General features: G+C 38.8%; 1 protein-coding gene across 13 annotated transcripts; it reads right to left on the bottom strand.

Annotated features, from left to right (window-relative positions):
- Positions 1–2064: 2064 nt before the first annotated feature.
- Bltp1 (bridge-like lipid transfer protein family member 1) lies at positions 2065–194316 on the bottom strand. Of its 13 annotated transcripts, none has more exons than XM_029475242.2 (88): positions 194151–194315; positions 192947–193045; positions 187328–187454; positions 183138–183254; positions 181906–181984; positions 180712–180776; positions 171958–172144; positions 170150–170231; positions 169571–169764; positions 167421–167500; positions 166374–166524; positions 160914–161070; positions 160418–160496; positions 153915–154006; positions 152447–152564; positions 141727–141882; positions 140952–141049; positions 139497–139675; positions 139244–139350; positions 138094–138302; positions 131278–131505; positions 129061–129198; positions 122226–122402; positions 120810–120938; positions 118546–118665; positions 116978–117258; positions 116024–116274; positions 112931–113189; positions 110934–111771; positions 110289–110359; positions 109549–109725; positions 107351–107471; positions 105957–106103; positions 103145–103272; positions 102743–102942; positions 101022–101219; positions 100341–100552; positions 95003–95154; positions 94385–94535; positions 94062–94214; positions 92719–92959; positions 90792–90934; positions 87565–87784; positions 86679–86837; positions 85283–85458; positions 77625–77800; positions 73484–74190; positions 72846–73091; positions 71097–71190; positions 68526–68576; positions 66291–66497; positions 64131–64369; positions 62267–62511; positions 59541–59646; positions 56912–57009; positions 55639–55824; positions 54574–54742; positions 52482–52693; positions 51102–51300; positions 48138–48197; positions 47339–47565; positions 46437–46637; positions 46114–46244; positions 44598–44721; positions 35428–35537; positions 34531–34621; positions 33986–34048; positions 30690–30943; positions 28743–28958; positions 26902–27082; positions 26229–26430; positions 24498–24659; positions 23634–23773; positions 22285–22486; positions 21061–21261; positions 20202–20381; positions 18352–18489; positions 17468–17725; positions 16547–16697; positions 16010–16167; positions 15689–15881; positions 15247–15464; positions 12305–12556; positions 10672–10875; positions 8693–8887; positions 8205–8339; positions 5953–6118; positions 2065–2765 (listed from the first exon to the last, which is right to left on the bottom strand). In XM_029475242.2, exons 3-88 carry the CDS (start codon positions 187422–187424, stop codon positions 2549–2551), a joined length of 15282 nt encoding a protein of 5093 aa, XP_029331102.1. In that variant the 5' UTR covers positions 187425–187454; positions 192947–193045; positions 194151–194315; the 3' UTR covers positions 2065–2548. The 13 variants fall into 13 exon arrangements, with proteins under 13 accessions (XP_029331102.1, XP_029331101.1, XP_029331105.1 ...); XM_029475241.2 differs by having other exon boundaries at positions 109549–109722; positions 122226–122405; XM_029475245.2 differs by having other exon boundaries at positions 30690–30802; positions 122226–122405.
- Between the last annotated feature and the right edge of the window lie 94042 nt (positions 194317–288358).

Here is a 288358-nt window from a genome sequence, read left to right on the forward strand (position 1 = left end):
AAAATGATCTCAAATAAAGTGTACTATGGGTTAAATGTATGGGACCTGAAAGTCAAACAGGGAAGTTAAGACTTATGAGGCTAATATACCCGTAAACTTATGGAAAAGGGATCTCTTACAATGGGCTATTCAGATTCCTGCAATACTAGAGACAGCTCATGATGAAATTAGAGGTGAAATGGTAGATGATTCTGGGGTAGGTATTGAAGTATGTCAATTGTCCAAACACAGGATACCCCAGGGATTGAGTTTCCAAATTTGTAAGGGAGCTGGGCTGCTCAAATACTAACAACCCTACCCTAAAATGTGGGTTGACTGACAAGCTTATATAGGTATATCTGTGGCCCTCAACTAAGGAAAACTTGCAGGTATCTGAACAGCTGGTAGAAGCTCAATGAAGAGTCTACCAGCCCATGGAATGTTGTGCTTGTTATAAAAAAAAAAATCAGAAAAGCAGAGGATGTTAATAGATTTAAGAGTGTTGAGTATTTCAACCAATGGGTCTATTACAGCCTGGAATTCCTTCGCTTCTTTATTACCTAAGTCACAGCTTATAACAGTAATATCAAGATGTACTTCATGGCTCCTGGCAGGCATAACTCTTGCCCCCTATTTAAGTTTATCTTAGCCTTTATAACCAAAATAGACACACAACTTGCTTCTGTGGTAAGCTTGAATAAAGAAGTGAATTTTAAGGTGTCTGGGACCTCTATAGTTGAGTGAGCTGCAGAGGATTTGGAGTTTGACATGTGACAGACAGTTACTAGACTCAGGGCCTATGCCCCAACAAGCCCGGCTTGACTATTTTGTCCTTGATAAGTCAATGCAAAGATCTAAATCAAGAAAAGGAGATTTTTATTCAATGCAGCCACTGAGGGAACAGAGACAAAGACCTAAGGACACCTCTAAGTGTATCTTGTAGTCCTGAAGTGAGGTTAAAGTTTTGAGTAGAGGAGTAGAGTTATGCGTATCTAAATGGTCCTGGACTCATCACTGTTTTGGCTTTACTCTCCTGCGAGGTAGTCTGTCAAGTTGAAAATCTCTTCCCAGGACAAAAGTTTCCTTCCTGCCTGGCTCAGGTTTTAGGGTTTCTCCCAACATGAGATTTTCTGGAAAGATTCCAATTCCCTGAGGCCTGTCTTTTCAATAGTCAAACAGTCAAACTCAGAGCACAAGTGTCACCTCAGAGGATCTCCATTTCTATGGAATCAGTAACATAATGAGATGGTCTGGCAAGATACAGAATTGATGTCTGATGTCAGCAATTAGCTCCCCTTTTATCACTGTGTACTAAACATAGTTCTGTGATGGAGCATGTAATTATTCTAGAGGTTTGTTCTATTATTTAATATTCATATCTATGCAAAAGTCTACAAGTAGTTTCCTTGAGGTATTTTCTAGCTCTGGTTTCTTCAGTTTTGCTGCATGTCCACTTTTTAAGACTGTCCTGGCCAGGCAGTGGTGGCGCACGCCTTTAATCCCAGCACTTGGGAGGCAGAGGCAGGCAGATTTCTGAGTTCGAGGCCAGCCTGGTCTATAGAGTGAGTTCCAGGACAGCCAGGGCTATACAGAGAAACCCTGTCTTGGGAAAAAAAAAAAAAAAGACTGTCCTGGCTTAGTCAAATTTTCAACCTGAGTTATCAACAATATACTTCTGAATATTTATTCATGTACATTGAGAACTGGAGTTTCATTTTAGATAAAGCAACTCTTTTTAGTATGCCTACATATGACAGTTTTCACACATATACTATACATACATGTGTATGTATATGTAACATTTATTTCTTATGACTTTCTAAGCATTAAGTGTTACATATATACATAGAAGGATTAAATGCAGTGTAATGATAAAAATGAGCCTCTGTGTACTCACCACAGAAAAGAACAACACCTAATGGCTCTGAAATCTCTGGGAACCTTTTCCCTGGAACTATTTTTAGTATTTTTATGCGTTCAAAATTTTACAAGCACCATATTTTAAACTACATGGTTAACTGTGAAGCAGAATGAGCATTTACATATTAAGAAACTAGCAAATGAGACAAAGATATGAAACAACTATGCACTGAAGCCATTATTGTGACTTTATTACAATAGTTACAAACAATATTTTTGTGGTATACAATCATCACAATTACTCAAATTATATACAAATAGATCTTTATACAAGTCTACATAAAAAAGACCCCCAATGACATTATCAACAAGATTTTTTTCTAACAGTTATGGCCAAGAAGAAAAAAAATTCACAGTTACTCTGTAATACTTTAAATGCAGCAACCATATTGCACATAAAACAGTCATAAACTTTAATGAGCAGATGTATATCTTTTAATTTAGTTTTCTACAAAATTTACATTTTCATGCAATACTTTACTGTATACAGAATGGTAGAGCTAGAATAAACAGATTAACTTACAAACTTTCAATAATGGCCACAAAATTAGAATTATTTTAAAGTACCATTTAAATTTTGCTGAAAAAAATTGCAGTGTAATAGAAATGAACAGACAGAGTCAAGTGTTTCACAGATGGAATTGCTATTCTAGTGTTCTTCTTTGTCTTTTCCTTTCTTCTCCTTCTCATCCTGCAGGGCAGTCCCGAGTTTTTTGATGAGAACGGACAGCACCTTGTCCAGTGGGTCCATTACTCCTCTCTGAAGCCACTTGGGAATAGTAGTCCTGGCATGGTGAAAGCCCAATTTTTGAAGAATATAATCAACACCTACAGGATCAATCTTTCTTCCAGTCCAAGAAATTAATCTAAAATGGTAATTAGAAATGGTCATTATCAAGGTGTATAATGCACGAACATTACTGTACTCCCTTAATATATCTCCTTGTACTAAGGTCAAATCTAAGTGGATTAAGGAACTCCACATAAAACCAGAGACACTGAAACTTATAGAGGAGAAAGTAGGGAAAAGCCTCGAAGATATGGGTACAGGGGAAAAATTCCTGAATAGAACAGCAATGGCTTGTGCTGTAAGATCGAGAATCGACAAATGGGACCTCATAAAATTGCAAAGCTTCTGCAAGGCAAAAGACACTGTTAATAAGACAAAAAGGCCACCAACAGATTGGGAAAGGATCTTTACCTATCCTAAATCAGATAGGGGACTAATATCCAATATATATAAAGAACTCAAGAAGGTGGACTCCAGAAGATCAAATAACCCCATTAAAAAATGGGGCTCAGAGCTAAACAAAGAATTCTCACCTGAAAATACCGAATGGCTGAGAAGCACCTGAAAAAATGTTCAACATCCTTAATCATCAGAGAAATGCAAATCAAAACAACCCTGAGATTCCATCTCACACCAGTCAGAATGGCTAAGATCAAAAATTCAGGTGACAGCAGATGCTGGCGAGGATGGGAGAAAGAGGAACACTCCTACATTGTTGGTGGGACTGCAAGCTTGTACAACCACTCTGGAAATCAGTCTTAGAAAATTGGACATAGTACTACCGGAGGATCCCGCAATACCTCTCCTGAGCATATATCCAGAAGATGTTCCAACCGGTAAGAAGGACACATGCTCCACTATGTTCATAGCAGCCTTATTTATAATAGCCAGAAGCTGGAAAGAACCCAGATGCCCCTCAACAGAGGAATGGATACAGAAAATGTGGTACATTTACACAATGGAGTACTACTCAGCTATTAAAAAGAATGAATTTATGAAATTCCTAGGCAAATGGATGGACCTGGAGGGCATCATCCTGAGTGAGGTAACACAATCACTAAGGAACTCACACAATATGTACTCACTGATAAGTGGATATTAGCCCAGAAATTTAGAATACCCAAGATATAAGATGCAATTTGCTAAATGCATGAAACTCAAGAAGAACGAAGACCAAAATGTGGACACTTTACCCCTTCTTAGAATAGGGAACAAACCACCCATGGAAGGAGTTACAGAGACAAAGTTTGGGGCTGAGACGAAAGGATGGACCATCAAGAGACTACCATATCTGGGGATCCATCACATAGTCAGCTTCCAAACGCTGATACCATTGCATACACTAGCAAGATTTTGCTAAAAGGACCCAGATATAGCTGTCTCTTGTGAGACTATGCCGGGGCCTAGCAAACACAGAAGTGGATGCTCACAGTCAGCTATTGGACGGATCACAGGGCCCCCAATGGAGGAGCTAGAGAAAGTACCCAAGGAGCTAAAGGGATCTGCAATCCTATAGGTGGAACAACAATATGAACTAACCAGTACCCCCCCCCCCCCGGCCCCCCAGAGCTCGTGTCTCTAGCGGCATATGAATCAGCAGATGGCCTAGTCGGCCATCACTGGAAAGAGAGGCCCATTGGTCGTGCAAACTTTATATGCCTCAGTACAGGGGAACACCAGGGCCAAGAAGTGGGAATGGGTGGGTGGGGGAGTGGGGGGGGGGAGCATGTGGGGGACTTTTTGGGATAGCATTGGGAATATAAATGAAATAAATATCCCCCCAAAATAAAAATAATATACTCTGGATAAAACACTTTAGCAGATATATTTGAATACTTGAGTCTAAAAGCCTTGTATTCATTGTAATAGTTCCTAAAAATAATTTATGTGTGCTGATAAGTCTTGGGGGCTGGTCTGGTGTTATGTATGCAAATGTTAAATTCTGAACCCCATGATCTGGTTGCTCCCAGATGAGTGAGTGCTCACATACAGTGGCCTTTGTTGTGTAAACCTTACTCACCAATTTAAAGCTATTGGTTAAATAAAAGTGGCTACAGCCAATTACTCGAGAGAATAGAGGTAGGGCTGGGAAGGTTGCAGAAGGGAGAGGGAGAGGGAATGAGAGGGAGGGAGAGGGAGAGAGGGAGAGAGAGGAGGGGGAGGGAGAGAGAGGGAGAGAGGGAGAGAGAGGAGGGAGAGGGAGAGAGGGAGGGAATGAGAGGGAATGAGAGGGAGAGAGGGAGAGAGAGGAGGGGAAGGGAGAGAGAGGGAGAGAGGGAGAGAGAGGGGGGGGGAGGGAGAGAGGGAGGGAGAGGGAGAGAGGGAGAAAGGGAGGAGGGAGAAGGATAAAGAAGATTTTTACTTCATTGGTACCTGCATTTGAAAAATATGTTGGCTCAAAGTCTCTGCAAAGAAAGGACAAGAGCTTACTGCATAAAACTGTGAAAGTGAAGCAGTAAGTAGTGAAGGAAGCCTAGAATGAGGGATGCCAGGAGAGTGGGATGTCTCCTGAGAAAAGCTGCAGGCATGGAGAACTGGCCCAAAAGAAGAGGGTATGAGTATTTCAGGAGGCAGAGCTGGAAAACTGGAGCCACTCAACACCTTTGGAGCCTTGGTTTCTGTTCTGTTTGGTTTCAGTACTGCTTTGGCTCAATCTTCCCTGCCATTTCCTCCATATGTAATGGGGAAGGTTTATTCTTTGCCAGTGTATATTGGAAATATTAACTTGTCCTTTGATTGTATAGCAAGCAGTTCACAGTTAACAAAGGGCCTTAAGTCCCAAAAGAGACTTTGGAATTTTAAATAGGACTGGAACTATGAAAACATTTGAAAGTGAATAAATGCATTTCTCATTATGGGGTGGCTTTAAAGCCTGTGGGGGATGAAGTGGGTATTGTGGTTTGAACATACACCATGTCTCTCATGGGCTGCACTGAACACTTGGTTCCCAGCTGATGGCAGTGTTGAAGATTGTGGACTCTTTAGGAGGTGAGGCTTTCCTAGATGAAGTCTAGGTCAGGAGCAGGTTCTGAGCTATTAGAGCATGGCTACACTTCCTGTCATGTTCTTGTTCTGATTGTGTATACACTGTGAGCAGCTGCCTCATATTGTGACACCAAGATGGACAGTTTATTTCCTCCTAAACTGTGAGCCCCAATACTCTTCCACCTACAGCTTCTTGTCAAGCATTTGGTCACATCAGTTGGAAAAACAACCACTTTAGTACCCTTGAACATACTGAGGTGTGCACACCAAATTCTTACCTAAGAGTAGGCTCCAGATGCCATGTGTTGCACATAAAGTCTCGCCAGTCCACAGTGGTGTAAGTGATGCCATCTTCTCTGTCTCTGTCAGAGGAACTATCATCCTGTATAATAAGTGGACATTTTTGTCCTGGTCGAGTGGATAAAATCCGAGGTGGAAAAATGGCTATAATAATAATAATAATAAATATATGTAAAGCCAGATCTTAAGAACCACCACTAGCTCTATTACCATGCCAAGTTTCATTTAATTACACCTGTTAAAAGGTATCTTAAAATAAGCCACGGGAAAATATCAATTCTTAGTATTTCTGTGAACAGTGAGGTTGTCACTGTGGTAAAGTATGTAGAGATCACATTTGTGTTAGCAAGTGTAGGGCACTGTAGTCAACAGAGGTAGATTGATTTCCTCAACGATGACTAATAGTTGAGTATGCTGGTCACATCTGTGATCCCAGCTGGGAAGGAGAATGAAGAGACTGCCTACTTCAAGCCAGATTAAAATTTGGTGAGATTGTGTGTCAAAATAAAAATGTGAAGGAGGGCCAGGGGTTATTAACTCCCTGGTAAAATACTTTCTTGTCTAAACGTCAACATAGCAAGAAAGTTGTACCTTGATGACTTTTAAAAGTTTAGTTGTACTGTTACTTATATACCAAATTCAATAGTTGTATAATTACATAAACAGTGTCAATAAGAAGCATTTTGTGTACAGTCCTTTCCTTATGGTGCTTAAGAAAAGTCTCTTTAAAGTTGGCAATCATAAATACACACGCATGTATGATCAAATCTGAGACACACATAGACTTTTATGTGATCTAATTGAATAAACACAACATTTCTCTTTAAGTACAAACATCAGAACACAAAGTGGACTTAAAACAGTTGAATATGATGTTCGCTATGCAACTTTTATTGTAACTTGATTGGTAACAGGCTAGGCAGTACCACAGCAAGAACACAGATGCCTACAAGTTCTGCTGCTTACTGGCTTCTATTATTGGTGGAAGTTACACTGTTATAATAATCTCCATGTTCTAGAAATTGTTGATTTCTGTCTAGTCTTACATAATGGTGTAAACTTTCTCAGAGATGCTTATGTTTATTTTGGTTTAAATTGTAATAATGACCTATACTTAAGTGGCTATTAGACTATCTTTACAATGAAATCTTTACAGACAACATTTTGTCTTTTCTCATTCAAATGTCTTACAACTGTTTATGCATTCCTGGGGATTGAGTCTAGGCCTACCAGATGCTACACAAGTACACTAAGATATATAACCCTAATCTCTTTAAGTTTTTCCCTAAGAAAAATGTTCACTAAATTGGCTGGGTTAGCCTTGAACCTGCAATCCTCTTGAATCACTGGGATTATAAACTAATGCCAACCACACCTTGCAATATTTCACAAAATGTCAAGGGTTTCATAATATATTTGAGGGACATAATATGGGCTCTCACATATGGGCAGACTGAAAATGAAGCTTGGAACGTTGGTTTGTACAAAGTTTGCTTTGTATAATTTTGTATAGATACTGAACACAGCATGAGCATCAAGGTAACTAGTGACTGCTGCCCTTCAGTGCTAGGACAGGAAAGGTGGGCTCGACAGACAGTGCTGTCCAGGGCAAGGCGTGAGATGTGTGGCAGCTTGATCTTACTCTTCCCACCATCACTATAGATTTTACTCTTGTCCAATTTTTGGTATATTTCTGATGAAGAGTAATTAATGGAAGACCAGTCCAATCTATGTTAACTTGTTAACTTTGTACTCTTCCCAAATGGTCGTTTTGAGGTATCTGCAATGTAAATTTAACATTTTTTTCTTCATAAAAAACAAAACAAAACAAAAACCCCAAATAAAATTAAAGAATGGCCTCAACAAATTATGTTTTTCCAAGTTATATTTACTGAGAATCACATGTAGAGTTGGGCCTGGCAAAGTAGCCCTGCTATCCTAGACCTATATGGGAAGGTGAGGCAGGAGGATCAAAAGTTCAAGGCCTGCCTAAAATGCAGAGTGAGCTCAAGGTCATAAGGAAAGCCTGCCTCAATACCACCACCATGCATCCAGCAGAAACTCAGAAACCTGTCATGTAGTTTTAGAAGTGCTACTTCATGACATTTGCAGTCCACAGAGGAAAAAGACATTCATCCTATCCCCAGACCATAAAAACATTCTCCATGTTAATCCACTGGCACTTGCCTTTCCTGTAATTGAAAGAAGAAAGAAAAACCATGCAACCCACCCTTTTCTTTTTCTTTGAGATATGCTGACACCAGATCATGGAGAAACATGATGAGCTCGGCATCCATAGTCACACAGATGTGGTCAGTGAACTCGGTCACCACACTGCACTCCACCTTGGGTTTCAAGCTGGCATCTGAAACGATAAAGGATGTTACGGTGAAAAATTCCATGAAGCAAAGGCCTCTTCCATCGATAAAGATTTACATAGATCCATGTAAATGCATACACTTGTAATATAAATGTGAAGATTTGGGAAATGAGCAACTGCTATGTGCATATGATTTACAGACTAATGAGAATGTAGTGAAACATTCCTAGAATGTATCATTGTTCCTTAAAATAAATAAAGTCCAATTATTCTTCCCAATATTTGGCCAAAAAGGCACAAATAAGCTAAATAAATTTACCACAGTCTATGTATATCTGGTAAAAACATCAATTTGACTTACATCACCGGTTTTATTAAATTGGATATTTTCCACATACCTTGTAATGAAGGCTCCTGTGGTTCTTGAACATGAATTGATTTAAATTCTAGCTGCATCCTTGGTAATGCGAAGATGGTCTCTGTTTCATGGTTGTAGCTAGAACCTCCCCGAAACCCACTCAACAAACTAGAATTCTTTACAGTAGTACTGTTCTCCGTGTTATTGGCATCAACATTACGAAGTAAGTTTAGCTCTACATACATAAAAACAGAAAGGGTTATGTTAAACCAAAGGGCACTGTCACCACATTGCATTTAAACAATGTATAGAGAATGATCACTTGTTGGGGGTTCATCTGTTGCTATGTATACAAATTTTAAATTCTGAACCCCAAGATATGGTTGCCTCTAGACAAGTGAATTATCACATACACCAGTCTTTGTTGTGCAAACCTTGCTTCCCAATTTAAAGCTATTGGTGAATAAAAGGCTAGAGTCAGTGATTGGGCAGGAGAGAGGAAGGCAGAACCTGAAACATGAGTTATGTGACCAGGAGAAATGCATCCTGAGGACAGACTGGTGGGGCAAAAACAGCCCTGGTGAAACTCAAACAGTAAGGAACTAGAGGTATATATATATGTCTGGGATGTAAGTGAGAATAGCTCGAAACCCTTAGGCTTACAGCTTATAAGCGGAAATAGAAGGCTTTTGTGTTTTTTATATGGGATAACTGGAATAAATAATTTACAATCACTAGAGCCGAGTGACAAAAAAAAGTATGCCTCTAAAAGAAATAAACTGTATTTAGACATAGGCAAATAAATGAGGCTTCAGAGTAATAGATTTAGCCAAATTGTACAAAGTGTGGCTTTAAAGATACTATATCAAATGCTAATCACTTTACAAGTTGGAAATAATGATATTCTTAAGAAGAAATGTGTACTTTACTGTTATTAAGTTGGATCTTATCAAACTGAATGGTCTATATAGATTGAACACTACATATTATCCTGACCCGTGAAATTATGTAGAAGCCCTATTTTTTGGAACATTATAACTACTCTCCTGCTGTGAGGATTATTGCTGTGGATTCATAAACAGCTTCCTGGAACATCCTAGGTAAAAGAAAATCTTAAAAAACAAAAAGACGACAAAAAACCTCAACAACAACCCTATTCCAAATGTATAAAAGTCAAAATAGGCCATAGTCTTTTTTTTTTCTTTTTAACATATTTTTACCCCTCCAGAGTGTGTGCCTATTCCTGAAAGCTAATCTAAAATCACATGGTATAAGCAATATTTTTCATTTAGAAAGGCCATTTTTAAGTAAAACAGTTAAATCTTAACATATCTTAATCTAATCAGCTTTGCCAAATATCAGAGGATTGATAAAAGCAATGTTACATATGCAAACTGAAAGCAATCACATAGGAGCAATCTGGCAAATACTATAGTTATTTACAACGTGACCTGGCAGTGACATAGCTGAACATTCTTTTACACTCACTACACCACGGGTAGGGCTTTGGTGGTTATGCCTTGTCATCTTGGTTATTAGACCAGAGAAGTGGTCTCATAGGTGAAAAATTCATCAAAAGTATTTTCTTTACATTATGAATTAATGAATATTACTGAGATTTTATTCCAGGTAAATAGAATCTTACATTTTTGGCATTTTGCTAGTTGGCCATATAATACATTTCCCAAATGCCTAATTTTAGAATAACTACAAAACATTTTTTCTAATAATTCTAAAATATTTACCAAATATTACAAAATTAACAAATTTAATTTTTATTTATTTAAAACTAACTTTTAAAGGATGGTTTCAGTATTTCTAAAATAATTTGAACCTGTAAAATGTTGTACTACCAGGTGGTTGTTTCTTGTATTAAATAACCACTTTGTGTATCAACAGAAATAAAATAAAAACTGTATCAAGACATGAACATTTGATCTCTACTTGATTTCTGAACAGCTGACAGAGGTCAAAATGAAACAAAAAAGAAAATAAGCCCAAAAAGGCTAAATATTCAACCTTCATTCCTTGTGGCAGTGACATAGTTGAACCATTCTTTTACGCTGGCAACTCCATGGGGTGGGTTTTCGTGGCGACGCCTTGTTATCTTGGTTATTGTTGCCATGGGACTTTCCAGAGCACCACATGGTTTGGTAACCATGGTATTATGACCCAGATGAAAATCCAGTGTTTGAACAATGTATGTCGAGTGGTCACTAGAGCCTATAACACAAGATAAGTATGTTTCTAAAAGTGATAAACTGTCTTTATGGCTAAGAAAATAACTATGACATCAGAGTAACAGATGTAGATAAGCTACATAGAGTAGGAAAGGCTAAATAAGTGAGAAAGCCCACAGTTAGCTGGTTTTATCCCAGTGAAATGAAGAACATCAACCATCTTGTTAAGAAACCTCGAAGTGGGTCAGTCAGTGTTATACCACTCAGAAAGCAGAGGCAGGGGGATCATGAGTTACAGGACAACCTGGGCAACTGAGTAAGACACTGTTAAAAAGCAAAGCACAAGGCAACACTGAATAGGAAACTGCTCAAAGGAACTGCTCTTTTTACATTTTTATTAGTTCTTTGAGAATTTTGTGTATGTCCTGGTGTCCTTTTTAAAAAACCTGCCAAGGCCAATTTGTGTTGCTCAAATATTCCTGAGGTATCCCAGGGCTCTATTATTTCCCTCAAGTTTTATAACACAATGTTTGTTTGTTTGTTTCTGTCTGACAGAGAATTTTCTCATACCATCACTGTCTTCATGTTTTTATAAGGAATATTTCTAGATAACATGCTAAGGCCATCACAGCAGCACTAAATTAAGTAACATGGAGTACGAGGGCAAGTTTAGAAGTATATTTAGATGTTTCTTTAACAAGTCTATACTTTATAAATGCTGATTCACTAACAATGAACTCCCCGATCTTTTACTTACAGGATAACAAACAGAGATGGATTTCTCCAATAAAAAAAAAAAAAAAAAGTCAGAAGGGGCTGGTGAGATGACTCAGGGGATAAAGGCACTTGCTACCAAACCTGACAACCTGAATTTAACCCCTAAAATCCACATGATGAAAACTGAGGACCAACTCCTCAATCTGTCCTCTGACTTCTCCATGTTTGTTATAGCACAAATGAATCCTTTCCAAAATAAACAACTGCAAACAAACAAAAGTAAAAAGGAGGTCAGGGAGATGGCTTAGTGTGCAGAGCATTTGCTGTACAATGAGACCCAACGCTCCAATTCCAGAATCAATATAAAGCTGGACACAGTGTTATGTGTCTCTAGTCCCAGGACTCCGACAGTGAGGTGTGCGGTGGGCACAGGAGATTCCCTGGAAGCACATGAGTCAGCTAGCCTAGTCTTAAAGGAGGCGGAGGGTGAGCACTTACACCTCAGGTTGTCCTCTAACTTCATATGCACTGTGGCACGCACATGCCTTCACTCAGACATATGCATGCACACACAGCATACAAAAACACACATCTACCATACATCATACACAAACACACTTATGTCATACACATAGACACACACACATGCACACACAGTCCTCAAAAATCAACATACAAAACAAAGAAAAAAAAAGACTTATTTATGATCGTGCCAGAAGACACAAAGGATAAAAGCTGGAGATGTGCCACACTACCATCTTCCCAGATTTTCTGAGCTTCAGTCCAGAAGGCAATATTTGGTTCTTCTAAATGAAAAAGGGCCCAGGATTTTGAACGGAAATTTGGACCATGAAAACAAGCCAGGGTCATATGATTTCCATGCAAGCTCATGGATCCTCCAAACTGCATCCCATCTTCTGGTAATGGAACCTGAAATAAGGATATGTGGCATCCAGATACCACCTTCAACACGCCAGGCCAATGTCGATGGTGTGCAGCATCAAGCACTACAAGAAAATGAAGAAACATTCATCATAAATTGTCTCAAGTATCCAGAGGTGGGTCTATAGCCATGTGTATGATGTGTGTTTTCCATTCTGATAATGAGTGGAAATAATGGGGAATGCTAAGCAATTGTTCAATAGACAGTAGGAAAAGATGCTGCATAAGGATGGACAGAGCTTGGGAAGGTATGCACTTTCTAGTGTTCAAAACTCTCACAACTCGAGGTCTATGATGCTGACTGACTTACAAAGAGCCTGAATGGTATTTCACACAAATTCTACATAACAAGAAATACAGCAACTGCCAGTTATGTCTATCAACTTTTCACAGGTTAAAAAAAAAAAAAACCCAGAATGAGGGGTTTTATGTTTCTTTCCTTGTGCTTTCTACTTAAAGTAAGGTCAGATGACTAGCACCATCAGCACCACAATAAGAGCTTCTTAGAATTCCCCAGTCTTAAATTCACTCATTTCCTGGGCTGAGCACAGCTCAGTGATAGAGCATTGGCTTGGCATGTGGAAGGCCCTGAGTTCACTTCTTAGCACTTTCAAAATATAGATTCCCAGGTGTTATACATGCACATGAATGTTTGAAAAGGGCTAATCAATCACAGAATTCAGATTTAGATATTTTTCACTTATTTCAGTAATGTCCTTTTTTGACGGTTTCCATTTTTTTCTTAGTGCTACCGAGGATCATACATTGTATTTAACTGGTCTTGACAAGGACTTTTTAAACTTTGCACAGCACCAAAATTTACATATGCTTGCTAACAACAGTGCTTATAAAGACTATAAAGGCGTAAAGGAATAAGAAAATGATACACAAACAGGTCACTGAAGAGAGTATGGTGTCCTGCAGACAACTGGCCATGTTTATTTAGTAATTATAGTCATACAAAAAGAACTACGCCAAACTAAAGGAGAATATAGATAGATAACAACCAGGTTTAAACTGTGAGCATGGTCAGGACAAACTGCTTGGTACTTGTGGGTCAGTCATTAAGTTTGAATAGTTCCTGGAAGACAGAGATAGGTAACTGGCAAAGTAGAAAGTTTGAGTGTAAAAAAGGGATAGTGATACTTTGGCCAAACAACATTCCAGGAAGGCCAGGGCTACACAGAGAAACCCTGACTCGAAAAACAAAGCAAAGTAAAACAAACAAACAACAAACAAACAAGTGTACAAATATGTAGAGAATATACAGGAATCTGTTCATGTTTAAGCTCTGAGCTGCTTCACAGTGATGATTCTGAGGCAGGAATATGACCCTTCACTTTTGTTTACATTTTCTAGCTTGCTTTCAATGTACACACTTAATTAAGGAGACAGCTCAGGTGTAGCGGTGCACACCTTTTCAATCCCAGCACTTAGGAGGTCAGCCTAGTCTATATAGCTAGTTCCAGGACAGCTTGGGCTATGTAGAGAAACCCTGTACCTAGAAAACCCGAAAACCACAAGTAAAGAGTTATGAACTAAGAGTTACCAAGTTGTCCTCATTCTGCTTACTACTAATCACATTTACCACTGTCATCCTAGTTAAAGGTACCATCTTCCCTGTGTCCATCCCTAACTGCCTACATGTGTGTTCTCCCCACAGTAGCCATGGTGATTATTTGCAAAGGAGTATTTTACACCAAGGTAAACCAAATGATACCAAATGTCTTAAAATCTCTATAATACTCATCATATTAAAAACCTTATTTTTGCCTTTTGCCTGAGATAATGTCCAATATTTTTCTTACTGATCATTCTGTTCTGTTCACAGTTATTTTAATGACTCTCATTTTCCCTCAAATCCCCACGTCCATTGAGAACATGTCAGGCAAGGGCCCTACCCCTGAATTGCATCTCCAGACTATTGTGACCATTTCATTCTGAGACAGGGTCTTACACTAAGTTGTCCAAGCTGCCTTTGAACTTGATCTGTAGTCTACTGCCTCACCTTCCCAAGGGGTTAAGATCCCAGGTCCAGCAATGATTCTCAAATAAGCCAAGTTTATGAGGAACAACAGGAGCTTCAGACCTCCACAGCCCTCTGCCCAGAACTTTCCCAACATGCAATCTCATATCTTTCATCAAGTGACTCATTTCTACTAACATGTCACTTCAGACAAAGGCTTTCCTGATCATCTTTTCTGAAATAGCCATTATTTCACTTTAACCTTCTCTGTATCCTTCCCATGCTGTGTGTTTTACATAAGTGCTTCTATCTACCTGAAACCATGACTTTTATATATTTAATTATAGTCTCCATCTCCTATTTGAGTGTAAGGTTCATGAGTTAGTGATGGCATAGCTTGCAACTCGTGTGCCTAGAGAAGTACGAAAGCATGTAGTTGTTGCTTAATAAATACACGCTAATTTCTTAATTACTAAGTGAAAGATGATAACCTGCCTAATACTAGGTTAACAGACAGACTCAGTTATTCTGCGTCCTCAGCCCATGTCACATATCAGAATTTAACTTTGTCATGGAGTGGATATGCTGCAGCTAAGCTGTGGTGGAGGATAAAAAGTAACACCTTCCCAAAGAGCAGCTGACACCATTACTAGGAACACAGTCAGTTTTCTGCTGAGTGGACGGGATGGAGAGCCCACAGGATGCTTTCTAAGTACAGCATACAAATGTGTTACTTACAAATATAACATATAGGGAAGACAAACAATATACCAACGCTCTAACCCTTACATTGTTCTTGTGAATTCCTTTCCAGGTTGTTGGTCACTGTCTTGGGCGGCAGGTAAGGAACAGGTCCCCAGGTTGAGAGAGCTCGCTTACTAGTATCAAACTGTTGTGTGAAAAACTCTTGGAGCTTCATTCCTATTTTTATCAAGTCTGGTGTAGTTGATCTTGATATCATTACTTGAAAAATATCCCATTTCAAATCTCCATGCACAAAAATCTCACTAAAGCATGAAATACAATTTGTATAATAAATATCAGAGATGATATAAATAAAGCAAAAATAATTATCCTCCCCTGCCCAGCCCTTTTCATTTGTATTAGTTGTATAATATAAAAATTAGTCTGTAGAAAAAAAATGAACTAATTCTCCTGCCCCTGAATGTTAAAAAAATAATGTTAACAGCAGTCACACAAAGTTTTCAGAAGGGGACATCCTAATACATACCTTTTATCAGTCATGCTTGAATCCAAGGCGTTATACAAGTTTACTTTCCATTCATCCTGAAGCTTAAGATCAGCATTACTGAAGATACCCATGAGGATGCTTGAGCCCATATAATCAACTCGAGACTCAGTAGAACCCATAGTAATCTGTATTTTGTGGTTTGGTTGCTGATTTGGATGTTCAGAAATATGAGCTAAAATAAAATCAATAATCACTTTCCAAATATTCATGGAAAAACTTATCAAATTCAACTTTCTAAAGCTCTTTTCTTCAAACATAATGTTTGAAAATAAGCTGTGTAGTTGTTAAATTCCAACATACCGACCATCTCCAAAGCATTGACATCAATGGTCCCACCAACTACTCCTCCTTTGGAATCTAACTGTGACCTTCCCAGACCAACAGACATGCTAATCTCTCGATCACGGTTGCTTCCTACAGAAAGCCGGCCTTGGCTTTTCAAACCACTAGTTGTCCAACTAAAAAGAAGGAAAAGATTGTTAGATATGTGGCTGGTAATATCTTGAATTAAAACCAGTAGCAAAATCAGATTATACACAGAAGATCTGATTTTATAATGAAATATGTGGTTGATGTTTGAATATTAAAACTAATGAAGCTTTATAGCTAGAAAAGTATCCTATTTTCTGATAATTCTCCATTGGGAATGTGTTTCATGTTGTTTGTATTATAGTGTCCTAACAATTAATCCATTTTCAGATTAAAAAGTTTAAAACTTTTCACCTATTTAACTGTCTCAAAATATTACTACATTTAAAAGGGTTTGAACTGCTTTACAACACTGCAAGGAACATTTTAAGTGCTATTAGATAGACATATTTTCTCTGAATAGCTTACGTTGTATTTCCCATGACATTGCTCATGTTCATTTGGACGTTTAATTGTTTCAGGTTGATAGCGAACACAACAAGCGTCTCCCACGGAGTCCCTTGCTGGCTTGCTGCTTTGTTTGATTTGTTAACAGGAGTTGATGTTTTTGAAATTGAATCTAAAGTCAGAAAGAAAAGCCCCAAATGCACATTTATTCACTTAAAACAGAGCTTATTACAAAGTAAAACCCACTAGATTCTATAATCAAAAGGTAGACATGATATTGTTGTATGAGTCCAAATGTTTAATAATCACATTTCTTCTAAAACAGGTGAGATGAGGGGGCTTTGGTGTACATGAGATACAGATGCACAGATAATTCATCACTCCAGGATTTTCTTCATAAAAGCCAAAAGCCAAAGTGTTTCAGTCAAACAGAAGCCTCAAAGACAGAAACCATTCAGAAATGCAGGCATTGGCTGGGTAGCTGGCATTCATCTAATGGAGTCTGTGAGCAAACCAAGTACTGACCTTGCTCATTATACTTTGGTCTTGGTTGTGCCAAGAACTATATCATTCATTTTGATATATTCAGGCATTAGCACAAGGAGAACACCAGTGTGCAAGAGGTGGAAAAAAAAAGACTAAATAAACAAACAATTGAATCAATATAAAGACTGTTTCTTCAATATTGAAGCATCTTTTGGTACATTCACGACATTGTTAGAATGTTTCTTACAGAGTACATTGACAATATGGCAACTCTTCCCTTCTACCTTTTGTGAAGCTACTAGACAGCCACGGAGCTCTTCTGTAGGTAGTACCTGGAAGGGTTTGGTACTTATTGGTTTCTTTTCCTCAAGAATCCATCTCTAGTAGTTGGGGCAGAAACCTGAGTAAGATTTTTATCTTAGGAACACTGGAGGCATACTGGCCAACAAAAGTTACCTCTTCGAGGGACTGAAGAGTCTGAAACACTCCTTGATCTTATAGAAGCTGGGGACTTGAGGCTTTGTGCTGCTGTCCCCGGTGACATGGTATTGTTGGTCATGTGCTCATTGAACACATTGGGTGACTGCGGCATATGGGTGAAGGAGGCTGACTGGCTTGGCTGATCCCAGGTCCTGCAGTATGCTTTCCTTGATGATTCAGGAGAAAGGTGCTGGCTCACTCCTTCAATAGAGTCAGGAGTCCCTGGACCAGATGCTAGTACACCAGTAGAAGACAAAGTAAAAGTCACAGATAAGAACATTAAGTGAGAAAAGTTCTTTCACCCAGACACTATTTCTAACTACACTGTCTAGTCCTTTCACAGATAGCAGTATTTGCAAAGAACAATCCAGCATTTTATTTAATCCTGGCAGAAAGTACATTACTGGAGAGAGAACAAACACACTCAAGAGCTTTTACATTTTCCACTGTATCAGGGCAACTGTACTATTCCTATCCACAACCTCTTCAGCTCGTCATAACAGTAGCTAAGATCAAGAAAGAGATGGAGGCAAAAACAGTACGATGTCTTCAGTATTTTCATTTTCCCATGCTTTAATTAACTACTAATTAACCATAGATACTTGCATCTCCAAATTTACAAGGGTCACCGAGTAAATTATTACAGAATAAAATGTTAGTAGGCAATCTTCAAGAGGGTAAGGCATTTGTTTGTTTGGTATGCTGAGTGCTTGCCATTAGAAGGACTCAACACACATTCTTTTGAACAAATGAATGAATCACATGGTATAGATTAACAAAAATTGTGTTACTAATCATGGATCTTCTTTTCTTTAACCCAAATGAAAAGAAATCTAATTATGGTTACATAACACACTTACTTGGCAAGTTTACAGTTTGGTCTCCAAGGAACAGGCGCCTTGCAATACTTCTCCTATACCAGGCTCTTGGAAATGCAAGGATTTCACTGAGTCGGCGCATATCGTACTTAAATGAAGCAGACCCTATATCACAAACAGCTGATGCAGAAATAGTTTGTTAGAACTTAGAACAGACTTCTAAAACTTTTAACACTTTAGTTATCAGACATGGTATTAGAGAGCCGAATATACCTACTGTTTTAAACCATAAAATACCAGGATACATTGCATTTTATCTTTCTTCAAAAGATAAAGAGTGCATTGCGAAATCATTAGCTCTGTGTCCTTTCTTCGGGAGATGGCAAGTTAGGGCTCTATTAATGTTCTGCCACAGAGAGGTGCTAGAGATTAGCTATAAAGCAAGCTTTTAGTATAACATAGGGCTCATCAAATATGGAGAATAGGTTAAGATTATGAGCTAGAATATGAACTTGCACAAAGGGAACTGCAAACCAAACAGCTGTGTGCAAGGGAGCACTTATTTCCCTTTTTGTCCAGGGCAGAAATTTTCACAAGAAAAGCACCCTTATGGTTCTCTTCAGGGGCTCTGCTTTGGCACCTTTTCTTTTCTGCACCCTTTCTCTTCTGTTCCTCTCCCACAGCTTCTTTAGATTAGCATGCTAGTGATTCTGAGCACATACAGACAGGCCTGGTGACCAGCTGATCCACCAATAGATCTATAATCATTTTTAGATTGTTTTATAGTTATGTAAGTTAATGGTTTCAACCATTTCCCTCCAGGTCATTTAAGTTCACAGCCACCCTTTGTCCTCTACTGCTCCTTGTGCAACTTCAAGACTTCCTTCTCTCATTTTGAAGCTATTCCCACCTTTCTCTTTTTACTGTTACATCAGATTTTCACTCACTACTGCTGACTAAACAGCGTCCTTAAGCATCTTTTCCTCCCATTGTTTGCGGTACTACTGACTCTCTTTCTAAAACACCAATCTGAAGCATCATTCCAATCCTTTAGCCTCTAATGGCTTCTCACCACCTAAAGAATAAATATCTGATCCCTCAGTGCAATCTGACTCCACAGTCAGCTACTGGTGTATTTCATCACCTTGACTTTTAGCCAGGACTTCTCCCTCTTGCCCCGTCTACTCTGTACAATAAGTATTTGATTAAACCTCATGATTCAGCCATAGTAGCCAAAGATGCTCCAAAGATATCCCTCTTCAATACCACTATGATTCGAAATATCATGTTGCTACTTTCAAGGGTATGTTCCTGACATCAATATGTGTTATTATCATTTTTGTTCACATGTAAGACCTGCATTACTCACATCTGTTCACACTAGTAACCTAGCATAGTGTCTGGCAAAAGTTTACTATAAAATATAGGCTAAAAGTGTTTGCTAAATGGTTATCACCTTAAAGGAAAATACTGTATTAGTGGGATTATTGTTGTAAACATTTTCACTTAGTACCCTAAATTCCCAAGATGGTTATATTCACTTAATTTTAAGTACTCAAGTTACAATGCAAAGACCTACTAACACAAAGTAGGACTTATTATTAAAGCTACTCATCCGATTTTTAGTGTTGTAAATATCTACAAGTTGATACACATAAAAAGTCATAAATTTTAGGAACCCATAATCAAGAAGAAGCAAAATAAAAAAATAAGAATTTTTTGTTCTTTAATTTGGTATTTTTTACCCTTGGAGTCTTTGTAGGCTAGGCTGAACTTCTTACCTTTATCACTAAGCTTAATGTTTATGTATACTTAATATTTAAGCACTATTAAAAATAGAGTTCATTGTTTAAAATGATAATATTTTAATTAAAAACTATAAAAGAGAATACCAGATATATTGATTAATGTAGTGTCCATTTTGCTTGTAGACTTGCTTACAGATTGACTTTCAAAAAATGAGGCGCCTCCTGAGCGCCTTATCCGAGACAAGCTCACTTTTACAAACTCGAGGTTTATACTTAGTGAGTCTTTTCGACCAGTGACTGAAGTGGGTTCTTCATCCACATTCCCTGAGAAAAACAAAACAAGAAAAATGCCCACATGTATGCACATGTACATACAGATGTGTGCATATGCACACAACTAGTTAAAGAAGATTATCCAATATACTGTAACATGTCACCAATTAACAGGAGTTAAATTAGTGAAAATCTAGACAGAATAATCTAAGAAGCATTTGCATTTCTCACAGAGTTTGGACAGGTTGAAGCTCATATACATGACGAGCTCATTCCAATAACCAAAGGTAGTATTTACTTATATGACTGTAAGAAATAGTCACTAATGAGACCTGAACTTTAAAATGCAGATTTAGTTTTACTAAATGACAGTTTAATGATCTCATTTAAAATTACTAAGCATAGCCTACATACTTTAAAAATTTTACTTTTTACGGACTATAATTTTATAAGTGATTTGATAACATTTTAATGAATTTGATTTAATAATTTAAGAAAACTCTTCTATATTATGCTATACATATCATTTACTAAGCATTCTTAAATTTTAAATTCTTATGTCATCAGTTTATCTGAATTTGTTTCATAGTTTTACTTATAAAACAGGGATAAGATAGGTATTATCAAAAGGGAAAAATACAAGTTTCTCATGTTGGCTTATAGTCACAGTCATGTAGTCTAAGAAAAGAAAGCTTAAAAAATTAACAAAGATGCCTAAGAGCAAATATACCTAGTCCTCCTGATCCAGATGTAAGACCAGAAACAGTGGATTTTTGCTTCCCAGCACCGTAGGGGTGAAACACATACAGGGAGAAGTCAGACATGCATGCAGTGAAGCTCAGGCCCGATGAACTGCTGCTGGACCCAGTCAGATCCGACTGGCTGCTGCTGTGTCGACTTCGGCCAAGTGGGCTGCCTAATCCTGAAGAGCCTGTAAATGAGACATTGCAGCATCATCAGCCACAGGGAAGTCTACAAGGACAAACATGCTCTCTCTCAAAAGCCAAACATAAGGCTATTTGGTAAAATTTTGAATTCAAGTTAACTGTACAAAAAACCAGGTCCTAAGCCCGAGTGACACCTTCCAAATCTGAAGGATGATTTCCCATTAACAGTTTTCATGCTTCTCTGGAACTGGCGTTTAGGAGTTCAAAGATGTTAAGCCACCTTACTTTTTGCTTTATTGAGTTCCACTTGGCCATTCTAACATTTTAAATCAAATTATTCTTTCTAGAAAGAAGGGTCTTCAGATTGGCCAGATATCTGCACACTGCTCCTGCTTTCCCCACTGTCTTCCAGTTAGAGATCCAATACTGAAAGGCATGTGCTGCCCTTGGCTAAGAACTGCTGTTTACACAAGTCTACTGTCACTCCCCACTCAAACTAGCCAACACTGCACTCTCACTTACATTTGTATGGTTTCTATATGATTTGTAGCACAGAGCTTTCAGTGAGGAAGAAGTGCTAGAAATCAAGAAATCCTCAACTGTACTTTATAATCAAATCTTTAACGAAACAAAGGAGGTAGACAGCAAAATTTACCATTTAAAAATACAAGTGCTACTTGGCAAAATTTGATAAGGATAGACCTTCATAAAAGCATATCTTTTATTTCCAGTTGCAAAACTCTTTGTTCCTAAAATGTATAGTCCAATATGACACAAACACTCAAAAGTACATGGATGCATGAACTATTAGTATTCTTATTATAGTGCTTCTAGTGGCATGCAAGCTGAAGCTGTAATGCTATCTAATTACTGTTGAGGTAAACATATAAATTAAAGAGGACTCATATTCTACTAACATGAAATATACTTACAACTTTGGTCTACTATAGATTTTTTTCTTACAAATGTCACAATTTTTAATATCCTGCTTTTCTATTTAAAATATAGATGAATAACTATTAAGAACAGTACTTGGCCTTGCACCAGGTGGCTTAACATCTCTATACCTGGCATTCCAGCTTTGCTAGCAGAGGCCTTTGCTCCGGTCTGAGGAGCATTACTGCCAGGGGATACGGTCTCTGCAGGGTATGTAGTCCCCAAAGTTTCCAGTTCTCCTCGGTTTGAAGAAAATACCAAGTCCAGAGATGGTAGCTTCAGCATGCATTCTACTCTTGATACTGGCAAACAGCTAAATTTGATCTGTGAAGGCTAAAGTGTAGAAAGGAGGGGGAAAAAGATTTTAAGAACTTAATAGTTAAAAGAAATATGTAATTTTTTAACATACACAACTAAATATGTTTAATCATCTGACATTTAAAAGAAATTAAATTTAATGCCAGAACTCATAAAAAGAAAAGGATGACATAGAACCAAAGTGTATTAACAGGAAGGAACAATCTTTATGAAGCTAAATATTATAGTATAGGACTCACTCTAAGGGGTTGTAGGGGAGGAGGATTATTGCAAGTTCAAGGCCAACCTAGGGTATATGCCACCCTGGGCTACAGAGTTTGAGATATTGTCTACAACCAAGTATTTGAACATCCACTGACATTTGGATAATTCAGAACCTTAAACATATTCATGTCCACACTATGTTTTGTTAAGAGTCAGATCTTTTAAAGGAGGTAATCACATGTTAAAACATTAAGTACTGCTGTGTTAGTAACAAAAGTTTTTATAAACTCTTAAGTACTTAGTATATTTTCATCAGACTTTTAACATAAGCTAGTACAAAACTCCAGCGTCTCAGACTAATGATCTTCTGGACAAACTGTTTCTGTAGAAAATTGCTGCAATAAATGATACCAGCACTTTTCTTATTTTTACAGACTGATTTAAACATTTTATCTGACTGGTAATCTGAACTTAAATTTTGGATACAGGCATCTTTCTAATCCTCTTTAACAAATGGATTAAGTCAAAGGATAATATATATTCCTAAAAGTGCATTGATAAGATTGAATTAAATAAGAAAATATTTTAAAATTATACAACTTTTACACAAACTCCTTAAAAGATACTATTGTATCTTAATTATATGGTAAATCCATCCAGAAAGTGTAATGGTGAGAGTAAATGGTACCATACTAATAAAAAGATAAAATGCTTTCAAAAGGTTTAAACTTAAATATTTTAATTTTGTTTCATAGAAGATTAAAAACCCAAAATGGAAACTGATCGGAATAGTAAATTCATACAAATTTTTACATATACTTCTCAGGACTTAGCAAACTTCCAAGCCATTGTAGAGATATCAAACATTCATGAGATTATGATTCAGAAAAATCTGAAAGGAAATAATGTTAAAATTTAAAATCAAATATTTTCTTTATGGAGTAACAACACACCTCACCTGAACTCGCACATAAACCACAACGTCCACAGGGAAGGAAGAGTATGCAGATGTTGAAGATGACACTAGGGATGTTGTTGATTCTTCCATAGGATCTGGGATGTCAAAATGCCCCATATCTTCATCTTGTGAGCTGACCGCTGTTACAATATTTAGTTTCAAGTCTTATATCAAGGGCAAATCACGGGAAAATCCTTATTCCTAACTAGTATTGATATAAGATGCATCAACAACAGAAACTTGCTTTCAAGTCTGTCAGGCTACATATCCTTACCTACTCAAATCTCATGTTCATTTCCCCAAATTCAATCTTCCCACCACAGCACACACTATACACAGAAAACAGCACTTATGCCATGCCCACAAATAGAGTCCAGCACAAGAAACACATTAATATGGGACATACAATCACTAGTGCTGTCACTATCAAGCTGTAACCTTGACAAGTAATATGGCTTTACCACAGCTTGGATTCTCTACCTCCGAATAAGACTGAAATACCTCCCTGGTTCTTCTCCAGTTTTGTTCTGTTTTGTTTTTTTTAATTTTATTTTATTTTTAATTTATTTTTTTACATTCCATATTCCACTCCCCGCCTCTCCCATCCACCTTCCAACTGCTCCACATCCCACACCTCCTTTTTACTGCACCCCGTCTCCACGTGGATGCCCCCACGCCCACCCCACCTGACCTCTAGTTTCTTGAGGGTTAGGTTTATCATCTCTGAGTGAACACAGACCTGTAAGTCCTCTACTGTATGTGCGTTGAGGGTTTGATATAGGAATATATAACAACATGTAATAGCACCGAGAAACTCTATGAAATAAGACCTAAAGTCAGAATGCACATGTGGAGAGTACTGACCTGTATAATTCCTTTCGATTGGTGTAATTGGGATAGTTTCCAGAGCCTTTTCAAGAAAGTCCAATAGACAAGGACTAATAACCATTTCTTCTGGTAATGACTGCAGTGCTACCCAGGCATAGAGCTTGGCAGTTTTTACTCCTCCACTTCCTTTTCCTTTAGCTAGAATATTGATAAATGTGATGCACTGAATGGAACTCAATAAAATGTCCCAACAAAATATGACCAGTTAATGAGAAGTTAGAATTGTATGACAACTTAATTAAGTGAAGTACTTTATCTAAGACAACAAGACAAAAGAGTAAAAATAGGATAGAAATGATACATAAATGTTAGACTAAATATTATTAATGTTTGTGATACTATGTTTATTCTTACTTGTGCTTGGTCACACACTATGTTCCAAATTATCAACTTTACACTTGTTTGGCTGGTACTAGTCCATTTGTTCACTTAAAAAAATAGAAAATCTCAACTAATATGAATTAGTGGGAAGTGAAGGAAAGGTATCACAGCTTTTGGATTTCCTATGCTTAATATGTACATACTGATAATAATGCTTTACATAGGAGACCATGACTCATTCATTCTTCCTAGTCAAGTACTTATGCTTCATAAAATGCATTAAAGTACCCAACAAAGTCATTGCTAACTTTGTTTTCGATCTCCAATTTGAAAATTAGTTGTATAAATATAGGAAAGTGCCCCAAATCTATACTCCCTAACTTTCTCCATTTATACAATGGAATACTAGTATGTGCCTCATTCTTAATGGATCTAGCTATACTATGTCAATTGAAAAGCAGTAAGCACTAGCTAGGCATTATTGTCATAATTCTTTATTGACTACTTTAAAGGGCTTATATATCATGGGAAATTTCTAAACAAAACGTCTTTAATAATTCTTGCCTAGTTCTTACAATCCCTATGTTAGACATTCATGTGTGTGTGTGTAACGTATCATGCATGTGCTAAGATATGCATTTCCCAGATGCTTTCCAAGAATCCTTGCTGGCTTTCAATGGCCTGTATAATCAGTAAGAAACTGTAAATGTAGTAATCTGTGACTTTTAAAGCTAAGGTATTAAGCTTTGCAGGTTCGGTCAGCTTTTCTTTTCATCATTCCACCCAAAGGATGTTAACTGTCATGTCATAAAAATATTCCCAACTCAGTGGTGATATCCACATGGGGTGGAATTAGGGCACCAGTAAGCCATTCACATGACTAGAACATGATGGAAGATCTTTCTAGTACAGTCAAGTATTCAAGTGACCTAGCCAGCATCTTAGCTTCAACGTAGAAACTCTTCTTGGTATTTTTGTTTAACATTTGTTTGTTTGTTCGTTTTTCAATAGGCAACGTGATTAAGGCTGAAAGTTTTGGATAATAGTTTAGGTCACAACAAATAATAACTGCAAATAATACCAGTGTGCTCATATATGTGTAAATTTGATCCCTAACTGATCATAGCTTCCAAACTTGAACCACATGAACTACCCTCTGGCAAATATACATTGTTCTAAAAATGTGGTATATTTATTAAGAACATGCTAACATAATAAAAATATAAGAAAGAATCTAAAGTAGTCCTATACTTTCACATATGGATTTTATATAGTCATTATTGGCAATCCTTTCTTAAACAGAGGAATTAAAGAATCTCAACAGAGAAAGCAAAATAAGAAAATTAAGAAAAACATGACAGAAATAGAGTGTAGTCTCTTAAATACCTGAGGGAATAGGTGGGGGTTGGGGAGGAAGTAAGGTGTTAGTCTTGCTCTGCACAGTGCAAGGTAAAGGAGAAGGAGAAGGAGACGTTGTGCTATCTTTCATACCATACAGCTTGGACTCTTTGGAGAGGGTTCTAGGCAAGGACGATCCTCTGGAGGCGTTAGGTGATTCAGTCTTTAGTGTCTTAGAATTGTAATGCAGCTGTATTAAAGAAAAATGAAAATAAAAGTAAAAATTTTGCAGATGAGGAAATACCATGAAACAGAAGATGTAGCTGGGAGGAATACTGGCTTGGAAGCCTGAGGAAGACTCAGCTTCTGCTTGTAAGTCAGCTGTGAGGGGCTGGGAAGTACTTGATTTTTTCATTTTTAAAATTAAAGAGCTTAATCCAAATTGTCTTTAAAGTTTTTTAAGCTTAATGGTCTAAAATTCAATAATTTTAGAAATTAAAAAAATACATTATTGCTTATTGAAATTATAGATGGAAACGTTTAGCAAGCCTACTGTGAATAAATGGTGAGCCACAATTTAGATATTCTTATATTCAGACTATGACTATATTAGATTAAGTCAGAAAATTTTATCTTTTACAAAATAAGCAAAAGAAAAATATCTAGTAGAAAATAAACTGTTAATATTTTAGTCTCTTATTCTAAACAATTCAGTTTTTACCTTGACATCTACTCCAGGAATGTAAAATACTGTTGTTTCTAAGTCACTGGGCTTTGTCTGTAGAGAGGATGGCACTTTCTTGCCAGTCATTAAATGGGTAGTTGAAGCATAATTCGTTTGAAATTTTTTCTTTTTTGAAGGAGAATCTTGATCTAAACTCCTAGAACTTCTATCATAACTCCTATAGGAAAAAAAAAAAGGGGGGGGGAAGTGAATTAAAAAAATCAAATTCAAAATATTTTAAAAAGAAATCATTTAAGAAAAGGACAGAACTTCTAGTTAGACTGGTTAATGTCTGAAAGGAATGATAATGTTATATGCCTTAAACCTAGCTATCTCTATTTATTGGTGTGAGTATTCTTTCTTTCTTGGTGACAGTCATGGTAAGAAGAGCAGGCATTTTCCTGCCTCTGCCTTCTGAATGCTGGAATTACAAGTGTGCCATGCACAGCTGCTTTACTCCTTTCTAAGTTCATACCTGCTTCACTTAAACATAATAGGATGAACCAAGTACAGGCAAACATAGCAGTCTGTTATCGTTCAATTAAAATAGTCTACCAGTCATTCTTTAGGCACCATTATTACTCTTATAAGATACTATACTTGTCTAAAGTATTTTTTTATTCTCTCATTTTATAAAAATTTCATTGACTGATCATTAAAATACTTTATTTTAGACATATAAAAATAAAGGGAATGAGATAGGAAATCTTCAATATCTGTTTCAACAGTTGTTACATTCTGCCATTCTTATCTACATTTTTATCCTTTCACTCACTAGGAACTGTCATTTACTTTCATAAGCAATTTTTTTGACCAGAAAAGAAGGAAAAAAGGAGAAGAAATATTCAAAAAAAGAGCTGAGGAAATGGCTCAGGCAGGACTGCATTTCCAATAGCAACCATGAGAACCCGAGTTTGAGATACACAGCCTTGGAAAATAAATCATGGTGACACGCACCCGTAATCCTAGTACTGGGTGGGTCTAAATAGGAAGACACTTCATGCTCTCTGGTCAGCCACCTTGCCTAGAAGGTGAGCTCTCAGATGGTGAAAGACCCTGTTTCAGAAAACACAGTGGACATCATCTGAGAGTCAATAACCCAGGTTGATTCTGATCTCCATACACAAAAGCACACACATGCATTTACACTAGAGCATACACATTGCACATACCCATACCCCTCAAATAAGCAAAATCTAATGTTAAGTCTGTTTATGTCATCATTAATGGTAATTCTGAAGTTATACCCTGAATTTCCATTTAGCTAGGCCCTATTTGTGTTCAATTTAGGCAGGTCTTATTTGTGTTCAATTTAGGTAGGCCCTATTTGCATAACTGCTTCCAGTCTTTCTTTGTAAACATATCAAAATTCTTAATCAAGAGTCCTGCATTATCCTCAAAACAGAATCTTTTCAATCAATACAAAGAAAGAAATTTGGGTTTGTTCAAAGAATTCCAAAGAATTCTTTACTTATATCTTTGTGTCTGCATGCCTGTACATGTGTGCATGCATGTGTGTGTGTACATGCGCACTACTACGGGGGATTAAATCCTGTGCTTATACAATATATACACACTCTACCAATGAGCTAAAATACCTGGTCTATAGATCTATTTTAATTAACAATTTTACCAGATTCTAAATCAGCTATCTGCTTCTAATTGCCATAGAAGATGTATTTGTTTTAACAAACTGTGTTATGCAAATGAATACTGTAACTTCAACCACTTACTTTTAAATTTTGCGGTGTTGGATGGGGAACGTTTGTGATAAATCATGATATATGGACACTGTTTCTAACTAATGAACCCCATATAACTTTCCAGCTGCCTCTTACCTTCTTAAGCTTATGTCATCATGCTCCTGAAGAAGGGTAGTGGGGTGAAGAACACATTTTCCACTGTCAATTTCAACTCGTATATCAAGTTCAAAGTCAATATTTCTCTCAGTAGCTGTGCCACTAAGACTTCGATTGACTGGAGTTGTAGGCCAGCGTTCAGTAAGTAGCTGATGAACAGCAGCAAAGCCTGTTGCTTTCTTCCGAGAGGTATGTCTGCAGAAAACATGGAATTACTCATTATAGTAAATTGAAGTCTGCTTAGTGAACTATTTCCCAGTGTTATATGAATAAGTCTTTAAAGAAATTTTCTTAATTTATAAGTTCATAGAAAGTACTCAACCAGCTAATACTAACTAAGGTCAAAGAAGAACAGATATCTCATGATTCTTTGAAACTCAAAAATCACAGAAGCAAAGAAAGGAATGATGTAGGTACCGTAAGGAACTGCCAACAAACACCATTAAGTCTCATTTACTCAGGACAGGCTCTAGAAAACCTGCTGTGCCACCCTTGCCACAGAGGAAGGTGCTGCACTACCCATTCAGACAGCCCAGGAAGGGCACATCTCATGCTCAATGTTCTTCACAAAAGAAAACATAAAAATGACCAAGCTGGACACTTGGAAAAGATCACAAAATCCGACATTCTGTCCAGTGGAAGCAACTGTCTGACTCAGAGGGCTACTGTTAAAAAGAATGCACAGGCTGGAGAGATGGCTCAGCAGTTAAAAGCACTGATTACTTTCCAGAGGACGTGGGTCCAATTCCCAGCACCTACATGACAGCTCACAGCCATAAGAAATTCTAGTTCCAGAGATCTGACACCAACTTCTAGACCCTGCAGAAGTGCACACACGCTCAGACACTTAGAAAAGGGAGGGTAATTTACACTGACAGAATTGAGAAGATTACAAACAACAAATGCTAAACACTTGTGCTGGAAGACAAACATTTTGAGAATTCTATACTCAATGCTATAATCAAATGAGCACATAAAAGTTACTCATATTTTGAAACATTTAAGATTTGAATTTTAATTTTTCTTTGAAAGCTACCTGAAGCTATATTTCAGTAAGTAAAGGAATAGGCCAAATATGCTAATATGAAAGGTTCCAAAGCAATTTGTTGTACTCTGCAGAAAGGGTGCAGGAACGCTCTAAGCACAGTAAGAGACTGAGATGGCAACAGTGGAAACTCTTAATCTTGCTGCCACAGTTGCAGTGGATCAGGCTTTAGAAGCAGGTAAATTTGAAAGGTCCTTCTAGCTCCTCATGAGGGCACATTTCTCAGTAAGACTTCATGTATATGTAGATAGATAGATCTACCTATCTATCCATCTGCCTTTTATTTCATTAACACTCTATTCTCATTTCTTCCAAGAATGATTTAAAATCCCCATCCACTGATACACACTTCCCTCTACTATTCCTATTTCCTCAACTGTATGATATCTTTCAGTGTCTCCAATTATTTTTATTAAGCCCAGGAGCAATATTGTTCTTTCCTATATCATAGCCTATAACCGTATCTCTATTTTTGTTTTATTGTATTGACAAGTATTATCATGGAGAAATAATTAGAGCAATATAAATAAACCTATTTATATTTAGAAGAAAACAGCACCATATAAAGTTAAATCACATTAGAAATTATGGCTAGGTATAATATTACTTACATATTAACACTTTTTTGCTAATTTATTATTGATATCATGATTTTATATTTAAAACAACGCCACATATAGCCCAGGCTGGAGTAGAGCCTGCCATGTAGTTCAGGAGGACCTTAAACTCCTAATCCTCCTGCCTCCATCTCTGAACTGCTGGGGTGATAGGAATGGGACATCATGCTTAGCTTGTTAAATATGAGGCTGGATAGTATACCTTAGGCTCACTTCTAGATTCTGACTTACCACCTAAAGATCTTACAGTAAATAGCTACTCACGAGGGTTTCCTGTAAATATAGAATCTTTCCCTCTCACGGTCTTCATCCTTTTCATCCTTCTCAGAGTCTTCACTGGTAGAAGACAGACTGTCGTCCCTTCGGCCATCTTCTGACTGGAAAGGAACACTTGGTGAAAAGCCACCTGTGGTTTTGGGAGAGCTGAACACTGAACACGATCCTTCACTATTTGATGAATAATGTGATGGACCTTCAATTGTTACTGACAAAAGATCCAGTTCTGTCTCCTCTGGAAACTGATTACAAAAAAGAAAATATAAATCAGGTTGTTTTTCAAGTTCTCTCTCAATTAAAAAGAGAAAAACTAAAAATATGAAAGATGTAAGTCTAAACATTTTAGAAGCTCTGAGTTGATTTCCTCACTGTGACCTGAAAGAAAGGTCAGACTCTTCAACATATGAAATGGCATACCAAGGAAGGAAACGGTCAAACCACAGCCGTTTGGTTTGTACCACTGACACGCGAAAAAAAAAAATCACAGTGAAATTTTACTTTATAGGAACATAGAGCATCATATTTTATTAGTACACACAAAGCGGAAGCAGATTACGTGTAAAGAAACAAATCTAAATCAGGATGGAAGAACAATTCATGATGAATACAGTGACTGTTAGTAAAGACATTTTTTAGAGGAAGTTTTGTGGACAAATCTTTAAAACTGAACTTTCATGGATTGACAAAAGACATGTAACCAGTTGACAACCTAACCATGCTGTATTTTAAGTAACTAGCTGGAGGCCGCAGTTCCTTTTCCTTCCTTCCTTTCTCTTTTTAGTTTTTCAAGACAGGGTGTCCTTGTGTAGTCCTGGCTGTCCAGGAGCTAACTCTGTAGATCCTATTGGCCTCAAACTCAAGCAAATCTTCTCGCTTCTGCCTCCTAAGTGTGGGGACTAAAGGTGTGTGCCACCACTGAGGGACAAGCCAGTTTTGAAGTGTGTAAAACTTGCTATGAACTGATCTCAGTTTCCCAGATAAACAGTGCTGCTCCAGTGTCATCTGAAAATGAGTAGCCCTGATAAAATGCAGTTGGCAAGATAATTTAATTTACTATTAATAAGTAGTAGATGCTACTGTGAGATTCATGGTAAAACAAATATTTGTAGAAATCAGGTATTTTTTTCCCTTAAAATGATAAATGAGTAAATGAATAGATTTTTTTCAGAACATCTTTCAACTTTTAAAGTTGACAAATTTTTGTAAAAGATAATCTCACTGCTTGATATTTATTTTTATATGAAATCATATATCCATAATCTATTTTCCAGTTAGCAACTGCCAAGTCTAATATCTAACCTCATGTTATCCAACTTAAGGTTTTTAAATCAAAAGGAATATACTATGATTTAAAAATAGGACTAGAATTATCTTCAAATATGTATACATTTAATTAATTATGTATGTATGTATGTGTGGAGGGGCAGAGTGCATACATGTACCAAAATATACTTGTGGAGGTCAGAAAACAATTTGAGCTAGCTGGTTTTCTCCTATGTGGATCCTAAGGATTACAATAAGTTGACAAGCTTGGTAGCAAGCACCCTTACTGAAATATCTGGCTCACCAAAAATTGGTACCAGTAAGAATGCTCTGATTATAACTACAGATGTAAAGTACTGGTAGAACACTTGTTTGGTATGTGCGAGGCCTTGGATTCAATCCTCAGTACCACAAAAAAAAACCAACCAACCAAAAAAAAAAAAAAAAACAAAAAAAAACCCCAAAAGTCATTTAACTAGAAAATCCATTTAAATTCATATACATGACTTATTTTCAAGTTTTTTTTTTTGAAAAATGGTAAATCTTTGTCAAACTTAGTATATCACTCATTTTTTTAAAAATTTCTTTTATGTGTATGTGCCTGAGCATATATATTACGCGTAACACATGTGTGCAGGAGCCTACAGAGGTTAGAAGATAGCAGATTCTCTGGAAGTAGAGTTATATATGGTAATGAGGCACCATATGGGTGCTGGGAAGACTCAGGCCTTCCCCAAGAGCAGCAAGTGCTCTTAACTGCTGAGCCATGTCTCCAGGCCCTGTATTACATCCTAATTGCTTTGAGATCAAATACAGTTTAAGTAAACACAGTACAACTATGGGATGTATACTGAGACTTAAATCTGAAAGAATAAAGACAATGAAACATATTTGGAATGATTGCCAGTTTTGTTTTCCTTTTCCTTTTTTGTTTTTTAACTATAATGTAAAAGAAAATTTCTAGGCAAGATTAGATGTCTGGTGCTGTGTGTAGAATATACACATATACACATATCTATATTAATAGTTTATATGTTTAGTTTAATGATACATTCAGGGTAAAATCTAGCTTAAAATGTTAACTGTATTAGTAAGTATTATGTCGCACATTTTCATACTGTTCAGAACATAACAATTTTTAAATGGATCTTTTAAGTTTTATTTTTTGGTGCTAGAGATCAAAATTAGGGTTTTATGCATGATAGCAATTGGTTTATTGGTGAGCAATATCCTTAGTACTGCTTTGATTTAGAGATAAGTTCTCACTAAGTTTTTCAGGTTGAGAATGAGCTTAGTGGCACATGACTATAATCTCAGCCTTGGGAGGCAGAGGCAGGAGGATCAGGAATCAAGGCACTCTTCAGTGACACAGTGGGTTTAGAGTCAGCCTAGGCTACATGAAAACATGCCTTGAAAAACTGAAAATAAAAGGTTTGGTTCACACTTCTTTTTGTCTCAGTCTGTCAAGTAGCTGGAATTACAGGCATATGCCATCAGATTCAGTTCTGAATGTAACATGTAATGAACACTAATGTACTACAGTGACTTAAAAGAATTAGTAGTCAATGATCAATCAGTTTGCTGCTTGGAGTTAGATTTGACTTGTATTTAAAGCAATTAACAAAGATGTTGATTTTAAAATGGTTTACCCCATAGTTAAATGTAAGGAAAAAGAGATTGATTTCAGGATCAAAAAGAGATTGATTTTAGGATCAACAAATTAATAGTAAATGATTTAGTAAACTGCAGTTTTAGAGTTTAAAATTTGGCTTAGTTGATTTGATAAGCTGATTAAAATTACTCACATTTGAAGGTCAAAGTAAAATTAAGCTACATGCAAATATAAAACCCAAATGGGATATTATAAAATACATATTAAAATATAATTCCAACAAACTTAAATATTTATATAAAGTATTTCTGAGGTCTCAGTTTAGCTTGAAAAGAAGACATTTTTAAAGCAAAATTTCAGGGTAGTTTATTAGTTTTAAAGACAAATTTTGTGTTGTTTTCATAAGTACCTGAAAGTACCCTTCCCCTGGAGATCTGGACTGTGGTGAACTTCCCCACACTGTGTTTTTCAACTTAATTAAAATAATAAGAAAAGAAAATAAAATGTGAAAAATAAAGACAATGCGAACAATCCACAAATAAACATTTTAACATAAATTTTAACGTGCTGTAGTGTGCAGCTCTGAAGTTGACCTTCCTTATGCCTTCTACTATTTATATCCCATGCACATTAACACATAAACAAATATTTATTTCACAGTAACAACTGCTTAGAGGACAGTTTAACATGGGTCCTTACTAACAAAAACCATCTAACAAAAAGCCAAACCCAACCCCGTCTAAGAGCACGCAGGTATGGGATCTTCACTGTGCATATACTTGGCCATGTGCATGCAGTGGAGCTCTTATGCGCTGCTTGCTGGTAGTGCAGATACTTCAGCTGTTGCAACCTATCATTGCAGGTGAGCTACCTTTAAAATTATAATATTGCAAGTCTGTAATTTTTAAAAACTACTTAGCACCACAAATTTCTAACAAGTGCTGTCTTTCTTACTGTATCCTGGATGTTGAAGGTTACTCTGGGTCCAGGAGATGCTGCATCCACACGGATTTCTGGGAGCTCATCAGCTTCTCCTATTCGAGAACTGTAAGTAAAATAAAGCAGTTATGATATAAGCATAAATATGCAACAAAAAAGTACAAAACCCCAATATGGTCATTATAAAAAAATCTTATTAATGACATTAACATTCTATTTCTAACTATTAACCTTATCAAATAACTGAAATTTTGGCATGCCATGTATTAACCTTCAACATCTGTAGAAAAGTCTTGTCTCAATTAACTTCAAATTTTCTAAAATTAAACCTATGAAAAAGATTTATGCTTTTTCATTTTGGGGAAGATAGGTTTCTCATGTATCCCAGGCCATCCCTGAATCCACTATGTAGCTGAGACAGAGAATGCTCTTGAGTTCTGACCCCCTTATCTATCCTAAGAGCTAGCTAGCATTACAGGTAGGCACCACCCAATTTGTGTGGTAGGAGGAATTAAAGCCAGGGCTTCATACATGCCAGGCAAACACTCTACCAACCACTCTAGAACCCACCCCAGGAATTCATACATGTTATTTTTATAGTGCTGACTTAATATTCAAATATTAAAATTTTAATGTGTTCCATCATCTTCCCAATTTAATTACTTAGAAAAAAACAACAGTATGCAAATTTTCATTTCTTCATATAGTCTGTAAGGTTATACATAAAGCATACCTAAATAAAATTGCCTTACTAAAATATTCTTACTACACTGAGGAATGAAGGTTTGAGTTTTTCTTAAACCAATGATGTTTACAGAAAGTAACTAGTGATTTCTATTTTACTTATAAGGGTGATTTCTATATTATCAAAAAAGTATTGAATCTTGGTTGATTGATTAAAATATGTATTACCTTGCTCTTTCCATTCTCTTAAGAGGTGGTCTTCCAGAAGCTGAAATGCTCTTTGATCGGCTGTAACTTGGTTTGTAACCTAGACCCCACTTATCCTTGAGGGAAGCAGCCTAAATAAAATGGTAGAGGAGAAACAAAGTGACTCAAGGCAATTGTATACTGATGGGGGGGACCCTGCCTCAGTGCCGTAACAGCACTCAGAGACTACTTCTGACATGCTTCCAGACACTCAGAGACCCCAGACACCACTCAGAGGAACAAGTAAGGGGGGGAGAAATGGAAGAGAAAGAGAAACAGAAGGATGTGGGCACAATGAAGAGAGACAGAACTGGAGACTTGAGGGTAGTGAGGAACAGCTTGATGTGAATGCCAGGTTTCATGATGACACCTGGAACCACAGTGGGGTCCTGGTCTGTGCTCCCATTGAGGGTCCGTAGCCCTGTAATAGCAGGAGTCTGTTACCACCAAAGGCCAGTTGGAAGTCCCTAGACTGGACTGTAGCCTGAGCCTGGGGACATGTTAATGTTTGAGGACATGTTAATGTAGAACTTGCCCCACCCTCTCACTTAGACACCATGGGAGATCTGGCCCTAGGAGCTTGAGAGCAGGAGGGCTGACCCTGCCCCTAGCCCAGCTGAAATTCTTGGGAGAACAGGCATCACACCTCGTGGGAGTTGCTGGTGAGCCAGCTCTGAAGATATGAGCATGAGAAAGTTGCCCCTACCACTTGTCTCCTATACAATGGTGTGGGGAAGGGAGAGCTACCTTTCTCCACGCTTGCTCCTCACCACCTGCAGCAGGCAGGAGACCTAGCCCCATGGCCACAAGAGCAGGAGAGCTGTCCCTGCCCCTCACTAGGTGCAGCACTTAAGAGAGAAGGTCCTGCACGTTACCTGGGCAGCACAGTAGAGCTGACACTGATGGCAGGGGTGTAGGCAAGCTGGCTCTGAGGGTTTGAGCATGGGAATGAGAGAGCTGGACCTGCAACTTGTCTGTTGTGTAGGAGCATGGGTAAGGGTAAGAGAGATACTGCTACCTTCTACCCTCATCCTTCGCCACCTATGGCAGGCAGGACAGCTGGCCCTGGGCTCATGAGAGTGGGAAAACGGGCCATGTTCCTCACCAACTGCAACACTGTGAAGAGGAGGCCCTACATACACCCTGCCTGGGGAGGGCAGAGCTGGCCCTGGTTGAGGGGGTTCCTGGTGAGCCGTACCTGAGGGCATGAGAACATGACCGTGTGGGAATGAGCAGCTCATATATCTCTCAGGACCAGATCCAGGGCTTTGGATTGGCCCACCCCAATGTCTATGCCATCAACGAACTGCTAGAGTCCATGAAGAGGCTGCTCCTACAGACTCAAAACTACAGGATACCCGAGAGGAGTCCCAGTGAGGGTCCAGTATTAATAGAGGAGTAGAAGCCAGAGGCTGAATACCAGACCAACGGCCATTTGCAATGAACATATACAAGCAAGGCAGTGTGGAGGACAAAGGGTATACTATGGGACACACTGTAGCACACTACAGCTTCCATCATGGGATTATTTTTCTCTGTTGGGAGGGAAGTTGCAAGGGTGGAGGGCAGGTAGGAGGGAAATGTGAGATGGTGGAACTGGGTGCAGTATGTGACATTCACAAAGAACCAATAAAAAAGAAATATTATATATTAACATAACTAAGAGAAAAGGGAGAGAAGAGAAAAGAAGAGAAGAGAAGAGAAGAGAAGAGAAGAGAAGAGAAGAGAAGAAAATCAAGTAGAGTTGTATGGAGTATGGCCAAATTTTAGTATGTGCAAGTCTCTTATTTAAAATGTGTTAGTACCAGAATTTAAACTAAATTAAAAAAATAAAAATAAATTTTAAAAGAGATAATTAGGTCATGGAAAAAACTAAAATGGCTTAGTACTTGTATACAACCAACACATAGCTTCTTGCATTGTCTGAATGTCTAGATTACTTAAAATCCCTAGTATGATCATAAACATGAGGTAAAGTTATTACAGCATGTTGTTTGGGGGTAACAAGGAAAAAAAGTATGTACATGTTCAGTACAGAAGCAATTAAAAAAATTTTATTTTGCAATTATTTTTATTTATTTATTTAAAAAATATTTTCAATCTGTTGCTATCTTAGCTCAGGATTGTGGAACCCACAAATACAGACTAACAGCTGCACTGTTTTACATGTAGTTTATCCTTAACAGAAACCAGCTGGACAGAACCCAAACTGATCTGGGTGGCATTGTCACAGCACACCAGACAAAAAAAAGGGAGACAGTGATGTCTAAGCAGCAATACCCACATTGTGCCAACAAAATGGGAAGAATGAAAAAGGACTAATGTCAGTGGCACAGGATCCTTCTGGTCTGAGCTGGTGCCCTGAGCAGACCTTGGGTGTGAACTCTGAGGCCAGTACCATAACACCCAGAGGAAGCTCTACTCCCAGGTGCTCTAACATACCCAAGATCATAAGATCAGAGAGATCCTGAGCAGTTCTTGGGTGCTAACTCCACAGCTACTCCCACAACACCAAGAAGCTCCACGCCCAGGAGATTTAACACGCACAGGAATACAGGCTCATGGGATCCCTGGAGCTTGGTCACACCGGGATCTCAGGGCCCCAGAGGCAGCTTGACTCCCAGGAGCTTTGACACACCCAGGATCTCAGGATCCCAGAATCCCAGAAACACAGAGACAGTTGAACTCTGAGGAGTTATGACACAACCAGGATCACAGGAAAGACAGGCCCCAGTCAGATAAAGCGAGGGCAGGTAGCATTAGAGAATCAGATAGTGGGAGGCAAGTGTAAGAACATAAGCAACAGAGACCATGGTTATTTGGCAACATCAGAACCCAATTCTCCCACCAAAGCAAGTCCAGGATACACCATCATATCAGAAAAGCGAGATTTGGATCTAAAATCACTTCTCATGACAATGATAGAGGACTTTAAGAAGGACATAAATAACTCCCTTAAAGAAATAAAGGAGGACAAGGGTAAACAGCTGGAAGCCCTTAAAGAGGAAACACAAAAATCCCTTAAAGAATTATAGGAAAACACAATAAAACAGGCAAAGGTGATGTACAAAACCATCCAAGATCTAAAAATGGAATTAGAAACAATAAAGACATCACAAAGGGAGACAACCCTAGAGTTATAAAACCTAGGAAAGAGATCAGGAGTCATAGATGCAAGCATCATAAACAGAATGCAAGATATAGAAAAGAGAATCTAAGGTGCAGAAGATACCATAGAGAGCATTGACACAACAGTCAAAGAAAATGCAAACTGCCAAAAGCTCCTAATGCAAAACATCCAGAAAATGCAGGACATAATGAGAATATCAAACCTAAGGATAATAGGTATAGAAGAGAGTGAAGATTCCCAACTTAAAGGGCCAGTAACTATCTTATTACAGAAGAAAACTTCCGTAATCTAAAGAAAGAGGTTCCAATGAACATACAAGAAGTCTACAGAACTCCAAGGGGGAAAAGTCAAGTAACATATAAAGGCAAACCTATCAGAATTACAACAGACTTCTCACCAGAGACTATGAAAGCCAGAATATCCTGGGCAGAGGTCACACAGACCCTAAGAGAACACAAATGCCAGCCCAGGTTACTATACCCAGCAAAACTCTCAATTACCAAAGATGGAGAAACCAAGGTATTCCATGACAAAACCAAATTTACACAATATCTTTCTACAAATCCAGTTCTACAAAGGATGATAGATGGAAAACACCAATACAAGGAGGGAAACTACACCCTAGAAAAAGCAAGAAAGTAATCTTTCAACAAACCCAAAAAAAGCCACACAAACATAATTTCACCTCTAACAACAAAAATAACAGGAACTAAAAATCACTTTTCCTTAATATCAACATCAACGGACTCAATTCCCCCAAAAGACATAGATTAACAGAATGGATACATAAACAGGACCCAGAATTTTGCTGCATACAGGAAACATACCTCAGTGACAAAGGCAGACACTACCTCAGAATAAAAGGTTGGAAAGTAATTTTCCAAGCAAATGGTCCCAAGAAACAAGCTGGAGTAGCCATTCTAATATCAAATAAAATCTACTTTCAACCAAAAGTTATCAAAAAAGTTAAGGAAGGACACTTGATACTGGTCAAAGGAAAACATCTACCAAGATGAACTCTCAATTCTGAACATCTATGCTCCAAATGCAAGGGCACCCACATTCATAAATGAAACTTTACTAAGGCTCAAACCACACATCACATCCCACACAATAATAGGGGGAGACACTTCAATACCCCATTCTTGGCAATGGACAGATTATGGAAACAGAAACTAAACACAGACACAGTGAAACTAACAGAAGTAATGAACCAAATGGATCTAACATATTTATAGAACATTTCATCTAAAAGCAAAAGAATATACCTTCTTCTCAGTACCTCATGGTCCCTTGTCCAAAACTGACCATGTAATTGGTCACAAAACAGGCCTCAACACATACAAGAAGATTGAAATAATCCTATTCACCGTGTCAGATCACCATGGACTAAGGCTTGTCTTAAATTCCAACAAAAACAACGGAAAACACACATAACACAAGGACACTGAACAATGCTCTATTCAATGATAACTTGGTCAAGAAAAAATAAATAAAGAAATTAAAGACTTTTTTAGAATTTAACGAAAATGAAGACACATCATACCAAAACACAATACCTATGGACACAATAAAAGCACAGTAAAAGCAGTGGTTAAGAGGAAAACTCATAGCTCTAAGTGCCTCCAAAAAGAAACTAGAGAGAGCTTACACTAGCAGCTTGACAGTACACGTGAAAGCTCTAGAAGAAAAAGAAGCAAATACATCCAAGAGAAGTAGACAGCAGGAAACAATCAAACTCAGGGCTGAAATCAACTGAATAGAAACAAAGAGAACTATACAAAGAATCAACAAAACCAGGAGCTGGTTCTTTGAGAAAATCAACAAGATAACATAAACCCTTAGACAGATTAACCAAAGGGCACAGAGATAGTACCCAAATTAATGAAATCAAAAATGAAAAAGGAGACATAACAATGGAAACCGTGAAAATTCAAAAGGTCATCAGATCCTACAAAAACTTATATTCAAGAAAATTGGAAAATCTGGATGAAATGGACAATTTTCTAGACATATACAAGGTGCCAAGTTAAAACAGGATCGGATAAACCATCTAAACAGTCCCATAACCCCTAAAGAAATAGAAGCGGTCATTAATAGTCTCCCAACCAAAAAAAACAACAAAACAAAAACAAAACAAAAAAACCCAAAAAAACAACAAAACAAAACAAAACAAAACAAAAAAAAAAACCAAACACCCAGGACCAGATGGTTTATTGGAGAATTCTATCAGACCTCTAAAGAAGACCTAATACCAATACCCTTCAAAATATTCTACAAAATAGAAACAGAAGATATTTACCCAATTCATTCTATGAAGTCACAATTACACTTACACCTAAACCACACAAAGACCCAACAAAGAAAGAGAACTTGAGACCAATCTCCCTTATGAATACTGATGCAAAAATACTCAATAAAATTCTTGCCAACCAAATACAAGAACACATCAAAATGATCATTCACCACAATCAAGTATGCTTCATCCCAGGGATGCAGGGATTGTTCAATATATGGAAATCCATCAACATAATCCACTACATAAATTCAAAGGAAAAAAAAACCACATGATCATGTCAGTAGAAGATGAAAAAGCATTTGACAAAATTCAGCATCCCTTCATGTTAAAAAGTCTTGGAAAGATCATGAATTCAAGGCCCCTATGTAAAAATAGTAAAAGCAATATACAGCAAACCAGTAGCCAACATCAGACTGAATGGAGAGAAACTTGTAGCAATCCCACTAAAATCAGGGACTAGACAAGGCTACCCACTCTCTCCCTATCTATTCACTACAGTTTTTGAAGTCCTAGCTAGAGTAATTAGACAAAAACAGGAGGTTAAAGGGATACAAATTGGAAAGGGAGAAGTCAAAATATCACTATTTGCAGATGATATGACCATATACTTAAGTGACCCCAAAAATTCCACCAGAGAACTAAAGCCGATAAACAACTTCAGCAAAGTGTCTGGTGTGGGGCAGTAGGCTGTGCACAGGCTTCCTGGATCTTAGTTGAGCAAAGATCTGGAAACTAGGTGACCTGCTTGGTGGTGACTTTCACCTGCATGGGGCAGCAGGTGTTTGGCCATGCCTCCTGGGTCCCTGGCTTCTGTCACATAGCTACAGCTTCCCACAGCCCCCCACAGAGAGGTGTGTGGCCTTCAGTCATGTAGGAGCATCACCAAGCCCTCCAACATGCAAATAAGGTTTCCTTAAAACTCTCAGACCAGGCCTGAGAGGTACCTGTTGTCAGACCTTTACCCACCCCAAAACTGTATATAACTTTCCTATTCTGAAGGATTAAAAGTGTTCGAGAACTACTGAGCCTTCTGTCCAAGAGCTGTAACACTTGGGAAGAGGGCTGTTGTCCCAATATGCTACCTAAAGCTCCACTCCACTCCTCACTGGCTAGTTGGCCTTTAGTCTGCTCAGCCCCACCCAACTCAGTGCAGAGATGGAGGTGGGGCCAAGTGCATCAGCAGAAGTGGTAGAAGTGACCTCCCTTCCCTGCATGCACTCACTTCCCTTCTCCAGAACTCTTGAACCAGCCAGGGCCAGAGATCTCCATGGAAAGCCTCTGGTACACAGGCCCACAGGCTGGTTATAAAATTAACTCAAATAAATTAGTAGCTCTCCTCTACTCAAATGATAAACAGGCTGAGAAAGAAATGAGGGAAATGACACCCTTCACAATAGTCACAAATAATATAAAATACCTTGGTGTGACTCTAACCAAACAAGTGAACGATCTGTATGACAAGAACTTTAAGTCTCTGAAGAAAGAAATCGAAGATGAGAAAGATCTCAGAAGATGGAAAGATCTCTCATGCTCATTGACTGGCAGGATTAATATATTAAAAATGGCCATCTTTGCTGAAAGCAATCTACAGACTCAATGCAATCCCCATCAAAATTCCAAATCAATTCTAGAAAATATCATCCTGAGAGAGGTAACCGAATCACAAAAGAACACACATGGTATGCACTCACTGGTAAGTGGATATTAGCCCCAAAGCTCCAAATAACACAGACTACATGAAGTTCAAGAAGAAGGAAGACCAAAGTGTGGGTGCTTCAGTCCTTCTTAGAAGGAAAACAAAATACTCCCAGGAGCAAATATGAAGATAAAGTATAGAGCTGAGACTGAAGGAAAGGCCATCCAGAGACTGTCCCACCTGAGGACTCATCCCATATACAGTTACCAAGCCTAGACACTATTGTGGATGCCAAGAAGTACCTGCTGACAGGAATCTGATATAGCTGTCTCCTGAGAGGCCCTGCCAGAGCCTTACAAATACAGAGGCGGATGCTCTCAGCCAACCATTTAGATGGAGTGTGGGGTCCCCAACAGAGGAGTTAGAAAAAGGACTGAATGAGCTGAAGGGGTTTGCAACTCCATAGGAAGAACAACAATATCAACCAGCCAGACCCCCCAGAGCTCTCGGGGACTAAGCCATCAACCAAGGAGTACACATGGCTCCAGCTGCATATGTAGCAGATGATGGCCTTGTTAGGCATCAATGGGAGGAGAGGTCCTTGAGTACACATGGCTCCAGCTGCATATGTAGCAGGTGATGGCCTTGTTAGGCATCAATGGGAGGAGAGGTCCTTGATCCTATAAAGACTCTATAGATGCCCCAGTGTAGGGGAATCGAGGTGAGGAGGTGAGAGTGGGTGGGTGAGTGGAGGAACACCCTCTTAGAAGCAGGGGGAGGGAGGATGGCATAGGGGATTTCCGGGAGGGGGGAGGAAACCAGGAAAGGTAATAACATTTGAAATATAAATAAATACCCAATAGAAAATAAGTAAACATAATTAAAATAAAAAAAGAGAAAATGGAATCATAAAATGTTTAGTTAAAACTACAAAAGACAAGAAAAAAGATGAAAGCATGAATAGAGAACAAAAGCAATATGAAGCAATACAAAATAGGTGGATGTTTAATCCAATGATATCAATAATCAGTTTGAATATCAATGATTTATACTACCCAAGGAAAAAACTAACAGAAATGCAAAGAGAAACAGATGGATTCACTACCATGGTGGAGAGCTTTCATCAGAAATGGACCCAGTGCACGCAGAAAATCCACTTGGATATACTCCAACTCAGCTGCACATCTGTCACATGGATATAATCTACATCTACTCAAGGCTTTGTTCAAAGTCTTCTCAAGTCAACATGGAAAACTCCCCCAAACAGGCTGCCACATTCTAGGTCCTAAGATTTGCTATGACTGCTGTCAGACTGCAATGTAATTTAACCAGATTGTGTATATGTTTGTGTTAAAAAATTATCTGGAAAAAATGGTTCAAGATTAAACAACACACTTCTAAATAGCATGTGTCAAAGAAGTAATCAAGAGAATGTTTAAATTATTTTCAACTAGATGAAAATAATACAAATATCTGAGATAGGGAACAGAAGCCCAAAGTGGGATCCAGCTCAAGGGGAGGTCCCAAGGCCTGACATCATTACTGAGGCTATAGAGTGCTGACAAAAAGGGACCTAGCATGACTGCCCTCTGCAAGACCCAACGAGCAGCTTAAAGAGTCAGATGCAGATATTTGTACCCAACCAGTGGACAGAAGCAACTGACCCCTGTTGTTGAATTAGGGAAAGGCTGGAAGAAGCTGAGGAGAAGGGCAATCCTGTAGGAGGACCAGCAGTCTCAATTAACCTGGAACCCAGAGATCTCTCAAACACTGGACCACCAACCAGGCAGCATACACCAGCTGATCTGAGGCCCTAACACACATACAGTAGAGGACTTCCGGGTCTGTGTTCATTCTAAGATAATGCACCCTCAAGAGACTAGAGGCCCCAGGGAGTTTAGAGGTCAGGTGGAGAGGGGGGCAGGGGCATTCACTTGGAGACAGGGGCGTGGGGAGGAGGTGTGGGATGTGGAACAATTAGAGGGTGGATGGGGGCGGGGAGGAAGGAATAAAATTATAGTGTGAAATAAATAAATAAATAAATAAATGTTTTAAAAGTCTCATGACATTGTGAAGCACGGACTTACTCGCATACTGGATCGCCGTAACTTCTTACGGACATCTCTTCGGATATCATTCACAGCCACAGACTCCAACTGCTGGTAACGCTGAATTTCCTGATTTATGGTTCCTTCACTTGCACCCAATTTTCTAAATGAAACAAAACAAACAAAAACCCCACCAAAATAGGGGGTTACTGTAAAGAAGCAAGAAAGTACAAGTGACTTCTCAGTGCTTCTTCCAGCCCTCTCACTTAGGAAAGCCAAGGGTCATTTCTGGATAGCCCAATTCCTGTACACTTAAAGACACACTACATTTAGGGACACACCTTACACTCTCTACCCACTGATGTATCTCAAGGTACAAGCAATCTCATGAAAACCAAACATTCACTCTACAGAAAAATGTAGGATGGTTTTTGGAAGTCATATATTTTTACCTCAAGTCATTTTTCTCCTTGAGGATAAAACTCAAATTAATGGAAAATATGAATTATTACATGAAAATTTACAGAGAAACCTTAAGGTCATACCCTGTATATTTAAAAACTCCTGTATTTTGGGAAATCCTGATCGAATAATAACAACAAAATCCCCAGTTATAAGCATTTGAAGACTAGAAAAGATGAAGCATGGCCACTTAAAGAAAATCCAAGTTTCAAAATTTAGCAAGAAGAATATTTATCCTTGGATGGGATGTACTTAGCAAAATTACAATACCACTGGCAAGAGATTTTAAAAAAAAGTTACTAATGCTTACTGCCTTATCCCTACTTTTTTTCTAACAAAACAAAAACAAAAACCTGTTAATATCGACTATCAAGACTTACACACACACACACACACACACACAGAGAGAGAGAGAGAGAGAGAGAGAAAGACTTTGAATTCATATTTATGTAAGTACAAATCTCAGTTCTTTACTCTGAGCCAGTTTTTTTAAAAGATTTATTTATTATTATATCTAAGTACACTGTAGCTGTCTTCAGATGCACCAGAAGAGGGTGTCAGATCTCATTACAGATGGTTGTGAGCCACCATGTAGTTGCTGGGATTTGAATTCAGGACCCCCAGAAGAGCAGACAGTGCTCTTAACCACTGAGCCATCTCTCCAGAACCCTGAGCCAGTTTTCTTAAGAGTCCATTTGGAACATGCTATTTAACCTCACAAATACACTGTGAGGTTTACTGCATGCCACACCAGAACAGCCATTCATAAATGCTGATTCTTAACTCCTCAAAAAAAGCTCCAATCTATAAACAAGGTTAGCAAACTAACACACACATTCAACCACGCGTATGAATACAGTGAAGCATGAACATGCATAATGAGCTCCTCAGCCACTCACTGCACAGAAGTGAGTTGTAAAGACAGAAAATCAGGATTTCAGCCTTCACTTTATTCCTTATAATCTCAGAAAAATTATTGAACTTCTCGGAGAACTGATGACTTCACTGATACACTAACAAGTTTTCTTCCACCTTTAGCATCCTATTATTCAATACTAGAGAATGCTATAGTAAGTAAAAAACAATGACATACTTAAGGTCATCTATTACTTTGGCCTGTTCATTCAGTTCTCTGATGTCCACTAAGCGCTTCATAATCTTCCTTCCTCTCAGTTCTCCTGGCTGACTAGAAGATGTTCCTTGTCTTCGATAATCTACAGCTTCCTTAAAAAAAAATCAAAGTATATATGTTAATACCACTTTCAGTTCATACAGACCATCTATACTACAAAAATTAATGCCTCAATCAAAGAGAGCATGCAAGAATCAGAGCCATCTACAGCAGGTAAGCTGATTGCAATTCTCCACTGATTCAAGCCCCTCATTTCATACGGTATCTACTGAGTTGCTACCTACGTTTCCCCATGAGTGTGCTCTGCATGCTTTCAAATGGGCCTGGCTAGACTGAGGGGAGCCCCGCATCTCTGAGTCACACAGATACTCTGCAGGAACAGAATAGCGCTGATTTGGAGGTGCCAGGCCTAGTAGGTGATTTACAAGTCGCTGCCCAAAGGTGAGTTTGTGACCATCTCCACTTACTGAACTTCCATCTGAACTCTAAATAATAAACAGTATTATTAATTTAAAATTACTTTTCAGGATAAAACTATTTAATAATACAACAGATCAATGTATTTAAAATCTCTACAAATCAAAACCAGAATGAAATCTGAAAGTCACTATCCCTTTTGCTACTAAATAACTTGATACAACAGAATAAGCAGTATAGTTGGAAAAACACATTTTAAATGTATATATCACAGTATAAACACTTGGCTTTTTGAAAGACTTATTTGTAAAACCCTTTCCTAAGATATGATTATAAACCATGAGACCCATCCATTTAGAATGTACAGCTCAGTAGCTTTAGGACAGCCAGAGCTAAGCAGTCACTACCACACTCTTAGTACCAGCCAGGAAAGCTCCTCTCATAATAGCAGGTCTTCCCTTCCCTGTTCTCAAACCTCACCCCCCCCCCCCCCCAGCCCCAGATTCAAAACCCACTGATCTACTTTCTGTGTTTATAGATTGACCTTACCTTACTTTCAATGTTACTATATTACACTGAGGTTAAGGCACATTTCATAAAGGCATTAGGATGAAACACACATCAGCACTGTAAACTGCAGACCTAGAAATCACCGTCTTCCTCCCTTCCTCTACAACAGCAACCACAACTCATGAAATAACCTCAAGTTAATCAGGTATCTATCTCAGGAAAACCCAGTCTTGAAATTCCTAGCAGGGAATGCACTTACAGTATGGATTGTAGGAGACATGGTATCGACTTCATCTTCATCTGACAAGTCAGCTATGTTCACTGAATTGAGGTCAGCAATGTCATCTATGTCTTCCTCTCCTGTCAGTGTTGTAAGGGTGTTTCCCAGAGCATTAAGCCTTTTGCCAATGTTAGGGTCCATGTGGACATCAATCCCACACATTTTCCACAATACATTCAGTGTCCAGGTTCCGGCACTACTACTTTCTGTTTAAATAAAAGAAGTGGCATTTTCAAGGTCCTAGGAATAGGAGTATAAGCACTTATGAACTATATGATGGCCATATCAGATATCCAATGCCATTCACAGCAAGACCTGCTCCAAACACCAGACAGAGTGTTGGTTTCCATGTTTATAGTATGTATGTACCTCTTCTGTATAACACCATGGCGACTATCTGTTCCCTCTGAGCTCAAACAGATACCTTCCCATGGATACAGCAGAAACCGTTATAAGCTGCATCCACCACCTACAAGTAACTAAGTAGTCACAGCAAACATCAAAGTTACAAAAACAAAATCATTCTCTCAACTTGAGACAAGCTGGATCTTGTTTAAATGAGAACACAGAAATGAGCTCTTTCCAGGCACGTGATGTCAGCTGTTTTCCTATGCTTTACAGCCAGGAGGTATTCCTTTGATGATATCACCATTTGATTTCTTACTCAAAAATATTTACTACTCTCCCGGTCATCGATAAATCAACTCATAAATGTGGCATTTGAGACTTCCCATCTTATTTTCACCTAACTCTGTTTCAAAGTAAACAGCGAGCCTACCAGCTGCAGCTTGTCCTGTAGTCCTTGAACAAACCTCGTAGGTACCATCTGGAACTACACCTGCACAAGAATGAACCCAATAATAGTTGTCAATAAAAATGTTCTTATGATTAAACATGTACCTCATATTAAACATGTCTTTTTCCCAAAGACAATTACATAAATGTAAACAGGATTTCGAGCTCTTCTAGGTTTCAATTCCTCCCCACAAAAGAGCAAACTTTGGATTCAGTAGTCTTGTTATACAAAGTGAAGTGTTTATGATTTTAGCAACTTAACTCAAAGTTTTGGCTTTAGTTGTAGCATGTAATTATTAGAGACATACTATCTGGGCATTTCTAGACCACTTTCTACTAACCTTTAGGATTCTATGACAATTTTTGTGACACTGTGTATATACAACACACATACACATATACATTGTTGTTGCTAGTTCTATTTTTGGATGACAGGCTCTTGCTATACAGCTTAGGTTGGTCTGGAAATCACAATCCAGTCTCAGGTTATTTCAAGGACTAGGATGGCACACAAGACATTAAACTCTGGAGAGAACATTTTTCTAATTACAAAAAATTGTATATGTATGCATGTATGTATGTGAGAGCATGTGTATATACCTTGTACAAGTGCCATGACATGAGTGAAGAGCAAGAGTTAGTTCTCTCTCCTTGTACCCTGTAGATCCTGGGGATTAAAATCACCTTAACGGCAAGTGTCTTTACTGGCTGAAACATTTGGCTAGTCCCATGTATGAATATTTTGAGGATGGAAGTCAATGAAAAATAAAATGACAATTAAGAACTACATTTGGGTGGATCTCTGAGAGGTCTATGCCAGCCCAGTATATGATCGAGTTCCGGCTGTTCTATAGAGAAACCCTCTCTCAACAACAAAACAAGAACAAATGAACTGCCATATTAGTTCACAGATAATCTGTCATCTTTTTGCCAAGAAGTATTTTATGAGAAAAAATGGCTGATTGCTATGATGTCAACCTCACAATCTTGGATCTAAGCCCAGAAACATATTTGATCTTAAATGCAAAATGTTGCTAACGCCTGGCTTTAACTTGGTACCTTAAACTTAATTAGTGAAGAATAGGCTATCTTTGAAATAAATCATCTCTAAGCAAAATAAGTTGTTAAAAAAGAATTAAGGCAACTTTCAATAAGCCTTAATGGAAATTAAGTATCAATCTAAATTTGATTAGTCTTAAGTGAAATGTCCTTTTATAACTTTGTGTGAATTCTAAATTGGTATTCACATGTCACTTAAGGTTGGAGTGTTTTTTGTCTTTCCTTGAAAATTTCCTAGAAAGAAAATATTCCCAGTGTAGGCGCACTGTCTTTTATGAGTAAAGATCAGTTCCTCTCTGAGTGCCTCATGGTGCAGTTCAGGCTGGCTTCACACTTGCTACATAGCTGATGATTAGTAGGACAACCCGGAACTCCAGATCCTTTTGCTTCTTTGTGTGGAAGGCTGGGGTTCCAGACATGCCTACCATGCCGATTGTATGTGGTGCTAGAGATCTAAATCAGGGTGTTCTGAATGGTAGGCAAGTACTCTGCTCACTGAGCTACATCCCTGCCCTATTATGGTCTTAAAAATACAATGGCAGTAACTGTTAGAAAAATGTATTTTTTCAACCATAAAGTATGAATATCTAACTGGTCAATTCTAAATTAAAACAAGGCAAGATGTGGCTTCCGGTAAGATAGGATCTGCTAACCTTTTAGTTAAGGTTATCAGTCTGAACAAAGCCTGCATTAATAATCTTCCAAATTCAAGAATACTACAATGAAAACTCTTTAAAATTTGAACATCATCTCTTTTTCTACCCCTAGATATAAAAATTACATACTAGTATTTCTCCCATTAGAAACTACAAATTACTCAATCAATTTGTCCATTTTATCATTTTGAATTCATATAACATATTAATAAGACAATTACTCTTTTTACTCTTCCTCTGATTCCCTTCCCCAGAAACAATAGTGAGCTACAAAAGTAAATTTTCCGCAAAATCTAAAGATTTAGATTATTCTGCGTATCAGAAATCAGAATAGCAAGGTTCCTTATTGCTAAAAGAATATATACCAAGGTATTAAATAATGTACTCATTTTAATACTTATTTTTTAATTCTAAGCCCTAGGCCTATTTCTTATATTCTCTATGAGATATTTTTTCCAAATTACTAGGAAAATGGTCTGTTTCCTTTCTAACCATAGTCTATTTTAATTAGTGTATGGATAACAAAGACGCCACACTCAAAACAAATCATGTTTAAATTAATTTTTGCCTTTAATTTGGAAGTTATAGTGATGTTTTAGAAAGGAGAAAGTTACATAAATGATGGCGAACCACCTGCTAAAGAGTATTTTCATCATAGAATTGACTGAAGATTTTAGTTCACCATCTTTAAGATTCTATATGTATGTACACTGCTTTGTTATAAAGAAGTAATTCTGTAGTATCTCTGCTGTGATACCTAAAGATATTAAAAGTGATATAAACCTTTCTCCTTTCAAATCATCACATACATCATTGAATTAGAGGAGTTCACTATGATTCTTTCAAATCCTAGAAACTTGGGCTGTGTGTTGGGTTATTCCTGTGTCAGCTATAATTAAAGCTGAAATTCTAGTCCAGGAGATTCACAATCTATTCTATGTTTACTAAGTTGGGTCTTGCAATGACCACTTTCTTACAGATCATGGAACAAGGATTATTTATTTGGTCATCCAACTACAGGAAAAACCAGGCTTCAAATGTGTAAGTCTTTCTGCCTTACCAGAAGCCTGAAGTTATAGTTTTTACAGATGTAGTTTGCTACCTTTAACTACAAATAGCCCTTATTTCATTTCTAAAGCATTCCTATATCTGAACATCCTTCAATTTTCAACAGAGACATTTAATTTTTTTTTACAATTATAAGCCTTATATAGAAAATAAATCAGACTCACAAGCATTCATTACTAGATCTCCACGGATTTCTGGTTTCCAGTCATCCCATGATGTCTCAAAGCCATCAGCAAAACGGATACAAAAGTTCTTGAAATGGCCTTTGCTAACCAGAGACTCTGAGGAGCATGCAGTGATGAGAGTACTTTCAATGGTCAGCACTAGAGCAGAGCCAGTGTCCAGGTCTCCAGTGTGGTTAGACTAAAGAAAAATCACAGGGAAATGAGGCAAAGGTGAATTTAAAATGTTTTTTTTAAGATTTATTTTCTGTGTATGAATGTTTTGCCTGCCTATACTTATGTGCACCACATGCTTTGTTTGGTGCCCACAGACATCAGAAGAGGGCTTCAGATCCACTGAGCTAGAGTGGTTCAGATGGTTGTGAGCCACCACATGGGTGTTGGAAATTAAACCCAGGTTCTCGACAAGAGCAACAAGTGTTCTTGACTGCTTAGTCATTTCTCCAGACCAGATGACTTCTAAACTTTAGAAATCTTTATATTCATAATTAAAGTCTAGAAATGGTTAAGTCTAGAAATCCTCAATATTAGCAAAATAGGTTTTAAACAATACTCAAATGAGTACTTTTTCCTTTTTAATATGCAAGAGCTAAAATCTGTGTTTGTCTAGCCCCTGTTTCGTGGGCTATTGTAGCCAGTTCTTATGTGTGTGGGTTTCCTGAACTGTCTTATCATGTCATTAAAAAGCTACCACATCTCAACTCTTTAGACACAAACAACAGTACCGGAACATCTTGAATGCCAAGTTTCTCTTAGCCCTGTTCAACCAAACAGAATCCTCAACAGAAGTTTATTCCATTCAGTGTTAGTAACTCTGCCACAACATTTAAACTATTAAAAGTGACAATGAAGGAAGACTAACAATAAGACAGATCTCTGCATATGATTCTTAAGAGCAATTTCTTCTTGGTCTGACAAGTGCAGACAGCGTTTTCTTCCTTAACCACAAGTTCAAGTTCCAACGCATTTCTGAAAACTGGCCCTAAATTATGAAGATAGCATCTTTTTTTCATCTAAGTACACAGATAATGTGCAAGTTTTTAAATAATTATTTAATATTCATACTACTTTGTAAGAAAATTGAAATTCCCTACCATGTTACATGTGGGGGTATTAAAGTCATTTTGAAATATTCCTGTTTCCACTTTATACAAAGATCAATCCAAAGAGTTCTTACTTTAAAAAAAGCAATAAGATGATTCTAAAGCTTATTTGCAAAGGTAAGAATTAGGAGTTCTTCCTTGCTCAAGTTATAAACAGCTCTACTTAAAATGGTTATAATCCAGGTTCACAGAAATGGGGAGTAGCAATATCTAGCTTTCAATTTTGGAATAAAGCCTCGTATGTTTTGATTTTCTGTACCTGTGCAGTATTTGTTATAGGGAGGCAAATTCCTAGATCATTCACAGTTAGCTGGAGGAAGAGAGTCCCAAAGGCCTGGGCTGATGTCTGCTGGATACCAGGGAGCATGTCTACCACTTCCTTTGTAGCCATATGAATATCCTTATGTAAAGCCATTCGTTGTTCATTCCAGTTGTCATAGGCAGCCTTATAATTCAGCCAAAACAGAACAGCTTTTGCAAATTAAGAACAGGCAGAAAGAAAACTAAAGTCAATGATGTAAGTGATTTATTACAGTTAGTAAATTCCAACTACTATAAAATTCTGATGATTAACAATAATTTCTAATAAAAATTACTACCAGAAAATTTTGGCTAGAATTATAATGATACTAAAGTTTTCATGAAAAAGAAAGAAAGAAAGAAAATAAAGAAACAGAAAGCAAGCAACTGTCTAATGGCAACAGAAAGAAAACCCAGGTCCATTTATCCATTCAATATTGTAGAATTCCTATTACACATTTGGTCTTGGTTGGAATAATACATGCAAAAACAGGACCCTTGTCCTTAACTGTACAGTTTACCTTCTGTGTTGGTTTGGCTGAGAAATGTCACAGGATCAGGCATTTAAACACTTGTTTCCCAGTTGATGTTACTATTTGGAGAAGTTATGGGAAATGTAGAACCAATGGGAGTTCGTAGCATTACCCTATTAGAGTACAGTCTGGGCTTTCCTCAGTGTGGACGAGACATAATCTCTTACCTTCTTGCTGTGGCTACCTACTGTCATGCCTTTACAGCCATTATGGACTATCCTACTGGCCTCTATGCACAAATAAACTCTGTATCTACAAGATACCTTTCTTCACAGTACTTCATCATATCAGCAGAAAATCAACTAATATGTACTTATTGTTTTGAAACATTTTTAAGAACAAAAACACAATGCTAGGCACATTATCATAAAGACTGCATTTTGAAATGGTCAAAGTCATTTGAATTTGTTAATAAGAAAAACATGTAAAGGAAAATCTTCATCTCAAGACAGTATGGAAGTCTAAGAAGGTAAAAAATGGAGAGCCACTAGAAGAGAAAAATCAAGAATGGTGCCACACACCAGTTGAGAGTGTTTTAAGACCTGGTGAATGATAAGGGAAGGCTGGTGAAATGGGAGATGCGTAGCATGAGTAAAGGGCTCAGGAAAAAAAAAACAAAAAGCACCTATGGCAGCATTGCCAAAAGCAAAGTATTTAATGGTGAATCTAAGAGCACTGAGAACTGAAATTTTACACAGATTTAGAAGTATCTTCTTATTGCCTCTGAAAAATAATTTAAACATTCATTTGTCCATCCAGTCAGTCTTCTTTGCCACTCTTTTCTAAAAGCTGTTGCTATCTTCTCTTAGACTACTGTGCTCACAAACACTCATTTCTCTCAGTTAGCGGATGTTTGTATGTAGTGCTGTATGCGAGGACTGGTCTAGCCCTAGGTTAAGAAAGTGAGTAGCAGTTGATCTCATGTGCTTATCTCCCTGGTGAACTCTACATTCTAAGTTGAAACTGAAGAATTTGTTTCTCCTCTAAAGAGCAAAAGAGCAAAGGAAGATACACATTCTTTCAGATCTAGGAAAAAAAGATTTTTGACTCATTGACAAGTGTATATGAACTCTTTTTTTTCCAGCAGACTACATTACTTGAGGGCAGGAATCCTGATCCTGTTATCTATTGTTTCTCACTTTTAGGCAGCACACAGTAAACATTTTTCAGAATAAATGAAAATACAAACGGGTAGATAATCCAACTAAAAAACTTAGCATTTAAGATTGGAACTTGGAATAGAATAATCCTATTTATGTCAAAAGCAAAATAATTGTAAAATATGAAATGACTTTAAAAGCTGTAGTTAGCAAGACTTGTCTTAGGTGCTCTGCTCACGTTTCAGATTTAGGAGGCATTTTAGCTATCAGGTATCTGCACTGGAAAGCTATGGTATATATACATATATACATATGTATATACATACATACAAACACACACACATATACATACATATATACATATACATACTGAGCATGCCTACCGCCTAGAAGACAGTCATGGCTGATATAAACTTACCTCTATCAAAGGCCACAGGTTGTGCATAAACAATTGGTCTATTCAGAGTAATAAGCACAGCTTCCCTATCTGAAGAACCACTGATTTCCTCTCGAAGGGCATTCCTCAGTCCTATTCTAGTTTTAAAATAGGCAACTTGATGAAAATCAGAACCAGCTTCTTCATAAACCTAAAATGAAATTTAAAACTTAACAAAATCAATGGAAAATTTTACCAAAATAATTTAAACATTATATACCATTGTTTTCCAAAAGACCTACAGTATACTTTCCAAATTTAGCCATTAAATGGTAGATTCTTTATAATTTGTAACATAAATACTTAAAATTAATATAAAGTATGAAGAACTATGTAAAAGGTAAACTTTTCTGGGCTGTAGCTCTGTGATAAAGCTGTCAAGCACTATTACCTAGCAGAGGCAGGCCTAATGATATATTAAGTGTTTGAAATTAGTAAGATTTCTCTCAAAATATGTTTCCATTTGAAAAAAATTCATTTTCTAATTCTAGTAAGAATTTGAAATAGTTAATATAGCCATTGATTTTTTTAAAACTATAACTGGCAATTAAAAATGACTCTTCAAATCAAAATTAGGTGGGACATTAAAAAGATATATTTAGCAAAATTAAATTAGAACAACAAAAACTATCTCTGGTAAACAGTAAACCTGATTAGGGCACTACACTAGTTGCTCTTTTTCTTAAAACTTTACATTTGACAATTTCAAACATTCTATAGGGAAGGTGTAAACTTAACACTTTACATATTAACTAATAAAAGCACAAGGCAGTGCGATGTAAATAATGCTTAAGAAACTGAAAAATTACAAGCAAATGTTTCTACAGATTTTGGATAAAGTCTCATGAGATTGCTCTTGCACAAACTTGTAATAGGGAGTATATAGTCAAAAATGGCAAGAAATGGCGAAGTAAAATTACAAAGGCCTAAGTAAATTTTCATCAGAATTTACAATACAAATTTTAGGAACTTAAAATATTTCTAAAATTCTAACACAAAAGTTAATTTACAGACAATAGTGCCAATACCATTATATTCTGTACAAACCTGATGTTTGACAATTTGCCCTAATGCCAGATTTAAGTCCACTTGGCATTTACCAAATAATTTCAGATAGCTGCTGCTTCCTGGTGAAGCTTTGGTTTGAAGTCGGTTTGAAAGTTCCAATTCAATCAATCCAGTTTCAAATCTCACAGCTCTCATTGAAGGTGTGGTGGCTGTTACTTGAATACCCTAGCAGATTACATGTTATGAGGAAAATAAGAAAATGAACCAATATAGACTCACTGAAATGCAATCTTTTGAAATATGATAAGAAGTCATAGCATATATAAGATTAGTCTAAGGCACACATTCTTTAAATCAGTTATACTAGGATGCTATAGTTAATACATTCCACTTTAGCACTTTTACTTTTTTACAGGAGATAATTAAGATTTAAAGTATTACAGCTTTTTCTCTTTCTCCTTGGCCATGCCCTGCTCTCCCACTTTTGGCAGCAAAGAAGAACCCATAGCTTTGCTTCATTCAGGTAATTGTACATATGGGCAAGCATTCTACCATAGCCTCCCTAAAAGACTATTATTAATTGAACAGATATTCAAAATGTTCTTGCAGAGTAAATTATAAAAGAATTAATTAGAAATACCAAGTATTCACTGGAACATTACTAAACAAACTGTTTAAATTATATAATACTGTTTTCAGAAGATAAAGCTGATCTCAATAATCTGATATAGAAGTTTTTCAAAATACATGCTAATAATAATAATGTTGTTATTGTTGCTATTATTATCATACTATTATTATAGCAGTAGTTGTCATAGAAGGACTGGGCATGGTGGTGTGCATTCCTTTAACCGCAGCACTGGAAAGACAGAGGTAATTGGATCTCTGAGTTCAAGACTAGCCTAGTTTATATATAGAGAGTTCCAGCAAGCCAGTTAGGACTTCATAGTTGAGATTCTGTCTTAAGAAAGAAAAAAAAAAAAAAGAAAAGAAAAGAGAAGAAAAGAAAAGAAAAGAGAAGAGAAGGAAGCCTGATGCCTGCCCTTAAAACACTGAGGCCTGAGGGTGTAGCTCGGTGAGGGCTTGCTGTCAATTTGTAAGGCCCTTGGCTCAAAGCCCAGCAGTGTCAATATGAAAAAGAAAAGGAGAAAAAAAGCACTGATAGAAGATGTAGACATTAAAGCTTTCCCCGAGTAAGCAGAATACAGTTTATTTTCACTATTTTGCAATTATGCATCATGCAAAACACATAAAATATACACTAATTAATTAGAAAGCTGGTCCTAAGAGCATCAGTGTTATGAAAGTTTACCTTAAACTGTAAATTCAGGGAATAGAGGAGAATTTTGGGCTTATCTCCATCTGTTGTTCCGTCATGTTCATTCCAGAGAGGAATAGGCTGCTCCCCACCTAGAAAAGGTTAAATACTGAAAGACTAGAACAGCTTCCTTATCACAAAAAATTCTGACTATATTTTGTGCATTAAAAAGAAAACCTCCAGTAAGACATTTTTCTTTAATGACAAATCAATCTTCAGTTTGAGAGAGAGAAAAAGGAACAGTAGTATGATGAGACAGGACCCCAATCGTTAGGACTAGTGAATAGCAGCCAAGCAGACACCTTCCGTAAGCTAGCACAGATGAGACGCTTCCTGGAAATCCGAGTGCCTACTTAAATGCTTGCACTTTCCCTCAACAGCTGCTCTACAATTACAGCATTACTTTCCCTTCTTCTGCTCATCACCAGATCCCGATTTCTACCTCATATCTGAAACCGACAATAAGGTTTCTTAACCAATGTTAATTAGTGATTACCTTATCTGCAGCCACCTATCAAATACTCCATCTTTGTTCCTGTCTGTATCATCCAGCTACCACCAGTTTCAGGTGATAAATTACTAATTTAGGTATTAGAAAAATTAGTAATATTTTTTAGATAGCTTAACTCCCTTCAAGTCAGGCCTTTTCTGCTGTCACATTTGGAAGTCTCATGCTAATTAATTCCAACAGAGGATGTTTACATTACATTCCAGTGCAATTTCTAAAACGTTAAATCACCATTACTGTTTTTTTTTCATTTGAACTCTAAGCCATAGCTCTCTTGATGTTACCATTCTCTGGATTACCTTTTCTTAAGCAACTCTGGCCCTCCATCCATATTCTTTTCTTTTTTACTTGCTACATTCTCAACTAAACAGATATCTGTGCAGACCCTAGTACCAAGGAGAATGAATTACTGAGTGCATGCAATATGCCATATACTCAACTTAGTCTACACACATTAGCATAATTACTCTTATTCTTTTTTTCAAAAATATTTTATGTATATGGGCACACTGTAGCTCATCTTCAGACTGTAGCTGACTCTAGACACACCCAAATAGGGCACTGGATCCACGTGGTTGGTGGGAATTGAACTCAGGACCTCTGAAAGGGCAGTCAGTGCTCTTAACCACTAAGCCATCTCTCCAATCCTTACTCTTATTAGCTCTCATTTACCAATTTTTCCTTGATGTACTCTTATAAAAACTTGGTTTTTCCAATGTGATGTGTTAAAAATATCCATTTCTGGTATAATTTTCACTTATCCCCATACTTATGTCCCAAAGTTAAAACAATTGGTAATAATATAATAAAACAATTACATAATCAAATTAAAGCTCTTAATCAAATTAAAGGGCTCATATTTTTCCAGATCACATAAATACTTTTTCTGTATACTTGATAATTTTGCATATGTCTCCTTTGCTTTACAAGCTCTACAAAATATGAGTAAAAAGATGCCAAAGACTGCCAACTCATTGGTGACCAGCTTTACAGATAGATCTCTGCAGTAAAATCCTCTTAAATCTACTATACTCTTAGTTGTAAATGCTCTTCTTTAGACATGGTGTATTCCGTCACTGTCTTAATTTTGTCTATACTCGTTTACAGTTGTTTCAGACAGTTCTGAGATGATCCAGCTCATGGTCACTTTGACTGTTCTCCCATGTTTGAAAGTCATCAAGAATCTCTCTAATTCCCCTCTATTTCCTCTCTAATCTCCCAAAGCTTGTTGGAAGCAGCCAGACTGATTCAACTTCCATATTCTAAATGGTTTCAGGGTCTCCACTTGTGAGGAGAGAATGTTAGACAGATAGGTGTTAACAGGCTTGGAGGCTTCTGGGGAAGGACTCAACCCTTAAGAATGTCTTCCTCCAAAGTTTTCAAGACCAGAAACTGCCCCCAAACTGTGATGGGGATGCTAATCTTGACAGCAGAGAATTACATGAACAATATCTACCCAAGGAAACAAAAGTCAAGACTGTTAATCATGGTCATCTTGAACCCGAGCTAGATTCCTGGCACACATGGATGGCTCTGCACTCCTCAAAGCTGTCCATGAGAGTTGTCCAGTGACCACCCGCAGTCTTTCATTTGCTACTCACCAGTTATTTCGTCACGCCTAGAAAAAGCCCATCTCTGGCCAAAGAGGAAACTTCATCCTCCTTCCCTGCTTCCCTCCCTGTCTGCCCTACTACTCCAGCTTGTGAATGAGTGGTAGGCATTGATTCTTACAGAGAACTGCCCCCAGTCCTCCAAAATGCCATAGCAACAGGCTTTCTTTCTTGAAATAAAGGACCCTACTGTCTTAAACAACAACTGGTAAGTTCCAGGTTCAATGAGAGACCCCAGTTTAAGGGAATAAGATAAAGAAAATAAAAGAAACTAGCTGATTATCTCTTTTGCTTTATGAGTGTGCATCTTCTCTCTCTCTCTCTTTCTCTCTTTTTCTCTCTGTGTGTGTGTGTGTCTCTCTCTCTCCTTTCTCTGTTTCTCTCTCACACACACTCACACTAGTTATCAATAATTTTTATGTCACTTACATCTTATTTTAGATCATGAAACCCCATATAACAAATAAAAATAGAAACTTGCATTCCTAGCCCCAGACAGCCTTACCAGACACCTTCTGTATTACTTCATTCACTTCCTTCATGAACACTTTCTGTACAAAGACCAAGTGGTTTAGAAGATCTGTTGTGAGATTGTGTTCAAAGGAACCAACCTGCCAAAGAAAATCAGACTATGAGATTGTACTGTTGAGTATGTTAGCTCTGCTTTTCTGTAAAACCAATCATCCAAAACTTTAGGGAAAAGAGATAATTATCTACATATTATATAAGAACAATTAAAATGGGCTTTAAAGTATTCTGATAAAGCTGTTTCCCGAGAGGCTCTGCCAGTGCCTGACAAATACAGAAGTGAATGCTCACAGCCATCCACTGGATGGAGCACAGGGTCCCCAATGAAGGAGCTAGAGAGAGGACCCAAGGAGCTTAAGGGGTTTGCAGCCCTATAGGAGGAACAACAATATGAACTAACCAGTACCCCCAGAGCTCCCTGGAATTAAACCACCAATCAAAGAAAACACATGGTGGTACTCATGGCTCTAGCTGCATATGTAGCAGAGGATGGCCTAGTCGGTCATCAATGGGAGGAGAGGCCCTTGGTCCTGTGAAGGCTCTATGCCCCAGTACAGGGGAATGCCAGGACCAAGAAGCGGGAGTGGATGGGTTGGTGAGCAAGGGTGGGGGAGGGGATAGAGGCTTTTCAGATGGAAAACTAGGAAAGGGGATAACATTTGAAATGTAAATAAAGAAAATATCTAATTAAAAAAAAGAAAAAAGAAAACTAACCAAACCAAAAACCCACAAAGAATAGTCTTACAGCATATTAACAAAAAGCCTGTTTTAATTAATATGCAACTATTCAATAAACTTAACTTTTTAACACACACACACACAAAAGTAATCGAGTCCAACGACCATTTCTATTTGTATTAACTAAAAATATAGTGATTAAAAACAAAAACTGTAAACAGCACACACTAGGTCTCAGGATTATATGAGAGTCCAATCTCATTATATGTAGCATGTGTCTTGTGATAAGTACAACAGTACTAGTTTCTGACAAGAATAAGTCAATAAACAGATGAAGTAGAAGGCAGCTTCTAATTAAGTGACCATTACAGAAAACACAGATTCAAACACTCTATGATTAAAGCAAATACTTCTATCATTGTGATCATATGTTGGTCAAAAATTAGTAGAGCAAATAGATTTGTCATTTTGCTGAAAAAAAATCATAAAAAACTTACATGTATTAGGAGGCATTTAAAATATCTTTATTCTTTTTATTTGTGTCTTGTCTGTATGTGGTATAGTTCACATGCACGCAGATGCCTGCGAGACCAGGGGTGTAACATTCCTATGGGACTGGTGGTGAGCTGCCTTGATATGGGTGCTAGGAGCTGAACTTATTTGTGAGTGAGTGTATGGTCACGTCCTCTGGGAGACCAGTATATGTTCCTAACCACTGAGTTGTCCCTCGTCTTAACTTGCACAGAAAAGTACAAATAGGACAAAAATAAGTTTCAGTGTGCCTATTTTAGGCCTATTTCAAAATAGGCAATTTTGATATAAGGTACAACTTTAAATGCTTTGAAATTAATTTGTTATTTTCCTTTCCTTTTGGTATAACTCTTCCTTTTAGTATCTGGCATTAATATGGAATTACACCAAACATTGCTTTAGATTTACTTTCTTTGAATTGAGGCATTATTAACAATATTGCTCAACTAGTTTGGGCCACTTATTTTTCTCTGTAGAAAACATACATGGAATATATACTTTCCTAATTTAATCTTAGGATTCTTAAAAGCCTGTGTACTTTGAGTATATTTACACACAGAAATCTCAACTCCTGGCCTGGCTAGGTGGGCTTCTGGGCAAAGAAGCTTACCATGCAAACCTATATTCGTGAGATTTGTCCCTACAAAAACCTAGGTAAAAGCAGAAGCAAAGACAAGCTCCACAAGGGTGTCATCTGATTTTCCTGTGTGTACCGTGACATCTCACCTTCAACCACACAGCAGCGCCAATCACATTCACTCTTAAGCAAAATTAAAAACTAAAAGAATTTATAACTCTTAGGTACTAAAGCAAGCCCAATCTGAAAAAAGTATATCAGACTTAAATGTGTCTCCTCCAATTACAGTATTTCTATCAAAACCTGAAAGAGCTTTCTTATGTATTTTCACACATATAAAACAGGTGTACCATGTGTTTAAAGCTTCTGACAGTTATACACAGAAGTGAAATAATGTGGTAGTCAGGAGTGCCAGCTTTTAGCATTATCTTAAATAATAAACAAGTCTGTTAATTTATTTTACCTTTCCATGTGACCTTTCAATAATGACTAGTAGTTTTTTAATTCTATATAACCTTATTAAAAATCGCCCCCTCCCACCCACACACATACACTTTAAAGACAGTACATTTATCTTAAAGTTAATTAAGGACTACAGAAGTTAATATATAAAGGTCCTGATGTTAGCTTTTATTCTCTTTTTATAAAGTAAACCATAAAAATATTGCCAAAATGACCCTGAAATTTAACATATAAGATAAAAATTAGTAGATGATTAGTACATTGTTTCAATAAAAGACTGAGAAGAGAGGTAGTCAGAGACAGACACACACCCTTTCTCTTGAAATTCACTAGATTAGCCTTCTGTAGGAACAAATAATTTAACATTTAATCTTCAATTATGGACCATTATGTAGTTTGGTATCGAAATCTTGAAAACTTATAAACTGCAAAAAGTAATTTGAAAGTAAACTTACTTCTGCCACACAACGTAGATAATTCCCTTGTAAATAGTACCCTTGTTTAGAAGGCAGTTCATCTATACTCCACACTTGATCTGAGTAACTATCATGTTCTTCCATAATGTATTTCCCTGACATGGTAACAGGAGGAAGGTTAAGACTTGCAGAAGGAGGTATAGTTGACATATCTGTCGCAGAAACTTTTGAAGTAAAACGTAACCTGTGATTTGGCAACTCAAATGTAAATCTTGTCTGTGCACCTGAAAGAAGTAAGGAACAGGATAGCTGAACAGAATAAACTTTTACAGAAATGATGTCAAAGAAAAAACATTTTGTCATCCCACAGTTTATGTTGATTATATAGAAGTACTATTTAAAAATTACATATGAGTTACTCCCTATCTTTAAACAAGTACACTTAATACAAAGAATTAGTCAGCAAGTACTATTAAGCCAGCAGTATTTATGATGCCTACTGGGTACCAACATTGTGTCAGATGCAGAGACACTTACAGATTCTGCATTATCACAGAAGGGAGAACAGAAAGACACACTCACTGCCCTTTACGTAGAGAAGCTTATACTACAACAAGATAAAACAACTCAAGCTAAAAACAAGTCCCAAATTCTGAAACATTAAACACACATTCCTTTAACCTTAATTATTAAGAGACTAAGTACTATGTTACAGTTTAATTTAATGTGCTTATTTTTTTTTAAGCCCTCTATCTGGCAAAGGGTTGTTCAAGGAAATATTAATGTAGAGTTAGTTTCATTATTTTGCTGATATTGTTCAGCTATGTGGGTATGATGAATTGGCAGAAGATTACCATCAACTATATTATTGCTCAGGACTTAGGCAATGTATACACACCCAAGTTCCTCTCGTAAACAGAAAAATGCTATACTCCAACTACCATACCTTTGAGATGCCACAAAGGTCCTGACTACCCTGAGCTCCTCTTACACCTGTTTCAGTCAAGTCTATCTTTGACTAGTTCCTGGAAGCTGTGGAGGCAGGGTCTTCTCCTACTACCTCTTTTGCCAGTATCACTAAATAAAAACATCCAGATCAAAGCAATCCAAGGCCTCAGTTACCACTCATCGGTATTCATGAATGTGCCACTCTTTTACTGGCTCTGTCCTTTTTCTTCATGTACAGAATTCTGGGTTCTTGTTTGGCTACTCAACAAGGTGTCCACTCTTAGATATTCTACTTTTTCTCCTTGAAAGTGCCTATTTGACTTGCTTTTTCCAGAAGCCTATGGATTCCAGAAGACTTCAAAATGAGCAAATTAGCCAGTGTATTGTTAGAACTGGGCTCTGATACAGGAAAGTCCATGTTTTCTTACTTTGCCAAATCCAAAAGCTCAATTTACCTTGTTTCTATTTCTGGTAATATAAAGATTGAAATGTTCAGAAAACTATTTTAATAAACAAACTCTGAAATGTAAAGAGTTGTAATACATATATCCTTAATACAACATTGTATTTGAGTAGGTTTATTAGTGCTTTAAAAATTAATGTAATTTACCATGTTAAAACAAAAAAGAGAAAAAGACATTTTTATTTCAACAGATATAGAAGAAAGTATTTAGTCACCAATTATTTTTTACAGAAATTTCACAGCAGAGTAAGAAAACAATCCCTTTTGTAAATATGACAAAGGAAATCTATGAAAAACCTAAGCAGTTATCATTAATTTTGTAATAATTAAATAAAATGTTAGTAATTAAAATCATTAATAAAATTATTATTACACCTTAAAAACTGGAATTAAGACAAGGAAAAACCAATAAAGAAGAGTAAACTATTTTATAAATGGAGAAAGAGGATGGAAAGATGTTGGGAGGGTAATTTCACATGGGTCCCATGCTACCTGTCATCCCATGGCTTCTCATTCTCCCCATCTTGTACTCTGCCTTCAGTGACGGTAAGAGTGCTGCTCCAATGGCTATGCCATCTAACATAGCGCTGAACTTGAGAACAATAGGCTTCTTCTCTAAGCCTTCTGGGAGTTGAGGAAATTCATTTGTTTCAATAGGAGTTTGATTAACACTTGTTGGGGTTTTTTCAGAAGGCAGTGGGGTTGCAATATCTTCTTTCATAGGCTGTGGGCTACAAACCAAAACACATACACTCCATAAAACTACTAGAAACTACTACTTTATTGATAAAATTACTAGATTTCTCAGTGGAAAACAGCTAACAAATAATGATGATCTAGAAAAGCAGAGTAATAACTTGAGCCATAATTTATCACACAAGAACTAAAAACCTGGATAAAACAACTATGGAAAAATAGGCACTGGTTTCTGAGACATCAAGACACTGTTTCATCACTTTATAGGATGGGGAAAAGTAAGCATGTGCACATGCACGGTGCATACACACACACACACACACACACACACACTCACACTCACATACACACTCACTCACATACACACTCACTCACATACACACACATATACACACACACACTCACATACACACACGCACACATGCACACACACTCACACACACACTCACACTCACATACACACTCACTCACATACACACTCACTCACATACACACTCACTCACATACACACTCACTCACATACACACACATGTACACACACACACACTCACATATACACACGCACACATGCACACACACTCACACACATATTCACATATACACATACATGCACGCACACACTCACATACACACACACACACTCACATACGCACACCCATGCACGCACACACACACTCACATACACACACATGCACGTACACACACTCACATACACACACACTCACTCACTCACATGCACACACTCACATACACTCACATACAAACTCATATACACACACATGCACGCACACACACACTCACATACACACACTCACATACAGACATGCATGCACACATACATATACACACACACTCACATACATACTCACATACACACACACTCACTCACATACACACACATGCACGCACACACACACTCACATACATACTCATACACACTCACATACATATACACACACACATACACACACATGCACACGCGCGCGCACACACACACACACATACACACACACACACACAGAGGTCAGAAAAGCATATGCTATGAATAGTGAAACATGCACAGGGACTAAGGTTACCGTGAAAGGTCTGATTTACTGCCCTTTAAAATGCTATCTAGCATGTAGACTGTCTTAAAAAATATATAGTAATTTCATAATAAAGGAATATGCAAAATTATGCAAGCTATAAATGACTGCTGTAATTTCTTAAATTTAAACAATGACTGAAAGTTCTAGAATTCATTAATTTGCTTTTTATTAGAATTTATTGTGATGCCAATAAATCTCTAGAATCTCTTTCTTAAACTTGCTGTTTACATTTTGTACTGGCTAGTTTTGTGTCAACTTGACACAGCTGGAGTTATCACAGAGAAAGGAGCTTCAGTTGAGGAAATGCCTCCATGAGATACAACTGTAAGGCATTTTCTCAATTAGTGATCAAGGGGGAAAGGCCCCTTGTGGGTGGGACCATCTCTGGGCTGGTAGTCTTGGTTCTATAAGAGAGCAGGCTGAGCAAGTCAGAGCAAGCAAGCCAGTAAGGAACATCCCTCCATGGCCTCTGCATCAGCTCTTGCTTCCTGACCTGCTTGAGTTCCAGTCCTGACTTCTTTGGTGATGAACAGCAGTATGGAAGTGTAAGCCGAATAAACCCTTTCCTCCCCAGCTTGCTTCTTGGTCATGATGTTTGTGTAGGAATAGAAACCCTGACTAAGACACACTTCATATTCAGTATTGGACAATGTGATATAATTAATACTTTATTGGCCACTGTAATATAATATTTTAATGATACATACTATGATTCTCCCAAGATGTCATATGAATACTCTCTACCAGCTCTACTGTGATACTCAATGTTCACAGGAACTGATCATTTGTTACGAACCTTTGTTATCGCAGCAAAAATAAAAGATATTTTACTGTATAGTCACGGGCTATAAAAAATAAAATAGCTCACGCTGTGGAAGGCTGTCTAATAAGGTCTGAGATCTGCTTGGACAGCTGGTGAGAACTGCGGACCATCATGCTGTGTAAAGTGGCAGGGTGCTGAGGAATGTTGATGCTGATAGCTCCTACTTTGAACACTGCAGCGTTGTTTGTCTTCAGCCCTCGCTGGGCACTGTAGAGGGCTTGGGATTTGGCTATACTACACTTGACCACAGTTCTAGAAACAGAGGAGGAAGACTATTAAAATAGAGGCAAAGAAAAATTTTTGGAAAAATACCAAGAACATAAGATATTCTTACTCAATGGGTTAGGAGGAGAGCATTCATTTGTCAAAACATAGTCTGAAAAGTTATTCTAAAAGATATTAAGATATACTCATCTTATACTGCATTGAAAAGTCTATTATTTCTTTAGAATATATGAATATTAAGTAAAAGCACAAACATTAGCAACATGTATGCACATGCAAAAAAAATTTTTACTTTGATTTTTTTTTTCTTACTCATAACTTTTCCCCTCCATTTTAGTTTTGGGATCTAAAGAGAGACAAACTGAGTAAAAAAAAAAAAAAAGATCCATTTATGTACTTCTAAAATGGCATCAAAAAACCAGATTACTGGAATTGAAGGCATGGGCCTACTTTATAAAGGCCCCACTGCTTGAGCACAGGAAAAAGACTTGGGAATAGGCCCCAGAGTTGTGAAGTACAGTAAATCTGGGAGAGCCGTAAACTGCATGGTCTGTGAACCTTCAGCCTGTCTTTATGGACATCTGCCATGAATTTTTAACATACAGTGGGCATACCAAGCATGCTGCAAATTTTAGTCATCTTCCAGAGAAAATTAATATAGTAAAAATGGCTATCCTGCCGAAAGCAGTTTACAGATTCAATGCAATCCCCATCAAAATTCCAGCTCAATTCTTCACCGAGTTAGAAACGGCAATTTGCAAATTCATCTGGAATAACCTTATCAGTCTTATACAAATCTAGAAGCACGACCTTCATCTCTACACCCCTGGCCCTACCTTGGTCTTCCTGCCTTGAACTGGCTCCAAACTTAAAAGAGGGAGGAAGGTGGAAAAGTTTAATTTATATAACTTGTTTTGTGCTGGCTATCTCAAATCAGTTTGCTTGAAATTTTCTACAATAGAAATATGGAATATGCTGAATGGCTATATGCTATTTAGTCAATGATAAAAGATTTCTTTCCCACTTGGCAATTGTATTATACATGACTGTCTCTCTTAACAGAAAACCTGGGAATGGAACGAGGTGGCTGACTGTGATGGTATCACAACAAAGACCGTCACCTGATAGTTTTCCATTGCTGCCTTTGCAGAGCCTTTCTAGTACATACTATTCAAGCCCATAAAAAATTTTGATCATTGGCCACTAAACAATTCTCTCTAAAGTTTATACTATTATTTTTTGGTTAAATACCCAGAGAACTCAGTAAATATAAATTACTATATATAAATAAAATAATATTTCTAGGTTCTGAGTGGAATTAAAATGTGGTTGTTTTGCTTTTCTGTTCATAAAAAGACAATGTTATACAGGCTATTTTTCAGTAATAGAATTAAGTTTGTATTACTTTTAGTTGACCATTGAAGTGAAATAGAACATAATCCCATCAAATGGCTCTGAACTAATAATGTTTTATCTATGGCTTGTTATAAATAGTGAAACAAATTCCACAAAATACGATGATTATACCAGCAGAAAACATAATATATAGATCACCTACTTATTCAATATATTTAAAATTTATTTTAAAAATGTCCAAAGACATAACTAATGCTAAACTAAATGCTAACATGACGTGGTGACAGACTCACTTGGTGAGCACCTACACATATTCCTCAAGTACAGCTAACTGCAAAGATAGCAATGGTAAAATTAAAATATTCCAAACACAAATGCACATATAGTAAAAGCCATAGATAAAACAACAAATTTCCCATTAAAACAAAATTATAAAGTTGAAACATGCTGATGCACTGTTAGTTTTTAAAAATAATTTTTAATTAACAAAAACTCACCACGTGAAAAATTCCATTATGATATCAAGTAATATGCCCACAGAAGCACAAGAAAACAAAGTCTGTCTTACCTAAGAGACAGCCCTCACTTAAGCTTGACTAGAACATGAGATGGTGACTAACTATACACATCCCACAATGGTAATGTAAGTACTATACTAGTCAGTATTAATCACAAGCCATGAAAAAGAATGTGACATACAGAAATTCTTGTTTGGCTGTACTTGTAGGAGATGTAGGAAAATCTTCCAATCTACGGATGCAGATTCAAGAGAAGCAGGAAAACAAAAGGGAAGCAAATCAGCATTCACAGGTACATTGGTTACAATAGGACTGCATAGCAGGAAGCTCACGAATGCCCAGCTCCTAACGGTTTCTTTCAAATGACTTTTGAAACTACTTTCCGCATTCTATTTCCTTTTAATTGCAGTTGGAAATGCTAAAGAATAAATCCAAATAGTGTTAACAAAAAGTCTTAAGACTATGAGTTTTGACAGTAACAAAGGAGTAACTTTTTTTTTTTAAAGATTTATTTATTATTAGCCGGGCATGGTGGTGCACACCTTTAATCCCAGCACTCGGGAAGCAGAGGCAGGCGGATTTCTGAGTTTGAGGCCAGCCTGGTTTACAGAGTGAGTTCCAGGACGGCCAGGGCTACACAGAGAAACCCTGTGTCGAAAAACCAAAAAAAAAAAAAAAAAATTATTTATTATTATATCTAAGAACACTGTGGCTGTCTTCAGACACTCCAGAAGAGGGCGTCAGATCTCATTACAGATAGTTGTGAGCCACCATGTGGTTGCTGGGATTTGAACTCAGGACCTTTTTGGAAGAGCAGTCAGAGCTTTTACCTGCTGAGCCATCTCACCAGCCCAGGAGTAACTTTTATATTTCAAAAAAAGCTGATAAAGGGGAAAGATAAGAAATATCAACTCTACATTATTTAAATTTTCATTTTATAAATGTTAAGTTCTACAAGCTGAGCGACTGAAGCCATTCTCTTAAAAGGTAAAACAGACAAGGAGATACAAGAAAAAGTCAGCACTTGGGACATCTAAGGGAACTTGGTTCTGAGTCATGAACAATCACCTGTCTGCTTTCTGGGATGGGTTGCTGCAGGTCGACAAAAAAGACAGAAGCAGTGTAGTATGGGAATCTTCTGACTGGACCATTTAAAATAGTTTATGCTAATATTTTGATGTTGCTAAATCTCACTTCTTTTATTCCATAAAGTGGAGATAAAAATCACCTGGGCTCACAAAATTGCAAGGTGGATTAAGTAAATGAACAGATCTTCAGTTCCTAGCCTACAACAGGAGTTTCATAAATCCTCTTGTTTGTCCATAATGAATGAGAGAGATCTGTTTAACCATGGGAATTTCCTGGTCTTTTTTTTTTTTTTTTTTTTGGTTTTTCGAGACAGGGTTTCTCTGTGTAGCCCTGGCTGTCCTGGCACTCACTTTGTAGACCAGGCTGGCCTCGAACTCAGAAATCCGCCTGCCTCTGCCTCCCGAGTGCTGGGATTAAAGGAGTGCGCCACCACGCCTGGCTTTTTTTTTAAAGATGGGATGTGCCTAGGAAGTGCCTATGAAATAAATGATCAGTGATGATTCTAGGTAATGATCCTAAGCCACTTGGGCAAGAGTTAAGTCCGAGATCTTCTTTCCACCATACTCTGACTTGTTTATCAATATCAATATTGAAATATTGCCCAAGACAGGTTTTTGTATTATTTGGATTTCTAAAATATTGTGATTAGAATTGTAGTTCAATCTAATAATAATTTTTAAAGAAGGGGTCAAATCTCCTATTTAGTGGTTATTTAGCCTGAAGACTATGCTTCAGAACATTAGCATAGCATTAATTATACTATCAAAGAAGAACAAAGTCTCAAAATATGACCTTAACTATTAAAACACTTCTAGTTATAACACAAAACTGGCCCATTGAAAAGAAATTAGAAATGAAGGCAAATACTACCAAGGATATAAAGTCATATGGTTAGATGCATTCCTCTATACAAATGCTATGCATACCATGAGTAAATATTATCAACATCAGAATCATTCTAATCAGAACAGACCCAAGTACAGAGCTTACAGAAAAAAATTAAGAACAAAGAATTAAAATAGAGTGTATGGGTTTTGTTTTGTTTTTCATTTGTGTTTTGTTGTTGATGTTGTTTCCTTGTTTAGACAGATTCTTACTCTGTAATCCAGGGTAGCATGGGATGCAATATACAGTCAAAGCTGGCCTCTAATTTGTAACAAATGTCTTGCTTCAATCTCCCAACTGCTGGAATTACAGGTGAGCTACCACACCTGGCTTGATACTGTCTCTTTAAAAAGGCTTAGTTTATACTGTAACAGATTTCAAAGGCTTTACTGTTACCTTTCTTAAATGATAAATGACAAATCTGAAGTCTAGGCAAATAATGATTACTTAAAATTAAGAGAGTTCTTATTTGTAATTTTAGCTAACTATTTAAATGACAGGAAAATTAACAAACTATATGCTAAATAGAAATTTGTACTATGATCATTTTTCTTATAAGACAATCTCACCAGATACTGGAAATCAGGCATTTATTCAAATGAGAGGGGGTGAATTTAGGATAGGCAGGGGTAACAAAATCAATTGTTTTTTCCAATTGTATCTAGAAACACAGTATAATCCTCAAAATTTACATAGGATAAGTTCATTCAAGGAATTCCAAGTTATTTATAAGTTGTAACAAGGAATAAAAGAAAATAGTAAAGATAAGCACACTTACTGTATATTTGGTGTGATCCCTTCAAGTAGTACAATATTAACCCCACCAATGTGAGCAGTAGCACAGGTCTCGGTCATCTTTTGATGCAAAACATCTTAAATATGAAAAAAATGTAATTGACTTCTGAAAATAATTGCATCTGATATTAAAATTACTTTATTTACAATATATTTGATGACAAATGATAACTATAAATTATAATAAATGTGCTCAATTACTGTCAGACTACCTTAAGAAAATATCCTCAGCTTACTATTTTGCATACATATATATATACAGAGTATACCTAAGAGGGAGAAATATGGAGAAATGCACTTTAACAGGACTTCATGCATTAAATAACTTACTGGAATTAAATGGTCTATACCACATATGTACTTTGAAAGAAAAAAAAGGAAACCAGATAAACTACTACTATTGGTCGATATACCCCCTATGAAATTAATATATTTATTACTTGTAAATCTAAATAAAGTAAGTATGTCATTTTGCCTGCTTTTCTCTTTTAGAATTTTTTCATATAAATAAATCCTATGATACAACTTGGAATGGGTCAATCTTAAACTGTCTTGGGGCTATAAAAATAACCACCAGCTCTTTAACATCAGTCATTTTCTGTTCTTTCTAGGTTTGTAGAATTAGAATTGCTACAATAAAGAAGAAATATAGTTTAGAGACTATTGATAAGACCTATTAAACTTTGTGAATGTTAAATCTATTCATTTAGAAGTGAATGCCCATTTTCCAGATTCTAACCAAAAGCACCAACGTAATTCTTAATGTTTACTAAAACAACAGAAGAAAAAATTGGTAGTCTTAAAATTACTAAAGTTAAAAATTTACTTCAAGCCGGGCGGTGGTGGCGCACGCCTTTAATCCCAGCACTTGGGAGGCAGAGGCAGGTGGATTTCTGAGTTCAAGGCCAGCCTGGGCTACAAAGTGAGTTCCAGGACAGCCAGAGCTATACAGAGAAACCCTGTCTCAAAAAACCAAAAAAAAAAAAAAAAAAAAAAAAAATTTACTTCAATATAGCCATCTTTTGCCTTGTATTTGAGAATTCATGTGTTTGTATTTTTCTCAGCATTTTATAGTTTTTTCATTTCTTTACATAATTTTCTTATATTATACATAAATTTTCATGTAAAAATCAGTGCTTAACTTCTGTTTCATACTTAGGGTATGAAACAAAACTAAAGAAGAGTATTAATGACAAATTTAGACATTGTATGTTGGATAGTCATAGAGTTAACAAGAACAAATATTAATTCACAAGTTCCTTTCCTTGTACAATACAACCATGAAGAAAACAACACTGATATGAGAGTGAATTCCATATTGCTTTACCCACCAACTTAAACATTTCATTTTATTTTGGGATTTCTGAAACTTGGGTATATTTTACAAGCAATTTCATCTGATAGTATTATTTTCTTTGTGATACACAGTTATGGAGTGTATTCAAACAGATGCTCTTCTAGATTTAATGAACTATCACACTTTCTGTGACCATTTTAGAAATAAATGGCACATTTTGATTACTTTAGGGAAATTTTATATCCAGTAATAGAATTTTTGTGAAGTTCTTAATTTTTAAGAAAAGTACTAAAAATGAATATTAGATTATAAATTTCTATAGTGGCAATAAGGAAAAGCAAATATTGTACAACTTTCATTTTTCTTGAATTTTCAAATATTAGAAACCCATTTCTTTCAGCAAAGCAACATTACGGTATAAGAAAAGTCTTATACCTTTCATTTTTTCCTTAAGGGTGAAACTGCCATGGATCCTCTTCAGTTCTGATTCCATTGTCAGACCACCAATATCTGCCTCTAGGTGTGTGCGGTTCACCATGCCAATCCCAAACACAATTAATGTTACATGCTGAGGTTCAGAGGTTACCAGACTACGTTTCCTCTGTGTTTTAGTCAAGCTGTTGTTGTCTTGTTCATTCTCAAACACAACTCTACATGTTGGCTCTGTAGGACTCCGAACACCTTTTTAGTAAATGGAAATATATGGTTTGAGATTTGAAAAAACACAGCACAAAGAACATTCTAAATACTGTACTAGCTTTCTTGGTTTCAAAGTCTAAAGTAGACTTTCCCCTTATAGATGATTCAATTAATTTTCAACATCTTCTCTAATACCTACTGAAGTAAATGATCAATCTAGATACTTGAAATTAAGTCTGTCTGAATCCTTTAAAAGCAGTCTATGTCAGGGTCAAGGAGGAAGTATGCTGACAGAATATCTGAATGTCAGCACTATTTTCTCTTTGGTGACTACCAATTTCTGTGCATTTTAATAATTTATACCATTAATATGGTGAACAGTCTTCTTTAGCATTTCTAAACAGAAAAATTTAAATCATAACAATGCTTGTTACCTGCTGGTCCAAATGTTTCTGAGGACTTTTCCAATATCCCGGTTGGATCTGAGATAAGTGAATAGAAGTTAAGCAATTTATACATATTCTGCCAGCATTCAGCAGAAGGCTCACTTTGCTCCGACACTGTGATGGAATCTGAATCATCCATATGAATCGTCATATGATCCACTACATCTTTTGAACCTTTCCTAGATACTTTTGAGGTTCTTCTTTCAGACCTTCCTAGTGAGTTTTTGTTTCGGGATTCTTTTTTATTGTTCTCATTGTTGGCCCGTTTGTTCTTGGCATTATTTACTCTGTTGCCACCATTGAGACTCCCTCTCGAACTGCGGCTGAAGTCAGATGAACGGAAATCTCGATGCTTTCTGGTTTTGAAGGTAGGCGTAGGGGAAGCTGATCCAGCTGTGTATCTACTAAGTTTAATGTCTGTCTGAGTTGCTTTGATGTCGTCTATCATTGTACTGAATTGATGGATAAGACGGACCAGAGCCATATCCACATGCTGACTTATTGACTGGCAGGAAATAGTGAAGTTGCAATGGAAGGTGTTGTAATAGCGCTTGTTGAGATCATGAAAGGAAAGGGCACTGGTGGAGTTTTGCGGAGTGCACACTGACTTTTCCATTACAACAGCACTGATGCTGAAGGTTTCCAACATTAATGCTGGCTTGAACTCCAGTGGGGGAAGGTTCACATGGCCTTGCCTAAAATGTTCAAAGGGAAGAGCTGTTACTTCCTTTTGTGAAGAACTACATAGCATATTCTTATGCATTCATAAACATAATAACCTCCAAGGTGCACTGTACCATTAAGCAAGAGCTTCAATACATTGCATGTTTGCACTAGTCTAGTCTGTTCATGGACTAGTAGATAGCCTTTAGTTTTTCTTGTTAATTTTACTCTAATATTAACTAAGAAGTCAAAATCAATTGGCTTCTATTAAAAAAAAATCAATAAAACAATTAAACATTTTTCTTGCTATCTGTCACATCTAATAGTATAGAAATTTAGAATTAGCCACAGATCAATTAGAACCAGCCCGTCATACTAAACTTAAAATTTCAAACTTAGTATAATCCTATTTGTTATTGGAATGAAAATCTTTACAGCTTCATTTACTAAGTTACAAGTGGAAAGAAAAATCAACTGAAACAAAACAACACATTTAAAAATACCTAAGATCTTACACAAAAATTATTGTTACGTCCCCTGACTTACCTAAAAACTTTGGGGTAAAAATTACAGTTATTTTTAACATCTTATTTTTAAAAGGCACTCAACTTCTACCAACAATAATGATCTCAAGTAAACCATCATGTACCTTCTTTTGTTCCATATGTATTGTGAATATACTGCCACAAAGGGCAAAAACATAGGCCATATCTCTATTTAAAAACAAAAAAAAATCAGAAAATACTTTGATATTCTCAACTCAAATATGAATTTATAACTAGAGCTGTAATTCCTTATTGAATAATGGCATTTATTATTAAATAAAAAGTATGCCACACGATAGTGTAATACTATGCACAGATGCAGACATTCACAAGGGGCTGACGATCAATGTTCTGCATGTTGTTGCCAAAGGAAACACTGGATACTAAGACCCAAAACTCACAGAAGAATAAAATGTTACAAAAATAATCCCAAACAGAAGGGTGACATAACAAATCTCTGAAAAAAAAAGCAAATAAACAACCCAAAAAATCGGATATATGTAAGGATGACCAAAAGGAAGAAGAAAGCTTAGGACAGTCAAGAAAAGGAGAAAAGAATTCTGGGCACATGCTGAAGCAGTCCTTTAGGGCAAAAGCAGCAGATGAGTTAAGGACTATCATGGACACTATGAAGCCAAAGCTACAACTGAAAATTAAACATATTATGTTCCTACACACACACACACACACACACACACACACACACACACACACACATATATTTATATACAATATTTTGACAAACATTTGAGGGTTACAATTTTTCCACTAATTTTTACAAATAATTTACAAGTTAACATGTCAACTACATCTAAGAGATACTGCATACTAATCTCTATGTTAAATGGTTTATTGCCAAGGCTTTAAAGTCAAAGTGAATGTTTATACAAAAAAATTACAATCCAAAATTAGTGTACAATAAACAGAAGAATAAATAGTGTGGTATAAAACAAAGAAGTTAAGACTAAAACTAGTGGCTGAGGAAAGTCTAGTATAGTGAGACCTCAAGAAACCAAGAGTTTAGAGTAAAACTGCAAACCTCTGAGCAGCTGCCTATGAGCTGGCTCTAAGAGTGTAGAGCACTCAGAGTGCTGCCAGAAGCAATAGAGAGAGGAATATTAAGTTTGGCTAGAGAATCACAGAAAGGGAACTGTGGCTAGGTGGGTGGGATTTGTTACATGTACCACCACATGGCATTTATGACACCAGTAAAAGTTTGTAACTTGTTTCTAATTATACATATGTGTTTATCCACAAAATCTGTGTATCTATAGGCAACTTCTTATATCTTATATATTTTATATAATGATTATACAATGTAGTTGTATGTACTTACTTAGAAGAAATATATGATGTACTTGCATGTGTGTTCCTACACACATACATAAACATTTATAAAATATTTTGACAAACATTTTTAAGATTTTTCCATTAAGTTTTACAAACAGCTTATAAGAACTCTCTGTGTTTAACAGAGAATACTATTTCTATGTCTCTGTATTATTAGAAAATCCTCAGATAATTTGACCTCAATTCAATTGAAGAAAGCCCTATATTCTATACATGATTCGTTTACAAAAATGATTTTTATTAATTTATTTAAAAATTTAAATATGGGCCACTAAGGTGGCTTAATGGATGAAGGCACTTGCTACTTAAGTCTGATGGCATCACTTCAATTCTGGGACCTACAAGCTGGAAAGAACTGACTCTCTCAGAGGGTATCCTCAAACCTCCACAGGAATGCTGCCTCATGCCTGCACACATGAGTATACACATGGACACACACACAAATAAATGTAATTTCATTTTTAAAAAGTTTAAACAGAATATTCAAACTAAAATTCCAGTTTTAAGTTTAAATTGAATATACGTGATCTTTTACTCTTACAACTTGCAAAACTACAAAAAAAAAAAAACACCAAAAAAATCAAAAACAAAGCAAAACAAAAAAACTAAGACTTTTGAGAAAACATTATCAGAAATGTTACCTATGACCATATTTCAGGATTTCTGTCCATGTCAACAAGATACCCAAAGTAAAATTCCAACTTTCAAAAGAAGAGTCAAACCTATTAGTAGATATGAAAGTGCTATTCAAGCAGTAAAGAAATGTAAGTCTTACCCATGAAAACAGAACGGCAGTAAGAGATAGCTCATAGCTTTATCTGTCATATGTTACATATGTCTTCCCGTATATTTGTTTCTTATGGCTATGCTCTCAATGTGAATTTTACTCTATCCCTGGATAAAAAAATATTGTCTGAGGACCTGGAGAGGTAGCTCACTAGTTGCTATGCAATTATGAAGACTGGCATCCAGATCTCAGCACTCATTTAATAAGCCAAGCATCCCATGAACACCTAAAACCCAGCTTTGATGGGAGAGGAGGCTGGAGGATTTCTAGGGCTTGTTAGCTTCCAGCCTAGCAAAGAAATGATTAGCCTTAGGTTAGGGAGAGACTGTCTCATATGAACAGGTAGAACATGTTAGAGAACACCTGACATCCTCTTCTGGTCCCTATGCATGTGTACACCCCACCCCTATACATATATGTATGCATACAATCACACAAGCATGCACATATATAAATATAGCCACACCTACACAAATATGGTAAAAGTCAACTCAAAATGTGTGTTAGGAATAAACTGTCTGTGCAAAGATTAAAACCACAGACATAAGAACTTCACTACTGAAGTTAAGCATATAGTGCTGAGTGAATTTATCAATAGATATTCTTTAGAATACCTCATGTACATTCTATAAAAATAGGCCTAAAATACTGTCTGATCCATTAATAAAATCAAATTTTTATTCTTAATAAAATATGATTATTACATTTAATAACTGGAAATTACCTTCTCGTTGTTACTAAAATTATAATTTTTAAATAAAATTTTATACAATATGAAAAATACCTTCTTGCTCTTTTTCCTTTCCTGTCTTTAGCTGTGTCCGAATCTACAATATCTGCTCTGAGGCAGTCTAAAGTTCCTGAAAATGAAAGGTGTTCTCCAAAGTACATCCGGTAACAAAGGGGCATTGTGTCCTGTGACTGGATCCCTGTATGACTCAGAAGAGGTTTAAAAACAACCTGGAAGATATCAAACAACAGCATTAACATAATTTATTGTTCACTGATAACTGTTCTTATTCTAACACATAATATCTATTACCACAAAATGAAACAAAACCAAAAGATATCATAATTGTTTTGATAAAAAAATAAATAAATCAATTACTCTATAACTTCTCTGAGGGTAAAATAATTTAGATTACATTCATTTGTGCTTCTTAAAGGTCTATGGATACCCATATATTTCTATTAAAACAAAAAAACAAAAATCAAAAAAATAAAAAACAAAAACAAAAAAAACCTGGCACCAGACCTTGCCTCACCGTTCAAGCCTATTATCATAACTAACAGAGAAGCTAGTCAAAAGGAATGAGAATGCAAAATCCAGCCCAAGGAAGTTAACTATACCCAAAAAACATAGAAAATATATTTCACACCAACACAAACAAAAAAAGACACACACACACACTCGCTACCACCACCACCACCACCACCACCACCACCACCACCACCACCACCACCACCACCACCATCAAAATAACAGGAATTAACACTCATTGGTCATTAATAGCTCTCAACATCAATGGACTCAATTCTCTAATAAAAAGACACAGGATACCCTTCCACCTTGTCCTTCTGCTGAGACAGGCTGCTAGCTAGTCTGCTCTGCAGAAGACACCAGATCCTGAGGTATCCTAGGAGATCCGCTGCACTCAGAGCATTTGGTAAAAACCCTCCTGAAGTCCCACAGCTGCTTCTGGGAGCCCAGTGGACTCAGGACCCATCACATCCAAAACCCCAGCCTGCTGAATAACACTCCCCATCCACCTGGTTCTTTCTGCTGGGGCAGACTGCTAGCTAGTCTGCTCCCCTAAAGATACTACATCCTGAGGCATCCCAGGAAATCCACTGCACACAGAGCAACTGAGCAACTGATCTCCAGCTAGTCTGCTCTCCTGAAAACACCACAGCTTGAAGGCATCCCAGGAGTTCCTCTGTACACAAGGTAAATGGAAAACAGATACCAGCCTAAAGACCTCCCAGGTCCAGCTTCATACAGGAGAACAGCTTGACTGCTCCTCTGAAGACCCAACAGTCTAAAGGCCTGCCAGAAGATGTACTGCAGCCAGGGCAACAGATCAGCAGCTTTTCTGCTCCTCTGAAAACGCCCGTCCCTACCCCACCCCCCTACCCAGCCCTACCGTTTGGAAGGTCCAACAGGAGGCCTACTACACCCAGGGCTTCAGGTCTACCAGGAGACCAGAAGCAACCCAGGGACAAAAGAGGCAGACTACAGATAGAGTCACCCAGACCAGCAAACACCAGGGATAGATAACCAGAGGCTGAGAGGCAAAAGCAACAGAAGCCAATATACATGGGCATCATCAGAACCCAGTTCTTTCACCACAACAAGTCCTGAATGCACCAACAGACCTGAAAATCAGGAATCTGTCCTAAAATCCTATCTCATGAAGATAATAGAATCCTTTAAGGAAGATATCAATAACTCACTGAAAGAAATACGGGAAAACAAAAGTAAACAGGTGAAGGAATTGAATAAAGTGATCTAAGACCTAAAAGTGGAAGTAGAAACAATAAAGAAAACACAAATGGAGGCAAACTTGGAAATGGAAAACCTAGGAAAGAAGTCAGGAATTACAGATGTAAGTATCATCAACAGAATACAAGAGACAGAAGAGAGGATCTCAGGTGTAGAAGATACAGTAGAAGAGACTGACACAACTGTCAAGGAAAATTCAAAACATAAAAACTCCTAACCCAAAGCATCCAGGAAATTCAGGACACAATGAAAGGACCTAATCTAAGAATAATCAGAATAGAGGAGATCGAAGATTCCCAGCTCAAAGGACCTGAAAATGTCTTCAACAAAATCACAGAAGAAAACTTTCCCAACCTAAAGAAAGGCATGGCCATAAATGTCCAAGAAGCCTATAGAACACCAAATAAATGGGACCAAAAAAAGAAAGTCCTCTCATCACATAATCAAAACACTAAATGCACAGTGTTTTAAAAACTGCAAGGGAAAAGGGCCAAGTAACATACAAAGTTAGACCTATCAGAATTACATCAGACTTCACAAAGGAGACACTAAAAGCCAGAAGAGCCTGGTCAGAGGTCATGCAGACTTTAAGAGAACACAAATGCCAGCCCAGGCTACCATAACCAGCAAAATTCTAAATCAACATAGATGGAGAAACTAAAATATTCCAGGACAAAACCAAATTCAAGCAGTATCTATCTACCAATCCAGCCCTACTGAGGATCCTAAAAGGAAAACTCCAACACAAGGAAGATACCTACACCAAAGAAAAGACAAAATATTAAGCATCTCACAACAAATTCAAAAGGAGAGAACCACAAGCACATAAAGCCACCTACAAAAACAAACATCAGGAACCAACAGTCATCTATCTTTTTTTTTGGGGGGGGGTTTTTTTTTTCGAGACAGGGTTTCTCTGTATAGCTCTGGCTGTCCTGGAACTCACTTTGTAGACCAGGCTGGCCTCGAACTCAGAAATCCGCCTGCCTCTGCCTCCCGAGTGCTGGGATTAAAGGCGTGCGCCACCACGCCGGGCATTCATCTATCTTCAATATCTCTCAATATTAATGGACTCAACTCACCTGTAAAAAGACATAAGCTAACAAACTAGATATACAAACAAGATCCAGAATTTTGCTGCATACAAGAAACACACTTCAATAACAAAGACAAACACTATCTCAAAGTAAAAGGATGGAAAAAGGTCTTCAAAGCAAATGGTCCTAACAAGCTGGAGTTGCCATCCTAATATCCAATAAAATAGACATTCAACCAAAAGTTACCAAGCATGATGAGGAAGGTCATTTCACATATATATCATAGGGAAAATCCACCAAGAGAAAGTCTCAATTCTAAACATCTATGCCCCAAATACAAGGGCATGCACAGTTATAAAAGAAGCTTTAATAAAGCTAAACAAACACATTGAACCCCACACAATAATAGTCAGAGACTACAACTCCCCACTCTCACCCATGGACAGGTCATTGAAACAGAAACTAAACAGAGAAACGGTGAGACTAAGAGAGGTTATGAATCAAATGGATTTAACAGATATCTACAGAACACTTCACCCTAAAACAAAAGAATACACCTTCTTCTCAGCACCTCATGGTACCTTCTCCAAAATCGAACATATAATTGGTCACAAAACAACCCTCAACAGATACAAAAAAACCCAAAACCCTGAAATAATACCATGTATCCTATCAGACCACTATGGCCTAAGGCTGGTCTTCAATAATAGCAAAAACAACAGAAAGCCCACATAAAAGTGGGAACTGAACAACTCTCTACTCAATGATAACTTGGTCAGGGAAGAAATAAACAAAGAAATTAAAGACTTCCTGGAATTTAATGAAAATGTTGACACATCATACCCAAACTTATGGGACACAATGAAAGCAGTGCTAATGGGAAAATGCATAGCACTGAGCACTCTGGTAAAGAAACTGGAGAGATGTTACAGTAGCAACTTAAGAGCAACCTGAGAGCTCTAGAACAGAAAGAAGTAAACTCATCCAAGAGGAGTAGAAGGCAGGAATTAGTCAAACTCAGGGCTGAAATCAACCAAGTAGAAACACAGAGAACAAAGAAAGAATCAACAAAACCAAAAGCTGTTTGTTTGAGAGAATCAACAAGATAGATAAACCCCTAGCCAAACTAACTAAAGGGCCCACGCCTTTAATCCCGCAGGCAGATTTCTGAGTTCGAGGCCAGCCTGGTCTACAGAGTTCCAGGACAGCCAAGGCTATACAGAGAAACCGTGTCTCGAAAAACCAAAAACCAAAACAAAACAAAACAAAACAAAACAAAAAACAACCCAAACCAAAAAGGTCAACAAGCTGAAGGGCCCAAGTGAGAACACCTCAGTCTCACTAGAGAGAAGAAAGCAACCACAACAGGGAGAGAACCTGGAAGGAAAAGGAGACTGGGGATAAGGGGAGGGGGCGCGAGGGACACATGATCTGGTATTGGGTGTGGAGAAAAGGACTGAAAGCCTGTGGGCCAGTAAAAAGAATGGAAACAGGCAACCTTGGGAGGTAGGAGGTTGGGGGACCCTCCAGAATGATGTACCAGAGACCTGGGAGGTGAGACTCTCAGGACTCAAAGGGAGGGACCTTAGATGAAATGCCCTACAGTGGGAAGAGGGAACTTGTAGAGCCTACCTCTAGCAGAAAGGCAGGGCATCAAGTGAGGGATGGGATTGCTACCCCACAGTCAACACGCTGACCCGTAATTGTTCCTGTCTGAAAGAACTGCAAGGATGGAAATGGAGAGGAGCCTAAGGAAAAGAAGGTCCAGAGACAGGCCCAAAGTGGGATCCAGCTCAAGGGGAGGCCCCAAGACCTGACACTATTACTGAGGCCATGGAGCACTCACAAAATGTATCCTATCATGACTGCCCTCAGAAAGACCCAACAAGCAGCTGCAGATATTTGCACCCAACTAATGGACAGAAGGTGCTGACCCCCTGTGGTTGAATTGGGGAAAAGCTGGAAGAAGCTGAGGAGGAGGGCAACCCTGTAGGAAGACCAGCAATCTCAATTAACCTGGACACTGAGATCTCCCAGACACTGGACCACCAACCAGGTAGCATACACCAGCTGATATGAGGCCCCAACACATATACAGCAGAGGACTGCTGGCTCTTGGTTCCATCAGAGAAGATGCATCTAACCCTCAAGAGATTGGAGGCCCCAGGGAGTCTGGAGGTTTGGTGGGGTAGGTGGTGGGGGTATGGGGACATTCTCGTGGAGACAGGGGTACAGGGAGGAGGTATGGGAAGTGGAACAGTCAGAGGGTGGACCGGGAGAGGAATAAAATCTGAAATGTAAAAAAAAAAAAAAAAGATTAAATAAAAAAGGAATATATAAAAAAAAGACACAGGCTAACAGAATGGATATGAAAGGAGGATCCATCAGTCTGTTACATACAAGAAACACACCTCAAAATCAAAGACAGACAGTAACTCAGAGTAAAGGGCTGGAAAAAGATTTTCCAAGCAAATGAACCCAAGAAGCAAACTGGTATAGCTATTCTAGTATTTAACAAAGTAGATTTCCAACCAAATTTAATTAAGAGATGAGACAGGGACTTCATACTCATCAAAAGAAAAATCCACCAAAATAATGTCTTAATTCTCAACATCTATGTCTTGAATTGCCAGGATACACACATTTGTAAAAGAAACATTACTAAAGCTTAAATCACACACCAAACCCCACACATTAATAGTAGGAGACTTCAACACCCTATTCTCTACAATGTAAAGGTCATCCAGACAGAAACTAATCAGAGAAGTGAAAGGTCTAACAGACATTATGACTCAAATAAACATAACAGTTATCTACAGAACATTTCACCCAAATTCAAAAGAATATGCCTTCTTAGCACCTCATAGAACCTCCTCCAAAATTGACCATTTACTCAGTCACAAAACAAGCCCCAATAGATCCAAGAAAATTGACCCAGAGAAATTAAGTAACAAGAAGGGCTCAGGTGGTGGGTGGTAGTGGCGTTAGGACACATGAATCTCACTGTGAAGGGGAAATAGAAGAGACATCACAGGTAGACAGGGGAAAGGACCTGAATGGATGGTGTAGGGGTAGGAACAGGAGGGATCAGGTAGGTAGAAGCTGGAAAGAGAGAGTATAGGGAGACACAACTAGAATGGGAAGAGGGTAAATCTCAGTGACAAGCTGGAAACCCAGTCCAATGGAAACTCCCAGGAATCTATGAGGGTGACCCTACAATCTAAATGACACTAGTAAGACTTCTAGCAATGGGGTATATGGAACTAGAACCAGACATTTATAACCAGGAAGGACTTCCAGTGCAGGGTTTAGAACACCAACCTAGCCACAAAACCTTTGACCTACAATTTGTCCTTCCTGTAAGATGTGCTATGATAAAGTTGTCCCAGAAATTGTGTAGTGGCCAAAACAATGACTGGTCCAGCTTGAGATCCATGCCACTAGAGGGAATCCACTCACAATACTACCTGGAAAACCAGGAACCAGAGGATAGATAGTCAGAGACCTAGTACAGACCCAAACACATCTAGCAAAAATAAATTAATGAATAGGAAGTCAATGAAATGATTTCTCATCATATTCTGTCATATACATACATTGGGCCTAGCACAATTGTCATCAGAAAGGCGTCACCCAGCAACTGATGAAAAATGATGCAGAGACATAAAACCGAACTTTAGGGGGAACTTGGGAATCCTGCAGAAGGAGGAGAGGAAGGATTGTAGGAGCCAGAGTGGTGAAGGCCACTACATTAAAAAACAAAATCAACTAAACTGGGTTACTAGATGCTTATAGAAACAACCTCCAACCCGGGAGCCTGTGTGAGACTGTCCTAGGCCTTCTGCTCATATGTTACAGATGTGTAGCTTGGTGTTCTTATGGGACCCCATACAGTGGGAGCATGGGCTCTCTGACTTGGTGGCCTGTTTTGGGGCCCCTATCTGCCCACTGAGTTGTTTTATCCAACCTTAATAGGAGAGGTGCCTAGTCTTACTGCAACTTGACATTCCATGGCCGATTGATATCCATGAAAGGCCGACCCTTTTTTGAAGACAAGAGGAATGAGTGGATGGGGGAGGTAGGGGTTTGGTAGGATTAGGAGAAGAGGGAGGAAAAACTGTGGTCAAGGTCAAAATGTTAAAAATTAATTACTTACTTAACTAAAAGAAGAATAGGATATAGGAAAATAGGCTGTGAGGTATTAACAGTTGCCTTTGTTTCTGTAAAACTTGTTTATCAGAAACTTGTTTATGGGAAAGGGATGAAATGTTCTTTTCTATTATTATATAAAGGGAAGGAAACAACTGGGGGAAATATAACAATTTTCTTATCTAGCTGTGTATACACAGCTTTCCGGTGTCCACATTTAAAACCCTAGTTATCCCCTATACCCCATTCTCCAACTTATCTTCTATTCATTCAAACTTAAATATATTCCAAATAATTTCACAGTATCTGTCTATACTTTTGCAAACAACGACTTTTCCTAGATTTCATGCTCACTGGTATGAACTACATCAACAGGTCACATTTCACATCTACTTTCTCCTCCAAGTCCTTTAAGACACTGCTACTCATAGATATCTACATGTTTGAATTACTTTCTTTATTCTAAATCCACTGTCTCCCAACTACTCACTTAATAAAGTCTTAACACTGTACAAGAGTCTGTAGAATATGATAAAATTTAACTTGTTAAACATGTCATGGTCAATTTTTAACCCATAACAAAAATATGATGATGAAACTTTCAATTAAAGATAACCTATTGGGTAATTGGCTTCTAAAGGCTCTCCTATTTTGCATGAAAGCTTTTCCAACAGGCAGAGAATAGAGATTTCACTTGAACCTCAGGTACCTACTGCTGAAGGAACCAGTGTCAGGAAACCCAGGCACACTCACCTGTGCATCAGCCAGCTGAACAGCAGGAAACCCTTGGTTTGCTTCTTCTACACCTGCCACATCATCTTGACTAGTACTGTGCTGAGAATGTGTCCCATCCAGAGTATTCTGGTCACTAGATAAGACGGTGTTGAAATCTGAGGCTGACGGGATTGTAGGAAGATTGGGTGCAACTCCTAACAGCAAAATGTCAGGAGTAAATATGAATCATTTAGAAACAAAAAAACAAACAAAGGCAATCAAGTCAAATTTAAAAGCAACTATGTTGTAATGCCCTTACCAGACAACAGAGGAAAAACAAAAACAAAAACCAACCCAATAATATGGAATACTAAATATTTACACATATGATTAATAAAAAATGACATTAGTTAAATATTCAGAAAATACCAGTGATGTTTATACAGGAATTCAAGCCAGCCAATCCAAAATGTAGAATTTTCTGACTGGAAAATCTTTGAAAAGGAAGTACAGCAGGAAAAGGCCATGGAGTTAACAGAATTACATCCAAGCTTTATATCCTGTCCTTCCAGACAAAGGACCCTTGATAGAGAGGAACTAGTCCATTGAAGTTGTCTTAAAATTTAAACTGTAGCCACTCTATACAACAGTGAAATCAGAACCAAGAACTATGCGATGCAATCTTTCTCTTTTTTCTGTCAAGAGTCAATGCAGAAACCTAACATGTGGTTAGAATTCAGATCACATCCACACGAGAAACAGCTCAGTGGGCAGTCACAAATCAACCACTCTTCTCATTCCATCAGGAAATAACTCATATGGCTTAAACAGCATCGAAAATTCACTTTAGCTGCCTTTATTAATCAGTAGCAATGTCTACTTCAATATTATTCAGTATTTACTAACATGGAAAACTTCAAAAGTAGGCAAAGGAAGGTTGATATACTTACACTTGATATAGCCACCACTTTCTTGGGGAACATCTTGCCATATATTTTTACACATGCATGATCTTTTAAAATTAATAAATGGCCCTAATTTATTTCTCTCCTTAAGGAAAGAAATTGTACTTTTCTATCACCATAGATCTGATTAAATATTTAAGTAACTACGAAGAGCATATAATTAATAGTTATGATGTCTCAGAGGGAACTAGACTGATTCAAGATATTTTTCTGTATTGTAGGTATATCATGTTGTAACTATACTTAATGTTTTTTAACCTGCCTCCTTTTGTGTTATGAATGTTTAACCAACCACATTAAATGCTTTAAATTCTTTAAATCTTGTATTTGATATTATAATAATACCAAGTCAAAGTTTAATTAGCTTTTTGCTGAAACGGTCCAACTTCATCCTAACAGTTGACCGTGTAGGTATCCTTTGAGGAATAAGGTTTTGAAGACAGTTAAGGTGAAAGTGATAACTGGATTACCTGTTGGAAGACTGTTATGTCCTGACTTTGTAGCAGGAGATTCCTGTACCACACTTCCACGATTTCCCACGGCATTTGACATCCAATTATAAAAACTCACAGATGAAGGCTCAGATAACAAAGGATGTTCAGACAGCATGTCAGTGGCTACTGTATTCCCTGAAAAAAGTTTATGGTGAATAAGATTATTATATACTATAAAACAGAAAAATGCTACTTGCATGCTTTCAGAAAGTTGGATTAAAATGTCTCTCTTTGAAAAAAACTTTAAAGATTCATTTATTCTTATTTTATGTATACAGGTGCTTCACCCGAGTTTGCCTGTGTACAAAGTGTATGCCATGCCTGTGGGGGCCAGAGGGGGACTCTGGATCCTCTGGAACTGGAGTTACAGATGGTTGTCAGTAGCTATGATGGTGCTGGGAACTGAACCCAGGTCCTCTTCAAGAGCAGCTAGTACTCTTAATTACTAAGCCATCAAGCCATCTCTCCATGTATTTTTAAACTCTCACTTCATGATACTGGTATGGGGGTCCTAAGACATTAGTACAAAATTCATTTTGTTATTACAATGGTGAAGATTCTGCATTCTTTAGACTCAGAATGTGTAGCTTGGCACTAGTCAGCACTAATTTGAAAGTAAAAATAAAAGACATGAAGAGAAATTTACAATTTTGGTCTAAAATATTTTTTCAAAAACAAAGTAAGTAAAAAGTTTAGTCATGCAACCAAAGTATATAATAAAGTAGTTTTCTATTTTTCCCACAAAAGAAAATGTAATTGAAAGAAGCATTTTATTTTAAATTGTATGTGTGTTTATATGTATGTGAGGAAGTGCAGTTGCTTGTAGTCCAGAGGAGTGTGTTGGATCCACTGGGCTAGGTACCTGTTCTTGTGAGGGAGCTACTTTTCACAGCTGCACTGCTTCTCTGAGGAGTGCCTTCCAGAAGGTTGTGCAGGCTTGGGAAGCTTCCAGTCAGATAGCTGAGAAGGCTCTCCTTCCTTGGACTCTCCTTTACCGGCATCCCAGCACGTCCACCATGTACTGGAGAATCAGTAGCAGTGTCTCCACTGGTATAACTCAGAGAGTGATATGGATGAATGCCCTACAAAATGAACACACAGTTGTTTTTTTCTGAAGTATGTGAAACTGACTGCTAATAATTACAACCACCATAATTGTTCCTATTTCTGCTAGCTATTCTTTCCTTTAATACTCACAGCGATTTTGGCTACTAGGATTATTGAGTCAAATATAAAAACAATAATTTTTTTATAACTCTGTAATACAATATTAGGGGCTACACATCATATTCAAGTATATTCCTTGAAGTAATTTAACAATGAATCATTAATTTCTACAGCTAAACAAGAGTCACAGAACAGCATCTTAAGCGGAATACAGGAAATAAATGCTGGTTAATATCAGGGGTGGGAGGGTGGGTATCCACGACACCAGGATGTAAGCAAGTCATGAGGTGTTTAAAGAACATGCTTGTGGCTATTTAAAGAATAAGAAGTAGCCTGAAGCAATTTCTGTTATGGCTTAATTATGGAATCAGCAAACTGATATCCAGAAACAATTTCCCTATACAACTACTCCACTTAAAACTAAGAATCACTTGTTACATGACTGACAACATCAAAAGTCAGTTATCACTACCAGGTCAGATACAATGGCATTAAATACAATCTCAGCACACAGGAGGAGGATGAGGCAAGAGCACCGCCATGAGTTCAAGGCCAGCATAATCTACCAGTAAATTCTAGGCCAGCCAAGGAGATGCAAGACCTTCACCAAAAGAAACAAAAAAAGAAACATAAAAACACAGAGCAAATCTAAAGAAGGAACTATGTCGTTTTATTGGAGGTAGGCACAGACAACCAACAGAAAGTAAACTAGAGGCTTTCTGACTAAGGACAGGAAACTAAGCAAGAACAAGTACACATCAGACCATTGAAGTTTTAGGACAAAGTGGGAAGTTCTATTCACCATTACATGCTTTCACTTAGATGGGGGAAGAGGAAGAAGCCTTTCACTACAGGAAGAGAACTTTTAACATACTACACATGTGTTATGCATATTTCATATCCTATCCCTCATATGTTCTTTGTGTAGATGATTAAGTTTATTACACAAAAGAAAAATCAGTTTTATAAATAACCAAGCAAGAAAAGTCGGATGTTTTAATCCATATGCCTCACTTCCACTCCACAATTCTTGATATTAGACTATCTTTGCTCACTGGTTTTGACTGTCACAGGTCTCAACACAGCCAAGAGTCACTTAATTTCCATTTAATTTTTTTTAATAAGTTGCCTTGGTCAAGGTGTTTCTACACAACAATAGAAACATAACACAAACACCCCCATATTTTGCTATTAACTCAATCCATGTAACTCTAGTGGCATCTATAGTCTCACATAAACCAACCCCTTTTTGGAAAGACTATATAGTAGTTAATTATAACAGTGTACATAATTTATTGGCCCTGTAATGTTTAATCCTTTTATGTCACATCCACTATTTTTTGCAAGAAAGCTCTAGAATCTATCTGATCATTTACAGTTCCTTCCAGAATGAAAGTCCTTGACGGGTAAATGTTTTCACTTATACTTTAGGGCCACACTGATCCTTCAAAACCATGTAAACTTCTTATAGAACAGTTTCCTCCAAGACTGAGACTTTCCATTCCTACTGCTGTACATAACCCCAGTAAAACTCACTGGTTCACCAAGTCGAATTCTGGTGATATCTATCTATACTTTGGCCTATCAGGAGTTCTCTATTTGGGGGTAAGTAGGTGAGTGTAGTATCTCCGCAGGAAAAATTCTGTCATACAACAATATTCTAATAGTGTATGAGAATGACTGTTTTCTTTTATCTTCATATGTAATATCAAGTTTTGTTACCCTAATCTTATAAAAATAAAAACATCAATTTTATATTTTCTTATGAGAGAATACATCTTCATATTTGTATACCTATTTTTCTGTGACATATTTAATGATTTTATCTATTTCTAAAACTTTTCCTTTTTATATCTTATCTTTTTCTTAGTGATTAAAAATACTTTTGTAACTGTTTGAGATATATTAACCCTTTTCATGTGTTTTTGGTTATAATTTTCATTTTGAAATTTCAATTTTTTTAATGATTTATTTTATGTATGTGAGTACACTATAGCTGTCCTCAGACACACCAGAAGAGAGCATCAGATCCCATTATAGATGGTTGTGAGCCACCATGTGGTTGCTGGGAATTGAACTCAGGACCTCTGGAAGAGCAGTCAGTGCTCTTAACCACTGAGCCATGTATCTATCCAGCCCCCTGAAATTTTAAAATTTAATGTTGAAATTATTCTAAATTCCAGTATAAGTCTATATGCAGACTTTGAGTGAAAGTAATGCTATTAACTCATATTCAGTTCTTAGAATAGCAAACTAACAACAGCAACAATAAAGTAAAACAATATAAGTGTCAGATAAACTTATCATATCTTCACTCAGTTATTTCTCACCACAATCTTCCAAAGGAGGATGCTATCAAAGTCCACACCTTACAAATAAAGGAGCTGATGCACAATTCTGTCAGAAAATGTCCAAGTTACAGGGCAGGATTCTAGTGAGGATACTGCTCTCAATGCTAGTCGACTCACTTGGCTCTACTTTCCTTCTTTATCAAACATCCTTTAAACTTGTTAAAACAATGGAGTATAAATTAAGATTATAATTTGTAAAAACTCAACCTAAACTTGTATCAATAATGTGCAGCCCAAATGGCTTCTTACTAAAACATAAATGACAAGATTATCAACATTTTTAATACTGAATTTTATTACATATAAGATTCAATAAGAAAAAAAGGTTTTGGAGATAACTAGGAAAAAAAACAAAAAAAAGTTTAGTGGTCTTTAAATATTAAGTATTAGTGGTACAAATTTAATGGAAATCTATACACTGAAATTATTAACCATCATAAAGTTATTAATTCTAACAAACTATTGGAATATTTAGAATAGACATCTAAGATATTTAACACTGAAATTTAAAAAAAAAAGGTAGGTCAGCTCTTTAAGTTTTAAGCTCTAATCAGTGCTAGCAATGCCATACCTTTATTTTCAGTGCAGAGTCACTGTGGGTGTGAGTTTTGGAAAGCTTCCTCATTATCTCAGCTCCAGTGACAGGTCCAGAGCTCCCAGGGGGTGGTCGGTTAGCTGTTCCTTCTAGCAGCATTGTGTGCTCACTGACTGTGGCTGTAAAGGTTCCAAAGATAAGTGAGTTATACACAGATCATCACATATTTATCTTAAACATCACCAACATCTTGTCTGTAAAATTACTATACATTTTCATAATCCAAACAGATATACAATGTTTACGATTTTTAATTTTTTGTTTCCTTACTATCCAACCTGAATATGAGTTTACACTAGCCATGTAACTGATACAGTGGCCAACAACCAATTCAGTCACCCTCTAGAATATTCAGAGTGTCAGAAATGACATTGGTGTTTAGAAGGTATAGTTACTGAACTAATTCAACCTCTGTGCATAACAAATTCTAGATAATAAGCAATAAAACTCAGGCTATTTCTTATAAACTATTTATTAAAAGTATGATTTTTAATTAAGCTAACTAAGTGTTCTAGAAGTTTTAATTTTAGGAATTTTCTCTTATAGTCCTTCTTCCTCACAGTACTTTTAATGTTTTTTTCAAAGCACTGTAAGACGACCTATCATCATCATATGAAATTAGTCTGTGGCAAAAAGTTAAAGTAAAAACATACATTTATTTCAAAAAAGTATATCTACCTTGTTCAGATGCAACATATCCTATATATAAAATTGTATTCTTAGCTCAGGCCTCCAAATTTATTTAAAGTAAAAATATATGTAACAAGTGATTGTTGCAGGATTTTTCCTGTTCAATCACATTAGGCAGAGTGAGGAGTTGAGGAGACAGGGAGGGAGGTCTCAGGAGGAGAGAGGGAACCAGAATGAAGGCCCAGTGGGAGCCATGTGGCCCTGCAGGGTTGGCAAGTTGGTGGGCAGAGAGACTGAGCAAGTAAGATCACCTGGCACAGGGGCTAGCTCTAGAGAGTCGTTGCAGCAGGAGTGCAGGAGCATGGCCTGGTCCTGCTGAGAGTTGGTGCGTTCATTTTTTTAATATTTCCCGAAACAGGTGTGTTGTGGATAGCCTTGGGGCTAAATTATATTTGATGTTAATTCCACTCTCTGGTGAAGGGTTGCAATAAGGAATGAGTCAGCACTCAGGTAATTTCCTGTAAACCTGCTTCCCACCTTAATTTGTAAAATAAAGAGCTGATAATGGGGCAGATAAAGAGGAGGTGGAGAGAAAGAAGGAAAAAATGGAAGAGGGAGAGGATGCAGAGGAGGAGGAGGAGGAGGAGGAAGGAGAAAAGCAGAGCAGAAGCACAAGGCCTGGAGAAACTTCAAGTTCTAAGGGGTCTCATAGATGGGGAAGATGGCAGTGTAGTGGTAGATCTGCCCAATCTAGAAGCACAGCATGTAATCATATTAACTGTGTTGTGTTTTCATTGCCGGGGCATATTTGGGTTGGAGATTTACCACAACACAGGTGATAAAAGAAAACTCCTTTAAAAACAGACTAATAAGCAAATACAAATTTTAAAAGGCAGGTTTTTGTTTAAAGTTTTCTATAAATCTCTTATTAGACACATTCATTGGTCTACTGTATCTCACAAAACTAAATTATAAAATTTGTTCAGTAAAAAAATTCCAAAGTCACTGTGAATTTGGATTAATAAAATTAACAACTGCATAGTCCAACCACAACATTTTCAAATTAGGGACAAAAATTATGAAAATTATTGAGTACCATGTGATCAAGTATATAACAGTCACAATATTTTCCTATTACTAATTTTCTAATAATTACAGGCAAAAGGTCCTGGTTGGTATCTTTTAAAGAGGCATATTATTGATGGGAAGTCATTTCTACAAGAACACAGAGTGTTTACACCGAGGAAAGAAAAGCTCCCTGAACAAAAGTTACCTGCATCAAACTCAAATTCTGCACCATCAGCACTAGTATCACTTTGTAGACCACCTCCATTATCCAGGCCAAGTCCCTCTTCATGCTCCTGGTCCACAGTCGCTGGAGGTTTCAGGGGCTGAGCTGGTCTGTGTAAGCTAACTCCTTTAAAGGCAGGTGTTACCACAATGAACTTCATCCACTGCCTTGCCAAAGCAACCAATCCTTTCTTTAAAGTTACCAGTGCAGGAAGACCATCACTCTGTAATAACAATGAAGAACTCATTTTAATCTCAAAATGCCCACTTAGAGATGAAGGAACTAAAATTTACATCTTTAATTTGTTCAACGTTACCCAGATTTTCAAGTTGACAATAAAACCTGCTACAGCTATGCATATATTGAGAATGTCCCTCAAGGGTTCATATACTTTAAAAGTTTGGTTCTCAGTGTGGAAATGTTTGAAAGGGAGAGGCATTTTAAGAGGAGATCTAGTGAAGATCATGGAGGATAGTGGTCTTAGAATTCATTACAGCCATTTTGGTGAGACCTGATTAATCTGTATATGGGTAGTTATTAAAGAGCAAGACCACTACCTTCACAGCCTCTGGCTTCCTGTCTTGGTATGTAGAGCATCCATCCACTCATGGCTAATGCTTTCAAGTTCCTCTGACCACAACTAGGAGGGGCATGTCAGGCTCGCATAGTGCAACTTTGTGATCAATTCCAGGATAGTACAAAATACTATTTCAGTCTTAGATTAAAAGCATCTTTGTAAAATCCACTATTTAATATAGATCCTTCACTTGCCTGGTGAAAGGTTTGGACAGCCATTAATAATACTGATACACAGGTGCCTAATTTGGATAAATATTGTTGTGTATGCTTTACTATTTGGATGCTAGGAGAAGTCAAGCAATGTCCTCAAAATTCTAAAACCACAATCACAAATTGATTTTCTATGAGCGAAGATGAATTGTACAATTATATATGTTCCCTCTGTGATCAATCTCTATTTTATTAAACCATAATGGTTCTAGGGATTACTTCCTGACTTGAACTGTATGCTTTTAGCTTCTAGAGTACAACCTTTCAGTTCTAGGTCTTTACTTCCCTTCTGAGCACTCAATTTAGCTTTACACAACCTCTCTAACCTTCTTGAAGTTTGGAATTTTTCAGAATTTCATCTTTGACAATTTCTCATTAAACCTATCAAGCTGAGAAATTTTATCCATGTTGACAGATTCTATATACAAGCTGTCAGTCAGAGCAAAATGGCATTCACTAACCTGTATTTCTAACCATTTCTCAACATGCCCATCTAGTACTATTTCCACAGAATAGCAGCTTCCTTGAATACTCACCATCGTGGCATCATCAATGATGGAGTAATTTGCTTGGTGCAGGTAGTGGTGTAGAATATTACATAATAAACAAGAAGGATTTTCTTGGAGAAAGCGAGCAACTTTTGTAAGTCTATTGTATTTACTTCTTAGAGGAAAATGTACACTTTTATTCTGAAAACCAAACAAAAAGACTTAGAATAATATGTATAAAAATTTCTATAGTCAAAGATATTTAGTAATTAAGAACTTGTAGTTCTAGTACCTTCCAACAACTACTAATAGTAATGAATAATTTACAGTAACAAAGTATATCTGATACCTTATATGATTAAAAGACATACCTCTAATGCTTCTGTCATTATGCATCCCATAACAGCACAAATTCGCAAGGTTCCCTCAGTCTCTAATTTGTTTAAGGATGACTTGAGTTGATCAATAGGAACCAGCCATGCTCCAACAGCTGGGGTTGCAGTGCTTAAGAGGTTTAGCTGCCTTTAAAACACACACACACACACACACACACACACACACACACACACACACACACAAAAACAAGTGTTAAGATTAAACTTTATATTTTTAGCACTAAATGCTATTTTATCCTGACAATATTTTTCCCTTTTGGTCACTGACAAATTATCAACATCTGAATAAAAAAGGAATACTTGGAAATGAATTAGGGGGAAATGTGTTTGAAATGAAAAATAAAACAAAAGTCTAAGGCAGTAAGCTGAGCAAATACAGCCAAAATCCTAGGGAAGAAATTGGGCTAAATAGAGAATATATAGTATCTACAGAAAATATTCAATAAGAAAGATAGTAAGAATAGCCATTCTATCACTCATGGGATATTAGATATGCCAGAAAAATAATTCAGGAAGTACTCAGAACAGAACGGTAAGCTGTCTGAAACATGGAGGAACTGTCAATGGACAAAATTACACTTTGAAATTTCTTACCTAGAAAATGCATGTGCAGGAGATCTCACATTGGTGGGAGCTGCAAAACTAAACCAAATCTCTTTAATAGTCAACTTCATGCTACATGAATCTGGAGGTGGTGGCATTAGAGGTAGATCCTTTTTCAAATCATCAGATTCAACTCCTTCATCCTATATAAAAAAGCCAAAACCAATAATGATTCTCCAGAACCATTCAGACAGGCTTATTAGCACTTTAAGCACAAAACCTTTTCATCATCAGGCTTAACAGACTGCTCCTTACATAGAACCTTGACCTGTGGATGTTGCTTAAAATAGCTATAGAGGTTTGCATTCCCACAAACAATGCAGGAGTGTTTCTCCTATCCCACATCCTCACCAGCATGTGCTGTCACTTGAATTTTTTTATACTAGCCATCTGACTGATATAAGACAGAATCTCCAGAGTTGCTTTGATTTGTATTTCCCTGATGACGAAGGACTTTGAATATTTCTTTATGTGCTTTTCAGCCATTAGAGATTCCTCTGTTGAGAGTTCTGTTTAGCTCTGTACCCCATTTTTAATTGGGTTATTTGGTTTTTTGTAGTCTAACTTCTTGAGTTCTTTGTATCTATTGGATATTAGTCCTCTGAATGAATGAAGGGTTGGTGAATATCTTTTCCCGTTGTGTAGATTGCCATTTTGTCCTATTGATGATGTCCTTAGCCTTACCCAAGTTTTTCAGATTCATTGTTTCTGTTTAAAAGAGAAAACTTTGCTATGTTACCTAGACTAGTATTGACCTCCTGGGCTTTTAAGAGATCCTCCTGTTTCAGCATCCTGAGTATCTAAGACTACAGGTTTAGCTTTTGGTTTTTTCAAAGCAAAGTATTTGGAGTCCAGTAAGATGGCTCAGCAAGGAAAGGTATTTACTGCCTTGTTGCCAAACCTAATGACTTGGATTAATGGAGACTCACAGAGACTGAACCACCAACCAAAGAGAGTGCAGGGGCTAGTCCTAGGCCCTCTACATATATGAAGCAGATGTACAGCTTGGTCTTCATGTGGGTCCCTTAACAATTAGAACAGAGGCTGTCTCTAATTCTGTAGCCTGCCACTGGATCCCCTTCCCCTAGTCTAACTGCCTGGTGGGAGAAGATGCACTTAGTTCCGCTGGAACTTGATGTCCCAGGGCAGAGAGGTAGACAAGAAGGACTTCTCCTTCTCTGAGGACAAGGAAAAGGGATGATGGGGGGGGGGGGGGAAGGACTTATGAAGATGGGGCTGGGAGGAGCGGAGGTAATGGAGCTATGATCAGGATGTTAAGTGGATAAACAAATTAATGAGAAAAAAAAAAAAACAGAACCAAAACAAACCAGCAACAACAAAACCAATCACTATAGCTGGGGAGGTAGAGCTAGTTCTTTGCACAGCATGTTGTAAGGTCTTCAGTTTAATCCTCAGTATCATAAAACATAATAAATAAATTTGAAACATTGATTTCTTAAGAAGCTATAGGCCAAGAACTTAGATATATAAAGACGTAGAATTTGACTTTTGAAAAAAAGAGGGAGACTAATGCATATTACTGCAGCAACATTCATGGTCAAGCAAGTGACTGCAGGCTGACTTGTCTCTGGGGCCATGGCACACTTAATGTCATGATTCATAAATTTTGTAAAAGAGGCACAGGAAAGGATCACTATATAATAAAAATATCAGAGTGTGAAGGAAATTAGTGTCATGAATATAACTTACAGGGAATACCCATGTTTGAGGAAAAACAATTGGGTAAAAAAATGGAAAAAAAAATAACACAGAGCCTAGATAAATTGTTACAAAATCCAAGAAGCAAAAGATCTGGGAGAAAGGCTTCTAAAATTCTGTAACATGAGGCTAGAGAGCAATTCCCAGCCCCAACATGGTGGAGATCCAGCAACCTCTTTTCGTCTCAGTTGGCATGAGGCAGATACATGATGTACAGAAGCAAATGCAGGTAAAACACTCCTCCACATAAAATAAAAATAAATCTTTAAGAAACATTCTGTAGTGTTTGAAAAGGTAAGGAAGAATACTAAAATAATTGTTTAGTGCATAGCCACATATGTCTTAATTCTCTTCATTAAAATTCTAATGGAACCCTCCAAACACTTTTAAAGAATAATGAAACTGATTAACTTAAAATTTTATTTATGATTATTGTGGGGATATGTGAACATGATGTGTAAGAGTACCATGGCATATATATGGGGATCAGAGAAGACATTTGTGGAGTCAGTTTTCTCCTCCTACTATTACAAGGATTCAAGAGATCAAACTCTGGTTGCCAGACTGGACACCTAGCAATTGCTTCTACCTGCTGGGCCATTAGACTATTATGGAAATTGATAAACTCTCCAAATATACACCAAATAAATTCCTAGGGAATGTGGAGATGGCTCAGTGAGTAAAAGCACTTGCCCAGTAAACCTGACAACCTGAGTTTATATCAACAGAAGGCACATTAAAAACAAACAAACAAACAAAAACCATATCAAAATAGCGCCCGGAGGGAGCAAGTCTCCCAGGAGTGCGGACAGGCCTGCGAGCACAGGTAAGATCACCACTGCTGCTCAGAGGAACCCACCCAGAACCCTCAGGACACAGGAAGCAAGGGACTGCCTGGGACAGGAGTCGTCCAGTCTCCATTTGCACCCAGAGCTGATCCTGTGCCACAGAGCTACATACACAAATACTGTCAGGAGAGAGCTGGTCTCCCAGGAGTGCCACACGCCTGCCAGAACAGGTAAGACCACCACTTTTCTTCAAATTCCTGGCCCAAGAGGGACCCTCACAGATCCACCAGGACACAAGAACCAAGATCAGCTGGAGACAGGATCCTTCTGGTCTCTGTCTGCACCCCAGAGCTGACCCTGTACCACAGTTCTCCATACCCTAGTTCCTCCAGGAGAGAACTGGTCCCCCAGGAATACTGACACATAGGCTTGCAGAAAGGACAAGCCAAAGTCAGAGACAGCAAGACAAGCTAACACCACAGATAAACAGATGGTAAAAGCCAAGCACAAGAACATAAGCAACAGAAACCAAGACTACTCGGCAGAACCCAGTTCAAATAAGGAATACTGAATTTTTGAGAAGCACCTAAAGAAATGTTCAACATCTTTAGTCATCAGGGAAATACAAATCAAAACAACCCTGAGATTCCACCTCACACCAGTTAGAATGGCTAAGATCAAAAACTCAGGTGACAGCAGATGCCGGCGAGGATGTGGAGAAAGAGGAACACTCCTCCATTGCTGGTGGGATTGCAAACTGGTACAACCACTCTCGAAATCAGTTTGGCAGTTCCTCAGAAAATTGGACATAGTACTACCAGAGAACCCAGCTATACCACTCCTAGGCATATACCCAGAAGATTTTCCAACATATAACAAGGACACATGCTCCACTGTGTTCAGAGCATCCTTATTTATAGTAGCTAGAAGCTGGAAAGAACCCAGAAGTTCCTCGACAGAGGAATGGATACAGAAAATGTGGTACATTTACATAATGGTGTACTTACTACTCAGTTATTAAAAATGATGAATTTATGAAATTCTTAGGCAAATGGATGGAACTAGAAAATATCATCCTGAGTGAGGTAACCCAATCACAAAGAACACACATGATATGCACTCACTGATAAGTGTATATTAGCATAGAAGCTCAGAATACCCAAGATACAATTTACATACCACATGAAGTTCAAGAAGAGGGAAGACCAAAGTGTAGATATTTTGGTCTTTCTTAGAAGAGGGAACAAAATACCCATGGGAGGAGTTATAGAGACAAAGTATAGAGCATAGACTGAAGGAAAGGCCTGGGGATCCAACCCATATATAGTCACCAAACCAAGACACTTTGAGGATGCCAGCAAGTGCTTGCTGACAGAAGCCTGTTATATCTGTCTCCGGAGAGGCTTTACCAGTGCCTGACAAATACAGAGGTGCATGCTCTCAGTGAACCATTGGACTAAGCACAGGATCCCTAATGGAGGAACTAGAAAAAGGACCCAAGCAGCTAAAGGCATTTACAGCCCCATAGGAGGAACAACAATATGAAACAACCACTACCACCAGAGATCCTAGGGACTAAACCACCAACCAAAGAGTACACATGGAGGGACCCATGGCTCCAGCTGCATTTGTAGCAGAGGATGGCCTAGTCAGACATCAATGGGAGGAGAGGCCCTTGGTCCTGTGAAGGCTCGATGCCCCAGTGTAGGGGAATGCCAGTGCCAGGAAGTGGGAGTGAGTAGGTTGGTGAGCAGGGGAAGTGGGAGGGGATAGGAAGTTTTCAGAGGGGAAACCAGGAAAGGGGACAACATTTGAAATGTAAATTAGAAAAAAATATCTATCAAAAAAAGTAATAAAAGTGTAAAAAAGTTAGAAATAAAAAACCCAAAACCAAACCCAACCCAACCCAAACCAAATCACCCACAAAACATGGGTCTGTATTTCAGTGTGTACCTACAAGGAAATGGGAGGTAGTAACAGAAGATCTCCAATGTTCCAAGACCAGCCAACTTGGTTTATATGGCATTAGAGGAACCTGTCTCAAGGTTAGGGTAAGGGCTTACAGCCACATGTAAGGGATGGCATACCCCATACCCACATACACTCTGTCTCTCATACACAGAGAAATAAAAATAAATAGCCCCCAGGAAATGGGGTTCAGAGGTGAGTATAATCATGAACACTGGGTACCCACAATTTATTTCTTAATGAAAGGGTGCTCACTTATGCTTTTATTGTTTACTCTCAAAAGTTTATGTGTAGATGTGTATACATTCACTAAATTTTTGATTGTTTGTCCAAGGTCACCAAATAGCGGCCCAACTTTTCAACAATACACAATTTTAAATGATTTTGCTGTTACCGTATTCATCACAATTAAATTCTACCACAATAAAATAATAAATGAATTGAATATAAAGTATTATTTAAAATGATATCTAAAATAAGCAGATATATAAAAACATTTACTACTTATATAAAATATTACCAATAAGCATAAAATGACTTCTAAAATTAACTAATAGTTAATTAATCACAGCCTACCTTTCTTAAATTCTATAAATTCATTTATTTAACCAATGTTTACTATGTGTATAACATAAGCAGAGTATTGTGCTAACTAGTATAATGGGTAGGAATGTGCACCATTGGTATATATTCTTATACCTATTCAGGAACTATACTGTAGTCATACTATAGCCAACAAAATGTTACAACTCTAAAACAGGAAGTGACGAGAAAATATGCTCTAGAAATTGATTTTAAATTGAGTATATAGTTCTCTATTTCCAAACTAGTAGTATCATTAGAAAATCACCAACTTGCTCATCTGAAACTGAGTTTCCATTTATGTCAGAGGAAGGACTGGTTCGGTCACACGGTAGGTTATCATCAGAGACATCAGTATTGTAGCCACTGCCAGTAGGAGAATCAGAAGAATTATTGGATGTCAGCACTCCACCCCTTTCTGTGACACTATTTTTACCCATAATTCCAAAACTGTTATATAAAACTGCACCAGATTGTCTTCCTCCTATAAAAATAAAGGAAGCCACTTGTTAGGAAAAAAAGTAGATATGTGTTGTACTGTTATACTCTAAAATGTCTGAATATAACTTCATCAAGATCATGTTCTTCCTCACTAGGCTTTGCCATTATCTAAGAGAGTTATGTATGACTTTGCAGGTAAAAGGTGTGGACACAGAGCTACTAGTATTTTAAGTTATTGTATCATGTAGGATTAAGCCTGAAAGTCTTACAACTACTCAACTTTCCTGCTTTAAAGCATTACTCATAACCAGATGAGACTTTCCTTCCTCCCTTCCACTCCTCCCCTTGTCTTATATAAGAAACAAGTATAAACCAGTAGTTTTCATTAAAGGAAGAATTCACATGAAATGTTTACTTCTTACATGGCAAGGCTCTAAACTGTAAAAAAAAGTAAAAACTGTTCAATACACTTAAACCCCTACCAAAGCAGAACTCAGGAGTTAAAAGTTTACCTTTTATAGTTAAATTTTCAAGTCCACATTCAAACATTATCCAGCCCCATTTTTCTTGACTGGGACCTATCCGTGTTACATCTGGGATAGCTTGTTGATCTGTCTCATCTACAAAAGTAAATTCATCCAATTCTTCAAGAGTAAATAAAACTTTGGATTTTTCAAAGGGAATGGCAGTGATGGCACAGGTCCCAATGTCTATTATTGAGAGAACACAATGAAAATCTTTTTAAGAAAAAAAAAAAAACAAAAATCAGAAATTAATATATGAGTTGTATTAAAAGGCATCTTGGTATTCTGAAAAGGCAAAAAATAAATAAAATATGTAAAGAAAATAATGCTACCTCCAATGTAGTAAGACGATTCTAGAGTTAACAATGAATTTGTCAATTCCTTTTTGAAAGATTAAAGAATTCTGTCAACAAACCTCTAAATAATCCAGCCTTCTGGCAAAGTATTTTAAAAAGCTTTCAACATTTACAAAATAAAATTATTTTAATTATGTGGCCTCAGGGAAAACATTATTTCCTAGAAAAAGTATTAACTTTTACTGAAAGACAGCTTAACATTAAAATTTTTTATAACTGGAATTTATTAGACATTGTCATGAATCTACTGCTTACTCATGCAATGCAGTAAAACGAACCTCCATTTTCTGAAATCATTCTGATTACTTAATTATTTGCATTTCTCTTTAAATCTCTTGAACTTAGTTTTAAGTGCGGGTATAAGGTGAGAAATGTGTTTAAGTTTGTAAGCAGTCTACTTCCATATGAAGGCATACACAATAGAACGCCCAGAGTACTGCACTCAGAAAACTGACCTTGTCTCCCTGTGGCTATCAAATGCCATGAAACTGAGAATCTCAAACATAAGTATAAACAAAAAATCTACATGTGTTCTGCATTTTTATGCAAATATACTGTGGAAATTCATAGGGACTTTTGCTTGTAATGAGCTTTTATTCCAGCTGGTAGGTTTCAAGTTACATAATGTAATGCTTATGATCTAATAAATAAGTGCAAACTGGTCACTACTACAATCTACAGATCTTTTACAACTCAAATCACTGTTCTTTGCCTCAGTTTTAAGACTACAGTTTGCGGGTAATTATAATAATTAATTTTCCTTTGTTAAAGCCTCAAGTCCGATGCTGTGGTATTATACAAAGAGGTAAAATAAGCATGTGCTGAATGACAACAACTTGACACAAGCTAAAGTCACCTGACAAGAGAGAACCTCAATTAAGAAAGTGCTCCCATAAGACTGTGCTGTAGGCAAACCATGAAGAGCAAGCTATTAAGCAGCACTCCTCCATGGCTTCTACATTAGCTCCTACCTCCAGGTTCCTGCCTTGTTTAAGTTCCTGTCTGGGCTTCCTTGGTGATGAACTATGATGTGAAGTGTAAGCCAAATAAACCCTTTCTTCCCTAAATTTCCTTTTTGGTCATGGTATTTCATTGAGGCAACAGAAACTCTAAGACAAACACTGAGATAGGCACAGCAGTTAGAATGACCTGGAACACAGATAGTCCTAAAACTTACTTCCCATTTTGCAGAGAACATAATATAGAATAGTTAAATACCATGAGTGCACCATACGAAGAAGTGCTTGTCTCTTCCTGATAGTATCAAATTGCAGCAATGTTCAAAGGAACATGTTCTCTTTTGGAAAATTTCAGATTTACAAATGACAAAGAAACAAAATGTTTGAAGCTTACCTGTAGTGTCAAGACCTCTAAGTTGCCCATGGACTCGATGGATATTTAACTTGGCAGCAATCTCTTTGCCTTTCTCTGCTCCAGCATTTGACCTAAGAGATCCAGACGACTGAGGCTGCATCTTGCTGGCATGAACATATCTATCAAAATTTGATGTTTTACCAGCATCTACATTATTTGCAGTCTCTTCAACCACACCTCTTAATGGAAACAGAAAATGTACAAAATGGTTAACATTTAAATGTCATCCAGTAAAAACATTTCACTACATTGTTTAAAATGAAACTAACCAATATCAATAACATTGCCCAAGTGTTTCTGTAAAATAATTATGAATAATTAGGATAGAACAAGGCTTTTCACTTCCAACAATCATTGCTCAAATTAATAAGATCTTTTCACCTGTTCATACGAACTTGTGTAGCAATTCTGTCAAAGCACAAAGCCACCAGGGACACATGAGTCACACTTCTACTAGGAACTGTGGCTGGAGACTCCTCCACTGAAGCTTGCAACAAGCATAAGTTAACCTAACACACAAATGACACAGATTTCAGAATTGTAAAATTAAAGTGTCTTTTATACCTAGATCACAAATACAAACAAACCAACCAATAATCATAGTATATAGATCTTAGAGTAATGAAGACAAAAGTTGTTAAGTTTCAAAACAGCTGTGATTCCTGTCAAGATATGCTCACTAGTACAATAGTGGCAAAAATGTTATGTTGTCTAGTAATCAATACTTTCTGACTAGATTTAAGGCCTAATCAAGACAATTCATGATTGGAATTGTTAACTGGGACAAGAACTGATGGCTTGATAGGTCACACTCGGAAGAAAACCTACTAATATTGTTCTGCTAAATAGACACAGTATTAAGTTTTTTCCTAAGTATGTCTTTATACTAATCCATTTATGATTCTCTCAATACTCAAGTTGTTTTCTATCTTTCCCTCTCTTTTATTAGTTGAAAATTTTGACTGTATTCGTTCTCTTCCCCAACTATTCCCAGATCCATCCCTTCCAGTCCTACCCACCCAATTTTGTGTCTTAAAAAAAAAAAAAATCCTGAGCCTTTAATCCCAGCACTCGGGAGGCAGAAGCAGGCGGATTTCTGAGTTCCAGGCCAGCCTGCTCTACAAAGTGAGTTCCAGGACAGCCAGGGCTATACAGAGAAATCCTGTCTTGAAAAACCAAAAGAAAACAAAAAAACAAAAAACAAAAAACCTTCAAGACCAATTTGTGCTGCACATAATACTTATGGATGTGTGTTCTCCCACCAGAGCATGATCAACTACACTTTAAAAGAAAAATGCAGAGACATTTCTTTTTTTCTTTTTCTTTTTTTTTTTTTTTTGAGATGTTTCTTTTTAAAGTTGATGGCAATTAATTAAAAAGCTTACAACTTAACATACACAGAATAAGAGTACTCATTCAGAAACAGAACATCTGCATCACACCCCCATTCCCAAGTCTCAGATATGAATGAGAAAGACAGCAGGAAAGATCTTAAGAGCCAAAGATGGTGAGTAACTGCTGTGAAACTATGTCTTCCAGATATGACAAGGCATTATATACAACTGTACAAGACTCACACAAGGTCATGCTGACCCTAGCATTTAGATCCTGGCAGGTAGGTACTCTGCACACTACTGGAGAAAAGCAGTCATCAATACTGAAAACCCTGCAACCCTCAACAGTGACATGCCTGGAGGATAAATTGGTGCAATTGTTATGGGAGTAACCAAACACTTTCTGAATAAATTTAAAGCCCACTCTACAAGATGGAATCCATATCTGACAATGTGAAAGGGGCCAAGAACCTAAAACTACATAGATGAAGGGACTATGGGGAAAAGGCTCCTAGTATTATTCTGCTAAATGAACACAGAAATAAAATGGCTCCGAATGACATGCTACTATACCCATAGATCAGATCACTTCAGCCTCATCAGAGAAACTTCTTATAGTAGATGGTAATTAACACAGAAACCCTCAAGTGGACAATTTGGAGCTCTAGGTCCTAAGTGGGATGTCTTCAATGATGGCTTCCCCTCAAGGATCAAGGTTCTAGGCAAAAGAGGAAGTAGAAAGCCTGTACGAGGCAGAGATGACAGTGTCTCCAAGGAAATAAGTCTTTCAGCAGGACTGATGCACATACGAGTTCAGAGAGACTGTAAGCAGCATGAACAAGAAGATCCACACAAGTTAAAGCCAGGTGTATCCAGAAGCTATTTGCCACTAATATCCACTGGCAAAAGAAAAACTGGTTTTCTCCAATGGAGTTTCACTGGGTATATTAACCAAATTTTTGGGCAGGCCCCATTCCAAGAAGTAGTTGGCCAACACAAAAATAAACTGAGTTGTATCTTTGTAGACCCCCCCCCCCCAATTTGCTTTATTTGGGTTTGGGGGGTATTTTGCTTTTTGGTCTTGTTTGTTTTGTTTTGTTTTTGTTGTCTTTTTTGGTCTTGTTTATTTTGGGTTTTTTTGTGTGTTTCTGTTTTGTTTATTTTAAAGAGAGAGGGAAAAAGAGCATAAAGTTGAGTAGGTAAGGAGGAGGGAAGCAATCTGAAATGAACTGGGGAAGGGAAAAATCATGATCAAAATATATTCTATGAAGAAGTTTTTTCAATAAAAAAAATTATACTTAAAAAAAAAATCAAGCTAGCCAAACTATCAGCAAAAGTAGGGGCTGTCTGGGGAGCTCTAGTCAATTGATGGCTACCAGGGGAGAGACTCGGTTTCCTCAGGAATGTAGTCCCTGATGTGATGTGCACATCCTAAGAGACTAAGTGTTGACTCCATGGCTTTAGAGAAAGAGCACAGACATGAAATTGGGAAAGGAGGGTGGTAGAGGCGGTTGGGGAGGAGGTCAGGGGAGGGGAAAGTGGTAGAGGTGGATGGGGAGGAGGTCAGTGGGAGGGAACTGGGAGGACTTGATCAAAACACACTATAAGAATGCATAAAATTCTCAAACAAAAGAACACAGTTAAATTTTTACTAGATGAATATGGAACATTTTACTAAATACTTAGTAGTAGTCTGCTAAATTAATTATAATAAATCCAAAGATCATCAAGAGAACGGAGAATATGTTTTAATACTGCAAACTGTTTCACTAAACATTCCCTTTGTTAAATGTAAAAGGCAAAACAATTAAATATGCCCACTTACATCAAGAAAATATTTCTGAAAAGCTTAACTTTACCTTTGGTATGCTCACATTAGCCTGTAGACCTTTAATTGTCACATTATCTTGCTTTGTTGTGACATTTGTCTGAATTTGTCCCTGGTTAGTTGTTCCTATCATAGGATGCTCAGTTTTTGTTCCTCGAATATCCTGCTTGGGGGATAACTAAAAGCATTGAACAAAATTATTTCCCATGCATTTCATAAGTTCTACATCATCCACAACATATATCTTCATTGTGTTAGCACTCCCCAGACCTACATGACATAACTATCCTAATACTCAGTCCTGAAATTCAGGCAAAAGCTGGCAAACAGGCCAGCTTACCAGACTGAAAAAAAGTACTATGTACTAAAATGAAAACCATTCACAGATAAACAAAAATGATAATTGTATATTTTTATTATAGTTATTATTATTGTTATTATTATTATTATTGGTGATAGTACTCCAAGAACTCCACAGTCTTGAAGGCTCACTTGGTTTCTGATAACTGGCTCCTTATTGGCTGGAAATAGCTCAATTTTCCCTTATTCATACCATTCTACCTGAAATACTCGAATGTACTTCAGGTATTTCACATGAAAGGTTAACACAGAATGAGTAATAATGACTAGTTTACCAGAAATAACTCATGCTCAATTTTATCTCTATCCTAGTTCTTAATGTAAATACACTACAGATACATTTAAAAAAATCAAAAGAGAATCATCAAAAGACCACCAGTGTGTGACTGTTAGGCAACTGGTGGCATAGCCAGAGGACAGCAGGAGTAGAGGTGTCACACAGAAAATGGAGTTACTCAATTCACTGAGGTAAACAAGAAACAACATAAAAATAAAGAGAAGTTAAAAATATGTATATCTTTGCTTCTGAAAGCACTAAAATACCAATTCTAAAGAACATGAGGATGAATAAACACTCAGCATTTACGAGACTATAGTGCTGCTCTTGAGTACCACAGTTCTGTTCCCAGGATCCTCATTAGGCAGTTCACAACTATCCGTAGCTCTAGCTCCAGAGGATCTAATACCCTCTACTGGTTTTGACAGGCATCTGTAATCATGTGCACACAACTACACACACACACACACACACACACACACACACACACACAATATAAATCTTAATTTTTTTTTCATCATTTAAGGACAAAGTTTGCTAGAAAGCTAGTTCTAAGCTACTTTCAAAACAAAAGAATAAAAAGAAAGCTGTGGTTTTTAATTAGTGCTACTAATCCACAGTAGTTATCTGTGCTATTATGAAGCCAATGGCTTTTAGAACATATCAGATGGATTGCAATTTAACTTAGTGATAAGATTTTGATATATTTAAGTTTTTCAAGTTTAGATATTCTAACACATGGGGAAGACTCAACTTGCTATACCAACTGAATCAAAAAGACTTCTTACATTTTCTGAGAAGGTAGTCTTGCTATTTTGCACAGCTTCTCTAAGGACTTTAGTATGAAGATCATCTACAATCGCAGCTGGATGCCGAGTACTCACACGGTGAACCATAGCTTCAATATATCTGATGAAAGAAAAAGAAAAAAATTAAAATTTTATTTAATATTATGATTTATTTTACCAAGCAATCAGTGAAACTTACCATTGAATATTCACAATTCTTCAATACTAAAAAGCAAAATCCTAAATTACATCTTTAGAAATTGTACAGGAAAAAACATTTTTGAAATTTTAGCCCTGCCTTGACCGCCAAAACCTCAGATTAGGCAGGAACATTTGCACCTACCACAAATAATGTTCAACAATTTCTACAGACTTGCACCTTACATTCATATCCAAACTTTATTTTTTATATTTTTACCCGATACATAAAAACTTTAGGATTTTACGTCCTAACAAGGTACCATGTAGGTAATATGAATGTTGTTTATTTAAGGTGAAAACCTTAAACACGTCTACACACATCAGCAGTGCACATCATAGCTTCTAATTGAAACTCAATACCAGTTGATCAACATTCCTCTACCTCTTCTCTCTCTGTCACTAGACTTTGGTCTACCATTAAAATTCTAAGACAAAAAAAAAAATTTTGAGATTCCATGAGTGATATCATGTACAGTTTGTCTGTGCCTGTCTTATTTGACTTAACCTACTGACCTTCAGTTCCATCTGCATTGTCATAAATGACAGCATTTAATTGTTTTAAAGCTAAGCAGTATTCCAGTATGTAAATGTACAAAATTTTGTCCTTTGGTGGACATGGGTCACTTACATTGCTTACTTACTGTAAATAATGCTGGTGTATATGGCAGAAAGATGTTTCTTCAACATAATAATTTCATTTTCTTTGCATAAAAACCTACAAATAGGGTTGCTGAATCACAATAGTTTTTGTCTTTTGCTTTGGGAAAAGCCTCAATATAGGGCTGTACTAACTTACCTTCCCATAAACAATGTATAACAATCCCTTCTCCTTTTAATAATGGCCATTCTTACTGGGGTAATATCTCACTATAGTATCAATTGGCATTTCCCAAGTCAGTACTAATTTTTCATATGCCTATTGACATTTGTATGTGTGTGCTGAGAAAAGTCTACTTACTTAGGTCTACTGTCTATTTTTAATTTTTGCTAATAGATTTTTGGAGTTCCTAACATATTCTAGATATCTACCCTTTGTCAAATGTTTGCTTTTTAAATATTTTTCCCATCCTATGAACTATGTCTTATCTTTGCTAAAACTTTTAATTTGTTGTAATCCCATTCATTTATTTTACTTATTTTTCGCAATGGATTTGCACACTCCACCCACCCCCAAAATTAGGTAACCACGTACATGTTAATGTCCCGAAGCTCTCCACTATGCATACATTTGTGTTACTTCATTTATTTATTTTTCTCTCATATACTGCATCACAACTACAGTTTCCCCTCCTTCTCCTCTCAGGCCCTCTCCTCTTCTTCCCCTCTCCCCCAATCCATTCCTCCTCCATTTCCCTTCAGAAAAGGGTAGGATTCCCAGGGATATCAACCAAACATGGCTTAAACCAGTATAAACCAGTAGTATTTTATTCTCCTAAAGTCTTTTTGATTCTCCTAAAGATAATTTCCTATAGTCTTCATTAGTATGACTCCTTCCAAGAATCTTGCCAATTTATCAGAAAACACCCTGTACCATTCCAGCAAAAGTGTTTTCATGAGAACTGGTCCTCACTGAGCCTTCTCTTCTTCATTATCTATAGGATTCACACTCTATTCTGTGCCATTTTGGCTTCTACCTGGGTCAGTTTTATCTTCTTTGATAGACTATGTATATCTTGCAGGACAGAGTAAGTAACCATTATTTTCCCTTTATCTCTTCAATTAATATGTATGAATATAAAATAATTACTTCCCACATGTTTGTCATTTTATGCTTATTAGTCAAATGTAAAAGACAAAGTATATTATAGTTATTATAACACTACAATATATTTAGCTTGAAAACATATCAGATGATTAACTAATAGACAACCCCTTTAAAATCTACTTCTATTTCTACTAAAAACAGCTAGTTAATAAACTCTGTATTCCATTTACTTATGTCATGTGAATGCATCACTGTATAAAGTAGTAGTCTGATTTTTAGACATAGGTAATACCTGTCTAAGGCTTCGGCCACCAGCGGCGTGAGAACCACATCAACAGTTCCTTTCACTTCCACAATGGCTGTGGTCTTGGTCTGAGCAGCAGGCTGGTCTAGGGTCCACTCTTCTGTTAATGTGTCATCATCTGTGGCATCAACCATTTTCCTGTCCAGTGGAGTATACGGGGTGCTACTTAACAGAATATAAACAAGAATACAAGTTGGAGCTTTGCTAAAGTAAGTGAACATTTAAATTACATTTATTTCAGTAGAAAAATTCGCAGAAACTAATATTTCCAGTCTAAACACTTTTCAAAACCAGGCTGAATGAGGTACTAAAATACATATTGGTCAAAGATGGCAATTATATCACATGACAACAAGTATTTTTGATATATTTATTTACTAGATAGGACTGTCCTAAAATATGCAAACATGTTTATCTACTCCCACACAAAAAATTATTTGGGGTAATTTATTCTTAAAATAAGGTCTAAACCCAAGTACAAAAGATTTGCTACTCAGAATAAAGTCTACTAATCTCCTAATTAAGGACTATGACTCTGAACTTTAAAAATGCATTTTCTTGACACCTGTAATCTTAGCTGCTTAGAAGACTGAGGGAGAATGATTCTTTTAGTCCCAGAATTGAAGGACAAGTTGGGCAACATAATAAGAGCATATGCCTTAAAAGAGAGAAAGAAAGGAAGAAAGAAAGAAAGAGGAAAGAAAAGAAAAACGACATAAAATTCTTACTTTGAAGTTGATCCTGAAAGTTGCATCCCTCTATCTAACAAAGAATTCGCAGTAAGTCCCTGTTTGATTACCTAGAATAGAAAAAAATGTTGCTTATAGTCTAAAATTTTAATTATTTCTGAATGTTATGATAAGTGATACTTGTGAGTACCCAAAGTAATCTTACTATTATGACCTTGATATATGAAATATAAATATTTAAAAGAAGATATTCAATGGGTAACTTCATGTTTTCCTCAAGTAAGTGACAAGAATTATGAAGGTAGAATCAGAAAAGACATGACTCAAACAGGAACTGCAAACGCCCTTCCTCTGCACGTTCTTTTTCACATGAGTTAGTTTTCTGACAGCGTACTTCAGTCTTCATGAACTCACAAAGAAATCTGATCCTAATCTTAGGAACGCTGGCAATATAGATTAGGCTACATAGTAATTTACTACATTAACACACTGAAATCTTATACCATCCTTGATTTAATTTGTTTCAATTTATAATATTTAGCAATAATCCTGTAGTCTAAGTGTATGGAGTCACATAAAACAAAGTCTATCTTTCAGAAGAGAGCTGAAATGACTCAGCTTAACAACTTAAAACTGGTTTTCCTAGATCATTATGTTGCTGGAAACTAATGATTTGATTTGTACCTTGAATGTTGGAACACAAAGCTGTTCGAAGGATGAGGAACTTTCTTCACTGGTTGGTGTATCTAGGTCAAGGGGGCGATGCAGTGAGGACTTGGAGGTTCTTTTGTTGGTAGGATGTTTAACTGACCAGTTAATTACCTGGAACTGAGTAAGGTAAGTCTGATAGCAACTCATCACAGGCTGCTGAGACGTGACCTGCTCACTCTCTCCTGCTCTCTCACCTTCTACAATGTACACATGTTCTATGACCTCATCTTCACCACCTAATGCAGAAACAAAGGAAGCCTGGGAAGGATGAGTTTTGAATGGGAGAGTCCGGGGGTCTGTAATGCCTTCTCCATGGACAGCAAGGGGTCCTTCTACACTGTGATATATGGAACCCCTACTGTAATCAATCTGTTGCATTTGCTTTTTCTTCTTTTTTCTACCAGGATAAGTTCCAGGGCCTTCATCACTGCTAATGGGCTCAAATTCTTCAGCTGCAGAGAAGTAGGCTTCACTATCAGCCATTGACATACTGGAATCCATTGACCGATACTGATGAAATGAATTAGAATCAGCTGATGGTGTGTAAGGGAATGAACCAAAACTTCTCCTCTGTTTTGGTGAGTCTAGGACATTCTCATCACTTCGAGAGACATCACTACTAAATTGGACTCCAACTGTAACAGGCTGTTTGTCTCCATAAAAAGCAGCAGTGAGACTCTTAGTACTACCAAGTCGGGTGGAGCACACGGAGGCTTGCCGCTTCAAAGGAGATCTGAGAGGAGACTGTCCTACTGACTTATCCTGGGTGTTGGGAGACACAGGACTGGTTCCTGAGATTTCTGTAGGGACACTAAAAGAGAAGAAAACTGTTTCTATTTTCAGCACATTACATAATCTAAACATAAAATACTTATAAAATCATTTAAGTAATGTTGATCTTATTACAAATAAAATATCCAGAATTTTATAGTAAAATATTAACTCAAAGTAGTGAAACGTTACAGCATGAGTTTATATCCCCCATAAAGCTATTAAAAAAAAAAACAATCCACAAACAAAAGCAAAACATGTTAAGCATTACAAAAATTTAAAGAAATCCAGGATTCTTAGCATATTTAAGGTTCTTTTTCTCTTTCCACATCTTCTAAATTTCATCCAGCAATACAGACTTAGGGTGCTTTACTGAGGAAGACATAAGGACAAGGCACTCTATAATACAATTCATAACAGTAGCAAAATCACAGTGATGAAGTAGCAATGGAAATAATTGGTGGTTGGGGGTCACCACAACATGACAAACTGTATTAAAGGGTCGCCACTTTAAGGAAGGTTGAGAACTCTGATCTAGAGAACTGTGACTAAACCAATCATTTTAACAACATGTAACTGAAGGTCTCCACGAAACATTCAAAGAAAAATATCATGGTGAGGGAAAAAGGTTTTGACTATAGTTTTTATATTTAAAAGATGTTGGCTATCATCATAATTAAGTCAAATATCTATTAAGACTGGCTAGGGAAGCTGCACAGAATAAATGGAGAAACATCAGAACAGAATTCAAAAGAACATCATCTCTCTACAAATGTCAGGCTATAAGAAAAGGAAACAAAAGAAGAAAAGCAAAGTGAAGAGCCTGATATTGGACACAGAAGGTACAGCCAAGAAGGTGGAAGCAAACTGTGAAGGGTACTGTTAAGCAAGGGTAATTCAAAAGAAGGGAGTGTTCAACTACTATATGCTAAGACCAAGAAATATTCAATAAAGTAATATAGTATATGAATAGTAACAAAAATTCACTGAGTTGTAGGATGTGAAATATTCCCATTATAAATACATTTTTGCATTTCCTAATATCTGCAGAGAGTATATTAATTTTATTTGGAAAGACACTATATATTCTGGTTCAAAAGAAAAATAATCTAAAATGAGCAAGTGGAGAGGAAAGAAGTTCCTGTGCTACTATGTTAGGGAAGTATAACCAGTGTTTCCCCGTCTAAGTGCACACTGACCTTGCCTGGCCATCATCTCTTCTGGCACCATGTAACAAGTCTTTCTGAACCGAGGGGTCATCAGCAGCAGAGGAGGGGCTCTCCTTCTCGCCGGCCAGTAAGGGCTGCGCAGCACTGGAGCTGCTGTTCTCCTCTGAGGAAGAGGATGAACTGTGAGACCGTAAGGGCACCTGAAGACTAAGGTGCTGAGTTTTTCTCTCTCCTTCTATTCCCACTGATTTGGTTTCCCATTCTTTCCTCTTCATACCGTTCACATTTCCTAAGCAAAGAAAACGTGGGTTAAGTGACTGTAAACATTTTTGAAGGAATATATGAAAAATATGGCAATATAACTACATTTTAAAGTATTGTCCTTTTTAAAAAATACAAGTATCTAACTACACATAGTAACATATTACACACTATAAAAAGTTGTATAAAAAATTCTGGGTCCACAGTCTACAATGTGCAAACTTTTGCTGTTTCTTTTTTAATCTTTCATTTGGAAGAATTTGAGAACTAAGGGTCTATCAGTGGTAGAGAATGTGATCAGGATGTGGAAACCAGTGGTTCAATCCCCAGCATGTGTGTGCATGTGTGCACACTTACGCATGCATGCACATTTATGCACTCAATTCATATTTATCAGAAAACGTTAATACAAGAGCATCATGCACTGCACTTAGATTACTTGTTTTAAACATTTTCCACATTTTCTGTACAAATTGAATCGGAGTAGGGATTATATCATCGTCTACTCACTGTTGTACTTCCAGTGTCTAGAACAACCTCAAACACGAAACAATAAATAAATGAATAATAAATTCACAGCTAAAATAGACAGGCCCTATGTCATTTCATAAGAGCCCTTTGAAGTGATATGAAAATGAAAGAGCAGGCACTAAGAGATAGTGCACCTTTTAGCCCCCCATAGTATAAAATTTGCTCAATTTCCCCTCCCCTGCAGAGATCCCTAACTACTAAAGAAAAAGCACCCCTGCTGCTAAGCAGAAAACACATTCTTTAATGAGAATGCAGCTCCAGGTGGAATTCATGGAGGGCAAAGATTCTCTGAATTTAACAAAGCAAAACAGAACAATGAAAGTCAAAAGAAAAACAGGTTAATCTGACTCATTTCCAGACATCAGGCACTAAGTGAATCCTTAATTCTACCAGCACAAACATAGTTTACTCCATCCTAACACTACATGTCTACACTTGGCTCCAGGAAAGCTCAACAATCAGAGACTCATACTGTAGGTGCTAACTGAAATCTTCCCACATATGAATCCTAGGTAATTTAGGATCTATAATCTGTTCTCAAGAATCCACAAGGAGATTAAATGTTGTAAAAAATTATAATCAGCCTTGCCCTCACTCTGTTCACATGTTGGAAATTGTTCTTCCCACTTTGCACCATGCATAAACTCCCCACACAAGTTCCTTGAGTTTGTGGTAGTTATGTTTCATTCAATCTGCTAGACAGAAACTCAAGAAGTCCCCATTATTAGTGCTAACTCAGAGACACAAGAAAGAATATTAAAGTGTCTTTACTAACCCATACTCCACTTGGCTATATGACTTAGTACACTTAATCTCAAGAACCTCAGTCCCTCCCTGGGATAATACCTACCTTGCATGACAGCTTGAGGAAGAAATGAGAATAACAGAGCTAACACTTTTAAATAAACAGTATTTACCCATAAGGTTACAAGAAGAGAGCTATGTGCTAATATCCATTTTATTTTTAAATCCCAAGAAATTCTAGTTACTTGTAAGTTTTATGTGATAGTAACATTTCTGAAATAAAATGTCCCTAAATGGCACATACACATTTTGGCATTCCATTATACAACGATTAAGCACTGTAGCCTCCCTGTCTCCTTCTTTATATAGGAAATCAATCTGATAAGAATTTTTAAAACTACTACTTTTTATTTTAAAAGTCTACCAAAAGAAAAACAAAGTTAGGAATTTTTTTGAGTAACCTATAGGGAAAATGCTAAATACTGATGAAATATCAAAACTTACCTTTATATTTCACATCTATGTAACGCACAAATTTAAGCAGTAAACATTAAACTTAATTGCAGAAATGTATTACTAAGAAGCCCAAAGGGAAACTTATTTCCAAAATCTTTGGAGAAAAGGCAATACTTAAATCTAAAGCTAACACACTCAAAAAGTCACAGCTTCATTGCTTATTTCAAACCAGTGTTGTCTACAACACCATCTTGGATATACTCAGAGAAGATCAGACCTCTCTTTGTGACATGTTCAATTTTATTAGCAAGAAAAATATCTTGGAAAATGAATTGCTGACATGGGGCATTAATAACAATGTTGCCACTGATAGGATATTCTATAAAAGTAAACTGAAGTGAGATCGAGGGAATCGGGGCTTATGAGGACAGGCTTAGGCTACGCCTTGCAGGGAAACTGCTCCTTATCAAGAGCAGGAGGTCTGAAGAGTACACCTGCTTTGATTCTATGTCATGCCTCTCCAAAAGAAACACTGCTGTGGAAAGCCCGGGGGCTAAGTATATTTGATGTTAAATCTGTTCTCCTGTGAAGGGTTGTGAACAAGGAATGAGTCAGCACTCAGGTGATTTCCTGTAAACCTGCTTCCCACCTTAACTTGTAAAATAAAGGAGAGCTGATGACTGGGCAGATAAAAGGGAAGGTGGAGCTGGAGAGAGAAGAGGAAAGAAAATGGAAGAGGGAGAGGATGCAGAGGAGGAGGAGGAAGAAGAAAAGCTGAGCAGAAGCACATGGCCTGGAGAAACTGCAAGTTCCAAGCGGTCTCATAAGCTGTGGAAGATGGTAGTGTAGCAGTAGATCTGCCCAACCTAGGCGCACAGCATGTAATCATATTAACTGTGTTGTGTTTTCATTTCACCCCATTACATATATGGGATGGAGAGATCTTCCATAGCAAAACACTACATTTATCTGACTTTAAGTTACCTGCAAAATGCATATAGATTATTTTAGCCCCTAAAAAATAATCTAAAAAAAATCAATTTTATTGAATTAAGTAACAGGGCTTCTCTCAGAATGGCACAGAGACAGAGAGGCAAGAGGTCAGCACCACATACAACACATTTTTATTACCATCTACAGTCTTGGGGATTTCTTTAGTAATGATCCACTCTCCAGGCTGTAGCAAAGACTGGCCATAATACATATCAGACTCTGCACTTGTGCTTGAAAATGCAGAGCTACTGGAAGGTGTCAACTCTTCAAGTTTAAAGAAATCTAGGCCAGTTACTGTGCCACCAAAAAATCTACAGCCACCGAGACAGCCACACTTGTTTCTGCACCTCTTATTCTTCAAGGTATCATCTGGCCACAAAAACCACAATCTAAATGGAACACAAAATAAAACAAAACAACATAGAAGAAAACTCATTAGGAAAATTGGTAAATATTCAATTATAATTCAATTGTTAATATATATAAAAATCAAAGTAAACACAAAAAAAAAACATTTAATATTGGAGTATATCTTTTTAATCAATTTGCCTTTCAAAACAAAAACACAGCTGTGCCACAGCAAGAAAGATGAAAATAAGAATAATAGCAGGCTCTGACAACTGTTTTAAAAGGTACTGTCATGCATTAAAGGCTAATGAAACCAGATGTAGGTGTTCTTACTCATCCCTCAAGTTTTGAAGGCCTGCCAAAAGAGTTTTCTGCTATATACAATGATATGATAGTCTCCTGAAGCAATCAATTGAAAGCACGGAGCTTAGAGAGTGAATAGTGTCTTATGTTATCTGGAAACTACAACTTGAATTATTATCATTGTAAAATACATAGTATAGACTTAAAAACATTTTAAAAAATGTTATTTCCAAACCACACCATCACTGCAGACCCTCAAATGATGCATTTACTTATAAGTATCAGGTTTCTTTACATTAGCCAGGGTACAGACAGGAGCACAGTCACTAAATCTTTATTTAAAATGTTCTTAATCTACCACAATTGTAGAATTTCCTCAAAACTTAACGAATAATTTTCAATGGACACAGATACTGCTACTCTTAAAAGGTTTTCACCCACCTTTTAGTTCTGGCATCATGAGTTTCCAAGAAATGTCTCTGTGCCTCGTGTTTAGAATGGTGATTGGCAGCTAATGCAATATCAACTGTAATAAGACCTAAGTTGGCTGACCCAGCTTCCAGCCAGTAGGCTCTCCGCAGCACTGCTGGCTGAAGTCCAATCCTGCAGTTATTTAATTGCTCGATATACTGTCTCACTTGAAAGTCCTGAATTGCAGCACTTATTCCTTCCCCGACTGATTGATTATGAAGATTACAGTTTGCAATTCGAATTGCACCCATCTAGAGTTGAAGCAGAAAAGGAAACAAAGCTGTGAGCTCAGTATTTTTTAAGTATCTTAGCAGAAACTACAGAACTGGTGCCTACCTGAAATAAAGTAAATAAATAAATAAATAAATAAATAAATAAAGAGTAAAAGAACATAGTGTCAGACACAAAAAGAGAGAATAGAGAAGGAAAGGCTCAGTAGGTAAGGGAGATTGCCACCATCCTGACCACCTGAGCTGGATCCCCACAACCTGAAAGTAAATGGAGAGAAACAAACTCTACATGTTGTCCTCTGATTCTCAACACATACACTAGAAATAAATACATAAACGTAAGAAAATAAATCTGTTCAAGCAGGGCTGGGACTGGAAAGCAGGGAAGGGAAGCATGTTGTCAGTCCTGGAGTTAGAGGAGCAGAGCCCTTGTGGTAAAAGGAGGGGACACTCCTACCTGCTGTCCTCTGACTGCCACAAGCATGGCATCACACACACACACACACACACACACACACACACACACACACACTAAGTAAGTGAGTGATTTCTAAAGAGCACACGCAAGTAAAGGAGCCTACAAAGGGACAAGGGAAGGTAGAGTACTGAAACCACAGGAACATGGCAGGGCTTGATTTAAAAATAAAAATACATAGAGCAGGGAAGTAAGCAAATGCTTTCAGAAGCCAAGGGGGAAGTATAAATGGGTAAAGCCAACAGACATTCAAAACAAACCCTATTTAATGAAAGAGGGAGAGGAGGGAGGTGGGGAGGGAGGGAGGGAGGGAGGGAGGGAGGAAGGAAGGAAGGAAGGAAGGACAGACGAACAGACAGACATATCGCTGTATGTCCTGGAATACACTTGGACGTCAAAAGGCAACTTTCAGAAGTTAGTTCTCCCCTTGCTCCTTGCTGAGGCAGCATCTCTCTTGCTTCTGCAGCGCTAGCTGGCCTGCCTGCAGGCTTCTAGGCACTCCTAATGGGTCTGCTTCCACGTTCCCATTGGAGTGCTTTAGATGTGTGTGAGTGCGTCCAGCTTTGTAAGTGACTCACAGTAATATCTTTTTAAGAGTACTATACTATGGGCATAACTACAACCTGTAATTTTACTTCCTTTCATGAATCCATGGTAATTCAAGGTGAAAAAGTGGTAGAAGCACTAACAGAATAGACAGTTCAAGAAAATAGATATGAGTATTAAGTAGGAATAGTCTATGAGATCACACGGACAAATGTTTCAAAACATAAAGATTTACCTTAGTAAAAAGAAAATGAATTACATTGGGTAAGAAATAAACAAATGGTTACCTTTATATTTGTAGCACAACCATGTTCCACAATATAAATATCAGACCCATCTACTGCTAAACGAGTCATGGTGTATTTTAAATCATCTGATGTTGGACAAGGCCCAGGAATACAACTCAACTAAAGTAAAAAAAAAAAAGGATAGTACAACTATTAATTCATTGTTTTGACACTTAGCTAAATCTCACTATTTAAGTTAAATTCTTGTTATATGATCATTATTTATTCAATTGAATTTCACTGTTTATAATGACAGCAGAAATAATCAGAAATAAAAATAACCCACTAGAAACCTAACCTTATGTAACCATGTACCAATTTTAAAATTGGCAAGCCTCTCCATCTCTGACTATATTATGTTATATGTTACATATACAGTATACATAACATATATAATGTTACTTATTACTGAGACAAAATTAGTCAGAGTACATAGATGAAGTAAACACATCACAAACTTAGTATACAGCTGCCGAGCACTCACAAGTATGAATCTTCTAGTATAAGATTTCCCTAGGAAAATCACATGCACAGGCACACATCCGTCCATACCATGCACGAGGAAATCAACTATAAATATATTAGTAGTACACACACACTTTATTTCACTTTGATTCTAAAGCAGATCTGGTAATGTTAGACTGGAAGAAAACAGACATCCTCCCACTTGAATGAACCGGAGGAAATGGAAGCTATGAGTAAACACGTCTGGCCAGAGCAGGAGTGGCACATTAGTAACATAGGCACAAGAAGAAACAGTTGCTTTTCAGAATAGTCAATGCTCTATACCAATGGATTTCCTCTAGAAAAAATTAGAAGAGCTTGTGAGATGGCTCAGCAGCTAAAAGCATTTGCCAATACAAGCTCTTAACATACATTCAACTCCACAACTTACACAAAAGGTAGAAAGAGAGAACAGAAGCCATAAGGTTGTCCTCTAATCACCACACAAGTACTGAGGCACATGAGCACCCATGTACATGCATCAAATACACACATGTAACAACAACAAAGTGTTTACAATGGAGCAAAACAAAATAATATGAACTGACAAAACAGGAACACGGTTTGTTTGGGTTTGGGGGGGGGTTGGGGGGTTTTTTTGGTTTTTGGTTTTTCGAGACAGGGTTTCTCTGTTTAGCCCTGTCTGTCCTGGAACTCACTTTGTAGACCAGGCTGGCCTTGAACTCAGAAATCCACCTGCCTCTGCTTCTCAAGTGCTGGGATTAAAGACTTGAGCCACCATGCCTGGCAAGAGGCATACTTTTTATAGGACAAGGGCTGACTGAAATAAAAACAAATGTTCTTTATCTGCACTGGTGCTAATGGATATACAAATGTTTTACATGTAAACCACACATATTAAAACTTATATTGTACAACTTAAAGAGTGGATATAACACATGTATATTATGTTGTAATAAATTTGATTAATAAAACCTTTAATGACATAAATATTTCTCTGGGGCATTGCTGCTTTTTTAAAGTAGAATTTTAGTGATGTAACAAACAAATACAATTTGAATGGCAAAAACATACAGGGAAGCACCATTAGGGAATGGAAGAGTCAACTGTTGACATCTTATCTGCACACAACTAACATTATTTTCCTTGCTTGAAACTACCATGATTTCTCAGTCTTCTGAAGTATGCATACTTAAAAAACTGAGAGCAGATAGCCCAAACTCATAGGGCACGTAGTGATAGTAACATTATTTAATCATCACTGTAAACAGTTTGTAGAGGCTCCTATCTATACTCTATGACCCTTGTGGGGGTACTAAAATATTCCTTACTTGAGGCAACTCAGTATTCTAAAAAGAACATTAAGTCTGTGGAGTCAAAAATCTGACAAATGCCAATACTGAAATTAAATTTCAGGATGCTGCATGAATTCGGTTACATAAGGTACTTACTTGGCTTTATTGCTTCAATTTCTAAACCTATCTATCTATCTATCTATCTATCTATACACAACTGAATTACAAATGGATAGTTAGTATAATAGTGAGATAAAATAGAAATTTTAACAATAATTATGTAAATTAATATAAAATTAATATATTTTTATATTTGTGAATTGTTTTCATACTGGCCTCATTTTAGATACAACTAAATAACTAAGAATTTACAAAATCATTAATTGGAAATAGTGAGCTATTAACTTCATGGCTATATACATTTGATTTAAAGCTAAGTATCAATGTTTCATTTTAAAAATGGCATGAATGGTTACAGTATTGACAGTACACCTGTTAACATACCTTGGATTCACAGAACCGGCGATCAATTCCATGTTGGCATACTATAACTGACTTTGGTCTTTCCAGTTCATACTCCCGACATACCACATGGAAAACAAATGTCTGCCCCCATTCCAAGAGACATGCCAGCTACAGGTAATAACAGGGTGACAATATTACTAGCCTCCTAAACAAGTATCCAGGATTCAAAAGTTTACAAAGTCTAACATGACTGAAAGAACTCAAAATTGTGTAGCTGCTACTTAATAAATACTGGCTAACCAATGATATTCTACCTTGATATAATTTATAAGCTTGTTGCTTTACATTTGTGAATATCAAATACATTACTAAAAGAAAACTAATTTCAATTAAAAATTCCACTTCAACTTCTAAAACAAATACTTTTTAAAATCAAGGGTTAAACTTTTAATCTTCTAAAGCTAACTAGATCCACTGGACAGGTAACTGCACAAAAAGGCACTGAAAATCCTCTAATTATTATTTAATTTTGAAAAACTATGATAATATTTATGATAATACTGAGTTACAATTTAAAAAAAATAGGTACTTTGAAGATGAAAGAAAACATTTCTGTCTATGTAGCAGCTTAAGTGAACAGAATAATTCATATACTAAGATGCACCACCACTGTCCAGCTGATACCCTTGATTTTATAATGCATTAGAGTTGTTAATAATAAACATCTTGAGAGACAGGTACATATAATGTCATTCCAAAGACCTAATTTCAACAATTAAGACCATATAATTTTAGTTAACACAATAAACATAAAATTATCTATGGATTAAAATAATACGGTTCCATATAACACATAAGATGGAGAAAAAAAACAAGATGATGAGAACTGTTCTCTAAGTATTATTATTAAAGCTGAATTAGTTGGCCTTCAAATATTGGAGCATCTTTTCCCCAAAAAACAAATCTAAAATTCATGTATGATATGGAACTATGTATCAGTCAATCATATATGGCCAAGAAAAGTAAAATTTGGCAATGGCTTTTCTGTTGCTAAATTCTGAGTGTCAAGAATGGATCCCATTGGAATGGCATTACTGGGATGCAATAAACATCAAGCTGACTTACAGTGACTCTATTTTTTTTTAATGTCTTTACTTATTTATTCATTTTACATCTAATTGCAGCACACTCTCCCTCCTCTCCCAGTCTTGCCTTCACAAATCCCTCCCCTCATTATACCCACTGAGGAGAAGGGGAAGCCCCCCTTTGGTACTACCCCTCCTTGGGACCTCAAGTTATAGCAGGACTAAGCGTACCCTCTCCTACTGAGGCCAGACAAGGCAGCTGAACTAGGGAAAGGGGATCCAATGGCAGGCAACAGAGACAGAAACAAAGCAGATGATAGGAGACAGTACTGTAAGAACAAACCTATGGAGATGGTGCTGTGAAACCTACCTGTGGTGCTGTGACTTTAGCTGTAAGGCTTCCAGCCTGCACATCGATCAGCCATGCATATTCTAAGGAGTCACTTCCTAAGGGAAGACCTTCAGCAGAGAACATGGCATGTGCTCTCAGCTGGAGACCTGACAAATTGATGTGACCTTCCCTGAGTACTTCATCCACAGGGGGTCGCTGCTGAAAACAACAACAAGATGGTAAGAAGTCCAAGAAAGCACACAATAATTTCTACTGGCCTAATCCCCCATGGTTATAAACGATAAAATTATGCTGTCTGGAAAGTAAGGCATCAGAATCTGTTCAGCTGATGTGGTACAGCATCTACACGTGAGGCCCACCACAAGGAAAGACACTATATCCTGAAAGTACCCAGATCTCAGACTGGTAACTGCCGGTAACATGAATGAAAACAAGTTAGTACTCTGACAGGGAATGTAAGGGTCAGTTTTGTTAGGAGGCTAGGAATCATACTATTAAAATACTAAAACAAGAAAACTGAAAAAAGACTGTAAAATTAAGAAGGTGGAGAGAGGAATGGAGAACCAATACCCATACAGACCTTGGAGACGATTTTTACAAATAAAAGGATAATTTTATCTCATAGACTTATTATTAATATTATTATTACTTACTACCAAAAAGGAAGGATTATAGAGAGAAATTAAGACATTCCAAATCATTTCTAAGCCTTTAGGCTAAGATTAAGTGTCTAAGACATATTATATCCCAAAACAAAGTATTCCTTGATACACAGGCTTCACAAAGCATTCAGAATACGTACAGGCCTGGAGATGTACCCTTGCTCAATGACAGAATGTTTGCTTAGCATACATGAAGCACTGGGTTTGATTCCCACTAACAGATACACACATGAACACACTCACACAGGTTCCTTTAGAAACACCCTTAAACACATGGACATGTTTCCCTCCTCTCTATTACCTTTGTTCGTTTATTGTGAGCTCCTGTAAGAGCATCACACAGCCTCCCAGCATGCACTGTCAATCTTTTTGTTCCCACTCTACCAACAATAATACAGACTTCAAAAATGTATATATGATCATAATCTTACCTCCAGACCCTATTATATGCTACCAAAGCACAACATATGACTTCTCCTAGTACTTTTTATACTTGAAATTATTTAATTTCAATTTGCTCCCTATAATCTTCTCCAGTGAATGAAGTAAGGACCATTGCTGTTTTGTTCACCAAGAATCTCACTTTACCTAACAATGTGACAAAAAAAAAAAGTGGAAGCTACTAACTAGCTAGACATATTTGTTTTGTTGGGACCTTCAATATAACAATCACTACTAAGATAGTTCACAGATATTTAGTAAGCTGTTACTACTATGCTCTTTCTTTTCGCATATGTGTATAGGTCCTATCATGAAGTTAGTGTTCCTGCCTTGAAATAAATTTATGAAAATGCACTTTTTAAAACATTCTTTTAAAGATGAGGGCTAAATCTGTCAGTTTTTTAAAGAAAACTTCAAATTATAACTGCAATAGCTCTAGAAGCTCTTCTACAATTTTTATTTTACATGAACTGTATGACTTCATATAAAACTTTACCTATTCTCTATGCCTTAACTTCTTTTATTAGAAAGAATGCAGAAAATAGTCTCTTCTGAAAAAAACAAACTTCAGAATTTTCAACTTATCTGATTTATCAAAAGGAATACTATATTTTGAATGTTATGCCTTGTATCATACTGTATCAAGTTGAATTGTAACTCCTAAAAAATAGGTATAGTCCTGAACCTTATGCATATGAAAATTTGAAAATACAGTTTTACAGGTATAATCACTTTAAGATGAGCTTGTGCTATATTAGAATGGACCCTAATATGACCAGTGTACATACAGGAAGAAAAAAGTTAGGACAAAAAGGTACACAGGGAGGATGTCATTGAGAACTGAGGCAGTAATCTGAGAAAGGAATCTACAAACTCAGAAATACCAAGGGCTGCTGAGACTCCCAGCAACCAAGAAAAGTGAGTAAGTGTCTTCAGTGATAACAGCCCTACTAACATCTTACCTGTGAACACCCAGAGCTGGCAGAGGATAAATGTCTTGCCATTTTAAGCAACCCAGTCCATATACTTTATTAGGATAGCTTTAGGCAACTAATAAGATCAGACATGAGTAAAAGTCATAAGTAAAAAGGTGCGTTGCTTCATAATTGTGCACAGCAACCAGTACTTGACTTCAGACCCTTTACGTGAGAGCACCACATTAAGAGTAATGCCACCAGGAGTAATGGTGGCAGGCTGAATGGCACATCAGTGTCTCTTGGGAGAAGCCACACTGTGAAGTTTCCTATCACAAAAGCACATTAACAGTGTAGACAAATGATCCAATGCTTTTTTACTCTAACAGAATGTGAGCAAGATAAGCAGGTAGGCAAATTCCAGGAGTGTGGATACAGCACCCTCATGTTTGGGAAGAAATATGAAGTGCAAATAACCAAGGAAACAAAACAACAACTACCTTCACATCTCTTTCCCATGAAGTATTTTTCTAATTCTCCAAAAATATTTTAAAATTTCATCTCTCTATAAACTCACATACCTCAATAATATGGGTTAATACAAAACTTCATAATGAGCTTAATAAAATGTTTTTATCTTAAATCTAGTAAAGCCTTTTGTGAATGATGTAATTAAAAGTTGAAGCATGATTCTGTAATCTGAAGAAACTAGAAATTCATCTAAGATTCTCAGAATTCACCCATACAAAAATAATTTCCCCTTTATTAATACCAAGGCTTAAAAAAAGATACCGTTCCTTTCCTTTCCTCACACACATATCCCAGAATACAAAATAACTGTAGCAACCCACTAATCACAAAAAAGAGGTCCAATGTTTTTTTTTTCAAATTCTATGACAAATTAAAGCTTTATACAAATGAGATTTCTGTAATGACAGCTCTGTCTCTTCCTTTTAGTGGTCTAAACATACATGTAATAAAAATGATGCTGAATCACAAAAGAACACAGATGATATGCACTCACTGAGAAGTGGATATTAGTCCAGAAACTTAGAATACCCAAGATACAATTTGCAAAACACATGAAACTCAAGGAGGAAGACCAAAGTGTGGATACTTCGTCTCTCCTTAGAAAGGGGAACAAAATACCCATGGAAAGAGTTACAGGGACAAAGTTTGGAGCTGAGACAAAAGGAAGGACCATCCCTAGACTGCCCACCCAGGGATCCATACCATAATCAGCCACCAAACACAGACACTATTGCATATGCCAGCAAGATTTTGCTGACATGACCCTGATATAAGTGTCTCTTGTGAGGGTATGTCAGTGCCTGGCAAATACAGAAGTGGATGCTCACAGTCATCTATTAGATGGAACACAGGGCCCCCAAAGGAGGAGCTAGAGAAAGTATCCAAGGAGCTGAAGGGGTCTGTAACCCTACAGGAGGAACAGCAATATGAACTAACCAGTACCCCCTGAGCTCCTGTCTCTAGCTGCATATGTGGCCTCGTCAGCCATCTTTGGGAAGAGAGGCTCTTAGTCTTGCAAAGATTATATTCCCTAGTACAGGGGCATTCCAGGGCCAGGAAGCAAGAGTGGGTGGGTTGGGGAGCAGGGCGGGTGGAGGGTATAGGGGACTTTCAGGGTAATATTTGAAATGTAAATCAAGAAAATATCTAATAAAAAATTGTTTTAGAAGGCATCATCTTGAGTGAGGTAACACAATCACAAAGCAACTCACACAATATGTATTCACTGATAAGTGGATATTAGCCCAAAACTTAGGATACCCAAGGTATAAGATACAATTTGCTAAACGCATGAAACTCAAGAAGAATGAAGACCAAAGTGTGGACACTATGCTCCTTCTTAGAATTGGGAACAAAACACCCATGGAAGGAGTTACAGAGACAAAGTTTGGAGCTGTGATGAAAGGATGGACCATCTAGAGACTGCCATATCCAGGGATCCATCCCATAATCAGCTTCCAAACGCTGACACCATTGCATACACTAGCAAGATTTTGCTGAAAGGACCCAGATATAGCTGTCTCTTGTGAGACTATCCCGGGGACTAGCAAACACAGAAGTGGATGAGCACAGTCAGCTATTGGATGGATCACAGGGCTCCCAATGGAGAAGCTAGAGAAAGTACCCAAGGAGCTAAAGGGATCTGCAACCCTATAGGGGGAACAACATGATGAACTAACCAGTACCCCGGAGCTCTTGTCTCTAGCTGCATATGTATTGAAAGATGGCCTAGTCGGCCATCACTGGAAAGAGAGGCCCATTGGACTTGCAAACTTTATATGCCCCAATACAGGGGAATGCCAGGGCTAAAAGAATGGGAATGGGTGGGTAGGGAAGTGGGGGTGGGGGGTATGGGGGACTTTTGGGATAGCATTGGAAATGTAATTGAGGAAAATACGTAATAAAAAATATTAAAAATTAAAAAAAAATAAAAATGATGCTGAACTATGAACACACACCATACATGTCAACGTGCAGTCTGAATCTAAACTGTAATATATAAGTCTTATCCTATAAAAGGATTTGGACTGGTATATTCAAAAGCCTTTTCTAAAATTTTAGTTATTTCGTAAAGATCTATAATTATCTCAAACTGAACATTTCAAAAAGGAAAATAAGAACATTGTCTAGCAACTATTACTGATTTCAACTGTTATGATCATGACATCAGATAGACAAATACAAAAAATAAAATTGTATAAATTAGTGGAAACCTAATGCAGTGGGGGTAACTAACCCTAGGGAGGTCCTCTAGGCTTGGAGGACACAGAGTCTGAATTGGTCATCTTCTTTATATCAGGCAAGGCTGCTGGTAATGGAACTGAGTTACATTCAGTTGTATATTAGCCAAAGACGTCCCATGAAGATCCCAAAACAACCCAGGCAGATGCTAGGACAGAAGGTCACTTTCTGAAAACTGACAGCAGGAGCCTCACTGATGAGGGCAACATCTGTGCAGCTTAGTGAGTGTAAAGAGGCAGAGCTGTTACAAGCACTGAGCCTACATTCTCAACTCTTTGGCACAAGAAGATACTCTACATGTCATAGAAAGAGAAACCTGGACACCAACCAACCACAAAACCTTGCACCTATAATCTGTCCTGCTGCAAGATGTGCTGGGGCACTGGTAGCACAGAACTTGTGGGGAGTGGCCAATGTATGTTTGGTTAAACTTTAGGTTCATGCCATGAAAGAGCCCATGCCCTACACTGCCTGGCTGGCCAGGACCTGGACCATGTATAGCTCATAGACCTCGGGTAGAACCCAATACAACTGGAGAAAAATTCAATGAAATAATTACTAATAGTCAATCTGCTATCCTCATAGCTTGGTGCCCTGTCCAGTAATCATCAGAGAGGCTTCCTCCAATAGCCAATAGGAGCCAAGTACAGAGACCCAGAACCAAACATTATGCAGATAGAGAATCTAAATTGTATGGCTCCGTTGGGTACCCTTGGTGATCAGGGAAAATATTCCTTGGAAGAGAGGGAGGAAAGAGTATAGGATTCAGAGGGAATGACAGACACCAAAAGAAAATGGCCTTCCAAGTCAACTAAGCAGGTCTCATATGGGTTCACAGAGACTAAAGTGGCAAAAATGGGGCCTGCATGGGTCTGTGCCAGGTCCTCCAAGTGTATCTTATGGCTATTAGCTTGGTGTTTTTTATGGGACTCCTGAGTGTGGGAACAGGTGTTTCTCTGACTCATTGCCTCCTCTTAGAGCTCTCTTTCTCCTTTTGGGTTTCCTTGTCCAGCCTCTATAGGAAGGCTTTTACCTTTTCTTATTCTATCTTGTTTTGCCCTGTTTGCTGTTTTTTCTTGGAGGCCTACTCTTCTTTGAAGACAAAATGGAGGGGGAGTGGATCTTGGGTAGACTTGGGGGAGCTGGGAGAAGTAAAAGGAGGGGAAACGTGGTCAGGATGTGTTGTATGAAAGAAAAATCTATTTTCAATAAAGACAAAGAAAAAACTTGAACTTAAAAAAATAAAATAAAATTTACAAACTAGCCATAATGTTGACTCATGCCTAGAATTCCAGCACTCAACAGGCTGAGACAAAAAATTTCAAGTTCAAAGCAAGCCTGGATCCTTTAAATGACACTGGTTCGCATAAATTAAAAGTCTACAGATAAAAATATAATCAGCTGTGGTTAAAACAAAAGGTAAAAATGGCTATCCTTTTTCAAAATAAAGTCATCAGTTACTGCATGATCCATTGAAAGTGATCATCTACTACTGGTCTGGAGATATACATTTTTATTTTCATGTATTTGGCTTACATTAAGCTCCAATTGTATTTTGACATCACACACACTTGTAGTAACAGGTAGCAACAGAAGCTGTTTGACATTTAAAATATAATTGTAGTGCCTTCATTTGGTTAGAGTCACTAGTTCTCTTCCAAAAGAGTCCCAAAAAGTATGGTGAGGGAACTTTCCAGACATTGTCTAAGGTTATTAGGTAACTGGGAATTAAATCATTGACATGTGTATTTTATGGTACTAGTTAACAGAAATCATTCCAGAACATACATAAACATATCAGAAAGTCAAACGATTTCATTCCATTTCTAAAAGTAAAAAAAAAAGTAAAACATAATTAGGATCACAGAAATAAGGACTAGCACTAACAAACAAATGATTAACTCTACAAACAGCTATTGTATGTCCACATATATAAAAAACAGTGGTACAGTGAAATTAAAATCTATTTTAAAAAAGAATAACACATGGAAGCTACATTATTTTGACAACATATATATTGATGATAAATATCTTAAATCTTTATCATATGTCATTTGACATTACCTGATAATTATCACTGACAAACACATTCAGGGGTGACAGGACAAGTTGCAGCATGGTCTCTCTGAATCCCTTTTTCATTTCAAAACATAGTCTCTCCAAAAATGCTGTTGGGCACTCAGGACCATCAGTGGTTCCGTGCTAGAGTTAACAAAACACCACCATCAAAACACAAAGTTCAGAAATCACAATTATCATGATTAAGAGATTTTGATTCTTCAAAGAGAGTAATAGTGCAAATGAACGAAAAAATTATTCTGTCCCCTTTTGAACAACAGAAGAACTAGAGGTGACCTCTGCTATGCACTAGTGGCATACATGACCTGGAGTCAGACTGCAACATAATGCACCAGAGTCCCCTCTCCTTGTATGGGTCTGAAGTTCCTGGCTTCCCGTGTCAGGTCAGATCGGCCTCAACAGGCTCAAGGACAGGCTTCAAACTGAAGCAGAACCAAAATAAATCCTAAATCCAAACCTATTACACAATTCAACCTTTAAGGTCAAACCTGAACCTCTTTCTTTCTTTCCTTTCCTTTTTTCCAGAATACTCCAAACTGGTTCGTGGTCTCACGATAAAAGTTAAAAAATGTAAGGTGAGGATGTGAAGCAAGGGGACCACTCCTCCATTGCTGGTGGAAGGTCAAACTTATACAACTACTGTGGAAATCAAGTTGGAGGTTTCTCAGAAAACTGGGAATAGTTCTACCTCAAGACCCATCTATACCACCCCTGGGCATAGATACAAAAGGTGCTCCACCATCCCACAAGGACATTTGTTCAATTTATATTCATAGAAACTTTATTCATAATAGCCAGAAACTAGAAATAATCTAGGTGTCCCTCAACTGAAGAATAGATAAAGAAAATGTGGTACATCTATACAATCAAATGCTATTCATCTATTAAAAACAAGAACATCATGAAATCTGCAGGCAAATGGAACAAGAAAATATCAACCTGAGTGAGGTAACCCAGTCCCAAAAGGACATGCATAGTTTGAATTCACTTATAAGTGGATATTAACCATAAACTACAAAATATCTATGTTACACTCCACAGACTGAAGAAGGCTGGACAGGAAAGAGGCAAAAGCAAGGATGTTTGAATCTCACTTGGAAGGGGGAATGGAATGGTCATGGAAGGCAGATGGAGGGAGGGAATTGGGTGAGAGAGATCAGGAAGGGAATTTGGGGTCTCAGGGTAGGGTGTGGGAAGGGGCAGGGAAGATAGCCGGATGACCATGAGAATGAATCTGCAACTGATTGGGGGTGGGGACTGGTAGGGGGCATCTCCAAGAAGAAATGGAGACCTGGGATAAAGGAGGCACCAAAAAATCAATGGGGGTATCTTTAGCTGAAACTCACAGCATTGGTGTTATAGAGCCTGGGGAGTCTAGCTCCTCTGACTAGGCAGGTACCCAATGGAACAATAGGGACACCAACCCTCCCACAAAACTTTCAACATAAAACTTACCCTGTCTACAAGGAATGCAGATGGAGCAGAGACAGAGGCAATAACCAACCAATTGGCCCAACTTGAGACCCATCCCATAGACAAATACCACATATTCTGTTATGTTTGCACACAGGAATATAGCATGTTTGTTCTCTGAAAAGCTCCACCCACCAACTGACTCACACAGATGCAAACACCCAGAGCCAAACAGTGGCTGGAGCTTAGGGACTCTTATGGAAGCATAGGAAGAAGGACTGCGGGCCCCCAAAGACCAACAGAATCAACTAACCTGGACCCTTGGGGCTCTCAGAGACTGGACCACCAACCAAAGAACATACACAGGCTGGACCTAGGCCTCCCTGCACATATGTAGCAGATGTGTAGCTTGGTCTTCATGTGTGCCCCAAACAACTGGACAAGGGGATATCCCAAAAGCTGTGGCCTATATGTGGGATATGTTCTTCTAGCTGGGCTGTCTTGTCTGGCTCTAGTGCGAGAGGAAGTGCCTAGACTCACAGAGACTTGAAGTGCTAGGGTGGTGGGATACCCAGGGGGTCCCCAACCTGCTCAGAGGAGAAGGAGAGGGGTGGAAGGGGGAAGAATTGTGTGAGGGGGTGATCAGGAGGTAGGCAGTGAGTGGGAGGTAAAGTGAATAAATTAAAAAGTAAATTTAAAAAAAAAAGTTAAAAAAAGAAATTGTAAAGTTCTAAGATATACACCTTCCTATGCTAGACAAATATCATAATATATATGTATCACACTTACCACAGGAAGGCGCCCATGAACCTTATACAAATTAACAAGTACAGTGATATCCCAGGGCCGCAAGGCAAGTGGATGGATTGACTTGGCTGAACTTTCATTTTCCCTTTTGTCATTGTCCATTCCAACAGCGGTCCACCCAGAACTGGAGGATGTTGACAGTGACAGGACAGGGCTTGAAATTACCTCTTCAAAGTCCATGTACATGTCATCTTCTCCAAAGTAGTTTTCCTGTAAGATTTAAAACAAGCTACCATTAATAAGAGATGAGTCTCTGAGCCCATTGTTAGACATCTCGCTAACCTGCGGTATTTAGCTAAATGTATCAGGTCTACTTAAGCCATATGAAAAAGTACATTTCTCTTTGTAAATAAATATTCTGTATTAAAATATGCAATATAGTAAAGCTCCTAGACAATTTACAAATATTTAGGTCCTCAAAGATACCTCTGAAGGTCTGAAGGGTTCAATGGTTTTCAGTCTTTGCTTCTCAAAATTATAAGATAATCCCAGGGAAGTTTTCAGAGTAAAGTAGATCCATTCACTGAGAACTAACTTGGCTAAGTCCAATTAGATAAATATATAATTACATATTCCAGTTAGAATATTTATCAGAAATATTCAAAAGCTCTTAGAATACAGCTTATATTATTAATAAAATAAAGCATAATTTAACAATTATCAAATTTCTTTCACATAGTTCATTGACTTTTATTTTATATCCAAGTATTTAAAGTATTATAATTCTGATTTCCTTATATTTGTAAATAAAATTTACTGTCTTAAACAAATTTAGTTTTGATTGAAGTTCTCTTTTCCCATTGACTATAAACTTTCATTTTAGCTATTTGATCTGTGAGTATGAAAAAAATCTGTTAAGTATCACCATTGTTAGTTATATTGTTAAGTATGAGAACCAAGTTGGTATTTTGGCATATTTTGTACTGCTGGTTACTGACAAATTTATTTTATGATTAGGTTATAAATGTCAGGCCATAGAACGTTCTCCTAGGAAAGGATATTCTTCTGGCTTATATAATTAATAGAAAGACTAATGAAAATCCTACTACTATTGACTCAACCAGTAACTTTCCCTCTTTTCTCTTTTCTCTAGTCCTGTCCACCTATAAATAGCCCAGATACAATCTAAAACCTTGATCACTGTCCTTGTAAAACAGGATAAAAAGCATGAATAAAAAATAAACACTGTTGTATCTTAATTCCAACATTAAATTTCATGGGTATGCATGTGTTCTAGATATGTGTAGTATATGAATATTTGGTGCAGGCACATGCAGAGGCTAGGGGATGGTACTGAGTGTCTTCCATTGCTGCTATCCTTACTCTTTGAGAACAGTCTTACTGCAGGATCGCCATTCAACTAGGCTGGTTGGCCAGTGTGTTTCCAGAACCCACACACAATCACACATGACTTCTTATGTGGGTGCTCAGGACTCCATTCAGGTGCTTATGCTTGCACTATAATTTCCCCAGGCTCTATAATATTAAATTTATAAAGACAAATGTGTTTACTGTTCAAACTTAAAAAATTTAAAGCATTAGTTTTCTGTTCTCAAAGCACACACCAGCCCAGTCTTGGAGTCAAGCTCAGTAGGTATATGGCAGCAGGTATGGAGTCCAGACAAGTATAAAATAGATAAAAGTCCTTCAGGTCCTTTTATCTATAAACAATTTTCTAGCCCAAACAGCTGAGCCTTACTTTCCTACAAACCAACCAACCAACCATCCTACTCAGTGATGCCACCAATGGACCCTAAGAAGCACCAGCATGGCACAGTAGTTCTAAGGGTTCAGCAGTAGCATGCATGCCTTAGTGGTAACCAATAGCTACTGACCTGGATTTAAAACCTGCCCAAGAAGAAGAAATTATGCCTAGTACTGGAAACCTAGCTAATTATTCAGAGCTGTTAAGTCATGGATATTAGAAGGTAATCTATAACCATTACTAAACCAGCATAATCCCTAACAATCTAAATATTCACCCTTATTCCCATATATAAGTGCAGTCTTCAACTTCCATCAAGGAAACTGGGCTCTGCAACAGATGGTAACCACTACAGAAAACTACAAGTGATCAAAATGCAGAGATGTGGAGCCTAGTCCCAATAAACACATCTGCAAAACGCTCCCACACTTAATGGCTAAGGGAATATTGCAGAAGGGGGACAGAAATACTGTAAGAACCAGAAGATCAGGAAGTTTGTTGTGAGACTATATCCACACTCAATGTTTTACCAACACGACTGCCTGAACATGAGCTAAACAGGGATGATACCAACAGACCTGCAAAAGTAGACAGGAAAAGCCCATGAGGCTGCAAAACTCCACATAGAACTGGAAGTACTGAGAAATGCTGAGAGCAGAAGAAATTGTCTTTTCCAGGGAAGAGTACACCAATTGGTTATATTTAGGAATGTATATGTGTATGTATAGGAGTGTGTGTGTGCGCGTGTGTGTGCATACAATAACAATAAAATGAGGCTATGAATTTTAAAGAACAAGGAGGGGTTCTGGGAAGGTTTAGAGGGATGAAAGGAAAGGGACAGATATTAATTTCAAAAAAAGAGAGAAAGAGGAAGTCAGCAATTTTGGTTCAGACAGTAATCTAAGTACCAAGGAGAGGACGGCAGGAGGATTGCTATGAGTAAAAAGCCAGCTTAAGCTACAAGACTAGTTTCAAGCCAACCTGGAGTACAAAAGACCTTTTCTCACAAGAACAAACAAACAAACAAAACAAACAAAAGTCCCTCTCCTGCCAAAACAAAGAACAAGAACAAAATCAACAGTAGGAGTGATTTCTACCTAAGACCATTAAAACTATTTTAAATAAGGAACATATGTATTACATAAAACTTTCATCCAAGTGACTAATTGCTACCACTAACATATGACATGACTATAAAGAACAAGACTGTCTTCCTCACTAATGAAAATGAAAGCGTAAACAGAGCTAAGTGTGTTAATAGTGCTATTATACAACCATTTGTCTTAACAGAATGACTTGAAGCTTCTGCTTATTTATTTATGTATTTTTTTAATGACACAGCACTTATAGAAGTGAGGTTTCAATGACTGAAATTACTTTGGGTTCATATAGTTGTGTCAGCCAACTCTATATCTCCTACTCTATAAAGTAGCTTCAGAGACTATAAAGCATGCACACCCTGTGTTCTTCTTAGAGTTCCTTATCATGGTGATAAAGCTAGGACCAGGGTTTTTTGTGGATTTGACATCCCTTTTTCAAAAACAACCAAGTATAGAGAGATTTGTTTTGTATATTATTTATAAATTAAATGAATCTTTATACTTTTCATCTATATATGTGAACTTGGCATAAATTATACCAAGATAGATAGATAATGCCTACCCTGAAAAGTTTTAAAGTTCTATCATGGATAAGATAGCAACAGAACAGAAGGTAAGGATACTTAAGACAGAACATCATCCTCTTACCAGCATGGTACTCTGTTTTGTAGTTCACAAGTCAGAAATTTAATGAATTACAAAAAGAAGCGCTGAATTCACTAAACTAGACAAACTTTTGCCTAATTTTTTTACATATTTGATATCAAGTCATATATTTTATAACTTGTTTTAAATATTTCATAGAAGCTCTAGGTTATTAGATCATTCAGATTTTAAAACTTTTTTCAGTGCAAGACAAACTTTTGGTACCACAAAAAAAGAATTACATCAAAACATCATATAGCAACAGGGCAAATTTTTGGAGTAGAAAGAAGAACCCATCATCCTGGAGACTGGCTGAAACTTCTCACCAGAAGAGAGTCAAGAATGTCAGCACAATTAACATTTGCTACAAAGATTACCTACATAGAAATATTCCCTGACCTAAAAATATTTCAAATAAAAATGTTTAAAAAGCAACACAATATATTTGAGGCAAAAATATATACTGACTCACTCATTTCCCACAGGTAAACCAATAATTTTATAGGCATTTCACTGATAGGACTATAAATACCCGTGATAGTTTTGTTGTTTTTAATCTTAACTCTCTGCTTAGTCTGTGGCACCTATGGTTTTATCTCATCAGCTACACTCAGATCTTAAGGCATCTCAGAAGTTACCTCATGGTCTCACTGCTTCCTTAGCAGCTCATTGAGCTGTAATTTTGGAAGACTCCTGTGATGGTTAACCTCATTTCAACCCGATGAAATTTATAAATACCATAAAAGTATATACTTTTGGGTTATTTCTAGGAAAGTTTAACTGTGTGGAAAAGAACTACCCTGGATGTGGGTGACACCACCCTATGAACATTCAAGAGCACTAGCATTCATCTCGTTTTCCTTTCTGACTAGATGTAATGTGTCAGGAAACTGTGCAGCTACTTTTTTGGGCACGCACTCATGAAACAGAGTGGCTGTGATGACCGACAAGAGATCTTGGCTTACAGCCACAGTAACCAAATAAGCAGAGTACATGTCATAGCTATGCCTGTGGTGATGGTGATGAGGCTCCTAACATTCCATGGTGGAAGGGTGGAGGGTGTTACAAGACCCTCGCCTAAGATCCTGCTCCAGCTGCAGTGGTTCAGGAGGGTGCTACAGAATGCAGGACAGTGCGGTAGTGAGACTTGAGCGATGCAGCTTTTCACCATTGAAACTGCTTGAGGGGAGACATCATAGTTGTGAAGCTACTGTAAAGGTTCCTCATGCTTCTACTGAGTAACCCCAGTAAGCCCACTGGCTCACCAAGCCAGAGTTTTATGCAATCTTTTCTTCAGTCTGATGATGCCCTCTATATCTGGAGTCATTATGTCTTCCTAGAAAAAGTCATATAAGAAATTCCTACTCAACTATGCTTTCAATAATTAAATCCCTGCACTGGTAAAACTGAAAGGGGATAGCACTATAAAATCATATCCACAAAGAAATCTTTGTCACAAGTAATCTACTGCTGTTGAAAAGAATCCCTGTTTAGTCAGATACAGTTTACATCTAACAGAAAAATAAAAGCAAGATTGCAAACTCCTAAGAAAACAGTTTCATGGAGTTCATAGAACTGGTGTCACAAAACTGCTCTAACCATAAGCAAGGCTGTTTGCTATGCAAGAGATCTAATGGACTATAGCATTTATTAGAAATAATTAATAAATTAGTAAGACTTGATGATGACTTACAGGAGGCATTTTAAAAATATAATCTGAATATAAAAAGAGTAAAAATATCTCTAGGACAGTCAGTTCTCAAATATTTTTCCAGAAACAACCCCTGGAATATAAGTGACTACCCATACTTCAGGCACTAACCTGGAAGTGCTAGCCTATTATGCAGCTAATCAACATAAGTGGAAATGTTAGGCCAAAAGGAAGCAGACATGAATTCATGCTTCATTCAAAAATATGGTCCACATCCACTTAAAACTTAATTTGTTGAAAATAATTTGGATGACTCTGAGATAAATCAGTTTTTATTTGTAAGGTATAGCTTATAAGAAATCTTTGCTAATTATACTCAAATATTAAGTGTTACTTCTGTTATATAAATTATAACAATTAAAATTTATCCATAGCTCTGTCTTCTTTGATTTCTTCCTTTAGCATCTATTCCTCTAGCAACTACTACTAACTGGATGTCTGCATGTAGAAGAATGCAAATATATCCATGTCAATCACACTGCACAAAACTCAACTCCAAGTAAATTAAGGCTCTCAACATAAGGCCATATACCCTGAATCTAATAGAAGAGAAAGTGAGGTTAGAATGAACTCACTGGCATAGGAAAAGACTTCCTGAACAAGACACGGATAGCACAGTCAACGAGACCAACAATGAATAAATGGAACCACACGAAACTGAAAGGCTTCTGTACGGCAAAGGACACAATCACTCAGACAAAGCACCAGCTTACAGAGAGGGAAAAGGTCTTTACCAATTGAACATCTGATAAAGGCTTAGTATCTAGATTATAAAGAAGTATAAAAGCTGAAAATCAAGAAAACTCAATTTAAAAATGAGGTATAGGACTAAACAGCAAGTTCTCAAATGATGAAACACAAATGGCTGAGAAACACTTTAAACATTTTCAACATTCTTAGCCATCAAGGAAATACAAATTAAATCTATTTGAGATTTCATCTTACCCCAGTCAGAATGACCAAAATGAATAAAGCAAATGACAGCTTATGCTGGCAAAGATATGGACTGAGGGAAACACTCATCCTTTGTTGGTGGAGTGCAAACTTGTAGACCCACTATGGGAATCAATACGGTGGTTATTCAGGGAGCTGGGAATATATCTACCTCAAGATCAGGCTAAACAACTCTTGGGCATATACCCAAAGAGCTCAACATCCTACTACAGAGATACTTGTTCACTCATGGCCATGGCTGCTCTATTAATAATAACCAGAAATTGGAACAGCCTAGATATCCATAAAGTGTTATATGAATAATTAAAATGTGATGAATTTATACAACAGAATCAGCTGTGTTTCTTTTATTTGTGGTTTTTCTTTTGTTACTACTTTTGTTTATTTGTTGTTGGTTTTTTTCTTTTGAAAAAGATAGAGGGAAAAAACATGTAAAGTTGGGTTTGTAAGGAGGTAGGGAGGATCTAGGGAGGGAAAGGAGTTAGAGAGAGAAAAACAAAAAAATTATTTTCTTAAAAAAATCTGATCATTGGGTGGATGGCGGTAGAATAGAATCCAATTGTATATATAAAATAGATAAACAACTATTTAAATCATCCAACTAGATATTCCTTATGGCGCTAATTTTCTATTATCACTGCTTAGCATATGTTTAAAAATGTAAGTTTTTCCTACAATAATACCTTGATACATAAGAAGGCATTTAGCAGCGGTCCATAGAGAGTTATTTGAGAGTCTGGGGAGAGTTCCATCTCTACATGAAGTTTGTCGGGTGGAAGCTCTGAGGGATCAACAGGAGGGCGTGGTGACATAGATGGAGAAGAAACAACTCTCTCTGATGCCTTCTGGGCTGGCCTTAATACAGATAGCATTGTTTCTTCCATTTCTGACACTGGAGTAAATAGATAAAGGTGAAAAGATTAGTGTGCCAGGAAAAAATAAAGTAACTGTTTAGAAGGTCTTCAAAGAAGTTACATATAATTTCACTGCATTTATATAAAATCAAATAATCATAATACAGTATCTGCAATATTTAACAACAACAATAGCAAAAAAAAAAAAAAAAACTAAAAGACCAATAATGAAGAAAGCAAAGACCAACAATAAAGAAAGCATAAATTAGAATTTGGGAAAAGACTCGATGAAAAGCTCCCACTACACATAACATTCTAAGTCCCTGAAATAGAAATGCAGGTCACAACAGGCACCAACTCTATTTAGGCATTAAATTAAATTTGTCTTCATATAAATAGTCATTTACATATGTGTGACATTATTAAATACTATAAGTGTGAATAGCTATAAAAACTGTCCTTAGAAACATAACAAACTAGAAAATACAAAGATAAAAATCACTGAACTCCTGAATTCTTTCTCTATACTCAGGAAGGCAACACATTATCTTTGATAATCTAAAAACTGCCTGATAGTTGTGAAGGTCTATTAAAAACTAACATTTCACTCAATTAATCATCATAAATATACTATATAACACACTATATTTTATAGTTCATCTTTGCTACTTTTGCTTTGAAAAATATATCTCTGTAACTCTAAAAGTATATAATTAAGCATAATTATATTATCCATGTCACAGAGAACTAATAAGGATCAAAGGCATAATATCAGTAAGAAAACTGCTTGATTCAGCTTTGATACAGAGTAAATGCTCAATTAAAATTACCTATAATTATTTCAAAATACTTAAAGGCTACAAATTCGTAGGTATTTGAAAATACACATATGTCAATTAATTTTATCTTTTGCATCTTCAATAAAGTATCATTAAAACAGCAGCTATTTGAAAACACGAATGCTATTCCAAACACTTACATGACTGTTTTAGCTGTTCATCTGCTTTTTGTGGATAAATTGGATGCCAGGTATAATCAATGGTGAGCATGACACTTGGGACAGTCCAGCATTCAACCCAACCAGCCCTTCAAAATACAAACAACAGCAACATCTGTTCAGACACTTAACCTTTACTTCTATAGGACACTAGGTACAGACAAAGCTTATTTGTTGAAAGGAATTTCTCTACCTATGAGCATAAAATCCTCAGACCACTATGCTATGCCCTTACTTTTCCTGAGTAACGTTGCGCCACTTTGGTTTAACTGTTTTCTGGCCACTCTGACACTCGGCAGGAATACCAGTTTCAGGAACCATCTTGTTTGGGTGACAATTCTTTACCAGCATAAATAATGAATATTTACTAGGGTGGCAATCTGGTAGAAATAAATGAAGATCAACATCTTCTCCCTAAAAAATAATTTATAAGAATAATCAGTACATAAATATGTTAGCATACTATATACACTTAAATCTACCTATATAACCTTGAAAAGGAACTGAAAATCAAGTGATAAATTTTAAATAACATATTTACACTGAAAAGCCAGATAAATACCAGGAATAAGATTTAACAATAACTAAAATTAAATTATTCTAGAAAAATATAGAACAGATATTACAGAAAGCAATGCAGAATTTCCAAATAGCAATTCGATGACTATTTTTGATGGTTGTTTCTAGATCACAGTCAATTTAAGAAAATCAAAACTTCTCTAATATAGGATCAGGTAGAATATGCTCTACGATTTCTCAACTTGACCTTAGTTGAATGTCACTTTTTCTTATGGGTCCCGTATTCGTCTCTCATTTTAATGTCTAGTTTCTCAGCAGATAACACAGTAGAATAGGGTGGTTAAAGAATGCTACACCCTAAGCTACATTGTCAAGGTTCAAAATCCAACTAGGCAACTCACTAGCTGCATGAAATTTTACATAACCTGTTCCCCAATTTTTATGCATCCTCTCTTCTATAGGTCAATGTAGCTCAAATTCTTTACTTATCATCTTCCTGCCTCTAAGAACCTGAATACTAAAATTATAGGATCATGCCCGAATACATCTCAGTTTGCTAAGATACAAATGCAGGTAACTACATCAAAAGGCTTTGTTAAAACTAAATGAGTTACTATGCATACATCACTCAGAACAGCAGCCGGTTCATTTATAAAGGGTTAATAGGTATTAACTGATCCTATCATTACTGTTGTTTTTACTACTATAATTCAAATAGTATTGTGATTGCTAATGCTTACCCATACATTAATATTAGATATGTCACAAAAATTTTGAACTTAAAAGTACATAATTGCTGCCTTTTAGATAAACTAAAAAAAAGGACTTATGGCTGTTCTCTGAATTTATGGTTTAACTAGGAATCAAATAGAAGGAAACAAAAAATTTGTTTATAGCACATTTCTGGTAGAAGGGGCTCTACCAACAATTACAAAAAGATAAAAGAGATCACAAATGATTTCTAAGACAATAGTTTGTATTTTAGGGCAATTTCTTGGGGGCTGTTAACAAGAAGGACAGAGGAGGTAACTAATGCTAAAGCTCCTGGTCCCTGGAGAGGCTACGCGCTCAGGGAGAAACAGGTGGGCAGGAGCCCACAGAAGCCCTGGGAGTTAAACTTACTAGTAACCTGTGGGATGGACGGACAAACAGCAGGACCAACTGTACCTACTCTTAAGGAGAATCTGGTATTGCACGTAGCTGGAACAAAGTCCGTAAAAGGCAAAGAAAAGTCAATGTTCAGTGTTTCTCCACAGGCTGCCAGATACACTGTAAACAGAGAAAGTACATCTGCTTTATTGTCAACAAAATTGAAATGGGAAAACTACAGTAAATATACACATAAATAAGATTAACTGTACGGAAGCATGAAAATCTAAGCCAATTCTCAAGTATTCTAAGATAACACAGAAAATCAACTCTAGTTGTTATAAGTGAATGAAGAGAGAAGCATTATCAAGGAAAGGCACTAATGTGAGCTAACCCTGTAGGAGATCTTCAATTGGTGTGGCCCTGAAGAAGAACCTGACATAGGAGAGATACTCACCATGTGTAACACTGGATGGGGATGGATACGGACAATGGGGTGAAGAGAAGAGCTTTCAATACTAAGAAAAAAAGGGATTTCTGAGTCGTAAGTTTTTGCAGGTAGGCAACCTTTGTGCCAATTACATAATGTGACCTGACTTACCTACTGAGGAGGCAGACACTAACAGGAACAAAAATCTATCTTGTGGCTAGAAGGGAGCTTACTTTTTCTGCAAAGGCCTGATTGCTCGATCACCACAGGCTATCAAATGTTTGGCTTAAGGGACAGACAGACTACAAGGACACATCTGACTTCTGGGACAGAGGACAGGAGGGAGGAAGGGAACCCACTGAACTTGAACACTATTTTTGTTGGCACATCTTAATGAGTGGATGAGCCGAGCTTCTAGCACTCTTACCATTCTCCTGTTGTTTAGTGGAACAGTCGATCCAGTTATGTTGATTGGCAGCCCAAATCATCTCAAACTGATGAAACATGATTTTAAAATTCCATGTGTATGGAACAAATGAGAAAATGTCTGGAGCATTATCACTAGACCAGTCTTGAATTAGATCTAAAAATATAAGAGTAGAAAACAAAAAGCAAAATTAACTGAACACGCATGTGCACATGTGTACACACACACACACTTTCTAATTTCTCAAAAATTCTTTGCACATTAAAGAAAAAGAATCTTTATACTTGTACACCTATTTCTTTGAATCCTCTTCTTATTATGTTCATTTCTACCTATTTTAATGGGGGAGACATGAGGGGCTTCCTATTTTGTAAGTGAGCACTGTCTCACTTTAATAACTTACCTTAATAATAAATATAGTTAAGCATAGTGGTGAACCCATTTAATCTCAGCACTCAGGAGGCAGAGGCAGAACATCTCTGTGAGTTCCAGGCCAGCCAACATGCATAAGTGAGATGCTTAAAAAAATGACAATTATATATATAATAGAGAGAAAGAAAGAAAAGAAATACTACTAATGTTTCTTCTGAAGTTTCAGATGAGCCTTTTTCACATTTTGTTCATGAAACAAAATCCTACTAAGTGCCTAGTGTGTGACAGCCTCTGTTCTAGATTCTGGGACTGCAATGAAATAAGCAGTGTCAAAAACAAAAACAAAAAAGCAGCCAGGGCTATACAGAGAAACCCTGTCTCAAAAAAACAAAACAAACAAAAAAAAAAGTGGTCATCTTAAAAGTAAAAAAAAAAAAAAAATCTTTGCTTATGTGTTATGTTTAAATTGTTGCTTAAAAGGATATATAAATTTTTATTTTATTATTATTATGACTATTAAAATTGTGTGTGATGTATGTGTCAGGCCACAATCATATCACAGCATACATATAAGGATAATTTTGTGGAGTCAGTTTTCTCCTCTCACCTTTACATAGGTTACAGGGAGCAAACTTAAATCACCAGACTTATGCAACAAGCACTGTTACATACTGAACCATTTCACTGGCCCCGAATCGCTGCTTTTAAATTTGTGTTCACACATGTAGTATTTCTTTCTGGTATCTTAATTTTCTTTTAAACTTAGAAGCAAAGGCTCTGACTAATGATACTAGCTCTATTGACAGCACTTCCCACAAATGTTTCTTCTGTCTTCCTATCACTTGCATGTATTGTATATACTCACCAATACCTTTCAGTAATAGCTCTAGTCTTAAAGGTGTCAAGTTCATCTTTGTACATTCATAGTACATAGAAACCTTGACGCTATATGTACAAAATTAGGTATGTGTTTTTGACTTTGATATCAGACCATAGTAACTATAACCTTTGGCTTTATTTATTAGCAATGTAATTTGTGTTATTTTCTCCTGTATAAAAGAACAATTTCCCTAACTTACTAGAAGAACTGAGATGATTTATGTGATATTTTAACAAATAAATGGCACCAAGTAAGCCCTTTGTAAATAGAAAACATTTATCATTGAGAATACTGCAAGGAAAATTACAGGCTATTAAATGTCATTTTAAAGAGGATCTTTGAGTTAAAAAAAATACAAGTTAGAATCATTACAGAAAGCAGGTGTAAATGTAGGATTTCATTTAAAAATCAGCTGCCATGTACATATAACCATCCACATACATTAAAGAGACTTAATGAAATGCAATCTGAACTGTAACTGACTCCATTAATAGGACAGAAATAAATAAAAAGTATATGACTATTAACCTTTTCTATTAATAGAAAAGGGAACTCTTAGCATATCAAATTTACTTTAAATATATCTTTATTTTATTTAAATATTACAGTGGGTAGACACCCCTTATTACATCTACACTTGCCTTTAAATACACACACACTCACAGAGAGGGGGAAAGAGGGAGGGGGAGAGAGAAAGAGTGTGTGTTTATTTTCTAACAAAGGAATTCATCATTTTCCAGGCTGACTGCTTTTCTCCTTAATAAACTCTTTATGGCTCAGCATTCCTACTCAAACTACATATCCTGTCTGAAACTAGTATAGTCATCTCTCCCTAACCACAGTTTCAAATTACCATGGGTTGAAAATATTTTTATTTGTATACGAAGATGCAGAAGCTTTTCCTGTCGTTATATCTCAAATATTACTAGTATTTTTATGAAATATCTACACTATTATAAGTATTTTAAGTAATCTACAGATTAATGAAGATGCACAGAAGGTTATACAATCTATATGCAAGAACCATACCATTTCATAGAAAGCATCTATCTACCACAGAACGAATGACCTATGGATATCAATGACTCCTGCCATTCATAGCCTTTCTGATGAAGAGAAACAACCATTATTAATGGTAGGTGCTACAGGAAGCACAAGGTCTGCAGTCCAAATACTGATCTTAAATGTATCCTCTAATTCGGCCTCAATAATTCTGTGCTGCAAGTTCCTAACTGTTAACGCAGAGATAATAATAATTTTTCTTTTTTAGAATATGCAAAAGATATAAATTAATAAGCTTTATAAATGGCAACTGTTATATAAATCATGCCTAACATATTATATCAAACTCACTTTATAAAGACCATTTCTACCATTAAAAATCCCCCCACATTTTCTCTGAATGGCTTCAGACAGTAATGATTTCGGATGTTCTCCCATCTTAGATGCAATCTAAGCATTACAGTTCAAAGCTAGCTCACTATAGATACTGTTTGCCATTGTTTCATTTTATGTCTAGTGTGTCTGTCAGTGTACTTGAGACTAATAATGGAAAACAAGGGGGGGAAAAGTGATATGTCTACAAGTTCTCTGTAGGCGGAAATCATATTTAGTATTCTGAATTATTATGAAGCTTGAGTTATCTATTAGAAGCATTATCTACCATATACTTAAATTGGTTAAAAGGCAGAGATGAAATTTGTATAAAACCAAAATCAAATGATATATTTATCAGGAAGTCAATGTAGTTTGTAAATAAACTCATTTGCCAATTCTGATTTTAACAAATTTTATGTTTTTCTTCAGTAGTAACGGAAATGGTGCAAATAGCTAACTTCCATTTTAATAAAGATTTTAAAATCTTACTTAAAATTTTATATCATCAAATAATTTTTCCCCACCAACTTCTACAACATCTTCACTGATAAATGTTAAAAATTAGCATGAAAAATAGTTTTGCATACATAACAGACACTACTAAGTTTCCACTATAAGAAACAATAACTCCAACTGTTTACCAGAAATCTCTGTTCAATTGAGAAGCTAAATGAATCTAGAAAGATGAAAATTAAATGCTTAATCAAAAAGTCCTATGACATCACTGACCACCTACCACCACAGTGGTAGCAGGCCAAGGGAGACGGCTACGGCAAGTGATCTAATGTGAATGTTGGCGGTCACAGAACAGGAAGCAACTCTACAGAAGCCAAAGGTACAATTATGAGTCTGACAAGTGACTGCCAAAAATATTTGTATTAACTCTGTGTCAAACATCTGTGGTACTTTAATGACATTTTTTTCCTTAGGCCAAAAGCTGCTCACATTACCAGATGGACATATTAAATACTGTGATTAGAAAATTGAAGTACTTTTTAATGACATCATACATTTGTGCAAAGAATTTAAAATTTATAAAGACAGTAAGTTAAAAATTAATCCGAAAAACACAATAACTTATTTTATAACTAAATTGTTAAATAATAACTCATAAAATGTCAACCCATTGTTATTAGTATTTTGTACCATTCCATTATTCACCCCCTCACACCCCGATCTAATAATATAATTATTGCCACAAGGGGTTTCAGTTTCTACCTTTGTTTTACTCCTAGGGCTTTATATTTAAGATAAAGCTCTACCCCACATCCAAATTTCTAAAGAAATACTTCTCTGTTGAAGAATAATGGGCAGTCCCTCGCACAAGCTGGGAAACTTCTTTTCTATAGGTTTTACCAACAATGAAAACAATTCAACCACTATGATCAAGAATATTCACCCAGGGCCAAACCACAGTATCCAAGAGACAGATATTTAGGAGAACTGGTAAAAAATAAAAAATTTAATATAAAATGTGACAGTTATCTAAGAGATGAGAACTTAAATGGTACAAATATGTTATTTAAAAGGATGAATTACAATAGGCAAAGAATAAAAATTAGAGTAACAGAAAAAGGAAGTTTACAGAAAAATCTGTTCTAATTAAAGAAATACATAATTAAATATTTAAAAGTAATTAATACTTTTTTGAGATATCTAGTTTAAAATAAAGAGCAACTTAAAAGTACAATTTTTTAAATCATGGAGAGTTTAATTGCTCTCTATTTGTAGTACTGAGGATGCAAAAATGAAATGTCTGAAAAAAGTAATATAAAGTGTTCAGTATCTGAAAATACGAAAAGTCTTATATCCTTCAACTGAGAAATGGATACAGAAAATATGGTACATTTACATAATGGAGTACTACTCAGCTATTAGAAACTATGACTTCGATTTGCATTTTCCTGATGACTAAGGGTGTTGAACATTTTTTAGGTGCTTCTCAGCCATTCCGTATTCCTCAGTTGAGAATTCTTTGTTTAGCTCTGTACCCCATTTTTAATAGGGTTATTTGACTTTCTGGAGTCCACCTTCTTGAGTTCTTTGTATCTAGTGAATATTAGCCCCCAGTTGGATTTAGGATTGGTAAAGTTCTTTTCCCAATCTGTTGGTTGCCTTTTTGTCTTATTGTCCTTTGCCTTACAGAAGCTTTGCAATTGTATAAGGTTCCATTTGTTAATTCTTGATCTTACAGTACAAACCATTGGTGTTGTGTTCAGGATTTTTCCCCTGTGCCCATATGTTCGAGGTTCTTCCCCACTTTCTCCTCTATAAGTTTCAGTGTCTCTGGTTTTATGTAGAGGTCTTGATCCACTTAGACTTGAGCTTTGTACAGGGAGATAAGAATGGATCAATTTGAATTCTTCTACATGATAACTGCCAGTTTGTTGAAAATTCTGTCTTTTCTCCACTGGATGTCTTTTTTAGCTCCTCTGTCAAAGATCAAGTGACCAGAGGTGTGTGGGTTTATTTCTGAGTCTTCAATTCTATTCCATTGATCTACTTGTCTATCACTGTACCAGTACCAGGCAGTTTTTATCAAAATTGCTCTGTAGTACACCTTGAGGTCAGAGATAATGAATCCACCAGAGGTTCTGACCATCCAGAGACTGCCCCACCTGGGGATCCATTCCATAAACAACCACCAAAATCAGATACTATTGTGGATGCCAACAAGAGCTTGCTAACAGGAGCCTGATGTAGCTGTCTTCTGAGAGCCTCTGCCAATGCCTGGCAAATACAGAAGTGGATGCTCACAGTCATCCATTGGACGGAGCACAGGGTCCCCAATGTAGGAGCTGGAGAAAGTACCCAAGGAACTGAAGGGGTTTACAGCCCCTTAGGAGGAACAATATGAACTAACCAGTATCTCCAGAGCTCCCTGGGATGAAACCACCAACCAAAGAAAACACAAGATGGGCCTCATGGCTCTAGCTGCATATGTAGCTGAGGATGGCCTAGTCGGTCATCAATGGGAGGAGAGGCCTTGGTCCTAGAAAGGTTCTATGCCCCGGTGTAGGGGAATGCCAGGGCTAGGAAGTGGGAGTGGATGGGTTGGTAAGCAGGGGGAGGGGGAAAGGGATAGGGGCTTTTCAGAGGGAAAACTAGGAAAGGGGATAACATTTGAAATGTAAATAAAAAAAATATCTAAAAACAAAAACAACAACAACAAAAAAAACCCACTGAAACCACACTTCTGGGTGGGGATTCAAGATGGTAAAAAGAAATGACTTGAATAAATTCTATGTTTATCTACATGTAACAGAGCACGTGTAAAAATGTTTTTATGAAGCAAATGAACTAGAAAACCAGAGAAGTGGAAATAAAAGCCCCAATTTGTGTTACTAAACTTTATCTCTTTGCTTTGACCTAGTTTTCCTCTTGGCAATATATTTTTTATTATTATATTCTCTCTCAGCTTATTGCTACTATCATGCATCTCTGTTAAATTCTTTGTTCTTAATCAAAAATGCTGGAATCCCTGAAGTGCCTATTAAACTCCAATTATCAGCTAGTATCAAAAAGAAAAAAACAAAAAACAAAAAACTATGACTTCATGGAATTCTTAGATAAACGGATGGATCTAGAAAACATCATCTTGAGTGAGGTAACCCAGTCACAAAAGAACACACATGGTGTGCACTCACTGATAAGTGGATATTAACCCAAAAGCTCTGAATACCCAAAACACACATGATGCTCAAGAAGAAAGACCAAAGTGTGGATGCATTGGTCCTTTATAGAAGGGAGAACAAAGTACTCACAGGTGCAAATATGGAGAAAAGTGTGGAGCAGAGACTGAAGGAAAGGCCATCCAGAGGCTGCCCTACCTGGGGATCCATCCCATATACAGTCACCAAAACCAGACACTATTGTAGATGCCAAGAAGTGCTTGCTGACAGGAGCCTGATACAGCTGTCTCCTGAGAGGCTCTGCCAGAACCTGACAAGTACAGAGGCAGCCAACCATTGGACTGAGCACGGAGTCCCCAATGGAGGAGTTAGAGAAAGTACCCAAGTTGCTGAAGGGGTTTGCAGCCCCATAGGAAGAAAAACAATATCAATCAACCAGAGTTCCCAGGGACTAAACCACCAACCAAAGAGTACACACGGAGGGACCCATGGCTCCAGCTGAATATGTAGCAGAGGATGGCCTTGTTGGGCAACAATGGGAGGAGAGGCCCTTGGTCCTGTGAAGGCCCAATGCCCCAGTGTAGGAGAATGCCAGGGTGGGGAAATGGGAGTGGGTGGGTGGGTGAGGGAACACTCTAATAGAAGCAAGGGGAGGGGGATAGGATAGGGATTTCTGGGGGTGGGAGGGGACTGGGAAAGGGGATAACATTTGAAATGTAAATAAAGAAAATATCCAATAAAAAAGATTTATATAGTAAAACATAGTAAAGCAAATGTTATATTTTCATGGAGCAGCTGTTTATTGTAATAAATCAGATCGACTCTGTGGGACTAAACTTCTAGAGTCTTAATCAATAAAAGCTACTATATCTGATGTAGAAATATTTACATTATTCATAGACCCAGACTATATCTTTATAGTCATGAAATATGAATATGCTAAGAAGTTGTTACTTTCTTTTTCAACTATGATGGCATTGACTTAAGTCATACTAACAGAAAAGACTCAACAGGAACTCTGAGCCTAGAATGACATACTTGACTACTTAAGTATACTCTCATAGATGACAATAATCAAAATGAAATAATCAAGCTGGAAGAGGGAACAACTGATTGATCAAAGCAATCTTTACTTTTTACACTAGCCTGATAAAAGCAACAGCCTGAACTGAGTTCTTCCATTTGCTTCTAAGATCAAAACTGGATTACTATTTTTATTGTCATTATTTGGAGTAAATAAAAACAGAATTGAAATATGCAGCAGTTGAGGGTAAGGGGCAGTGGGAACCTCTAGAAAGTCCCAGAGACCTGGAATATGAGAGGCTTCCAGAACTCAATGGGGTCAACCTTAGCGGAAACGCCCAACAGTGGGGAGATGAAACCAGAAGATATCACCTTCAGTAGATAAAGATAGCCCCCAGCTGAGGGAGGGGGCCATTCACCAATCTTCAAAATTGTTTTAAATTGTTCCTGTCTAAAGAAAATGCAGGGACAAAAATGAAGCAGAGACTGAAAGAAACTCACCCAGTGACCTGCCCAACTGGGGATCCATCCCATGTGCGCACACCAAATCCTGACACTATTACTGAGGCAGACAGGAGTCTGGCATGACTATCCCTCTGAGAGGATCTACCAGCATCTAAGACAAATGCAGATACTCACAGCTGACCATTAGATTGAGGGATCCCTATGGAACAGTTAGAGGAAGGACTGAAGGAGCTGAAGGGGATTACAACCCCCATAGGAAGAGCAAGTGTCAACTAACCTGGACCCCTCAGAGCTCCCAGAGACTAAGTCAAAACCAAAGGAACATACACAGGCTGGTTTGTGGACCAGGGCACATAAGTAGCAGAGGACTGCCTTGCCTGGCCTCACTGGGAGAGGATGAGCTTAATCCTGTGGAAACTTGATGCCTCAGGGAAGAGGGATGCTGGTGGGGTGTGTGTGTGTGTGTGTGTGTGTGTGTGTGTGTGTGTGTGTGTGTGTGTGTAGGAGCACCTGCTCAGAGGTGGGGGAGGGGACTGATGGGGTGAATAATTCAGGGAGGGGGGCCTAGGAAGGGGGCAACTTTTGGAATGTAAATAAATAAAATAATTTAATTAAAAAAACAAAAACAAAAAAACAACAAAAATCAGTCCCTTTCCTTTGATAGTCCCAACCTAAAACAAATTAAGAAAGTATTTCATCTAGCTAAACAACAGCCTACAGAATGGAAAAGATTTTTACCAACTCCACATCTGACACAGGGCTAATATCCAAAATATAAAAAGAACTCAAGAAACTAGACATCAACAAACCACATAATACAATTAAAAAATGGGTACAGATATAAAACAGAATTCTCATCAGAGGATTCTCAAATTGCTGAAAAAAACTTAAAGAAATGTTCAGCATCTTTAGCCATCAATGAAATGCAAATCAAAACGGCTCTGAAATTCCATCTTACACCAGTCAGAATGACTAAGATCAAAAACACAAGCAACTGCTCATGCTGGCCAGGATATAGAGCAAGAACACTCATAAATTGCCAGTGGGAATGCTAACTTGTATAGTCATCTTAGAAATCAACACAGCGCTCTTCAGAAATTGGGGATTTACCTATCTCAACACCCAGCCATACCACCCCTCGACATATATTCAAAAGGTGCCCCACTAGACACAAGGACACTTTTGATCAATTATGTTCACAGCAACTTTATTCATAATAGCCAGAAACTGGAAACAACTTAGATGTGTAACCAAAGAATGGATTAAAAAAAAATGGGACATTGATACACTGGAGTATTACTTAGCTGTTAAAAAAAAAATGGCACCATAAAATTTGCTAGCAAATGGATGAAACCAGAAAAAAACATCCAGAGTGAAAACAAGCATGGCTGGTGCTCACCTGTAGGTGGGTATCAGCTGTAAAGTAAAGGACAGCCATGCTAGTGTCCACAGATCCAGAGAGGGTAATGAACAGGAAGGGCTTGGCGAGGGGACGGGAGAGGGGTAAGGATCTTCCTAGGAAGGGGAAATAGAATCAACTTTGAGGGTGCACTGGGGGCGAGTGTGGAAGGGAAGAGGAAGGATAGGGTGGGGTGACTGAGGGAGAGAATATGGGAGAGAACTGGGAAACATTGCAGAAGTAAGGTAAAAACGTGGTGCAATGGAATCTCCTTGGAAAGACTCCTAGAAACAGGAGGACATGGACAGCTTCAGTGCAGTGGATATAAAATTAACTCAAACAAGTCAATGGCCTTTCTCTACACAAAGGATAAACAGGCTGAGAAAGAAATTAGGGAAACAACACCCTTCTCAATAGTCACAAATAATATAAAATACCTTGGCGTGACTCTAACTAAGGAAGTGAAAGATCTGTATGATAAGAACTTCAAGTCTCTGAAGAAAGAAATTAAAGAAGATCTCAGAAGATGGAAAGATCTCCCATGCTCATGGATGGGCAGGATCAATATAGTAAAAATGGCTATCTTGCCAAAAGCAACCTACAGATTCAATGCAATCCCCATCAAAATTCCAGCTCAATTCTTCAACGAATTATAAAGGGCAATCTGCAAATTCATCTGGAATAACAAAAAACCTAGGATAGCAAAAACTCTTCTCAAGAATAAAAGAACCTCTGGTGGACATGGAGTCTGAACTGGCCATCCCCTCTAACCAGGTAAGGCCTCAAGTGGAGAGACTGGGACACCAACCCAGCCACAGAAATCTCCAACCTACAGTTTGTCATCCCTGCAGGATATGCTGGGACCAGAGCCTAGAGTAACTGTCAACAGAGAAACCAGAGAGACTTCATCCAGCAACAGATGAGAGCAGATGCAGAATCCCACAGCCAAATTCAGGGAGAGCTTATGGAGTCCTGAGGGGGGTAGGAAAGATTGGAGGATCCACAGGATCAAGGACACTAGAAGAACAAAGCACACAGAATCAACAAACTGGGACTCAAATGGGCTCACAGAGATCAGGGAGCCTGTACGGCCTGACCTAGGTCCTCTGCATATATGTTATATTTCTGTAGCTTGGTGGTTTTGTGGGATTGCTAACAGTGTGAGCAGGGGATGCCTCTTGACTCTTTTGCCTGCTTTTAGGAGCCTTTTCCTCTTACCTATCCAGCCTTGATGCTAGAATACATGCCTAGCCTTATGGTAGATTTTTATACTATATTTGGTTCATGTCTCTGGAAGGCCTGTTCTTTTCTGAGGAAAAGGTGAAGGGGTAGATGCAGATCCAGGGGAAAGAGGAGGTAGAGGGATGGACTGGGAGAAGGGGAGGGAGGGGAAACTGCAGTTTGGGATATAATATATGGGAGAATAATAAATGGAAAAATTATAGGAAAAAAGGAAAGCACACATCATATCATATCATATCAGCACACCCCTATATTAAATGTAAAAGTAAAACCTACAGAATATAAATAAGCTCACCACACAAGTAACTCTCAATATTTACCAGAAATTACCTGTAAAGAAGTTCTTCTGTGCAAAGATGAAGTGGTATGTGGCTTTATAAACCTCCAATTCACATTGCCATGTTTGTGGCATGTTCCAAATTCTGGGGTAGCTGGCATTGATGTGGAACTGCAAAACAAATGTTAGAGATTAAAATGTGACAATGCTAACAGAATTGGGAATGAAGTTATACACTCTGGAGAGTAATTAAAACTTATTTTCTCACTGAGATGAAGAGAAGGTGTCTTCAAGACTTTTAAAACTGCTGTAAAAGGTCAGTGTCTATGGTCAATACCCAGATCTTTGAGATATTAAGCTTTGATGTGGTCAAAATGCTCTGAGGGAAAAGAAATATTCTCTAGTTTCAGCAACACACACCAGCTAAAGTAGCAGGTAACAAACAGCCCGTGTCCCTAATTCCTCCTTTGTTAAAGAAAGGAAGGTGGAATATCATGGGTACTATCCTACAGCCTGGCCTTGGCATTGCTGCACAGTTAACAGCTGCCTGCCGAGGACTAGCACTGTTTTACATGGTTCCGCTTATCAGCAACAGCTTGAGAGTTCCAACAAGTGCAGAACTGTAACAAATGTTAAATTTGATAAGTTTAATACTATATTTTTATGTAATAATAGATTTTATGTAGTAATTTTACATTATTCATATACTGACTACATGTTTTTATACTTATACTCTAAGAAATAAGTTGCTTTTTTTTTCAACTACAATGGAATTGACTTAACCCACACCAACAGAAAAGACTGCATAGAGACTTTGAGGCTAAAACATACCTGACTATTTGTGCATGCTCTCATAGATGATTATAATCTGGGGTGGGGGTGGATTTTCTTACTAATTATCAAATTTTCATCTTACACATCTGAATGTATAAGATGTTGGCTTAAAACAAATAATTAAGAACCTTATGACATCATCTGATATAAATGAATCTTCTGTGAATACCAACCATTCTACAGAGGTGTTGTTATTGTTGTCATTGTTGTTACTGCCCTTTTTTTAAAGTAACATATTAATGAGAACATAATCTGAAATTTAAACCATGGGCACTTCCAAATATTCAGGGTACCATCAAGACTTTTTTCCTTAAAACTTAGTCACTGACTTAGGTCAAAGAATAAAATTAATTAAGTCCTGAGAGAAGTCCAATAGGGTCAGAACATGCAATCAAAAATTACTTTATTTACAATTTTGGAAAAATACGTGAAATTTAAAAATTACATCCTAAAAAGTTTGGGACCTCCTAGCACTTCCTATGTATTAGAAGTAGAACAATGTAAAGGAATGTCAAAGGCAGCACACAGTATGAGTAATCTACCACTCTACCCAAGTTTGGTATAACCAGGGTACCTAGTTGGAAGTTCTCAAATAAGAATACAGACCAGTTTTAGAAATTTTACATTAGAAAATTAAAACTAAGTCTATACCTACTAAACTAATGTATACCATATATTTAGACTTACTGCTAACATCTCTGCTTCTAAAAGGGTCCGATATTGCATACTGGTAGTAGCATCAACATGTAATAGTTGTCCTTTAATTGCAGGGGTATAACCTAATAAATAAAAACATAAAATATAAGAGCCAGAATAAAAAGTACACAACTTAAATTTTTGCAGTAGAACCAACTCCTTCTACCACTTCAAAAATGAAGTCCTTGAAAAACAGCTTCAGTATACTTCAGTGACGAGAAGCTTGCTAATGTAACAAAGGATCCTCCTCATCTAAGACAACAATGAGTAAACATCACCACCACATGGTATCTATCCTGGTTTGCTTTTGAGAGCAAACCCATAGTGGTCTCTCAGTATCCATACACAATGGTTCTAAAATGCTACATTTAAATTGAAATCTACAGATGTTCAAGACTTTTATGTGAAATATCAAAATATTCCAATTGTTACATGTATCTCCCATATATGCCAAATTAACTCACATTACTTATATATTTAATATAATATAAACACTATGCAGTAACCACTGAACTGTATTGTTTAGAGGATAACAAGGGAAAATACATAGTACAAGTGCAACTCTTCTTAAATATTTCCATATCACAACTGCTTGAGTCTATGGATGCAAAGCTTATGAATGTGAGAACTGGTTGTACATGTTTACTTCTAAGTAAAACTTTTCAACTATAAGCACAAGTCCTATACTTTTTCTTTAGCTACTGATTCAAGTATATATATTTTTTATGATTTTTCAAGTATTCCCTATATAAAAACAGTTGCCAAATATTATATATGTCTCCTGTAATGACAGTCTCACATCAATACAAATATTATATATGTCTCCTGTAATGACAGTCTCACATCAATACAGGCCATTCTCAGCATAAGCAGAAGTTTGAAGTGCCATTTCCTCTTTTAACTGGCTTCTTTTTCAAAGATCACAGCTACATGTTATTATTCTAAAAGGTTTATAACTACTCTGGCATATACCCTGATGTAGGCTTTCTTTTTCATCCCAAACATCTGAATATGAAAAATATTTCAGGCTTCTGTGTATTTGGAATTGCAGGTCCATAAAATTATCTTAAATCCACCAAATTCTTTTAATAATCTTTTACATTTTATTCAGTCAGGTAGATGTGTGTGCGGAGGTCAGAGGACAGATAACCTATGAGAGTTAGTTCTCTCTTTCTACTATATGGGGATCTGAGATACTGATTTCTCAGTCTTCAGGTGGCCCCTTATCTCAGTGTGCCAACATCTGAACAAGCTTGCACTGTAGAATGATACAGGGATATTTACTACGTGAATTACTGCCCTGGCTATTATGTCAACTTGACACAAGCTAGAGTTATCTGAAAAAAGGGAATCCCAATTGAGAAATAGCTTCCATAAAATCCAGTTGTAAAACACTTTCTTAATTTGTAATGGCTGGGGAAAGGTCCAGCCCACTGTGGTTGGTGCCATTGCTGGGCTGGTGGTCCTAGGTCCTGTAAAAAAGCAGACTGAGCAAGCCATGGGCAGAGAACCAGTAAATAGCATCCTTCCATGGCCTCTGCATCAGCTTCTGTCTCCAGGTTCCTGTCATGTCTGAGTCCCTATCCTGACTTCCTCTGATGATGATCATTAACATGAAGTGTAAGCCAAATAAACCCTTTCCTCCCCAACTTGCTTTTTGGCCATCCCGTTTCATCACAGCAGCAGAAACCTTAAATAACACAATTATTAACTTAAAGATATTATTTTATGAATATTTTGCCAGCCTTGGGTGTGTGCATATACATGTGCACACACAGATGTGTTCATGGTGCCTCAGAGGCCAGAAAAGAATGTTATAGATGGTTGTAGGCACCAAGAAGTGCTGGTCCTTTGTAGGACGGAAAGTGCTTTTAACTGTAGAACCATCTCTCTAGACCCTACATTATGAAATTTAAGGGAAAAGGCACTGCCATATCTGAACCATTATTAATTTTGTACAACCTCTAATTTCCATTCTCCCCTGTGACAGACTATAATCAAGGCACTCAGACTTTTCTTACCAAATACCACCTTTGAATTAGGCATTGTTAAAGAATCAGCTATCTCCTTCATGGCCTCACATGACTATTATTTTAAAACCAGCAAATATAATAGTTAGTTCTTCACAAGAAATCACAGAGTTAGGTGACGGTGGATATGATGCCATCCTCAGTCACTGTTTCAATGGATTAATTGGAAAAGCCCAAGTGCTATAGCTGTTATTGTAAAAATAAGAAACAATTCAACCTCTCTATTTTCTCTCTCCATATAGTATCACCAATACAGGTGACAAAGACAAGATAGGAGAGCTAAATAAAATAAAACAAAATAGGAATAAATAAAAGTAATGACAATTATCCACCATATCAATACCATTTAATGATCTTAAAATAAGAGTACATTGCTACTCTCTTTACTCTCAAGAAAGTACTAAATACACCACAATTTCATCTTAATTCTCCTCAGCCACAAATATACTAAAGCAGAAATTAAAAAAGCAAAATTTAACAAAAATAATTTATCCATGTTACAGATAAATGGCCAAATTTTAAATATGCAATGAACTATATAAGCTAAGATGAAACTGTAGCTTTAAGAAAATTGCTTGATACTTTAAATATGCATTTTTTTTCTCAAAGTTATATTATTCTAAGTATCCACCTTACTCTACGAAAAAATATCTACTAACAGTATATCCTAAAACATTTAAGCTCTGTGCCCGGAGCTGATGTTGTTCCAGAGAGCTCCATACCCAAATACTGCCCTGAGAGAGCTGGTCTCCCAGCAATGCTGGCACACCTGTGAACACAGGTAACACTGCCACTTCTGCTCCAAAGGACCCCCCTGGAGACCTCAGGACACAGGAACCAAGGAGCAGCCTGGAACCCTTCTGGTTTCTGTCTACATCCGGAGCTGATCCTCTGCCACAGCACTACATACCAAAATACCCTCAGGAGAGATGGTCTCCCAGGAGTGTCGACACACCTGTGAGCACAGGTAACACCTCCACTTCGGCTCAAATTCCTGGCCCAAGAGAGACCCACCCAGAGCCATCAGGACAGAAGAACAAGAAACAGCTGGGGCAGGATCCTTCAGGTTTTTGTTTGCACCCCAGAGCTGAACCTGTGCCACAGCTCTCCATACCTCAATTCCTCCCAGAGAGAACTGGTCTCCCAGGAGTGCTAACACACAGACTTGCAGGAGGGACAAACTACAGTCAGAGACAGCAAGACCGGCTAACACCAGAGATATCCAGATGGCAAGAGGAAGGGCAAAAGCATAAGCAACAGAAACCAAGGTTACTTGGCATCATCAGAACCCAGTTCTCCCACCACAGCGAGCCCTGAATACCCCAACACACCAGAAAAGCAAGACTCTGATTTAAAGTCAGATCTCATGATGGTGATAGAGGACTTCAAGAAGGACATAAATAACTCCCTCAAAAAAAAAAAAAAAAATACAGGAGAACACATGTAAACATGTAGAAGCCCTTAAAGGGGAAACACAAAAATCCCTTAAAGAATTAGAGAAAAACACAATTAAACAGTTGAAGGAATTGAACAAAACCATCCAGGATCTAAAAATGGAAATAGAATCAACAAAGTATCACAAAGGGGGACAACACTGGAGATAGAAAATCTGGCAAAGAGATCAGGAGTCAGAGACTCAAGCATCACCAACAGAATACAAGAGATAGAAGAGAGAATCTCTACCCAGTATAGGGGAATTGAGGGCAGGGAGGCAGGAGTGAGTGGGTGGGTAGAGGAACACCCTCATAGAATGGGGGGTGGGGTGGGGGGGAGATAGTATAGGGGAATTCTGGGAGGTGGAGAAACTGGGAAAGGGGATAATATTTGAAATGTAAATGAAGAAAATATCCAATAAAAAAAAGAAAAAGAAGATGAAGAAGAACAGGAGGAGGAAGAAGAGGAAGAGGAGGAAGAGGAAGAAGATAAGGAGGAGGAGGAGGAAGAGAGAATCTCAGGTGCAGAAGATAACATAGAAAGCACTGACACAACAGTCAAAGAAAATGCAAAAAGCTACTAACCAAAACATCCAGGAAATCCAGGAAAAATGAGAAAATCAAAACTAAGGATAATAGGTATAGAAGAGAGAGAAGATTCCCAACTTAAAGGGCCAGTAAATATCGTCAACAAAATTATACAAGAAAACTTCCCTAACATAAAGAAAGAGATACACATAAACAAGAAGCCTACAGAACTCCAAATATAGTTTGGACCAGAAAAGAAATTCTTTCCATCACATAATAGTCAAAATACCAAATGCACAAAACAAAGAAAGAATATTAAAAGCAGTAAGGGGAAAAGGTCAAGTAATATATAAGGCAGACCTATCAGAATTACACCAGACTTCTTACCAGAGACTATGAAAGCCAGAAGATCCTGGGAAGACGTCATACAGACCCTAAGAGAACACAAATGCCAGCCAAGGCTACTATACCCAACAAAACTCTCAATTACCATAGATGGAGAAACCAAGATATTTCATGACAAAAACAAATTTACACAATATCTTTCCACAAATCCAGCCCTACAAAGGATAATAGACAGAAAATTCCAATACAAGGAGGGAAACTACACTCATAAAGCAAGAAAGTAATCTTTCAACAAACCTAAAAGAAGATAGCCACACAAACATAATTCCACCTGTAACAACAAAAATAACAGAAAGCAACAATCACTTTTGCTTAATATCTCTTAATATCAATGGACTCAATTCCCCAAATAAAAAGACATAGACTAACAGACTGGATATGTAAACAGGACACAGCATTTTGCTGCACACAGGAAATGTACCTCAGTGTCAAAGACAGACACTACCTCAGAGTAAAGGGCTGGAAAATAATTTTCCAAGCAAATGGTTCCAAGAAACAATAAAATCGACTTAAAAACCAAAAGTTATCAAAAAAGATAAGGAAGGACACTCGATACTCATCAAAGGAAAAATCTACCAAGATGAACTCTCAATTCTGAGCATCTATACTCCAAATGCAAGGGCACCCACATTCAAAAAAGAAACTTTACTAAACCTTAAAGCACACATTGCACTGCACACAATAATAGTGGGAGACTTCAACACCCTACTCTTATCAATGGACAAATCATTGAAACACAAATTATACAGAAACACACTGAAACTAACAAAAGTGATGGACCAAATGGATTTAAAAGGTATCTATATAATATTTCATCCTAAAACAAAAGGATATACCTTCTTCTCAGAACCTCATGGTACCTTCTCCAAAATTGAACATATCATCAGTCAAAAAACAGGCCTCAACAGATACAAGAAGACTGAAATAATCCCATGCATTGAGATCACCATGAACTAAGGCTGGTCTTCAACAACAACAAAAACAACAGAAAGCCCACATACACATGGAAGCTGAACAATGCCCTACTCGGTGATAACTTGGTCAAGAAAGAAATAAAGAAAAGAAATTAAAGACTTTTTAGAATTCAATGAAAATGAAAGTACAACATACCCAAACTTATGGGACACAATGAAAGCAGTCCTAAGAGGAATACTCATAGCTCTGAGTGCTTCCAAAACGAAACTGGAGAGAGAATATACTAGCTTTAACAGCACACCTGAAAGCTCTACAACAAAAAGAAGCAAATTCACCCAAGAGGAGTAGACAGCAGGAAATAATCAAACTCATGAATGGACAAAAAATATGGTACATATATGAAATGGAAAGCTAGCTGTATTAAAAAAAAATAGATAAAATCCTATCATCTGTGACACAATGGCTCAAAATGAATGTCATTTTGTCAAGTGCAATAAGCAAAACACAAAAATGATGTGACCTTATTAATGATCTCACTAAAGCATGCAACCTAAGATAGAAACAAGACAAACAACAACAACAACAACAAAAACTGATCTCACAGAAACTGAGAGCATAATGACTGGGGCAAATAAGGAGAAAGAAGGGTGGGGATGAGTGAACAAGGACTACTAAGTTACAGACAAAAGTGCAGACTAACCTGCAGATAATGAGAATATGCAGTATACTTTTCGAAGCTCAAGGAAAGCCTGTCAGCATGATGGTACCGAGCTGTGATCACAGACAGCACTTGGGAGTCTGAGACAAGAGTATCTCAAGCTGGGGACAAGCCTAAGTTACACAGCACCTCTTTGGTATGCATGGGCTACGCAGTGAGACACTGTCTCAATAAGTGTAGAGCTAATCAAAATTTTAAATGAATTTTACCACACAGAAGTTACAAATGTAGAAACAGACATATTTACTTTGATTTGAACATTCTACGTCTATATACATGGGTTCAAGTATCACATAGTATCCCATAAATAGGTACTCTTTTATGTATCAGTAAAAAACTATATTTAAATTAAAAGACAAAAAATGAAAATGAAACACTACTATTGTTACTCTGGAAGGACTAACAAAATATAATAACATATTAATTATGTCACTAATAATTTCAGGCAAAATAATTATACCTTACCATTTTCTTCAACTGTCATCGGAATATTAATTTCTAAATATGAGCCAGCCCCTACATTTACATGCACAGCATTTGTTTCCTACCAAAAGAACAAGATTGAGTTACATGAGATTTATTGTACATATATATGTTCCTATCATTTACTTTTAAATTATCAAAGAAATATAATCACTATTAATATGAACTTCTAAAAATCTTGTACAAATCAAGATTCAAATTTATATAAAAATTATACTTAAAGCAATTTAACAAAATATAATAGAGAAACTAGAAGATAACTTCAAAGTCCATTGTTATTAATATTAATCATTATTAATTTCTTTCCACTACTTAACACTTTAAATAAAGTACTATAAAAGCAAAAAGTTAAAGTTAAGGAGGTATGGGGAGCCAGAAATGAAGAAATGAAGCTAAACATAGAAATAGGACCCACAAAAAATCTGCAAAGTAATTTTCAGATTTTAAATACTATTCTCTACAAGCTTATAATGGATACCCTGTTTTTGGTAAACAGCAAGTCAATGGTAGCATCTGCAATGATATTCATTCGTAGTTCAAATGCAAGGATTTGTCTTGGTCTTCCGGGCTGTGCAATATCAGAGACTTTCAGAACTTGATAATCAGGTGGAAAGAAAAACTTCCATAAACAATCTCTAGATAAAAAGGAAAAAGAGAAACAGTGTGTTAGTCAAATACAACTGTCTTTGATAAGGGTCCGAAATCATATTTTAACCTTACATTATCATTGCTATTTCATTTGACAAACTATTTTTCCACATCTTATCAATGAGCTTTGAACACCTAACATTATAATATTATCAAGTGTGACATGAGCAGGGTCCAATCTAAGTGTATGTGAGTTATAATAAATGCTGCAAGCATATCAGTTGTGCAACTATCAAGAAAGAACTGAAAGAGTATAGCTTAATTCATCATTCTTCCCTGAGCAAGTGACCTAATCTTTCTGAGGAAACCTGCTCTGCTCCCTTGTCTATAAAAATAACTTATCTCATGGAGTGGCACTGAAGATTACGTTAAAATACTTAATCATACACACATGGAAGAGTTTTTGTATTTTTTCATAATCACTCAAAAATTTTAACCTTTATTTTTACTTTATATGTATGAATATTTTGCAGGCATATATATCTGTGCACTACATACATGCAACACGTGTGAAGGACAAAAGGGTTGTCAGACCTCTGGAACCAGAGTTACAGACAGCTGTGGGTGCTGGCCATAAAATCAAGGTCCTCTGCAAGACCAGTAAGTTCTCTTAACCACCAAGCCATCACTCCAACTGTTTGCAGTCACTTTTTATCAACATAATATCAATGAAAGGACAAACAACAGTATGTTCTAAACAGTAAACAAGTATTTAGATGCTGAGCCTTAGTGTACATCTCCCTGTATCACTTGACAAAGATGAAAAAACCTAAGGAATGTGTAATACCTTCCCCCATCACACAAGCCATCTTCCACAAAAATAGGGAAGCAAACACTACTCACATGAACAAAAGCACACTGAAAATTAAGCCTTGTGATTTTATGAACATAAATGGCTCTGAGACTAAATGAAAAATGCACTGGGATTCTCTTGCAACAAAGGGAAAACCTGCTAGAGGAGGTTGTGAAAGTGAAGTTCTGTCGCACATTAACTGCAGTATCATTTTTCTAAATAATACAAAGATCAGCCAGTCTCTAAAGTGAATTTATATGCCAGGACTGGTGGAGTAGACCTTTCATCCCAGCTCTCAGGAGAAGAGACAGGTCACTTTCTAAGTTTGAGGTCACCCTGGTCTTCACGGTGAGGTCTCAGGCATGGAGAGCTATGTAGAGAGACCTTGTCTCAAAACTCAAAAACCGGAGCTGGAGAGATAGATAGATGGCTTACAAATTAAAAGCACTGTCTGCTTCCAGAGGTCCTGAGTTCAATTCCCAGTAACCACATGGTGGCTCATAACCATATACAACGAGATCTGGTGCCCTCTTCTGGCCTGCAGGCATATACACACACTGTATATATAATAGAAATATCTTTTAAAAAAAACTATATTATCAAAATAAATCAATGTTAAACAGTTGTTCAAAAATGAAATAAATTTTTGAAAACATTGAAAATATGCCATTATGATCACTAAGTTCTATTAGATTACTTATTAAACTTGAGCATCAATGGAGCTTAGTAATTTAGGTTAGAGAGCAATATTCTTCATGTTGCTAGAGTATACTTTTCTTTTTTCTTTTTAACTTATTTATTTTTTGTTAGATATTTTCTTCATTTACATGTCAAATGCTATCCCAAAAGTCCCCTATACCCTTCCCCCACCCTGCTCCCCTACCCACTCACTCCCACTTCTTGGCCCTGGCTTTCCCCTGTACTGAGGCATATAAAGTTTGCTAGACCTAGGGGCCTCTCTTCCCAATGATGGCCAACTAGGCCATCTTCTGCTACATATGCAGCTAGAGATACGAGCTCTGGGGATACTGGTTAGTTCATATTGTTGTTCCACCTATAGGGTTGCAGACCCTGTCAGCTCTTGGGTACTTTCTCTAGCTCCTACATTGGGGGCCCTGTGTTCCATCCTATAGATGACTGTGAGCATCCACTTCTGTATTTGCCAGGCACTGGCAAAGCCTCACAGGAGACAGCTATATCAGGATCCTTTCAGTAAAATCTTGCTGGTGTATAATTGCAAAGCTTCTGTAGGGCAAAAGATACTGTCAATAAGACAAAAAGGCCACCAACAGATTGGGAAAGAATTTTTACCAATCCTAAATCTGATAGGGGACTAATATCCAATATATACAAAGAGCTCAAGAAGCTGAACTCCAGAAATTCAAATAACCCCATTAAAAAATGGGGTACAGAGTTAAACAAAGAATTCTCAACCTAGGAATACCGAAGGGCTGAGAAGCACTTGAAAAAATGTTCAACATCCTTAATCATCAGGGAAATGCAAATCAAAACAACCCTGAGATTCGAACCTCACACCAGTCAGAACGGCTAGGATCAAAAATTCTGGTGACAGCAGATGCTGGAGAGGATGTGGAGAAAGAGGAACACTCCTCCATTGTTGGTGGGATTGCAAGCTTGTACAACCTCTCTGGAAATCAATCTGGCGGTTCCTCAGAAAACTGGACATAGTACTACCAGTAGATTCAGCAATACCTCTCCTGGGCATATACCCAGAAGATGTTCCAACTGGTAATAAGGACACATGCTCCACTATGTTCATAGCAGCCCTATTTATAATAGCCAGAAGCTGGAAAGAACCCAGATGTCCCTCAACAGGGGAATGGATACAGAAAATGTGGTACATTTACCCAATGGAGTACTACTCAGCTATTAAAAATAATGTATTTATGAAATTCTTGGGCAAATGGATGTATCTGGAGGATATCATCCTGAGAGGTAACCCAATCACAAAAGTCACTTGATATGCATGCACTCACTGATAAGTGAATATTAGCCCAGAATCCTAGAATACCCAAGATACAACTTTCAAAACACAAGAAAATCAAGAAGAGAGTCGGGCGTGGTGGCGCACGCCTTTAATCCCAGCACTTGGGAGGCAGAGGCAGGCGGATTTCTGAGTTCGAGGCCAGCCTGGTCTACAAAGTGAGTGCCAGGACAGCCAGGGCTACACAGAGAAACCCTGTCTCGAAAAACCAAAAAAAAAAAAAAAAAAAGAAAATCAAGAAGGAAGACCAACTCGTGGATACTTCATTCCTCCCTAGAATAGGGAATAAAATATCGATGGAAGGAGTTGCAGGGACAAAGTTTGGAGCTAAGACGAAGGGATGGACCATCCAGAGACTGCCCCATACGGGGGTCCATCCCATAATCTAATGCCATTTTTTAAAAAGTAAGAACAAATTCCATATTACTTGACAAAGTGTGTAATTATTCCAACAACAGAAGCCAGGAAGTTCTTTTGAAACTAAAAAAGTATAAAAAGAATCAATGCATCTGTGGTGGTTTGAATAAGCTTGGCCTCGGCCGCAACACTATTAGGACTGTGGCCTTGTTGGAAGAAGTGTGTCACTGTGGGTGTGGGCTTTAAAGAGCTTCCTCCTAGCTGCCTGAGGATGCCAGTCTTCTCCTGTATGCCTTCAGATGAAGATGTAGAACTCTCAGCTCCACTGCACTGTGCCTGCCTAAACACTGTCATGCTTCCTGCCATGACTGATGATAATGGACTGAACCTCAGAACCTGTAAGCCAGCCCCAATTAAATGTTGTTCTTGTAGGAGGTGCCTTGGTCATGGTGTCTGTGCACAGCAAGGGAAACCCTAACTAAGACAGCATCAACAGAAATATCACCACTCTTTCAACAGGTTAATAATTCCCGATTCAGTGAGGGGCTTGACTTTTCTCTCTACAAGAAAGCTAGAGCACAAATTCAAAACTAAACTAATTCTAAGCAATGTAAAATGCCACTTTAAAAAACACAGTGCTAAATGTCACCTTTAAAATTCTTCAAAAGTAGTAAACGGTCATAACCTATTACAAATAAAAGTTACTTAAATTAACAGATGACTAATTTAAAAAAGTCTTCCAGGTAGACAGGTATGATACTCAGGACAAGTTCCAGATAGTCAAGAGACTAAAGCAAAAGGATCACTTGAATCCAGAGTGTAAAGTCAGCTTGAACAAGAACCCCTACCTCAAATAAGCAAGCCTTTCAGATAATCCTCATTACTGTAAAATCCATATGAGCAATTATTATTTATTTATTTACTTATTTATTTTCTTTAGGCCTCGCAATTAGGTAGACAAGGTACCATTTACTCGGAACCTCAGCTCATGGCTTTTAGTTGGGGTCTCACTTCATGGCTCAGACTGGCCTCCAATTCACAATTCTCCTACCTAGGCCTCTGGAGAGTTGAAATGTCTTCATTATAGAACTCTGAACTACCTATGAGACCCTCAGGACAATTTTCTACTATCCCTACTCATTTTTCCTTGATGATTCACACCATTTTTCTTCCCCTAGAAAATCTCTACTTCCTTCATAAACTACACCCACACGTCATCTAATAAGGCCTTTTTCATTCACTGTGATAACCATAATGCAAAATAGTTTGTTACAAGCTAACCTGTGCTCTAAAACAATTCATGTTTAAATCCTAAGCCCAGCGTCTAGAACATGACTGTATATGGTTACAGAGACATCACATGTTGCCTCAGCTTCAAAAAGAGGCCTGGGACATATCCTCCTCTCATGATGGCCAGAGGGCACCAACTCTGCTGATACTGCCAAGTGGGATTCTTGGCCTCCAGAACTTGATTGGACAAGTCTCCACTGTTGAATCTATACCCAGTGATGCTTTGCTATTCATTCCTAGAAAACCACTACTGTTTTTCTAGCCTGTCACTAAGACCCTTCCCTCATGAATTAAAGCTTCACTAAAGCTATGTCTTCCATTTTACCAAGTCTTTCATTTCTGAATCTATATACCCCCAAAACCCCAGGCTCTTAGAGGGTCAATAAATAAATCATTAATGAAATGTAAAAATAAAACAAAAGAACCAGTAAGTAGGCTGCTCACTGCAGCTTGTTTGTGGTTTCTCCATAAACAAGTTAATATTTGGATCAAAGTGTTCAGTAAAAACTTATTTTGCCACAAAGTAAATAAGTTACAAAAACTAAGCCGGGCAGGAGTGGGGTGGGGGAGGGGGAGTAGAGCAATGGCTCAGCTGCTCTTCCAGAGGACCTGAGTTTGGTTCCTGGCACCTATGATGAGCATATCAAACCTGACTGTAATTCCAGCCCCAGGAGATCCTCTGGCCTCTATGGATACCTGAGCTCATGTGCACACACCCACAGTCACATATGAATACACATAATTAAAAACTAATAGAAATAGTTTAAAACATTAAGCTAGTATTCTATAAAAAATAACATCTCAATGTACTTGAAAGATTATTAGAAATATAATCACTCAAGTACCTCTGCCTGTCAGCCCAGGGTCCATAGTTAAAGTCTGTCCCTTTACCACAAACGATGTCTAGCCCCCAGCATGGAGGTAAGTCTTGTAATTTACAATCTTCACTGCTTATTTCCCCTTCTGTACTCTCTTCTGTTTCTTCTGGAACAAGTCCTGTATTCCAGAACAGATAAAGGCAATTAGTTAAAACCACTATACACTAGCAGTTCAAATGTTTGAATCTCAGGAAACCTTATACTTAAAATTTTGTAAGTCCCTAAAAGGTTTTTGTTTTGTTTTGTTTGTATGTTATATATTAAATTTACTGTGTTCAAATTAAAATTCCATGATTTCATTTAAATAATATACTTACTATTTACCTATATAAAGAATAACTTTAGAAAATTGTACTGGCTAGTTTTGTGTCAACTTGACACAGCTGGAGTTATCACAGAGAAAGGAGCCTCAGTTGAGGAAATGCCTCCATGAGATCCAGCTGTAAGGCATTTCCTTAATTAGTGATCAAGGAGTCAGGGGAGGGCCCTTGAGAGCACCATTGTTTCTGCAATGTCATAATAAAAAGGCAAGTAAAATCCTGGTCCTATACTGAAAAATTAGGGTGTGTGACCACACAAAGCCCTTGGTGGCAAAAAGAACAGAAGCTGAAACAATCCAATATTAGGTACTTTTCTCAAGTGGAAGCCATCTATCAAACACTCAAAGTAGCTAGGTCTCAATTTTTAAGTTTTAAAGTTCAAGTCTAACAATTGTGATTTTCTCCTTTAAACTAAGATGAACGACCCGGTTCCACATTCCCTAAGGGTTTTTTAGAATTACCTGCATCAATTTTTAAGGTATCTGTAGAAATGAGTTATTTTATAGAATAGTAGTGTAATAACTCAACTCTTAAGACAGGACATCTTTTTTCAAAGAAATTTAACACTCTCATAGTCAAATTTCTAACTTACTGATGCTAACTTTCAGAAGATTTCCAATATGTAGGCAACAGCACTTCAGGGAAGAAACAGAGCCATTCCTGTACGACAGACAGACTTTCAAAGAGGACATACCTGGCTCATCCATGTAATAGTAGATGTCAACATCATTTGACTGCAGCACCACAAACCCTTCTCCCATCAGTCTCGGGGGTCTATGGAAACAAGGATGAGGCACACGAGATACATCTTAGACTACAAAGTGCTCTGCAGTCTAGTGGACAGTGAGCAAGAGTGAAAAGAAAGAAGGAAAAAACCTACAAAGCACATGACAGGTTATCTTAAAAGGAAAAGAACATCTTTCACACAGACAAGCACTATACAAAGTTACTCTAGTTGTATTTTACATCAGGTTAAATGATAAAATGACTTAAATTTTATTGGTAAATTAGTTTAGGAAGAAAACAATTGGCTTAGAGACTTCACTTTAAGTTTGAAATGAAATATATTTAATTAAAATGGAGGTTAAACACAACAATAATTACTGAAATAAATAATAATTATAATAATCAAATTCTGCTTTTATGGCAAAATTTAAATAATTTATATTACTATCATTATAAGCCTAAGTAATAGCTAATCAACCAGCAAAATGTACTGTAGTCATTCAGAAACAAAAGAATTGTCATTTTTATCTATAACAATTTAATTACTTTTCTCTAAGAGTATTTCACTGATTAATAAAATAAATGTAAAGCAATTATCCTGAACTTAAAATTTGACATGAATGCTTCTCTAAGTTTCCTTCTCTCAAACTTCAGAGTTAACAGCTTCTCTGCCATATCCCATATTATTGTCTACTACATAAAAATCCATCTTTCCATCATTAGATAGCAGCATATCTGAATGCAATAATTTTCTTCTAAATACCACAAAATAAAGGCTTAAGAAAGCCACAAAAGGTAAGCCAAACTAGTGGGAGTTTTTGTTTTGTTTTGCTTTGTTTTTAAATATAATTTCATGTAGCCTAAGGCCTGAGACTCACTAACCACATCGGACCTTGAACTCCTTCCTTATCTGCCTACCTCTTATGTGCTAAAATGAAAGGCATGGCACCCAGTATCTACATTTTTGAAAAATACAATTTTAAATAATGTTATATGAACTATTAATAGGAGAACACTTTCTTATCTCTCTAGTTATTTAAAACTACAGTTCTGTTCATTACACTTGACCTATTAATACAAAGTTTTGTTCATCTACCAAATTCCAGAACATCTTTAATCAAGTCTAAGAGTTAGGTGAAGTAGACACATGGTCGCCTAGAACTAATATAGGGGAAACCTCTCTACCATACTAGCTGATCCTGGAGATTTTATTTTAGCAGCATATCGGCCAAGAGTTAAAAGCTGCTTTCCATAATTTCATAAAAACTTACATGGCTGATAAAACAAAGAAAAAGCTGAAACATCACAATAGAAAGTTTCCATATATATATATTAAAATTACACAACTTCAGCCAGAGTACTTATCATAAAAAAGAAGAGACTGAAAAAATATGAGGAATGGGGACCGTTATTCCAGAGGTAAAGACAAGACTGACAGGAGTTATAGAAGGGCTGTCTCCTCAGACCTGGTCCCTTCCTGCTGCACAGCATCTCACCACAGTAGTGGGTCTGCTGTGCATTCTCAGGCAACCTATCTTCTAACTAGAACAGCTATTTCAGCATGGGGACACTCTTTGAGGTTCAAAGAAAAATTAAATGGTTGTCTCAAAATTAGACCACTCTAACCAAATTTTCAAAAAAAAAAAAAAAACCATTAATCAATTTTCAACTTTCACTAAATCCACTATAAATTAATCTCTTCATTTTATTATTTATCTAAGCTTTCTAAACAGAAAAATACACCTTTAATGGGCATATCCTAACCATTAATCTATTTTCAACTTTCACTAAATCTACTATAAATTAATCTCTTCATTTTATTATTTATCTAAGCTTTCTAAACAGAAAAATACACCTTTAATGGGCATATCTTAACATCATCAGAGCTTAATTTAAACCAAAATAAGTGAGCAAAAGAGAGTAAAATAATTATAGTACTAACTACCCAGAAACACACTGGGAAGTCTAACTATCACTTCTTAGCACAAAGACTTTAACAACTGGAAAGCCTTGTACTTGCTGTACAACTTCTACCATAGATGTGAGAAGGCTGCTAGAGGCTCCGGTGGATACTTATATTAGCAGGAAGAAGTTACCACTTTCATGATGTTTACTTACTCATCGTTTTGTAGGCCGACATATCTTGGACTAGGAACAAGCATGACTCGAACATTTTCAAGCTTTCCTTTCACAATGTGCATGAACTGGTCAAGATGACTTGAAGGTGGTTTTGTAGTATAAGTTAAGAATGCATCATCAAAGTTGATGCATAGAGTCTGAGGTTGATAATGATTCCCAAAGGCCAAACGTCCCTAAAAACATAAAAAGAGATATTATACCAACATAGTCTAGTCATTGTTTTCCTTAGCTGAACTAGGAACATTTTTATGCAACAACTTCCACTTTAGCTGTATATGCTACTTAAATCATTATTTAAAATAATCATCATCCATTTAAACCAACATTTAAAGAAATCTAGAGATAAGTTTAGAGTAATTTAAACACTTGTAAATATCCCTTCAGATTTAATAAGCATCCAAATGTAGAGCTGGTGTGAAAACAGCTCATTCACATGCTACAGAAATAGGAACAAAAAATGTACACAAAATTGCTTTCTTTTCTTACATGGACTTTGATTTGCAAAAAGTAAGTTCTCTGCGATAACCTGCCAAACATAACCCAACATAATTTACTTACTGTGCTCACATTGACCTTAATGACTGGGATAAGTGATCTCCATGAAGATGTGGGGTCTTGAGATTCTGTTTTTACTTTAACTCTGATGAGAAAAATAAAACTGACATGAAGAAAATCTTAAATACCTAAGAGTACAAAATTAAACTACCTCACATCATACATCACTAACGCCAGCTTCATTTTCCAAATACATCTAAAGAGTATTCAAGTAAACAAAACAATAACCATATGAAGACAGCATGATCCCTAAAAGGATTTCTTAGCCTGTACTTTTTCATTCTGGTTTATTTTTGAAGCTGCAGTGAAAAACGACCTTTCTAGAAGAACACTCTAAAGTAGAACATGACATTATTTTTGTACTGTGGCATCACCCTACTTTATAACACAGCTAAGGTATTACAGCAACCAGGTGTCGTATGCCATCAAGATATAAGTCAGGATGGCCTTCATCACCTCTGGCCCCTGGGAACCACAATCCCACCCGGTTTCTCTGAGTTTAAGACTCAGGGGGAGGGAGCCTGTGTTGTTGGCTATCTTTTCTCTACTTATTTTTAAACAATATTTTATTCTTTGGGAGTTTCTTTTTATTTTTTACTTTTTTAAAGAAAGGGTCTCACTATAGCTGATCTAAAACTCACATTTGTATCCATGCCTAGCTGAGTAAAAACAAATTTATTTTTTAAACTCAACATGTAAACAAGATTATATAATATTTGCCTTTCTAGCACTGGCTTGTTTTGTCATATGCATTTTGTTTCAATAACAAGATTTTCTTCTCTTAAAAAAATCAGAATATTTCATACAATGCAACATCTTTCAGATTAAAAAATATAAATAAGAGTGTCTCTAAAATATAACAAGTTAAAATTAAAATGAGCTGCATTTGAAAATAATAGTTTGACAAAAATAATCCTTTTGAATAAAATTTTTAATTTAAGAAACTTTCATTTCACTAGAAAGAGTATATGAGTCATTTCATTTACTAATAACTTTCTAATTATGGCTTATTTTCCAAGACTCAGACTAAATTACTGTGCACTGAACATTATGCTGATTCTGAGTATTATTTTAAGTGCCTTCTTAAAGTTTTATCTGTCTTTCTACAATAGACTTTCTTTTCTCTATTCCTGTTCTGACTCTCAACTTTAACAACATATATATAAACAAAGATAAGTGATAGTAATACACATTTTTATAGCACATAGAGCATATTCTATTTTCCTTTGTAAAATTGTTATATATTTAAGGTACACAGATACAGAAAGATTTCAACATATATTTCCAAAATAACAGATCACAGGGCTGGGGATTAGCAAATGGTAGAATGCTCACTTAGCATGACCAAGGCCCTGGGTAATCTCTAGCACCACAAGAAAGAGAGAGAGAGAGACAGAGAAAAGAGAGAGAGAGAGAGAGAGAAAGAGAGAGAGAGAGAGAGAGAGAGAGAGAGAGACAACAAATCAAAGAAAAATGACATTAGGACAAGAGACCACACATGATTTTCATAAACATAATATTTACCTGTGTACTTCAAATACATAAATATGGTATATATTTACATACACATATTAAAAGATAAAAGGCAAATTAATAATAACTGTCTGAATCTGGAGAAAAGTAATATAGAGAAAAGAAAAGAGACAGGGCTTTTTATATAAACTAATCTTTCATTACTTCAGTTTTTGAACGATTATATAGCTATCTAAAACAAAGAGATTATATTCTGTTTAGGTGAACAATGTTAATGATATTCTACTAAAAAGAGTTTAAACATTAGAAATGTATAAGATTCAAGTATTAAACTGAACCTTTCAATTTTGGACTGCGTTCTTGTTCTCCCATTTTCCCGGGTTTTATCATCATCTTTCTTGGGTGGAATTATAGTTGGTTCCAAACCAAACAATTCTTGAAGGCGTCCATAAAGATCAGACCGATTGTAGACATGAAATTCAAAGTCATTAACTGTGATATATAATCTGGTTTCTGCCTTTGGATCTAAAGATACAAGTTGCAGAAAAAGGAAAAAAAAGAATGAATAAAACAAATAGCAGAATGGAAAGAAAGGATTTAGTCAACTTTCAAGGATTTTAATCACAGTACTTTTTGTCAAAACTTGTTTCACAAAGTAAAACAACCCAACTTATAAGAGAAAGGACATTAGTTTCTATGGAGAAAGTTTCAAGCCATGGTCATATCAACCATATTAGGAGAAACTTACCAAAGATTTCTTTTGTTCTAAAATAAAATGTTACATTTTCTTAACATCTTTGTAACATAGTCTATTTTTTCACTTCCACCTAAATGATCATATTGCACATTCTTTAAAATTGGATAATCAGTTAAAAAAACTTTCATTTTTAAAAATGAGTGAAAAAACATATTAACTTTCATCTTAGTAGTAGATGAAGCTATAAATTTAAACGAGTATCTATCCTTTCTGTAGACATCAAAATGAAATATTGAAAACTATAAGCAAATATAAATTTTTAACTAACAAAATGCACCGCCGTTCAATTTTTTAAAAGAAACAAAGACAAACAAATCATAAACATTTATTTTTAGCATAGTAATCCTATTAGTTCAATCTGGAGGTATTTTCTCATTACTTTCTAGGACAATTAGGTAGAGGGGAACAAATTCAGTCCTTAAAAAAAAAAAAAAAAAAATTCTGGGCTGGTGAGATGGCTCAGTGGGTAAGAGCACCCGACTGCTCTTCCAAAGGTCTGGAGTTCAAATCCCAGCAACCACATGGTGGCTCACAACCATCTGTAATGAGATCTGACTCCCTCTTCTGGACTGTCTGAAGACAGCTACAGTGTACTTACATATAATAAATAAATAAATCTAAAAAAAAAAAAGAAAAAAAAATTCAATGGTACTAAAAATAAAATATATACTAACTCCAAGTACTCCGTGTCCATGAACTGTACTTCCTGTTATTTAAGTAGTTCTCTGACCTTGATTCTCTGCTGTTTCTCCAGGTTTACCATGACTAAGAGCTAAGACAATCTCTATTACATCAACCATTCCTCCATTCCTCCTTACTGTATATCAAATTCTTAAAAGCAGATGATACACAGGCAGTGTTTTATTAATATACATAAAGTACCACAATTCTTGAAATGATTAAGTGAAATTACCCATTTTAAACAAGTGAATCAAATTCAATCATGCATCAGGTTTAAACCTTGCTTAGTAATCATCAGTGGTGCCCAGGACTCCAAGGGCAAATGGCAGCACTCAATGTGTCCGACTTCTCTGAAATAAGATTTACCAACACCTGATTTTCCTACCCAAACCCAATACGGAGTGTTCCTCATCAACAGAAAGCTTGTCTTTTCCATTGCTAAAGCTCAAAAGCTTCGATTGCTCTTTCATGTCTTCTTTTCTTTTCTTTTCTTTTCTTTTTATGTAATACTGTTTTTTTAAATTAGGTATTTATTTCATTTACATTTCCAATGCTATCCCAAAAGTCCCCCACACGCTCCCCCACCCACTCCCCCAACCACCCACTCCCACTTCTTGGCCCTGGCGTTCCCCTGTACTGAGGCATATAGTTTGCATGACCAATGGGCCTCTCTTTCCACTGATGGCCACCTAGGCCATCTTCTGATACATATGCAGCTAGAGACAGGTGCTCTGAGGGGTACTGGTTAGTTCATATTGTTGTTCCACCTATAGGGTTGCAGATCCCTTTAGCTCCTTGGGTACTTTCTCTAGCTCCTCCATTGGGGGCCCTGTGGTCCATCCAATAGCTGACTGTGAGCATCCACTTCTGTGTTTGTTAGGCCCCGGCATAGTCTCACAAGAGACAGCTCTATCTGGGTCCTTTCAGCAAAATCTTGCTACTGTATGCAATGGTGTCAGCGTTTGGAAGCCGATTATGGGATGGATCCCCGGATATGGCAGTCTCTAGATGGTCCATCCTTTCATCTCAGCTCATGTCTGCTTTTCTTAAAACATTCGAAATCCAAGCCCTTTTTAATGCTCTGGTTCAAGTCGCCATCACTTTCTACTTCCTGTAATAGTCTCAGCTTCTGTTGTGTTCTTCCTTGTGCCTGTGCTTAACACTCTAACAGATTATTTAAAACTCAAGATCATCTCATCCTCTCTTCTCTAATTTTCTAACGACTTCCTATCTTGTTCAGAAAAATAATATGGCCTTTGAAATATGTAAGTCCTATATAGTCTACACTCTCACCTGGTAATTCTGCTTTCTACCCTAACTCTAAGTAAACTGGCTCTGTGGTGTTGGCAATGAGAGGAACAGAAGAACCACAGAAAGTTCTCCCTGAGACACTGACGGCCATGCACTTTCTTACTTGCTGAATTGCTCTCTTTAACTCTCCTCTGCCAATGGAGACTCTCCTGATTTCCCAGGAGCAACTTTACCAAAAAGGACTCCACATTCAACTGTGCCTGCTTTTATACCTTTTCTCCTCAATGTACTTTCTCATTACTTGCTGATTATCTGAATCTCCCCAACAAGAATGTAGGAAGCTCAGTGAACAATGGGACCATTTTGCTGATTAATTGCTAGTGCCTAGAAGAATGCTATACAGAAGAGCTCATTTGTACAAAAAGAAAGAAAATAAGCCAGGCGTGGTGGTGCACACCTTTAATCCCAGCACTTGGGAGGCAGAGGCAGGCGGATTTCTAAGCTTGAGGCCAGCCTGGTCTACAGAGTGAGTTCTAGGACAGCCAGGGCTACATAGAGAAACCCTGTCTCAAAAAAAAAAAAAAAAAAAAAGAAAGAAAAAAAGAAAAAGAAAAGAAAAGAAAGAGAGAGAGAGAGAGAGAAAGCAAGCAAGCAGAGTATCTTCCTAATAAGTCATACTTCTAGAAAAACAAAAATCTACAATGAGATCTTATGCTGTTTAAATATTTATTTATAATAAAGTAGAATGTTTATAATCTCACATGAAGCAGTACAAGTAGAAATTATTATACAATTTTTCAAGTCATAAACGACTCAACTCAAAACTTACTAAGATACTTGCCTTCATACTTAATTAACCTAGCAGTTTAGTAATGACTCTTTAGCCCAAATGTCCTGCGCATTAGGTTTATGCAATAAAGGCAATGAGGATTTGTCCCTAATGGGATCAGCAGTAATGACTAAACAAATGAGGACTGCATAAAATGAAGCAGGTTTACCCTCAACTTCATCTCTAGCATGCAAAATATTCATAAGGTTCTCTCCTTTCAATGAAGCTGATATTATAACATACCTGCATTAAGGTACTAAAGATGCCAAGGTATAAAGATATATTTATTAATTTCTAAATATATTTAATAACCCTCTTAAATTCTAAGTACACAATATCAAACACTGCAAGATCCCCTAATTCCTTCTTCCAATGTGCTGTTTTTTCACACTGTTCATTACTGCCTCTCCTATTAGAAGAAAATGCTTGCTCATTAAGCCTACCATAGTATCGCAGGCATCTACTATATGCCCAAAAGATAGGAAGGAACCCAATTCATACTTGAATCACTGTACAAAAATAGTAATGGGTCTAAATTTTAAATAAGATTGAATAAAATTTAGATCATACTGAACAATTACCAGCCTAGAGATTATCTTTTCCTTCTAAAAATCACTTTTGAGAAGTATTAAATAGCAAGTTTTTAAAGTTTGCAAAAGCATGTTTTTACCTTTTTTTTTTTAAAGAAACATTTAGCTAAGTTCATGTCCTTCTTTTTTCTGTGTCCTAGTGTTTCTATTTGTCTTGCCTGCACTGACAATATTTCAGCCAGAGTGCTAACAGTATATCAAATTTCTAAGCCTAATTGGTTGGTTGATATCCATGTAGTTCTTCAGGGTTTCTGTCATTATTTTCTATCATTGTCACCAGCCTGCTATAATTCTCTGAAGTGGAAGTTGTTGGATATATCATGTGATGCAGACTCATGTGGTGTTTTGCTAAGACAGACACACAGGTATTTTGTTAAGACAGATTCATATGGTATTTTGCTCAGGCAAGACCCACAGGAGAATACATGATATTTGGAGAAAGTATAAATAGGACTCAACACGGAGTGATGGCAAGCCTGTATACCTAGCTTTGTGTTGGTCTAGCATCTTCATCTTTGCTGATCTTTGCTTTGTTGAAAGAGGCACAACAGAAAACTCCTGGAATCCTGGTGGGTCCTGGTCACTCCCTGACTCATACCTATTTGGCCAAGGCCTAGAAGTTTTTGTTGGATCATGCCACTGCTGCTAATTTGTGTTTGGTATCCTGGCACTACTAAACTGGACTGCTGGTATTCTGACAAATAGAATCACCCTAAGGAACTACTTTTAAACAGATCTACATCCCCTTATCCTATTTACCATCTCTTTTCCACATTTTCTTTTTTGATGGTGGGTTAGAAGGGCAGGGGCACTGAAGCATTTTAGAAACCTTATTAAAAGTAGGTTTTTAAAAATCTAAGCCTAAAATTCCCAGAAGTACTCTATAGAGCAAAACTCATTCCTCCATCCTTCATCCCTACCCCAATACATACGTAGAGACACGTGTTGTAAAAGCACACTCATAGACCCAGAGAGACAATGAATAGTATACCTATTAAAGAAATAGATACACAAAGATGTATATCACAGGTGTGCTCATATAGAGACTTAGAAGTATGCAAAAACAAGCACCCACAGGCACATACTCCGAGGTCATACACATACACCTACTAAAACAATGACAAATGTCTTTCTACAGACATGTAACTATCTATTGCAAAGAACTAATGTTATAACCTAGAGAATATTTAATACCAAATTCTAAGGCTAAAAAGCATTAAATATGTCTGTCTACCTCCCTCGCTTTTTTCCTTCTCTCTTTTCTCCTTTCTTTCTTTCTTTCTTTCTTTCTTTCTTTCTTTCTTCCTAGAAAGATCATGAACAACCAACAAATTTCAATGTATTAATGGCTAAAATTATTCCAAACAACATTTACAGCAAAAAAATTGTGGACCTGAACACCATTCTTTTCTTCCAATCAAACAATTGTAATGAAAATCTTGGTCCTATGAAGAGACTGTCTTTATCTCCTTGGAAGTCTGAAAAGCTTCCACTGTTTTAAGCCCATGCTCCAGCCTGACTTCTAAGTTTTCCATCAAGGAATGCAAACCATCTATACTGAATGGATAATTGTCAAAACACATGAATCTGCCTTTAAGTCAGCAAGAAAGAATATCTCATTTATAAAGTCCTTCTAGAGAATGTAAATACAGTCACTATTATAATATTGTTATAAATAATTACATAATCTACTGAGTGCTTAGATTTTGTCAATGATATGTTCCAGCATATCACCACTCAATGTACTTTACTCTAAAACTCTGATCCCAAATCATGAAAGGATAATACACACAGATTGGACAGTGCATGCTACGTTGCCATTTCACATCTTTTTTTTACTTTTAACAGGTATGGTTATGAGCACATTGCTAATAACATTAACTTCCAAATTAGCGAATTCCTTTAAAAGGTGAGTGGAATATACAGTAAGTTCATAGCTAACATTAACTCTGTAGTGAAAAATGGAATTCTTTCTCTAAGACCCAATGAAGACAAGAATATCCACCCTCACGTCATTTCAAACTTGTAATTCTTTGTCCAAGTAGTAAGTCAAGAGAAATAAATAAGGCATGAATAGAAAAGGAAGACATCAAACTGTTTGCTTGCAACACAATTTTCTAGTTAAAAAAAAATCCTCAATATTCTACCAGAAACTCTTAAAACTGAAAAAGTGAGCTCAGCAAAGTTACAAGATTAAAAATAATCAACATTCAAAAATCATTAACATATGTCCACACTAATACCAAGTTTTCAAGAGAACAATCCCAACAATAGTTACCAAAAATAAAAGTAAAAAGTATTTAAGATTAAATTAACCAAAGGATTTAAAGTTCTAAACACTTAAAACTGTAAAACATGGAGGAAAGACATTGAATGTTAGGAGAAATATATTTCATGTTCATTGGGTTAGAATACTGTAAAATTTTACTAAAGAAAGTGATCTTCAGAGTCAATGAAATCACCTCAAAATTCCAACTTTTTCATAGCTGTGGTGGTTTGAATGAGAATGGCGGCCAGTAGGCTCATAAATGTGAATACCTGGTGACCAGGGAGAGGCACTACTGAAAGAATTAGAAGGTGAACACTGTTGGAGGAAGTATGTCCCTGGCTTTGATGTTTCAAAAGCCCATTCCAAGGCCAGAGTCGCTTTCTTCCTGCTGCCTGCAGATCTGCATGTAGACACCTCAGCTCCTCCTCCAGCACAATGTCTACTGGCATGCTACCATACTCCCTGACACGATGACAATGGACTAAACCTCTGACACTGTAAGCAAACCTCAATTAAATGCTTTCCATTTTAAGTGTTGGTGACGTCACGGAGTCTCTTCACAGCAAGAGAACACCTAACATCAAGATAGCAACTAAATGGAAAATAATCCTAAAGTTCATGTGGCACTAAAGAAGAACCAGAACTGCCAAGGAAATCATGAGCACAAAAACACAGCCTTAAAACCTCACCCCAAATCATGAGGGATAGGCCATGTATTCAATGCTAAACTAGATACAAACTGATGCAAAGGAGAAAAATGGACCACAAAACACAAGAGAATCTAGAAATGAACCCAAGAACTTGGAAAAACAAGGCTCTTTAATAAATGATATCGATAACTATAAATCCATATCAATATCTCATCTCAAAACCATATATAAAAATCAAGTGAAAATAGTTTGAAAGACTTGTGAAGCCCCAGATCATAAAACACCAGGAAAAAATAACAAAAGAATAATAACTAAATATCACCTTGGTCCATGTACTGATATTTAGGCTTGACCCAAAAAAACATAAGCAAAAAAGACCAGTGAGATTATGTCAAAATAAAAATATATTCATAACAAAGGAAATAGTTAACAGAAAATACAAACCATTTGGGGACAAATATCTTCAAACCATACAACTAATAAAAAAAAAAGTCCTCTGATAAAAGTGATACACAGAATATTTAAGAAACTCAAACTACTCCACAGGAAGAAAACAATTGCTTAAGAAATGAACAAGAGAGAGAAGAAAGCAATAACAAGTGGGGAGGGAGAGAGGGAGGGAGGAAGGGACTTGGGAGAGAAAGTGGACAGGGTGGGGGATAGTGGAGGGGGAGAGGGAAATCTGACCTAGTATTAGGTGAGGGCCTGCAGAAAGATTGTAAACAGGCAACCTCAGTAAATAGGAAGTTGGAGGGAACCCCCCCCCCCAATGATCCAGAGACCTGGGGAGGTAAGAGACTCCCAGGACTCCCAGGGAGGGAACTTTGATGAAATGCCCAACAGTAGGGAGAGGGAACTTATAGAGTCCACCCCCATCATGAAGACAGGACATCAAGTGAGGGATGGGGTTGCCATTCCACAGTCACACCTCTAACCCGTAATTGTTTCTATCTGGAAGAATTACAGGGATGGAAATGGAGAGGAGCCTGAGGAAAAGAAGGTCCAGTCATGGGCCCAAAGTGGGATCCAGCTCAAGGGGAGGTCCCAAGACCTGACACTATTACCGAGGCTATGGAGAGTTCACAAAAAGGGACCTAGCATGACTGCCCTCTGAAAGACCCAACAAGCAGCTGAAAGAGTCAGATGCAGATATCTGCACCCAACCAATGGACAGAAGCAGCTGACCCCTGTTGTTGAATTAAGGAAGGCTGAAAGAAGATGAGGAGAAGGGCAATCCTGTAAGGAGGACCAGCAGTCTCAATTAATCTGAGCCTCCAAGATCTCTCAAACACTGGATCACCAAACCGGCAGCAAATACCAACTGATATGAGGCCCCCAACACACATACAGTAGAGGACTTCTGTGTCTGCCTTCATCCAGAGATGATGCACCTAACCCTCAAGAGACTGGAGGTTCCAGGGAGTTTAGAGGTCAAGTGAGGTGGGAGGTGGGGACAGGGTGGGGTGGGGAGGAGGTGTGGGATGTGGAGCAGTCGGAAGGTGGATGGGGAGGGGTGGTGAATGGAATATGGAGACTAAAAAATGAATTACAAATAAAATTAAATTTAAAAAATAAATAAACATATATCCAAAAAAGAAATGAATAAGAGACCTAATTAAAGAAGCCATATGAATGCTAATGAACAAGTAATTAACAGCACTAATCATTTTTGGTATAGCAGCACATACTTATAGTCCAGCTACTAAAGAGGCTGAAACACAGGATCTCTTAAGAGTCCAGGAATTCAAGACAAAGTTGGGTAACATAACAAGTATGAATAAGGAGAAGCTGAAGAGTGTCTTACAAAGATTAGAGTGGTAGGAAGCCCTTTTATTCAGAATATGGTCAGGTCTACATATTCAACAGATGTTAGAAACATAGATAGAGATTGATAATATGACTTGAGTAATACGGTAAAATGAAAAATTAACTTAAGCAAGACATAAAAAACAGCTTTTTAAATGCCGTCACTAAAAACTATAATGTAAAACATTTAAATACATATAAAGGAAATTTCTGACTATATGATTAAATACCTTTCATACATGTAAAAATGAGAACTTACCATGTTGTTTCTGCTTTGGGTTATACATTTTCCACCACCGAAAAATGATGAAACCATCCTGAATCCTGAGGGAAGACAGATTAGAAAAATAAGAAAACAATTTACCTACTCACTTTTTAATACCCAGGTCGGCTTCAAACTTGTTTTAAAGCCAATGATGACTTTATAAACTTCTCTGAGATCGTTCTGCCTCCATTTCCAAGGGTCGGGATTATGGGCGTGGCCTACCACACCTAACTCTACTCAACTCGTTCTTGTTTCATCACCATTCAGTTAAAAAAAGAAAGACTGCCTAATCCAAATTAGAAAAACTTATCTAATTGATAAAAATTGTATAGGCTTATCATGTATAACAAATATAAACTACTCAAACAACCCTTCTAATTAGATAAAACGTAAATAGGTTATATTTACTGTTAAATGAAGTGTTAACAGAAAATTTCATATTTTAATAAACATTTTTAAAGTATAAAGATTATTATTTTAAAAGGCAATCTTTAATTAAAGAGGGTACTAATAAACTCAAAGAAAACTTTCAAAGATAGTCTTTCATATCTAACAATGACCTATAACTTCCTGCCTTAAAAGAATCAACTTTCACTCTCAACTTCATAAATATTATTTTTACTTTGATTTAGAAGTAACTATAAACAAACACAGAAATTGTTTGCAAGTTTTAAATGAGGTATAAACAATGCCAAATCATAGTACGTCTGAATTAGTCCATCATCTCTCTACACCTCACGTTTGGAAAAAAATAAATAAATAAAGTAAACACTTTAATTATGTTGTTTCCTATTATATTCATATTAGTTTTATATTCTTACAGCAAAACTATAGTTGCTAATACATGCTCAATACGTGTATATGCTTACCTTGAATAAGGAGCTAGTTGATAAGAACTACCAATATTTCTAACACATATTTCATGTAACCACCATTGAAATGGCAGGTCCATCAATGGTTTAATTTTTCAGCTACAAATCAAATGCAATTATTCACTTCTATAAACTGCTAGCTAAGAAAAATTTTTCCTAGTCTAAATTAACTAAACCAAATTAACTCATTGGCAAAAATAATTTTTAAACATTACTGAAAAAAACCTTTTATGGCTTATTTGAATGTATAAGTCATATTAGATAAAATCATTTTTATATTTCACATTTGTTTGGGTCTCTTTTCACTTTTCATTACCTAATAGACATGTCTTCTGTAATGTAATATATTTCACGAACCATGACTTTTCCAGAAAGAACAGAGAAAGAGAAAGAACCTGTTACAGAAAAACACAATGATAATTAACTACAGCAATTCTTTTAATGCACAATAGAGGATTAAGAACTTAGACGAATCCTAGCCTTTAATAAATGATTAATCTTTTCCCATTCTCTTCTCCATATACTTGCAATTCTTTTTTTTAACTAATTTTTTAAAGATTTACTTTGTCTATGATTTATTTATTTATTTATTTATTTTATGTCTATGACCACCACTCTCTCAGACACACCAGAAGAGGGCATCAACTCCCATTACAGATAGTTGTGAGCCACCATGTAGTTGCTGGGAATTGAACTCAGGACCTCGGGAAGAGCAATCAGTGCTCTTAACCACTGAGCCATCTCTCCAGCCCCCTTGGAATTCTTATAAATTGCTCATCTTTCTTTCACCAATGAAAACAAAAGGATCAAACCACTACGGACTGAACTACTAAATAGCCATAATATGTAACTACTTCATATGAGTAAATTGTTTAATTATAAACAGCTACTACACATACCCAAAAGGTATCTAATTCATCATCTTTCTCCATTAACCTGTCTGCATCAGTCATTTTCCCTAATTAACAGAAGGTAATTCATATTTCAGAGAAGATTTTCTTGTACTCATTAAGAAGCATTTGAATATGAGGACTGCTGGAGGACTCTATCCAGCCACCTCACTGCCCATTCTGACAAATAACCATTAGGATTCCCAAGGAACCTGGCTTCCTAATACAAATTTCCATCCACTTACAAATTTTCTCCTTAGAGTAAGAAACTGACTACAAGTGACCACAAAATGGAATACACAAAATCATACCAACTTATAGATTTTTAAAGTATCAACCTTATAAAAAAGGGGAAAGCCTATAATGACTATTCAAAGTCAAGGCAGATTCTAAGGAAACTAAGTATTTTAAGTTTCTCAACTATTTCTAGTAAGTACATTTTATTAAGAAAAAAAAAAGGAGCAAATAGGATAAGAATAGGGTAAAAATAACCAAATGGCAGCTCATTTCTGTCTAAGAAATGTTACAGGAAAGGCCACATAGACTGATTACTTCAAACACATAGTGACGTTCTAAAGCTACTATTTGTTTGTAAACTATAAATTTACAATATATTATCGTATAATTACATGGAAGAAATAGTGTTATATACACTTACCAATATGGATATAGCCATGTTTATACAATCTGTTCAGAACCAGTGTTAGAATAAGACCAACATTCCGAGAATTATAGTATGTAAGATAAATAATCCATCCACAAGACAAAATGGTAGCTGTTGAGAGGAAAAACAAAATTTACTATCACATAGTAATCTGTACTCTGACAATACTTGCAATCTTAAAAATCATGGATTGCTTCTTTCTTACATAATTTTGATTTTCCTAGTTACTTGCCAAACAAAAAATTATAATTAAAAAATTTAAAATGTAGGTTCTAATCAGATTAAAGTGGAATGTTTCAAGAACTTGTAGGCATTGTTCCATGCCTCTGCCTTCATTTTTGGTTTAAAAAAAACTAAAATAAGGAGTTCTTCTGACAGGTATCTGCTGTTATGTGTGAAGTGGGGCTTCACCCTTACAGCCTTCAACACTCTTTCTCTGTTCTGCATACCGTTTACTCCCTCTTCTCTGCCCATTGATTCCAAGTTGATCCATCCAATGGTATTCCATAAGTCCTGTGTGTTCTGTTCATACTGTTTTACTATTTCACCTTGATTATTCTCTGAATATTCTAATTCATCTATCATCTCTTCAAGCCCTGGAATTCACTTTTCATTTGATCTATTTATTTTATTGGTGAGACTTTTTCTAAGATTTTTTATTTTTAATTTATTGGCATTTTCATTTCCAAATTTCCAAACCAATTTATTTTCAGCACTTCTAGTGTCTCTAATGAACACCTCTTTCTTATCTATGTATTGAAATCTTAATTTCATTCAATTGTTCATGCTTTTTGAATCTGCTCAGTTTATTCATGTCCTCTCCTTTCACTGAACATCCTTTATTATTCTTTTTTAACTTCCTTGAGATTTCATCTAATTTGCTCTCACTGGAGTCTCTTATTATCTAATTAGGAATTTTCTCTTTTTTTTTATTAGATATTTTCTTTATATACATTTCAAATGCTATCCCAAAAGTTCCCTATAACCTCCCCCCACCCAGGAATTTTCAAATGCATAGCACAACGTTGCTTTTTTATGTTTCTTGCAGGTCTGTGTTGGGATATAAGCATCTGAAATTAGGTCATTTTTAATCACCCACATTTTTTTTTCAATGCAAGTATGTGCACTGTTCAAGTGGAACTAAACTGTAATATGGTTAAGGTGTCATTTTCCCCATTGGACTTGACTCAGCTCTGAGAACAAGTCACTACTGACTGCAAGGCAATCTATTATGAAAACAGAATAATCTTTAATTAACAGCTGTTCCAACCCTAATAATTTTGAATGTGTACAAAACACAGTGTGCAACAAGGCAGTAGTCAGTAACAGTGAAGGGAAAAGCCCAGAACGCAATGCCACCTCCCCCTCCACACAGTCCCAAAGACTTGTTTTCCAATTCTTTGTCCTTTCACTACTGAAGCTACTGTTTTTTCTTCCATCCACGGCTTACTGGGTATCTATGTTCTAACCATGCCCAGTTTATTCCCCAAAGATTCTAACAGCATCTCCATTCCTCTCAGTAATACCCTACCCTGCCCAGCAGAAGCCTGCTGCAAGGAGCCAATAAGGAACAAATGGCTCAGCTCAAGAGACAGGTAAGCTGCTTAAGAGCTGCTGCCACAACAATCAAGTCACTCCAGTTTAGACCTCAGCCGCCGAGGTTTTCAACTTAGAAAAAAATCATTGTTAAAAATTATGAATCAACAATCCCAACTTTTAGATAAGCAGGGCCAGGAAAATGGCTTAGCTGGTAGAGTGCTTGCATGAAGCGCTGAGCTTGGATCTCCAGTACCCCTATAAAAGGCAAGTATGGCACCATGCAGCTGTAAAACAGACCTGGGGAGCTAGAGAGTAGGATCCCCAGAGTTCATCAGCTAACCAGCCTAGTGGAAGCAATGAGCTCCAAGTTTGTTCAAGGACCCTGTCTTGAGATATAAGACAGAAGAGAGACTGAGAAAAGCACCTGATGTCAACTCTAGTCTCCACAAAACACAGACATCACACACACACACACCAACATGTGCATATGCACATACAAAATAAAAAGCAGTAAAACACAGGAATTTTTGTCAAAAGGAACATTAAATAGGCTGCCTTATTCTAAATATCTATAGTAACTGTTATGACAATACCCTACTTTTGAAGAATGTCACTGATTATGGTAGAGCAAATGATAGTCTAATTAGTTATGAATAGTCATCTACAAGATTTATATTTTTAAGACACCTTATTCATAAATACACGAAAGGAAAAATACAAAAAGTAATGAATTGCCCTTTGCTTTTAATGTGTAAGTCTTTCTAGAAAAGGTGAAAGTAATGTGTAGGTTAAGATGTGACCTAACAACATCACAGTAAAATCTTAAGTTTGTTCAAAATTTTGTTGCAGAGTTTTAGAACAGTAAGCAAGTCCTAAGAGAACACCATATTTCTTAAACTGGCACCAGCCACAACAGCTCTGTCAGCTTTGTTACATAAGTACTACAATTTCACCACAAAAACTGTTCTTAGAAAAATTCTCTTTTTATTGCTACTGTCTTATTTTCTTTCCAAAAAATGGAACAAATCTGAAATAAGGAAAAATTCTGCAACTTAATCAAACTCAGGTCATTTCCAATGCTGCTTTTATGAATTTGTATTTCACACTAATATTTGAGTTCTATTTCATACTAATAGTCAGTATTTGTAGGAAATAGAGTAAGCCTGACAGAGATAAATCCTGAAATAAATGTGCACAGTTGACATAAGCACAGCCATGTTGGGAACTATGCCTCAGCCCCATGAGAGTTGCAAGTCTTGCCCAGGTGAAGCTCAGACGAATGCAAAGCTTCCCTCAGGGGTGAGAGTACAGATGACTAACCAGGTACATAACAAGCCAGCAGCTACAGCTTTCCTCCTCCTCTAATACTGATCCACAGCCTGAGACTGCTCTACAGAGACCTCTCACTGAGACTAGCCAGCCCCTCCCCTGTGCTGTCCTTAATAAATACACTGAGGTTTTGGGCCCTGAGGCAGTAGGTGCCACTTTATCATACTGTGCTCACCTGACTCCTTCTGCATGTGTGCCTGTCTTCATTTCCTCACCTTACCTCATTAGGATTCTAGGACCCAAGAGTACAGGGCACTGAAAATATTCATTTTCATTTTTGGCTTTCATTAAGAATTTACAGTAGTTTTGTCAAATGGAAAACACAGAACTCAAAGTCTAAACTGTAAATCAATCCTACCTACAAATTATGAAACATCATTATTCCTTCGGTATATGTGTCACTTCCATCCATACTCCTGCCTTATAGCATATGGCATCAAATCATGAAAGAGGCAAAAGCATGCACGCAGGGAAAGGAGCTATGTAATCCATGTACCTTATTTAAGGTCCATGGACCACAGTGGTCCAACAGATTAAAATGGAAAAAATTAAAGTCTATCTTCATAAAAGTGCTTTGTGTGTTGAAACAACACATGCAAACTTCCTATTGTATTCAGTATAGCAAAGATGTGGAAGCGTATCAGGTATGTCTGCTTTTCCTTTCTACCCTCCCTATTTTCCCTTCTACACTTCAAGTTTCTATTCAACGTAAACAGCACAATTTCATGTCAATTTGTGCACAGTAACAGCCTCTTTTCACTAGTATTATTTTTCCACCTTTTCTTCTTCATAATCAGTTAGCCACTCATTCACTCATTTCCTCCCTTCCCTTCTCTAACATTTAGTTATGCACTGTTTGAATGAACTATGTGTATACCTAGAAAACTTCTAGACCATTATATTAAAAAAGGTATAAATAGCATATAAATAGCACTGCCATTTTCCCCCAACTGAGAAGAAAATAAAGTATTAAATATATGTTGTTTCACTATAAAATGTTTACCGTGGACATTTATTACACTTATAATAAAAATGTTTGTGTATGTGTGGAGCAGGGATGGGGAAGGTAATTTAAAACATGCAAAATAAGCTAAAGACAATCAATGTTTTTTCTCCCCCACCTCTCTTAAGACATATAACTAGGCAGCCTAAGGGGGAAAAATACAGAGCAGTTTCCAGAGCAAATATTCAAACGACATACACAAACTCCCTTTCCTAAAGATAAATGGATGCTGCTATAGCACTCCAGCTTCAGTCAACCACTGCCTAAAATCTGGCCGTTGTTAATACATGCAGAAAATACACATTCTACTTACCGACAAGAAGCCAAACAACATTGGAATTGTGCTCTGTAAGAAAATCTTCTAATTGAGTGATACTGGGGACAATGCTGTCATTCTTCCTTTGATCCATCACTGGTGTTATTCCAGAACATCTAAAGGCCTAAAAGAGATTAACAAACTTGAAATCAAAGATTCTTAAAACTGCAACAAAAAATCATGTAAAGGGATAAAAGGTGAATTAACAAGGCTTGATAAGTTGCCTTCTACTTCTTTCACTGGGAATGCAAGTAAACAACCAATGAAATGTGTACATATTTCTATCTAAATAGAAGGTCATGGTCCACATTAGTAATATATTGATTTTATCATTCAGGGCAGGCAAATCTCTGGGAGTTCAAGGCAAGCCTCATTTACAGAGAGTTCCAGAGTAGCCAGAATTACATAGAGATACCCTGTCTCAAGAAAAAAAAAAAAAAAAGTAGTTACTAAGAGAAGCATGGTCACTATTAAAGCTCAAAGCCTATTTTAATATGGAATATTAAGCATCTACATAATTACTCATCTAGATTTTCTCCAAAAGTTGCCACTTAATATCTATATATTAAATTAAATACGTCTTCATAAGCTCCATCACTTCTCTGTATTTTCCAATATTTCACAAGATTTCCAAGTCAAGTTTAGTCTAGGTAGTTTGTGAATAGTTAAATGACCTTTTGCTTTCAGATGTTCAGGATAAATTATAATAAAATGTCAAACTATGAGCAGATGTAGCCAATTGTGTAGATAAATATGTATATATACACATGATGGTTTGAATAAGATAGCCCCATAGGCTCACATATTTGAACGGTTAGTCAGCAAGGAGTGGGACTGCTTGACAGGATTAGAAAGATTAGGAGGTATGGCCTTTACGAAGTGTGTCACTGAGGGTGGGCTTTGAGATTTCAAAAGCCCATGCCAGTGTCTGGCTGTCTCTCTCTGTCTCTCTGTCTCTCTGTCTCCTCTCTTCCCCCACCCCCTCTCTGTACATCAGGATAAAACTCTCAACTACTTCTCCATTATGATGATGACAAACTAAATCTCTGATACTGTAATCAAGCACCCAATTAAATGATTTCTTTTATAAGAATTACTTTAGTCACAGTGTCTTTTAATAGCAACATTAGGTGTCTTGGGTGTTGCCTAAGACAATATTCATATTCACACAAGTAACGTAATTATGATTATTCTATATATAAAGAATGAATAAAAATAAAGTTCTTATACTCTAATTGAAAGACAAGACAGGTATGTCCTTTTAAATACAGTGTTCACACAACTAACCCAGCTCACTTACAGCAAAAAGAATCCAGTAATAATCCAATTTTTTAAAAAATTCAAAGAAAAGTGGAGAAAAGAATCATAAAGAGAACTGCATTGTTAATATTCCTTTGACCAAGTAGCACAGGTAAGTCTGGGGAAAAAATGACAGTAAATCTTTTCAAAACGGACAAAGAATGATGAAGATAACTTTTTCACTGAAATTCAAGAACTATGACTTGTTAACTTTCTAAATATATTTTGATTTGTTCAGCACAACACTCACTTTGAGGATGACAACAAATCATAATTTTCCAAGTGTGCACTCTGCATGTGTGTGTGTGTGTTGTGTGTAATATTAGCATAGCATAAAGAGGTTAACATCTCTTAAAGTAAAATGAGGGGGTGTAGAACAATAGACAGTGAGCATGCTGTCAAACAGCCGAAAAGCTAGAGAAAGTAATGGGAAAAGGGTTTTTACATTTACATTTTTCCCACTGTCTACAAACTGAGTAAGACATGTTGTTACATCTCTCAAGGCACTGCAAAACCTGTCACCAGCTTAAATTTTAGAAGGAAGGGATCACTTTACAACACATGAATATTCTATTCTCTTTCACTCTTTTTTGTTTAACAATTTTTTAATCTAAATAGGAGACACACACTTTGAAAAGACCCATAGTCAAAAAAATACAAATATGTGAGAACGCAGAATTGACACCAAAAAAGAAAAGAGGCCAGGAACATACACAGCCATAGTGACTCCAGTAACACAGTAACATGATGTTAATGTAATTACTCCTATAGTCTTACTTCCTCCGGTAGCTAAGCCTAGAGGAGCCTGAATTTAAGGCTAGTAAAATGCATCTCAAAAAAAAAAAAAAAAAATAGGTACAAATAAATATCCACATATTTTATAATGAATTACATGTGATAAAATGCCATGTGCCTATTTATGCTAATTTTTATCATCTTAGAAATGTCAAATGATTATATAGTTAAGGAGACAGGGTTTACTACTGACATTAATTGAGAGATATGTTCTGGCATTCAAATCTCCACATAAAAGATACTTTGTTTCTAATGAAACCCTAGAAATAGTGACCCATCCACAAAAGAACACAGAATCCCCATACACAATCGCCACCATCTTCCATTGTAACAACTCATGATCCTTATCAAAGGAATGAAGGAAGAGGGGTTGAGGCTGAGAAGCTTAAGTCTGCAGGATCAGTATCTATCAGCATTCTCCTCAATACAAGATCAATGCAAAACATCTAAGAAAAGTCATCAGACAAAAACCTAATGCTAAAACACCTCGGGCGTGGTGGCGCACGCCTTTGATCCCAGCACTCAGGAGGCAGAGGCAGGTGGATTTCTGAGTTCGAGGCCAGCCTGGTCTACAAAGTGAGTTCCAGGACAGCCAGGGCTACACAGAGAAACCCTGTCTCAAAAAAACCCCAAAAAAAGGAAAAAAAAAAAAAAAAAAAAAACCACACATCTTGAGCTAGTAAAGACCAGAGAATGACCTCTATAGGCCCATATGTTTAACTACTTGGTCCCCAGTTGGTGACGTTGGTTGGTAAAGACTTGGGAGGTGTGGCTTTGTTGGAGGAGGCGTGTCACTGGGCAAGGGCTTTGTGGTTTCAAAACAACCTCCTCATTGCCAGCATGCCCCTCTCTGCCTCCCACTTGAGAATCTGTGAGCTCTCAGCTGCTGCTCCAGCCATTTGTTCTCATTTGCTCTGTCATCATACGAACCACCCAAACTAACTGTCTGGATCCATAAAGCCAAACTAAAGTCTTCCTTTTACAAGTTGCCTTGGTCATGATGTCTTTATTATAGCAACAGGAAAAAAAAAAACTAATATAGCAGCTGCTATCAGAAATGAGCTATTGCTGTGACAAGCCTGACCATGCCATTTTTGTTGTTTTTGTTTTGGGAAAATGTGGAAGACTTCAGGACATTGGATGAGAAAAGCAGTTGAATGCTATAAGCAAAGCTTAAGCTCCTGTTTTCTAAGCAGGAACATAAAAAGAAGACAGACGTACTGAGAAAAATGTGGATTATGGAGGCCCAGCTCAAGAAGTTTTAGAGGGGAAAAAATATTAGCAGCTCATCTCAGACTACTTTCATGGAATTTTGGCAAATAAATAAATAAATAAATAACGTGGCTGCCTTTAAACCTTGTCCTAAAACTCACTCAGCCTGAGGCTAAGTTGAAAAGTAATAGACTAATTTCTTTGGCAGTGAAGATTTCAAGACAGCCTCATAGTTATTCGTAATCACTCTTATGCAGGTCTACAATGAAAAAAGATCAAGTACGGCAAATGAAATACAAAATGTACAACTTGAAGGGAAGGAAACCAGGAAATGCAGTGCTGGAATCAAGGCTTGTTCTGAAGGAGATAAGGAGATCAAGCACTGGAATACAGGAGGTACACTGAGGTAAGACTTTGTCAACTAAGCCTCCAAGTTGTGAAAAGAAAAAGCCTAAGGAATTTAAAGGCAACAACAAATTAAAGCTGCAGTAAATGTGAGGCCAGGCTCCATCCCCAGTGAGCAGCAGAACATGGAGTCACGAAGGATAAAAGAATAAAGGGGTGACAGAAACCCCTCAGTGGTTAAGAAGAACCACTGGGGGCAAGCAGCTGACAGGCGAGTCTCTGCACGGAGACCCTAAGGGGCCATCGGCTGAAGCTCTGTAAATTAAGCCAGAATTGTCTAGGAGATCTCAAGATTTTAGAGGTGCCAGAGCCACGGGATATCTGCCAGAGAGTAGAATAGAGGAAATGGAATCAGCCCAAGAATGAGGAGTGTGCTGCAGGCAGAAAGCTGAATGGAGAGAGCCATCCAAGCCCTTTGACCTCAGACATGGAGCTCAGGATTTGGGGTTTTCCCTATTGGGTTTCAGTCTTTCTTCTGGGCCAGTATTTCCTTACTATAGCCTATTCTTCCCCCCTTAAAATTGGAATCCATATTCTAAGCCACTGTATATTGAAGATATTTAAATTTTTTTGATTTTACAAAGGCTTACAATTGTGAGATTGCTTTGAGTCCCAGAAGAGACTTAAACTTTAGATTTTTTTAAACAGTTTAATACCAAAAGGTATTTTTGAAGTTGGACTAGAAGCATTATGCATTATAATATGGCCACAAGTTGATGAGGCCAGGGAGTGAAATGTGGTGGTTTGAATACTCAAAGTTGGTAAAACTGTTTGGCAATGCTTAGGAAGTGTAGCCTTGGAATGGGTGTGTCAGTGGAGGTAGGCCTTAAGATTTCATAAACTAGTGCCATTCCTAGAATGCGCTCTGCCTCCTGATTATGGATCAAGATCGAAGCGCTTGGCTGCTGCTCTAGCCACTGTCACCATGCCTTTGTTCCACCATCATAGACTCTAACCCTCTAGGACCATAAGCCAAATTAAACTGTCCTTTATGTTGCCTTGGTCATGGGGTCTTATCACAGCACTGAAAGGAAACTAATACAGTCTTTAATAGGAAGAGCATATTCTGGCATAAGGCAATGGATCAAGGCCACCGAATATCCACAGATCTATGGCTATCCAGCTCAGCCACAACTCATTGTACACCAACTGCATCATGAAGAGAAGCTGGAAGCTAATGTAAGAACCTGCTGAATAATCTTCACACAGCACATAATTCAAGAGAAACAGAGGGGCTTCTTTTCTCTTCCTCTACTATTTCATTCTTTACCAGAATTTCAATCTTTCCCAGAAGCTCAAAATGGTGTCTGCTATATAGTACTCTATAAACATCTATTAAATGAATTCAATCGTTTTTATCCATGTCTTTTACTATTCTCTTTAGAACCCATAATTTAAAAAAAAAAAAAAAAGAAGAAGAAAGAAAGAAAGAAAGAAAGAAAGAAAGAAAGAAAGAAAACATTTCAAGTTGGGTAATTGTTGCAATCCTATACCAAGAAGCTGAGGCAGGAGAATCTCTACTTCCAGGCAAGCCTTGGCTGCAGAGATCTTTATCTATGCCTAAAAGGCAAATTACTACAATAATAACAAGCGCATACAGAGACATATAAATATTCTTTTCTAAGCATTTTGTACACATGAGCAAATAATAGAGCAAGCAAAAGACAAGCATACTGGCACCCGGCGATGGTCCCTCCCCTGGGCGTTCCTATGCTTAACTTTTGTTAAGCACTTGAGTTAATTATCAATCAGGTATCCAGGTATCAGCAGTCCAAAATGCAGATGGAATGATTTGTGGGTCACCGATGGACTGAATCACAAATGAAGCATAAAGTTAACTTTTTTCTATCTGGACTTTAATAAGAAATTAGATTTTTTTTTTAAATCTTAGGCAGAAATACTTACACAAGATTTTTTGTTTTATTTTGTTTAGTTTTTTAATCTTCAATGTTGTTTATCTTTCCTCTTCTGAAGGTCCTTCTGCAGCGCTTCATCTTAACAAGTCTGAAAAGACCAGCATATCAATCAATTAGAAAAGGTATCCTAACTTTGTTGGTAGAGCAACCTTTTCAAACTAAATTATTTAAACACACCAGGAAACTCTCCAGTATTGGTCCAATGTTACATTCCTACACCTCAAATAAGACTAAAATAATTTAAGAACCATTTTATATGTAAAAGGAACATAGGAGTCCTTGAGGTAGGAGTCAGGATGCTAATGGTGACGTTCTACCTGTGAGGCACACTTAAAAGTGCAGCCTTGAAAGAGTGTTTCTACTGACACCGAGTCTGCTGGAAAGAGCTGTGCCTTCATTTCCTCTCTACTCTGGGCACCTGGCATATTTATCACAGGGCACTTGCCTTGCAAACTTTTAAGGCATTTGAGTAATGGGGGGGGGGGGGGGGTGGCATGCTGACTGAGGGGCCATAAAGTGAGAAAGTCAGGTTTGAAACAGTTCTGTTCCAAGGTTCTCAGCTACAAAGTGGGAAAAGGCTTCACCTTTCTGTTACAAACTGTATGAGCGCATATTAAAACAGCACATAGCAGTCATTGCTAAGTCAAATATTCTGACTAATTCATCCACTTTTATACTTGTCAGATTAAATCTGCTTCGTTGTCATGCACGGGATGAAAGCAGCAACGTGAAACCACCTGAAACCTACTTTCTCCGTTCCAGAACCCATGACTGCTCAGAGGAAATTTACAAGAATTCGTCCCCTTTACCGGACATCCCACTGTCAACACCACAGCCGATGGGGCGAGGAAGGAAGACATCTAATATTCCCCGGATGGAAGATAACCCTTGTGGACCTTCCTCTGGCAGGAGAGGTGTCCACTCAGGTATGCCCTACGGGACGAGGGCCGAGCCAACCCGGGGCGCTCGGCCCTGCCCACTCTGCCAGGTCCGCGCGCCCGCCCGCCCGCAACCCCAGCACCCGGCTGTCAGGGCCTGCTAGGCCTCCACCTTAACCTCCGACCTCCGACCTCCGACCCCAGGCCCGCGCCACAGCCGCGACCCCGCAAACCTTCCAGACTCACCCGGAAAGGCGCTGCCCACCTCGCCACCTCCCAGCCCTCACCGCGCGCAGCCTCTCGAGCTCCTCTCACCTGACAGCACGGCAGCCCCGAGTCGGGACCTCCGCTGATGCTTACACCCTCAGCCTGTAGCTCGTCCAGCTCGGCCGGCCGCCTCGGACACCCATGGGGCGGAGGAGCAGAGCCCAGGAAGGAGCGGAGGCCAGCGACACTGCAGCTGCGTCAACCGGCAGCGTATCACGTCAAGGCGCCAGCGCCTCCGGGTACGCCACTCTGGCCCCGCCCAAGAACCGAGTTAGCTCCGCCCCTCGCTGGCACCGGGCCCGAACGGAGAATCGCCGCCTGGGCCGGGGGCGGGGCCTGGGCGGGGCGGGGCGGGGTCTTGGAAGGCTCGGGGCAGAGGACAGGGCTTAGGCCCTAGGGTTGAGATCTAGGTCAATGGGGCAAAGCCTGAGCTTCAGGACCAAACTAAAGACTAAAGTTGGAACCTGTGCCTAGAGGCGAATCCTGTTTTACAAGAGAACAGGCCTGAGCGGAGGGGCGGGGCCGTGTCCACAGGGCGTAGCCTAGTCTGAGAGACACAGGTCACTACTGATTTGAAAACTACCTTGTTCCAGATTCCACTTGTGGCGTGGGGGTTGTAAACATCGCCCTGATAATGTAGACAGTATAATCAACGTAGGAAAAGGAAGCCAGAAAAAGAAGAGTCTGCTAGCTATGGCGTGCATCTCACAGAAGATGCATTTGATGTATGAAACACTGACCTAGGAAATCAACCAAATATTTTAATTTTTCACAAATTGAAAACCTAAGGCTTAGGAGGTTGAAGTACTTTGTCAGTTTAGAGATCTAGGATTTGAGCCCCAGCGCCACAGCTTCCAGTACATTCTCTACACTACCTGTCAATATCTAAGCCTCTGGTTCTAAGAGTTCAGGTCACTCAACATTTCCACTTGGGGGTGGGAGCATCCACTTTTAAACAGATGTGAAGTCAGATATAAGACTAATAAATAAATAAAGTCTTAGCACGAGTTCTTTGAACTAGAAGTGACTGAGATATGATTCAGTTTCCCCAAAACAAAACGAAACTGAAACTAAATTGCTCCAGAGATAAGAAGATCTTAGGATAGCAAGAAGAGAAGTGTAATTCGCAGCAGACTTCCTCTACAGTGAGTGAGGAACTGGAGGATCTGAACTCTTACTTGTCTCCTTTCTTCTTATCCCCTGAGGAAGAGCCACCCTGAGCTACAGGTGTAAAAGAGATGGCATCATCAAGATGAATTATTCATTGTAGAGCTTTTCTATTCCAAGGGCCTCTAACCCTGTGAAGACGATTACTTCCTGGCTCTTGAACCTTCCCCCTACTTTGACTTTTCACCAGCATGTGAAAAATGCAGATGGTGTCACAAAAAGAAAAAAAAAAAAAACCTGCCTCCAGCAAATATAATGTGAACTTCTCTAGCTGAATGTAGCTAATGTATGCATAGCATCCCAGCACATTGGAGCCTAACACAGGAAAACCCTGGGTTTGAGACCAATGGAGAAAGTTCTGGGCCAGCCTGAGCTACATCACAAAGTAAAAAAAAAACAACAAAAGAATTTCATGACAAAAAACAGGTAATGATATTTTGTGCTATAACTTTTTTTCTTTGAAATCACAGCCGGTTCACAGGAAGTAGCAACAGTCATACAAAATGTTCTTTTCCACTCCCTCTGATGTTTCTGTCTTATATGAGTATAGTACAATATGAAAACATATTTTATGCTGGTATGATGTGGCTCTATGCCACTTTGTCAAGTCTAAGTTGATGTAACCATCACAGCAAATCATACAGAGATTTCCTTCCTGCTGTTCTTTATGGTCATTTCCCACTCTTTCTCCAGGCCTATCTCTAATCCCTGGTGTGCTGGATAGTTTTAGGTTAACTTGACACAAGCTAAAGTCATCTGAGAGGAGGGAACCTTAATTATAAAAATGCCTACATAAAAATCTGGCTGTAGACAAGTCTATAGGACATTTTCTTAGTAGTGATTGATGGGAGAGGGCCCAGTCCTTGTAGGTGGTGCTATCCCTGTGGGGTCCTGGGTTCTATAAGAAAGCAGGCTGAACATGCCACGGGAAGCAATCCAGTAAGCAGCACCCCTCCATGGCCTCTGCATCAGCTCCTGCCTACAGGTTCCTGCCCTGCTTGAGTTCCTGCCCACTGTGTCTTAGTCAGGGTCTCTATTCCTGCACAAACATCATGACCAAGAAGCAAGTTGGGGAGGAAAGGGTTTATTCAGCTTACATTTCCACATCGCTGTTCATCACCAAAGGAAGCCAGGACTGGAATTCAAGCAGGTCAGGAAGCAGGAGCTGCTGCAGAGGCCATGGAGGAATGTTTCTTACTGGCTTGCTTCCCCTGGCTTTCCCAGCCGGCTTTCTTATAGAACCCAAGACTACCAACCCAGAGATGGTACCACCCACAAGGGGCCCTCCCCTCTTGATCACTAATTGAGAAAATGCCCCACATCTGGATCTCATGGAGGCATTTCCTCAACTGAAGCTCCTTTCTCTGTGATAACTCCAGCTTGTGTCAAGTTAACACAAAACCAGCCAGTACACCAATGCTTTTGGTGTTATGTGATGTTTGATGGAACTGTGAATGAAGTTAACCCTTTCCTCCCCAGGTTACTTTTAGTCATGGTGTTTCCTTACAGCAAGAGAAACCCTAAGACACCTGGCAACCACTATCTGGGTCCTTGTGACTATGCAGAAAAATCTGATCACCAATGTGTCCATCAAAAAGGAAAAGACCAAGACCATAAGCACGCTCCGCACTTATGTCCTTCAAGCTGTCAATTTATGGCCAACCACTGATAGGGAGATCAAATAAGTTTCAACACTACTGACCTCACAGGGAAGACTTCCACATGATTTGTCTCCCTAGAGACAAATCCAAGTGATCAACCCTCACAAGCCAGGATGAGGATGCTCTGGGCCCTGTCAGTTTCACATAAACTTTGGTGAGAAACCGAATAGCACAGATCATAAAGATGCCGCCAGAAATGTTCTCTACTGCCTCAGGAAGCTGGGGCAGGAGAATTGTCCAGAGATCAAGGTCAGTCTGGGCTACAAAATGAGTTTCAGATGAGCGTGTGCTATAGAGTGGGATCCTGTCCCAGCACTCCACCCAAACAAAGAAGTAAATGGCACCATGCCAGAGTAGAGTAGATCAAAATTAGGTATTCATGAAAATGCCATATGGTAACCTGCCAGTTTGTAAACTATACAAAAAAAAAAATTTTAAAGAAAAGAAGAAAGTAAGAGAAAAGAGATGAGGGATGGGAATGTGGGTGGGAATATTATACGTAATAAAACTTGAAATGATACATGAAAATATATACAAGCTATTTGGATATATTTCCCAGGAAGTCTACAAAAATTAATAAAAACATGAAAAGATGCTCTAAACCTCTTATCGACAGGGAAATGCAAACCAATATGTTAATCAATGTCCCTTCACACCCACTCTCACAACCACAATGAAAAGAACAAGCTGGGGGGCATAGGGGAGTAGGCCACAAACCCAACTATTTGGGAGCATGAAGCAACGGACAACATGACAAGACCAAATTTCTAGAAACAATAAATCATAAGTTTAAATATTTATTAAAAAGTAGTGTTGAAGAAGATACAGAGAAACTGGAACCTTGTTACATTGCTGATGGGAATGCAAAGCCACATAGCTACCATAGAAAACAGTTTGACTCTTCTCCATAATGATAAAGACAGAGCTGACCAGGAGTAACCCAACAACTCCTCTCCTCAGGGTATGTCCAAGAGAACATGGAGCATATGTCCCCATAAAATGAATATTCATTATAGCATTATTTATTTTATTATTATTTATTCATACTGGTCTCATAAATGAAACAACTCAACTGTCCATTACAGGGCACAGTATTCAGAAACAAAAAACCCGTGAACTGAGGCAGAGGATATATTAAAGTGCTTGCCCTACAAGTATCATCATGAGTTCATCTCACATCTCAAAAGCTAGTTATTGCAGAGCACTTGTAATCTCAGCACTAGGAAGGTGGAGATGGCAACAGGGCAGAGGAGCCCTGAGGCCTGCTAGTTGACCATCTGGACAAATTGGTGAGCTCCAGGTTCCGTCTCAAAAATCAAGGGGGAGGGGAATTAAAGAATACCCCCCAAAGTTGACCTCTAGGCTACAGAGAGAGAGAGAGATGAAACTAAATCTTGCTACAGCATTGATAAATCTTGAAAATATTATAAATGAAAAAACTGATCATTAAAGACTTTATTTCATAATTTCATTTATATGACTGTTGTCAAAGGATTTTCCCTGTTCAATTACATTGAGGCAGCAGGAGACCTGTGATTGGACAGGGAAAAGGGAGGTGGAGCTAAGAGTTGTGGAGACAGGGAGAGCGTCTGAGGATGAGAAGGATCAGGGAGAAAGGAAGATAGTGGCAGACATGAATCAGCGTGGCTATGACCACAGGTTGTTATGATATCATAAAGGTTAGAATATTGGGATAATTTGTCTAATCTAGGTGGGCAGCTTTTATCATTAGCAGTTGCTTCTGAAATTATTGTGTTGGCATCTTGTGCATTGAGAATTTATTGATATATAAATCTGATTGGTTAATTATAAGCATTGAGTCTTGTTTTTACCAGGTTACTGGGTATTGTGTTATCAAATCATGAGAATGGCAGATCTATTTGTCTAATAGAATATGAGACAGAGCTGGTGGGACCTCTCTGGGACATAGTATTGTGGTCCACTGGTTGCCAGTACATGTGCAGGAACATGCCGGGGCTCATTTAAAAAAAAAAAAAATTCCCGCAACAGACTGTGGTTCTCAACCTGTGAATGCTGATCCCTTGGGGGATCAAATGATCCTTTCATGGGGGTTGTCTAAGACCATCAGAAAACACAGATATTTACATTACAATACATAGCAGCAAAGTTACAGTTATGAAGTAGCACTGAGAATGTTGAGAACCACTGATTTAAAATAAGACAATTCAGTGATATCAAAAGTGACTTAGTCAATTTTCTAGGTCTGGGTGGAAAGAGTTGGGTTTAGAAGTCAGTGTGGTGGTTTGAGTCAGAATGGCCCCTCCCCACCTCCCCTGACTCACATGTTTGAATGCCTGGTCTCCAGTGGGTGGAACTGTTTGGGAAGGATTGAGAGAGAGATGGCTTTGTTGGAGGACATGGGTCACTGGGAGTGGACTTTGAGGTTTCAAAACCCCACACTATTCCCAGTTAGTCCCTGCCACTCTCCCCTCTATCTTTATCCTACTTGTGTAAAGAATATAAGATCTCTTCCAGTCCTCCAACCTTGCCTGTTGTCAAGGTCCCCAACATGATGGTCATAGCCTCACCCTCTGAAACTGAAATCTGTCATTAAACTCTTTCTTCTGTAAGTTCCTGAATCATTGTGTCACAGCTGTGGAAAAGGAACTAAGACAGTTGGGGATTCACTGAAAAAGTGTGGGGGTTTATTTTAGAGAAGGCAAATACGTTCTAGAATTAAACTCTGCTGATGGTTGCACAGTACTTTTTGTGTACTAAAAATGTGTGTTTTGAATGGAAAATAATATTGGTTGATATTGCCTATGCTTATGACTTCTCCTTATCCAGCAAAATGTTGTCTGCAGAGTGTTGTTTGCTCCTCTGCTGTGTAACAAACTGTTCTCACATGGAAGAAGAGGCAGGTTTCTACCCATACAAAAGAGTTTGTTCCTTTCTGAATTTAATCCACTCACAGTCCTTTACATATTTAAATTAAAATGTACCTTTTCATTGATTTGTTGGCATTTCCTTTTGTTGGTTCTGCATTTCATTAATAACTAGAGATAAGGAATGATTTGAATTATCTGGGCAGGAAGCAGAGTGTGATTTGGTACTGATCACCCTCTAGTATTAATATTAATGAAGGGATGGAGAAGTCACTGACGGGGGCCAGGAAAGTGGGAAGAACACCAGAAAAGATTGAAGGTGAGAAATCCACGAGAGAGAAAAGGCCTCGACATGGACCCATGCTCCAAGTCAAATCTAAAAACTGCACTCAACACTGAAAGATGAACTTTTCATCAACAACATGATAAAATGAGAGAAATATATAAATGATTCATCCATGGCAAAGTATAACCTTAAGGACTTTAAGGGATAGCTTATATAGAACCAGTGCATAGAATTGGTTCTATTTTGGGCGAGATCATAAATGTGAAAACTAAACTATAAATCTTATAAATTTCACTTGATGTTTCATTGTTTCTGCTCATCAGAATCAAAATGTGTTAAGGAGCAAGCAAGATGCTCAACTTTTTTCTATAAAATTGGCACAAGAAAAAATAATTTCAATTAGTAAATGTATCCTAGAACTAAAATTTTGCCACTGTTTCAAACGTTGGACATGATGTCATTAAACTATTGCTTATATTTCTCAGCAATAGATAAAATTCTCTGCAGCAGTTTTTGTGGCACCCCGTTAGCAATATCAACATCCTACATCAAAATGCTAATGTGTTCATTAAAAGAAAATATTTTAGTCTTTATTCATCTCTATACACTAATATAATTCTCTAGTATAACTTTTTGTTAAAAGTAATCATATTTGACTTCCATAAACTCTCACTGCAATAACATGTAATCAAATTATTGCCCTATTCCTTCAGCTATCATAAGCAACCCACTGCCAGTTTTTACTGAAACTGTAATTCATTCAAAATCAAAACAAACTTTTGCATTATTCATCTTGGTTTGTATAAACTAATTGTCCCCTTAGCAGCAGACACAAACATTAGTAAACTTTTAAAAGTCAGTCTGTAGACTTTTGGGTCTGGAAATACCTTGAAAGTCCTTTTCTTTTGAGTTAAGAAATATTCGACTTGAGAAAACCGTGAATGAAAGTTAAATTTTGAATATATATTAAATGTAGTGTTTATGTAAAATTCTTTAGCATTTTTGTTCTTTTGTTCTCATGAAAGAGCCTGTGGGTTTGTGGGGGGGGGGTATGTGGAGGGGGGTGCTAGGGGAGTTAGTTGTTTTACAGTTCTGGTGATCAAATCCACAGTCTTTCCTTTCTAAGCATGCATTTTACCACTGAGCTACACTTGAGTCTAATATAATGATATTTTTAATTATTTTTATTTTTTAGAACCACCTCTATGTACAGACACTTTAAAAATGCACATACACTGAGGGTTTTGCGAAACATAGGAGCTAGAAATAAAATGTAAGGTTAAATAAGAAAATGTCAAGCCCTTCCCTTGAGAACATGTGAGACTCCAGCAGGCAGCTCTGCATCTCCCTCAGGGTTGACTGTGCTCAGCTTCTTCTCCATTGCTGGGATCAAAATGACCTGGGAAGCCCTGATGCTATTTCAATGTCATAGACTTGAAATTGTAGTAAAGGAGGTGAGTAGATGAACCACTAGTTATATGCAGTCCTTTTTCCAAGGGCATCCATTTTTATCTCCCCTTGGTAAGCCTCTTGCAGGAATCAATAGCCTGTCTCTACTAGCGTGGAAGGGAAAACTAAAGTGGTGGTCCTGCGCAGGACGGGAACCATATAACAGGGTTGGGCATGAGATTCCCAGCAGTGGGAGACAGGCACACCCACAAGTTGTGATTTTAAAAGCCTCCATTTTGAAATTTTGAATTTATTACATAAAAGAACTTGCTTCAAAAGCAGTGAATCAACGATTTCATTAAGCAGAAGAAATGAGGCTACTGCAGTAGGTATTAAAATATTAAGTAAAGCCTATAATTCTATTGCAGTTGGAGGTAGAAGAATCAGGAGTTCAAGGTCATCTTGGGTTTTATAGCAAATTTTAGGCCATTGTGGGCTACATGAAATCCTGTTTCAATAAATGGAAGGAAGGAAAAAAGGGAGAGAGGGGAAGGGAGGGAGGGAGGGAGGGAGGGAGATGAAAGGAATAAAAGAAGAAAGGAAAGAAGGTAAGACAAGTTTGATGACAAAACAAACCAATATTGTTTTTTGAAGCAAAAATAGATAAATATTAAAACAAAAGTGATGTGGTATATGGAAACTGATATATAAAACTTTCAGCCCCAAACAATGGCAAAATAAAAGGATCTATTGCTAGAGTCTGCCTTATATTGCGTAGTTGAACTCCATTTGTTGGGACTCCAGAGAAAGAAAAGCACCAAAAAAAAAAAAAAACTGCTGGTGGTGTGATACAGTTTCCTGCCCCTTCTGTGGATGCAGGCTGATTGAAGGAATGATGTCAGCTGAGACAGAAGCACGTGCTGAGATAGACCCAAGGAGTACACATGATGTTTGCAGGGTATAAATAGGACTTAATAACAGATAGTGACCGGGACTGAACTAACTGAGAGAGGCACAGACAAGAATTTTTCTTAGCATTCCCGTTGGCCTTGAATGATTCATGGGATAACATCTGCTGCATGTGTACTGAAGATGTTTTCCAGCACATCTCCTCTTGTCCAGTTGGAGATAACTATTGTCTATAACAACACTGAAACAATAGAGCTATACTACAATAATGAAGTCCAGGGAGGAGGGTACAAGTGCCAACATACAAATAGGAAACAACAACAGCAACAAATATCTATAGAAAAAGCATAGAGAGCTAGGAAGGCAGTTGGGACAGGCTGTACAGGGCTTTGCATTTCATATGAAAGGGCGTGTCTTTTCTGAAGAGGACATCAATAGTGACTTAAACCATGGCCCCTGCAGCAGGCAAACATAGAGGGTTACGCTGCAGGCTTCACCCTGGTGTGTTAGAAAATGCAGATGCTGAGGAAGTAAGGATACAACAGGAAGAACAGTAAATGAGACACTGGAAGCAGCTCATTTGCTTTCCTGGTTGCACAAAGCCCTGCATGTTTGTAAACCTGTGGTTAGGAAATGATGTATCTCACTGTTCCGGAAGTACCGGACCTCAACATCCTGCTTATGCACTGCTCATATCTCAGAGCTTTTCCTCAGGGCTTGTGAAAGAAGAACCTTATCATAAACCTAAATAAATAACCACGAGCCTATGCCCTCTGGTGGCTCTGTGGTTGGAACTGTAAGATATGAAGCAGGAAAAAAAAGAAGAAAGGAAAGAAAAAAATAAAGGAAGAAGTACCTTAGAATCAAGCCCTGTATACAGACTAGTAAGAGAAGCAGAGATGCTGATAATGACCCTCTGCCTCCTCCTCTTTCCCTCCCTTCAGAAAACCCTCATCCTCTAACCTAGGTTTCCTGCTTTACCAGTAAAGATAGTGGACGTCTGGGGATAGCCCTGCTGACAGCATTGCTGAACATCACACTCTTCCCCAGTGTGCAGCTCCTTGCTAGCCACTCCCCACTGCACTCACTAGGATCCTTATCAGGTGCTCTTTCCTGACAGTCATCTGTCAGTCTCATCAGTGCACTACCGTTAATTGAATTTTGCTTTTGAAATTGCTGTGTTCTGTGTACCACTGGCACAAAAATGTTTTCTCCATATGCATGGATATAATAGATTAGTTTTAAAAACTTTAAGCCACCAACCCTCACTTTGAAACTATTTCAAATCTACAGAAAGTTAAAGAAATACTAAAATTAATTGTATGCCTAATTAATACAGCTATCGGTCAACCTGACATACTCTCTGTTAGCATCCCTGACTACCTCTGCTGTTAGCCCCAAATAGGTCTCTCTGAAGTGCCTTGGCTACATGGTCATGGTATCATTATACATAGAAACTGAATTAACACATTGTACTGTTTTGTTGTTTTTTAAAGATTTAGTTAGTTAGTTAGTTACTTCATGCATGTGGGTACACTGTCGCTGTCTTCAGACACACCAGAAGAGGGCATCGGATCCTATTACAGATGGTTGTGAGCCATCATGTGGTTGCTGGGAATTGAACTCAGGACCTCTGGAAGAGCAGATGGTGTTCTTAACCACTGAGCCATTTCTCAAGCCCCTAACACATTGTTTTAAACTTGGATACAATACTTAACTTTCTCTAACTTGTGCCCAAAGACGTCTTCTGTTTCACTTGGCTCTCACCCAGGACCCCACTAAGGACAATTTATCAATGGGTTGGTGGTCATAAAAAAGTCTGCTTTTGTGTTCATGTATATGAAGATGACCAGAGTATGTCTGTGTGTAGTCCAGAAGATGGACTCATTTGTCCTTTTCAGGACGTCCACCTTGGTTTTTGAGACAGTCTTTCACTGGGACCTAAAACTTGCCAAGCAGGCTAGGCTGGCTAGCTGGTGAGCCCCAAGGACATCATTTCCACGCCTGTAGTTTCCATGTAGTGTTTTTATCTCTTCCTCTTTTTTTTTTACTTTATATGTTTCTACACTATATGAAGTTATCTCATTATCTATATAATAGTGTTTCCTCCATTGGAAGTAATACAGTGACTGTTTCTAGTTTAACATAGGCCCTGAGTGCTGAACTCAGGCAACTGTGCTTACAGTTCACCAACCGAGCCATGTCCCAGAACTCTTTCCTCTTCTTTAATGTAGAAGAGTTTCCTTGCCTTTTATTTGGCTTTGGATGACAATTTGGAAAGCTTGGTGTAGTGAAATTTATCCTATAATCTACACTTATCTTACTACTTCCTAATTGTAAATTCAGGCTGAATGTTCTGGCAAGAGAATAACATATGTAATATATGTTAATGTACATCACAGAGACTGGGGCGGGGGGAGGTAATACTTTGTTGTCACTTGGTTATGATGGTGACCACTATCACATTATTAAAATCACATGCTTTTTAATCTTTCATAATGAATGTGTTATCAGCGAGGTGATATTTGGAAATGATGTAAATATTGTATTTCCTTAGTAAAGCTTTACCCATTGTTAAAGGAGTCTCACCTATATTAATTAGTGGTTTCGAGTGATAATTTTTCTATTTATCTTTTCTACAGAATCTGTTAGCTGGTTTTCTTCCACAGAGCCAGTGAGGTGACACAGCAGGAGCACTCGCCACACAAGCCTGACAACCTGAGTTTGATCCTTAGTGTACACACAAAGGGAAAAGGAGTGGACTGACTACACCAAGTTGTTCTCTGGCCTGCACACATGCCACAGCACACGCTGTGTATACACACACACACACACACACACACACACACACACACACACACACTTACATATACTTACTAATGGGCCAAAGTGAACTTAGCCATGATGGTAGTAATAGCGATAATGTGAGGAGAGGCCCCACTCTTTAGCTCAATCTGGCCACAAACTCACCTCGTAGGCAAAGCTAGCCTCAAAATCACAGCAATCCTCCAGTCTCGCAATTACGGGTATGAGCTTCTACACCCAGCTATGATCATCTTTTATTTAATATGCAGTAATTCTTTTTCACCTTTGTTCTGGTCTCGAATTGCCCCAAGTTGGTCAGTAGAAACTCCTTAAAGATATGACCTTTCCAATTCTTTCCTTCAATAAAAAGAAATATGTTTTAGTTTCATATAGTTCCATGAGGAGCCATGATCCTTATACTGGAGATTTATATTTAAAAAAAAATCAAAATTTTGGAAACAGTTGCACTCCTTGCAGAAACATAATTTCTTCTAGTGCTCTGGTCTCTTTGCTGTGATACAACTCCCCAACTAAAAGCAACTTACAGGAGAAAAGGGCTTATTTCAGTTTAAAGGTTACAGTCCAGCATACAGGGAAGTCAGAGTAAGAACCCATGTGGGAACTTGAAGCAGAAACCATGAAGGAACACCTTTTGATGGCTCACCTGGCCTCATGCTTAAATGGCTTTCCTGTGCAGCCCAGCACCATCTGCCCAGTGCCAGGCATGGTGGGGTAGGTCCTCCATCAGTTAACATTCGAGGCACAGTCTACCTTAACTGCTTTTTTATCGCTGTGAGAAAGCCACCATGCCCCAAGGCAACTTATAAAAAAAGGGTTTATTTGGGGCCTCCAGTTTCAGAGAGACAGGAATCTATCACCATCCTGGCAGAGAATACGGCAACAGGCAGACAGGCACAGTGTGGGAGCAGCAGCTCCCGTCTGGATCCACAAACAGGACACAGAGTGCACTAGGGACCATGCGAGGTTTCTGAAGCCTCAACCCTTGCCGCCTGCTCTGTGACTTTGCTCCACATCATGCCTCCTCCAACAAGGCCACACCCCCAATCCTTCCCCAAACAGTTCCACCAAGTGATGACTAATTTTCAAACATATGAGCTGATGGGGGCCATTCGCATTCAAACCACCACGTGGTCCCTCACATATACGCTCAGTGACCAACTTGATAAAGACAGTTACTCAGTCAAAACTCTCCTTTCCAGGTGATTTGAGACTGTGTCAAGTTAATAGCTAAAGGTTATTTTTAGTAGTTGTAAATAGGAAGTAGAAGTTTTCATTCATAATTCTTCAATGTTTTTCTCAGTGTTATAGGTCAAACCCAGAACTACACACCACTAGGCATGTGCTCTCTACTATGGAGCTATGTTCCCATCCCTAACTATTTTTATATCATAATTGTATGCTCACATTTGTGCTCCTGTTACCAGTTTTAGTTCAGAGGTACAAAAGGCCAGCAGATATCTTCTGGTCAAACCACGTTGGATTTCCTCTACATCAAATACTATTAGTGACTAAGTTGTGATTTAAAAAGGGGGGAGGCTTGGCACATAGTGTGCATTTCTTTACATCCAAACACAGACTTCTCTCTCAGACCTCCCAGTCTCTGAGGGCTCAACCCATTGAGATACCTGTCCCTTATCACTGCTAAGGCCACCTGTGAATGAACCTGTGTGCAGCTGCCATTCACCTCAGATTACCCTGGTAGACCTGTGTGTATCTAAACTGAGTGGAGGTTTTTCCCTTGCCCTTCACCTGGAGATAGGGGTTTGGGGGACACACACAGTGCTGATGGGCCTGGGGAATACTAGGTTACCTGCCCTTGCTCAAAGCTGTTGCCTGTACATGGGATATGGTCTTCTAGCTAGGCTGCCTTGTCTGGATTCAGTGAGAAAGGAAGCAACTAGATTCACAGAGACTTGAAATGCTAGGATGGGGGGAGACCCAGGTGAGGCCCCACACACTCAGAGGAGAAAGAAGGGGAGGGGGAATGGGGAAAGAGGGAAGGATTGTGGGAGGGGGTGACCGGGAGGGGGGCAATGAGTAGAATGTAAAGTGAGCAAGTAAACAAAATTAAAATAATAATAATAGAAAATAAGCACATACTTCCCTCCTCCCTTCTTTCTTATATAAAGTTTTTCATTTTATTATTATCCATCTGTCATTTGTATTCCATGTATTTCCTAGGATATGCTGGTACTGTAGATTACCACCCTTAATCCGGTGACTGACAGATTATCATCTATACTGTAGTCGGGCCTCATGCTATTACATAAGAACAAAGCCAGGGTTTTCCCAAGGAGATGAAATCCTGCTTTCATACTGCAGCATTAATGATCCTTCTGGAGTTTCCAGCTGCAAGCCTACTTGGGGATTTCCAACGTATCTGCTCACAGCTGCATGAACTAAATTCTCAAAAAAAAAAATCTTGTTTATGTATTTATCTGCCAATCAACTGACTGGTGAAGACAGAAAGAAATATGGGGCTGTATGTAGATTTATAGACAGACATTTCTACATTACTAAACCCATGTTTATACAGTGATCTGTGTCTCTCTATAGATCTCTATAGATCTCTCTATAGATCTATGTAGTAAATTTACTTCTGAAGCACCGTCCTGCAGTTGCTGTCAAGACGAGTATCGTAGAGACTCTGTTTCTCTGCAGAAGCCTGGCTGACACCTGAGTGTGAGGAGCAGGGAGAAGGTCAGCATTACTACAGCACAGTGGAAGGAAGGGAGGAAGGGATGGGATGTTGGGACCACCATATGCAGTAAAGACAGGCAGGGGGGGAGAAACCTCAGCTTACCTTCTGCAATCACACAAAGCAAGAATCCACAGAAGAGATAACAGAAGAGCTAAATAAGGAAAGAAATCAAACCTTCACTAAAAATTCGACCAATCATTCTTAGCCTTCCTAATGCTTCGGCGCTTTAACACAGTCTCTCACGTTATGGTGACCCCTGACCATAAAATCATTTCATTGCTACTTCATAACTGTACTTTTGCTACAGTTATGAATCATAATGTAGATATCTGTGTTTTCCTATGGTCTTAGGCAACCCCTGTAAAAGGGTCATTTGACCCCCAAAGGGGTCATGACCAAGTGCTGAACTAAACTGTTTCTGTCCTATTAGATTAACAAATATTCCAAAGACTGAGTAACATACACAAGCACTCTCAGAGTCTCCAAGGAAGGATAAGAGGGAGTAACTCCCAACGAGGGAAAATGGGGAGCATCTATAAAAACCACACATGCATTTAAATCAAGAATTCCCAGCCTGCACTTAAACTAAGCAATTGAGCTATTGTTCTTTACATTTGCATGTGTCTTTTGCATGGGCAAAATGTTGCCTAGACTTGGCTCTTAATGTTGTTGTAATACTCTCAGCTGCATTGTAACCGTTCCCACACATAGTGCCTTAAATATTTGAGGTTGTTGAAGTTATTACCTATCTGTAAATGTTGGACTGCAGCACTTATAATTCAGACCTACTCTTTACTTTACTTTCAGTAGAATAATGTTCCTTTTGGTTTTGTGTGGTATGATTTCAGATAGTAGCTGCTTTTTCCTTATTATGAGGGCAGCATGTTTGCTATAGCTGAATTCTGCTGTCTGATTTTTTTTTTCAGAATGATCTAGCTTCAAGAAAAGCAAGCAGTTAGTAGTGCTTAAGAAAACTTGATTCAGTAACTAATGGATAGTTGATATCTGTCACAGCACAGCATTTTATATACTATTAAGTGAAACTGCAATACAACCTAAGTTTATTTTGGGAGTGTTTGCTGTATAATTGGACTTGATAAAATGTTTAGAGGTGCAGTAGGCATGACTTGAGTAGGTAATGAGAGGCAATGCAAGTGCTCATTGACTCTGATGTGCTCCCTTCTTGCTTGGGCAGACCGTGCAGTATTTAACACATAGTAGTGGAATATTTACTGTTGAAGCTTGAAAAGATGTGAGCTCTTTGTGTGCAATTTTTCATTTATGCATGTGAGAAGGTTTTTGGTTTTTGGTTATTTTTAAGTATTTTTACATTGTAGTACTCGTTTTTGCTTGTTGGTGGTGTTTGCTTATTTAATACATTCCATCAGGGACAGAAATTACATGCTTTTCTCTTAGGAAGTGTGTATTGGGTTTTCACTACCCTTCCCCCCTTGGTGGTGATGGTGGTGATGTTTAAATGAAGTTGCTTTTACAGCACCAAAGACTTAATCATCCATTTCTTATATAAAAGGTAGCTACTTTTTGCATAGACCTCAAGTATATGGTAGTGTAGAGGTGGAATTTAAGGAAAGGTATTAAACCAAGGCTGTGTTTTAGCTTATAGGCAAGTAATAAATTGTATCATTTATCTTGAATGTATCATAGATAAACTGCTATATAACGATTGCCACTTCAGATAGCTGTGAAATTAGGTGATTAACTAGTTGTTATTTAGCTTTCTAATTTCTGTATAAGTCTAATTACACAAGATAGAAGTTGGGGTTTTGATTTTTTTTTACTTTGCTTTTCTGTTTGGAGTGTCATTGTAACTACTGTATTGTAAATGATGGAAACAGTTGCCTATGTTATTTTGGGGTGTGTTATTGCATCGGTATTTTATCTCTATTAATGCTTGTGCTCATCACTGCATATAAAAACTTGGATGTATCAATGTAAAAAAAAAAAAAGAAAAGAATTCCCAGACCAAGAAATTGACCCTAAAGATGCAAAACTATGAAGGAAAAAAAAAACCCACAACAGATAATTCTGTGCAGCATTATTTGTAATGGCAAAATACTGGAAGCAGATCTCAATGCCCACTACAGATGGCAAGTTAATACAAACTATAGTACACACATGTAACACAGACATGAAGCAGATGAAAAATAAGAGAGAGGAGGAGGAAGCGAGGAATTGAAGGAGGACGATGATATAGAGAACATCTTTGGGTGCTGATGTGATGTGATCCGGGGCCAGTACCCACACTGTGTGGCTCGCGTGGCTCACAACTGCCTATAACTCAGCTCCAGAGGGGATCCAGTGCATCTGGTCTCTGCATTGTGAATGACATCTGCATTCACATGCATATACCTCATAGAGATACACATGCATAATTTAAAACAAAGCAGATCTTTTAGGAATTACATTTCCAAATAAGGCGTTAGCCTGGGTCTGGAGATGGTTCAGTGCTTTAAGAGCACGTGTTGCTCTCGTAAAGGACTTGGATTTCTTTCTCAGCATCTATATTGTGGCTTGCAACCATCAGTAACTTAGTTCCAGGGGATTAAACGCCCTTTCCAGGCCTGCATAGACACCAGAAGTGAGCATGATGCGTAATCATACATGCGGGCAGAATACTTATACACATAAAATAAAGAGAAAGCCGGGCGCACGCCTTTAATCCCAGCACTTGGGAGGCAGAGGCAGGCGGATTTCTGAGTTTGTGGACAGCCTGGTCTACACAGTGAGTTCCAGGACAGCCAGGCAGAGCTATACAGAGAAGCCCTGTCTCAAAAACAAACAAACAAACAAACAAACAAATAAAATATAAATAAAAGAATAAAATATTAAAAGAAAATATGAAAATAATAACAATAAATAAACTTCAAAAAAATTGAGTCTGCACATCAGGCAGTGGATATTAAGCCCCTATGACCACAACAGATACTGTTTGAGGTTCAGGAGATAGAGAAACGGAACAGAGCAAAGTCTCTGCTCCCACTTAACACCACTCACTCCAAAATTCAACCGTAAGTGGTAAATAAATGTAGAAAGAGAAACAGCCCTGTGGTAAGAACGGCGTTTTTTGAAAGAAGATTCTGAGCGATGAAACCCTCTCGGACTTCAAACCTACTCCCCCTCCTTCACACAGCCGGAAGGGTGATGAGGGGGAGAGAGTCTCCACCTAGTGGTGGCTAAAAGGCTGACATGGCAACTGTTCTGAGTTCTCAGAGAGAGTGCATGAATAACACTTCCCAACCTTTGGGAAGCCACATCTGTGTCAGTTTGCTGTGCTCCAGAGTGCAAAGACCCCTGAGTATGGTGATACACTGCTTTGTTCTGTTTAGCAGATTCAAAAAAAAGAATACCCGAGTGATGGATGATGAGAAGCAGGGACCAGAGAGTGGAACATTTCAGGCTGGGGGAACAGGAGAAGCTGGAGCACACTGGGAGGAAGTAACGGTTCCACAGGTCAGCTTGATGAGGCTGGAGTACTGCGTTTAGCCAAACAGTAACCCTGGAGTTGTTGTATAAATTAGATACCAAATCCTATATAATTTTGAATTACAGATGAGTTAAAACAGTATTTTACATTATCTACAACTCTAAGATGTTATGACCTCAGTGATTTTTACCGATCACAAAGCTCCATGTATTTCTGTCTTGTCACCTGAATTAATAAGTGAAGAAATTATTAAATTTCAGGTGGAGTTTGGGAAAAAAAACAGTGTCATTATTCCCCACCTAAATTTATGAATCCCCTATAAAGAATTCCAATTCCCAAACCATAAAGAAGTGTGATTATTATGTGTCAATTTAAGCATATTTAAGTATTAAACACAAGCAAAGGAATCCTGGCTTGTACAAACGCTTGTGATGACGTCAGGCTTCAGATTTCAGGGCCCTTTCTTATGGTCCTCTTCTTCATCCATGAAGTGAGTGATTGAACCTAAGGGCTTCTTTACTGGAATGTTTAACGTGACAGGCACCCAGCCTTGTAGGCATAATGTTTTCTGGCACTGTGTAAAGGTTGTCCTTGTGTTATTCAAATACTGATTCCCCTACCAGTGGCAGTGAGTCTTTACTACACCGATTTGAGCTCCCAGCTCACTTCCCCAGCTCACCTTGGATCTGCAGATGAAAGATAAACACATACTAGCTCGTTTTTTAACCTGCCTTACTGGCTCAATGGCTGGGTTCTTCTAAGCCTCCTGCAGCTAGCATGCCTTCCCCTTTAGTCCTAGCTCAAGACCTCTAAATTTTCCCTCAGTTTAGTTGTCTAGTAACCTTCTGTGAAGCCCATTCATCTTCCTGCCCAAGCCATTTCGGGCTGCCCTTCTATGGGACACTTTCCCTTTCTGCCTACATTTTGGCAGATCTCCCCTACAGCTCTGAGTCTGTTCCATCTCTCTCCTACAAGTATCTCGATTCTCCTTCTCCTCTCTCTCTCTCTCTCTTAGCCTGCAGGAACCTGGAAGACCTGCCTCTTTATTTCTGCCCAACCACTAGAGGCTGGCATCTTTATTGATTGATCAAGAGCCAGTTGGGGACAAAGACCTTTAGCGTCAATACTCCCAGATTCCCAGTTAAATCAAAGAAGTGTCTGAACCACTCCTCTATGTCTACCTTCATATCTTGTTTCAATCCGGACACGGCATTGTAATGCTTATATCAAGAATCTCCTGTCTCAAGTTTGTGTAAACAACTCTTACCATTTACTCTCTGCCTTGTCAATAAAAGCTGCTCACCCAATGGTTGGGCAAAAGAGAGAATAGAGTGGAAACTTCTATCTGCTGGGGTAGGAGAGAGAGAGAGAGAGAAGAAGAAGAAGAAGAAGAAGAAGAAGAAGAAGAAGAAGAAGAAGAAGAAGAAGAAGAAGAAGAAGAAGAGGAGGAGGAGGAGGAGGAGGAGGAGGAGGAGGAGGAGGAGGAGGAGGAGGAGGGAGAGGTAGATATCGGCCAGGAGGATGGAGGAATTGGAGCCATGAGGAAGGGGTCCGGAGAAACACACCTGAACCCCGAAGAGCCAGACCAATCATGAAAAGCAAGTATACTGGGGTCATGTCTGGGAGGTAGCCAGATTAGCATAGGAGGTGCAGCTTGAAATAAATCTTAGTTTCTCTGTGAGGTTACTAGAGACTAGCATAAGGTCAATAGATATAGTCACTGGACTTATTTGTAAGCTACTACTTACATGTATATTAAAAATAATCCTTCTTTTTACATAGCCTCATTCTCTGCTCTGCTGGAATTTAGAATCCAAGTCAGTTACATGAGTGCATAGGGAAGTACAAAAACATGAACATAAAACCCAACCAACTGTGCTCTTGCAGAGGATGGAGTAGCAGGGTGCCTGTAGGAGCTGTGTGGTTTTCATGCACAGTGGGTGGGCTTTGCAGAAGCAGTTCTGGGTGAGCACAAGGCAAGAATGCTTACTGAAGGATAAAGTCATTTGGGGGCTGTAGAGTTGGCTTGGTGGTTAAGAGCACTCACTGGCTGCTCTTCCAGAGGATGTGGGTTCAAATCTCACCACTCACATGGTGGCTCACAACCACTTGTAAGTCCAGTTCCACGAGCCTCTTCTGCACTTGAGAGGTACTGTACGAAGGTAGTTCACAGACACTCATGCTCATAAAATAAAAACAAATGTCTCCTTTTAAAAAAAAATAGAACTATATCCTTTACCTCTCAGATTGAACTACTGAGGGCAGATAGGTCTGAAGAGAAAGCAAAGACCTTAATCACCCAGTGCCCTCTCCTTGGCATATGTGCTAGCATGATGCTTCTGGATTTACACTCTTACCATCCCTATGGAGAGGAAGACCATAGCTCTGTCCTGTAGGACTGGTTTCCAGACGAGGCTTCCTCTCTCGGGGGGGATCAGAACTTCAGGAACTGCCTTCTGATCTCAGACAAATAATACATGGAGAGGTGGTTGTACCATAATAGGCAGGCTGTCTGTTTCTGCTTGTTCTTTAGGGCCTTTCTCTGTGAATGACCCCTGTCTAGTCTACTTTAGACATGAATAAAGGTGACCCAGTCTACCTCTCCATTTGAGAGTGTGGGTAGATAAAGCTCATGTTCTTCCAGTAAGTATGATCTGCAGGTGAGTCATCTGGTGACCATAGAAATCTAGCCCAGAAGAATCACTCAGTTATCAGATTCATAAGCTAAACGAGGTATTGTTTAAAGTCAATAGATAGCATATTTTTGTGTGGGGAATTTTCTTCCTTACTTAAGCCTTAATTAGTTTAGTTCTCCATGACACAATAGTCAAATGAAGCATAATTGGTATAGCTATGCGTCTTACCCTGCTAAGCCCCAGAATTAGATCTTATTAATCAAGCGTGTTGGCCAGTGATTGTTTTGCAGTCGGTCATGTTGTTCTCTTCCTAAGGAAAGACGTCAAAGAGATCCTGTAAAATGTTTCTCTCTAGACAGGATGCATGAGAAAAAAATAATCACATGTTCATCACACTCAGACGCCAGCATATGGAGTCTGGAAGTCTCCTGTGTCCGGTCCACAGGAGAAGAAGTTGTTCTGCTAGTCAAAGCTTACATTCTACGAGTAATATTTTAGAAAGATGGAAAAAGTATTTGATAATGGTACGAGCTACTGGCAACATCATCTAACTTTGCCTGGGCTACTTGCCATAAAAAATAATCTGTATCATGGATTGCTTGTGCGGATTGAAGTGAATTTTCTCTTAATTCCAGATGAAAGTATCCTAAATGACTAGCATCCCTCCTTCTGTGATGTCACATCAGTTGGGAATAGTATTGGTTAGGTTTTTTTTGTCAACTTGCCACAATCTGGAGTTATCTGGGAAGAAGAATCGCAACTGAGAAAAAGTAGTCATCAGTTCGGCGTGCAGGCCAGCCTACGGGGCGCTTTCTTGATTAATGATTGATGTGTGAGGGCTCAGCTCACTGTAGGTGGTGCCACCGCTGCCTGGACAAGTGATCCAGCAAGCAGTGTCCCTCTATAACCTACACTTCAGCTTCTGCCTCCAGTTCCTGTGTTAAGTTCCTGCCCTGACTTCCTACGGAGATGGACTCTATGCTATGAGCTAAGTAAACCCTTCCTCTCCAAGTTGCTCTCAGCCACACTGCTGATTGCAACAACAGAAACCAAACTAAGACAGGCAACCAGCAAAGTGCACAGTCATTGACCTCTAGGACTTGACAAGCAACCAGCAAAGTGCACAGTCAGTCATCGACCTCAAGACAACCGCGGTAAAGCAGACTGAGTGTAATAGGCTTCACACGAGTCTCAGTGATGCTATGTTTAGAACTCCTGTGTTTGAAACCTTGGTCTCTGTCTGGTAGTGTTGTGAGAATGTCATAGAACCTTTAGGGGGTGGGGTATCACTGAGAGAGAGAGCCTTAATGTTTTATAGCCCCACCAACTTCATATTCCCTCTTGTTGCTTCTTGAGTGTGGATGCAGGAGGCTGGCCTCCTGCCCCAACCGATAGGCTTTCTCCACATCTTCCCCGTCACAGATTGCTCCCTTGAACTCTAAGCCACAATAATCCTTTTTCTGTCTTAAATTCCTTTGATGAGCTATTCATCAAAGCAACATGAGAAGCAAGTAACTGATAGACCCAATTTAAAAAAGATTATTCTTTCAATATCAAAGAGGAATTCTAAATCTGTCAGGTAAACTTATCTGTGAAATAGGGGTTTCGAAACTCCCTAACAGTAATATAAGACTATGTCAAATGACCTCTTGGCATCACTTCAGGGGGTTATTGCTTTATTTTTCACCCTGGTTAATTCTAAAAGCCTGGCCTTGGGCAGGTTTATATTTCAAGGACAATATGATAATTTACTATTTGTGATTAATCACACATGTGCACAATAAGTCACAAGTTACTTTAAGCTATGTTAAGACATTAGAAATAACTACGTATCTTAGACTTTGGATCACTCGTCTTCTGCATTCAGTTTTATAGAAATCACTGATGGGGGATGGGCATGGCAGCCTTGTTTATCTTCCCTGTCCCTCTAGTTGGTGGGAAATAGAAGGGAAGGGACCACTGGCTCCACTGAGAGAGCTTTTGTGGATACCGTAAGAGGGATGAGGCCTGGAGAAATCTCACTTTGGAATCTGAAGTCTGAACTGCACCGCGGGTTCCTTCTCTTTGCCCCGAGTCTTTTCTCTGGTAATTATGTTCTGCACAGGAGGGATCCGAGCACCTCCCCGCCTCTGTTGTTGTTTTAGCTGTTTTCCCGCAAACATTCCCTGTTTGTGTTTTTTATAGCTGCTCTCATGCTGTGTGCATTGTGTATGCTGCAAGAAGTGCTCTTGCTGCATCTTTTCACAGTGTGATACATTTCCTTGTCCTTGGTTTCTGGCAATGGTTTGTTTCTAATTCTCAGGAATCTCCCGTTTCAGTCTCTTGGGTTAAAGCTCTCACTCCACTCCACTGAAGGGGGAGCCAGATACTTTCACACGGGACAAGTGAGGCCCTGAGCATGCGCGCATCACCTTGGAATGATGCTGATGACCAAGAAAGACGACTCTCATCAAGAACCTACAGCCCAGCAGCGAATGTCTGCCTTGTAAGGTGCTCAGAGGCGCTGCACATGCCACACACTAAGTGGTACCTAATGTTATTATGAAGTTACAGGAACACATCAGCAACAGACCACCATAACAGCTAAGTGAGAAATGCCAGACCTCAACAATTCTGTAGGCCAGATTTTCTTTTCTTTCTCTTTAAGTCCTCACTGCCTGCTACCCACTCCTTCACTGGAGAGTATTTGGTTTTGTTTGTGTTTTGAGACAGCATCTCACTATGTAGGCTTGGCTAGCCTGGCACTTACTATGTAGACCCGACTGGCTTTAAACTTGCAGAGATCTATCTGCTTCTGCCTACTGAGTTCTTGAATTAAAAAAAAAAAATGTATGCGCCACCATACTTGGTCCATAGAAAAGTATTTGGAATTCAGCAAAATACAGAGTCAGAAGCTATATTAGCAAAGTGATCCCTCAAAGTTATGCAGTGAAATGATGGAAATTGTGGGCAACAGAGTGTGTGAACTCTTAACTGGGTGCGTACTGTTGACACGACTAAAGCCTCAGACACATTGGAAACTGAAAATACCTTCTCGATCTCTCCCTACCCCCACCTGCCTTTGAGGCTGGGAGTGGTGACAAAGCCTTTCTCCTCTCTGAGTGCAAATGTTGATAGAGTGTGCAGAAAATGCCCATTAGAGCTCTCTCCCCCAGCTATTTACATCCTGGAGACTAGTCCCTTATAGAGTCCTCCTTCCAAGATTAGCTAACCCTGTCTCCTTAATATACACTAACCTTCCAAGGAGCCATGGCTTCTCCATCAGAGGACAGAGACCACCTACTCTCAGGTTTTCTGTATGTCTGTCTTTATGCACTTGAAGCCAGGCTAATCCTAAGGCTGTGCAAGGACTTGGCAAATAACACTGGAAATATTGGATCTGTATGTCTTGGCACTAATTCACTCTGATGGATTTGAAACACCTAACGTGTTATGCAGCAACTCCTAGTTGGAATTCACAAAGGCCTTCAGGTTGAAGTTGGGTCCAAACAAAACACAGAAAAAAATCAGCTCTGCAACCATTTACTATGGAGATCAGCTCTGGTATTCCAATGTTTTTCATTATACGACATGTCAAGTCTGGTATCGGGAGCAAAAGGTAAGATTAGCTGGGGAGGTGGAATTAGCTGCTTGTTCTTAGCAATTATGCAAATTGGATATTTAAGCACTAGCCAGATTTAATGTTTGAATATGAAGGAACCTACAGGGTCAGAACAGAGTCACATGAATTCGGATCACACAGAGATGGGGTCTGAATGGTTACAGCTCCCACCTTTTAGTTAAGCCAGTCTTCATGAGAGTAACAAGTGGCTTGGAGAACAAAAAGTGCAAAAAGCATGTGTCTGTGGAAAGCCTATAAAAAAGACACTTTGCTTTCTCCCAGCATGACAGCTGGCCACTTAAACAGGTTAAGACAATTACACTTTGTCATACCCAGTGATGCCATTTATTTAAAATATTATTAAAAATCAGATCTGTGCCAAGGATGATATTGGCTGGGGGGGTGAGGGGTAGGGGAGTGGAGCACCTCCTTGAAAGTGGACTTTTTGAAAACAGATCCGAATCAATATCACCATCATTATGCCACTTTATGACCCAAGTGATAGATAATCTATATGTGATAGATAATCTATATGTGAAGATTTTATCTGCCTAATTTAAAAACTTGAAAATTGAATTTTTCTAAAGGAAAATGAGATGTTTCCCAAATACAGACTTCCAAATGAGTTTGAACCCACTTTCTAAAATCATAAGGGTGTGACACCAAAGAAAGTGATCATAAAAATGGCTCCCAGGACAATGCATCTCTGAATGTCACCCCAGGCACAGTAGGTATAAGGTCACATAGGGACCTTGTCACATGGGGAGCTGCTCAGCTACTGAGCACATCAACACTGCACAGAAGAACAAATGAGGTCAGAGCAATGTTTTGTGAAGCCCAAAGTTAGCAAAACAGAATTTATGCTACAGAACATTCCATAAGCTAAGAGTGTGTGTGTGTGTTGGGGGGGGGGGGTAACTTGGCTCTGCCACCTGCCCATACCTTGAAGCACAGTACAATGTCATCAACGGTGAGCATTTTTCCATGGGTTCTTGCTTCAAGTTTTCCCCCTTGAGTTCCTATTTAAAGATGGGACCTGTGACCTGGAAGTACAAACTAAATAAATTCTTTCCTCCCCTAAGTGGCTTTAGTCAGAATATTTTATCACGGCAGAAGAACAAAATATAAAAACTTGGTTAGGAATACATCATGATAATGATGGCAAAAACACTGACTACTGAAATGATTTACAGATCAAAACAGAGAAAAAGTATGTCGAAGCAAGTCAGGGGCCTGTGGAGGGTACAGCACAGGAAAGTCTTCAGTCTGGTGCAGAAGATGGGGCAGGAAACAGGATTAGATAGGCAGAGTTTTGAACTGTGGTGGGTTTCTAGGTACTTGGCCAAGCTGACAGGGAGTTGCCAAGCCTACATTCTATTAGACAATTTTGTTAGAGTTTAAAAGGAAGACACCCAGGGCACCTGCTAACGAAAGTTACTGTTTTGGAAGAAAGGGCCTGTTAATATTCTCTTCATGGTCAGTCACTTGCTATGCTGCTGGGACTGCCATAGCAAGCATGTAATGAATCTAAATTTTGCAAGTCTGGTTCACTTGGAAGGGTCCCTACTGAATGCTCTGAGAACATTGGCTTGGAGAGACTTGTTAATTAATCTCTAGTCTGTTCTAACATGGGGCTAAAATGGATGTATATGCAGAGACTCCAGGGCCTTGGAAGACTGAATGTAAGTGAGGATAGTGTGAACTTAGTCAAATGAAATTACAGTGCCTCTGAGGACCTGGAATTAGCCAGGTTAGGTCGGGAGACAGAGGGTAGGGCAAGAAGCAAGCTGTGAGAGAGCTGGATAAAGGGATAACTTATTTATGTGAGCTCACTTGTTTTTAATAACCATTATTACATGTGTAATTCTGGATATTGACCCCAGAATATCATGCATGTTGAGTGAGCTCATTCTTCCAATGAGCCACATACCCAGCCAACAGATGTGCTAATGCAGGAATTAATAGTATCATTATGATACCAGGGATACTGGGGTCCCCCATTGGGGTTCATAAAAGAATCTGAGGTGGGACTTCAAAAGGAAGCTTGAAGACAATTCCATTAGAATTTAAAAGAAAACAATCAGGTCAGGCAAGCTTGTTGGTCTCCTGTCTCCTGGGGTGGGGGTGGGGGTGGGGTGGGGGTGGGGCATCTGCCACCTGCCTTTGAGGACAGAGGGAGTAGGAGGTGAGCAGGGTTCATACAGCCATGAGTATGATGGATGAACTCCTGGAGACCACTACAGTGAGTCAATTCTACTTTATTATTCCAGGAATAGAGTATAGAAGGGCTTTTGGGGTATGACAGAAAGAGCTTGTTGGTCATTATAAAACAGTACCAATTATCATGTCGGGAAACTGAAGCTGGAGTTGTGTCCTGGGTTATGCAGCTTTGCACAAGGTCATTCTTCAGATAAGGCCAAGCACCTGTGTTCAGGGATGTTCTCTAGACAAAGTCTGGCAGAGAAAAGGGAGTCCTCCCTTTTATACTGATCTCAGAGAGCCACCCAGTCATGGGGTCCTGCAACCTTAACAGCAGGGGTCTCCCACACAAGCTGAGAATCGCAACAGCTTCACAGAAAGGAGAAGAACAGAGAAGGAAGGAGCACCGCTATGCTATTTTGAGTTCAGCTAGCATGAAGGTCAGCCATATAGCAGGGTAGAAGGGTATCTTTAGAGAAAGAGTAAGGAAATCCAAATACTAGAAAAACCATACTTCAGCTCTGGTCAGCATCCAAAAGAAACACAGAGAGGGAAAACTTACATCTGTTTGAGTCAGGACTCAGAAGTATGGGCAGACTCAGCACAACCTTGTGGAGGGTACTGTGCTGGGAGGTGGGAATTCTGGGAAGGAAGAGTATATTATTTCATCCAAAGAGTAGTTATTTCTCCCATCTCCTTAGCATGGCTTAAATGAACCCACTTCCTTAGGGTGGACCCTTACCCAGGTCATTGGGTTCTATGTATTCTTCTGTTTGGCCCATAGGCTGGGTTTTGTTTTATTTAGTGTATTTAGGGCTGACTTGAAAGTCACAAGGTAGGACAGGCTGACTTCAGGACTCATGGCAATCCTTCTGCCTCAGCTTCCCAGGATCTGGGATTACAGACAAGGACCACCATACATGGATAGAAAGTGTGCATTCCTTTCTTTAGCATCTGTCTCTCACTCTGCAATTGACATGTTAATTTTTAGAAAGTCCCTGTTGTTCTCTTTCTTTTAGCTTTCTCCTCCTGCTAAAGGAGCTTGCTCACCTCCAAAGCTTCATTCTTTGACAATTCTTTTTGAGTTCAATGTCTCTGTTTTTAAGAGCCTACACTTCCACACTGAGGTCCACAGTACACACTGGTATCCCTGCCTTCACTTGCCCTCTGTCCTCTGTGTTCTCCACGTTTCCTTCAATGCCATGATCAGCCCACTGACCTGGGCCCAGCCTCTTCTTCCTGTGCCTTCACACTTTGTTCCAATGCTGTTGCTCCCCCTTTCCTGGAGGCACTAACATCACTTTGGTCCTTGCCCCCAGCCTCTCATCACCTCTGATTGTTGTCCCAGCTCTTACTTCTTGCATTGGTAAAAGCACTTCCTACCTCCAGCAGTGCACCATACAACAGTTCAGGTTTTTTCTGCCCACTTAAAATCTCACAATGAAACTCATACCATCTGTGCTTCAGGATAAACCATGAGGATTCTAGTTTAATCGTGTGGGGAGCAGATTGAGTTCTGAATGAGTGTGTGTTGTTGACATGAGCACCTCGGGACCATAGGAATAGCAATGCCTTCCTCAGGTCAGGCTCAGGGAAATGACAAGACCTCTACTTACTTGTCCATGCAGCAAATGTTGACTGTGGTCTCCTCCTCCGGGATATTTACAGCCTGATGATAGCTCCCCTACAAAGCTCTCCTACCAAGATTAGCTAAGCTTGACTCCTTGGTCAGCTCTATAGAAAAAACAAGCTGAGTTTTCAGGTTGTTGTTGGTAGTGTGTCTTCATCTGAGTACCTGACTCACCCAAGGCCAGCTTTTCTGTATATGTGTCTGTTGTTTCTTCATTTCCTGTTACCCCATTTAGGTCAACCTCTAAACTGATCAGATTGTAGTGGTTTTGTACAAGACTACCCACATGTTTACTGTTTGAAAGTTTAACGAGAAGGGGAACATTACATAGCCACAGAGTAAGCTCATAAAGGATTTGTATTAATGACAGAGACAAACCTAAAATCTGTGCATTGGAGAGGTCCAGCAGACACTGCCCTAACCATGAGTGCAAATCTTTATTGTCTGTGGGCCAACAAAGCGACAACACGTTTCTCCGAGGCAATGAGAGTGGGTCAAACCTCACTAGGAATCTCAGGACACAGTGTGAATTAATGATGGCAACATATCAGAAGCTACAAACAGAGATCTGATCTTCAAGATAAATGGTCTGGACTCTTCCAAACAGTCAAAGGTCATCCTGTTGGAGGGTCCAAACTAAAGCAGAGGAGAAAGAAATAAAAACTCACTGCAATGTGTGCCTCTAGATGGAATCGGGTATTCCGGGACACTTCCCAGATGATTAGCAACTATCAATTCATTTTGTTGTTGTCATTCTGAGCATAGAATCCGGGGCTTTACACATGCTATTCAAATGCTCTGTCACTGAGCTACATTCCTGGACCGTTTGTGAAATTTGGATGAGACAAGTAAAGCTGACTTAATTTCCTTGTTTGGATATTTGTGCTGTGGTTATGCAAGAGAACAACCTCTGTTTTTGACAATAAGCACTGAGATATTGAATGATAACCGAGTTATCAAACCTCTAACTTTCAAGTGGTACAAAATCACAATTACATCCATCCACTTGTCTGTCTCTATATCTGTCTACAAAATGATGGAGCAATTAAAAAAAAAGATAACTTTGTAGAATCTGGGTGTCTTAGTTAGGGTTTCATTACTGTGAAGAGACACCATGGTCAGGGCAACTCGTATAAAGAAGACATTTAATTGGGGCTGGCTTACAGTTTCAGAGGATCAGTCCATTATCATCATGGTGGGAAACATGGCGGCATCCAGGAAGACGTAGTGCTGGAGGTGTGAACTGATCTGAAGGCAACGAAGAGGAGGAGATTGTCTATCTTCTGCAGGCAGTCAGGAAGAGACTGAAATCCCACACCGTGTAGAGCCTGAGTATTGTAGTAAATATTTAATATTAATCAGGAATTTCTACCCCACCTTAGATCATTAAATTTAGACACAAAACTTTTGTATTTTCAATAAGCCGTAAAATCACCAGAACTGGGCAGATATCTACCCTCTGTGCTATTTCGTCTGCTTCCCTGGCAATAATCCTGAGATATGACTTACCATGTTCTGCCTGGGCCACGTTTATTCTGACTGGACACTCCTCATGGCCAGTTCTCAGGATCACTTACTCTATGGTGTCATCTCCTCTCTCAACCTCTCTCTCCCCCCCCCCCCCGTCCTCCTCATATCCCAAGCTGGAAAACTGAAAGCTCACCTACTGCTCTTCTGCCCAGCTATAGGCTGTAGGCATTTTTATTCAACCAACACCTTTAAATTAAGGAGCAAGGTCACATTCCACCACTTGGTGTATGTGAGGACTCTTTTGTCCCTGAGGCAACCAGATTGGGGGTAGGGGAGGGGAAAGGCAGTGTTAGCATTCCAATATATAGCAAAAGACCAAACCTCACACTTGACCATAGAGACCTCACTTGACACACTTGCACACTCTTAACAGTACCACTCCCTAAGCTCAAGCATTGAAACACATGAATCTATGGAGACTAAACCTATTCAAACCATCATGATGGGTGACGGTTTATAGAAACATTTGCGATTTCTGTAAGTCTTAAATAATTTCAATATTAAAACCTTGAAAAAAAAGCTAAATCCTGCAATATCAGGCTAAATTATAAATTGATTTTAGAGCATCCAGTGGTCACTATTATTTGCCTAGTGAAAAATGTAACGAAGGCAAATAGAACCTTTCTGCCTACTCACCCTTTCTAGTCTGTATGAATGACCTCCTTGTTAGAGGTCACCCTGACAGCCTAGTGCAGAATTAAGCCTAATATATTTCCAATTGTCTTTTATTAATAACAATGGCAATAGAAATGAAATAAACCACCTTACAACTGTTTTTCTAAGAGTTTTCTTATTGTAGTGTATGTGTAGTTTACCCTTCTCCTTGACAAATTTGTTAATCACTGTCATATGTGAGCTATCGTAGCATATGGTATCTTAGTGGGTAATGGAAAATTGATCTTCATACTCTATGCAATATTGGGAAAGATATCAAATACTGTATTTTGTAGATAAATACTGCAAGATATTAAATTTTGGCTCTCAGCACTTATTCTAAAGCTTAAAGGGTTTCAAAAATGATATGGATTTTTGCATATGTAAATATATGTATGTCTGGATATATTTGTGTTTAATTTTCTGAGAATTCATAAGAAAAATGGCTATCATTAGTCAACAAAGTAATATTTGGGAAACTGTCCTAATTGGCCATCTTGCTCCTGTTTAAATCTTCCAGACAAGTCACTCCCTGTTGAGAACAGATGGCTCTCTTCCAGATTACTGTAAGCTCATAGTATGAGGGAACTGCTCTGCAGCACACATAGTACTTGAGTTTTTAAGGCATTCTTTGTGTGTGGCAGACACAGAGAAGGCATTGTTCCTGAGCATCAGAGAGACGATAACTAGCCACTTTTAAGGCACCATGAGTGAGAGAGATCTCTCTTTCTCCTGGCATTGTGTTCTTTTGATTGTCCTTAGAATGGCAAGGGATGTGATGCTCCTGACGGGTATTACAAAGGCCAGGAGCTAAGAGTACCTTTGGGAGGAACGAGCTTCCAGCAGGTGATGGACTTCAGCTTTGAGGTTGGCTTGGGGCAGAAGCACGGTACTGTCTAATAAATGATGAGAGATCTGCTTCTGCCAGCAGCACCCAAGAGGTTACATCTGCAGACTGGGCACTTCTCATGCATCTATAATTGAAGCTTTTCATGACTGAAATTGAAGCTGCAAAGCTTGGCAGTCCACAAAATGGTTCCAAACGTGCAAAAATACTGCTTCCCCCATCCCCTCACTATAAAACAAAAGAACAGCTAGTTCCTAGCCTGTTCTTTGGGATTCAAAGTTTCCTCTACAAACTGTGTGATTTACAGAAATCATTTAACCTCTAAGGGCAGGGCTTGACAAAGCTTTTTTATAAGGATCCAGTTGGTAAATACCTTCTGCATCATGGGACTGTGGCAACTACTTATCTATGCTATTGTAGTATGAGAATAGCCATTGGCAATATTTACACAAGCAGACATGGATGTCTTCCAATAAAGCTGCATCAATGAAAACTTGAATGTGAGTTTCACATAGTTGTTGCTTCATGAAGTATTACTCTATTTTGATTTTCTCCTTAACCATTTAAAAATGTGAAAACCATCATTAGCTTGCAGGCTGCATGGGAACAGAAAATAAACCAACTCTAACAGTCACTGCTGTGGTACCTCAGTACCATCATCTGGAAACAGACTTGAACAGCCTCCTTCTCTTACATCATGAGGTAATCAATGAGAAAGTATTGCAAGATGCTGCTCAGGGCATGTATGGTGCCATATGATGATACATTTTTACCAGGTGTATTTTATCAGCCCACATCATAGCTTCCCTTTTGTTTACAGTATCCACCACTTATCCATGACTGCGCAACACAAAAATATGTTTTTAGAATTGGTGTCAACAATCAATATTACTGCTTTTAACATGTGTTATGCACAGCCAACACTTGGCAGAACAGATTGTTAATAGAAAATGAGTAAAGTTGTGGTGAGTCAGATGATGCTCTGTGGAAGAAAATGTCCACTTTCACATGATTAGAGTGTTTTGGATCAGAGGACAGACCATTATGAAAGGCTCATATCATAAATCAGAAACTTCTTCCTAGAAAAGAATACATAAAGCCTACCTTCATGAACGTTCAAGTCCTAAAGTTAAAATCATCTGGGAGGCTGAAGATGGGGATGTTTAACGTTAGGTGCTGATTAGCAAGGCTAACTTTTCTAAGGTGCTGGTTCACTTACGCTTAAAATTACCCAAAGAAGGCAGGTGCTGCTACCACCACCAATTTCATAGGGCAAAATGGAAGCACAGAGAAGTTAAATAACAGTATTGAGCCCTGCTGTGGTTTCAGTGTGCCTTATGTTGATGTACTAGCATTAAAGGAGGGCCTGTGACATGTGCCCAGGCCATATGGCTGTTCATTCTTGTCAGTGGGAGCCCTGTGGTCAGCTTTACCTGAAGGCATGATGATGGACCCTCACTGGAGGGTGGCACATTGGTACTGCCACTGTCCTGCTCTCCAACACTGGGGGAAAATCCTGTGTCCTATAATTACCCAGCCTATGAGGCTTTGTCATAGCCACACAATAAATAAGGATGAAGCCCTGCTCTGGGTATTAAATGAAGGCTTAAACCAGTGTGTCCTGTTCTGCCCTCCAGGCTTCCCTCTGAACACACACACACACACATACACACACCAACACACACACACTGTAGGGAGATCTAGCTGAGGAACTCTGCTCTGCCACAGGGATCATATCAGTGATTTGGATTCTGCTTGTCAAGGGTACAGAGCCTGCTCAGCTAGTTGCACCCTTAGCAGGTCACACAGGTGCTTGATGGCTTGTCTAGGTAGATGGAGGAAGTGAAATCCTATATAGTACTAGCAAAATGAGCTTGGCGGAAGTGTGAGAGTTATGGAGTTCTACACTTAGGGGGAGGATTGTAGAGGGTCCTGAATGGTAAACCAGGGAAGCTATAGATCAAGCAGGTATGATGGCATATGCCTGTATTCACAACACTGGGAAGTAAAGATAGGAGGGTCACAAGTTTAAACACACACACAGTAGACATATTTTACATTGGTAATTGCATGCATGGAATCTGATAACAAACAGCTCTTGCTAAGTGGAGAAGTATCTTAAAAAAAAAAAAAAAAAAAAAAAAGCCCTGACTCTGCCTGACAAGCCAGAAGGTAGGTCAAGCCACCAGATTATAGGATCCAGACACCCCACTGTCCCAGCTCAAGGACATCCTGATCCTAGCTGGCCTAGGGACTGCATTACAGGCAAGAATGAAAAAGAATCATAATTATTTGTCTGCTCTGTATTCTAGTAAACTAAGAGTAGATGCAGTAAAATTAACATTTTACAGTGGAGGTTTCCAGGCTGTTTGTGAACCTGGATTAAAAAGATTCTTACATCTCAAGCCAGAGGGAACTTTTGCCTAAAGTGAGAATTATCATCACCTAAGCTATGGTGCCCAACACTGGAGCCCTGGGGCTTGGCTGGAATGGGGATAGGGGCAAGTTGGAAGGTGCGTGGTCCAGTTTGTAAGGATCAGGAGAAGCCAGGCAGCCGAGTGGCTCTTCCCGAAGTGGTTGGCAGCTCACAGCTGTGCCAGGCAGAGTGGCTGCTTCCACATGGCTGGAGGCTGCCCTGGCCTTGGCGCTCTTACCCAATGCTGCTCTAGTCTACCTGGTGTCTGCCAGGAGGGCGTAGGTTCGGGCTCACAGTGACTGGTACCATCCATCGGATCCCTGGTGCTGCTAGGCGTGTTGCAGTTGTGGAGCATGACAAGCTGGCAAACGAGGGGTGATCACCACGAATGAGGAGTGCAAGACTAGATTCATACACAACACTTCGACTTCATCTTTTCCAATTTGTATCCCTTTGATCTCCTTTTGTTGTCGAATTGCTCTGGCTAGGACTTCAAGTACAATGTTGAATAGGTATGGAGAAAGTGGACAGCCTTGTCTAGTCCCTGATTTTAGAGGGATTGCTTCAAGCTTCTCACCATTTACTTTGATGTTGGCTACTGGTTTGCTGTAGATTGCTTTTATCATGTTTAGGTATGGGCCTCGAATTCCTGATCTTTCCAAGACTTTATCATGAATGGGTGTTGGATCTTGTCAAATGCTTTTTCCGCATCTAACGAGATGACCATGTGGTTTTTGTCTTTGAGTTTGTTTATATACTGGATTACGTTGATGGATTTCCGTATATTGAACCATCCCTGCATCCCTGGGATGAAACCTACTTGGTCAGGATGGATGATTGTTTTGATGTGTTCTTGGATTCGGTTAGCAAGAACTTTATTGAGGATTTTTGCATCAATATTCATAAGGGATATTGGTCTGAAGTTTTCTATCTTTGTTGGGTCTTTTTGTGGTTTAGGTATCAGAGTAATTGTGGCTTCATAGAATGAGTTGGGTAGAGTACACAATACTTCGAAGTAATGGAGGCTATCAGGAATTGAGCTTAGCACGGTCGACATGACTGGGGTCCCTCACCTTGCCAACCTCCAACAGAAGGGTCCAGTTTGCTCTGAGGCGCCAGTCACTGGGCCAGTGTGTCTACATGCATTATAAAGCTGTGTCATACAGAAGTGCCACAATGATGGCAGACTATCTGATTCAGGTACACAACGGAAGCCCGGAGGAGGCTGTATACGCTCGAAAGCTAATTCCAAAATCTGGTCACACCTCTCTTTCAGGCCCAACTGGTTGGAAGTTCTCAAAGAGTTCCACAAGGTTTCTGCAAGGGCAAGAATAACTGCTGATTTCTCTCACACAGGCATACGAAGAATATGAAGTGTGCGGATGACAAAGAACTCAGTTTCCTGAAGATACAGTAAAAAGCCTGAAGAACCAAGGGAGTGTAAGCCAGGACAACACCACAAGTGTGCAGAATAGTAGATAATGGGCCCCCCTGCGCGTTCTCTCTGAAATAACATTGTTGTATGGCGACAGAGAACAAGGTTGTCTGGCTAAATCTTATTTTCTTCAACAGAGTAAGGAAGCATTCATTTTAACAGAAATCTATTGTATAACTAATATCTTGTGTCGTGGCATCATAACGCAAAATCACTTAATGCTAGAAAAATAAAGAACAAATACTTAGATCTTGTTCTTGTTACTCTCAGAATCCCAATTTCAATCCTATTACTTAGCAAAATGCTTGCCCAGCATGTATGAGGCCTCTAATTTGGTCCCTAGCATTTCCAAAGAGAGAGAGAGAGAGAGAGAGAGAGAGAGAGAGAGAGAGAGTAGATACATACATAGATACATAAATGATAGATACATAGATAGACAAATAGATGATAGATACATAGATAGACATATAAATGATAGATAGACAGACAGATAGATAGATAGATAGATAGATAGATAGATAGATAGATAGATATGTAGATAGACAAAGTAGCCATACCTGGATTTCCTCTTAAATGCTGGATAGAATTAATGGATAGATGGGTTGACCTGATTTTCAAGTTGTGAAACTGCTGCTGCTCTGGGTGCTGGTGACCCGAGAGAGAGAGAGAGAGAGAGAGAGAGAGAGAGAGAGAGAGAGAGAGAGAGAGAGAGAGAGAGAATTTGGTGTAAAGTGGGCTGATGTGCCTCAGAGCAGCCAAGGAGAAAAGGGAGAGGGAAGAGGAGAGTGGGAGACGGAGAGAAAGTGGAAGGAGGGGGAGAGAGCAGACAGGAAAGGAAAGGGGGTGGGTAAGGGGAAAGCCAGGACTAACTACTGAGACAAACTATAGGCCTCCCATGCCAATGGATAGTTGAAGGGCACAGAAAATTCACTATATGTTTCTACTCCAGGAAAGCAAAAGGGATGCATTCCTAAAGAAACATAAGTAGCCAGGCATTGTGGTACACATTTTATAGTCCCAGCACTCGGGGGGAAGAGTCAAGATTGTTGTGATGTTAAGAATAGCCTGATCTATGCAGTGTGTTCTAGAAGATCCAGGACTACATAGCAAGAAGAACAAGAAGAAAGGGGTTGGGGGATAGAGATAGAGAAAGAGAGAGAATGGGAAAGGGGAAGGAGAGGAAAATATATAGGTAGATACATAGATACATACATAGATACATAAATGATAGATACATAGATAGACATATAGATGATAGATACATAGATAGACATATAGATGATAGATAGATAGATAGATAGATAGATAGATAGATAGATAGACAGACAGACAGATAGATAGATAGATAGATAGATAGATAGATATGTAGATAGATAGATAGATAGATAGATAGATAGATAGATAGATAGATAGATATGTAGATAGACAAAGTAGCCATACCTGGGTTTCCTCTTAAATGCTGGATAGAATTAATGGATAGATGGGTTGACCTGATTTTCAAGTTGTGAAACTGCTGCTGCTCTGGGTGCTGGTGACCCCTGAACCTGGGGAGTCAAGTGACCCTGGCTTAGGATAGGCTCAGGCTATCAATAAGATTCCTAGCTGTTAAGGAGACAGAGTGCAATGCAACCAAGAAATGAAGAGAGAGACATGTGTTGAAAAGAGGAAGAGGCTAGCTCAACCATGAAGACATGCTGACCCCCATCTACTTCTAATAGACTTTGCAAAAATCCTCTTTTGTATTACACACTTATATCCTCTTAGGCTCTACTGGTACCAGAAAATAGTTATTTAGCAGAGGGACAATTGAAGCTTCAAAGCATAGGAAAAGAATAAATGATTGACTAACACCAATAGTATAAATTACACTTTAGGGAAAGACAGAAATTGGAAGCAGTGCATTTAAAGGTTGGTTTAGCAATGAAGAGTAAGACCCAAAATAGGTCTCAGTTTATTACAATAGAGAGAGGAAATGGTTTGCAGTAGGTTAAAAAAGAGATTTGATTTGAAATAGAAGGGGGAAAGTAAAAGGAGAAATCAAGATTAGTTTAATAGGAGAGGAACACCAGCGAGACGGCTCACTCTGGGGACATGGGAGTTTGCAGGATTTCAGTTTGAACAATTAAGAGTTCGAAATGTCAGACCACACTTCCGTTCTTTGGCTTTAGGTCTCTGGAGACAAATGGAGTAGGAAGCTCTCAATTCTGTATTTATTCAGGTGTTTGGACTGGGGGCCAGAAGCTGAAACTTGCAGCCTGACTTCTAATTTCTCTACTGATAGGTTTATTTTATTTTATCGCAAAAATGCTGTTTTTAAATTTGAATGCTCCATGTTGGGCATATTTTTCGATAGTACATCACAGCTTGCTACGTTTAGCGTGGTTAAGACATAGGCCCAGAAGAGAAAGAAAGTATTGGAAGGCATGGGAATTCAAGACATGAGCTCTGCCCCCAGGTTGCCTGCCTTGAACTTCTTACCCAGCTACTCAGGCGACATAGCTTTTTTTTTTTTTTTTTTTTTTACCAATTATTTAACCTTTAACCCAACACACTGGGAACACTGCCTAACATGGTGAGTTATACAGTCATAAAAGTGTCAGCCATTCTCATTGTTAGCATTTGTTAGCCTATAGAAGAGGAGAGTCTACCCAGTACTAAAGCTTACATTATAAGGGGTTTAAATTATAAGGGGCAGGGCCATGATTCAGTTGATAAAGTGCTTGTTGGACAAACACGAGGTCTTGAGTTCAATCTCCAAGACCTACATAAGAACTACAGTGTGGAGAGAATATTTGTGTAGTTAGTGTATGGATGTATCTACTTGTCAATAAAATACCTAAGGCCTATAGGAAAAGGTAGAAGGTGGGACATCCGGTAGACAGAGAGACTGCTGGGATACAGGCAGGTGTGAAAGATTCGCCTGGAACACAGAGGAGTGCACAGTAAGCTGAACAGAGGTAATCTGCCACGTAATTATAATAAATGGGTTAGATAAGTTACAAGCTAGCTAGGGAACAAGTCTAGCTATATGGCCTAGGTATTTGTAAATATATTTTGAGTTTCAGAGTCGTTATTACAGGAGCTTAGGGCCAGGAGAAAAAACTCCGTCATTTTACACTACAGTGTGGAGGTTCGTGTTTCTAATCCCAGCGCTGGAGAGACATGAAGGCTCTGGCGCTTACTGGCCACCATTCTAGTCTAATCAGTGAGCTTGTCTCACAATTCAAAGTGGAGAAGATAATATTGACTCTGGCCCCAGACAGTTGTGCCTCTGCGCCTGGGTTGTGAGCAAACACACATGCCCTATTTCCTAAGTGGAGGTGGAGAATAACACATGGAGCTATCAGCACCAATAACGGGATAGACCAAGTTCCTGCAAGACAGCAGCAGGCACGGGCACTCGTGTGTTGAGGCTGCATGGTGGGTAGAGGGGAATACAAAACACCAAACACCCTGCTTTTAAGACATTAGAGGAGGAGCTTTTCCTCTAATGTCTTAGGTTTACTGATTGGGATGCAGCAAATTAAAATAACAAAAAGAGATGATAGCAAGAAAATGGAGAAAACGTAATTATGAAATAACTGAGAATTCACAGATGAAATCAGGAGGTGGAAAAATTTGGGGTTCACATACCATTTTAATAGAAAAAAGACTTATAGAAAGACAGATGACTTCTTAGAAAGATAAATGGTCCCTCAGGAGAGTGGATGGGAGACAGGATAGATCTGTGACAATGTCTGTTTAGGTCAATGCTGATAAGAATAAATCTTCCTGTTTAAGTTCCCTCGGGAAAGGGCTTCTGGCAGGTGAGTTCTGTCAGATGAGGGAGTTCATAGAAAAAGCCCATTTACAAATGCCTTTAGGCCAAAATAATTTTCACACCACAATAATACCTGCTAGACCTCTTTGCTTTCATTTTATTGAAATTTTAAAAACTTCTAAAACAGTAACTCTGGGACTGAAGATGTGGTTCAGTCGGTAGAGCACTTACCTAACACAAATAAAGTTCCGACCTCCATCCCCAGTGCCACATAAGCAGGGCAAGGTGGCACATTCCAGTGTTTGGAGGGTGGAGGCAGGGGGTTCAAGATCATTCAAGTATGAGGCCAGCCTCAGACATTTAGACATTGCTGAGATAGATAGATAGATAGACAGACAGACAGACAGACAGATAAACCGACACACAGAATGTCTAGAAGAAGCTGGGGTCTTAGCATTTCCAGCTGTTACTACATGAAACTAACTAATAGATGATCCCTAAAAATTAAGACCTATGATAATTGCAACTTAAAAGGAAGCCAAGCACATACAATTTGGCCTAATCCCACCTTCAGTCTCTGAAATTTTTTATGCATGTGGTAGGCAGGGGCTACCTGACCAAGAAAAGAGAGCAGTGATTTGAGATGCAAAGATGTCCAGCTGAAAGAGCTGTGGACATCTGCATCCTGGCAGCTGGAACTACTGATCTCCAGGTCCACCCTGGGCCTTCTGTGTTCCAGCACTTGTCAGACCCTGCACGTTTGTCAGGTTTCCCTTCGGAGTTCCCTCCCCACTGCTTTCCTCCCACCCAGCAGAGCTGCCCCCTCTTCTAGGTCTCTGTCACCACCTTCTTCCCACAATAGCAGTTGACTCAAACCCTCCAGGGTCTGCAACATTACTTATAAGTTTGTCACTAAACAAGCTAAACCAAGCTCTCTATTAAGAACTGAGGTCACAGCTTGTAAACAAAGGCAGTTTGAAGAGTAGGGGGAAGACATTGTGTTTTGATTGTTTCGCTAGCTTGGGGGCCATTTAGTAAATTACATTCAAATGATCAAACTCAGATCCTGGTTAGGCGGCCACAGCTGAGGTAGGGTTCCTCCTCTCAGTCCCTGTGGTAGGACACTGGTGTGGTCCAGTGCACTTCATCCTTTCCCTGTTTCTGTTGATTTTGGACAGGATGCTGGTTCTCAGCAGACCACTAACTTCCCGAGCCATCGGGGGAGAAGCAGACGCCTGAGAAAAGTGACCAGACACGTCCACAGTGTCAGAGAGCTCAGCGGGAGCTTCGTCCCCTGGGTGTGGCTCTGAGAACAGTTCACATTTTTCTCATGGTTTTAGGAAATAAACAGACTCAACCGTGCTTATTTCCTGGGTAATATTTCAGCATCATGGAAAATGGAAAATAGGAAGTGTATAATTTCAAACTTGGCTATAACTTTCAGGGGAGGAAAAAAAATGTCATTAAGATACTGTATTGCATGCTATCTGGGTGAGATAATCAAGTGAGCTTCACTGCTCTAAGAGGACGCATTTGGTGAGAAACTTGATTGTGGCTTTGGTTTTGTTTCAGGGAGGGATAGGGGTTCATGGATCCAGGCCTAGCCTCAAACTCATCATGTACCGGATACGAATCTTGATCCACTGAGGCACAAGACCACCCCAGGTTTTGTGTGTTGCTGGGGATGAACCCAGGGGCCTTTTAAAAGCTTGTCTGGCAAACTCTCTACCAACTGAGCCACATCCCCAGCCTTGTTTATTTTCATTTTTACATGGTGGTTGTTGAACCCAGGGCCTCACACTTGAGCTTCAGTCCATCCCATATAGGTTCTGTCTAAGAAAGGTGTTAGATGGAAAAAGAGCACTCTAGTAGTTAGCATTGGAAAACATTTTCCTGTTTTCTCCTCATTATTGCCAATGCTCCATCAAGGTCAGCCTCACATCACATTAGTTCCACATGGTGGGGAATGTGATGAGAAGGCTGTAGAGTCTGTTCTTGTTTACAGCAGATTTAGAGATCCTCGCTCCATTCACTTGAACAAAATGCCACCTAGAAGAACTTCATGACACACTGTCTGGAATGTGGATTCTTGCACAGATGGATTAAGTGGAAATGAAGTAGTGAGAAAGAGAGACAGCTCTCTTGTTGGCCCTCTGGATCACATTTCCGTGCTGGTCATGCTTACTAATTCGACTTGGTTTGCTTCTCCTCATCATTACCAGTCTTTAGAAATATCCATGGATTTTAGATGTTTGATTCATGAGAATGAAAATTCTATTTGTCTTATCTGTTTTAAAGTTTTGCTTTGAAGGAATATATGTGAATATTATCTATTAAATATACTTTCTAGTATCATAACTATAGATTGCTATTTGTCAAAGCAGTATTTTTATTGCATATTCATTACTGCCATAACACACATGTGGAGATCAAAGGACAACTTGCTGGACTCAGCATCTTATTTTCACTATGCAGGTCTCAGGGGTCAAACTTGGGTCAGTAGGTTTGGTAGCAAGCACCTTTACCTGCTGAGCTATCTCTCTGAGTCAAAACATGTTTTAATTTTTTTTTTTCCCCAGAAGACAACTTTACCTGCCATCTAAGGGTTAGGTGAAGGAATGCCAGCATATCGATGGGCTACATAGAAAGCGACTGGGCTGTGGGGCTGGAACATGAACACAGCCATCATGTGGTCATGTATTCAGTTATTAATTCTGCAATAACTGTGCCCCTCTGAGACTTTGAAAAACTTGCAGAAGCAGAGCAAGTGCAGGCAGTGAGACTGGGTGAGAAGTTAACCAGACAGACCCTAGCACAGTCCTAGTCCTGAAAGTTTCATCTGCTCACACCTTCAACCTTCCCTAGTTTTAGCAATGTCTTCTCTTTCTGTTATTTTATATTAGAAAACCAGGCAGACACGAGTCAGTCGTGGTGGTGCATACCTGTGATCCCAGCAGTTGGGGGGGCGGAGGCAGACAGACTTTGTGTTTGAAGCCACCCTGACTCTTGATTTACGGTGAGGCCCTGACGTAAACTACAGACACAAACAAGCCACAAAAGAACAGCAGCAAACACTCTACAAGCAGTTAGACTGTGGTGACTCCCCTGGTTGTACTTTCTCCAACATTTTAACATCAGTTTCACAGTGAACACTCATTCATATCACACGGGTCCTCTTTGGTTATCATTTAACTTCTCAGTTTGAAAATTTTCAAGTCAAGCTCAGAGGTATTTTTCTATTACATAAAATAAGGTCTTTAAGACATAGAGAAGTGGACATTTGAATCAGAAATTCCAAAGTGAGGAGCTCTGTGCCCGGAGTCAGGAACAAACCCCACACATGCTTCTCTGGTGTGATTACCTCATTCACAGATGATGAAATCCAACTTTAGGCTGTATTGCCAAGGCCAGAATTTTCTCTCGAATTCTTCATGATGACATGACCAAGAGGAGTGTGGCCAGCCTGAGACCATGACCTGCAAGCCCTCCACTCCAGCAGCAAGGGGGCTGATAGTTTCCAAAGAAAGCCTTAGGAAATCTGGGATCCGCACCTTGCAACCCTCCCTCTCCTAGGCGGTGTGTTAGCTTCTCACTAGTGTCTTGTTGCTGTTAACAGCCAATTGTCAAAAACTTGCTTTGCCGAAAACAGAAGTCATTGCCATTTAGTCCTAGAGGCCAGGAATCTGAAAGAAGACCTCCTTTGAGTTTGAGGTGTCTGGGCTGCCTTCCTTCTGAAGCTCCGAGAAGACTCCATTTTATCCTTCCCAAGGCTTCTAGATGCTTCGATATTAATTGGCTAGTGGCCTAGCAAATCTTCAAAGCCAGCAACCTCAGTCCTTCTGCTAACTGGCTCATACTTCTAACTCCACCCCAGCACCTGCCATTTTAAGAACTCCTGTGACGACTTTGTGCCTATTTGGATAGTCTTTGTTAATTTCTCATATCAACCTATGTATATTTGTCATAGCAACCTTCAGCCCTCTTTCCATGCTCCCTAATGCACTCGGGTTCTGGAGACCTTGGCATGGCTGCCTTTGGGGAGCATCGTTCCGCTTATCCCACCTGCTAACAGGAAGTTAGTGTTTAGAGCTGTTTCTATTGCTATACAATCAGAATTCTCACTGTGAGAGGGTTTCACTTCCTCTGGCCCCTCCAGCTTCATGTCTCAGGATGTTTCAGTGAAGCTCAAAAGGGAAGACCCTAAAACGAGAACCTTGCTTAAAATTCAAATATAACATAACGATATAGCTTGTCTTTTAGTAGATCTTGGGGATTTTTGGCATCTCTGTGAAGAAATATGATTTTATTTCTATAGTTTTGCCAACGGTAGCATTTCAGTGTGAATGGTTCCAGGGTGTGCTTCACAAATCTCTAGCAGGCAATAGCACTTCCTTTAAGCAGTTTCCATAAAACAGCATGTTGTCTGCATCGGCCACTTGGACTAAATTCTAAAGCAGGTTAGAGAGTGAGGGTTCAGGCTCCTTGAACTTTTTGTCTCAGCATCCACTCTCTAAGCCCCATGCTAAGGGATCTTGAGCAAGGTGACGATGCCTCTAGTGTCAAGCACATGATCTTAATGCAGAGACTCTCCAGCTCGGCCATTAGTACTAATGTCCTGGTGGGGAGCTTTAGATCAGCTCACTTAAACTCCGGGAGCTTCAGGAACTTGCTAGGACGAAAGGAGAACCACAGAGAAGAACAACACAGGGAAACCTTCAAAACCTGAGAAAAACATCTGGGTTAATTTAGGCCAAGTCTAAAGAGTTTGTGTCCATGATTGCTGGAACTTTTTTATTCCATGCATTTAAAAACTATGTTTTATACCGTTGAAATGCTTTAAATTAAAAAACAAAAAAACAAAAAAACGTACCTTTCTTACTCTGCAGGACACCCTGTGACTCTGTCCTGCGGCCAGACCACTTAAACCTCTCAGCCAGAGCTACTTTCTACCAATGCTGTGGTCAAGGTCACCACTGTGATATCTTAAAGCAACATAGAGTACTGAGAACATGTCACTGCCATGACTCTGCAGTTCCAGTGTGATCTTGTTAAAGCTTTCATCTCTACCTGCCACTCAGTGAGTCTGGGATGAGTCCCAAGAATTTACCCTTATGAGAAGTGTCCAGAGTGACGTATCCACTGTAACTCGTGAGACCACGTTAGTACATACTCGGACACCCACCGCCAGGTTTAGGAAATACTCATTCTGCTATATGTACTTAGAACTCTTGTATTTTACAAGAAGTGGAAGCAAGCTTGTTTCCCTCTTCTTTTCCTATTTTCCTGTTTTTACCCCCAGTGCTGGCCAGCCCAGTCTTTTGACCCAGTGCCCCTCCGTAGCTAAATCTCCCACATCTAAAGTTAGATCCAGATCGCTGTTTGTGACCTGATTTCTTCATGTCCATCTTTCAGAGTTTTTCTACTCCATCCATTGTTCATTTGTCTGTCCTTGCTGGGTTATAAGGTATAACTGAAGAAGCAGAAGCTATTTGCTCTTATTGTTAAAAAAAAAAAAGAGTGATCTTTTCAACTAGAAGATATTCACTGTGTTAATTAAAGTGTAGGCTGATATATTTGAATGCTTAGTAACCAGGGAGTGGAACTCTTTGAAAGGATTAGGAGGTAGGGCATTGTTGGAAGGAGTATGTCACTTGGGGTTGGTTTGGCTGTTACCTCGGCCAAACCCAATCTCTCTGTCTCTATCTCTTTGTCTCTCTGTGCACCCTCCCCCCGCCCCACCCACACATCCTCTGCCAGCAGATCAAGATATAGCTCTTAGTACCAGTACTTATCTGCTGCCATGCTCCCTGCTGTGATAAGACTAAGTCTGTGAAATTGTAAGCAAACCCCCAACTAAATGCTTTCCTTTATGAGAGTTGCCTTGGTCATGGTGTCTCTTCACAACAGTAGAACAGTGACTAAAACAGGCGGGGAGAGTGTGAGAGGGTACCTGCAGGAGTCTTTCTAGGCAGACAGAATGAGGGAGGCCTAGCATAGTCATCTAGAAGACTGAGAGCTTCAATTCTGACAAACCAACCCAGGTTTGCCATTCAGCTTCAAATCAACAGGTAAAGGGACATGATGTGCTGAAGAGACAACTATCAAGATTACAGATTCAGGCTTTCAGCACAGTTAAACCAACACCATACATATCAGCCTTTCAAGAGGTAGGATACAAGAGCTTTCTAATTTGATTCTTCCCAAAATACCAATTCTTGTTTAAGTGGCAATTTAAAATTATATACAATTTAAAAATCTAGTAGCCAAAGGCTTCCTAACTGCCTTTGAGTGTTTTTATTTAACTTTTTCATCACTTTATCTTATTATAGAATTAATATGAATGAGAATAGTGTAATATGACTTGCATTGGCCCTTCTAATGGATGTCCAATCTTTGCTAGGCTCTCATGTGAGCATCACCACTCCTGAGGTCATCTTTCCTCTTTCCACTGGCCATTTTTCCTACCTCACCTGACCATATGTGGTTGGGTAAGAATTTCTGCCCATGGTTTCTTCTCATTTTCTTCACTTTTCAACATTCTCTTGACCTATTTCTCATCAAACTACAATCCATCTTAATATTTCTGGGCTGACTGTTGATTGGACTGGTTCCCATCTTTCTCCTGCATCTCCAATTACCAGAAATAAGGCAGTCAGTAATACGTACTGGGCAGACATCCTTGAAAATATTCAGGAAGGACAGGCTGATGCTGGGGCAGGAGTGTGATCTGGCCGTGAGGCGCTGTGATTAGTGTGTAATCTTTTTTTTTTTTTTTTTTTTTTTTTGGTTTTTCGAGACAAGGTTTCTCTGTGTAGCCCTGGCTGTCCTGGAGCTCACTCTGTAGACCAGGCTGGCCTCGAACTCAGAAATCCGCCTGCCTCTGCCTCCCGAGTGCTGGGATTAAAGGCGTGCGCCACCACGCCCGGCTAATAGATCGTTTTGGACGACAGATCCGAAGGTTTAACTTTCCACTTCTCTTATTTATTTATTTATTTATTTATTTATTTATTTATTTTGGTTTTTCGAGACAGGGTTTCTCTGTATAGCCCTGGCTGTCCTGGAACTCACTCTGTAGATCAGGCTGGCCTTGAACTCTGCCTCCTGAGTGCTGGGACTAAAGGCGTGTGCCACCACTTCTCTTTTAAAAACTGAGGTTCATGTCCTTTGAATAGCAAAGTTAAACTTGGGCAGATGGGAGGGGCACTGACTTGTATTTTGTGCCGGCATCCTTTCTTCCTCTGCATTAAATTTGGTCATTAATATCAGTGGATTTTTTCTTCCTGAGATGATTTTAACAAGCAACCATCCTGAGTGAATTCTTATAAATGACTCATAAGTGGCGGCAGTGATCCATAAAACATCCAAAAGCAAGTGTTCTAGTGGGTTAGACCAGAAATATCTCAGTGTAGGGATCCAAAATTACAGCAAGTGGAATTTAACTTAATATTCTTTACTGTGAGAAGATGGAGGCACATATTGCTATAATCAATAAACGGGATCACTTTGCCTATGGGACAGATTTAAGTTCTGTGTCTCCATCATTGGTAATATTCACTAATAATGGACAGCTTTGTGGCTGTTGCTACTTGGGTCTTCATCTCTGTCCTGCGTGCTTGCCTCTCAGAGTGAAATGAGAGCTGTTTTTCAAAGTTCAATCCAACGGTTCTTTAAATTGGAGGGATGTAGTCGTATTTCAAATCGTGGTTTGTAAGTGGTGCGTTACTAATGCCGTTGTCACTCGGTACCAAGTCCCTTTTCACTTCACCAGAAGCGTCCTGTTCTTTTTCTGTCTCTCCCCATGCCTTCCTTCCTCCTCTTTCTTTTTCCCCTTTCACTCTCCATCCTTGGTCTCTGCTGACTTAGGAGTCAGTCTCATCTTCGTTTCTAGGGCCTATTGTTAACGTAGCATTTTGGTAACTATGGTTTCCATGTAACCTTAATACACCTAACAAAAGTCCACAAGTGAGAGCCAATGAAGACCAATTTAATATATGGTTTTAATCTTTGTCTTGCTTCATAACTACGACTTTATATGATTCTAACTTAGAAATCCATCTTATCTCATATTCCAGTGAAACGGAGAAAATGCTGGCTCATTTGTCAGAATTGCCCAGCTGTGTTGCACAATGACCATGCCAGGCAAATGCTTAAGGTAGTTGGCCTCTTTGTCTGCGGTGGTCTGGGAAGGCATTGCTAGATTCTGAATGCACTTGGGGGAAGGACAAACAGGACAGTAGACACCCCATGAAGCCGCTGGATGGGAGGGTAGGAGTGACTCTGCCCAGTCACCTTCAGGCCAGCCTTGGGAGCCACAGAAAACTGTGGGAGTTTGGCAAATGAAACCTAGGTTTTAAGGAGATTAATCTGGTGGCAGATTGTTCTCAGGACCTCACTGTGGGATTTAATAAGAACCAATAACTTCTGTTAGGATTAAGCAGTCCACATCCAGTCCTCACATCTCGTCCTTTTGGAGGTGATGAACAGTTGGCTAATACCTTCTGAATTATGACCCCTTCCCAGGCTGGAAGACGAGGTCTTATTTAGAATTAAAGAATTTTAACTGGGGCGTAAAGGTGCCTTGAATACAATCTGGTCGACTTCTCTGGGGAGGGAATGGGTCCAGTCTTCTGAGTCAGGACTGCTGAGGCCTCCCTGTGACTCCTCTCACACTGTGACTCTTCCGCTCAGTCCTCCTCCTCTTTGGGTCTCTCCTCTACCTTCTGATTCAACAGACCTGGTGTTGACTGAGTCCTCCACTGAGAAAGGATCTGTCCATCCCTAAGATTCCCAACAAGACTTTACAGGTCTGTTCTGCTCTTGTACAACCAACCCTTTCTTCTGAATTAGACTTAACCACTCCTGAAGGCTTCCCCAGGCTCTCCCAATCGAAGCGAATTACCGATGAAATATCCCCTGGCTCCCGAGTAAACACGCAGCACTTCACTTTTCTGTCTTTTCAACGGAACAACTGTTTTATGAAACAGCTAAATTTGAAGCCTTAATCTTATTTCTTGAGTTGTCAATGGTTGGTCACCCAAACTAATTTTAAAAGCAAGTTTTCTTTACTGCTATATCATTGGTGTGTTCCGATTTTTATAACCAAGTCTACTGAACATAATGGTGCCAGTCTCTTCACCATTAAAAAGCACCAGCCTTTTTGTCCAAATTGTTTCTTTCACCTTCTTTTCCTTCTTGATTTTTTTTTTTTTTTTTTTTTTTGAGACAGGGTTTCTCTCTGTATGTATAGCCCTGGCTGTCCTGGAACTCACTTTGTAGACCAGGCTGTCCTTGAACTCAGAAATCCGCCTGCCTCTGCCTCCCGAGTACTGGGATTAAAGGCGTGCGCCACCACGCCCGGCTTCCTTCTTGGTTTTAAAAATACCATGTTTTAGCAAAAAGTTTGAGATATCCCCCCCCCCATTGTTACCCCTCTTGGATTTACTTTAAGCATACACCAGAGCTGACCAGTTCTTGCTGACTCTGCCTCTTCCCTTCAGTCTGCACTTGTATTATCTCCTGCCTCGGTTGTTGCAACACTTTCTGTTTAGTGTCCTTGCTGTCCCTTCACATCTGTTCTCAACATGGTGACAAAGGGATGCTTTGAAGGCAAACTAGTGTACACAAATCCTCTACTCAGATCCCTTCGATGCTTTCCCTGACTCTGAAGAATAAAAGCTCAAGTGTGTGGAATACTTAGAATTGTAATAAATAACATGCATCTGGGGAAGCCATATATCTTGTAACTTGTGTGTTCATTGTCCAGAAACTGATTTGCATGCTCAGTGATTTAAGGCTGTGTCCAGAGTTGAGATCATCAGATAAGGCTAGCTGTGTATTAATTTGCACTTGATGTATTGCTTTGTAGGGATGCTTGTCATGTTGTTTGTTTGCTCTGCCTCTAAGCTGGGCTGTTCCTCAAGTAACCCTTTCCTGTCCACGATGTGGCTCATCACACTGCGAGTGCTGGCTTCTTGGCTCTGCTAACAAACTCCTCACACTTAGAACAACAGAATCAATGATTTTAGTGGACTATAAGATGTCTGTAACTCTCTTTCCCCACCCCCCCTCCATTTTGAAAAACCATTTATTCTTCCATTTTCTGTTTTCATTAAATTAGCCAAATCTAAATTTAACTCAAAAGCCTGTTCTACTTCTGTGCTTCCATAGGCTCACCTTTCTTCTATAAAAAGGAACTTCATTGATAATGAACTGTGCCAGATAATCACAGAAATCTGCAAAGGCTGTTCCACTGTTTAATATTGCAAAGCAGCCCCTAGCTAATCGGTGTCCTTGCTAAAATTTTCAGATGTTGACTCCATATTGCCTGTTAGGCTACATACTTCTTGAGAAAGAGGACTGTACACACACACACACCTCTCTCTCTCTCTCTCTCTCTCTCTCTCTCTCTCTCTCTCTCTCTCTCTCTCACACACACACACATACACACACACACACACACACACACACAGCCAAGTGTTACTTATAATCTCAGCACGCATGAAGATAAGGCAGAATGCTGTCAAGCTAGATGCTGTTCTAGTTAGCTTTGATTGTCAATGTAGCACAGCCTCAAATCATGCAAAAGAAAAACCTCAATTGAGGAATCCTCTAGATCAGATTGCCTGTGGACATGTCTGGGAGAGAAATTATCTTTATTAAATTATAGAAGAGGGCCCAGCCTATTGTGAGCAATGCAAAAATGCCACGATCTTTATAAATGAGGATTTGGAAACCTCTAGCAAAACTATATAGGTATTTGCTTCTAGATTTGAAAGTTCTACTCCTAAAATTCTACTCTTAATTTGCAAAGCCACCAATTTAAAATAACACATGCACAAGTTTATCCCTTGTGGCACTATCAGCTATAGCAGTGTACAGTTGCAATCTAAATACCAGTCTAGAAAAGAGCTGGGTGATCCTGCAATGATAGTAGCTACAAAAATAATGAGAACAGTGTCTAAGAACTGACACATTGTTAGTGGAAAAAGAAACAGAGTATATTAAAATGCTCTCCTCTGTACAAGAAAAAGTCAACTGGAGATAAACACCAATCAATACTGGGTACTCACCTTTCTACCTTTCCAGATGTGATAAAAGCAATATTGAGAGCATTTGGAGCAAGACTACACTAATACGTATGGTTTTATCCATAAATAACTTATAGGATTTTCATCAGAAAAAAATGTAAAACTTTTTATAGTATATGAAATTGGCAACCTACTGACATAGATGGGTTCAGAAAATATTTAGGCATATTCTAAACTATAAACTGTGTATGGCATATAAGGGCATTGCAGATAATTTTACAGTTTTATCTTTTAAGTTTGTAATGGGTCTTGTAATTCTGAAAATGGTTTTGTTTATTCATTAGGGTAGAATTAATGCTGAAGTAATATTCTGAGACCCTCAGCTGATTGTAAAGCAGGGCCTGAATGAAAGAACTCTGTGTGCGAGAGCCAATAGCACACATCAGTAATAGCACACATCGGTATTCACGAATGCTTAGCAGGGCCTACAAGATGTTCCACTCTGGGAGTCGTCGTACTCAAATCTTGATTTCTAAGAATCATTTCTAAGAGTTATCTCTTTGAAGAAACATGAAATTCAATGTCTGAGCCAAGGAAATCTCAAGTACAAAGTGAGCTTGGAGTACCTTGTACCAGAAAATAACAAAATATTTAAAGATTTAAGTGACTGCCTCTAAAGGGTCCTTGCACCAGCATGAAGTGCGATGCTGACCAATTCTGGAACAATTTCAACATCTAAAAGAAAAACGATAGATTATAAGCCACTGGATGGGCAATCACGAGGAAGGAAAGAGGAAGAAAAAGGGAAAACTGGTCTTTCCACAAGAGTGACAGCTCATGGCTCTAGAAGAAATGATTTGATGCCTAAACATCACTTGTTAACATGCACTAAAACAACTGATTCAGGTATAGATTTTTAGTGAATGATTAAACAGTGGGTTACAGGTCACCCCACAAATTATCTACTAATTACCAAAAGGAAAGGTGTCTGTGGTAATGTTCTAGTGGTAGGAGGCAGACTGACACACAGCATCTCAAGACTCATGGTGCCATGGGGAACTCATGACATCACCCAGGACTGCTAACACTAGAACTTTTCCCATAAGGAGCTAGAAGCTAAGATGAGGTACAATCCCCTAGGGCATCTGGGTACTCTAAATAACTCAAGAGGTGCGTGAATTGCCAAAGGAGTTAGAAAACCATCTAGATGGAAGAAATGTAATAAAACCAAAGGTCAATATTAATGAGTAGAGTTCTAATGATCATGACTTGGATAATTATTATCAATATTAATGAGTAGAGTTCTAATGATCATGATTTAGATAATTAGGGAAATTGAATATGTGCTATATGTTGAGATATTGTTGGATTCATGTTGAAATTTTAGAAAAGGTTATAGTGTTGTGGTTCCTAAGATGTTCTTGGTCTAGAGGTAAAATTTCATGATATCTGTGCTCTATAATTAAATGGTGAGCCAAAGGGGAAGTGTGTGTGCATCTATCTGTGTGTGTCTGTGTTGTGTTCATGAGTACATACTTGGTCAGATGCTAATACAGTGAACTGAACTGAGTTGGATATATTGAACATTCATTCAATCTTCCAGTGGGTATGCAAGTTTGTAAAATAAAAAGCAAATGTGTTCAGAACGATATTAGGAAGTGGTGAACACAGGATGAGTGTAGGTCTTACTGTAGAGAAAACTCGAGCTCTTCCCCTTAACTCTCATGAGGTATATATTCAGAGCTAATTACTGCTTAGGAAAGATTCTCCCCATCCCAAATTAATGATTATTGGAAATTCTAAATGAACCCTGAGATCTTCAAGACATTAAAATATGATGGCTAACACATAAACATTTTGTGTCACCCAAGGACACTCTGACTTTTATATTCTGTAGGTACTTTAAGAAACCCTTACTCTTCTTTGGGCCATGTTTGGTACACAAACTGAAAATGCTTCTGATGTAATTCTATCTGCTTGTCATAGCTAAATGCATAGATCTATTTACTGATTGATAAACAAGAATGAAGATTTTATCAGACTCATATCTGTGTGTTAAAATGTCTGTGTGTGAGCTGCTATCTCAGCCTGAAACCTCAGATCTTTCTTGTAAGGAGAGGTAGTAGCTAAAGTCACTTCCTTTGCATTGTACGCCCTTCATTATGTGGCTAGCTCTGGTTCCACAAAAATGGTTGAAAAAAAAAAATAAACAAACGAACAGCCAAAACCACAAAACCCTAGACTTATCCCTAAGGGTTAGCAGATAAAATACAGACTACTCAGTTAATTTAGGATTATTGATGAGGAGTAATCTTATATAGCTATAGATGATAGATAGGTAGATTAAGACAGAAGACTGTGTGTGTGTGTGTGTGTGTGTGTGTGTGTGTGTGTGTGTGCATGCATGCCACATGCCAGAAGAATGTGTTGGATTCTGTAAGCAGTCCAACATGGGTGCTGGGAAACAAACTCAGGTCCTTTGAAAAGGACCTTAACAAGGACTCTTAACCAATGAGCCATTCCTCCAGCCTGTATATCTTTAATATAAATATGTCCCCAATATTTCACGATTTCATGGGGAAAGTGTTGGCAAGGACACAGAGTCACGCAGACAGAGGAATTTTTGGAAATCAATGACCAGCATTAAGGATCATTAGCGATATAAACTCTACTAAATAATTGCTAGGTGAGAGAGGGAGCTTAGGTATTCTAGCCACACACACATAAAAAGCCAGACATATTATAGTAATCAATTCAGTGTATATGTGTGTTGAAATGTTACCCTCTATTCTTTAAACATAAATAATTCCAGTCATTTTGCTTTTAGAGAAAGTTCTTGGCCTACATCCCACCTGACGTACTATTCCCCATGTCCAGGGAACACATTCTCTTAGAAGATCCCCAATTTTCCTGGGCTATGATATGAGAAAAGACACCCAGGACAGCCTGAGGCAGAGGCAAGCACACTCCTCATGCTCTGTGTCACCTAGTGTGGCAGAGTGTCACTGTATCTGTCCCACTGAGTGACTGCCTAGCTGGTAGATCTGGAGCAGAAGAGCTAACGGTGTTTGAATTTGTTTTCATCTGTGATCTAGCTTGCATTTTAACATTTAAGCCTTCACTCTTCCCCTGTGTATACAACTGGGATAATAATCCCTACCTTGTGATTCCTGTTGAATTCTAGCAATGAGAAATAATGGCAAGAAGGTACTGAGAAAAGTTCCTGATGGTTGTAAAGTCTCAAAAATGAAAATTGATATTACTGATTTTTAGAATTTATTTGGTAATCCATCCTGTATTTTTATTGGCTAAATCTGGGAAACCGATAAGCCATCCATCACTGACAGCTGGATTAGAGACCAGCACCAAGAGAGGAGATAGAGGAAATGGTGGTTTAGTGAGTACACAGGATAAATCACAAAATGCTGAAAATATAAATATGGAAAGTGACCTTTATATAGATGCATTGTTGATCTCAACAGCCAAACTCCCAAGAAATACCAGAAAAGCAAATTCCCAAAGACATAACAGTTAGCTGGATGTGGTGTCACATAGCTGGGATCCCAGCACCCAGGAGGCAGGACCAGTTGGATCTCTATGAATTCTGTAATAGTGAGATTTTGCCAGACTAGCCAAGACAACATAATGAAATCTTGTTTTTGTTTTGTTTTGTTTTTTAAAAAAAGAGAAAAGAGTCAGTTATATTATCATAGAACTCATGCCAATAGAATAGAAAAGATGAGATGAAACAGAATCAGACTGTTCATTTCCAACTTTTAAAATAGGGCTTGTGAATTTATTGTAAATACAGATGTCCCTTTGTATATAAACCTACAAAGTTTTTTTTAATCCCTTGATAAATGTGTAGTTTGCACCAGGAACTGGGGAGATGGATCAACAGGTAGGGTGTTTGTGGAGCAAGCTTGAAAACCAGAATCTGAATTCCAGACACTCCTGGCACCCACCTGCGATATCAGCCCTCAGGAGGCAGAGATGAGGGATCCCTAAGGTAAGCTGGCTAGATGGTCTAGCCAATCAGTGAGCTCTGGATTAATTTCTCAGGCCTTTCCCCAACAAATGAAGTAGAGAGTAATGAAAGAAGACACCCTTAGCAACTTTAGACCTTTACATGCTTGTGGGCACATGTACCACAACATGTATACCCATACATGCTTGCACACATGCACATACACAGACACATGCCTAAAAAAGCACCTACCCAAGGCTGTTAAACAGAAACACAGAGTTCTCTTTTGGTTTCAGGCTTCTGCATGCTTACCTGGGACATGGCTTTATCTAAAATTTTGATATTTTAAAGCCATCTTGGGTTTTATGTATCATATTGATTTTAAAACAATACTATGTTCAATATTATTTATCATGATTACTAAGTGTTTTGTTTGTTGGTTTGTTTTGTTTTTTTGTTTGTTTTGTTTTTTAGTTCAGGGCTTCACTATGTAGCCCAATCTAGCCTTCAACTCCTAATCCTCCTGCCTCAGCTCCATTCTACACATGTTACCATGCCCAGCTGTTTCTGGGATTTCTGTCTGAGGCAAGGCCTTCACTCTGATGGCCAATTTCATAATTAAGTACGGTATGAATTCCAGGTGTGAGCTTTGCCAAGTTAAAGGTAGTTTCTGCCTGTGTAAGAGTTTATTTCATAAGTGGGTGTTGAGTTTAATAGACCATTTGTGTGCTCCTTTTGAGTCAACCTGAAGACTCACAGTCTCTCCTGATAGAGGTCTACAGGCTCCGAGGTCTCTAGGGGGTCCCAGTGAAAACACCTCCTGTTAAGTTTTTAAACGGCACTAATCTTATTTTTAATACTTCATAAATTGGTACTAACATATTACATATTTTGTATCTGTATCCATCAACAATATTTGCTTTTTATTTCTCTGAGAACTGTTTTTGTCAGTAATGTTTCATAAAATGAATTGTGTGGCTGTTGATATTTGTCTACCCTCTGGAGCAGTCCTGGATGGGAACTGTCTAGTTCTCAGAGCAGCTACCCAAGCTCGTGCCGTCGGGCAAGAGGGAGAAACTGTCATTTCTGTTTCTTGTCATTCAGATGTCTTATAGCTCCTTGGCCAGTTTCACAAATTTCTATTGTGTTCTATCTACTAAACCACCACGTTTCCTTTTAGGCTTCTGAATGCATTGGTATAATGACGATTGCTAGGCTCATCCCGGTTTTGAATGCATTGGTGTAATGGTGTTTGCTAGGCCCGCACTGGTTAACATTCCCCTGTATTTGTGGTCGTTCCTCATTTGATGCTCTGGTTTTCCCTTTTGGCTTATTAGCTTCTACACTTGTTTACTTTCCTCTTAGTTTTCGAATTTTGAAAAGAAGTTGTAACTTGCTTCCTTCCTGCCTTTCTGTGATAGTTAGCACTTTTGCACCTGTCCTGAGCTGAATCATTCGGACATCTCTTTGTTGATAATGCTTCTTCCAGGCTGCGGATAGAATCACGCGTGGGGTACACACCACGGAAGTGTTCCATCCTGGAGCTGCTGCCAACCTGGACTATTTATTTTGATTTTTTTAAACTAATATTAATTTACACATATTTCCTTTATTTTAATGTACAGATGGGCAGAGTCTGATTTCCTGGATAGATTTTATTGCCAGTCTCTAATTGTACAAAAATGCTGGCCATTTCATCTTAATGGCTAATTATGCTTTCTGTCAATATGAATACCTTTTATGCCCTTCTGTGGTTTTTTCACATTGAGTTCTCTGTTCTATCACACATCTTCCCATTTATTTGCACTTGCATAGAGAATTAGAAATAGTAGCATGCACAGGGTACTAGATGAGTGCTTGCCTGCAATGACAGACCTAGTGCTGGAGGTAAATGTTCAATCAGTGAGCATCTGGGTAAGGCAGACTCCTTACTGCTAGGAAAAAAACCCTTGACGGAACTATCTAAGTTAGAAGGGTTCATTCTGACTAGTGGTTGCAGACCAGAGCGGCTCACATGGTGACCGGGGAAAGAGCAGTAGGGGTAGAAGGAAAGGCAAAAAGGAGGGAGGGGAGGGAGAGTAGGAGGGTGAAGGGGGGGGAAGAGAGAGAGAGAGAGAGAGAGAGAGAGAGAACATGCATGCACGCTCGCACGCTCGAACGCACGAGTCTGAGCTAGCACATTAGCTTTGTCTGTATTCACTTTATTCTGCCCAGGCTCCCAGCCCCACCTAGGAGGTAGTACAGTCCACATTTATGGTGGGGCTTTCCTGCTCAGTCCACACTGTTTTATTGCTTTCTCTCTGTAACACAGTGTAAGACTGGGCTGGGCAATGCCTCCAGCGTTGTTCCTTTGGCTCAGTATTGCTTTGGCTTCCCAGAGTCACCTGTGCTTCTATATGAGTTTTATGGTTGTTTCTTCCATATTTTTGGTAAAGAATGGCATGGAAATTTCCATGGAGGTTTCATGGAGTCTGTAAATTGCTTTCTAGTAGGATAGTCCTTTTCACAGTTAACCCACGACTATGACTATGGGAGGTCTTTTTATCTTCTAGTGTCTTCCCCAACTGCTATAATTTTTTATTGTAGAAGTTCTTCACCTCCTAAGCTTGAGTTATTTCAAGGTTTGTTTGTATTGTGAATGAGACTCTTTACTCGATCTTTTCTCCGTGTCTTTGTCATTAGAATATTGAATAGCTACCAAAGTTTTGTGTTATATTTTTATCCTGCACTTTGGCTAAGTACTAATTACGTCTAGGAGTTTCCTGGTGGAGGTTTTTTGGGTCTCTTATGTGTAGCATTGTGTCATCTGCAAACAGCAACACTTTGTCTCCTCTCCCATTTATGGTTCTTTTATTTCCTGCTCTTGTCATGGAACAAAAGTGAGACAGTAGACAGCCCTGTCTCTTCCTTGCTTTTAGTGGGATTACTCTGAGTTTTTCTCTGTTTAGGATGCGGTTGGCTATGGGTTTGTATCAGATACACTTGAGAGAGAGAGAGAGAGAGAGAGAGAGAGAGAGAGAGAGAGAGAGAGAAAGAGAGTTTTAATTTAATCTTAGAGTTTATTCGTTTATTTTTGCTAGGGTTTTGCTATGTAGCTTAAATGAGCCTGGGACTTGTAAGCATCCCGAATGTGGGGATAGCCAGTGCCTCACCATGCCAGGCTGGGTGTTTTAGCTGGCAGATGATTATATCCTTCCAGGTGAGCTTGCTGTAGGAAGGACAAAGAGAGTTTTTAGAGCTCAGTCAGGAGAAGCCCAGTCCTGCTGGCGGTGCTGGGGGCCATGAATGATTAGCCTTGTCACTTTCCGGATTGTGACTAAATACCAAACCAAACCTTCCTGTCCACTCTGGGACTGTCACCACGGCACACTCTCCAGGAAGCCACCCTATACAGACACCCTCTGCAAACCTCAGATACTGCATTTGGTTCAGAAATTTTTTTCTCTTGTTGAATATTGTGTCTAGAAATGTAACCTTTGAACAACACAGTGAACTTTCAAGATAATGAAATCTCTCTGTATTGCTGTCTCAGTCCAGCTTTTGCTCTAAGCACACCGATTTCAGCAACTCTCTCAGGGAGAAAATTAGTACCATTGAACTAGGTCTCTCAGCCTGCACAATAGCAAGGCCCATAAGAAAGCCGGAAGGATAGATTTTAGGAAAATTCCAAAGTTCAAGACAAAATTTATACAAAATTAAGAAAACTAGTGTCTTTTATATAACTATTAATCCTTAATAATTTAATTTATTTTTAATTATTAGGTATTTTCTTATTTTACATTTCAAATGCTATCCCAAAAGTCCCCCATACCCTCCCTCTCCCACTCCCCTACCCACCCACTCCCACTTCTTGGCCCTGGCGTTCCTCTGTACTGGGGCATATAAAGTTTGCAAAACCAAGGGGCCTCTCTTCCCAATGATGGCCGACTAGGCCATCTTCTGCTACAAATGCAGCTAGAGACACAAGCTCTGGGGGTACTGGTTAGGTCATATTGTTGTTCCACCAATAGGGTTGCAGACCCCTTTAGCTCCTTAATAATTTAAAAATATTTTAAATTTAAAAATTATTCTAGCACACCTTCAATTTCAACACTTGAAAAGCTGCCTTCAAGTCCAGTCTTTCCTACATAGCAAGATCTGGTCCTGTATATGTGTGTGTGTGTGTATGTGTGTGTGTGTATCCCACAAATATGATTCTCTATGATAAGCATCACTATTACTTTTCTAGCACACTGTTCTAGGTCTCATGTCCCAAGTCCCAAGTCAAACATTGTAGATGTGGCTGAAATAAACAGCTCACCATGGCTAGACAACCCTTTACTCTGTGTTGTAGAACAAACTTTTACAGAATTTCAATTTTATGTTGACAAAATATGCTATAAGCATAAACCAGACCGAAAAAAAAAAAAAAAAGCCCAGGACCAGCATCAATCTTCTTGGTATCCTTAGGACGAGTTTCCTGTAAATATTTTCCGTTTTTATGTTTATTTATATCCCAGGATGTAGTGACTAGCTTTGCACTTGACACTCATTTTCATCGCAGCCAAGTGGGTAGATGCTTAGAGTTCTCCATTAAATTGCCATTTGCGATCTGCAGCCTCTGGTGCCAGCTTAATTTTAATCAAGGATGGAATAACAATAAAAGATCATTGTAATTTTCTGGCTCCACAGCTTGAAATATCTATTTTCAAACTTGCAGAATTATGTTTTAAAAATATACCTCTTGTAAACAGCTTGGAGCTAGATTTATTCCATGCAGTGATGGAATATTTTTTTTAATAATCTGGTTACATTTATCTTTTGAGCTACTGACCATACACAATTTGTTCCATTTTATTCTGTGCTTCTCTCTTTCTATGATTCCTGCTGTTCCTCCTGCCACCCCTCTTGCTTCTTACGGCATTGTTTAAGTTTATGCAATCCAGCTTTTTATATTAAAATTGCTGGAAATACCTTCCTGGTGTCCGACTTCTTTGTCAGGAACATTGAGAGTCTATAATAAGAAGGAATTAATTGGACATCACATTTTTGAAAGATGTGTCATGTAGCCCAGGCTGCTTTGCGACTTTCTTTGTGGTCAAAGATGACCTTGAGCTCCAGATACTCCTGTTCCTATCTGCCCAGCACTGGGATTACAGACGTGTGCCCCCACACCCAGTGGTGCTAGGAATCAAACCTAGGGCCTGTGAGACAAGCCCTCTACCAACTGAGCTCCATCCCCACCCTAGATCACATTTTAAAGCCCACTAAATAACAACTGATAAGAGCAAAATACACACAACCCATGAGTAAATCACTTATCAAGACCACAAACTCTCTGCCAACATGCAGAAAAGGGGTAAGAAAATGCTGGACCCCATAAAAGGAAAATGCTGAGAACACCCCCCACACACCGGGTGGTACATCCATCTGTTCAGAGCCCGGTGCTTCCTGAACTGTGTCCCTGCTCAGATGTTTGAGTCTGCTCCAGGTGGAATTCTAGAGGCATGGAGGAAGGAGGCAGTGGGCCAGCAACAGAAGAAAAGTTCTGATGGGGAAGAAAGATGGCTGTGCTCTGGCTAAATGAACCCCTGAGTGCCGTGTAAGGGTTTCCTTTTGATTCTAAAAGTAGCACTAAACAGTATGACTCTGAATAAAATGCTCTTACATAAACAAACTATGATGGAGTTTTGGAGCACCAAGAAATAAGAAGAAATCCTAACAGATCCCAGAGAGTGACTCTTAAAGCAGCCAGAGGATGACCAGTAACAGGATTCTTGGCAGGAACATTAGATGAGAGAAGACAATGGAAGTTTTTATGAAACCAACATAAAACCAGGCACAAAAGACAGACAAGAAAGCATACGCAAGGGAAAGCACTGGCTGGTCACATTGTTATTAAAGCACAGCTACAAAATGTCATAAGCAGAGGCTACAAACTAAATGAGAATTCAGTCCTTGAGAGAAGCAGCTTATGCCACAAATGGGGAGAAACTGGGATCTGATAAAGTACATGTGGGACTTTTACACGCTGCTGGAGGATTTGAAGTAGAGATATCCCCTTAGAAACTGCAATTGATGTTATCGAATGAGGTTGTACATGAAACGTGTGTGTGTGTGTGTGTGTGTGTGTGAAAGCTATGAGAAACACAAGGGAGTAGTAGACACATTTCTGAGCCCTTTGTGAGCACCCATGAATACCCAAGGACAACTTCAACAATACTCTTCCCGTTATAGTTTCTCTGTTTTTGTATAACACTAAGACTCAAATCCATAGTCCTCAGTAGCCTGAGGCACAAACACCTCAAGCCCTCTATCCCAGTTCAGGTATTGGGTGCTGTTTACAATTAGTAGTTTTATTAAAATTTTAATATTTACTTTAGCATTTATATGTTTCATAATTACATGTTTTACTATGAAACATTACACATTGCTCATTTTGTACATAAATGCCGATGTACAGCAAAGGTATGAAAACTATATAAGCAAAAATGAGTAAAGGAGAAAGATGGCATTGACATCTGTAAAATCACATTGAATTACACCCAAAGTGGGAATGATTATATTTGCAGACACACAAAGACTCAAAACTCTATCATTCACAGAATCTCCCTGTGACAATTAGGACATACCCTTTAGAGAGAAGAACACCAAGAGAAGGAGGGATAGTTGAGGTGGGAGAAGCAGTGTGAGCAAAGACGTTAGTAAGAGAGCACACTGGTTATAGGGGCTTAAGACAGGATGACTACATGAAAAAGAGTGTAAGGTACTCACCACCCTGCACAAAACTGAACCCCAGGAGGATCAAGGGCCTCAATGTAAGATCAGATGCCCGAGGGCCAAACTCACTGTTACAGGGAAACTCGAATGGAACACCCAGGGCACAGGCATTAACCATCAATGGAAAGAGAGGCCCATTGGACTTGCAAACTTTATATGCAAGTCCAGTATATATAGGGGAATGCCAGGGCCAAAAGAATGGGAATGGGTGGGTAGGGAAGTGGGGGGCGCTATGGGGGACTTTTGGGATAGCATTGGAAATGTAATTGAGGAAAATATGTAATAAAAATATTAAAAATTAAAAAAATAATAAAAAATAAAAAAAAGACCAACAGTTGATGAAAGGAATCTCATGAATATAAAACACTTCTGCTCAGCAAAAGACAACAGCATTCAAGCAAAACAGCACCTACAAAATAGTGACAAGTCTTTACCAATTATACATCTAATAAAAAGTTAATATCTAGACTATATAAAGAACAAAAAAGATCAAGAAAACAAATAACTCAATTTTTAAATCTGTTGGGTATAGAGAATTCTCAAAACACACACACACACACACACACGCACATGCACACACAAATGACTGAGAAACACTTTTAAAATGTTCAACATCCTTAGTTTCTGGGCAAAGCAAGTTAAAACTACTTTAAATATATTTTGCCTCTGTCAGAATGACCAAGATCAATAAAACAAACAATAGCTCGTGCTAGAGAGGCTGCGTGGAAAGGGGAAAACTATTCATTCCTGGTGGAATGCAGACTGGTACAGACACTACAGAAATCTGTGTGGGGTTCTTCAACAACCCCACTGAAAACAGATCTGCCACAAGATTCTGCTATCCTACTCTTGGGCATATACCCAAAGAACTCAATATCTTACTACACAGATAATTGCTCATCCATGTTCATTGCAGTTTCAATCATAATAGTCAGATTCCAGAAACAGCCTAGATGCCTATACACTATGCATGGCTAATGAATATGTGCTACAGTTATACAATGGTGTATTATTTAGTTGTTAGGAAAAATTAAATTATGAGATAAAAATATTGCATGTTTTCTCTTATATATGGATGTTATTTTCTAAGCTTTAGATATGTGTTTCAATTTCAAATGACCACAGAGGTTAGGTAGCTAATAAGGGACCAGGGGGCAAGGAGGAGATCTTCCAAAGGAGGAGAAATAAAATATAATGTTATAAAGATATAAAGGAGAAGTTAGAATAAGCAGACTAAGTAGGCAGGGGAATTGTAGGGCAGAGTAAAGGAGAGCATATGGGAAGGACAGGACACAGTAAGTCCTCTGCAGAGCCACATGGAAACCTACTGCAGCAGAAGCTTCCTACGTGTATGCATATATGAAAGGAATTTAAATGGAGTGGCCATAGCGCGGGAGTAAGCATCCTATGCCACCAAGCAGCACCAGGAATGGGCTGCATCTCATTGAGTCATTGGCCAAAGAAGTCCCACAGATCCTCCCCAAACATCACGTGCTCTTGCAAAGGCTATTGGTTACTCTCCATAGCCTGATGGTAATGATCTATTGCTGAAGACACAACTAACATGTCGCTGGACATGGAGAAATTACGCTGGTGCCTAGCTGACACTTCGCCCTCCTTGTCGCCAGCGTTCATGATGTCGGGAGGTACTTTGCACAGTACTGGAGAAGAAAAGTAATACAGCATCCCCCAGCTACAAACCCTGCAACCTACAACAGATACCTGCCTGCCCGAGCACTGGCAGTGTGGCACACATGGTGCAGCAGCAGCCAATCATCACATTTAACACACAGTCCATGAAATGGAACCCATACAGGACAATGTTGGAGAAGCAAGAACCTGACACTAGATAGGAAATGGGCCTACAGGGAAACACATAGTGCTATTATTATGTTAAAAGAACATAGCAATACAATGACTCCTAATGACATATTTCTCTATTCACACATAAGAGCATTGCTCAGCGTTTATCATGGAAGCTTCTTCTTGCAGTAGATGGTAATTAACACAGAGACCCACGACTCACCAATGAGCAGAGCGTGAGGGACTTTTTAGCACTCAGGCCCAAATAGAGATGGGATACCTTTATCAAATGCCTCCCTTCAAGGCTCAAGGATCTATACAGAAAATGAGATGAAAATATTGTAAAAGCCAGAGGTGGTGGATAACGCCAAGGAAACAGTGTCTTGTAGACACAAGACTGACGCAAATATGAACTCACAGACATGCTGGCAGCATGCACAAGACCTGCACAGGTACAAACCAGAGAATACCAGCACCAAGAAGTGGGAGTGGACACAAAGTCCCATGCTTAATCAAGAAGCTATTTGTAATTGATAACTTCTGGGAAAGAAAAACTTAGTCTTCTCCAATGGGGTCTCACTGGGTATTAACGACACTCCAAGGTAGGCCCCACACCCAGGAGTAGTCTGCCAGTGCAAACAGACTCCATGTTTCATTGTGCAGTTTTTACAATGTTTTGTTTTTAACTTTCATTCTTCCAGAGAGAGAGAGAGAGAGAGAATGAAAACATTGGGTGGGTAAGGATATGAAAAGAATATCTGGAAGGAGTAGGAAAAGAAATATGATAAAAAATACTATATAAAAAATGAAAAGCTTTTTAAAAAGAGGGGCTTAACAATCTACAGATTCAATAAAATTCCCATCAAAATTACAGCACAGTTCTTCGCTGAAGTTGAGAGAATAATTTTCAGCTTCATATGGAAACACACAAAAACAAAAACAGGCTAAAACCTAGCTAAAACAATCCTGAAAAATAAAGGGACTCCTGGAGGTATTTCCATCCCTGACCTCAAATTATATCACAGAGCTATAGTCACAGAAACAGCATGGTACTGGCGTAAAAACAGACACATTAATCAGTGGAAATTAATTGAAAACTCTGACTTAAAGCCACACATGTGTGAACACCTGATTTTTGATTTAAAAAAAAGCCAGAGATGTACACTGGGGAAAAGGCAGCATCTTCAACAAGTGTCAAACTGTATGTCTGCATGTAGAAGAATCCAAATAGATCTGTATTTATCACCCTGCACAAATGGATCCAACTCCAAGTGGATCAAGGACCTTAGCAGAAGCCCAGAGACATCCAATCTGATAGGAAAGAAAATAAGGAATAACCTTGAACTCATTGGCCCAGGAAAAGTCTTTCTCAACAGGACTCCAGAGTAAAGGTCTGGGGCCTGGTGGGGGGGATTCTCCCAGGGGAGGAGGAATAGGATTTATGGTTATGGAGACACACTGGGGATACTGGAATGGGAGGATAAGGGAGGGAATACAAGGAGGAACATCTAAACTCTGAGGGTCAGCCAAGGGGGTCATATGAAAACCTACTACAGTAGAAGCTTCTTAAATATATACATAAAAAAAAAGAAATCACGATAGTCACCAAATCACGGGAAACAGAAAGCTCCAACTAGACATTCTAAGACATCAAGTAAAACTTACAGTGCAAGGGATGTGTTACCGCTGAGTTGTTGGTCTAAGGGGCCCTGTGGAAAACCCTAGAAAATTCAGGCTATTTCCAAGGCTATTGGCTGCTCTCCCCACACTGATGGTAAGGCCCTATTGCAGGAGACAGCACCTACATATCTCACTGAACACAGCGGAGTGAACCTGGAGCCTAACTAGAGCCTTCGCCCCTACTGACTAGTGCTTATGGTACTAGAAAATAGGTAGAATCTATATGGCTACATACTTCCAGCCTTCATCCTGTTGGGAAGGATGCACCCTGAAGTGTTTCCTGCCCTTGGACCTACCTCTTATATGTTATCAAGCACATCCTGGACATTTGGGGCACCTCTCCAAACACATGGCTTGTTATCTTACATGAACAGCCTCCAGCATGCCAGGAAGTTATCTGCTCTTGGCTAGTAGGTCTGACAAGCTAGAGACATTTTTCTTTTATGGATCTTTTAAGCACAGTAATTTAAACTTAAAACATAACTTTATCCCTCACAGTTCCAGGTCAAACTCTGAAGTGAACTGTGAGTGAATCTGGTTGTGGGCTTCTGCTTCAGTTCCTCTTCTGTTGGTACAATGCCTGACCAAAGCAGTAAGATGTATTTCTGCTCACACTTTGAAGGGGGTACTTTGTTACGGATGGAAGGTCACGCTATAGGAATGTGAGGCAGCGGCTCATCCTGTGTCCGTAATCAGGAAGCAGAAGCAGATGATCGCTGGTTCTCAGCTTTTCTTTTTTTTTTTTTTAATTCAGCCCAGGATCCCCAGCTCCTAGACAGCTGGCTCCCACAGTAAAGGCGGGCCTTTCCCTCTCAGTTAAGTTAGCCTATGAGATCATCCCTCACAGCAATGCCCAGGGACTTGATTACTGGATGAGTCAACTTGACAATCAATACTGATAATCTTCACAGCTTCTGGAAGGGCCTCTTCAGCGACAGAAGCACAGCAACACTGATCTCACTTTCTGGCTCTTGGGCTTTGTGGGTAGAACAGAACTTAAAGGTCCATCTGATCATAAGGGGAGTTATTATAACCCAAAGTATCTGAGTAGAGGGATGGAAAACATGGGTTCTATTTTTTCAATTTAAGGCAATAAGCATTTGTTTATTGTGCCATTTTGATTGCATCTACCAAAAGCTGCAAGGAGCCTCTGGAGACTGTCCCATCACATTTACTCTCAAACTCACCGCCTTTGCCCTCAGGAATTGCTTCTCTCATCGCTTTACCATCCACATCCCAGCAAGCATCCTCTCTGATAGAGACTGTTGCCATGGATTCCTCCGCTGCAGTCTTGGTGGCTCTAGCCGGAGGTTCTCAACCTATGGGTCTCGGAGTGGTGCAACCTTTCCACAGGGGTCATATATCAGATATCCTGCAAATCTGATATTTACATTATGATTCATAACAGTAGCAAAATTTTATGGTTGGGGATCGCCACCAAATGAAGAACTGTGTTAAAGGTCTCACAGGAGGAAGGTTGGAAACTACTGCTCTGAGGTCAGGTCACACCATAGTAGTCATAGCTGCCCTTGCATAAAGTAAGTTAGCTAATGCCACATGCTTCCTCTCTGAGTTCCTCTGAGCTCCCTCTTACTTAGAATGCCTTCCTAGATCCTCTGTTCTGGCCCACAGAGATTACACAGAGCTGCCTCTGGACCACTCACCTCTGGAAGCATCCAGACCTTCCTGCTATACCATGTGCACATCGGGTAGGAGGTGAAGAGCCTTAGTACAGGCTAGCCTCTCAGCTTAGCTCTCACGCTCTGACCACCTGCAACCACACAGCCTCCGGGACTTTGCTTGGACATCTTGATAGTGAGGCCTTTTCGGAGTGATCATCTGAAATGGAGCCTTCTACCCTGACAGCACTGTGCTCAGCTTCCCTCAGTTTTATTCCATTGCTCAGCAGTGCCTGACACATTTGAATTTACTTCTGTGTTGCTCAGAATACAGTTACACTTTTGGTGTGCTGGCTTCAGTGCCTGTTTATTATCTGATCCATCATTTCTTTAAGGAGTGTCCCGGCCCTGCAGAGTAGCGAATCGATAAATACTTATCAGATAGAAAAATAATCAGGGGCTGGGGAGATGGCCCATTGTGAAGTATCTGTCCCACAAGAATGAGGTGCAGAGTTCCCATCCTTGGAACTCACCTTAAAGCCAAGCACAGCAGCATGCTCTGGGAATCCCAGTGCTGGAGGTGGGGACTCCTCAGCCACACTGGCTAGCAAGGCTGCCTGAATCGAGGACCTCCAGGTTCAGTGAGAGAGAGACCTTGTCTCAAAAACTAAGATGAAGGAGCTGGAGAGATGACTCAGTGGCTAAGGGAACTTGCTGCTACTCCAGACAACCAGAGTTCAGTTCCTAGCACCCACAGCAGGTGGCTCACAAACAGAAGTAACTCTAGTTCCAGGGGATTTGATGCCCTCTTCTGGCCTCATCAGGCACTGGCATGCACTTGGTATACATTCATGCATGATGTATGCAGGCACGTACGTGTGTGTGTGTGTGTGTGTGTGTGTGTGTGTGTGTGTGTGTATCAAAAAAAACAAATCTAAGAAATAAGGTCAACAACAATAGAGGAAGACCCCTGATTTTGACTTTGACCATAAAGATGTTATTTTATTATGAGGAATATTTATCTTTAGATTGTAGTTAAGGGTTTATGTTCCAACCACTTTAAAAGGCATATCACATTAGATTAACTAGTCTTCATAGTGTTTCTGCACTTTAAAAAGAAAGCAAGAAATGCCATTTAGCCATACCTAGCAAACACACCATCCATTTATACCTCATGAGGATTCGTAAAGTAGTCAATAATTGCTGGACTCAGATTACATCTTAAGAGAAACTAGAGAAGATCTATAAATGTCCCTAGAGGCCACAGATCACTCTCCTATGCCCAATTTTCTTAAGCGAAGAGTCAATGCAGAGTGTATGACAGAAAGAGGTCCCTGTGGTCACCACACCTTCCACCCTACTTTACAAAGCTTGTTCACATTTTAAAAATTGTACTATTTTTGTTTGTTTGTTTTTTTGAGACAAGGTTTGTCTGTGTAGCCCTGGCTGTCCTGGAACTCACTCTGTAGACCAGGCTAGCCCCGAACTTAGAAATCCACCTGCCTCTGCCTCCCAAGTGCTGGGATTAAAGGCGTGCGCCACCACTGCCTGGCCATAATTGTACTATTCTAAAGCTGGAGGGTGGTAGGGAAGCATGAAAGAGACCTGCGCTTATTACTTCAGTCTCAGCCCTTGGCAGCCAAGCATCTCTCTAGAGCTGTGTGGCCTTGAGGTTACTAAACCTTTCTGGGAAATCTTGTCCTTCTCTGTGAAACCAAGATAATCACCATCTTGTTTATTCAGCAAGGACTTGTGAGAGAGAAATGTGCCAACTCACAGTCCCCCAGGGAACAGGATCCCTCAGTCCCTCAGACAGAATATTCTCCCTTTTTGAGTATAGAGATACAGAGTTTTGAATGCATATGTGCATTGTTAGGGACTTCCTAACCAATATAAAACAGTTGGCTAATGGAGAGGCAGGGTGAGTGTTAAAACCAGCTACAAGGCAGGTGACACAGCCTCAGTTGTGACATGTAATAGCACAGCTGTTCCCTCTCCTTGTTTCTGTGGGGCTTATGGCCCATAAAGTTTAATGACAGTCTCAACAGCTGAACAGTAAATGCCTGACACTCTCGGGCCACTCTCCTAAAGAGGATCAGGATCTTTCTTTAGTGTCTTCTCTTTTGACATTTCAACATTCACGAATGCTTGTCTGCCATTGTTGGCCATATAAAGTAGCCACGTGGCAGGAGGGATAAGAAAAGGTTCTACTGGCTTCTAAATTGTAAAGTCAGCCCCTAGTTGGCCTTGCCCTGGTTTAAAACTTTGGAGAAAGCAAAAGTCATGAAGCTTAGTTGCCCTGTAACTTGGGTACGGTGAACATTCATGGGTTGATACGCAGGGACTGATGGGAAAAACAAGACAACAAAACAAACCCCAAATTTCTTCCTATGGCTTTCAAAGCTGTGAACTGCTCCCAGCCCCCTGGCCTTCTACCTGCTTTGTAACCAATATAAGAGGGTTGAGAGGAACAGAAAAGATGGTGCAGGGGGTTACCAGTGCTTGCTGTGTAATCATGAAGACTGGGATTCAGATCCCAGCACCCACGCTGAACATTCCACACATGCTTGTAACCTTAGCTCCAAGGGTGCGGGAGGCACGTGGGAGGCACAGGAAGAGAAAGATCCCTGGCCTTGATAGCTTCCAGGAAAACTGAGATAACGGCAGCCTCGGGTTCAGCAGGAGACTCTGCCTCAAAGAAAAATAGGAGAAGAGTACTCAGGCACAGGCACCACAGACACATGCTCCTACCCTCACAGAGATGTATACAAATAGATGAGAGAGAGAGAGAGAGAGAGAGAGAGAGAGAGAGAGCACATATGCAGAGTCTTGGGTGTGGCTCATTTGTGGACAAGAGGAGAAAATATACTATAAGCCAAAGTGAGGAGGACTGGTCAAGGTTGTGGTGGAACTTCCATGGGTGCTCCTCTGAGTCTCGTCCTTCCTTTAACAAATGCCATAAATTTAGGTGAGAAGTGCGATTGCTTCTGCCAAGTAACAGTGGGTTTAGTCAATAGGAGCCGAAGGCAAAACAACCAAGAAAACATCTGTAAATTCAAATTCCTTAACCCAGCACTACTTGTCACAATGGTAAAGCACATGCGTGGAGCCTGGGAGCACTAGAGAAGGGGAACACTAGAGAAGGGGAGCAGTAGAGAAGGGGAGCACTAGGGAAGAGGAGCACTAGAGAAGAGGAGCACTAGGGAAGAGGAGCACTAGAGAAGAGGAGCACTAGAGAAGAGGAGCACTAGGGAAGGGGAGCATTAGGGAAGGGGAGCACTAGAGAAGGGGAGCACTAGAGAAGGGGAGCACTAGAGAAGGGGAGCACTAGAGAAGAGGAGCACTAGAGAAGAGGAGCACTAGGGAAGGGGAGCATTAGGGAAGGGGAGCACTAGAGAAGGGGAGCACTAGAGAAGGGGAGCACTAGAGAAGGGGAACAGTAGAGAAGGGGAGCACTAGAGAAGGGGAGCACTAGAGAAGGGGAGCACTAGAGAAGGGGAGCACTAGAGAAGGGGAGCACTAGGGAAGGGGAGCACTAGAGAAGGGGAGCACTAGAGAAAGGGAGCATCCTTGGCAGTGCAAATTCCTACCGAAGCCCACCTCTCTCAAGATGAGTTTCACCCTGAAAACATTTCGGACTCCCAGGGGACAGGGTGAAAAGTGGATATGTCCAGGTCTTAGCCTCTTACCAGTGATGGTCAGGGGTCACTCTGTCTCACAGGTTCCTAGGTCTGCCCAACACGCTTGCATTTCATTGAATGGAATCCCTTTTTCCCTTAATTTCTGTTTAATACTATTCTTAATCTAAGTACAGTAATGCTACTTTGTCTATCCTTGGGTTCCCAGAGGCTATTCTGGGCAGCATGGTCAGCCAGCAGCACTGTGCTGGACCGCAGTAGATTGATAGTGACAGGGTGAGCTACCAGGGATTTAAGAGGCAGCAACTGAGACTATGACAGTCAAGATAAAGTAGATCATACTCTGCTTGTACTCCAAGCCCTGGAAGGCCACTGAGCGTCACCCTGGGCCTTGGCATCTGCACTCCTCTCCTGTCCTCGTGGCCGGAAGCTAGGTCTATTATAGCAATATTGCTGGAGAGCTTTAGACAACGCTGTACCAGTTTTCTGAGGCAAAAACCATTTTTAGAAAGGTTTTGCTTCTGAGTTTTGAATATATTTAGAACCATACAGAGGCCTTACATAGACATAGCACAAAGACAAATTCACAGATGGCATTGAAGATTCTCATTCGAAAGGGATTTGGGGAGACTGTCCTCTGCCTGCTGGTTTGTTTTCAATATTTACAGTTTTCACATTTATATTTTAATAGTTCTCTTCCATTATTTACTAAAGATTCCTTTTGGAGAAGAGAGGTAGTCTTCATCTTATTTTGGTCATACTCCATCCTAGTTAGTTATGAATGTGTGTAATTCTTTGTGTCTAAATAATTTTATGATTCTTTATTACATTTCTTTTTTCATATTCCAGAGTATGTATGCAGCTTGCTTTTGAAGCTACTGAAACATTTTGCTTTCAAACATTTATCATAGATAATATATGTGTAGAGAGAATATTAATATTCGTGGGATAATAGAGTTTTATGCTATTAGCTGAAGTGGTGTCCTTCACTTCAGTGGCTCAGAGCAGATGAGTTCACTGAGAATCTGTGAGTTCAATGCCTAGCATGAAAGGGAAAAGATGATATTTTTCATTCCATTGTATTTTCACTGCTAAGTGTGTGAACCCACATGTGTTGGGCGAGGTGGAGAAGGAAGCCTCTGCCAGTGAAGAGATAAAGACAATGCCTGCTTCTGGAAGAGTCCCATGGAGAGAGAATTTACCCCTAATGAGGGACATGAGTGCATGGGCTCCTGGCTAAAAGGGCTGCAAGCAATTCAACACTCTCCTACCTCATATGCCAAGGCAACAGTGCTTCTGTTTCCCCCAACTATGTTCTAGTTTGACCTAGAAACCAAAGAACTTTGGGAGACCCAAAAAGCACTCTGTATGTCCTGTGCTACATAAGTCCTTAACATCCTTGTGCACGGTGCTAAGCACCCATATCCTTTGTGCCCTGCTAGTCTCGCACATCCTTGGGCATTGTGCTGAATCCTTCATGCCCTTGTGTGCTGTGCTAGTCTTGATCATCCTTGAGTGCTGTGCTAAGCTCCTCACAATCACTAGGGCTAACAAATAGTAGGGTAACTGATTACAACGCTAGTGGTCACCCAGGCTAGGACCTGCCTATGGGCTGCCTTACTTCACAGCACTTCTCAGCCTGACGTTAATCCTATATAGGGATCATATATTTAAATATCGCACCATATATGTTTCTTAGACGTGTGATTTCACAGTCTAGATGCAGCTCAGAGGGAGAGTGCTTGGCACCTCACAGTCCCCAGCACACACAAGAGAAAAGTATACCTGCCTCACCTATGTCAGATAATAGGCCTAATATTATCTGGTGGAGTCAAGAACAGCACTCAATGGCTTAGACACTCATTTCTATCAACTCCCCAGGGCCAACGATACACGCCTTCCTAGCTCATTGATAATATCATGGTGCAACTTGAAATTGGTTGTGGCAGCAGTGCTGATCAGAGATCAGCAAAGGCTGATGTCTCTTTGACTTCTCAAGAAAGAGTGTTCCAGAGGTCTGGATGTCCATCTCCAGCAGGTCATTTGTCCTACATCTACTCTTGCCTCAATGTATATTCCTCATTCTGAGGATGTGGCTCAGTGTGGAGTGCATTCACCATGCCATGTGCACAAGACCCTGTGTCCAATTCCATCATCACAGCTTATATATTAAAACATGTATAAATACGTATTTATATATACACATAAAGGGTATGTAGTCTAAATGAAATGTACACACTGTATATTCTTTTTAAATTCTGAAAATCTACGTGGTAAAGCCAGTAATAACACTGGTGTAATGCTGGTGTTGGTGTCAGATGACAGCCTCTGTTTGATTTGTTTGCTTTAGGATTAGTGTATGTGTTTCATGTGGATATGTGTCCAAGCATGTGCATATGATGTATGTGCATGTGTTCATGTATGTATGTGCATGTGTGTATGCTTAACTCAAGTCAAGTGCCTTCCTCTGTAGCTCTACATATTTTTTTCTTTCTAATGGTTTTTCAAAACAGGGTTTCTCAGTGTAACTTCAGCTGTCCTGGAACTCCCTCTGTGGACCAGACTGGCTTCAGACTCACAGAGATCTGCCTCCCGAGTGCTGGGATTAAAGGCATGCACCACCACTGCCCGGCCCTACCTTATTTACTTTTACAGGTAGTGTTCTCACTGATCTAGAGTTCACAGACCTGACGAGGCCAGCTGCTCGGGAGATTTTGGGGATCCCTCTGTGTCCACCTCCCAGCTCTGAGATGACACAGGCTTGTGTCACCACACTCAGCTTTTTTGTGTTGCAGCTGGGGAGCTGAACTCACATCCTGTCAGTCTTGCATGGTGAAAACCTTAGGAACTGGCCTGTCTCCCCAAGTAGTCCCTTGTAAAGAGATGACGGCACTAGTTCTCTTACAAATAACTCAGGAAGCTCCTACACCATCTCTGTACAACCTCTCTGTATTTACTGCCAACTGGGTCCAACACAGGACGGCTTCACTTCAGCAGTTCTTGATTCAGCATCCTCTGTTCATCAGTCAAGGATATAGGAGCATTTGCCAATAAAGACCAAATGACTTGTCAATATTTTTACCTCATTAAGAAAGATGACAGGGCTACAGGGCACTGTGAATCAGCAGTGTAGGACAGACATTGCAGGACTTATACAGCTTTTAAGTATTATTGATTTAGTAGAATAATGAAGTAGAATAATTCATAACAAAATACATACCTTAAAAGAGAACCACCATCCTAACAAAGAGATAGGAGTTTGGTTGGATAGGAAATGTCAGCGAGGTCTCTAAACATTAAAAATGCCCCTTAATTGGCTCTGAGAGGAATTGGTTCATGGTTGCTGAACAGACAGATTTATTTAACCATTTATAAGTACATTACTATTTTAAAATAGCCATCACTTATGATGAACAAAGGGCAGAAGGAGGCTTTATCCATAGCCTACAGTTTTATAGAATTTCAGCCAGTTATAAAAGATATTTTAAAAACTTTATATACAACATACTTTGATCATATTCTTCCCCCTTCCCCGTCCTTCCAAATCCTCTCCTCCTCCCTGTCCACCTGACCTCATGTTCTTTCTTTCCCACGTTCTCTCAAAACAAGCAAGCAAACAAACAAAAAAAGGAACAAAATAAAACAAAACCCTTGAAGACAAAAGCCACCAAACCATAGCCAAAATAAAGTTCCCCCAAAGCATGGCACCTACTTTGTATCGATCAGCTATCCTGAGCATGAGGCCTGCCTTAGGATGTGGCTGATACACCCAGTGTCACTCCATTGGAGATAAGTGACTTCTAGCAGGTATCACCTGAAAATGGCTTCCTGGTTAGGGGTGGGACCTTGCACCCACTTCCCCTTCTGTGTACTGGGATTTTGTCTGGCTTGGATTGGCACAGGCCTTGCACATACTCTCACTGTGAGTTCTTATGTGCACCAGTCTTATTGTGTCTGGATGGCACTATCTCCTTGGAGTCGTCCACCACCTCTGGCTCTGAACAGTGTTGTTCAAATTCAAGGAGTATGTGTTCTGAACAGGGCAACTGACAGCCAAGTGTCCCGGCAGTAATCGTAAGACCCAGTTACCTGTAGAGACATTTATGGCTTCCTGCAGCTCTTATTCTGTCAGGAGCTGACGTTTAACTTCATCAGAAAAGAAAATAGTAGATATTTTACAATTTGACCCAGAGGCAACTGAGTTACATTAGTAGAGCTGTGGAAGCCGAATAAGAAGCAGGGAGAATTCTCAACATCAGTGTGGGAGTGGGTGAAGGACACTCCTCCAGGCGTGTGGAGTGCTGTCCTTAGAATCTCTGTTCTTTCTCACGACTGCTCTGATGACACACGGCTGTACACCAGGCATCCCTCTGGTGTACAGATGTTAAATAATGAGACTGATATTAACACGCCGAGTGCCCCCATTCTACAGACAAGGAAATAAGTGTGGAGAGGTAAAGGAACTTTTCTCAGGTCTGCAAGTGTTTAGCTTGGCTGGCTTGTGCTGTTGAACCTGTGTGGGATCTGTGTAACCTCGAATATTACTGGCTCTGTAGCTAGGCTTCAGAATTGCAGAGATGAGAACTGTGTTCCTTCAGTTGGCACAAATGGGAAACTCCGTGTCTGTGATCCTTAACTTGCGTTTGAAGAATCTCTGTTGAATCTTTTCCAGTAATGGATGATCTCTGCTCCATGGAGTAGTTAATTGTATAGTTGGGATTTTTTTTTTTTTTCGAGACAGGGTTTCTCTGTACAGCCCTGGCTGTCCTGGAACTCACTTTGTAGACCAGGCTGGCCTCGAACTCAGAAATCCACCTGCCTCTGCCTCCCGAGTGCTGGGATTAAAGGCGTGTGCCACCACGCCCGGCGGGATTTTTTTAAATGATTAGAAAACTCTTTGCTTTAAATAAAAGCCCCCTGCCTCCCTACCCACGTCTGCAGCTCTGTTCTCTGAAGTAAAACCAAGTGGCTCAACTCGTTCCATGTGTCAGCCTAGAAGAGTCTGCCAGTGGAGACGGATGTCACATCTGCCTATGGTCACGTACTTTATAAGATAAGCATCTCCAGTAGCTGTACATTTTTTTTTTATTGCATTAAGACCTTTTATCACTTCCCAGAGTCCCTTGTAAAATGCAGAACCTTAAACAGTCATGGATTTGATCAGGGAAATCTCCCTTCCCTCTAGTGCTGTGTTTCTACCGTGCAGCCTAACATACAGATTATATCCCATTCACTCATACAGTTTATTTACATCAAGACCGGTAATAATACCTCTAGTTTTGGTTTTTGTTTTGTTTTGTTTTGTTTTTATTTTTCATGTAAGGTACCATGGAACTGGATCTCTATCATATGTGGACGTTACATCATTATTCCTGTTAAAATTCATTTTAGTAGTTTTGGTTGGCACTGTGCTCTCTGATGGTTGCTTTTGATTGTGAGTTAATAGGTCATAAAATCACCTAAGAGACTGTGCTAGATAATTTTATGCCTACTTGATGCAAGTTAAAACCATCTGAGAGGGGGAAACCTCAATTAAGAAAAGGCCTCCATAAGGTCCAGCTTCAGGGTATTTTCTCAAGTAGTGATTGATGGTGCAGAGCCCAACCCACTGTGGGTGGTGTCATCCTATAAGAAGGGTGTCCTGGATCCTATAAGAAAGCAGATTGAGCAAACCATGAGGAGCAAGCCAGTAAGCAGCACCCCTCCATGGCTCCAGCATCAGCTTCTGCTTCCAGGTTCCTGCCCTGTTTGAGTTCCTGTCTTGTCTTCCTTCAGTGATAAACAGTGGTGTGGAAGTGCGAGCCAGATGAACCCTTTTCTCCAAAGTTGTCTTAGGCATAGTGCATCATCACAGCAACAGAAACCCTGACTAGGACAGAGAAGCATCTGAACACATCTGACTTTCTAGACTGGGCTAATTGAACCAAAAGAAGAGGCAAACAGAGTCCGGCATCCATCCTCCTCTACCCCTGACTGAAGTACAGTGTGACCAGCTGCTTCTCAGCCCTGAAATATTCCTTTCACACCACGATTGACTGTATCATCAACTCATGAGTCAAGGTAATCCCCCCTCCCTGAATTGCTTTTGTCTGGTACTTTATCACAGTGGTGAGAAAAGTAATGACTGTGTGCATTAGTGGTTTAATAATCATTTAAGCTAATAATTTAATGATTTTTAACTTTATTTTTATGCATGCGGGTGTTTTGTCTCCATATAAATGTACCTGGGAAGGCCACAAGAGGGCCTCAGACCCCCTGGAACTGGAGTTACAGGTGATTGTGAGTTGTTGCCATGTGGGTGCTGGGAATCAAACCTGGGTCCTTTGGAAGAGCAGCCAGTGCTCTTAACCACTGAGTCATCTCTCCAGACCCAACTTAAAAATGGTTAGTAATAATTATGATGTTTGAGAATTTCCTGATGTCTCAGAGTTAAGAGTTTAAAGTTTATTTGTTGGTTTTATGAAACCAGAGTAAGTGAGGTGTGTGTGGGGGATGACAAGTGAAAAAGTACCTTTATGGGCATGGTTACTTCCCCAGGGGGCGTGGTTCCTCCACAGGTGCATTTTGTTAGGTTTTGGTACCTGGCTGGAACTCTTGGGAAAAGTCAAAACTGAAGCCAGAGTAACACCAAGCACCATCATTTCTAAAGGCCTTCACGGAAGGGAGGGAAGGGTGACTTGGGGAACAGGAAGGCAGAACAGGCCTAGTCTGTTTTTCGTTTTGATAAGAAATTCTGGTGTTAATGGAAGCCATCCCCCACTAGAAAAATATGCCGTGTCCTGTGCCATCTCCCTTGACATCTATTTGAATCTTAGGGAGGTTTGCTTCTGTCTTCTGTGTCATAGATCACATCAGGAAGCGCCACCAGCCCACGTGCTTCTCATCTTCAAGGCTTTGAAACAGAAGGAAATAATCTGCATTTGTACCGGTGGCTGCTTGTACATGGCTGATACTTTCTGGGACAGACAGTCTTTTTTCTTTTGAGAGATGTACATTTCATGAAGTAGAAAGAAAATAATTTGATCAATGGTGTTGGAGTCCCTTACTAAACATATATATATATGAACATAGATAGTCAGGACGCACATCCTGACTTGTGTGTCTGTTCCAGCTGCCTCTTCCTGAGCCTGTCTTGGGACTCCTACAGAGCCCACTGACACTCAAAACTGAAGGATAATAAGTCTAGGAAAAAAACCGAAGAAGGACGGCCTTACTCATTCCAAATGTGCTGTGACTTAAGTCTTTTTACACCTATTAGGATGACTCATACCTCAGAGTTGACTCGGTAATTCAGACACGGTGCTCTCTCAACAGCAACTCAATAATTAATTTCCAACTGCTGAGAATAAATGTTAAAGAATCAATTCCTATTTCCATCCTGTTTCTCCCACCAGATTAATCTTGCAGTGCCGGAAGCTTAAGGAGACTACTGTAGCTATAGTAGGAGAGTGTCACATGATATCAGGGTGCAAAAGACCTCTGAGATGATGTAGGGCAGGTCCCTCCCATGACAGAGACCGAATAAGCCAGGAAAGGAGGCAACTGGCAGAGAGAAACAAAAGGTACACTTACTACTTTTCCAGAAGTCAGCAAGAATCAGTGAGTCACAGTTTATTGTTTTAGATTGGCTCTGCCTTAAAGACAGCATACTTATTTACAGAATTTTGGTAAAGTCTGGAACAAATTAGAAAATTCAGTTTTTTGAAGCTGTTGGGGATTTGATGTAATGAATTCCCGAGTTACATGGGAATTCCCACGTCCCCAGATTGGTTTTCATTAGGAAATAAAGTTGCCAGAAGCCAATGGCTCAGGGAGACAGAGGTAGGACTTTTGGGATTCCTGGGCAAGACCTGAAGAAGAGGGAGAAGAAGGATTCCGTGTCGTGACGGGGGTGGGAGGGTGGTGGGGGGTGGTGGTGGGGGGTAGGACAGACTATGCTGGGAGGGAGCAGGAGGGAGAGATGGTTGAAATGTAGGTGCAAAAGGAAAGTGGCCCCAAGACCCTGCACAGAAGGGTCTAGGACAGCAAAGATAAAATATAAATTTAGTTAAGTGTTAACTCAGGGGAGTGTATGCTAGCTGTAGGGAGGTTTGGAAGACCCTAGCCGTTGAACTAGTTAAGGCATATTAAAATATAAAGGTTGTGTGTGTGTGTGTGTTTGTGTCTTTCCATCTGGGATCCAGAACATTGGGACAGGTGTAGAGGAGGTGTATGCAAGAGGAGCCATGTGCACACCAGCCTCAAGCAGAGAGCAGATTTGTTTGTTTGTTTGTTTGTTGTTGGTTTTGTTTTGTTTTGTTTCTTTGGTTTTTGTTGTTGTTGTCGTTGTTGTTTTCGAGACAGGGTTTCTCTGTATAGCCCTGGCTGTCCTGGAACTCACTTTGAAGACCAGGCTGGCCTCGAACTCAGAAATCCGCCTGCCTCTGCCTCCCGAGTGCTGGGACTAAAGGCGTGCGCCACCACGCCCAGCTTCAGAGAGCAGATTTTTAACTATTACCTCAACATGAAGTTTATGCTCTGACTTCATGGGAGATGAATGGTGGATTGCTTCCTTATTTCTTGTTTTCAGCATCCTTTTGTTGCTCTTCTGTTCCTGTGATGAAACACTATAGCCTAGGCTACTTATAGAAGGAAATGTTTATTGGAACGTATAGTTCCAGAGGGACACAAGTCCATCACAGCGTAGAAGCAGAGCAGCTGCAGGAATGGCACTGGGGCAGAGATTGGGAGATCACAAAGCAGAAGGTACAAACTGGAAATAGGTAGAGACAATAATCTCAAAGCCCACCGCCCTGTGACACACTTCCTCCAGCAAGGCTGTGCCTCCCAAAAAGCCCCAAAGAGCATCACCAACTGGGGACCACGTTTTCAAACTCCAGAACCTATGGCAGGATTTCTCATTTAAACTACCATAGTGTTCAGCTGACTCATATTGGATATTCATATTAGTACCACATTGTCTAAACATAAGCTGGCCTTTGTGGTCTTCTGTTCTCTACATCCCTACCCAACCTAACTGGCAAAAAAGTAAATGGAAGTATGCTATGGATCCGAGGACATCCCCAGGATGTGCGGCATGCCTCAGTGGCTGTCCTTCCCAGAGAAGTCCTCTGAGGCTCAGGACAGCATCTGAGTGAGGGATTGGTAGCTCTGTTCCTCACCCTCCCTTCTTCTCACCTTCCTTTCTTCTTTTGCTTTTATTTCTTTTAGACAGGGTCTTGCTATGTAACCAAGGGTGACCCTGGACTCATGCCATACCTCAGGCTGCCCTCAGACTTCCAGGAGTCCATCTGTCTCTGCCTGCAAGGTTCTGGGATACAGTGTGCTCCACTATGCACAGCTAAATAGCTTCTGTTGGCCAGTAAAGCCAATAGGACATGCAACACCTTTCCAAATCAAAGAGGTTGACAGACACCATTGCAGACCGCCATACATTAGAGTCACAGGCAGACATGACATTTTGCACTGTTTGTTTAATTTTTTTTTTTTTATTTTTAATTACGTGTTAGGGATATGAGCATGGTTAGGAGTCCCCCTACTCATGGAGGCCAGAAGAGGGCACTGAGTCCCTGGATCGGCAGTTTTAGGTGGTCATGGTGCTAAATGTGGGTGCTAGGAACTAAGTGTAGAGTCTCTGCAAGATCAAAAGGCTCTCTTAACCCCAGAGCCTTTTCTCCAGCCCCTTTGACAATTTGTGCTACAACTTTTGAAAGTGGGAAATTTTACCCGTTTATTGATCAATGGAAAACATCTCTTCTTACCCTTGGCTTCTTGTAAAATTTTATAGAGATTAAATAAGGCCAAATCATTTTGAATTAAATGCTAGGAAATAAAAGGTTGCTTACAGCCAACCTCAGATGCTTGAAATAAGCTGGGATGTTTCTTTTATTTGGTTGAATTTTAAGAACAATTTAAAGAAGCCTTAAACTGTATAAAGATGCCCACAGGCAGGTTGAGGTTGAGGCTGGACCCTTCGTGCTCTCTAATAAGTGCATTTCTGGCTTGAGTAAACCGGCTCTATAGGACTTCTTTAGAACAATTAGAGAAATGCAATAATATCTGGAAATTAAATGTGGAGAAGAGAGATTTTCACCCTCCTAAGTTATGGCAATAAAAGTGTGGGCTTTTCTCAGATACTTTCAGCCCTCTCACCGAGCCTGGGGCTCATCAGTTCAGAGGGGCCGGCTAGGCCGGCCAGTGAGTTTCTGCCTGTCTGCCCCTAGCCACAAGCCAAGGGTTCTAGGCACCAGCTGCCATGCCTGGCTTTGTAATTGGATTCTAGGGACCTGAACTCAGATCATAATGTGTATGTGGCAGGCACTTAACTGACTGAGCCATATCTCTAGGCCCCAAATTATTATTTTTTAAATATTTGATATCTGAAGTATAACTATGCCTCAGTTGTAAGGACTGTCTATGCTTTGTTTGGTTTCTGAGACAGTCTCACTATGGCTGGACTCAATAAGTACTCAAGGCTGGCTTCAAATTCAGGGAATCGTCTCATGGGTGGAAGGGAAAAGATATGTTCCACCATGCCCAACCTGGTAAGAGCTATTTGCCACAGGTGAGAGGCGAGTGTTTCTTATTCTAGGCTCTCTACTTGTCTGTGTGTTCAAATTTTTCAGAATAAAAATGAGCTCCCCCCTCCAAAGGACACATCTTTTATCTTTGTAAGTGTGCTTTTCCTTCAGGAAACAAGATGGAGGGAATGGAATATGTCATGAATTGTATGTTTAAAAGCATATGTTATTTCTCAAATAAACAGCTACTCTGTCTGATGAGATATAGACCTTATCACCCAAAAGGCTTTCCCACCGGGTTTTGTCTTGTACAATTTTAATCCCAGCTGTCAGGGAGTGGGGAGACCAGTGCAGGCAACATGGCAGGATCCTGTCTGAGACAGTGAGAAGGATGGAGAGAGATCTATTTCTGATTCTAATTCTAATTAAATTCTCCGTGTTATTTTCTAACCACTGTCCACAGACAAACTTGAAGCAATCAAAATCATTTTGTTATTGCTAAGATCTGAACCCAAACAAGCAGAAGATTAAAACTTTATTTTACTTAATTCGATGAATTTCAAATGTGTGCCTTTGCATCAGGCAGGGATGTAGGGGGAGATGATGAGGCTAGCAAGGCCCTCTGAATGAGGCTCTGCATAATTGAAGTCAGCTAATAGGATTTCCAGCAGGGGGTGATTTCCCTGAGTCTGTGATCTGATTTCCTTTGATGTTTGCATTACAGTAATAACATTAGCAGCATCCCAAACAACACTAATGAAATCTTAGACTTGCCATACGTGAGGACACCTCTGTCATCCAATCTTCTACAGTTTCTCTTAGGTATGTTAGCTCAATGTTGGGAGAAAACCTAAGAGCAAAGTTTAAATTTCATTTGCAAATTCTGGGCCAATGATCGGCTTCCTTTATAATTTCTGAGCACTTCCTCTACCCAGGCAGCATCAGAAGCTGAGGTGAGAAAATGGGTAGCAGATGGGATGAAGCACAGGATGGAGGACTTAGGTGGGTCCTGATGATGGTGAGTATTGATGGCCCTTAATGTACCAACAGTCCATGGCCACACTTCCCGAAAACTGCCTAAGAGCAATTTAGAAACAAAACAGTGATGTCAAAATGAGTCAAGGACTCCAATCCCTACCTGCAGTTTTATCAACAGCAAGTCAGTAAGGAAATATTGAACTGTGTCTTTAAAAAGCTTTTCAATGAATAATTAACACCCAGAAGGAGAGAAAGGGAGAGTCGTCACCCTGTCTTCACTGTCATATAAATTTGGAATCTGAAAATTTCATCTCTCCCCAGAAACATTTGAAACATGGGGAGACAGGCTTTTGCTCCCCGTTGATCCATGCCTGGCTTCGACAGCGAACCTACAGAAGTGGACGGCATGTGAGTACCCGGGTTAAAATCCCAGTCTGAAGGCTACTGTTCTGCCAGAAATGGATTATTCTCTGTGCATGTTTGAACGAAAAGAAACGCTTTGTTTCCAGATCAGATGGGACAATGGGAGGATGGGGAGGAAGACTTAAGTGTATGCTTTAGCCAAAGTCTACAACTAAGAAAGTACCTAGGAGGGCAGGGCAATTACAGCCAATCAAAACAAGGCTTTGCACCGTGATGGGCCCTACCAATGGAGTCACAGTCCACTTATTGGGCCAGCCCACAACCTTTCCAGAGCAAGCCAATAAACGTTCTGTCTTACGATACTTGTGGTTGCTTACAAGTTTTATTAAAAAGTACTTCTAAAAGTACACTGAATAAAAATCAGAGAGGGCTGAATGACTTTGAGGCTCAGCAACAGGACTGGAGGTTTCAAAAGACCTACAGCATTTCCAGGAGCAGGCCCTTGTAAGGCACTGATCCTAGAGCCAATTACAGTGAGGCAGTTCATCTGAAATTTAAAGTTCTAAAAACCATTCTTTCTTTTCCTTCTGCTGAGGTCAATGACCATCTTGTTTTTAAAATTCCATTTCCACCTGGATGTGATGGCTGACCGAAGCACGAGTGCAGCAGAGGGGGTGACAGCTCCAAGTAGAAGTCATGGATGTGAAGTCTGCTCAGAATTTTCCTATAGACTGTCACACATCCTGATTAATGTTTGTTGAACTCCTGCTGTCTGTGTTCATGGAGTGTTCCTGCTTAGCGCGCGCTCTCTCTCTCTCTCTCTCTCTTTCTCTCTCTCTCTCTCTCTCTCTCGTGTGTGTGTGTGTGTGTGTGTGTGTGTGTGTGTGTGTGTGTGTGTGTAAATCACAAGAGAGAAGAAAGCAGATATTGCCTGACCATGATTTTAAGAGCTCAGCGTGCTGATGATTTGCAAATATCTGGAAATATATTACACTAGCCATTTTCTATTTTCGCTGAGTCAAGACACATTAATTCTTTAATAAAATTTATTGTGTCTCGAAAGAGAAGAAATAGATTTTAACAAGGGGTAGAACACAAGAAAACAGACATGGCCAGGGAGAGAGAACGTTCCTGGGCAGCAGGAGGGGCCAAAACTGGGGGCTTCAATTTGGCTTTTAGTTTCTGGCAGCTTCAAAAAAGAAAAAGAAAAAAGGAAGGAAGGAAGCTTAGCTTATTTCTTGTTGTTTTCCTGAGAGAAAGGAGAAGCTTACGGTCTGCTGCAGTGGGAATGCTATTGCGGAAGTGAAGCCTGGAAATCATGGGTAATTTACTGACAACATCAATTCAACAAAGACACATTTTACCTTCCCCAACATGAGATGGATTTGTTTTTTCCATAATATGTGCATGAACAACAGATTGTGCCCAATAGCTACCACGTGGAGCGAAGATGAGTTGTGTTCCGGTTTGTAGTGTAAGCACAGCGCCTAAGTCCAGAGTGTTAGAGATAACAGCCTTTTATTAGTTCCAAATCTCTTCCTCTTTCATTATTCTAATAGCTTCCAAACTTATAAAGGCAAAGGAGATAGAAGGATATGGGTCCTAAAAAGATGGCTCAGTAGTAAGCCTGATGATCCAAGTTCAAATCTACACCACCCACATAAAAAGCTGACCCCGGCTGCCTGTGACCGTGTCAGTGCACTAGGAAAAGGCTGAGAGCTAGCTGGCCAGCCTTCTCCGCTCAAGAGGAAGCTTTTAGTCAGAGTTGCGGTCTCCCTGCAGTAGAGTGGAAAGCAACACAGGAATATACATGCCAGTGTCCATGCGTGGTCACCTACATACTCATGTACACACAGTCAAAGGGGAAAGACCCACTTTTCTAAGAATGGGCAACTGGAACATAGATGATTCTCCACCACCCAAAGGAAATATTTTGCAACTATTGACTGCAATATGTTCAAGAGAATACCTAGATTTACTTTCATTAAAAAGTTTTATAAGCCAGTTTAATAGTTTTATTGGGGTAGTCATAGAATGGCTCACTTATTTTCCCTTTATTAAGGGTGTGCTTTTAATGGCTTTTTAAGGACACACTTACATTTTACTGTGTAAGTTATAGTGTAGATAATTCCCACATTGACAAACTTCAATGTGCTATCAGGGCAGAAACTAGCATTTTCTTTTCCAAGTTTGCACAGATGATCAGGGCTGTCCCCTGACATGGAGAGTACTGGAGGAGACAGGTCTATGAACCCAGCTTTGAACATGTTGGCACAGGGGTTCTCTAAGACATGCAAGTGGTCCTGTCAAGCAGTCATGCACCTAGAGGGCAGGTCAGGGCTGAATGTGCAGGCTAAGGAACAACAGTGAACAGTAAACTGGGTGGCTAAAGGCGCAGGTCTGGATGAAACTGGAAGGATCTTATAACCAAACTTGAATGGAAGTTTCTTTGCTCGTATGATTTTTAAATGCATGTTATATTACTCTAGTATAAGAACAATGATTAAACTGTACCATTAAGATGTTGTTTTTATATGGCCATTTAAAAAATGGATTTGTATTATTTAACATAAATAAAAATGCAGCGTCTTAAGCTCTTCTTACAGTAGAATTTCCAGTGTGTTCTTGTTCACTTGCGTTAGATGGGCTGACAATTCCTAGCTACTTTACTTAAGAATATAATTATTCCACAGTCAGTCACAGAGAGCTCATTGAGAGCCTGAACCTGTAGGTTTTCTCAATGTTTGAGAGGATGGTGCTTGGCTACAGTACAACTCTCAAAATTCAAAAGTCATCCTTTGCTCAAAGATAGGTACATGAAAAAACAGAGACTCGGAGATAAGCAAGACATGTCTAAGTATGAAACCCAAGACTCTCAATCTTAATCTGGATCTGTTTTCAATTAAAGAGGTTTTTTGTTTTCTGAATTATACCCTACCTAGGTCTCTAAGAATGCACCAAAGTCTGAATTGTAGTAGGCCTAAGATTTATAAAACATCTGATCTAATCTTAGTAGATAAGTTATTAAGGAAAGGAAGGGGTTAAGTACTTAATAGAAAAGATGAAGATAATATAGGAATAAACAAAAATTCTGATCAAGGGACCATCTCTTTCAAAACAAGCATGCAGCCATAGACAGAGACCTGGTTTAAGACAGCCTGAATGAAGGAGAGACTGAATGAAGGGAGCACTGGTGCCCTGCTGCTTGAGAACACAGCATCTGGTTCAGCAATCAGGAAAAATTAGTGTCCTGTCATGTGACAGAGCACATCTGGAATCCTGCACTTCACCCAGTATTCCCAGAAAGCCACATTTAAACATGAGGTTTATAGTTTTCAAAAATAGGCCCTATTACTTTGTTGTCTTAATACTAAAAGAAGAGGCAAAACAAAGCAAAACAAAACAAAACAAAACAAAACAAAACAAAGCAAAACAAAACAAAACAAAGCAAAACAAAACAAAACTGGGGAAAAAGAAAAAAACAACAAATCAGAAAAACATGGGAATGACTTAAAGATGCCAAATCAAAATATCTGATGGAACAAAAGAAACTAATTTCATGAGCTGAGGGGAGTTGCTGCAGACCCAATCACATCTCTCTCAAAGTCCAAAGAAGGTGACAGAGCTTGGTGGGCAAAACAGAACCAAGTAAGGAGAAAAGAGTATTCTTAATATAATTTGAAAGTTAAATTTCAAGTCAGTGCATGGAGTAGCAGGTTTCATTGTGGCGATTTACACATAATTGTCATTGCTCCCATTCTCGTTGGTGTCTCTGCCTCTCTGCCATTCTCTTCTGTAGTATTCCCTGGCGGCCTCCTCTCCTCTTGTTCTCAGACCACATGCATCCCATTACCCTTTCTTTGCCCAAAGATTTCTTCCTCATGATTCTTTTTGTCACAAAGACACAGACAGACACATACACATACAGAGACAGACAGACAGACAGACAGACACACACACAATTTTAGAGGTTCATGTGTAAGATAAATTATGTGGTACTTGTCTTTCTGAGTTTGGCTTACTTTGCTTACCACGATATCCAACTCTATCAATTTTTCTGCATGGTTTCACGTTTCTTTATGGTCAAATAAAACTCAGTTGTGTTTATGCACCACATTTATGCGTTTGTTGATGAACATGCTGGTTTCATCTCCTGGCTATTATGAGCAGGGTAATAATAAGCATGGGTGCACAGATATCTCTGTGTATGTCGACTCTAAATCAGGTATTTACTCGAGTGGCCCAACCAGATTACATAGTAGTTCTGTTTTTCATTTTTTAAGGACCCTCCATACTGATTTCCATAATGGTTGTATCAGTTTACTTTCCTACTAGCAGTGAATAAATATGTTCTTCCTGAGGCTGGAGAGATAGCTCAGTTTTCCTAGTACGTACAATGACCTAGATTTGCTCTCAAGGACCAGATAAACCAAGCCTGGTGATATAGATAGATAGAGAGAGATGGAGGTGGAGAGATGCCATAGATGCAGATGTAGATGCAGATGCAGATCTATAATCCAGCACTCAAGAGGCAGAAGCAGGAGGACCAGAATCTCAAGGCTTTCCTCTGCTGCATATCACGTTTAAGTCTAGCCTTAAAAATAAATATTTTTAAAGGGGTTCTCTTTCCCACATCCTTGCCAGCATATTTTCTTGATTATCGGCACTTTGACTGGGATGACACAGATTTTCAAGGCAGTTTTAATTTGCAGTAAGCTAAATTTGATGGCTAAGCATGTTAAACACTTTTTTCCCAAGTCTTTTCTGGGTACTTGCATTTCTCTTTTGAGAAATATCTACTCAGTTTGTTAAAGTCTATTTTTTTTTTATTTCTAAAATAGTGTTACCACATTCCTCTTTGGCTTTTGGCACTGGCTTGATTGATTGATTGATTGATTGATTGGTTCTGTCATTCCTGTGTGCATGAGATATCTGTGGTCTGGTGGGAGGTGACAGACAGACATGCCATGTCACACACACTGAGACCAGAGGACAACTCTATACCATTGGTTTTTTCCCTCTTCCTTCGCATGGTCCAGGGGATGTTGGGTTCTGATCACCAGGTTTGTGTGGCAAGCACTTTACTGCTGATTTATAAACCTTCCTCCCTTGAGACAGGAGTCTCACTTTGTAGCCCAGAATGACCATAAACTTGAGAGCTTCCTATCTCTGCCCCCTGAATACTGAGATTATAGGCATGCAACGAGCCCAGGTTAAATTTTTATTATAACATTTCATTTGAGAGTAGGAGGAGCCATGGGAATGGGGAAATCTTCTAACATTCTTTGAGATGTTTTAACTTTCTCATAGAGGCAAACAGAAAATCTGGAAGAAGGGAGTGAGGATTCCAAAGGAGATCAGGAAACATTTGTTGGGGGTCATAGCTCAACCATCTCTATTCAGAAGGGAGCAGACTCTAGAGTAGTAGTCTAGTATGTCCCAAGTGGTTGGATAGAGAGTGATGGCCACTGTGTGTCATTTGGAACGTTATTTCTCAATCCAGCTTTCTTTTGCAGTATTGGGGATCAAACTCAAGGCTCATACATGCTATGTAATCACTCGACCTTTAACTTTAAACTAGATTTTTTTTTTCTTTTTACTGCAAAGTCTTGTGTCAGTTGGCACAACTAAAGTCGTTTGAGAGGAAGGAACCTCGAGTGAGAAAAATAAGATCAGGCTGTAGCCAAGACTCTAGGGCATTTTCTTGATTCCTGATTGATGGGAAGGGTTCAGCTCATTGTGGGTGGTGCCATCCCTGGGCTTGTGGTCCTGGGTTCTATATGAAAGCAGACTGTACAAACCATGTGGAGCAAGCCAGTAAGCAGCGCCCTTCAGTGGCCTCTGCGTCAGCTCCTGCCTCCAGGTTCCTGTACTGTTTGTGTTCTTGACTTCCTTTGATGAGGAACCATGATATGGAAATGTTAGTCAAATAAACCCTTTCCTCCCTAAGTTGCTTTAGTCATGGTGTTTCATCTCAGCAATAGTAGCCCAAAGACACTCTGTAACCTTCAAATTTGGCCTTGAATTTGCCATCCTCAGCCTCAATGTCCTGAATAGCTGCAATTACAGATGTGTGTCTCAGCAGACCAGGCTTGAAAAATGACCTTGGATAAGTGGTGTGTGACATTTGCTCAGTGGATGCCACCAGGGAGGCCTCTGTGGTAACCTGGGTTTTAATGCAGCTAATGTAGGCTACCTTTGTGTACACCTCCTCTGGAGTCCTGCATTCCAGTCATTCTGTGTCTTAGGCAACCATTTGATGTTGTTTTCCTAGTTCTTTGATTTGCTGGGTACCTGTAGGGTGCTGACTTGCATTTTGTAGAGAGCACTGAAGAAACAAGGAATGTTTTCTGAGAGCTTTTGTGCTCAGCAGTGTTTACTGGGGTGCTATTTAATACCACAAGATGCTAATGGAGTGCTGTGAACTGCAGGCAAAGGCATAGCCTTGCTTCTCTGCACTCCCTCCCTCTCCTCCAACACCCAGCTTACTTGCTGTGATTATTATATTTTATTCACTTCCCTTTTACCAACTACAGGCGTCCAGCATGGGCGACTGATGCGTCATTTATTCTTTCCTAACTCCGTGATTAGAACACCGGTCTGTAATTCAGGAGCCCAGCAACGTTCTATACATTTGTCCAAGTATACACTGGTTTTGGTGCAGGGAAGTACAAAGTCATTTAGAGCAGGGAGAGAGGTCTGGAATACAGTAGCTAACAACTTGACACCATTGATTTTATTCCACAGTGGCCAGTGTTTTAATTTAAGCCATCCACTTACCCATGAAACAAGATGAAATGTTTCCCTATGCTGCCTAATTCACACTTTGGTTCGTGTTGCTAATATTTTTCTACAAATACCCAGATTCTAAGTTTAACAAGTGAGCTACAGGTCTAAGGAGAAAGAACACACTGAGTTCTTTGGCCCCACTTAGGAAGAGTGTAATGGCAGCCATGAATGGCTAAGGACCCGAGCATTGGCGGCCTTCCATGCAGCCTCACCCTTCACGTTTGCACACCCAATTCACTTCCATCAGATCAAGTGAGATTGAAACTGTCAAACAGTGTTTGTTCTTATGTCTGTGGGTTTGTTCACACAGAAGATTTTAAAATTTCATATGAATTTTATAATTTTATATAGAGGAAAGCAGAAAATGTAATAATAATGACTAGGAAGGTATGAATTCTATGCACAGGCTGTAGTGAGATGTAAGAAGTGGAGAATAATGCAAGTAAGTTTATTGTCATGCTAGAAGATGCTCTGCAGGAGGAGGGAGAGACTCATTAATATCACCCAGCTACAAACCTCATGATGCACAATAATGACCTAACTGTAAGAGACTGCAGCAATGGTGGAAAAGATCTTATGAGAGTAGCCAACCATTTTGTTTTTAATTGCATTTAAGGTCTGCTCCAAGAGATACTTGACACTGCTAAAGTGTCTAAGAACCTGAGACTAGACAGGTGATGGGCCTCGAGGAACTCCTACCACTATCATTCTGCTAAAGGAAATAGCAATGAAATGATTCCTAATGACATTCTGTGTGTCTGTATCCCATGTGTATGCCTTGATCAGCTCTCATTGGAGAAGTTCCTGTTTGTGGTAGATAGTAACTGACGGGAAAACCCACAGCTGAGTGTGAGAGTGAGAGAGAAACTTTGGAGCACTCAGCCCTAAATGGGATGACTTCATCAGACTCCTCTCCTCAAGGTTCAGGGAGACTGAGAGGAGATATTACAATCCTGTCACTGGCCACACAGTTGAGACATCTGTGAGTCTGCAAAACTGGCTTCAGGATACAGGCACCCAGAGAGGAGGAAGGAAGGCCAGAGGGGACAACTCCAAGGAAAACTTGTCTTCCAGACACAAGGGGATTAATATGCATATGAACATACATAGTCTATGAGGAACACACAAAATACCTGCAGATTCAAACCAGACAAAATCCCAGTGCTGTGACAGGGAAGTGGACACAAATGCCCACCTCTAACGAAGGATCTACCTGCAATTAATACCTGCTATATAAAAGGAGAGCCAGTTTTCTCCAATGTAGTGTCAGTGGCTGTATCAACCACATACCAGAAGTGTATGGCCAACACAAGAAAGATTCTGTATTTTTTTGTGCAAGTTTTTTTGTTTTTGTTTTTTAGTTTTTTTTGTTTGTTTGTTTTTTTATTATCACTTGATTTTCGTTTGTTTTGATTTTGATTTTCCTCTCTCTCTCTCTCTCTCTCTCTCTCTCTCTCTCTCTCTCTCTCTTTAAGAGACAGAGAAAGAACATGAGGTTGGGTAGGTGGGGAGATTGAACAGACCCAGTAGGAGTTGAGAAAAATTGTCCTCAAAATGTACTGTATGTAAAAAAAAAATTAACAAAAAAAAATTTAAAGAGTCCACCCTCACCCCCTTTTTTTTATGCCCTATGAAGGCCTCCCATCCAGGAATCAGACCATCTGGCCTTCCTTTCTTCTCCCTGGATGTTGTATGCTAAAGCCAGCTTTGCTGACTCACAGATGGGCAAGGCCCTTCAACTCTGTAGCCAGCGACAGGCATGGTGTGAGGATTTATGCCAGAGAAACTGGCTAACACTCCAAATCAGGCTTTGTTTGCTCATTCGCTTTTATTCTTTAGGATATATGCGTTAATAGCACAGCATTGGGCATAAACACACTGAGAGACCCCCCATTGTGCGTCCTTTAAGAGCTTTCATAGCCCAGTTTGAAGTGTGAGCTCTGTAGTCAGTATCAGGGATGGAATTATATTTGGGGGAGTTTTTATTTGTTTCTTCTATTTATTCATTTTTTTTTTCTGAAACTGGATCTCCTTGTGTATCTCAAACCTCCTGCCTCAGCCTCCCAAGTAAAGTGGCTTTTTTAAGTCTCCAGAATGTTGCATGCTGTGTACATTTAATAAGCACTTTCCTCCCACTTTAAGGGAGGGTGTTATTTGCCTTCTTGCCACAGTAATTTTTTAATGACACCCACTTTGCCTTGTGGAATTTGTATCTTGCATTTTAAAATATTCTTTGAACTTGCTCTGATAGATAATTGCTCCCCACCAACCTTCTGTATGAAGTAATTCTATAAGCATTAAAATACTAAGTGTTCTCTGACTATAAAGACCCATCCCAGTGCATCTCCTGGGGCCTGTGTACTCCTTGGCTTTGCCAAGCTCCATGACAAAACCCACCAGCTCATGCTCCCCACCAGTGGGCCTCTTTTGAAAGTTTAGCTTGATGATTTCTATCACTGAAAAACAAACAAACAAAAACCTTTATGCTACTTTGAAAGAGGATTTCATGTAGCCCAGCCTAACCCAGAAATTACTATGTAGTCGAGGAAGATCATGGGCAACTGATCCTTCTGCCTGTGTCTCCCAGTGCTGGATTTACAGACATGCACCACTGTGCCTGGCTCTGTTGTTGAGAATATTGGGAAGGAGGGGGTGGTGTGAGGAAGGTGCTTGTCTTAGTCAGGGTTTCTATTCCTGCACCAACATCATGACCAAGAAGCAAGTTGGGGAGGAAAGGGTTTATTCGGCTTACACTTCCATGCTGCTGTTCATCACCAAAGGAAGTCAGGACTGGAACTCAAGCAGGTCAGGGAGCAGGAGCTGATGCAGAGGCCATGGAGGGATGTTCTTTACTGGCTTGCCTCCCCTGGCTTGCTCAGCCTGCTCTCTTATAGAACCAAGACTACCAGCCCAGAGATGGTCCCACCCACAAGGGGCCTTTCCCCCTTGATCACTAATTGAGAAAATGCCTTACAGTTGGATCTCATGGAGGCATTTCCTCAACTGAAGCTCCTTTCTCTGTGATAACTCCAGCTGTGTCAAGTTGACACAAAAGTAGCCAGTACAGTGCTCTAGAACCTACAAAGGCCCATCAGTGTGAAATAGATTCAGACGTGGCCAGTAACAGTTCTGAACATGTTTCTCAGAGTTGTAACCTTTTCCTATCTTCATTTCTGCAGTCCTCCTATTTGCAGGCCATGGTCATTCTTCTTTTAAGTTCTTAGCCTAAAACAAAACGTTCTCTCCTCCCCTTCCCCCTTCCCCTCCTCCTCTCCAAGGTACTGAGGACCAAACCATTACATTGTGTTTGGTAGGCAAGTGTTCTATGATTAAACTACACTCCCAGCCCTAGTTTGAGACAGGGTAACTTTATGTAGACCAAGTTCACTGTGAAGTGCATCCCACAAGTACGGTGGCAAATACCACCTTACAATGTTTTTGAAGCATTTGTTTTATATAAAGGTTGAGGAGATTCTCATCACAAAACAAAAGTTCAAGATCCTCATTTGAATTCATATATATTCAACAGAACTCTTAGATCCAGAACAGGTCTTAGATGTGTTGTATCCTCTCTCCAGCATCCCTTAACAGCCTGTAGAAGCTGAGCATATCAGCCCTGCAACTGAAAGACAAAGGCAGGAGGAATTAAATATAAAGCCAAAGTGGACTACAGGGCAAGACCCTGCTTCAAGATTAAAAAACAAACAAGCAAACAAAGCAGAGGGATGAGAAGAAAGGAGTGAAAGGAGGTATAGGAGAGAGAAACAGAAATATATAATTTATTCTTTCCCACTTGGCTTCTTCATTTCAACAAGCCATTCTCATAATGCACAATAGCCTTGTCTATTTTTAATATTTTTAAATAAAGTTCTCCTTTATCCTAGTAAATAAAAAACAGAAGGTAGATTATGTCTTTCCCTCTATCCTGGGATGTTTAGAGTTACTCATTGACCTTCTTTTCTGTTAATCATTTTGAGTGTGGGGAAAATACAGGGTCCTTCCTGATACCCTGTCTATCGTGTTCTGTGGACCATTCAGAAGGAAGACACACTCATTTCCTGTTGCTACCTGACCAAAATTACCCAAACTCAAACCACTTGGCTTGCTTTCAATCTGAAAAGTTCCCTTGAGTTCAGCCACTGCCCTCTGCCCTTCCCACTGCCTGTTTAAAAAAAAAATAACAACAACAACAACAACATCAATTCCTGGGACCGGAGAGTAATCAAATTTCCACCAATTTGCTTATCCTGTGGTTTCAAATTTTCACTATCAAAGGCACTGTACAAGTAACAGCTTTTTCACCGTGCTGCTGTCAGCAAAGATGCCAATCTGTCATACCACCCTGGTAGGCACTCTGCAGCGTCTCACCATGTCTTTCTCTGGATTCAACTTCTGTGCAGATAGCAGATCACTCACATCTGGCTTTTGGGAACTTAAGTCCATGCTGGTTCCTAGGGCATGGTAACTGTCTTAGGACATAATGTACATATTTTGCATAGTGTACATAATGTACATAGTGTGCATGTGCGCATAGTGTGTATAGTGTGCATTTTGTGCATAATGGGCATCGTGTGTATAGTATACATAGTGTGCATAGTGTCCATATTATGCATAGTGTACATAATGTGTGTAGTGTACATGGTTTGAATATTGTACATAGAGTATATAGCGTGTATAATGTGAATAGTGTACATATTATACTTAAGGTGAAGAGGCACTATGACCACGTCAACTCTTATAAAGGAAAATATTTAATTGGGGCTGGCTTATAGTTCAGAGGTTTAGTCCATTATCATGTGGGAAGCATGGCAGCATGGCATGGTGTTGGAGAAGGAGCTGAGAGTTCTGCATTTGGGTTGTCAGACAGCAGGAAGAGAGAGTGAGCCATTGGACCTGGCTTGAGCTTCTGACACCTCAAAGCCCACCCCCAGTGACATACTTCCTACAACAAGGCCACACCTACTCCAACAAGGCCACATGTTCTAATCCTTTCAAATAATGCCATTCCTTGTGAGCCTATGGGAGCCATTTTCATTTAGACTACCACTATAACTTTAGTCTTTTTTGGAGTTTCAGTGTTTCTTCAGTTATAGAGTAATACCAATCCACTTGCAATGGGTCTTCTTGGTTCAACTAGACCAGAGAAAATTGGCAGTATTCTTTTTAAACTGTTTCCTCTGCTTTGCTGAGGATCAGAAGCCAGTGGTAATCACACTGCAGCTAAGATATATCCCAAGTCCTTAGAAGTTTGAGACAGGGTCTTTCTATGTAGATCAGTCAAGCCTTGAAGTCCATCCCCCTGCCTCCACAATAATGGAATTATAGCAAATATCACACACCATGTTTTCAAACTGTATGTTTACACAAAGTCCAATGAGAACCTGATTGGAAAAAAGAAAGCTGATCTCTTTGTAGCTGGAAAGATGTGCTTGGGGTGAGTGCAGATGTGCTTGGGATGAATGCAGATGTGCTTGACAGATGAGTGCAGATGTGCCTGACAAATGATAGGCTAGGTTAATGGTTCAGAGAATAACATGGGCTCCTTCGAGAAAACTCCCACTGAGGGAGAACAGCAACTTGAAAAATTAGCCAGACCCAGCAACAACACCCAAGCAACAATCATTTCAATGCCAAACTGGGTAACATGACAAGACTTTATCTCAGAAGAAAAACTAAAGAGGGGAATGCAGCCCAATGATATGGCGCTTACCTAGTGTACACAGGACTGTCCAACACTCAGTACTGAAAAGCAAACCAAGGAAATATTTCTTAAGAAGCGTGACATTCCATGTTCTTGGTCTTATTTAAACAAATACTCTAATCCGCAATTATACCGGAAACCACATCACAGATAAAATCTCAGTGTGATGGTGATGCCTGAAATCTCCATCCTCAGAGGGCTGAGACAGGAGGATCCTGACTTCAAGCCCAGCCTAGGCTAACAATTAAGGCAAGTCTCACGAAACAAGCAGCTTTAGCTATGAAGACTCTGGACATACAAAACTTCATTTGTTCCCAGAATGTCATAATTCTTGGCAAAACAAATGAACAAATGAGAAAAGCAAAAAACCAAAAAGAGCAGAAGAGAACAATGTCCTTGTAAGATTTGTTGTGTTCAAGGGCTGACGAGATGGCTCAGCAGGTAAAGTGCTGACTTCTCTTCTGAAGGTCCTGAGTTCAAATCCCAGCAACCACATGGTGGCTCACAACCACCCATAATGAGATCTGATGCCTTCTTCTGGTGCATCTGAAGACAGTTACAGTATAGTTATATATAATAATAAATAAATTTTTGGGCCAGAGCGAGCAGGCACTGAGCAAGCAGAGTTGACTGGAGAGAACAGAGTTGACCAGAGTGAGCAGAGGTCCTAAATTCAATTCCCAACAACTATATGAAGGCTCACAACCGGACAGCTACAGTGTACTCATCATATACATAAAATAAGTAAGTTTTTTTTTTTAAAAAAAAAGGTTTGTTGTGTTCAGTGTGTCCAAGTAACAAATTCTGAGGCCTCAGTGTCAGATGAATACTTTAAAACTATTCACCTCACCCCACTGCCCTGTCCTGAACACATCCCCAAGCCCATATCACAAGGATGCCATTCAAGTCTCAGGCCCCCGGACTTGGAGTTTGTTCCAGTTGCGTAGGAACATCAATCTGCGTTGATCCCCAGAACAATGGCATCATGCTAAGGGGAGCTCGGTTTCCTCTGAACAAAGATAGGTGGGTCGTGCTTCCAGGTCATCACTCAAATCGTTTTGCTGTGGTTTGCCCAGTGCCTCAGTTACTTTTCTCATTTCGATAATAAAATACTTGGCAGATGAAATATAAAGGAAGAAAGACTTTCCTCTGACTCAGGGTTTAAGAGGGAAAAGGGTCCATTGTGGTAGGAAGGTACAGCAGCATTGGAAGTATGTAGGCTGTTTATTCACATTTACGGTGGATCTTCCCTCCCTAGTTAAACTTCTCCGGAAACACTCACACAGACATGTGCAGAAGGGCTATTCCTAAGAGATTCCAAACCTAGCTAAGACAACCCTGGAGAGTAACCATCATGCCTGATGAACAATAGCCACTACTGCTGACCACTACAAAGGAAGTTGGTAGCTGGTGTGGTAAATTCACTCAGGCTAGACTAGAGGAATTACTGTTAGTGTTGAGAAGTCATGATTGA

This window comes from Mus caroli, unplaced genomic scaffold (assembly GCF_978045245.1).
Source record: "Mus caroli unplaced genomic scaffold, Mus_caroli_1 scaffold_3, whole genome shotgun sequence".
NCBI classification, from domain to species: domain Eukaryota; kingdom Metazoa; phylum Chordata; class Mammalia; order Rodentia; family Muridae; genus Mus; species Mus caroli.

What these genes read in the sequence shown, in the direction of transcription:
- Bltp1 (XM_029475239.2), bottom strand. Translation starts at nt 187,424, where the DNA reads ATGGATCAAAGGAAGAATGACAGCATTGTCCCCAGTATCACTCAATTA. An exon ending in TTTGTGTTCCAACATTCAAG is followed by an intron (nt 110,360 to 110,933) that starts GTACAAATCAAA and finishes TTTCTATTCTAG; the next exon opens with GTAATCAAACAGGGACTTAC. An exon ending in TCTCAAAGAAAAAGAAAAGG is followed by an intron (nt 6,119 to 8,204) that starts GTGGGTTGCATG and finishes TTATTATTATAG; the next exon opens with CCATTTTTCCACCTCGGATT.